General features: G+C 31.3%; 8 protein-coding genes across 10 annotated transcripts; 4 read left to right on the forward strand and 4 right to left on the reverse strand.

The window, feature by feature from the left end:
- Nucleotides 1–16,521: 16,521 nt before the first annotated feature.
- On the reverse strand, nucleotides 16,522–26,020 carry LOC129910487 (secretory carrier-associated membrane protein 5). The gene is made up of 6 exons (XM_055987888.1): nucleotides 25,702–26,020; nucleotides 25,347–25,580; nucleotides 17,454–17,658; nucleotides 17,251–17,380; nucleotides 16,936–17,191; nucleotides 16,522–16,875 (listed from the first exon to the last, which is right to left on the reverse strand). Exons 1-6 carry the CDS (start codon nucleotides 25,762–25,764, stop codon nucleotides 16,723–16,725), a joined length of 1,041 nt encoding a protein of 346 aa, XP_055843863.1. The 5' UTR covers nucleotides 25,765–26,020; the 3' UTR covers nucleotides 16,522–16,722.
- A 3,848-nt stretch (nucleotides 26,021–29,868) lies between these two features.
- LOC129911708 (40S ribosomal protein S6) lies at nucleotides 29,869–31,047 on the forward strand. Its single transcript, XM_055989580.1, has 3 exons — nucleotides 29,869–29,963; nucleotides 30,166–30,370; nucleotides 30,441–31,047. Exons 1-3 carry the CDS (start codon nucleotides 29,958–29,960, stop codon nucleotides 30,974–30,976), a joined length of 747 nt encoding a protein of 248 aa, XP_055845555.1. The 5' UTR covers nucleotides 29,869–29,957; the 3' UTR covers nucleotides 30,977–31,047.
- Nucleotides 31,048–37,861: 6,814 nt separating this feature from the next.
- On the reverse strand, nucleotides 37,862–38,760 carry LOC129909935 (60S ribosomal protein L36). Of its 2 annotated transcripts, none has more exons than XM_055987107.1 (3): nucleotides 38,677–38,760; nucleotides 38,397–38,523; nucleotides 37,862–38,127 (listed from the first exon to the last, which is right to left on the reverse strand). In XM_055987107.1, exons 2-3 carry the CDS (start codon nucleotides 38,517–38,519, stop codon nucleotides 37,903–37,905), a joined length of 348 nt encoding a protein of 115 aa, XP_055843082.1. In that variant the 5' UTR covers nucleotides 38,520–38,523; nucleotides 38,677–38,760; the 3' UTR covers nucleotides 37,862–37,902. The 2 variants fall into 2 exon arrangements, with proteins under 2 accessions (XP_055843082.1, XP_055843083.1); XM_055987108.1 differs by lacking the exon at nucleotides 38,677–38,760 and adding an exon at nucleotides 38,592–38,616.
- Nucleotides 38,761–47,698: 8,938 nt separating this feature from the next.
- LOC129911906 (histone H4 transcription factor) lies at nucleotides 47,699–51,284 on the forward strand. Its single transcript, XM_055989906.1, has 5 exons — nucleotides 47,699–47,941; nucleotides 47,999–48,101; nucleotides 48,162–48,653; nucleotides 50,431–50,747; nucleotides 50,809–51,284. Exons 1-5 carry the CDS (start codon nucleotides 47,816–47,818, stop codon nucleotides 51,163–51,165), a joined length of 1,395 nt encoding a protein of 464 aa, XP_055845881.1. The 5' UTR covers nucleotides 47,699–47,815; the 3' UTR covers nucleotides 51,166–51,284.
- A 2,331-nt stretch (nucleotides 51,285–53,615) lies between these two features.
- On the forward strand, nucleotides 53,616–55,061 carry LOC129909849 (zinc finger protein 26-like). Its single transcript, XM_055986969.1, has 2 exons — nucleotides 53,616–53,873; nucleotides 53,948–55,061. The coding sequence occupies exons 1-2, from the start codon at nucleotides 53,730–53,732 to the stop codon at nucleotides 55,022–55,024; spliced, it is 1,221 nt and encodes a 406-aa protein (XP_055842944.1). The 5' UTR covers nucleotides 53,616–53,729; the 3' UTR covers nucleotides 55,025–55,061.
- Nucleotides 55,062–62,295: 7,234 nt separating this feature from the next.
- Nucleotides 62,296–67,354, reverse strand: LOC129910823 (bystin). The gene is made up of 5 exons (XM_055988394.1): nucleotides 67,119–67,354; nucleotides 66,675–67,060; nucleotides 63,113–63,277; nucleotides 62,544–63,056; nucleotides 62,296–62,479 (listed from the first exon to the last, which is right to left on the reverse strand). Exons 1-5 carry the CDS (start codon nucleotides 67,245–67,247, stop codon nucleotides 62,332–62,334), a joined length of 1,341 nt encoding a protein of 446 aa, XP_055844369.1. The 5' UTR covers nucleotides 67,248–67,354; the 3' UTR covers nucleotides 62,296–62,331.
- Nucleotides 67,355–75,496: 8,142 nt separating this feature from the next.
- On the reverse strand, nucleotides 75,497–213,473 carry LOC129909831 (neurotrimin). 2 transcript variants are annotated; one of them, XM_055986937.1, is made up of 8 exons: nucleotides 201,658–201,782; nucleotides 201,421–201,572; nucleotides 90,553–90,632; nucleotides 80,805–81,037; nucleotides 80,529–80,742; nucleotides 80,281–80,458; nucleotides 79,646–79,782; nucleotides 75,497–75,660 (listed from the first exon to the last, which is right to left on the reverse strand). In XM_055986937.1, the coding sequence occupies exons 3-8, from the start codon at nucleotides 90,626–90,628 to the stop codon at nucleotides 75,554–75,556; spliced, it is 945 nt and encodes a 314-aa protein (XP_055842912.1). In that variant the 5' UTR covers nucleotides 90,629–90,632; nucleotides 201,421–201,572; nucleotides 201,658–201,782; the 3' UTR covers nucleotides 75,497–75,553. The 2 variants fall into 2 exon arrangements, with proteins under 2 accessions (XP_055842912.1, XP_055842913.1); XM_055986938.1 differs by lacking the exons at nucleotides 201,421–201,572; nucleotides 201,658–201,782 and adding an exon at nucleotides 212,592–213,473.
- On the forward strand, nucleotides 111,578–112,762 carry LOC129909498 (uncharacterized). Its single transcript, XM_055986574.1, has one exon. It carries the CDS (start codon nucleotides 111,578–111,580, stop codon nucleotides 112,760–112,762), a length of 1,185 nt encoding a protein of 394 aa, XP_055842549.1.
- Nucleotides 213,474–215,123: the final 1,650 nt, after the last annotated feature.

Consider the following 215,123-nt stretch of genomic DNA (forward strand, 5'->3'; position numbering starts at 1 on the left):
TTTTTTTTTTTTTTTTAAATAAGAAAAACTAGTGAATTAAAAAAAAAATGTAAAAGAAACTGAATGACAAAAAGTGCGAACAAGGAACGGCCCATTGAGGGCAGATCTATCATAACCGCACATTACGATTTGTTATTTGGCACTGAACTTATCAGCTTGTTAAACTCTAACTACTGTCTGTCCTGTTTGTAAGGAAGATATGTCGATGTCAGATTCATGCAATGAATTGCTTTATCTATCTGGAGACACTGAGAAAAGCTCATCCAATGTAACTAGGGAACGGATTTACTACAATTGTACTGTTTGTTGTGTAGGTGTATTTACATTACATTGGTTGAAGGACAAACTAAAAAAAAATAAACAAGGTTTCAGTTTTAGAAATTGTTTCTAACATACTCGTAGTTATATTCCGTTGAGTTTTGGTATAAATTTTAAGATTTAAAAGAGTCAACCAATTGGATATTGGATTTTATTCACAGGGTGTTTCAATAATATGTAGTTCAAAATGCTTTATTTTTAGATTTTACTATATACAACTTATTGTAGGTACTGAGAAAAAATATTTTTGTTTTCATAGCAATGGTAATACATTTTTAAGGGTGGCCATGGCCATATCGGGATATTTTTGGTCGTATTCTATTGAAAGCGAGATTCGTTCACAAAAACCTTTAAATATTGCATCAACATAAATTTTCCAGCTTGATCAACCAAAATCCCCTCCCCTTATTTTGGACTTGAAATGCGGTTAAAAAAAATTCAATAGGGAGAATTTAGGAAACTTTGAACTTGAAATTCAAATCTTGCGTCGATACCAGTTATAACAATTCATGAATTAGTTTCTATGACTCTAGATCCTACCTTTCCTGGACTGTATATAGGCCAGGGAATTTAACAAAAAAGAGGCTTGATCCAGACAAAATTATATACAGCCTTTTTTTGTGGAAATTATCGACAGTAGTACCCTTACTCATTTACCCAAAGTAACGACGATTCCCATTTGGGGTTTGGGCTCCATCCACAGTGGTACATTTGGTGCTTTTTGGCGTCAAAATTCATTTGCACTGGCATTTCTTGGCGAAATGTCATGAAATTTGGTACACTGAAGGATATTTGTATGAATAATTCAAAAAAGGTGCCAACTTTTTTTATTCAAAATGGCCGCTCTAAAATGGCGGCCAGAATAAGCCTTTAAATAGAATTTTCTTTTTCAAAATAGTATATAAGCTAGAATTTTGGCTTTATTCAGGTCAAAAAAGTTTTTTATCTCAAATTAGAATTCATAGATTCATATTCATATCTTCATATAAAAAGATAAAAAATTCTAAACACAAATACACAATCTTTCCCATACAAATCGTATAAGAAATAGAAATTTGCGATGCGGCGGTACTAAATGGTAACATTAAGGGCTGAAACTTTTACAGTATTTTTTTTTCGTCATTTCCAACAATATTTTCAACAATGCTTTGAACAAAAAAAAAAATTTTTGAATCAGTCTAATACATACATATTTATATCTCAAAACAAAAAACAGCCTGAGCTCTGATTTAATCGATCACCAACTTCCAAAACCCTAAAAATGCTAAATTCGATGAGTATTCGACTCATTAGCTGGAAACCTATGTTCTAAGTTTTCGGTGCCACATTTTTTTCTAGTTCAATATTTGTCTTCACAAAAAAAAACCTTAATTTACACCATGAAATAAAATGTTCGTATAAGTTTAAAAAATAATGTAAGTAGTTCGCCGTTCTGGATTTCGAGAAAAATAAAACAGAAACACTTATCTGCAAATTAACATTTGGATTAAGAAGCAGAACTTAAATTGTTTCAAAAAATGTTTACTGTGCTTTGACCCATCGCATCGGTGCAGCTCAATTAGGCCCAATTTGTTTAGTAACCACTCGAAGAAATTAAAGTAGCATTCAGATGAAGCATAGTTGGAATATTTGTGGATCTTATTCCTAATCGAACGATTGCAAAATTCCATACGTTTTTTTAGTCTAAATTTTTTCAAAGAATCTGAAAAACATTTATAAGATTTATGTGTTGATTATAATTTATAACTTATTAATGAATATTTATATGAAATCTTATAGCTACATTAGATTGACCGCAACTCCCATAGACAAAATTTTTTGTCGAAAAAAAAATATTGTCATCAATTTAAATTTTCAGTACTTACCACCACAAACCATTACAAAAAAGTGATAGTTTGTTTGATAAATAATCACCCTACGTGGAGCAAAAGGAAATTATTTTAATGATCAACAATAGCTAATCAACCTATCCGATTACACCCCAGATGGTTCAATTCCATCCTAGCCGATTACGCTCCATATAGGTACGGGTTGGGGTCAAAATTCTGCCGGGGTCAAAATTCTTTTGTCAAAATTCTGCTTTCAAAATTCTGCTTTACAAAATTCTGCTTTCAAAATTCTGTTTTTCAAAATTCTGTTTTTCAAAATTTTGTTTTTCAAAATTCTGCTTTTCATAATTCTGTTTTCAAAATTCTGCAAAAAATTAAAAAAGGGTTTGGAAAATGTTCAAAAGCGCGCGCTTTTTAACATTTTCCAAACCCTTTTTTAATTTTTTGCAAAATTCTGTAAAATCATCTTCTTGAAAAATTATCTGTTTATTTAATTACTTACCTACATAATTTGCATTCTTTGAATGTATATTAATTTTTGTTTTATAAATGAATAAATTTTAAAATATTAAGAAAGGTTTTGAATACTAAACATTTCCGAAAATAATTCAAAATTTTTTAATTTATCAAATAAAGATGAATATTCAAAAATTTGAATAAGAAAAGGAATATCTTGTATCAAACAACATCGGTTCCAATAAGTTATAGATTTTATTTGAAAGAAAGTCAGTCTATGCATTTTAAAAAATATTTGCGACACTTAAACAAATAAATTTAGGAAAGTGCCAATGTTGAATTACATTAATGAGGTGTATTTTTCTTTAGTCAGCGCATATGCTATAAAAAAAAAACAGAATTGGCAGAATTTTTTTGTTCAAGTATAATGCTGGCAGAATTTTGAAAAGCAGAATTTTAAAAAGCAGAATTTTGAAAAGCAGAATTAGACCGAGAGCCCAGAGCAGATTTTGGGAGTTTTTGGATAACCGAAAATGAGTCATATGTATGTGTAGGTAATACCGTCCTGATGAAGAATTCGAAAGTCTGGCAGGTTTATTTCACGGCATTCTATGGTTTATGGGGAGTTGAAAAATGCATTTTTTCCGATTTTTGTGTCGAGTATATAACCACTTTAATTCATATAGAGCCGATAGAGGGCGATACCTTGATTGCAAAAAGTTCGGTCCCAGACGTTTTATTCGCGGCATTACCCCCGCCAGACGTCCTTGAAGAGTCGCGAAATGGCGATTTTCATACAAAAGTCAGAATATTATTTTTTGCAAGATATATAACCGTCTGGTGGTACCTATTAAAAAATCACCACTACCCCCTGATAGAAAATAAATTAGTGCCAGACGTTTTAACCACGGCATTACCCCCGCCAGACGTCCTTGAAGAGTCGCGAAATGGCGATTTTCGTACAAAAGTCAGAATATTATTTTTTGCAAGATATATAACCGTCTGGTGGTACCTATTAAAAAATCACCACTACCCCCTGATAGAAAATAAATTAGTGCCAGACGGCATTACCCCCGGCAGACGTCCTTGAAGAGTCACGAAATGGCGATTTTCATACAAAAGTCAGAATATTATTTTTTGCAAGATATATAACCGTCTGGTGGTACCTATTAAAAAATCACCACTACCCCCTGATAGAAAATAAATTAGTGCCAGACGTTTTAACCACGGCATTACCCCCACCAGACGTCCTTGAAAAGTCCCGAAATAACGACTTTTGCATGAAAATCGTTATTTCGCGACTCTTCAAGGTCGTCTGGCGGGGGTAATGCCGTGGTTAAAACGTCTGGCACTAATTAATTTTCTATCAGGGGGTAGTGGTGATTTTTTATTAGGTACCACCAGACGGTTATATATCTTGCAAAAAATAATATTCTGACTTTTGTATGAAAATCGCCATTTCGCGACTCTTCAAGGACGTCTGGCGGGGGTAATGCCGTGGTTAAAACGTCTGGCCTTAATTTATTTTCTATCAGGGGGTAGTGGTGATTTTTTAATAGGTACCACCAGACGGTTATATATCTTGCAAAAAATAATATTCTGACTTTTGTACGAAAATCGCCATTTCGCGACTCTTCAAGAACGTCTGGCGGGGGTAATGCCGTGGTTAAAACGTCTGGCACTAATTTATTTTCTATCAAGGGGTAGTGGTGATTTTTTAATAGGTACCACCAGACGGTTATATATCTTGCAAAAAATAATATTCTGACTTTTGTACGAAAATCGCCATTTCGCGACTCTTCAAGGACGTCTGGCGGGGGTAATGCCGTGGTTAAAACGTCTGGCACTAATTTATTTTCTATCAGGGGGTAGTGGTGATTTTTTAATAGGTACCACCAGACGGTTATATATCTTGCAAAAAATAATATTCTGACTTTTGTATGAAAATCGCCATTTCGCGACTCTTCAAGGACGTCTGGCGGGGGTAATGCCGTGGTTAAAACGTCTGGCCTTAATTTATTTTCTATCAGGGGGTAGTGGTGATTTTTTAATAGGTACCACCAGACGGTTATATATCTTGCAAAAAATAATATTCTGACTTTTGTACGAAAATCGCCATTTCGCGACTCTTCAAGAACGTCTGGCGGGGGTAATGCCGTGGTTAAAACGTCTGGCACTAATTTATTTTCTATCAAGGGGTAGTGGTGATTTTTTAATAGGTACCACCAGACGGTTATATATCTTGCAAAAAATAATATTCTGACTTTTGTACGAAAATCGCCATTTCGCGACTCTTCAAGGACGTCTGGCGGGGGTAATGCCGTGGTTAAAACGTCTGGCACTAATTTATTTTCTATCAGGGGGTAGTGGTGATTTTTTAATAGGTACCACCAGACGGTTATATATCTTGCAAAAAATAATATTCTGACTTTTGTACGAAAATCGCCATTTCGCGACTCTTCAAGGACGTCTGGCGGGGGTAATGCCGTGGTTAAAACGTCTGGCACTAATTTATTTTCTATCAGGGGAAAGTGGTGATTTTTTAATAGGTACCACCAGACGGTTATATATCTTGCAAAAAATAATATTCTGACTTTTGTATGAAAATCGCCATTTCGCGACTCTTCAAGGACGTCTGGCGGGGGTAATGCCGTGGTTAAAACGTCTGGCACTAATTTATTTTCTATCAAGGGGTAGTGGTGATTTCTTAATAGGTACCACCAGACGGTTATATATCTTGCAAAAAATAATATTCTGACTTTTGTATGAAAATCGCCATTTCGCGAATCTTCAAGGACGTCTGGCGGGGGTAATGCCGCGAATAAAACGTCTGGGACCGAACTTTTTGCAATCAAGGTATCGCCCTCTATCGGCTCTATATGAATTAAAGTGGTTATATACTCGACACAAAAATCGGAAAAAATGCATTTTTCAACTCCCCATAAACCATAGAATGCCGTGAAATAAACCTGCCAGACTTTCGAATTCTTCATCAGGACGCTATTACCTACACATACATATGACCCATTTTCGGTTATCCAAAAACTCCCAAAATCTGCTCTGGGCTCTTAGACTAAATAGAAAAACAGCAGAATTTTGAAAAACAGAATTTTCTTTAAAAAAACAGAATTTTGAAAAGCAGAATTTTGAAGCCAGAATTTTGACCCGATCCCATAGGTACAATTGTATGAACAATTTAACTATATGAAAGTTCAAAGACAACAAGACAAAGGTCACCTAAATAATTTATAACTCTGTTTCGACTAGAGCACAAATGACATAGTTTCGCAAATTATCTCATTACCAATGTCAAATGAAATAATTCAATAAATACTATACAAAATGAGATAATTTGTGAAATTATCTCATTTGAGCTCTAATCGAAACAGGCTATAGGTTTGGAATAGTAAATATAAATAGATTACTTTACAAAAAAAAAAGTTACGCATACACCACAGTGACCGACTAAGTTCTTTTAATGCAATCGCGATTAATAAGAAAAATAGTTCTACTTTGGTAACAATTCACTGACTATAAGGTAAAGGTTAGATTAAAGTGGATGTCAGACAAAGACCTGACTCACATTTTGCTACCACAAAATACTAGTTTGAACTCTTTACTTTACTTTACTTTACTTTACTAACATTTTACGTCTGTTTTCAACTGATCTTGATCTTTCTTTTATTGGAGAGAGCAGGGCAGTTGGACAGAAGATGAAACCTAATATAATGATGATACATAATACCAGATTCTTGTGCTTTTTTGTTAAAACCGAACCCTTGTATCACACCGCTGCTGCTCGCTGCCTCAATTGAGAACACCATTAAAACGCGCTAAAGAAGCACACAAAATGTTTTCGTAACAAATTCTATAGAAATCGAAATTGTTTCATTCATGGAATGCGCATGCTAGAAGAGCATCCATATTCACAAAACATCTCCTTCGTCATAACATAACACAATAAAGAAAGAAAACGAACCGTTAGAAAGGAAGTTAAGGAAGGAACGAGGACATGCATTTAATGTACACACAATACACGCGGATATTGTGCACTTTGACTTGATAAATCAGATTGAAAGGCTGTTCGCTGCTACTTCTCACTCATCGTCCTTGTCGTCTTAGTCGTTGCTGTCGTCGTATAGTCGTCGTCGTGAGAAAATCAGGTGAATGTTAAGTTCAAAAGGAAATGAACAATATCGGGAACAAGAGAGCGCTCAACTGTGTGTAATTAGAAAATTTGCTTTATCACTATCACCATATAAGCGAGCAAGTATCTGTGTGATGGCGATGGCGATGGGTGACATCCTTTTCATCGTAAAAGCTCTCGTGATATAGCATGATTTTGTTGTTGTAATAAAAAGTGTATAATTTTTTTCGAATTTAGCTTAGAGGTGATTGCCGGGGTTGGTAGAAAGTTTTTTTTTTTTTTAAGACATAATTTATAGGTTTTTTATGCGGCTCAGTATGCTATTGGATCTGTTCAATGACTTTAGCATTGGGAGAATAATGAAGATAATTTGAAAATGAACTCATTTTACGTAGGAGACAATTGAAAAACAAAATATTGTTTTGTTGGTATAGTATTCCACATTTTTTAGTAAATAGGTTTTATGTAGTTTTTCAAATGTATCTTATTTCTTATCAGTCTTTCTTGTTTTCAAATAATTTATATAAAACATACAGAAAAGCTATTTAATGTTGCGAGTGTATTGTGTGGAATGTTATATCGACCGAGCTTCCATCGACTTTTCTGGCTACCAACAGAGCAATGATAAAGGATGTTATGATTGTAAACTTCACTGAACCTTGAAATTTGTGCTCGACTTTTATTCTTCGTTTTGTATCGATATGCAATCAGTTTTGTTAAATTGGCTTAAGCTTGGAGCACAAGTTTGCTGAAAAGAATTGTGAGAGAAAGGAAAAATTTATATTTGATTGTAGCAATCCGTTTTTCTTCTGTTTACACTACTTGTTAATTGGATTGTATTATGCAGCAAACTTTTTGCCCATATAGTATATTAATAATATCCTCTTACAATTATTAATAGCTGCCAGCTGCGTTCCTTTGGGAACATTACTGCTTAGTACTTAAAACTACTTTGAACTACTTTTGCTGCATTGAAAAAGTAGTTCAAAGCAGCTTTAAGTACTAAGCAGTAGATAAATGTTCCCAAAGGAACGCAGATAATGAAGTTCAAATTCGAAGCCACTTGAAGATTGCAAAGAAAGAAAAGAAGCTCAGATATGGATTTAAAGGTAGATAGTCTTTTGGCCTTAATAACTGCCTTCGTACACGAAGGCATTGCTTCACGTATTGCTCGATTTTAAACAATTTATGCTGAAAAACACGCTGTAAAGTTTAAACTACATACATATTTGGATTCTATGGAATTTTTAGAATAAAATGATGATTTTCGAAAAAGTTAGCTTTCTCTAAAATTTAATTTTTAATTTTTTTAAACAATTTTTTGTCTTGTACAATTGCCTTTAAGCTATAGATTTTTCCTACCGACTACTTAATAAGCCGACTTTGCACACAATAACAGCCCAACAGCATTAAACTACAGGAGTCTGGAGTCTGCGGCAACTTTTATATGGTTTTTCTCTAAAGATTGATTATAATGTATTAACTAAAAAAATTATTAAGTCGTTCTTCCTTAAAACTGATTTCTGCAACTTCTGTATGCGTCACTCACATTTTAATTTTTTTCGTAGTGTTCACGCTGGTGTATACGTGTTTTTTTTTTTTATTTTTCCGTATACATTCAATATAAAAGTAGTGTCTCACATTTTTATTTTCGAATTACTTTAAGAACGGAATTCAGTCTTTACTCAGGCGATGTCTTTACTTGTAGCAAAAATATAGCGGCAACTTGTTTATAGTAAAATCATGATATAAGGGCATTTTTTCTCAATCAAACTCACAGTGAAATTTAAGTTGATTTGACCGGACTATCATCCCTAATGTCGAGTATTTTGATTCACATTTCAATTCAAATTTTTTTTTTTCAATAATTTGGTATTCCGTCGGCCCAGAATTGTTTTGTTCCATACGCCACTTTTGTCGTTTTTGAGTTAGGATGTTAGAAATGCAATTCTATGTAGGTATGTTTTTTCATTGTAGGTATATGAATTGATATACGATGGTTCTTTCTAAGGCTAGGCGCACAAATACGATTTTGATCGCGCGATTATTCAGTCGCAAATTAGATGACAAGAATTTCAATGACTGTAGACACAATTTTCAATTTTTTAATCGCGGGAAGCATGTGTGTTCACATGCATTGAAATCCTTGTGATCCATTTTTGCGACTGAATAATCGCGCGACTAAAATCGCATGTGTGCGCCTAGCCTAAATCTGTACCGATTTTGTTCTATATCCATCAAAATCAACATTTTCTAGCATTATTTTGTGCCATAAACGATTTATTGGCGTTTGGGACAACTTTTCCATATAATGTTTGGCAATTTTTTGTTCAGAATTGTTTTATTCCATGGCGTCTAAAGATAGAGAAAATTCTATGGATGTGGGACAATGATTGCAAACAAAATTTTAGTATTGGTTTGTGCCACATCCAATTGAAGTAATTGAGGTTCTCTATTACAGTTTCGTATTTGAAAAAGTTGAGAATGTTTTGTGTTCCACGTGTATAGAGTCTATAAGTACTATAGACACATGAAAAATCATTTTCAAAATGTATAGGAGGTATGGCACAAGTTAAAAAAGTTGACTTTTACGGTAGTTAACGTATCTTGTTAACGGGTTGGCAAAGCACTTTAAACTCATTATAAGACAAACTTTAACTTAAAAAAAATAAAAAAACTCCTATCGCACAGTTTCGGAGTTCCAAGTATACAAACCTTTAAATGCGTTTTTCTCGAAAAAGCGCCAATGGCGTTTGATTTTTTGTTTATCGCGTGTCATTAATTTTGGTGGGACTTGTTTCATTAAATCAAAGAACTTTTCAAAATTTCAAAGAAAAATATTTGAACAAAACGGCTACAATACCTACTAATGTGTTAATTTTCAAAAAGCCAGTTTTGTATCGTTTTTTAATGTGCTATCAAGTTAATTGAATGAAGTGTTTGTGAAAATTCAGGATTTTTACAAAAAAAATCATTTAAAAAACTTGACTGTTTTTTTTTTTTAAGTGTTCATACCTAGTAATATAAAAATTTACTGGATATATTATGTACATCCACATTAAGGTACTTCAAAAATTTAGTTTTCTTTTTTTTTAACCTCTTACCCCAAAATGTTAGTGATTGGCCAGAAAAGAACCCTCGTGAAAACTAGGCGCTGTAGCTTAACGAATGCATTCTTTTTGCAGTCTTTGCATTCTTTGGAAGTCTTCCCATCCCATTCTTCCCATTTTGGATTCTTTTGCATTCTTTTGCAATCTTTCGCATTCTTTTAATCTTTGTGGACCAGCACCTACACCAAACGTATGGATTTTACAAATTTTGGAGCATTTTTTTAGTTCAAGAATGAATTTGGCAGAGAGATTTAAACCTCTTAAATTCCTTGAAAAATTGTCAAAATCAGTTTTTCGACAGATATATGTACATAAATCAAAAAAATAAATAGATTTTTGTACCAACGAAAACCCTATATGATGTTTGCCGAGCAAACTTGAGTTCTACTTTAAAATGTCATTTTTTTTATTTTTATTTTTGTGTCAAAAATTTGTTTGAATGTAAAGGAAAAAAAATAATAAACTAATAGTCTAAGATCCCGTCATAGGACAGGACGACCTATTCACGTCCGTATACCAGTTGAAAGCTATATTTTACTAAGGGTAGTGTCTAAAGAAACAGTTTGCAAATGGGTTGCCGTCGTCAAGCCTTAAAGTTCATTTTTTCAGTTTTTTTTTTTGACTACGCGACCCTGTTTATATGGCAAGCCTAAGAGTTCTAAAAAAATATTATGTAATAGAAAATTTAATTTAAAAATTTTAATTTTCAGGATTTTTTAAAATTTGAAGTTTGAGTTTGAGAATTCAGAAAAAGGGCAAAAAACTATTTTCTAAACAAAACGTAATCAGCCCTATCGGCAATACAATTTCCCTGGAAAAATTTCTCTATTCCGAAAAATCGGTATCGGCAATACTTTTTGAATGGAAAAATTTCCTAGGAAAAAATTCCCACACAAAAATTCCTATCGGGAATGAAGTTTCTCCCCCGAAGTATTTCTATCATATTTTTTATGGGGAACAGATATTTTGAAGCGTGTTTTTCTTTCAAAATATTCTGTTAAAAATATTAAATTATTTACTTCCTTAATCCAACAAAAAGCAAATGATATTGCAACTGGATAACGCAAAATAGTAGACAAAAATAATATATAAGAAAACCTTAAAAAAAAGCATGGAACTAAAGGAGACCATTCCGAGAGCATTAGTTTGCTGCTTTGATCGAAGAAATGATCAAATTATGTGGAATGCCTTAATTTATTTCAGTTATTTGTTTATCATGTCAAAAAGAAAAACAAAGCTTAAGAAACTTTATTGATTGATTCTTTAATTAAAATTGCAAACACAAAACTAATTACATGTCCATCTGAAGAAACAAATAAAGTAATAAGTTGGGCAAAAAATAAAAAAAATTATTGAATAAAAATCCACAAATCAACACCAAGAAAAAAATTATATAAATATTGAGTATTAAACTTTTTAATAGTTTTTGTGCACTAAATACAATCAAATTAGAGTTGTCAAAATTTTCGAAGACATGTGTTCGAAGGTTTTTTTGTTTTGTTAAGTTGGCTGTACTTCTTTCCCGAAAACGAAATTCCGATGGAGCTTGCCGATAAGGAGAAAAATTCCCGGGAGAGAAAACATACTCCCGGGGAAATTTCTCACGTGAGATTGCCGATAGGGCTGAATATGTAGAAATAAAATTAAAATTGGAATCGTAATTTTGATAAAAAGTGCCCTAAACATAAAAATTTTCTTTTTTTTCGTTTTTTTTTACTTTTTTGGCTTGTAACTTATTTAATATTCAGAATATCGAAAAATAAAATAAAAAATAACCAACTTTGGGAAAAAAACTAAAATCCAAGATGGTGGCCAAAATGTGAACTTCACGAGTGTGAAAAATCTGGGTTATGATATTCACAAAATTCTCTATCGAATGATCAAAAAAATTTGAGGGTGGTACAAACTGCTGGCTCGCCCATATAAGAAAATCATAAATCGTCCCATTTCTGCCTGCACCACGTATTTTCACAGCAAATTTTGTTCAGTTCTTAAAATAAATATACATTTTTCTCAGAGTTAAAAATATGAATTGAACAAAGGGAAATCAAGTTATGTTTATGACATATTAATTGAGTTGTTTCTACACTTGAACCTTTGTGTCTATTTTTTCTGTAAGTTTTTGAGCAATGTTTAGCAGAAAATTAAATCTTTTAAAAAATGTACTTACGAGGTTCAAGCAGAAACGGGACGAAATGCACTGTACTAATAATGCTAATGCAATGTTATGTTAAGTCCCAGGGAACGAATTACGGCGTACGATTACGATCAAGCGTTAACGCATTGACGATAAATTTAACGATTTTTAACGAATAAAGCCTGGTGCGCTGTTCGCGCTAAATTTTAGCCGAGGTAAAATTCTCATTTTAGCTCAGATAAAATTTTTCGATAATTTGTATGGGAGCTAAAATTTAGCGCGAGCAGCGTACCAGCCTTAAACGATAAATGTAACTCTCTTATTAATAGTCAAAACGAAAACGTATGATCGAAATCGTATGCCGATGGCTTTTTACGATGGTGGTTTATTGAAAAACGATACTTCTTTATTTTTGCGACTAATTTCACTGGTCTGCAAAATTTAACTTTTTTTTCTCCTTCAAATAATTTTTTGATATTATGAAAGATTAGACTTTCCTGAATCTAAATCTGGTTTCAGTAAAATTCTATCAGGTACCATTTTTGTAAAAATGATTTTTGAAAAATGTGAGTAGTTTCTAAAAAATCCCTCTTTTAGATTCATTTGAACTTGTATATTATTGTCGCATTGAGCTCAAATTTTCGAAATCCTTCACTTTTTAGTAAATCCTACATGAACAAAAGCACCTTAATTAAGGAAAATATAAAATATCAATGCCCATTATATTTAAAAAGTCAAATATGTAAAGAAAACCAAAATAAAAAACATTAAACAAAATTTTTACGTGTTTTGTAATTTTATATACTATTTTTACTTGCTCTATAGGGCAAGTATTGGTTTCGTGTAGAAAAAAAAAAATCGAGGTTTTAATCAAAACCAACATTACGATGATGGAGAAGATCAAAAAAGTGGTTTTCGTCATGCCGTCCGTCGGTCTGTGCGTCTGTGCGTCTGTGCGTCCATCTGTACATCGAGCTAGCGCCTAAACGGGTGGATGGATTTGCTTGAAACTTGGTACAGATGATTTTTACGTAATTTCCTAGGTCCGTTTTTTTTATTTTTTTAATATCTCCAATTTAACGCATATCTCCCATATAACGTTTTCGAGGTATTTCAAATTTCTCGAAAACGGCTCTAACGATTTCGTTTAAATTTGGTGTGCGCAGTACTCTTATTGATTCCAACAAAACTGCGTTTTTAGTTTTTCTCAAAAAATGCCAAGAGCGGAAATATGGCGTTGCCGTTTTTCAAAAATTGACATGTTTTTTAAGTCCATATATTTCATCAAAGCATAAGTCAATTTTTTCAAAATTTATAGACATCATAGGTATTGAAGTGTAAAATGTAAAAACAAATTAAAAAACAAAGTTTTTCAAAAAATTTTTAAAAAATTGAATTTTTTTAACTTTCGATTTTTTTTTTGTTTTTATTTTTTTTTTTCTTCACAAAATCTTAAATTTCCAATAGATATTTAAGATAAAGATGCTTTGAACTACAAGAGCAAGTACGTGCGACCCAGTCGTGCATTTTATTTCTATTTAGAAATATCTTATTTTTAATAAACTATTCGATAAACTGCCTTGTAAAGCTTCAGATTTGTTTCTCCTAGAAACAATAGTACACTTTTCTTATAGTTTTTGATATGCTGAGTTAGAATCCGAAGTCAAAAAAATTCTATCACGTCAGAATTTTAAGATATTCGCATTAAAGTATCACAAAATCAAGTTTTTTTTAGAAAATCTCAAAAAAAACTACTGTATCTCAAAAACCAGAGCTGGCCGAAATTTTTTGAGCTCGGATTCAAAATCAGCACACTAAAGTCCATTAGAAAAGTATACTTTTGTTCTACGGAGAGAGATATATATTAATTTTAAGAGATCAGTTTCTTTATGGTAAGATATGCCAAACCTTCTAAACTTACTTAAATTAATATATCTCGGAGAAGAAAAGAGATATTGAGAAGATTGAAATTGAATTTGAAAGAAAAAAATAAGTTCTTTCATAAACTGTATCAATTTCAATTGAAAAAGATTACATTATGCCAAAATATTTCTTCGAAAACAGCAAAAAAATGGGTTTTTGAGATTTTCTAACGGGAATATTTTAAAAACGTGACGTGCTGGGTCAATTCTGACTTCGAATTCGGAATCAGCATACAAATCCTTTAGAAAAGTATAGTTTTATTTAAAGGAGGATTTCTTTGCAGACCAGTGTTTTTAGGACCTTACAGTGTTGCGTAAGATGTCATTAATTTCTTACCTTTTGTATTTTGAAGGGGTTTCAATGTTTAAAGAAAAAAGAAAAGTATAAATAAAATAAAAGAGTATGGAAATGGAAATGGAAATTTGTCTGGGTGTCTATTACGTAATACGAAACGAGCGGCAAGTCAACGATACTGAAGTAAACGATAGTCACGAAAAAGAGCGATTATGTAAAACGATAAAGTCGTTTGGCTAAACTCAACCGAAAAAATATTTTTTTGAGGCTCACATCCATTCTACCAGCATATGGAAGAATAATATGACAGTTAAACGAAAACGAAAATTAAACGAAAGGTTAAAGGCAGTCGTAAAGATTAACGAGTATCGTTGAAGTAAAAGTAGTTTTAACGATTATCGTTTTATATAATAGGGCCCCTGATATCGTTGTTCATAACACTGGTTAACAAAATTAAACTTTTTTTTTGTTGCCGAAACAAAAATATACTTTTCTGAAGGTTTTCGGTGTGCTGAAGTCGAATCCGAAGTCAAAAAAAAAATTAATCAGCTCCCGCTTTTTAAATATTACCGTTAGAACATGCAGTATACTTCGGACCTTTTTCTTTTATATAAGGAAAATTGTTTGAGCATTGTTAGTAACGGTTTTAAAAAGAACTATTTTCCACCTTTTTAAATCTGTTTAAATCTTTCCGATATCTTTTTTACTGCCCGAGATATCCTCAGTTGTTTGGTATTTGATAACGTCATTATCTCCTTTATGATGTATGAAGCCAAACCCACTTACTTCATTTTATGATATCTCGGGCAATACAAAAGATATTGAAAAGATTTAAACAGGTATCGAAAGATGGAAAATAGTTCTTATAGAAACCGTTACTAAATATGCTCAAACAATTTTCCTTATACAAAAAAATAAGGTCCGAAGAACTGAAAAAATCATTTCTTTGCATTTTCTAACTGTAATATCTCAAAAACGGGAGCTGATTAGTTGTTTCTGACTTCGGATTCGAGTTCAGCACACCGAAAACCTTTGAAAAAGTATATTTTTGTTTCGGCAACAAAACCCTTGTAAACCAGTGTAATCGGTTGTTACCGACACTATCCTTTCGTGCTTCATGTAATTCTTGTTAATGGCCCAGGTCTGTTGTACAGGTGTGGATCTTAAAATTACCGACTTGAACAGATTTATTATTCACCCACGAGTTTATTTTAGTCCAAGTATAAAGTGTAGTATTGTCTCATTTGTAGGACATTTATTTCCGAAAACGTTTGTTAAAAAAAAAAAACATTTGCAATTAGCTGTATTTTTTGACATCGCTATATGGAATCCGCAGTTGTTTACATGCATTACAAAAACAACACCCAGCTGCCGATAGAATTAGAAGCTAAACCAAGTTGCGGATAGAATTTTGACGAAGTGTATAAGCTTACGTTTTCCTATCTCTTGGTGAGGCATAAACATTTTTGTTTAGTATTGACCTTTGAGAAATCCTACTGCGGATAGCTTTGCCAAAAAAGCACGCCATGAAGTGCATGTCCTAAGTGCCATTTTATTAAAGAAGTTCCGTTAGTATAAATGAGTAAAACAGTGAATAAGTTTTAATACAGACTAATCGTCGGTGAAACCAGAAAAGTGTGTAACTCCATTTTAGCAAATTTTATAGGAGAGCAAAAAAACAAAATCGTTTTGAAGGCATTTGTATGAGTTTTCATTTTCTAACTTGCTAATAAAATAAAAACTATGAACTTTAAGGGGATTCCCAGTTTAAGGAACGGTAGATATCAGGTTTGTCTAACAGATGGCATTCAAATCTAATTTTCAGAAAATTTGGAGTTACACACTTTTCTGGTTTCACCGACGTAATGTATTTTAGTACGTGTTTTGTTTTTAATTAAATGGATTACAATGGAACATAAATTATTATAATAATATGCAATCTAACACAACATATAAATTTATTTTAATAATTTTTTTTTTGTATTTATTTTATATAAATAATATTAATTATTATTACATATTATCCTATAATTGTTTATATTTATAACAAAAGAAATAATAAACTTTTTTATACTTTAGATTTGTATAAATAAACTCTGCAACTTTGGACGCCAAATTTTGAGTAAATCAATACAGAGTACACAAAAAAAAATATAAATTCTTTTTTTCTTTTTTTTTAGTTATGTAGATGAAGCTTATTTAGATTTGTTTGCGTAATATATTTTTATTAGACACTTAAACCGAAGAAAAAAGTTTCCTTATATCGACAAATTAAACAGAAAATCTTCATATGAGATACTTATATCATCTTTTCTTAGTACATATTTTGTATAATATTTTTTATTTTTATTATGCAAGTCAAGGACGTATTTTTAAATAATAGTTAAAAATTTCAGTTTATTTTTAGTTTTTCTTTTTTTGTTTAATCGTAAAGAATGTATTTTTGCCCATCGAGTCGTTCGAAAGGCAAAATAATAAAAATAATAATAATTAATAAGTCTGATAATTTCAGTAACGGTTACTGTTAAACTGCGAATTAACTGCGGAGTTCATTGCTGAAGCTGTGGCTTGCTGTACGTTTTGGTTGCGCATAAATTCGGTCGCAAATTCAACCTGTGCCTTGGCCATGCTCGCACCGGAACTTCTGTAAATCGTGTGAATCTGCAAAAAAGAAAAAACAATTAATACAAAATATTCTTATTCTTATTATTTTAAATTTACCTTAGTAATCATCATGACATTAGCAGCTGCAGTAGTTGCAAAGCAGAAGGCAATAATGAGCAACAATAGCCCAACAATGACACCTTCGGCACTTGAATCAAAGTTACTGATGGCCACAATAAAGCCACAATAGCCAGTGTGGGGAATACCAATGGCTTGGAAAATAGTCATCATGGTTTGGAAAAAGTACACGAAAAAGAAGACCATGAAGTTAAAACTTGAGTCATTCTTAAAAGCTTTGTACGCTGGACGGAACCTAGAATTATTTTTAATTAAACTTCATACTTCACAAGATAATAAAATGTTTTTACTTACCAGCATACATAAGACGCAGGAGTAAACAAAAAGGCATAAAAGATCGATAAACCGAAATTTGTAAATTCTCCAGTGTGCAAGAGAATAAGTAAGCCACCAAAGATATTTGCCATCATTGTAAGAGTATACACTATTTTGGATATAATTTTGTTTTAAATTTCAGTTTTGATAAAAATAAATTAAAATATTTTTTGAATACGTACTCATCCATGCGTAGTAGAGATGTTTGACCAGCCGTTGAAATTCTGAAGGGATTTCTAGGTTGAAGTCCTGATAGAAACATGGTTTAATGCAAAAGTTGTCGGGTAGAGGGGGCCAATTGTTTAACTGAGGCACATTAGCGCCTTTAAGCTGTTGTTCGCGCCTGTCTAATTCAGCTGCTTTTCTGTCCAATTCTTCCTGACGACGCTATAAGGAAACAGGAATAGAAAAAATTACAAATTGGGATCTCACAACAATAGGCTATTTATTCAATTATTGTTCTCTCTATTTTATCAAGAAAAAGGGAGTTCTAATGAACAAAAAATATGATTTTCCTTAACCTGATTGTCATTTAAGGGTGCTAAACAATATACATACATATATCTAAAAATCCAATTTATTTTGTTCAACTATATCTTTTATACCTATCTTTTAAATGTGCACGTAACACGTATGTTTTACTACGCTATCCTGAAATTTATAAGATTAATTAGACTGTTCTTGTACCATCTCTGCTAGACTGCATTTTAATGTTAAACTGAAGCCCTGTAATACGTTTTCTACAGGTTAAAAAACTGGCATGTAGGGAATTGAAAGAATCGATCTCAGAAGATAAAAAAGTTTTGCTGGCACTTCAAATTTAATGTCAATGGTTGAAAGATCCAAGATATCTCAACTTTTTACACTAGGGAAGCACTGTTCCACGAAAATTAATGTCCATAATGACGAAATGTGAGAAATGTGAGAAATATAAAATGGGCATAGTTTGATATTTTTCAAAGATGATGTATTAGAACGGAACAAAGAAAATGTTTTTTTTATCAACTTTCAGCCATTCCAAGAATTCTATGAAATGGAAGATGGCAAAATTAATTATTAGCTTGGGAAGTATCAAACGTGTCTTATTCCGACGTCGCATTTAGATTTACCTTCAAAAACCGCTCATGAGAATTTTTTTCGCTTAATGAAGTTGTACTTGACTAAAACTGCTGATTACAGTAATAAAGCTTTTTTCTAATGAATTTAGGTATAAATATAGTATTTTGGATTTGTTGGTATACACTGAAAAAATAGTGAATTCTGATATTTTTCAATATCAAAAAATATTTTTTATGGTTAAAATGTCACGGTTATATTTGTTTAATTGATAATAAAGTATCAATTCGTCAAAAAAAAATTTTTAATTAAAAAAGTCAATCATTTTCACAAAACTAGGTTCACATAAAAGACGCTAAAAACTAGACGGGGATAAACGTGCAGACGTTTTCTTTTGTTTTTGCTTTTTGACATCTTTCTTTTTAATATGATACGAAAAATGTTACCGAATATCACCGAATGATATAACAAAAGGTCCATTAAAAAGGCAGAAATAGAAAAAAAAAAACTGTCTTTTTACACACATTTAAAATAAATTAATTTAACAATAATTTAAAGCTTCAAGTGCAATAAATATATTTTTTAAATAAAGTACACACCTGCAGTTGAAACTTCCATAACAAAATTTGTATATAAAACAATAGAAAGAAAAAAAAAATTAATTATTCCCGATGTAATTTTTCACACAAAACAACTGAACCACATTAAAAGATTACAATCAATAACTTTCAACTGATTCTGTGGCTTAGTGCATGCATAAAAACAAAACAAAATTACGGGACATTATTCCGTGGGTATTTAAGAATAGCCAAACAAAAAATCACTTCTCAACTCCAAATTTTGCAAAAAAGTTAAATGAGCAGGTTTTGGAGGTGAATACCCCTTAGACGAGAATATTTTGAAGAAAGTTGGCCACTTAGGTTTCTATAGATTTATTTTATACCACAGGTGTTTAAAATTTTTCATAAAATACTTTTTTTACATTTTGCATCAAAAAAGAGATTTCAAAATTTTTTTTACAAAAATGTGCAATAGCTTTGCAGTTTTTAAAGCTTTTATGTACTCATACAATTATTGTAGAAAATGATAAAAAAAAGAAATAAGTAAAATTCATACATTCGTGGTTGTAGTGAACGAAAACATAAGATGATAAAATTTAAAATACACTGAACGAAAAAAAGCCAATATTTTATGAACTGGTTGCGATAGAACTTTTTTCTATCTGGTTTTAGAACAGTCATAAGTGTAGCTATCAGCCGTTTTAGGGTTGTCCATTCTCTATTGCACATCCTGTATATATTCAGACATAATCTAAACAAAAATTCCTAGGGAAATGGTTTCAGGAGAAGGGCCCCAATCGAAAAAATGGCGAAAATTTCCATTTTTTTTTTGCTTTCCCCGTATTCTTAACCATTGAAGAAAAAAAATCAAGCTCAAAAAATAATGAAATTTCAGGAACTTTTCAGTTAGGAGTTTTTTTCAGAATAGGCCTGATTATGACGATTACAAATCAACTTCAACTTTTTGAATCGTTATACCTAAGAAACGGTGGGTCTTAGGAAAAAAAGTGTCATGACACTTTTTATATATAATAATCTGGTCTACAATTCTTGCGTTGAAAATTTTTTGATAAGACTTACTGTTTTGCTGAAAATAGTGAAAAACCAGTTTTTGTGACCTTTGACCCCCCGTAAATTTTTTTCCAGACCTCGGATCGATGAGGACTTTTTAGATTTAATTTATGATGGTGTTTACAACAATCCTACCAATTTTTAGCTTGCTGGAAATTAATGTAACCTCGAATGTCTAAATTGACCGGACTAGTAACTCAATGCAATGCTTTATGCGTAAAAAGAATAATGTACACAACTGATCAGAGAAGGCAGAATAGAATACGTCAGGTAATCTCTGCAACTGATCTCTAGGTTTAAAACAAACAAACGTCCCACAAAGGGACCGGAAATGGGTATATTTTGATCTTTTTATTCGATTTGACACATAAATGGAAAAGTTTTTTAGCAAAATTTTGTTTGTTTTTTTTTCCTGATGCAAATTCATTTTTCGTGCCAGCTGATTGACATTTCAAAGAAATGAAACAAATCGTTCCCTGATGAGTTTCATTTTTTTTTCCTGTTGTACTGCAAACGAAAAACTTTTTCGTGTGTATTTCAATATGGAAAAGAAGAGGTTGTGGTTTGTCAACTAAGGGGCCGGTTATAGCGATCAGGAAAACGGATCATGAAATTTTTCAAATCGATAATTAACGGTATTTTATGCGATTTTAAGAACAAATGCCACACTTATCGATAGAAGATCTCTAAAAGAATATGTTTTGCTAAAAATATTTTCAATTGAACAATTATTCTTTGTTAAAAAAGCATTTTTTTTATTTTCCTGATCTAAACCATCAGGAAAACACAAATATTCATTTTTAAAAATAAACAATTGTTGAATTAAATGATGTATTTGCCTGGGTTGTCAGCACGTAACTTTGAACAATCGAGTTAACTCGATGCAACTATAACCGGCATATTTTGATGAGAAACGGCTATTTGATAAAATATTGCCAGGCATCCCAGCCACTGAAGAGTAGCTCGAAAAAATGTTTAAAAAATTCATATCACTTTCGATCACGATCACAAAGGATCGGTGAAAATCAAAAAAGATCAATAAGATGATATGTATACCATTGTCAAACCATAGCATTTTTCTCAGGTTGTTGCTCTCAAATAAAAGTAAGAAATCGATTTTTATTAAAACTTCGAACTGTTAACTAATTTGTAGCGAAATGGCGAACAAAATAAAAAATGTTTTAATCAATTAAATTTTCCTATCTTTTAACCAACGTTTAAAGACTTGGGATGAACAAGTTACCAATTTCTGAGGCCCCATAAGTTGGTCTTTTAGTAAATTTTGTTCGAACCATTACTATTGGGAAACCCTGTATTAGTAAAAAAAACTCTTACTCCAAATTAAGATATCTCGGGCAATATAAAAGATAACGTAAGGATTTACAGGTATTGAAAGAAGTTCTTATACATTATAGCATAACATTAAAAGAAGCCAAAATACGTTTTTTTTTGCATTTTCTAACGGTAATATTTCAAAAACGGCAGCTAATCGAAAATTTCTAATTTCGGATGCGAGGGTCGATTCTCGTTCTGTGATATTTTGAAATGAAAAAAAATGTCACAGCTTGACATCGAATTCGATTCTTGTTTTTGTGAAAAAAAAATTAAAAATATGTCAAAATCTCTTCATATTATGATAAAATATTTATCACAAACAAATTCTTTCGTGAAGAACAACTTCCAATGATTGCGTAGGAAGTCAAAAAAAAAAATATTACAAAATTGCTTTTAACTTTTTAATAAAATAAATAATAAAAGTTCAGCCAATCTTACAGATAGACCGGTGGTTAGTATGCGCATAGAGAAAAATTTAATTTTTCCTGTGAAGTGATAAAATGAACAAACGCTGTGAAAGCTGAATAATATTATTTTTATCACTTCATAGCTTTACAGAACGAAAATTCACCCTCAGCACACCGAAAACATGAAAAAGTATAGTCTAGAAATGTGTTCGAAAAACGGCTAAGTGAATTTTTTCTCCATTTTTCGCTTTATCATCATTATTAACGAGAAGAGAAAAAAATAAAAACGTAAAAGAAACGATATTGTGGGCAGTGGCGTATCCAGAAAAAAATTTGGAGGGGACTGGAAATTTTTACAAAATTTTTTCTTTTTTTTCACTCACATTCAAAATAGTGTTTTCTTCAAAGTTCTTGTGTTCCAAACATTTAACACAAACAGCGAAGTGTTGAGTAATCTTTAAAAAAAAAACACTTTATTTCTTTCGAACTTTGCTTACAGATTTATTCCTACTTTGTCCAAAAATTGCAGATTGATTGAAAAAGGCACCAAATTCACGAACAGAAACTAAGTGAATTGAATTCGATCAAAAAAAATTTAAATGAATGAGAAAATACAGAATACCTAATTTCACTTTCGGCAAGTGAATGGTTAAAAAAGTGAAATTCAGAACGTGAAAGTCTCAAAAACTAGTTTTTAATGAAATTCTTTTTGATTTTTAATAAAAAAAATATATTTTTTTATAATAATGTTCCGTTTTAAATACAAATCAGAAGCACTAACTGGAATTTGCTTAAAAAACCATTAGTTATGTTGACCACTAAGATTTTGAGATATACAAAATTTTTATTTCCAATATCTTTGAGAAAAATATTATTTTTTAAAAAAAGTAAATATACTCAAGACAATAGAATACGGCGTGATTGCATTAGAAGCTTTGCAAAATTTAACGGTGATGTAATTCGATGTCAAAATACCAAAAATATTATTTGAAGAATTCTGAATTGGACTAAAATCCTAAAAAAATTTATCCCAACCCTCAACGTCAACTAAGGCACTTACTCAAACAAACACAAACAACCATTTCAGAGTTTGGAGGGGGCTCGATCATTTGAGCTGCCTCTAAATCTCTAAGATTTACGAACAAGTTTAAGTTAATCATGTAGATTATGATGAAATTAGCTAAAAGAAAACATGATTTTGGAAGCTTGGGGGGGGGGGGGCTTGAGTCCCCTGAGCCCCCCCTGAATACGCCACTGATTGTGGGAACTTTTCGGTTGGAGCTTCCTTGCTCCGAACACAAATTGTGCTTTTTTTTTTGTGGATTTTTTGTGAAGAGGCATTTAATTGTATAAACATAAATACATGTTTATATAGCAAATTTAATGCGTTAATAGAACTCGCTATGTATTTAAAAAAAATATTGGGTTCCGTTATTTTTGTAGTAGATCTCCTAGACGACCTCCAAAAAAAGGTGTCTGGCGGTGAGCAAGATATCTCTGATCCAAATCACCTTAAATTAAAAAAACCAAAAGATTCATTTCTAGGATAGACGAATGCAGGTAATAAACGAAGGAATAGTCAAAATTTTGATTTTTGACAAAATGGCGGCTTCCCAAAGAAAAAAATCGTTTTTTTTCACGAAAATTTACACTTTAAAGTGGCTCAAGAGGTAATAACACTTTGTAAGCACGAAATCGAGTGCTATTTTCATCAGCGTATAAAACAAAGGAGAAACATTATTTTCTTTTGGAGTTTGTTTAGTTTGTTTAAGTATATCCATAGGTAACAAAATGGGCTAATGTGAAAATTTTTAATGATGTGAAATTTTGTAAATGGCGGCGTAGTTCAGGATGATCGCAGGATCGTGTGCTCCCATCGGGCGACCAACTAACTCCTACAGTTTTTAACCGATTGGGCCGACATTTTGTGTGGAGCTTAACAATAATTTTCTTCAGCGTAGGATTTTTTTTTTTATATTAAAATTTAACGATTTTATGGTCTTTTTTTCACCGAATTTTGTTTTTGGAATAAAATAATTTTTTCAAACTAATGCCATTTCTTTAAAAATCAATATTTTCTGTAGGAGTTAGTTGGTCGCCCGATGGAAGCACAGGATTTTCCGATCATCCTGAACTACACCGCCATTTACAAAAATTCATATGATTAAAAATTTTCACATTTGCCTATTAGGTTACCTATGGATATACTTAAACAAACTCCAAAGGAAAATAATGTTTTTCCTTTGTATTATACACTGATAAAAATGGTGAGACGATTTCGTGTCTACAAAGTGTTATTGCCCTTTAAAAAATCGAATTATTGTCAAAAACCTTATTCCTTAGTTCATTACCTGACAAAACTACCTAAGAACATTGTGTAAAAATTTCGATCACTCCAACCTTTTCGGAGAAATTTTGCTCACCGACTTTGAAAGCACAATTTCCAGAAAAACGGGTTTTAAAATTTTGGAAACCATGTAAACTAGGTTAAAAAGTCTTCACAAATATGCTATTTTTTCCGGAACTAATTGCAGTATCAATATGGAATTTTCGGACAGTATTCTTATATATGTATATAATGTATACATTACAACTGGGTATAACCCCTTAAATTTCCCCAAGCATCTATGAGTTATGATATGACTTATGAATTATCATTGATATGAGTGATTTTGAATGTTTGGCCTTTGTGTAACACAGATTGTGTGACAGATTCTGATTTTATAATATATTATTTTTTTTTCTCTTTACGCACAATATAACTCATTGTATTAATTTCATTTTGTTGTTTTTAAATTCCTAAATCATTTTCTTTTTATTTATATTAAGTCTTAGTCATCCTATCAAACCTCTTATATAGTAAAAAATAAAAAAAAAAAAAAAAACGATGTGATGCAAGCAAGCAAGCTTATCAGAATAATATTTAGTTTTTTTTTTTTTTATTTCATATTCAAAGTAATGGGTTTGACCTGTGTTGACCATTTAAGATCTTTAATAATTATTGTTTTGTTTGTTATCAAAAAAACACAAAATCCAAAAATATTCTTATTAAAATCTAGAAACTGATTGTCTACTTTGAATCTGTTATTTTACTACCTAAATACAAAATTTAAATTAAAAAAAATAATACTAAAATTCACATAATACGATTAAGTAGGTCAATAAACTTATCTTATGGCTTCCTATCTATTTTACATTATACATATTTTTTTTCAACTCCAATATGTTTTTTAATTGCTTTATTGCAGTTCTCTTCGACTGTCTTTATTATTGTAGGTTTAACTAAAGTAACTAAAATGACAAACTACAGATGACTAGAAAACCCGCAAACACACAAGATGAAATATGAAACCCTATTTTTTGCTACAAACATATAAAAAGTGTTGTGCTGTGCAGCACACAAACCTTTGTTGGTTCATTTAATTCACTGCCTACCATACTGCAGGCTTGAACGCATTTATACTTCGGCTGATCAGATTCGCCTTTCAATGTTTTTATTGCTATCTTCTATAAAAGCTATTCGTTCTTAATGGTCAGCTACATAAATATATCATATATTTTGTGTATTTTTAATTAAATGTCTTATGAAATATCTTTTCTGGTTTGCATATATAAATTACAAAGAAACAAGGCAAATAATAATTACCTGTAGCTCCTCTGTGGTTATCTGTACACTCGTACTGGCAGCAGCACTTCTGTTACTGAAGGGCGGTGCTGCTAAGGGTGGCAGATTCTGGGACGATGGCTGAACAACGGCTGCATTATTCGCTGAGTTAATTTGCAATTTTGGTTTGTTTTGCTCCTCCTCGAATGGATTGAAGTCTTCGATTGTAGTGAGAGTGTCGGGTACTTGCCTGGTAACTGGCTGAACCGATGGATTCTAAAGTTTTTTTGTTTTAATTGTAAAATGAGTCATAGATTTATTGTTTGTTGGCAATTATTTTTTTTTTATTTTATTTTGAAATGATAAGATACAAAAAAATTGGTATGAGCTTACGTACATCGAAAGGATCATCCAAATCGACCAATGGCTCTCCGAATGGGTTGTCAGTGAAACTGGTCATGTTTTTTTTTTTTCCTACTTCTTGATTATTTTCCACGTAGTGGGTTGTTTTGTGGATTCTGATTGGAAAGTTAAGTTAAGTCAATTATGGACTAACTTATTTGATAGATAAGAATTTCACTTATTTGATTTGAATTGGATTTATATGTGGAGAAAATATTTATCTGGAATATTGTGAATACGTATTTTTTTATCGAAAACTACACCACTCTGGTTCACCCACCAAGAAATCGGAAAAAATCTTTTATGATGGTCATAAAATTCGAAATTTGAGTACACAGTGACAGTTCGAATAAAAAAATTGTTAAAGTGATGCCAAGTTGTTTTATCAAGTTCGAACTTATAGTAATTTGGGTTGCCACTTTAATATTTTTCTTTAGCTAAAAAGTACAAAAAAAAAATTTGAAAAATCAATTTTTGATGATTTCTCGAAATGGGAACATTACAAAAATGATGGCAGAAAGCTTATTTTTTGGAAGAAAGAAAAAACACAAAATTAAAATAATAATAATAATTTCATAATTTTTAATTATGTTTTGTGGACCTATTCAGGCCTGGTACGCAACTCGCGCTAAATTTTAGCGGAGATAAAATTCCCTTACAAGTTATCGATAATTTGTATGGGATCCATTTTAGCTCAGATACAATTTTTCGATAATTTGTATGGGAGCTAAAATTTAGCTCGAGCTGCGTACCAGGCTTTAAGGGCCAGTTATACAAATATTTAATCCATGGTTCGGCAACTTTTATCTTCTGAATTCAGTGGTAAAATTGTTTTTTAGCACTGGTTCTAGGTCCATATAGCCTGGTACGCTGCTCGAGCTAAATTTTAGCTCCCATACAAATTATAGAAAATTTTTAGCAGAGATAAAATGGATCCCATACAAGTTATCGATAACTTGTATGGGAATTTTATCTCAGCTAAAATTTAGCGCGAGCAGCGTACCAGGCTTTATCGATAAATTTTATCTATGGATCCCATACAAATTATCGATAACTTGTATGGGTATTGTATCTCGGCTAAAATTTAGTGCGAGCAGCGTACCGCTTATAGCCTGGTACGCTGCTCGCGCTAAATTTTAGCTGAGATAAAATTCCCATACAAGTTATCGATAACTTGTATGGGATCCATTTTATCTCGGCTTAAAATTTTCGATAATTTGTATGGGAGCTAAAATTTAGCGCGAGCTGCGTACCAAGCTTTAAGCCTGGTACGCTGCTCGCGCTAAATTTTAGCTCCCATACAAATTATCGAAATTTTTTTAAATGGATCCCATACAAATTATCGATAACTTGTATGGGAATTTTATCTCAGCTAAATTTTAGCGCGAGCAGCGTACCAGGCTTTATAGGTTGAAATAGCTAAGGGCCAGTTGTACAAATATTTAATCCGTGGTTCAGCAACTTTTATCTTCTGAAATCGGTGGTAAGGTTCCGGTTTAAGCCTGGTACGCTGCTCGCGCTAAATTTTAGCTCCCATACAAATTATCGAAAATTTTTAGCCGAGATAAAATGGATCCCATACAAGTTATCGATAACTTGTATGGGAATTTTATCTCAGCTAAAATTTAGCGCGAGCAGCGTACCAGGCTTTATAGTTGTAGTAGTAGAAAACAAAATTTTGCATTTTTACACTTTTTTGTTACACCGGATCGTGAATACCCCTCATATTAATTTCCACCAGCTTTTAGCTGAAATGTCAAAAAACTCGGATTAAACATACAAACTATCGATAACTTGTATGGGACTTTTATCTCAGCTAAAATTTAGCGCGAGCAGCGTACCAGGCTTAAAGTGAGAAAGGAACACATTTTCCCTTAAAAATCACCTGAACCTCGATTGTACAACACTGCAAATGAGTTGAACTGAGTTCAAACGTTGATCCGAGGATGAACCACGTTTGTACAACTGGCCCTTAAAGCCTGGTACGCAGATAAAATTCTCATACAAATTATCGATAATTTGTATGGGATCCATTTTAGCTCGTCTAAAATTTTTCAATAATTTGTATGGGTGCTAAAATTTAGAGCGAGCTGCATACCAGGCTTAAAGCCTGGTATGCTGCTCGCGCTAAATTTTAGCCGAGATAAAGTTCCCATACAAGTTATCGATAATTTGTATGGGATCCATTTTAGCTCGTCTTAAATTTTTCAATAATTTGTATGGGAGCTAAAATTTAGCGCGAGCAGCGTACCAGGCTTGAACTTACAAAAAACTCGGATTAAAGTGAGAAAGGAACACTTTTTCCCTTAAAAATCACCTGATCCATGGCTGAACCACTGCTAATCCACCAATATCGGTGGGTAACTTCTGATCGTGGTTCAGCAGTGGGTTAATACTATGTTTCCACCTACGCTAAATCCGAGATTTAGCTAAGTAGATTTAGAATAAATCTCGAGATTTATTTTAAATCTACTTCGCTCAACCTCAGATTTGGGTCCAGCTACCCTAAATCTAAGTTTTCACCTACTTTCAATCCGAGATTTAGAACAAAACTCGAGATTTAAGCCTGGTACGCTGCTCGCGCTAAATTTTAGCTCCCATACAAATTATCGAAAATTTTTAGCCGAGATAAAATGGATCCCATACAAGTTATCGATAACTTGTATGGGAATTTTATCTCAGCTAAAATTTAGCGCGAGCAGCGTACCAGGCTTTAAGCCTGGTACGCTGCTCGCGCTAAATTTTAGCTCCCATACAAATTATCGAAAATTTTTAGCCGAGACAAAATGGATCCCATACAAGTTATCGATAACTTGTATGGGAATTTTATCTCAGCTAAATTTTAGCGCGAGCAGCGTACCAGGCTTTACGCTAAATCTACTTAGCTAAATCTCGGATTCAGGGTAGGTGGAAACGTAGTATAAGACCTAAACCTCGATTGTACAACACTGCAAATGAGTTGAACTGAGTTCAAACGTTGATCCGAGGATGAACCACGTTTGTACAACTGGCCCTTAAAGACTGGTACGCAGATAAAATTCTCATACAAATTATCGATAATTTGTATGGGATCCATTTTAGCTCGTCTAAAATGTTTCAATAATTTGTATGGGAGCTAAAATTTAGCGCGAGCTGCGTGCCAGGCTTAAGGCTTGGCCACACCGGAGGGTACGCGGTAGAGGTACAGGTAACGGTACGGGTATTTGTATGGAAAAAATTCCAAACTGACACATCAACGTTCGGGTGTGGAATTTTTTTAATACAAATATCGTTGCCGCTACCCGTACCGCTACCGCGTACCCTCCGGTGTGGCCAAGCCTTTAAAGGCCTTTAAAGGCTTGGCCACACCGGAGGGTACGCGGTAGCGGTAAGGGTAGCGGCAACGATATTTGTATTAAAAAAATTCCACACCCGAACGTTGATGTGTCAGTTTGGAATTTTTTCCATACAAATACCCGTACCGTTACCTGTACCTCTACCGCGTACCCTCCGGTGTGGCCAAGCCTAAAGGCTTGACCACACCAAAGGGTACATGCGGTAGCGGTACGGGTAATTGTATGAAAAAAATTCCACATCTGAACGTTGATGTGTCAGTTTGGAATTTTTTTCATACAAGTACCCGTACCGCTACCGCATGTACCCTTCGGTGTGGCCAAGCCTTTAAAGGCTTGGCCACACTGGAGGGTATGCGGTAGCGGTACGGGTAGCGGTGAGGGTACTTGTATGAAAAAAATTCAAAACTGACACATCAACGTTCAGGTGTGGAATTTTTTTAGTACAAATATCGTTACCGCTATACCGCATACCCTCCGGTGTGGCCAAGCCTTAAAGGCTTGGCCACACCGGAGGGTACGCGGTAGCGGTACGGGTAGCGGCAACGATATTTGTATTAAAAAAATTCCACACCCGAACGTTGATGTGTCAGTTTGGAATTTTTTCCATACAAATACCCGTACCGTTACCTGTACCTCTACCGCGTACCCTCCGGTGTGGCCAAGCCTTAAAGCTTGTATGGGAATTTTATCTCCGCTAAAATTTAGCGCGAACAGCGTACCAGGCTTGAAATGGAATCCAAAAAAATCGCAGCGTGTGGAAGGCAGCCTTCTTTAATATTTTTGCCATATGAGTACGTGTAAGCGTACCATAACAAAAGAATTCAGCGCCCAATTATCACATCATATGTTTGTCCGCTGAACGCTAAATGTCTCCGGTTCCTTTTAGTTTGGTGTTCTGCGGGACTAGACTTGCAAAATGAAGGTGTGTGAAAAAAATAAATATTTTATACGAAATTATTGAAATATTTTTATAAATAACTTTAAAAACTATTGTGCAAATGTTTTATATAGTGAATTAAGTAAAATTATTACGATTTAAAGCAGTGATGGCCGAAATATACTCGGATTAAAATTGTCCCCACTGAAATATAGTTGGTGTAAAACTTGTCAATTTCTAATTTCAGCTTAATATTTCATACCCGGCCACGGGATGCCAGAAACTTTTCGAAGTTGTCGATGAACATAAATTGCGTATTTTCTATGAAAAGCGCATGGGAACTCAAGTTGAAGCTGATGTTCTCGGGGATGAATGGGCTGGATACGTTCTCCGTATCTCCGGAGGTAACGACAAACAAGGTTTCCCCATGAAACAAGGAGTCCTTACCCATGGTATGTTTTCAAATTGCACAATTTGACTAGACAATTGAATACAACTAAAGTCGTTGATATTTGTTTACAGGTCGTGTACGTTTGCTCTTGAAGAAGGGACACTCCTGCTACCGTCCTCGCCGTACTGGCGAACGTAAAAGGAAATCAGTCCGTGGATGCATTGTCGATGCCAATATGTCAGTCTTGGCTTTGGTCATTGTCCGCAAGGGAGCTAAAGAAATTCCCGGATTAACCGACACCACCGTTCCACGTCGTTTGGGACCAAAGAGGGCAAGCAAAATCCGCAAGCTCTACAATTTGACCAAGGAAGATGATGTACGTCGCTTTGTGGTCCGTCGTCCATTGCCCGCCAAGGACAACAAGAAAGCAACTTCAAAGGCACCCAAAATTCAACGTTTGGTTACCCCAGTTGTCTTGCAAAGGAAGCGCAGACGTCTAGCCATCAAGAAGAAACGTCAAACAGCATCGAAGGAAGCCGCTGCCGATTACGCCAAATTGTTGGCCCAAAGGAAGAAGGAATCCAAGGTGAAGAGGGATGAAGCCAAGAGGAGGCGTTCAGCATCCATCAGGGAGTCAAAGAGCTCTTTCTCCAGCGAAAAGAAGTAGATTAAAGCATTTTTACCGCTTGATAAAAAAAAAACAATACAACAATAAACTAAGTTTCCAAATTTAGTAAATCTTAGTTTTTTTGTTTGTATCTAAAATCTAAGTGGCACTGATTGTGATAAGTTGGTGGAACTTTTCAATTTCAGAACTTGCACAGTTTTTATTTAAGAGAAATGTAGGAACATACGATGTAGCAGGAGCAAAGGGAGAATTAAATATAACTTGAACCGAAAGGTTTCTACGGCCGGTGTGGTGTGATAAAGGAATGAAATCTTTGGATTCACGTGAATCGAATTGCAGAATAGGGCTGTTAGGCTTACAACCTGTTGATCAAATAAACATTAAACTTAGTACTAGGAAACTACTCGAATATCCGATGTCAAAGGTTATTCTTATCTCATACAAACCATTAGGCGGTTACAGGAAGCGGCATTGGTTGTCTAATTGGTCTACTGTGCTATTTGCCGATCATGGCTAAGTACGTACCGGAGTCGATTATTCAGAAATTGAATAGTGGTTAGCGTACTGGTACTGAGTCTAATAGCCCGATTAGGGCAAGCCTAATTGGTCACAAGATCCTCACAAGGTGTTGTGAAAGTGATTTTGTGAGGTTTTTGTAATAGAAAGAGGTCTAAGTCACAAGTTATAAGCTTAGTAAGACTGCGAAAATAATTCCTCAAATCAAATTCATAACCGTCCGAGGTTCTTGTGACTTGCGAGACATCAGTGATATTTGCCAAATCGAGGTGTTGCCGACGGTTAAATTTATATACATTGAATTAAAAGATTGATTAAAATTTCCATACCTACCAAACGTGAAAGTTTTTCATAATATGTAAACCAATCGTAGAGTAAATACAGTTAGTATTGGTAGACTCTTAATCAGCCTTATTCTGAATGAAAACTCCCGAAAAAATATGTTTGGGCGAAGGGCTCCCAATCGAACAAATTGCCACAATATCGGCCCTAGCGCGGGTTCCGTCGAAGCGGAAATTTGTCCAATTTCATACGAATCCGAGAGTTTTTACCTGTCGGAAGTACACCTCGAAGCGAAATTCTTATGAAATCGGAGAATTTTCCGCTCCGACGGTTACCTCGCTAGGGCAGTATATGTAGATAAGAAATTTCACTACGCTTTTTGACTAGGCCCTTTTCCTGAACACATTTCCCCGGGAGTTTTTATTCAGAACAGGGCTGAACGTAAAATATAAATTCAGTATGGATCTTCTTTCCAGGTAAAATGTTGAATTGTACATCCTTACTTTTATTAACTTTTTCCGGTGCAGTGGTATGAAAATCGTACCACGTTGTTTAGCATTTTTTCAAACTTTAATGTGCAATAGTAATTAATTAATTACACATTTGTGTCTAAATCTTTCTTCTTGAATACATTGATTTCAACTTACATAAAAATGTGGTATTAATTTAATACCATTACACATTAAGACTTGAAAAAAATGCAAAATTGGTGGTACGATTTTCATACCCCTGCCCCGGAGAGAGTTAAAACACGAACTTATTCCAACGCCCAGTTTACTCAAATCTAATAACTGAATGCAGATTTTTAACACGGGAGAAAACCAATTCCGTTTATTATTACAAGGAAGAAAAGTCCATTTGAGTCTGCCGGCATGTAAAAGGGTCGTTTTCGAGGTTATAGAAGCATATACAAAATTGTGTGCACAAGTGCAGTGGATGTAGTGCTTGACTGCTAACCTGGAGGTTGTGGGTTCGAACCCTACCTCAGGAAGGTCCCCCAGCTTGGAAGCCAACCGTGGGATTATATGAAATAATAATCATCTTATTCTCATTTCACTGTAACAAAAAAAAATTCTTTCCTATCTTTCTATTCCTTCAAAGTAGTGCTAGTTCCGTGCATTATGAATTTAAAAGGCCTTAGGTCTTACAGGCATATATTTAAAATTATTATTATTATTAAAGCTGCTTCTAAGGAAGATTGCAGTTTTTCCTATTCAAATAACATTGGATAAAACTTAGTCTATGATAAACTGGGGTCTAAAAACGACTATGAATATGCCCCATCATGTTTCAAATTGGTTCAAGTGATTTTAATTGTTGCCTTTTATTCGAGCAATGCAATCGAAAAGTAGCATGCGAATGGAATTCGTTATAAGGCCGATTAACTTATTAAAATGCCTTTAGCATTTCATCAAATCGTTTAAAACCTTTCGCCATTGTTTTTGCTTTTTAGAATCAACAGCATTTAACTTTGTAAAGCTGAGGACTCTAGCAAGGTATACGTTGGATCGAAATTAGTCCGATCGGAGTTAGCTTTTCAGAGCACACCTTGACCTTGGTAATTGAAATCGAATAATTGTCCACTCCTACTGATATTGCAAGGGTCGAGTATCAATAGCCCCGTTCCATTGGAGGTGGTAGTTGTTGTAATTAACATTTACACTTTACGTTTAAATACTTTGATTTTTATATTTTAACTGATCAAGTTTGTCGTTCGTTTTTCATTTGTATAAAATTATAATATTTGCCAACAAAATTACATTGAGCAGATCGTCAAAGATTTTGGTTTAGCAGATTCATAATTGTGCCCATGATTATGAAAGTGGGCTAAGTCACTTTTTGCATTGTTTAAAGAAAAACTTACACAATAATTTTCTTATAACGATTTAACTATATTTCTTTTATGAAATCACTAGAGGAACAATAAAGAAGTTTATTTACTGCAATTTCGCTTTCAAATTAACTTTACCCGTTAAATAATAATTATTTTAAGGCTAGATTTGAGGCCATTTTTAGGAGTGACTTTCACTTTCATAATTAAGGGCACAATTATCAAATGTTCCTATAGATCCAAATTACGAGAAGCAAGTGGACAAATCCGAAATTTTGATTAACAATTATTCTAAATATCGAAAGCTTATAGGATGTTTACTATATATTAGGGTAGAGTGATTTTATTTTTGTTTTTTTATTTTCGAATTGGAATAGTAATAAAAAGTTGCGGTTTTTATAAACGAACAAAACTGTATACTTAAAATTTTTAAATAATTTCATTTTGAGGTGCCCCAAGCCCTCTGAATGCATAAAAAAGGGACTTTTTGACCTTTAAATTAAATGGGGAAAAATAAAGTTCAATATAAATTTTCTTTTAAATTCATATTTAACTGCCAATCCGAAAATAAAAAATTAAAATAAAATTGCTCCACCTTACTATATATATCAGTAAATACTCGTCCTAATAGCCCTGTTTCATTGGGAGGTGGCAAAGTACTACTAGTAGTTTACTAGCGATTTTCAATGGAACGCACTTTGAACGAATTCAATACAAATCGTATCTACTCGGGAAGAAGAGCATGAGTAGATAGTACTAGATTAACCAAAACATCTATTAGTAGTAAACTACCACATCCAATGGAACAGGGCTGATATATCAGCAAGTGTTTCAATCATGGCGCAAAAGGTCAGTCAACCTATACAAACGGACTGGAACGAGTTAAAACGTATGGTGAGATCAGAGATGGCAGAGTAGATTACGTCAGGTAATCTACTCGGTTAACTACGCGTAGTTAATCGAATAAACTACTCGCTTGATTTGTTTCATGTACTACCTACATTTGCTACGTGCAATAACTACATAAAAAACGTTATATTTCAAAAATATTAAAAAATAAATAGCTGTGTTTTCGTGAGAATTTGGTTTCGTAAAGTAAAACCTTTTCAAAGAAACCACCCCAAGTCCATCTGGTTTCAAATATTCTATTCAAATTTACACTATCACAGCTATGTATTTCGATTTGAATAAGACTTTGACAATTTGGTGGTAAAATTGGCATTTCAAACTACATTTTGACGTCTAGCGCTACGTCTGCTACATTTAATTACGTTAACTACATTAAACTACGTTAACTACCTCATTTATGTAGTAGACGTAACAAATGTAGGAAATCAAAAAAAATCCAATTTTTGCCATCTCTGGGTGAGATACTTAAAAGGAACCTCAAAGTTAAAACTTGCATTAAGTACATACATATGATGAAAACAAAAACTTTTATGGTTACGCTGATGCAAATTGGGCTGAAGACAGATTAACTCGAAAATCAAATACTGAGGTGCGTTCTTTTTCTAACAATAGTTAACTATTGTTAACTATCGTTAACTTTTGACGTTCCTAAACTACAAAATAGTTACGATTTGTAACTATTTGACAGGTGAACATCGTTCCTAAACTCGTTTTCAAGTGTCAAATAGTTACAAATCGTAACTATTTCCAACTCACCTCCATGATATGAGTTGAACATTCATGAGATTGTTGATGTGTCAAAGTGTATGTTTTGTTTACAAAACAAACTCAGGCCCATTTGCTGAAACGAGTCTTAAATATTTATGTGAAACATAAACCCTTAAGTTCTACATTACGGTTTGCACGAACTTCAAATTGTGTCATAAATTCCTCTAAGTTTAACATAACTTAGGGGGAAGAAATAGTAGAACTTAAGCTGTTATGTTCTACCTAGGCACTTTTATTTTATGAAAAAAGCAAGAATGTCGCTCAAAAATTGATGTCGGTAGTACAAAGGACATGAATTATTATCAATTTAATAAACATAAACTTACATTCATTAACTTAAACCATCCACAGATGGTACAATTTACACCACAGTTTTTTGTATGAGGCACTATTTTGCTGTCATATTTCATTGACTAATTTTGACACACCAGCACATTTACACACACACACGAATAATTTTTGTTTAACCAATTAACACTTATTTTTGGCTCAAATACCTATACTTTTTTACACTTTTATTCCGCAAGATAAAGACACAAACTTGAAAATTTAACGATATTGTTGTATATTAATTGCTAAATTGCTCAAAATCTATTTAAATTATTTGACGTTTCTATTGATTTGACTTTTGAATTTGAAGTTCTCAGCGATTTATATCATGAAAGTAAATCATTGCTAGGTTAAACATAAATATTTTTTAGCAACTTAGAATAAACTAAGTAAAACACAAGAGTTATGTTCGACCTAGCTAAGATGAGAATCTATGACTAGTATGAGCAAATGGGCCTCAAAGATTTTTTTTCTTTTGGAAATAAGCGGAAAAAATGAAAATAAAAAGAGAGTTTTGTAATTTTTTGATGAAAGATAATTTATTGTGAATAAAAAACAATTTTTTTTGTTATAATATGGAAATAAAAGTATTCTCAAAAGAAATTTAGCTGGTGGTTTGACAGTCTAACAATCTCTAACAATAAATCGTTCCTAAATGATTTGTAAAAAATCCAACGATTTCTAACAATGGCACTTCAACAATAATTTTTGACATAACAACGATCGTTGACTATTGTTAGAAAAAGAACGCACCTCTGGTTACGTATTCAAGTTAAACGGCGGAGTTGTGAGTCTGAGTTGAGCATGTCGAAAACAACCTTGTGTGGCACTTTCTTCAACAGAAGCTGAATTCATTGCTCTATCGGAAGCATGCAAGGAAGCTTCATGGATTCGTCGTATATTGATTGAAATTCAAGAATAAAAAGAAGAACCAACAACAATATACGAAGACAATCAAAGCTGTTTAAAACTAATTGAAGAAGAAAAATTTTTAAACAGAACTAAGCACATCGATACCCGATTTCATTTTGTAAAAGACTATGTGAAAAAAGATATAATTATTTGCAAATACTGTCCTACAGAAACTATGGTAGCTGATTTACTAACTAAACCACTGATGGCTACACGACATACAATGTTAAGAGAACTATGTGGTATGTTTGTGTAAATGAGGAGGAGTGTTGTAATTAACATTTACACTTTACGTTTAAATACTTTGATTTTTATATTTTAACTGATCAAGTTTGTAGTTCGTTTTTCATTTGTATAAAATTTATAATATTTTTCATTACTCAATTTGGAATTCAATTAAGTCGTTAATAAATTAAATCTTTATTCTTTTGTAAAAAGATTTTCTTTCATTTATTGGGGATATATTTCTATTGGCAATAGAAATACTGCATTCAAGAACATTTTTCCAACAGTAGTTTACTCATGGCTAGACCTAGTACTTCGATTAACACCATGATCATCTACTCGAGGAGATAGGAATGTGTAGTTGTAGTAGATTTCTACTCACGAGTAAACTACCATCTCCAGTGGAACAGGGCTAAAATGGTTATAAATTAGCTCTTGAAGTATTTATTTATAATTATTATAGCTGTGTAAGTACTCAAATCCGACGAAGCCTTCACGTCAAAAATATCATGCTTGGGAGGTGGCAAAGTACCACTAGTGGTTTACTAGCGATTTTTAATGGAACGCACTTTTAACGAATCAATGCAATTACCATCCTCATCGGCAGAAAAGCGTGAGTAGTTCTAGAGTAAACCACGAGCGATTTTTAATGGAACGCACTTTCAACGAATCAATGCAATTACCATCCTCATCGGCAGAAAAGCGTGAGTAGTTCTAGAGTAAACCAGGATGGTGGAAGGAACGAAGCTAATATCGAATAAATCATGTTGATGTACAGCGTTTGCTTCAAAGATCAAGCCATACCAAGCGGATGGCTGGAGCACATGGTTTCGAATAATTTCCTTTTCGCAGAGAAATTGTAAGTGAATCGATATTACAGAGGTATACAATAAACGTGTTTTACGTCTTCAATAAACCCTTTTTCCTAGAAATGGAAGATGCCATCTTTAATTACTTTGTCTTACGGTTCTTTTTGCAACTACTTTGTCCTGGAGTTCAAGTGCGTTAAGATGCACAGTTTCTTGAAATAATCACAAATGCCTTATTAGCATCTTGTTTCCATTTTTTTGTTTCACTCAACTACTAGATACTTTGTCTTCATTATAGATTAAAATCTTCAAAATTTCAATAAACCAACACAGATTTTCTCATTTAACACTTTTTTTATTACTATGTTCAGGTTTTAAAAAAATTACTTAGCGTGAGCTTGAGTCTTCCTCATTTGAGTGAGGATGTTGGAAAGTTCTTCACGCTTCCTCTTGGCGCGGATGTGTGTTCCCAATCGTCGCTTCAAGAACTTCAAAGCACGCTTGTCCTTGGACACTTTCAACAATTCCATGGTTCTCTTCTCGTATGGGGCATGTCCGACGACTTCCCTAACAAGATCCCTCATGAAACGGGTGTGACGTGTTTGGATCTGTAAAGAAAATACAAACAACATTAAACAATTGAATTAAACATCAATTTTATGAATTTCTTTATGAAAAATGAATTTTTTCTCAGAGCCAGTTAGTAACCAGGGACCATAGTTTTATCAAAAGGTTTAAACTCCCCAAAAGAATATTGGAGAGCAGCCACCTAAGGATAAAAACTGTAATGGTTGTCTGTGAATGGTTTATGAATCATCATTGGAAAAAATACACAATTCTACTTTTATTAAAATACTTAACAAAATAAGATACTTACGTTCTTTAGACGAGAACCACGCAGTCCCTTGACTTTCTTGTCACCGGTGTACTTGACATTCTTTATTTTAGTGGTTTTATGTCCCTTGTTGAGACCAATACAAAGTTCGTAGCGAACAGCCATTGTGCTGGAAGAATAATTGAAAAATATTAATTAGAAACTATTGTTGAAATTAAAAAGTATTAATTTAACAACTTTTAGAAAATAAACCATTGAAATAGACTTCAGATTGCTTCAGATATAAACGAATTAAGAATAAGTTATGAATTGTGATCATTACCTCTAGACGTCAATGGGCGGAAAGAGCTGTTGTCAGCCATGTTGCAACGACTCCATTTTCGATAGAAATAAAATTTCGATGAATGTACGATATTTATCGAAAAAATTACCATTGGCAGCGTTCAGCAAAAAATGATTGTTCAAAAAATGAATACATTCGTTTAATACCCTGTCGACTAGAACAAAAAATATTTGAACAAATTTTACAAAAACAAAAACTTTTGAATTTGTGATCTGCTCTGAATATGATAATAGCCACGTTCCATTGGAGGTGGTAGTCTACCAATAGTAGATGTTTTGTTTAAAGCCTGGTACGCTGTTCGAGCTAAATTTTAGCTCCCATAAGCCTGGTACGCAGCTCGCGCTAAATTTTAGCTCCCATACAAATTATCGAAAAATTTTAGCCGAGCTAAAATAGATCCCATACAAATTATCGATAACTTGTATGGGAATTTTATCGATTTTGATCGCGAGATTATTCAGTCGAAAATAAGATGACAAGAATTTCAATGACTGTAGACACAATTTTCAAATTTTTAATCGCGGGAAGCATGTGTGTTCACAGTAGAGTTGGGCACTTTAGTTCTTTTGAGCGATCGATCACTTTAGTTCAAATCACGCTACTGAACTAGTTCCGAACTAGTTCATTTTAGTTCAATTTATTGTAATCACTCCGGTTTTGTTAGAATCAAAAACAAAATCAGTTTGTACAAACTGTATCCAAATTTATGTAAAATTGACTCATTCTACATAATAAAACAAATACAACCTACAAATAACAGATACTTATTTTATTTTTTATACAAATTCTTAATTTCGTTCATATACTTGTCGAACTTTCTGAATCCTGACGAAATTCTAGAAGAAGTTCGTTTGCTTCATTAAATCGAAGTAATGTAAGGACCACAAGATGCCACTTGTTTTTTGTTCTTGCTCAGAAATAAGAGTAAGTGGTGCTTGAAGAAGAAACGCTGATACTGGCGCAAGCGACCTGTGCCTTTTACATCTAAATCTTGAAGTAGAGCAGAAGAACAGATTTCGCTCCACAAAGAATTGAATGCAAATTCACATGCACTTTGGTTTCTGAACCTCTCTATTATTTAAACGTTTGTCGGGTTAAAAGGGCGCTGTCGGCGTATAAGACAATAAGGACCAAATTTGAAAATTCCCTATACAGATGCAACATCCTTTCACCCAAAACATATATAAAAATAATGATAATGGGCACGTTCAAACACCTATCGGATACAGGCTATCTGGGATACCGGTATCTGGAATATCTTTTTGAACGAAGAGGTATCCAGATAGCTTGCCCCAAGCAGCTACTAAAAAAATATGTAAATATTGAGAAGAGGAAGCTGTTTCTTTTTAGCAAATTACATTTTTTTTATTGTTGAATAGTACTCTTGCACAACCCGACAAACAATTTTGGTTCTATAAGGCTTTACAGATGCAATTGTTGCTTCTGTAAAGCATTATAGAAGCAAAATTGTTAGTAGGAAATCGCTTTGACTTTATTTCTTGCAATTTTTTTTGTTTTCAAGCTGAATAATCGCCCGAAAAGTAATCAAAATAAAAAAAGGTCAAATCAGCTGATCACTCGGATACCTGAGGTATACCAGAAATTCTCGGATACCTTCAGATTATTTTTTGACAGAAAAAGGTTCGTTTCCTTGCTTATTTTTAACATTAGGGGTATTCACGATCTGGTGCAACAGGCTTAGTAAAAATATAAAATTTTATTTTTTTACAATATATATTTATAGTAAATATTGAAACATGAATGATGTTTTTTTTTCCTCCACCGTTGCTTCTTCTTTTTTCCATTTTTTATAATTTAATTCTTTGTTTTGTTCGGGTTAATTAATTTTCACTAGCGACAACCATTATAAACAGAATAAAAAAGACAAACTGTTTATCATGGGCGACGCGACGGTGAGCTGCCATCTGTCAAAAATAATTTTACTCCATTGTATTTTTATTTTGCAATAAGCCTGGTACGCTGCTCGCGCTAAATGAAAAAATATTTTCTTTGGAATACCTAAAGAAAAATTACATAGCAAAATAAAATCGCTTTTTTTTTTTGTTAATTGCATATAAGATATAAGTGTTTTTCTTATGGAAAAAGTCATGGGCTTTTGAAATGTAAGTACATCCCATGTCCAATCCCCATCAGGCACAAATTTTAAACACAATTTCATTAAAAAATATTGAAACTTTATTCAGTCAGCATACGATAACATTTTGTTGATTAATTATGATTCTGAATTTTGATCAACCTAACGGAATGGTACACAGGTAAATGGAGAGAATCTCAAACCAAAACACAGCATCGATATCACCATCCTATATGGGCTCTCGAGAAACTATTTGCAATTATCACATAATCTCCAACGCCGTTGTTCTTTTGGGGGAATACTTTTGTTTGGCGATTACAACAGTCACCTGACTTACTTCTCTATTTGCCATAGGATTTGCCGTTGTACAAAAATGCACCTTTTCCAAGGTTTACGTCCCATTAGGATCTTGCATAACTTCGATATTGCCTCCACTGAATCGTTCACCAAAGTCATCATAGAGTTGGTGTTAAATTTAAGAAATGCAAAGAAATACTATGGTTCGAACATGGCTTGTTCGTTGTGGGTCCGTGAACTTCGTTTTCTCTTTCGATTTGAGTGAGGTGATGAATGATATGGCCACTCCTTGAGCTACTCCAGCTCTCTATTGGTCTCAAGCATAAAATCGTTATGCTGTGATTAAAAATATCGTTGTCTAAAGTAACACCCAGATAGATTTTGACTTTTTTCTGCAATAAAGATGCAACAAAACAAGGTCTAATTGCATTTTTGTTAAATCATGTATACAAAAAAAAAACTTTAATTTGTTCTCAAAAAAATGTATGCAAATTATAAATATCAAAACTCTAATAATTTGTGAGTTGTGACCTGCTCTGAAGGAGATCACAATTTTAACAATTTTTATGAGGGTCACAAGTTGTGAGGGAACGCCAGAATACGAAAAACCTCACAAAATCAAACTCACCACACCTTATGAGGTTCTTGTGAGGACTGTGGATCTGTGAGGTTTTCGTTAGAATACGAAAAAGTCACAAAATTGAGTTCAACTCGAGTTGTGAGGTTATTGTGACTTGTGAGGCATCAGTGAGGTTTGCCAGAATAGGCCTGTTACAGGGCTATTCTGGAGTTGTGATGCTCACAAAGTCACAATTTTTTGTGAGGTTATTTTTGTGAGGTTTCTTATGAGGTTGTCACAATTTGCGCCTCATAAGAAACCTCACAGCAAATTCACCAAAGAAGAGGTGAGTTTTTATTTTGACAGCCATTTGATTTGTCAGAACAATTCAGATAAAAAAAAAACAACACATTTTGAATATAAATAAAAATCTACTATTTTTTCATATATTTTCGATTTCTTCCAAGGAAATATAATCAATTCCCGAAAGGCACGACATGTATTCAATATGCTCTATTCGCTGGACACAAAACGCAAGCAGCTTGACTTGGCAACCGAATGTCTGCAGAGATACATGGAAGGCAATACCAATTATTACAACGTAGACAAAATGCTAGAGTTTTGTAGACCTTCAACAGAGTTTTGTTCATCGACAGTGTCGCTCACAATATCATTGCCAACAAAGACGCCAAAAAAACATAAACTATTACCGCAAGTTTACGGTCATGTGCAAGTCATTTTTGCTGTTGATGGATTCCTATGTAGAAACTCCACAAAAATCTTTGAAGGTGCTTAGGGTGTCTTCTTGGAATTGGTTATTGGTTATTGATTTTGATTTTTTTCTGCAATAAGATGCAACAAAACAAAATCTAATTCAATTTTTGTTAAATCAAAAATAAAAACAAAACTTAAAATTGTTCCCAAAATATTTATGGAAACAAAAAATATCAAAACTCTAGTAATTTGTGAGTAGTGAACTGCTCTGAAGGAGATCACAATTTTAACAATTTTCATGAGGCTCACAAGTTGTGAGGGTACCCCAGAATTCGAAAAACCTCACAAAATCAAACTCACCACTCCTTATGAGGTTCTTGTGACTGTGAGGTTTTCGTTAGAATTCGAAAAAGTCACAAAATCGAGTTCAACTCGAGTTATGAGGTTATTTTGACTTGTGAGGCATCAGTGAGGTTGCCCAGAATAGGGCTGTTAGTTTCTTTTGATGTAAAATAATTTGTGAAAATTAATTAACCCGAACAAAACAAAGAATTAAATTATAAAAAATGGAAAAAAAAGAAGAAGCAACAGTGGAGGAACAACACTGTTAAAAAAAAACATAATGGATTTCATTCATGCTTCAATATTTACTATATATAAGAAAAGGGGCGTTCACGATCTATTGCAAAAAAATAAAATTTTACATTTTTACTAGGCCTGTTGCACCAGATCGTGAATACCCCTATTTTGTTGTTGTAGTGTTGTAAGACTTTACACTATCCGATAGCTTTTTGTTAGCTCTTTGAACGTGCCCAATGAAAGGTGAGCGCAAGCTGTTTTGAAATGTCATATAACGACTGCTCTAGGTTGCTGTTTAGTTTGTTGAAAAAAATCTTCTTCGCTATTCGCGAACTAAATTGAACTAAAGTCTGGTACGCTGCTCGCGCTAAAATTTAGCTGAGATAAAATTCCCATACAAGTTATCGATAACTTGTATGGGATCTATTTTATCTCGGCTAAAAATTTTCGATAATTTGTATGGGAGCTAAAATTTAGCGCGAGCAGCGTACCAGGCTTTAAGTAAGAGAACTAAGTTCACCAAGATGCACTAGTTTATGAAACTAGTTCGTTCGCGAACTACACAAGCCTAGTTCACAGCCATTGAAATCCTTGTGATCCATTTTTGCGACTGAATAATCGCGCGACTAAAATCGCATGTGTGCACCTAGCCTTATGCGTGAATCTTGATAAAAATCCAGAATCAGATTCTTGAATCTCAGATTCATTTTTTTGTCATTTTTTTGAATCTCATGACGCAAATAGATCATGAAATCTGAGATTTGTCCACTATTTCCCCTCTTCACCCCCCCTTTCAGCTGTCAAATTCACAAATCTCATTCTGAGATTCGAAGTTATTGATCAAATAACTGCAAGGAAAAAAATTGAGTCAGACTATGATCACCCTATTACGTATGGAGACATAATTTGTGATACACCTTTAGAAAAGATCAGGGCTTTTGAAAATTATTACACTAATCTATTCTCATTGAAAACTCCCCAATTTGACATTACTAACACGCTGGAAGTTAACACATTTAATTCTTCTTTCAATGTCTGGAACTCCGATTTCAGAATCCATAATTTTTCTCCAACTGACAGGTCCGATTCCTCTCCCAATAATTCATTTATTTCAAAAAGTTCAGTCGAATCAATAATTTTCTCTCTCAATAACAAAAAATCTTCTGGACCGGATAATATACCCAATTTCATTCTCCGAAAATCCAATTCAACAATTGCTAAGTTCTTGACCCCTATTTTCAACAATTGCCTTAATAACTGTTATTTTCCAAATTTTTGGAAAGTTGCCAAATTAAAACCGATTAAAAAAAAAAATAGCTCCAATAACATTGAAAATTTTCGCCCTATTTCACTCCTCCCTAACGCTGGTAAAATACTAGAAAAAATTATAATTGAAAAAATTCAAATTCATTTTGATGAGGAACTCACCCAACCCCAGCAGTTTGGCTTTAAACGTGGGCATTCAACTGAACATGCATTACTTGCTTTACAAGATCACGTACTCAATAATTTAAGACAAAAAAAGTGCACTGTAGCCTGTGCCCTCGACCTCAACAAAGCATTTGACTCAGTATGGCACGCAGGTCTTATATATAAATTAAACCAATTGAATTTCCCTCCAAAATTCATTAAAATCATCTCTAACTTTTTATCAAATAGGAGCATACTAGTTGATTTCGAAAATCTTCTATCTGATCCTATCCCTATTTTATCAGGAGTTCCCCAAGGATCTATCCTGGGACCTCTCTTATTCAATCTGTACCTTTTCGATTTCCCGATTCAACACAATGATTCCAATACTTTATTATATGCGGATGATACTATTTTATTCAGCTCTCATGAAAGACCTCACGACGCTCTCAGCGAAATAAAAAATCATTTAAATAATGTAATCCCGTATTACAATAGATGGGGAATCAAACCTAATTACAAAAAGTGCGAACTTATATGTTTCCGCAATGCCTCTGGGAAAGGACACCATCTTGCAGTTCGCGAAAGCCGCCATCTAAAGCTTCTAATCGAAGGCAACACAATCCCACTTAAGCAATCCATCAAATACCTTGGAGTTCGTCTACACGAACGCCTAAAAATGAACCCACATGCAAGAGCTGCACTCTGCAACAGTAAAGCTGCAGCAGCTAAACTCAAACTTCTCTTAAACTCAAAGAACGTAGAGAAAAAAACTAAACTACTCATGTATAAAACATTAATTCGTCCGCTTATCTCATATGCTTTCCTCATTTGGTTTAACATATCCCCCAATGTTGCTTCTGAGCTACAAAGATTTGAGAGAAGAATTATAAGAAAATGCACTAACAAGCACCGTAGACCCTCTGGGAAATGGCATTCGAACAAGACTCTTTACGATGAATCTGGTATCACTCCACTGCTTCAGTACCTAGTCTCACTTTCTAAAAAGAGAATCTCAGCTATGCAACACCACGAAAACCCGATCCTACAGAGAGTGTTTTCTGAAAACGTTAACCATTCAATTAATGACCGATACTATCTCTCCCCAATTAGCATCCTCAATGAGGGTTCCAGTATTGATTTCAGCCTGAACCCTGAAGAAAATTTGTTTATCGCCCCATTTTATAAAAAAAGTTCTTGTAACAATTACCGTGGCTAAGAAGTTCCACATTCCAATAGACTGAATTACCTTTGCAAACCCTTTAAACATAAAACTATGAATTACTTATAAAAAATAAAAAAAAAAAAAAAAAAAAAAATAAAAAAAAAACAACTAAACAAACAAAAACAAAAAAAAAAAAAAAACTTTATGAATTTCAGATTTTTAGTTTTTATTTTTCTTCTTTCCCAAAATGTATAACTACTAAAAATAAAATATTTGAATTAAATAAATTATCTTAAGAGTACAAATTTCAACTTAATAATCAAACTTTGACTTTAGCTTTAAGAATATACATATATAGTGCCACTAATTGGCTGTGAAACTCGATAATACATGTGATCTAATTAACTTTAAATTGTTCTAGTAAATTTAAAATCGACTGATTAATAATAAGTATTGACTTTTCTTATCTGTAAAGTACAAATAACAATAAGTTTGTGATATACTTCAAAAGATAAATATTAAAAAAAAAAAAAAAAAAAAAAATAAAAAACATAGCATGTAAGTAACTTAACCACATATACCTTCTACTCACATAAGCCTGGTACGCTGCTCGCGCTAAATTTTAGCTCCCATACAAATTATCGAAAATTTTTAGCCGAGATAAAATGGATCCCATACAAGTTATCGATAACTTGTATGGGAATTTTATCTCAGCTAAAATTTAGCGCGAGCAGCGTACCAGGCTATAGAAACAAAAAAAAAAAATAAAATAAAAGAAAAAAAAATGTATCTAATGTCGTTTTCTTTCACTCCAATGAGAGTACCCTTTTAGTACTTATTTTTGCACTTTTGAAGGTTTTGTGTTCTTTGACGCCACAAAAGTGTAAAAAAAACATTACTCCGGAGTAATTTTAGTACTACGGAGTACCCCGGATTTACTCCACATTTTTAGTCAGATTTACACCGATTTGCACAGGGACTTGCACACACACTTATGAATTTGAAGTTTGACATTTTAAAATTTTGTTTGAAAATTGAAAAATGCGAAAAGTTTTTCTTTCAAACTTATTTGTTACTAACAAAAACAACCATTATGAATATATTTTCTACTGTATTATATTCCGCCAGATATATTTCTTCCATTTTTTCGTTAATTCTTCACTTTTCCCAAAATGAAATTGAAAACCGAATAAAAAAAAATTTCCGCCAGTGTTCTTCATCAATAAAAAAAAAATCCTGTTATCACTATTTTTTTCAAGGAAATTATCCATTTTTGCCTTGTCACACACACAATTACAAAAAAAAATTACTCTCATTATGTTCTTTCACACCAGAAAAAGGAGTACAAATTTAGAGTACTCCTTAATAGAGTGAAAGAAAACGACATAAATATAAAGGTATCTATGTATAAAACAACGCACACAGTTGCATGTGTTTCAGAGGAGATGTGGACTTTATCACATCTATCTCTACTGTTCATATTTATATTGTTATCTCTTTTCTATCTTTCTTTTTCTTGCTTATGACATAAAGTTGTATGGTTCTCATTGAGTGAACACATTTCTATTAAATCAGTCACACATTGACTTAATATATATGGACTGCTAGAAGCATATTCAGGTTGGTTCCACTTGTTTCTTCGCGATACTAGCGCCCTAAAAAAAAGCGGAGAATAAGTGCAACATTTTTGACGAAGTGCGAAAGGAACAAATATAGAAAAACAGAGAAAGCACTACCTTTTAACGACAGATGTCATTCACTAAAAGTTTCCTCTTTTCGCCGACTAAGGTTATACCGCTAGTAGAGCTAGAAAGATGTGGAATCATTTTTTTTCAATTTTTCTATGGAAAAGTCAAACGGCTAGCAGTCCATATATAGTAGGTCAATGCAGTCACATTTTGCAAACATTAATATAAATTGTCAAACTAAATTAAAAAATAAGTTATAAAAACATTAAAAGTGTAGCTTGGCCAATTCAAAGTCAGCAAGTATAATAAACTGAATAGTGTTAAGTAACCAATGTAACCTGTAAACAAAAAAAATCTCAATAAAAATACTATACTATACTATACTATTCTGAGATTCGTCAATAGAAAACGACATTAGGCAGTACCCAAACAGACCTAATCTGAACTAGTCCATTTATGTTGCAGTTGCAGTAGGTTGTCAAGTTGGCATATTCTGAAGCAAACAAGCCGCCACAAGTGAAAAGAAGTCACCAAATTTGTTTTCAGTGAATCTTTTCTGGGAAACAAATTTGCATTTTTGAATTATTTGTCTCAAAACAATTTATAATACTATGCCTAATTTCAATTTAAGATCACAAAAAACTGTAGTAATTCCTCGACCAAAACTTGTGACCAGGCCAGCAGTGGCTGTTAAAGATTCTCCAAAAATTGAAAATGAAACCCAAGATACCAAAAAGGTTCCTAAAAAATAATTTCTTGTTTTTTTTTTTAACATTGTAATATTCAATTTACAGCATGCTTTTTGTTGCAATTGGAAGAAATGCACAGAAGAGTTGAGTTCTAGCTTAGAACTCGACCAACACCTTCGCAAACACTTGGAAAACATTCGTCTCAAAGGTAAGAAAAAAAACTTGTTATTTTGAATCCTCTCAAAATAATTCCCATGTACTTGTACAGCTCCTTACACTTGCAAGTGGAATTCATGTAATTTTTCATGCACTTGTTCAACTGAACTACAACGACATGTCTACTATCATGGATATCACTCGACTTTGTTAAATATTGGCCGAGTTGAATGCAAAAAAGCCAAAATTCCAGATTGTGCTATCATCGAAACTAACAAAAACTCTCTGCCAGAACTTAAGCATAACTTTGAATGCCATTGGGTGAATTGCAATCGCAATTTTGTCTCTGTTATTGAGTTCCAAAACCACGTTGCCCTCCATTCTTCCTTCGACTATGATATGTTAAGGACACACGAAGAAAATATGCCTAAAGCAAGATGCAATTGGCAGTATTGTAAGAAAATATTCAATAACAAGTACCGACTCACAGAGCACACTCGAATGCATTCCAATCAAAAACTATTTGGATGCTTTAACTGCGGCGAACTCTTTCGTACAAAAACAACATTATTCGATCATTGTAGACGACAGGAGAGTAATAATAGTGAGTTTTAGACCGGGCGGCCACTGCAGAAACGAGCTTAAGAAAATTTCAAATTGGAAGTGAAAGAGAGCAATTAGTAGTTACGAAAACCACAGGTCTTCATAGAGCTAAAAGACCATGTTGGTGTCAAATTAAAGGTGATATTGGCACTTGTCAGCTATCAAAATTAAAAGGTCTTCCGGGTGAAAGCCTGACAGTTTTGTCATTCGGCCCGTTTTAAGGTTAGAAGCGCTAAACATGACTTCTTGGCTAAAGTCGTGCGGTGGAACCTTCTATTCTGATTTGTGATTGGTGATAATCAGAAAAGACCAATTTGCTCTGAGAAATATGATTTCCGCAGTACAAATTTGGTTCTTCTGACTATCACCGATCACAAATTAAAATAGCCGATTTCACCCCTAAAGGTGGTGTTCGTGGACGAGTTAAGTAGTTTTGTTAGTATCAAATCAACGTTATAAGTGAAAAATGCTCCTTACCTTAAAACAGGCTTCATGCCTAACTTCCAATTTTTGACTTGGAAGAGCTGGGGTCGAATTACGGCATACGATTACGATCATACGTTAACGTTTTGACTATTTCTGTCTTTATTTAATTATTAGAAAACGATAGGGACACATAGCAACCATTCGTTAACGAACGTATGCCGTAATTCGACCCCTGGTTCCCAAAAGTAGTCATTAATAGCTTTAATTCGAAATGAATGCCTTTTATAGTGGAGTAACTAAAGCAAATTATTAGGGAACCCAGCCGAACAGCTCTGATTTTAATGATATATTTTTTCAATCGTCGGTTATCAAAAATACTTCAAAGTCTATAGGTTAAAAATTTCCGATGTTGCCGTATTGTTTTTAAAAATTAAAATTAATTTTTTTTTTCTTGAATTTCATAAAATAAATGATATCAAAAGATTCTCTAGGTAATTTAAGAAAAAAAAAAAAAAATGTGAGTTTAAGCGATAAATGCAATTTTCTTACTTCAAACACAAAATTAGTAAATTTATGAAATTTAAGCAAAATTTTTGAAAAAAAAAAATGTTTTGTTCACAAAAATCTTCAATTAAATTTAAAAAATCAAAACGGCAACAGCGGCAATATTTAATCTAAAGACTTTAAAGTATTTTTAATTACCGGTCGTTTGAAAAAAAAAATCATCAAAATCAGAGCTGTTCGGCCGGGTTCCCTAATATTGACATTTTTTTAGCTTTAATTATTACACTATTAATTCGATAAGCTCAAAGGGGCGCAGCGTAATATTTGAGACTTTTTTCTGAATTATTCATAGTTTTGCATTCACTTTGGGTCGTTGTTAAGGTTCTATTAAGCTTTTTCCAAAAGATCGTTTTGTATTTCAATGCTAATGACTCTTGTTTTTATTTAATAGCGAAAAAATTCCTTAACTCATCGACCAACATACCAAAAACAAGACTATGAAAAAACTCACTTTCATCGCTTCTAATATTAAAACGGTCTAGGTTTCGAAACTGGCAACTTTTGACCCATAAAACATCTAAATTTAAAAAGAAGAAGATATTATTACCTTTAATTTGACACCAATATCGTCTTTTAGCTCTATGAGATGCAAAATGCACTTTACAACGCCAATCGTGCCAGGATGCGGACGGGAAGACCTGTGGTTGGTTTTCGTAACTACTGATAGGCCTCTTTCACTTCCAACTTGAAATTTTCTTTAGCTCGATGAGTTTAGCGTGTCTGGAATGGCCGCCCTGCCTATTTATCAATTTTCCCCGAAACTGACTTAATGTATTTAATTCTTTCAGCACACAAATATCAGTGCGGACAATGTTTTAAATTCTACGCAACTGAGAAACTTCTGCGGAATCATGTGGTGACCCATGTAAACTGTCTCAAATGCTCAATGTGTGATATGACTTGCAATTCTTCCAATGCTCTCGCCACTCATATTCGCTATCGCCATTTGAAAGACCGACCGATTCGATGTCCTGATTGCGATTACAGTTGTGTTACCAAGTCGGATTTGGCTAAACACAAGCGACATATTCATATTAAGTGTACGCAACGATGTGGAGAAGCCGGTTGCAGTTACACAGTTAAGTCGTATCATTCCCTTCGAAAGGTTAGTTCTAAGTATAAGGAAGAAGGTAAAACAAAACTAAATATTATTTATTTCTTTCTAGCATTATCTCGAAGTTCATGCCAATAGTCCATCGATATATCTCTGCCATTGTTGCGATAAGCTATTTAAATATGGGAATCTTCTGTCAAAGCATTTGATTGCTAAACATAAATTCCAATTACCTTCGGGGCACAAACGTTTTACGTATCGTATTGATGAAAATGGCTTCTATGTTCTGGAAACAACACGAATAGAAAGCTTAGAAGTGACTAGACAAATTTTGTCTCCGGTTATGTTTGAAGTTTCCGAATTAACTGAAGATAGTAATTGTGAAGTAGTAAATAATGAAACTACGTCTAAATCTAAACAAGACTCGCTTCAACAGTTGGTTACTATAACTCTTGATGACGAAGACTGATTAATTTAAAAAAAATTTGAATTAAGAAACAAGTGGGACATTGTTGTAATAAGAAAACATGTATTTGTTTTAAAAGTTTTGAAATAATTTAATAGATAAATGTATTTTTTTTTTTTCAATTATTTCTTTTATTTATGTTGGCTTTTGTTGTTGATTTTATGGATTTCATCCATGATGAGTTGTAATTTACTTTATTGACTCCTTAAGGAAATACGTCTTCAAATAATACTGTGTACCTATATATTTTTAAAACATTAAACTATGAACTATGAAGCTCCTCATTATATTCAATTTAAAAAAAAAAATTAATCAATTTCCCCTAGAAATATTAAAATTCACAGTATTTAATAAGTTTCGGTAATCATCGACCAAAATTTTGCGTTTTAGAAAGGGTACAACAGCATCTAACTGATGAGCCCAACTGTTGTACCAGGGCGAAACGCATTTTTGACTAAACTTTTTTAAATTTAATTTTATTCATAAAGTCCACATAACATAAACAAAAATTATGAATTTGTTTTTATTATTTTAGTTTTCTGTTTTCTTTCTTCTTATAGCAACTCATTATATGCGATTGGAACAGAAAATTCTTAAATATTTCGTAGATGCCTATTTACAAACATTTATAAATTTGAAGAGAATAGTTTAAAAAAACAATACGGCAACATGATGGGCAATTTAACATATAGAGGTTAAAATTTATTTTTAATTTCCAACGTTTGAAACCAATCATTGGAAATTTTATGACAGGTCGTTTATAGCAATCATTGAAAATTTCTGTCATTGAAAATTTTTATCATTGAAAATTTCAGTTTTTCTGGTTGAAATCCAGCCGATAAATTTTATCTGACAGAAATGTATCAGTGAAATTGAAACACAAATCCGTGGAAAGATTGTTTCATGTTTTTGATGTTATGAAACAGCGGTTTTTTCTTAAGATTTTAACTATTTCTCACTAAATTGGAGTTGAGAATTTATGAATTCACTCGTGACTTTAAATTAAGCATCTCGAATGTTCCATAATCCAATCTGAAGTTGCTTTTTTCCAATCTTTAAAAAACTTTAGATTGATTTACACCAGTTTTCCTATGATTTGGATTTCAGAACTTCTTTTTCAATTCTGGGGCCGAATCACGGCATACGTACTTTAACGTACTGACGCTATATGTTTATCAATTATCTTATGGTTAAATAGAGACAGCAATAGTCAAAACGTTAACGTATGATCGTAATCGTATGCCGTAATTTGACTCCCTGGTTTGAAACTGTGTTTTTTAACTCCGGGTTTTTATAAATATAAACCGTGTTTTACTATTCATTTGGACCTGGATCAAGATCAACCAAAAATTAGCTTTTGTTTGCCGGTAGGGAGAAAAATAAGAGATAGATCTTGAGTTGGAGAATATGAATATAAGCGATAAAGAGACGAAAATAGAAATCTTTTCCTATTTTGATGCAGATCGTTGTATTTTGTAATGATGATCTATATGGACCATTGGTCATAATAGGGATGGCGGTTGTTAGTACAAAAACCGGTTTTCGCTTTTTCCGTTTTTTTATTTTACTTTCGGTTAAACCGAGCCAAATTCAAATTTAGATTTATTGAGACTTATTTTTGATTACAATAAAGTACTTATGTTTGAAATACAATAGTATTTAAAAAAAAAACCGAGCCAAAAAACAGTTTTTTTTTTTGCTGGATATAACAATAAAAAAAAATTTGAATTTAATTTGTCAAGCTTGTACGCTGTTCGCGATAAATTTTAGCCGAGATAAAATTCCCATACAAGTAATCGATAATTTGTATGAGATAGATTTTAGCTCGGCTAAAATTTTTCGATAATTTGTAGGGGAGCTAAAATTTAGCGCGAGCTGTGTGCCAGGCTTCAACCAAAAAAAAATTTTACAAGAAAATCCCTAAGCTAAGCTTTTTTATGTTTGATTTTCAGCCCTATTCTGCTTAGTGATGTACCAACCCGTAGATTTTTCAACTCAAGTTAACTCGAGTTGAAATTCAGGTAACTCGGGTTGTAACTCGAGTTAAGTAACTCGAGTTAAATGACTCGATTAAATAAAAAATAATTTAAAAAAAAGATAATAAATTAATTAGTGACTTTTCAAATAGGGATAAAAACACTTTTTGTCATTTCTCAGAAAATTGAAGAAACTAAAACCATAATTGCGAATAGACGTAAAAAATTCTTATTTAAAACTCTAATACCTATACATACGAAATTCTCTATTTACGTTTTCGAATTGCATTAACTCGTGTACGCAGATCGCGCTAATTTTTAGCTCCCATACAAATTTTCGAAAAATTTTAGACGCTGCACGAACAGCGTACCAGGCTTTAAAGAAGTGAGAATTACCAACGTTGGCACAGGGCTCTCATTCAACTACAACCGCTCCCGAACTCAATATTCTCTATTGTAAATGCTGCAGTCTTCTGTCATCCCGCGCTCAAAAAACCGATTGTGAATCAAACATTAACCAAAACATTTCGCACATTTTCTAGTTTGTTTCTAAATTTTTAAATTTGATTTACAAAAATACAATTAAATGAAATGTACGAGCAATTCATCATTCTGCCAATCGACATTTGTCGAATATGCTCCAATTTGCAATCCAATTCAAATATACTGACAGAAACATTGGGAGATGAAAATGTACTTTTACACGAGGCACTCGAGTTTGTTTCATGCATCAAGGTAAACTTTAGCACATGAATAAAATGTATGAAAATTTATATTTTGTTAACCAATATATTCTTTCTAATATAAAGGTTGACTTTAATGATGGCATGAGTCAAACAATGTGCAGCACCTGCACCAGTAAACTATCGGATGCTTATGAGTTCAAAAACCAAGTTCTTGATTCCTACAGAACTTTTTACAATCAAACTTCTGATCTCAATTTTAAAGAAGAAAATGATGAAAACGATTCTGAATTACTTGTTGATGGTAATAGTTCGATAGAGTTGAAAAAGCAATTAAAAATAGCAACAAATACAGAAAGCGTGAATAATCTGGGCATTCCCCTGAGCAGTCACGCTGTATCTTTTTTGCTTGAACATAATAATTGTAAGACTCGTAAAGAAACTCCAGAACTCCCAAAAGAACAAAACCAAACGGCCTTAGAAAAAGAAGGGGTGAAAAACGAAGAAGAAGAATACGAAGTATATATTTTACCAGACACTCCCACCCAGTCTGAGGAAAACGAACAACCCTCGACAGAAAACAAAGAAGACGAACACTTCGAACTGTGTTCAAAAGATAGTAATCAACCCAATCACAAAGAATCTCCTTCATCTGAAAAGGAGAACAATAATACCTCTCTAGCAATAAATGTAAAAACTAATGACAGAAAGCGAACTTTATCAGATCGCGAGAATGAGAATTCCATAAGTTTCGACGACATGGAACCGCAAACTGATGAAAACCCCAAACATTCGTGCCATATCTGTTATAAGACTCTAGCTAGGAAATCAAGCCTAGACGTTCACCTGAGAATTCATGCCAACGAAAGGAATTTTGTCTGTCCATTTTGTCAAAAGGCATTCGTACAGCTGGCAAACTATCGAATGCACTTGAGAGTGCACACTAAAGAAAAACCTTTCCCTTGTTACTATTGTGGAAAAAGCTTTTCTCAATCGAGTTCACTTAAAGTTCATATGCGTTCACATACAAACGAAAAAAACTACCTTTGTCAAGTTTGTTGCAAAGGTTTTACAAATTCTTCGGATTTGGAAAAACACGAAAGAGTCCACGATATAAATAGACAGTTTGAATGTAAAATTTGTGGAAACTTTTATGCTCAAAAAGCGAATCTAAGGGCTCATGAAAAGAAAGTCCATTATTAGAGAAGCAATAAAAATAAAACTGAATTTACATTTTGAATTTTTTTGTATTCAAGATTTTTATTCATTTGTGCTTCTTTGAAAAAGAAACGATCGTCAACAAAAAGAGATTAATTTAAAGAATTTAAATGTTAGTTGTGGGCAAAGATACGCGTTTATAACTTATCAAATTACATTTCAGACTGTCGTTGACTGAAAACTTTAATTTTAAATGAATTATAGCGACAAATTGGATTAATTATTATTTTTATGTTATAGTTTTTGTTTTGTTAAATAAAATTTTGTTTTGAACTTTTTTATTATAATGTTTGTTTTCTTTGCTATATACTGATGAGTTCTTAAAGTTTGATAAATTCCACATCATTTTAAGAAAAAAATATGTTCAATTTTTTTCCTTATAATATTATGAATACTAGTTTTTCATCAAGTTATTGTTTAATTTCAATTTTATCCATTGAATTAGAAGAAGGAACTAATTTATAAAAATATTCACTTTAATTTATTGAAAAACGGCTCCTACAATTTTGATTAAAAAACTGAAGTATTAGTTGAGACGTTCAGAATAATAATGGGTCAAGTCCATTTGAAATTTGCAGAACTTTGAGAAGCTCTTTCTCAGTAACTAAAGTAACTTTTGAAAAAAAAAAGATCAATATAACTCAAAAATTTCTTTCTTTCATTGTATTTAAGATAAAATGAAACACTTAATTATAAAGACCATAACACATCCAACTTGACCCATTATTACTCTGAACTCATCCAGTTTTTGGACAAGTTTTTTAGTGAAAAAGTTTTTTTTTTTTTTAAATCGTTATTAACCCTTTGACTGCCAAGCTTTTAAGTGCCATCGTATTTCATATTGGTTGTCGCACGAAAACGTACGACATGGCAGCCAAAGCCTTAACGGTACCTCTTATAGAACCATTTATTTCAAAATCTGATTTTCTCCCAAACGACTTGCTTAATTTTTAAACAAAAGCTCTTATATTGTTTTTATATAAATCAAAAATAAAAATATTGAAAAAATAATTTTTGGATTTAAAAAAAAAATTGAAATTTTTTTTTGATTAATCGAATTTTCGAATTATTTTGAAATTTTGGTTTAGGGTGTTGATTAATAACACTGTGTTCGAAAATTGAACTTTTTTTTTCCGACAGAGGGCTCTCATATCTACTAAAGATAATTCGAGTCTGCTGAACACGATGGCGTTCTTAGTTTTTCTGGATTAGGTCAAATAAGAAAGATTTTTGCGTTTGAAATTTTGTTTGCACATGCCAAAACTGAGGGTATAAAACACCATATATTTTCCAATTTTTGATTTTTTATCGATGAAAAATGATGGAAAATCTATTTTTTCGCAAGTATTATTCGTAAAAGAAGTTATTTGAAAAAAAAATCTGCCGAATGACATTTTAAATCATTATTTTATGGCAAAAAAACGTCGATTTTTCTTCAATTTTTCTAATATTTTTCGTATTACTTAAATTTAAATGCAGCACTCGGTGGCAACGATTTGATGCTGTATTTCAGGATAGAATATGGCTTTGTTTACAAATACGAATAGGCAGTTCCTACCTATCTACAATATTGGTTAAGCTTAAGAGTGAAAAAGTAACAGTAAAACACTGTTTTTTTTTAATTTTTAAGTTTATAAAACGAATAATACTTCCAAAAAAATAGATTTTCCATCATTTTTTTATCGATAAAAAATCAAAAATTGGAAAATATATGGTGTTTTATACCCTCAGTTTTGGCATGTGCAAACAAAATTTCAAACGCAAAAATCTTTCTTATTTGACCTAATCCAGAAAAACTAAGAACGCCATCGTGTTCAGCATACTCGAATTATCTTTAGTAGACATAAGAGCCCTCTGTCGGTTTTTTGAACTATCACAGTGTAATTACTACAAAATGACATTCCAATTTTATTTTAAAACTTTTTTCAAACAATTATTTATAAAAAATTAGATTTTTATAAAACGGCTCTTCTTTTTTCAAAAATGCATCTTTATGAAAGAAAATAAACTGCATACTTTTTTTGGAGCTCAATTTCATTTGAAGAGTTGTTTCTTTTTTCATTTGAAGAACAAATTTTATGTATTTTTTTTTTCATTTTCAAATACATACATACGTAGGTAACCAGAGTACATAGAGGAAGGAATACCTAGAGACGCGACTTCGGTTGGTTTTTCTCTTCCACCCTACAAGCTGCAATGAGAGGAAAAACTCCACAGTGCTTATATGTGGTAGTTTTCCCGTGCATTTTAAATGGCACCAACACATTCAACTGTGGAGTTGAGCTCAAAACAATTAAAAACAATTTAAGTGCTCAGTAGGAAATAAATTCATAAAAAAATAATATAATAAATTCAAAACACGAACCTTTTTTTTTTATTTCTGTACATATTTATTGAAAGGTGGGTGTCTGGAGTGAGCTATTTGAGCTATTCAAGTTTATGTACAAACCAAAATCATGTTTAAATTCAAAATTTGTGAGGACATCTACTGGTGAAAGGAAGGTATTAAACGAATTGTATTTTTCACACGTATTCACAGATAGGAAAACAAGAGAAAAATAAGAGAGATTATCTGAAATTAAATTTGCGGATGTTTTAGGTAAGGGGGGTACGAGTCGGCTCTCTAGGTATTCCTTCCTCTATGCCAGAGTATAAGTCCATAAACAAAAAATACCAAGACTGGAAACTCGGCGGTCAACTGACGTTTGCCTACAAGCTGCGAGGTGTGGTGAATGTCGTGAACCTATCGTTGTGTTCGTGTCAAATGTGTGGTGAATGTCGTGAATCTATAAATGTGTGCGTGTTAACGTCATTTACCAACGTGGTGGTTTTCACATATATTCACAGACAGCAATGTACACAAAAGGGTTTTGGGGGGAAAGACGTACGAAATTTTCCAGTCTTGGTATTTTTTGTTTATGTATAAGTCTTAAAAATTTTAGTACTTTAAATTCTAAGAGCAAGTACGTGCGACCCAGCAACTTATTTTTTATTTGCTTAATTTTAATATAACGGCTTTTATAACGCTTTTGTTGAAGTCAGTTGAGTTTGTTTGGTGAAAGTAAAGCGGCGTTGATGTTGATTTGTGATGATCAACACGCTTGAGGCTTGATCAACGAAATGTAGTAAATGTGGACCTTATAGCACTGCTCTACAGTTGACCCGAACGCAACCTGATTGAAGGCGGTAAGGTCAAAGAATGTTGCAAATGTTCCAGCTTGATGACAGTGGGCACGTTCAAACAGTTAACATAAAGCTATCGGATAGCTTTTTGTTGTTGTAAACAATGTTAAAAATTAGTAAAGAAACGAACCATTTTCTGTCAAAAAATAATTTGAAGGTATCCGAGAATTTTTGGTATACCTCAGGTATCCGAGTGATCAGCTGATAAAGATTTGGTTTTTTTTATTTTGATTTCTATTTGCGCGATTATTCAGCTTGAAAATAAAATAAATTTGCAAGAATTAAAGTTGAATTGATTGTACAAGTACTATGCAACAATAAAAAAAAGGAATTCGCTCAAAAAAAAACAATTTCCTCTTTTCAATATTTACATATTTTTTTTGTAGCTGCTTTGGCAAGCTATCTGGATAGCTTTTCGTCCAAAGAGATATTCCAGATACGGGTATCCCAGATAGCCTATCCGATAGGTGTTTGAACGTGCCCAGTGAAATGGCAGTTGACTTAAAAAATGACATTTCACTGACATTCAACATCAACAACCCTTCAAGCAAGAAAACTGAGTTCAACAAAGAAACTCCGACCTCAGACCGCGAAAATCGGGCTTGCACTCACACACTTGCAACTTTTTGTGTATGAACACAAAGTCGAACGAGAATCGTGGTGAAAAATGAGAAAAGGAAAAAAAAGACAAGGCCAACAAGAGCCAAAGCGACAAGCCTCATTTTGTTATTTTTTTTGTTGAAGTGTTTGGTCGCGTCGTGTCTCGTGTCGTTGTTTGTATAATGTTAGTTTATTAATTATAAACAATTTTATTAAATTATAAACAATATGGAAAACAAAAAAGGTATGTTTTATATATCGCTCAAAGTGTTTGGGTTAAAATGTTGTTTCTTCTTGTGTTGTAGATGTAATCTCTAATGATGAAGAAAAATCTAGAAGGTGAAAAATGCGATTGGGTATCTAAAAAAAACACCAACAACAGCAGCAGCATCAAATGAAATAAAATGAAAAAAATGTATTGTATTTTATATTGTATTTATTGTGAAAATCTCGTCTGCCAAAATAAAATAAAAAATAAAACAGTTTCAGTGAAAAAAAAATAAATCTTGTTCTTTTTTTGGTCGCAAATGCGAAATGTCATCCCTTTCTTATTCCTCTTTCTGGTAGGTTTTCGCTGCTCCGGCTCAGGTCCGCCTTCGGCTCCGTTTTCTCGGAATGGAGATTTTCACCACACCAATACATATGCAATCGACTTCGCGGTGATTATAATTTCCATACTAATTTGAGCCGCCTTCGGACCAGTTTCTGATCCGAAGTCGGACTCAGCTCCGCCTCAGGCGGAGCGGATTCGGACCGAGGTCGGACCTGTTTGCTTGAAGGGAAGAAAACGGTTATATGAGGAACACTGCTTCTTCGTTGTTAATTGAAATTATGTGCTCATCCAGTATATCCAAAGCGCAAAGGTACCTAGGTTCCGGATGTCGTTGTTGGGCTATCATTCTTCTTATCAGCTGATTGGGGTGGTTGGCGATATTTCCTACAAGTATCTTCGCCGATCGCAGTAGAACAGCTGATCACTCGGATACCTGAGGTATACCATAAATTCTGGGATACCTTCAGATTATTTTTTGACAGAAAATGGTTCGTTCCCTTGCTAATTTTTAACATTGTTTACAACAACAAAAAGCTATCCGATAGCTTTATGTTAGCTCTTTGAACGTGCTTATAGTCCAAGAGCTAGTGGCACATTTGACTAAGGTAGCTCTTTTAAGGCTAAAAATTCTTACAGTGGTTATTTTTAGCACGCTAAGTAAAAAACTCTTGGTCTGGCAGGCCACAGTGGTGCACATCATGTATATATATGACCTTGAAAGTGTAAAAAAACTTAAAAAAAAACATTGAATAATAAAATTGTCAAGACTGTGAATTAAGACCAACATTGAGTGATACAGAACATTGCTCTAATGAATTCCCTATCAAACACTGAAAACTATATGTCTCTACGACTTCTAGTTTTTGAGATAATTGAAAAATAAGAAAACCATTTTTGTATCAGATTTTTATTTTTTTATTTATATTTTTAATATTTTTTAAATATTTTTTTCATATTTTCTTATTTTTCAATTTTCTCAAAAACTAGAAGTCGTAGAGACATATAGTTTTCAGTGTTTGATAGGAAATTCATTAGAGCAATGTTCTGTATCACTTATGTCGTTTTCGATTGGCTCTCCGAAAGCGTCCGGAATCATTCAGAAGCCTTCTGAAAGTGTTTTATTCACACGAATATGACAGCCAAAACGCTTCTCAGAAGAGAAATTCTCTTCTCGATTTAAAATCGGAATTCACTCAAAAAGCACTAACACATGAATATTTGAAAGTCAAATTAATCACTCAATCAATGTTTTTTTTTTATTTTTTGAAATAAATTATTGTTTTCCGAAATAAATTTTTTAATTAATTTTAAAATTTACTTAAAATATTTTGGAAGCCAACTTCACCATTTAATTCTTGAGCATTAACGTTTTTGAACAATTTTAATGATTTTTTTTTGAAAGAAAAATAAATTAATATGAATATTTGACATTTGAAATTTCAAAGAAAAACACACAAACACAAAAAAAAAATGAATTGAGTGGAAGCGATTTAAACTGTTTTATTGGATTTCAGAATGAGTGAATCCTTGAGTGTTTCCAATCGAAAACGACATTAATGTTGGTCTTAATTCACAAACTTGACAATTTTATTATTCAATGTTTTTTTTTTAAGTTTTTTTTTCCCTAAATTCGACTTTAAAATTGGTTATTTAAAAAACGATTGATTTAAATACTTTGATTTAAAATTTAGAATTAAGTGTACAACTTAAGCTTTTAAAAAAAGTATCTCTCATACCTGTAAGTGTAGCCGTTGTTTTTAAATATTTTTTTTTTGATTTTAAGTCATTTTTTAGAAAGTTGCATCTTTCCACTCACCTAACTAGGGCTTATATTGGCCAGAACCGGCTGTAATTGCACAGTTCCTCTTGAAATCGCTTAGACAAACACATATATAAATTTCGACTTTACAGAATAAAGTTTCGTATAATGCATGTAAAATGCGCACCTTTAAGTTGGTCTGGCAGGCACTTGTGCACCTCAAAAAAGTCTGGCAATTTTTTTTTTTATCTTCTCGATGGGTAAACTAAATTCTATAAAAATTTCAGCCTTAAAAGAGCAACTTTTTTTTTTTTAATTTTTTTTACACTTTCAAGGTCATATATATACATGATGTGCACCGCTGTGGCCTGCCAGACCAAGATTTTTTTACTTAGCGTGCTAAAAATAACCACTGTAAGAATTTTTAGCCTTAAAAGATCTACCTTAGTCAAATGTGCCACTGGCTCTCCTACTATTACTGTAAAAGGCTATTTGAGTTTTGATAAAATAAATATTTCAGAATCTGTCGAAGTGTAAAAATTTGATTGGAAGGTTGGTTTCCTTTGTCAGGAATTAAACAGTAGTAGTGCTTCAGTTCGTTGAAATAAGATAGTGGCGTTGTTCAGGAGACTAATATTTAGCTCAGTTTAGACCATTTTCTTACCTTAAGTTGAGGGTGGAGGGATGTTATATTCAGATTTCATTCCTGGTCAAATTAACCTCAGCCCCACTTTTTGGGTATTGAAAGAGATGTGATCACTTAGATGTCTATCAGTTTCTTCCTTCGATAAAATATTGTTGGCATAAATTTTTTCTAAATATACCCAAATTTTCTAAATCTTCCCCATAAGCTAGTTTATATTGACAACTCGGCTACTTTAGTTATCCCAGATACTGGAAGAATCCTTTTGTCAATAGTAACGGAGTCAATTAGGTTTATATATGCACTTGTTGCTTGCGGCATTCATCTACGTTAATGTTACGAGACTTCTTTTCCTTCTATTTTTGCCATCCCATCGTACTCACTTTAAGGCTTTGATATCCATCTTGTACTTATCAAAACTTATTCAGTTTAAGGTCCAGTCCAAGCTTTAAAAGTGAAAGCATCAAAAAATAAAATCTAAAAACTTAATAATCTTTTATATAAAAACCTCCTTAATCTTCTGTTTCTTTATAACTTTAATATATAAATAATTTTTAAGAAAAATTCACATCTTCATCTGTATACTGCTCCATTGGAACTGCTGCTTTAGCATTATCACATTCCATACCTTCAATATCACGACAAACAGCCGATTGAAGTTCCCGTTTAACTTCTGGAGCAATTTTAGGATGTGCATGAACCCTAAAATATATAATAAAATGTTATCTCCTCAAGCTTAAATTGCTTATTATCAAATCGAACTTACTTCAACAATTCTAGAATAGCATCCTTTTGATCAGATGATATATCATTCTTATAGCGCTGAACAAATGTAAGCAAACTCTGATGCCATAACACAGGCATCACTCGTTTGTCTGTTTCAAATCTGAGGAAATGGAAAACTGCTGCATCCACAACTCGATATGGAAGTGCATATCTCTTTTCAAGGAATATTCGAATAAATATCGAATTTGCTCCAGTGTAGCCCATTTCACAGATTTTCAATAAACAAGCAGCTGAATGAAGAACTGGAATTCGATTTTTGGCAACAACACTGCCAAAGATAATTGCTTCACGAAGTGTGCAATCACCAGATTCCAAAAGCGGTAAGACTATGCCCTTCATGAAAGCTGCTGGCTTGAAGAGTGCCCTTTTCAAGGCATTGTACAAATGGACATTGAGCTTCTTATATTCACTTAAATCATCTCGGATACGTGGTAAGAGAACCAAGTTATAGAATCGCTGTGCCATGGCTTGTGATAAGATAGAACAGAATATTCTAAAAAAATGGAATATGAAAATCTCATCGGTTAGAATATTATATCAAGTTTTTACCTGGTTCCTTGAAACATTGCAGCTGCACTCCAGTTATGTGGTTCGGTTATGAAGAGGATTTGTTCCCAGTTACGTAGTTTAGGGATTATCTTGAACGCCTTAGGGACCTTTCCACTCTTATACCGTTTCATTACATCTCTGACACCTTCATACATTTCAAGAACTCTGGATTTGATTTAGGGAGAAGATTATTATTTATTTATTCATCTACGGATATAAATCATACAGATTACTAATAATTTTTGTTATAAAATATAATTAAATAACTTAAAGAAAATACATCATGGGCAAACCGCACAAACTGAACAGAACGCCTTTTTTGTAAAGCAGCAAGTTCAATCAAAGCACATCTTGACTGATACGAAGGAGTATCTATTCTCCATTTCAGTTGCGTAACTAGGAATCTTGTGAACTTTTTTAATACGAGTTATCCCGATGGAAGTAGAAGGACACCAAACAATTGAGCAATACTCAAGAATCGGACGAACTAATGACATGTACACCGATTTCAGGGCATAAGGGTTAGAAAACTAGCTGCAGTTTCGCTTGATGAAACCAAGCCCTTGCTATTACATAATCTATATGTAACAAAAAAGACAACTTTGCATAAAAAATGACTCCAAGATCACGAATCTTGGATTTACGATCAAGAATCTGGTTGAACATAAAGTTTGTGGATCATTGGAGCTAAAATACGATGTGCCGTAAACACATTTTGTGATATTTAATGGAAGGATATTCCTATCACACCAATCAGATAAAACATTAGGTACGTCCCACTAACAAAAAATCTCTGAGGGCTCAATGTCGTATTGAAAGAGAGCAAAATAATTTTGTAGAACAAGTTCCTCACAATAATCCAATTTTTTTTTTCAAATCCAACACTTCAACTTCACACAATTGCAACTTTTCTTCAAATATTAAATTGTGATACAAAATTTTTTCAAAATAAGTTATTTCGTGAAGTTAGCTCAAAATACTAACATTTTCTTTAAATTTTCATTAAAATTTGCATGTTTTTAGCACTTTTATAACTACACACCACCAAAAAAACAAACATCAAAACAATAACAAAAAAAAAAAAAAATTAAAGAAAGAGAAAGAAAACTGAGAAATTGAATCCAAAAAATGTTCGTCTCAGAGATCTCAGAAAAAAAATGTGAGCGCTCATCTGAGATTTTTTGTCTTATGTCGTTTTCTTTCACTCTATTAAGGAGTACTCTAAATTTTTACTCCTTTTTCTGGAGTGAAAGAACATAATGAGAGTAATTTTTTTTTATGTTATTGTGTGTGTGACAAGGCAAAAATGGATAATTTCCTTGAAAAAAATAGTGATAACAGGCCTAGGGAAAACATTTTATGAATTGAAAAGAAAAATTTATATTAATAACATTATGAAACATAATTCACGAAGACGGAAGGCGCAGAAATCATCTTCCAATTTCCTTTGATTTTCGTTTCGGTGCGTCACGCGCTTCTACACGTATTATTTTTTTGAAGACGAAAATTTGACAGTTATATTCCTTGGATTTATTTTGTTCTTGTTTTCGTATGTCGACTTCTACAGGAAGACGTAGACGCACGAGATGCACATAAGAACAAGAGAGAGAGAAAAATCGATTTCTCCTTTGCTCTTATGTGCATCTTGTGCGTCTACGTCTTCGTGTAGAAACAGACTATGTATTTTAATTACAAAAAAAAAAAACACCAAAATATACAAAAAAAACAACTATGTATTTTAATTACAAAAAAAAAAAACACCAAAATATACAAAAAAAACAACTCGCAAATAATACACAACCAACGAAGCAGATTCCGCAACCGACGAAATAAAGCAGAACAGCAAAAAAAAAAGAACAAGATCAAAGAGAAACGTCAAAAAGAGTCACAAATTTTTTTACCGGAGACTCACGGTAGAAAATCTTCCTTCCCTTTTTTTCGAACTTTATTTCCTTTGCTCTTATGTGCGTCTCGCGCTTTGCGTCTTCGTGTAGAAGCGGACTTAGTTTTACTTTTGGTATATTTTTCATTATGCTTCTGATCGTTTTTTTTCAGCCTAATTGACACACACCCTTAGTTTGATTTTATAATTGTAAAATAAAAATATCCCATCAACGCAGAAAAAAATGGGATTTTTCGGTTATATGGCACAGGATTTTTTTTTATTGATGAAGAACACTGGCGGAAATTTTTTTTTATTCGGTTTTCAATTTCATTTTGGAAAAAGTGAAGAATTAACGCAAAAATGGAAGAAATATATCTGGCGGAATATAATACAGTAGAAAATATATTCATAATGGTTGTTTTTTGTTAATAACAAAAGAGTTTGAAAGAAAAACTTTTTGCATTTTCAATTTTCAAACAAAATTTTAAAATGTCAAACTTCAAATTCATAAGTGTGTGTGCAAGTGCGTGTGCAAATCGGTGTAAATCTGACTAAAAATGTGGAGTAAATCCGGGGTACTCCGTAGTACTAAAATTACTCCGGAGTAATTTTTTTTTTACACTTTTGTGGCGTCAAAGAACACAAAACCTTCAAAAGTGCAAAAATAAGTACTAAAAGGGTACTCTCATTGGAGTGAAAGAAAACGACATTACTTATCTCTGAGCGCTCAGAGATCTCACTTGGTGGGACGCAACTACATATTTAAATCATATTGAAGATTTTGCCGATCAATTCTATTTTTGATACATAGAAAAATTTTCATGTCATCAGCATACATCAAACAAGATCTAAGAATAAGAAGTATTATTCTTAGAACAAGATGCATTTTTAAGAAGAGATGGGATATCATTAACAAATATATTGAAAAGAAGTGGTCCCAGATGGCTACCTTGAGGAACTCCTGATGAAACTTGTATGGTATTAGAGAAGAATTTCCCCAATCATGGCTGATTCAATATTTCCCAAAAAGTGTTCATACTTTTAGAAGTCGTATTAGTCTAGGTGACCTAGTAGTTGCCTCTAAATCGGGTGGCCAAAGTTCGCCTCCCGAAATTGAAATTGTTTTTTTTTCTGTGAGTCAATAATCGTCAATAAAAAAACGACAGCTAAATAGGTCTTGTTTTTGGAGAAGTTATTCGTTTTTGAATGGGTAGGCAAAAATTTTGAACAAATCTGTGAGAACTATAATCTAGTTCATAATAATATTCATAAACGTTAATATGAGATCAAAATGTTGCACGTGCACTTACATTTATGCGTTGGAAGACACAAAGGATTTGATTTGTCTCTAAGTTTCCTTCTTATGCATGAATTTTGTACTGACCCAAAATTCAAAACTTGCATAATTGAATACAATTTTGGATAATGCGTATTAGGGAGGGTCAAATTATAATTTTTTAGATTTTCAATAATTTTCAATTAATTTTTAAAAAAGATGATTTTTGCCTAAAAACCACACATGCTTTCCTTAATTACGGAATGAACCCCCTGTGTAGATAGTATATTCCTAATAACCAGATTCTAACGAATCGACAACATATTTACAATAAAGCATGAGATTTTTTTAAATAAATTAGTGAAATGTTGACAATAGAATAGAATCATCTTCATTCTTACCTTTTATCGATGTCTTCAATCTTGAGAGAACCTTGATCACTCAGTTTAGATTGAAGCTCACCTTGCTTCTCAGCAATCTTTTGTTTAATTATCTCTGATAGATTCAAAGTACGTTTTGAGTTTGTATTATTTTGGAAACGTTCAAAAGCCTCAGTATCGTCATCATCGATCTTTAAATCATCCATGAAATCATCAGCTGAAATGGCATTGTTGCTTTCTTGGATGTCATCTTCGTCATCGTCCCCATCACCACGAAGATTTGGACCCAAATTAAACTTTGTTTTTGGTTTTGCACCAAGAGTGTCGGGAAAGTTTTCTTCATTTAGATCGAGTTGTTGTTGCTTAGCAGCTTGCAAAATCTTTTTACTTGTTCTGCTATCTACGACCTAGAATTTGTTTTTGATTAAAAATATGTAAATTGGAAGGTATAAATGCTGGTCATACTGAATTTTCTTCTGCACGAAGGTAAAGTTTATCTCTGTTCTTTTTTACAACTTTCCCTTGTGTCATTTGTTTGTCCAGTGGAACTTGAGATTTAGAACTTAATTTGTTGACTTTTTTTGGTTTTCCCATTTTTATCCAGTTTATATTTATAGCACAAATAAAATTAAAGAAATTTTTTTGTTTTTAGGCAAATTTTAACTGCAACACAAACTGCACGTGTTTTTTTTAAGAAGAACTGTCAAAAGTTAAATGTCAAAAAAATAAACGTCAAGTGTCAAAATCCAAAAAGACATGTTCATATTCTTGAGAAATGGAGTACATACGAATTTGTGTTTAAATCAAACAAAACGAATTTGAACACGTTTATAGGCGCGTTCGGGTGCACATTTCCGCTTGAAGTTTGTTTTGTTGACTTTCCACGAATGTTTGTACATTTATTGCGGTGTTATTGTTATTTGTTGATATGATATCTTTGCTGACGGGTACAAAGGGGTTAAGTCAAAAAAATCAATTTTCGTATTTTTATTGGACTTTAGTCAGTTTTGTTTTCTTTTTCGTTTGGTCCTATCGCCATGGCTCTAGTGTATCTCCTTCCTTTAGAAATTATTCGGTACAAAGGGTTTAAGTCAAAAAATTTAAAAATTTTGTGGTACTTAAGGGCGTAAGTTGACTTAACTCCTTTGTTTTTGCATTAATTTTTTAATTTTAAAATAAAAAAAGTGGTCCTAAGGCGTTAAGTCAAGAGGAAGACAGAAAACGAAAATTCATTTTTCTACAGCGTTATATTAGCTCAAAAAGAATTCTCACATTTGGTAAATAATCACATTAATATTTCCAACTTTCTTTTACAAATTAAACTTTGTTATAAATGTACACAAAGATTTTTCTTGACTTAACTCCTTTGGCTTTGGCTTAACTTAACGTTTTTGGCTTGGTGTGAAAAGGCTATTAGGTTTATTTTTGATGACTAAATGGCTCTTAAAGTGTTAAGCCAACACATTTTATTTAAGAACGTTCATTTTCTGGTCAACAGCATATCGTCGGTGAAACCAGAAAAGTGTGTGAATTGCGTTAAATAGTTAACACCGTGTAAAATTTTTGACACTGTTGAGGTGAATTAGAAATTTTCAACTGTTAAAAATTTAATGGGCTCTGGGACCTGGTTTAGTTAGGTTAAATTTTTTTTGCAGATGGTTTTGTTTTGTTATTTTTTTTTTTATTAAAAAGGAGTTTCATGGCAAAAAAAAGCAGAGAAAAATATGAAATTTTTTTATTCACCTCAATAGTGTCAAAATTTTGTACACGCAATTCACACACGGCCTAAATGTTCTTTTTTTAAAGTCAATCCAAGTTAAGAAAAAAAGTAGATTCTTCGTTAATGTCATCTAAAATTCAGATGATTTTTTGCGTTCAACCTAAAAAAAAATCTGAACTTAAGTTCAGATGGTGCGTTGAACCAGGCCATTCTCATTACTTCGTCAATTTTGCTCCAATCGACTCAACATTTTGACACAATACTCTTGAAATTGAAATACTATGCACTCTGTTAAAAAAATAAAAATGCAAACACAAATTTAATACCTTATATCTCCGAATCTTATGGCCATATTATTCACTATGGATTTAGTTTGGATTAAAGTTAATTTTAAATCGAATCGCTTAAATCCGAATTTCATACATCCAAGGATTTAATTTTTTATTCATATTATTCACTCAAAAAAAAAAAAAATCATGTGATTATTCAATAAATTTTGTATAATTTGCATTTATCTTTATTTTGCCTTATCAACATACTTGCCATAAAGCAACTTAACACTGTGAAAATGAATTTTACACCTGGATTTATAAAGTTAAACAGACCTTCAGAGAGCAGTTTAAATTTATTTGGTTTTAAAAAGATTGGATTTAAGAAATTGGATTTAAAATTGGATGTAGTGAATATTATTTCATTTGAATTTTTTTACATCCAGGGGGGGCCAATTCTGGTTCTGTGAAAACGTGAATCGAAAAAAAAACTTTTTCATTTTCACTTTCAAACATTCTTTTCACTTTTTTGATTCATTTGAAACAAAATCATATAATATCATGAATAATTTAGTGCCGGTTGGACAAATACGGATCAGCCTTGGTTCAGGAATTTAGCTCACCGATTTCGGCGGATATGCTGCGGGTCAACTTCGGTTCAATCATGGATGTGGCTATTTTTACATGTATGGAACTTGAATCAGTACTACACCTTAGCTTTATTAGGGGCATTCCATGAAAAATGGTAACTTTTTATAACTAGGTAAAAGAGTAATACATTGGATTTATTGCAATGAAAAACTTCTTTAAAGGCAGATAACTCTTTGTCAAGAGTTAACAAGTGTTTGCAAACTTAACTCCCAAATTGATATTCACCCAGCCAAACTTTTCATCAAGTTTTAAGTAAAAATAAACACTTAAACTTTGTTGTTTTAATGTCGTTTACGTTACGCAAATAAAAAAGTTGCTGATCCGCGGATCAAATATTTGCCCTTAGTGAAAGAAATTTAGTCATATGAATATTTTTGATTGTGAATAATATGGCCGTTAAGAACAGAATAAATCCTGGATTTATTTTTTTCTTCAAACTTATGAGATTTTTCATCCCCGTTATTTCGAGAGCCAAAACATTTTTTTTTGTTTTTTTTTTTCTGCTTAGAAGATATGTCTACGTCTAAAGATGCCATTTTCATCAAAAGGTCATTTTCTGAAAAAAATTGGACATATTCTGTTCTTACAACTGATGATTCAAATGATCCTGATAAAAAGCAGGATTATAATTACTTGTTGTATTTGTTTTACATGTAAAATTGATCCTCTGATCGAGATCCACATGAATACAAAAACACGGCTAGTAGAATCAAATTTATTTTATTGACAATAATTGTAATATGTGAGTTTTACGGCATCAGTGCCCATGTTCTTAGTCTAAGAGCCAGGAGCAGATTTCTTGCGTGAGAGGTAACCGATTCATATGAATGTCAGAGGTAGCGTGGGTCATGGTGATGACGAATACCTTAGTCTGCCTGCATTTATTTGGGGCGTTGTCGAGAAAAAGCGCATCAAAAGTACCATTTTTCTGAAAATCGATTTAGTGAGGGTAACCACTTAAAATTTACTGATAACCAACGCCACATACTCACTGATAACAAATATACCAATGGCAGACATTTTAAGTGCGGCCAAACCCCCGGCAGACTGTCCCGAAAATGCGTTTTTTTTTGCGTTTTTAGACTTTGGGGTAACCACCTAAAATTAATCGCATCCTGTAGCGGTGGACTCCCTGATAACAAAAACACCCATGGCAGACATTTTGAGTACGGCCAAAGCCCCGGCAGACGGTCCCGAAAATGCAGTTTTTCTGAAAACTGATTTATTTACGTTAACCACTTAAAACTAGTCGCATCCTGTAGCGGTGGACTCCCTGATGACAAAAATACCCATTACAGACATTTTAAGTGCGGCCAAACCCCCAGCAGACGCTCCCGAAAATGCAGTTTTTCTGAAAATTTATTTATTTTACTTTTTTACATAACTCGCGTATTATTGGACCTAGCAGAAAAAATTGTATAGCAATCTTAAAGATAATTGAATTTCCTACAGAATATGTTAAATAAGTTTTTTCGATTAAACCTTCGGTTTAAGAGTTAGGGTGGTTTTTTTTGAAGCAAGTCAAAGGGTATTTATCTTATTTTCGTCATATGTATCTCTTTTATTTGAGCTTTTTTAAAAATTAATTTGAAGTAAAAGTTGTAGATCTTTTTATTACCTTCATTTATTACATTAACGGTTTTTCGATTTGACAGACCGTTTTCGATCTGTAGGAAAAAAACTTAAAAAAGTTTGCAATTTTTTATATATATATTTTTTTTTAAAGCATTTCCTTTCCATTACAATTTAAAAAAAATATTAGTTGCAAATAGCAAAAAGAATTGCATTAATATTTATTGCAAGTAAAAATATTTTGTATTAAAAAAATGTAAAAAAAACGTGTAGGTATACATTAATTTAATATTCTTCAAATGCAATTTTTTTAATTGATTTTTTTAGAACCCTGCCAAAAAGACAATTATATATGATATCAGGCCATATAGATGACAGGCTACGTAAGTTCTAATATTTTAACTTCGTTTTTAGTCCTCAGTGTACCTTGCACATCTTCATTGTATCGGTTAAGCTACCCCACAGACCTCATAGATGTAAAAGTTTCGTCCATTTACTCAACTAACACCGTCTATTAAAAATTAATCTGAATCTGCTCCCGGCTGAATCTGTTATCTTAGACTATTAGTGTTTGTTCTCAGGAGCGTAAATAAAATTGGCTGAAGTGAATTTGAATCAATTTATAAACTCGGGGTTTAAAGTAACAAGGCAACCGGAATTTTATTAATTTTTATTTTTTTATGTTACTAACATAATAACATATAACTAGTATTTTCTAAAGCCTTTTCACTTAAAATCGCCAAATTAAAATTAAATCAATTCATTTTAAAAATGCCACTTCGAATTTTCAAAAATAAAACACGTATACGCCACAGTGAATCAGGATAAGAACCATTCCGCAATTAAAAAACTGTTCTTTTTATAGAAAATAATTCACATATAAATTTTTGTCATAACTTGAAAATGTTCATTTAAAAAGAGTTGTGAGCTAAAGACAACTTGACAAATGTAATATAAATAAAACAACAATTTAATGTACTTTTTCGTTGAAAATAAAATTAATTACATTTATTGCTGCTTGCAAAATCTAAAATGGAACTTTTATATTTTTTTGTTTTGTTTTTTTTTTTTTTATTTTTATTTTGTTTTAAGTTAAGGAAATAGGTAGACAACCGCTTGAGTTCAAAAATGTTTAATATTTTTTTTGTGTTTCTTTAAATATTTGTTTTTAAAAAAATGCATATTTTTTTTTCTTTTGTTATACATCATAATGGTACCATGTAAATATTTATCTAATTATATACTAATATTTATAAGTATTGTTTTATTTTCTCACTCAAACATTTTTCTTAGTTTATATTTTGCTTTTGTTTTACTTGTTGTTAATACATTAAAAAAGCAAGTTATATTTTTGCTTGCTTTTAATTTGCGCCAGATTTCTTATTTTCTATTGTATACATGATATAAAATAAAATAAAAAAAAAACATCATTTTTTAATAAATCAGCTTTGCTGCTAATATTATCTTAAAATTTTAATGTACTTATACCTAAAAAGGAGCAACATTAAAATTAAATAAAAGAAGATCTTAATACATTTTTATTATGTATTTTAAAGTTGATAAAATAATAATTTATAATCCAATAATAAATAATTGGTTAACTTAATTTTAAGATGGCTCTTATGTATATAGAAATAGGTTATTCTATATCCGCACAAGGAAAACAGGAAAAACAAAAATTCTTAGCTCTACAAAGTTGATTTTTAATGATTTTTTTTCTAATGATTCCAGCTATGAGTTCTAACTTGGACCTTTAACTGTTATTTTGCACAACCTTCAACCTCACTCATATGGTTATTGATTTTTTGTGTTAAAATAAAGAAAGGTTTATAAAAATTAAAATTCACTTACATAATAAGGCACCTAAAAAATTACATTGTTTAAATCAAAACTAATTTAATAAAGCAAACATCTGCGAAATATAGGTACTTTAACAATTAAAATTATCAAAGTTTTATCTTTTCCTATTTCTATATAAAACGGTATAACAACATTACTGATTTGCCTTTAACAAAATAAAATGAAAGGCTTTTCTTTCTGACTTTCCGAACATAGTTTTAAAATTGCATTTTAAACTAAAAAAGTAAAAAAATTGGTACTTAAGTTCCGAAGTGTTTGATAACTTTGATTACTTCGTAATAATGAATATATTAAAGAAAACAATATTTTTCATTAATCTTCTTACTAGTCTAGCTCTAGATACATTTAGGTAATTTTTAAAGTTAATTAAAATTTCATAAAAAAAAAAACTAAAAAAAACGTATATCTATATAAATAAAATTGCCGAAACAAAATTCGAAAGTCTTAGGAGATCGATAGGATGGTATTATTTGAAATTAAACTGACTTTAGATATTGATATAATATTTGAAAAAGTATGAAGGGGGCTACGAATTTTTATTTTTTATTTTTTTTTTTTAAATAGAAAATTTAAAATTTTAATATTTATGTTAACAACCTTCCTTGGATTTTTTTTTCTTGCATTCACTCACTTTCATTTAAATTCTTCTTATTTTCAGTTAAAATTAACGATTTTTCCTTAAAACTATATATTTGAAATTATTTCCAACAAGTATACCATATTTATCTTAAAATGCTGCCCCAGTTAGGTATTTTGTTTATCAAACTGTATTTGTATTCGTACCTGTGATACAGTGCTGGGTGAAATTTTCAAGTAATCTAAAAATGTTTGATGTTATAATGTATTATTATTTATACATTAAATTCACCTTTTTGAAAACAAAATCAATCACTTTGCAAAGTAAATTTATTCCTTTGCAAACCAAATTCACTCTTTTGCAAATCAAATTTAACTTCGGAAAATCAAATACTTGAAATTAAAATTGGTTCAATTAAGTACGTTTATTGTTTGATTTCTATTTCCGTATAATAGAAAAAAAAGAAGAATTTTATTTTAGACTAAAAAAGAGGTAGGTATTCAAACTTAAAAGAAATAGTAGCAGGCGTGCCACAAGGTAATGTACCATAATTTATGCCTCTTGCTTACTACTATACACTTCATACAGAAAGTACGATTCTGGCTACTTAACTGACATCAACGCAATATTACAATGAAATTAAAGAAATGATTTAGATAATAAAATATGGACAAAACGGCCGATAACATCTGAGTAACTAAAGTAAGTCCATCTGGATTTAACGTATGAGAAAATAAAATTTTTATTAACACTGGTTCCATTTGCAAATGAGGTTAACTTTCTCGGAATGATTCTTAAATCAAAATTAAAATATTACCCACATGTTAACAGATCATTTTGAAGTTTTCAACATCTACCCAAGGAAACAAAACTATTGTTTTTAAACGAGTAGGTATTCCATAAAAAACCTTTCATTGGGTTGATGATAATTCCCCAGCACTGATTCCAGCTCATATAAAAAAGAAAATATTAATATTAAAATAATATTGTCTTTAAAATATTGCATACAAAACAATCACTGAGTTGCAATTTGTTAGAAGACATTCTGATTTAAATTTTAAAATAACCTTCATGGATCCAAAGTAAATCAACAAATTTGAAACTAATACCTAATGTAAAACTAGTGATAAATTTTGAACATTCAAGATTCAATCGTATTAATAGGCGTGTCTTTTTTTGGCAAGAATATCTGCAGTAAGATTTCCCAAATATTAACACTGAACAAAAATGTATATGCAAGCACCAAGAGAAATAAAAGCGTTAACTTAAACACTTCGTCAAAATTCTATCCGCAGCTTGGTTTAGCTTCTATTCTTATAGGCAGCTGCGTGTTGTTTTTGTAATGCATGTAAACGCCAACTGCAGATACGGATAGCAATGCCAAAAAAAAAAACACAGCCATAAAACATAAAAACAAAACATAGAATTAAATTTTAAAAAATGTTGTTCTTTTTTTATGAAAATTAAAATGGCTTTACATTGGATTTTAGATTTTCAAATTAACTGTTCAAAATATTTTCTGTATTTAAATTATTTTGCTATGATTGTTAATAAATGATCTTTTAACATAAAAAAAATTACCTAAATTACTTAAAAAAAATCAACATCCAATTGGTGCAAATTTTTATTTCAGGTATAGATTTTTGAAAAATTTTGAAAGCCTGCGTGGACAGTTAATTCTATATTATGTATACTACGGAGCGTGCTTAAAAGTTTGCTTTCTTTGTTTTAAAGCATTTTCAGTTTATTAATTTAATTTTGTTTACTTTATTTTATAATTGAACTTATATTTATTAAATATATCTATTTAAGTTTGATATATTTTATATATATATTAAAAAAAAAACAATTATTTTATTTTTTAATTCCTAATATGTATGTCTAGCAAACTTAAAGATATATTTTATAATTAAATAATTTTGTCTACACGTATCGTATTTTTTCTTAAAATTTCAATATAAAATAAATCGTAATAATTCATATGTATGTGTCCTTCATACTCCTTCTTTATTTTGTTTTATTCTTTCTTTCTCTCTCTTTTTCTTCCTCTTTATATGTATGTAAATATATCCTAATTATTTTTTTTTTTTAATTTTTTATTTCGTTTTGTATATTAAGAATTAGTTTTAATTATAATTATTATATTTTTGTGTATAAAACAACCTATTGGAGATAAAATTGTGGTTTTCATATATTTTGTTTTGGTTTTTTTTTTTTTTTTTTTTAATATTTATATTGAACCTTAAAGCTGTCATCGGAGTGGAAAAGAGCCTATAAAAAAGGCGAATAACACAACCCAGATAAAAGAAACCCCCTTAGTAGAACCACAAGAGTGTTGCATGGCTGCTGGTTCTTCACCTGAAATTATATTTTAAAATGTTAAGTAAGTGTTACAACAAAGAGGATTTTGATGTGTTCTAGAAATGGTAGTAATTCAATATAACTAGGATGTATGAGAAATCTATGATAAATATGTGTTTCCCTCGACTGGACATCAAAATCATAACAGTGACGAATAAATTAAGAAGAAGAATAATTTGAGGCAACTCGATTGGCCTTTGGCTTTGGGTTGGGGAAATTCTGTATGTTGCAAAATTCTGTATTCAAAATACTGTATGCCAAAATACTGTATGTCAAAAATTCTGTATGTTCAACATGCTGTACGAACAAAATTCTGAAATTCAAAATTCTGTATAGCAAAATTCTGGTTGGTCAAAATACTGTATTTCAAAATTCTGTACATCAAAATTCTGTATATCAAAATTCTGTAAAAATTTTTACAGAATTTTGAAATACAGATATAGTTAGTGTTTCCTATTTGCGGCCGTCTCCAGTATCCGGCCACCTTTTGGAAAATCGTTATAACTAGTGATTTCGCAGGCTTTATTCCAAAATTGTGCTCTTATGCTGTTCTTACATATAAATGAACAGTATAAGAGCAAAATTTTGGAATAAAGCCTACGAAATCACTAGTTATAACGATTTTCCGAAAGGTGGCCGGATACTGGAGACGGCCGCAAATAGGCAACTCTACCCTATTTAAAAGAGGGTTTACTATGAATTTACTTTATTAGGAGCTACGGAAAAAAGAGAGAGAGAAAACAAAACTACACTTATTTAAAAAAACAATCTGAATTAAACCACGTTGCAAACCTAAAACGGATCGAAAAAAAAATTAAATTTATATTGATTTTGACATTTTTTTTTGTGAAATGTATTTTGTATGTTTGAAAAAAGTTTGATTTGTGTTCCTAGAATTGATTTACTTTTTTACTTTAATAATTATGTTTGTATAAAATTAAAACTTTACTGTCAATAATTATATTTAAAGCTAGTAGTGGAGTAACTAAAGCTCAAAAATTGGCAATATTAGGGAACCCGGCCGAACAGCTTAGATTTTGATGATCTTTTTTTTCAAACGTCGGTAATTAAAAACACTTAAAAGTCTATAGATTAAAAATTGCCGGTGTTGCCGTTTTGATTTTTTTAAATTAATTGAAGATTTTTGTGAACAAAAAAATTTTTTTTCAAATTTTTTTCTTAAATTTCATAAATTTATTGATGCCAAAAAGATTGTCTAAGAAATTCAAGGAAAAAAAATATATGGGAGTGAGGGACAATCTTCCATCGTTTAAGCGATAGATGCAATTTTCTTATTAATTGACTTCAAACACAAAAAAAAAATAATTGAGCACAACGGCAACACTAGCAATATTTAAATATACATTTTTAAAAAGCTAGAAACTTAGTCATATTTGTAGAATTAAAATTAAGTTAATTGAAGCAAGGGCTTTTGAAAAAATGGTAACTGAACTCAGATTTTTGAAAAAAAAAAAAATTATTGAAAAAATTTTAACATGTCGTTTTTTAAACTTTTTCGTAATATAAAATGCATTTATTTTAAAATTTTTTTGGCCACATTTATTATGATTTGAGATTATAAAAGGAAATGTCAAAATGTATTACGGTTTATGAAAAAAATTAAAAAGTATTTAATTTTCGAAGAACTTTTTTTGATAGAAGTTTTGAAAAAAAATTTTACTTATTTTTTTTTTTTAAAGTTCCACATATAATTATAAAATTATTTTTTATTCATTTAATAACCCTTACAGTTGAAAGTTAAATAGTAAAAATTTAAAGTTCTTATTTACCAAAGTCTTTGAGAAAATTAATTATTTCAATGCAAAAATTCAGTTTTTATCAAAAAAACCCATTGAAATTAAAGTAATTTTTAATTTTTTTTTTCAAAAGTGTGATATACAGGGTGTCCCAAAAGTAATGGATCAAACGAAATATGCTGATAGGCCAGCTTAAGGACTCTCAGAATTTGGTAAATTGTTCATACCAAATCCTGACGGTTTTCGATTTAATGCATTTTTTCTGAAATTTCGAAAAATCCCGACTTTTCAACAGTATTTTGCTTCCTCCGCTCATTATTGATTTTTGTTTTTTACAATTCTTTCACTAAAACATTCCCTAATAATAAGAAATAATTAATTAATCAAAATATTTTTTATTTCATACACAATTTTGTTACAAATTAATTAACAGTTCCATGTTTTATGAAAACTCAATTTCTCACTTTTAATTCATAGCAATACCCTGAAAAAAATTTGTATGGTGTAACCCTGGTTTATTATTTTGAAAACTTGCCGTGTTATTGCAGTTTTCAAAAATGTATACAAATTTCCAAAGTTAAAATTAGAACTAAAGATATTACAATTTAAAAGCAACAAAACAGGGCTTTTCAGAGAAAAATAACAAAGAAAAATAAACACTTTTCTCGACTGTTGTTTGTTTATTTCTTTTTGAATAAAAGCCTCGATTTTTGTTTGTTATTTTGCTCTGAAAACCTCTGTTTTTTTGCATACAAATTGTAATATCTTTCGTTCTAATTTCATCTTTGGAAACTTTTATACATTTTTGAAAACTACAATAACAGGGCAACTTTTTAAAATAATAAACCATTCTCACACCATACAAAATTTTTTTGAGGTCTTGCTCTCAAATAAAAGTTAGAAATTGATTTTTTATAAAACTTGAAACTGTTAGTTAATTTGCAGCGAAAAATGGCGTATGGAATAAAAAATAGTTTGATTAATTAATTGTTCCTAATTATTTGGCAATGTTTTTGTAAAAGAATTTTAAAAAACAAAAATCAATAATGGGCGTAGTAAGCAAAATACTGTTGCAAAGTAGGGATTTTTCGAAATTTAACATGAATTGCATTAAATCAAAAACCCTAAGGATTTGGGATGAACAAGTTACCAAATTCTGACAGCCCATAAGTAGGCCAATCAGCATATTTCGTTTGATCCATTACTTTTGGGACACCCTGTATATTACCTTTTCTGCTTCGGAATTCAACTGATAATATTTATGGGCAAAAATTTTTTTTAAATAAATTTATATTTTATTTGAAAAAATTTGGAAAAAAGTCATTTAAAATTTTTTTAATAATTTTTTTTTTTTAATTCTGAGTTTGAGGACCATTTTTTCAAAAACTCTTAATTAAATTTAGTGGATTTAAATTTAAGAGATAAGAATGAGCTTCTGGCTTTTTAAAAATGTATTTTAAAATATTGTAGGTGTTGCCGTTGTTTTCAAAATATTTTTTTTGTGTTTGAAGTCAGATTATGAGAAAATTGCATTTATCTCTTAAACGATGGAAGATTGTCCCTTACTCCCTTATGTTTTTTTTGTCTGTAAGTTACCTAGAGAATCTTTTGCTATCATTTGTTTTATGAAATTTAAGCAAAAAAAAAATGGTTTTGTTAAAAAAAATTTAATTTTAATTTTAAAAAACAATACGGCAACATCGGCAATTTTTAATCTATAGACTTTAAAGTATTTTTAATTACCTACGTTTGAAAAAAAAAAATCGTCAAAATCTGAGCTGTTCGGCCGGGTTCCCTAATATGTAATTTGCTTTAGTTACTCTACTATAGTATTTAGTGTTTTTTTATCAAAGGAAATTTCTTTAAAAATGCTGTATTGAAAATACAGTATTTTGCCGTACAGAATTTTACAAAACAGAATTTTGCAAGTCAGTATTTTGTTCATACAGTATTTTGACGTACAGAATTTTGTATTTACAGTATAATGACGTACAGAATTATGGTCTTACAGTATTTTGACCCCACGTTTTTTTCTTGTCCTGAAAAATTTGAAATCATGGACTTATCATGTTTTGAAAATAAATGATTCAGTTAGCCTATCAACCGAATAAATAAACGTATGGTTGAACTCCAGTAGTTCTTTGTTTTGCATTTCTTACATTTCTTATTAAATTATAAGTACGGGATTCAAAAGTTATTCGAAGCCATGGTGTTTGTGTACTTACCATTAAGAACGTGAACTGCAACAGTTACGGCGATAACATTACTGAGCATGCACGTATAATTTCCAGTGTCATGCTTATTGGCATTTGCAATATATAAACGACTCAGCACCCTACCAGGCAGGATATCAGTTTTGACACTAAAAAATGAGAAAGACAAATAAAAAAGTATAAGATTAAATACATTGTTATGGTGTTGTTTGGATATATGTATTTGGTCAACCAGAGACCATTCAATGAACATCGTCAGTATTTAAGAGTTCTAATGTTTTACAATGGTGTAGCTGTGGCTGTAGCTTGTAGCGCAAGTTGAAGAATTCTCAACTTTTTGCTCAGCTGCCGCCAACTTTTTACGGTTTTTCCTCAGAAAAATTTTGACAGTACTATAAGATATTTAATTATAGGAAATCTGGTCAACCTTTTAATGGAATTTAGTAATTAGATTTCGTTTAATGACGGTTAGGACCATTCTCTGCTTTCAAAACTTTTTTTAATTACATAAGTAATAAGATATCGAAATTTAATTTTCATCAACTATTGATTGATATGTAGTTGTAAATCGCAATAAGGTTGAAAAAGAATTGTCTGTACGTAAGAGCTGTTTTGTAATATGTATTGTATACGTATCAACTTCTTACCTAATTCCTCCTCGACTTGTATCATAGTTAAGCATTCGATCTCCATGCTTCCATGTGATATAAGATGATGGTTGTGGAATTTTTGTAATATCACATTGAAGTTCAATAGTGCTGCCAGTTTTATAATATTTTTCTGGGGTCGAAGATCCTCTTTCGTCAACTATTTGGACTTGTGGGACTAAATTTATAAAGTACAAACAAAATTGTGTTTGTGTAAAAAAAGAAGAATTTTAACTTCACCATCTTACCAATAACTGATAAATAAACTAACAACACTAATGGTGGATGGGATGAAACTTGACACTCGTAAGGGCCGTCATCTCTTTCGTTAGCATATTGTATTTGTAGTTTCCAGTCATTAGGCTCCTCAAAATCAAATGAATATCTTGAGTCGCTGCTGTAAGTATGCCTTCCAAATGTTATTAGAGTTAAATCATCTCCTTTCCTTCGCATCCAAGAAACCTTAGAGATAATCAAATAATTTTAAGTCCATACAAATAAAAACCACCAAATATGAATCTTACTGTTTTTCCCTGTAGATCATTTACACGGCAATGAAGGTAGACATTTGTTCCCAATTGTGCACTAACATTAACTGTTGTATATGGTTCGGCGAAAAAAGGAAACGGCTCGTGTGTTGTCGCTTCAATAACATGAAACTCCTCATCGTCGGGAGTATCTGTAAATGGTGATGAAAACTCCTGCCAGAAGTTTTTCGGAAATAGATCGAACGGATCACCAGCTTTTGGACGTTTAACTAAAAATAAAAAAAAGAATTGTTGTTTAATAAAAGAGAGAAAAACTGTGTTTAATAATAATGTTCAAAGGTCAAAATAAAAATTAATCTTATTTCTGCTATTGAAGAGACTTTCGAATGTTTTAAAACCATTTGAGATCCTATCAATTTTCAGATAAGAACATAGAAAAAGTTGAGGAATTGCCTTATCTCTATTCTAAATAAAAGTCCTATTACCGACGAACTACGTTTTGTAGTAGGACTTTTATTTAGAATAGAGGTAAGGCAATTCCTCAACTGGTTTTAAAACATTCGAAAGTCTCTTCAATAGCAGAAATAAGTTTAATTTTTATTTTGACCTTTGAACATTATTATATTATACCTTTGCAGTATCATATATTTTCAAAAAAATGAATTCACAACATCACAACTGGGTCACAGTGCTGTAAGAAGGAAACAACTAAAATTTTTTGTACAAAATTTTTTTAGCATTGGGGAAGAAATGATCGCTAAAACAACTCCAAATGTCTCAATTAAGAACAGCGGAACATTGGTTGTTTAGAAAGGTTTCTCCATATTTTCGAAGGCATTACAAATTGAACGTTTTCTCTGATATGTCAGTGACATCCGCATTCGGAAACACCAGAAATATTGGAAAATCTCTACACTTTGTAACTGGTTGTTATTAAAAAAAAAAAACAGCGGAAAATAGAAATTCCTCTTCATCATTGGTTTTCACCACGTCTTCATAGAGTAGATGATTAAGTTTTAGGTGATAACGGACCCTAAAGGCAGAACCATAATTGGCGGATGGAGTCGGAAGCTACTGTCAATTGTTGTTGTTTTCTTTGTATTTTCGACAAGTTTTCTTTAGTCGAGTGCGGTTGCGAGCGCTGTTCCTCTCCGTTTTTATCCGACGATCCGACAATTATAGTTCTGGCTTAAGTTGCTTGTAAAGTAATAGTGATTTTCATGAAAACTCATGAGTAATTTTTCTGACCCTTGCTTGGTCCTATCTTTTCTGGATAATATCGTGGGCACAAAGCCAAAAACACGAATCTGCAAGATTGTAGTTTTGAGAAAACAGCTCCAAAGTTTTGGAAAGTCATGCAATCTTATGGAAACTCGTGCAACGCAAATTGATAGTTTAGGCTTCTAGGCAAAAGATGGAGGATTGGGATGCCGACGATATTAAGTACCTCTGGGTTTTGATAGACACAAGCTTTGAATCCAAATCTTCAAGCTATCCAACGCCCAAATTAGAAAAGGCTACGAGGCATTTATAACTCCCCAAGCCCAACCTCTTGGTAAAGATCTGTACCTTATATTGCAAGAATTCCCTCTTTGAATTGTAGGAGTATGGCAGACGTTGCAAATTCTCTCACTTTCAGAATCGTTAAGCGTTCTTACGTCTTAGTGAAGTGAAGTGTTCAACACTCGCGAGTAAGATAAGCAAGCAAAATTTATTTGTATGAAATCAGTCTGTTTCCCTGGAAATCAACCACTTTTAATAATGGGCAGAAAAAATGACGATTACGTGTCGTCAAGATGATCCACCTTGAGGCCAATCAATCAAATTATAAGTGCTGTAATGACTCGTCGCGTCGCTGAAGGAATTAAGCACTTCAAGCTGCATGCAAAGTTTTGAACATTAAAAGCATGGAACGCGTGGTGCTTTTCACTAGCCTTCATCCTTTTGATCTATTTTATCCTTACAATGCAAAAACAGGTTTAACCTCATAACGAAAAATGTACCTTCTTTTTTCTTTTTAGATTTTGATACTTTATTTGCCAGCTTCCATACTATAACCCCAATTAATTCCTAATTTCAAAACCTGTTGATAAGACTCTTTTAAAGAAATAAAATTAAAATGATTGATTACAGTACAAAAAAAAAAAAAAAATTACCCTACATAATGTAGGTAAGTAGGTACCTACCTAACCTACTGAAAAAAAATATTCAAATATTCTTGGTTCACATTATTTTTTCCTCGTCAATTTATTAGCATAAAGTATTTGAATAATTCTTTTCTAAATAGCAGAATTGGACATTAGCATAATCAATATTTGACAAAACAATCTATATTCTATCGTGTCTGTGTCCTGTTCACCTTTCATAGATCCATTCATTCCATTTCATTTATTTTGAATAATATTATAATGCAAAAGGAGAAAACCAACTTAAACATCAATATTGACAACCGTTTTACTTTGTATAATTTTTGAATTCAATGGTATTTAATTATAATTTCCTTTTTTTATTTCTATTTTTTTCGATTTTCATCTTCTATTGAATCGAGGACAGCCAAATACAAATAAATTGATTTAGCTGTCAATTGCATGCACATTTTGAAGAGAAATTATATGTTCCTGACGAGGAATTACTATCGATTTCTTTTGTTTTTCATTTTGCTAGGGATTACGTATCCACAGAGAAGAGTATTAAAGTGCTAAAACCAAACCAAAGTAAGTGATTATACCAATACCAGCAATAGTAACAACAAAACAGTAGCACATAAATAAAAAGAGATCTATCTTCGGTTATCCAGAATACACAGGAAACAGGAAATAACTTTTCATTACCAGAGTTCGCGTGAAAAGATTTAAATGATTTTAACTCGTAAGAAATGATAGCAAGCACACACAGGAAACGAAAATATAAGAATCATTTATATTCAGTTAAGACTTTTTGCATCATCTGCTTAATATCGGAAAAAAAAAAATCGATCCTTCCAATATCAATCACTTTATTTGGACTTTAATTCATTGTTTGGCCAGAATCACATGGTGAAAAAGTTTTCAAGCCAAGATAACAGATAGAGCTCTTTTAGTTTATGTATATAGGAGTTGGAGAAAAAAAAAACAAATACCATTAATATGGTTATTGCCTTTTTGGTGTGGATTTTGGCCAACGATTTGTGGCTGCTTTTCGATTATTGGTATGGAGGATATAATATTTAGAGATGTTTTTTTGTTTGTTGTTTTGTAACATATTGCATGGGATGGTAGATAACGATTTCGAGAGTGAACATTCCGGAAACATTTATTTTTTATAATAAAATAGTCATTTTTGTTTATATGAAAAAGATGTTTTGTTCTAATGTTTTATGAGAGTTTAATGTTTAGTGGAAAAGTAAAATTACATAAAGAACTTGTTTCCATTACAATGAAATAAATTGGTAAATTTGATATTCCTACCTATTTATTTTGCTATTAAAATACATCATATTCCCGTTTTGGAAAATTCGCGACAGAATACAAGTGTTTTGAATCTTTGACAAATTAAGAAGAAATTACATCAAATATAAATCAATTAGAGCTGATTGCTGAAACGAAACTTAAGGATTTAGTTCTACATATCGTCGCCGTAAAGCAAAATTGTTCTAAGTCACAAAAAGCAAATTTTACAGGGGACGATTTTTAAGTTTCAAATTGGTATAAAGCGACAATTTTCTACTCGTTTGCCATTCAAGTTATGTTTTTTATAAAGTTTGTTCTTTTCTCTTGAATCAAATATACAAGTTAACCTCATTAGTATGTGCATAATATTTCTAAATATTTTATAAAACTAAAAACCCAAAATTGGACATAGAACAAGAACAATTCCTATACAAGTACGTTTTTTCCTTAAAAGTGGAACAAAATATGATGAGACTTAGAACAATCAAGAATACTCGGGTCTCATTTTCAGAAGGGTTCTACCTGTGTTTATTGTTCTATGTCCCATTAAATTATACTATCTGCGGAATGAAATTTTTTTTGACAAAAACGGTTTTCAAATTCCGAAAGAGCACCCTCAAATTAGTAAAACTGCATCATTAACTCATTTTCGGTAAAAAGTGGATTTAGAACAATTTTGCTTTACGTCGACGATATGTACATCCTTTTGTGACAGTTTAAGCAGAGGAAAAAGTAGGAAAAAAGATTTTATGTTCTACTTAAATATTTAAGTTTTGTTTCAGCAAATGGCAGTGGCGTACGTTGATTCGTCGGGGCCCCGGGGCAAGACTATATTTTGGGGCCCCTTTGATATTTGTGGGCCCCTTAGATACAAAAAAAAGTACGCATACGCCATACATTTTTTGTTTTGTATGGCTTATTTATTTTTAGGTTTATTTTAATGTTTTAAAATGTTGTAATGCACTTTGCTATTTTTACATAAAACTTCAATCTTAAAAGTAGTAAATACTTGTAAAAAATTAAATATTTAGAGACCCCTAAAATAAAAATTTTTGAAGCTTACAATTGATAGGTCTTGGGGCTTCTGTTCTGAAGTAATATATACATATTTGATTTTCCATCATCAGATATAATTTTTTTTTATTTTGGGGCCCCTGAAAAATTAAAATTAAATATTTAGAGACCCCTAAAATAAAAATTTTTGAAGCTTAGAATTGATAGTTCTTGGGGCCTCTGTTCTGAAGTAATGTGTACACATTTGATTTTCCATCATCAAACATAGTTTATTTCTTTTGGGGCCCCTGAAAAATTATTTTTGGGGCCTCACAATTAATTACTTAGAGGCCCCTAAAATATAATATAATTTTTTTGGAGCCAAGAAATAATAGGTATTGGGGCCTCTGTTCTGATGTAATATTAGGAATGCCACCAAGAACGTAATGTTTTTATTTTGGGCCCTGATGTATTTATGTTGGGGCCCCTAAATTGATATTTAATTTTCCATTTGATTGTTTTGAACCATATAAGTAATAGCTTTTGAGGATCCTCAAATAATATTTTTCATGTCATCAGAAAATATGATGAATATTTTTGGGCTCCTTAGTAATATATTTTGGGGCCCTCAAATTAATATTTGATTGGGGCTCCTAAAGTAATGTTTAGTAATCCATCAACAAATATAATTTAATTAAAAAAATTTTTTTTTTAATTTAATTTTTTTAAGTCCATTTGGGGCCCCTGCAGGACCCTGGCTTGAAGTTGATTTTTGCTTTTTTGGGGCCCCTAATGTATTATTTGTGGTTGCAAAGTTTTTTCAAGTTATATTTTTTGGGGCCCTAAGATAAAATTATAATTTTTCTTTTAAAAAAGCAGTTTATTTTTTTTGGGGCCCCTGCGGCAACCCCTTTATCAATTCAATATACATTGTGTGGCTACCAATGCATTATACATTACACTGAATGACATAATTTGTCTCCCTTGTATCCGAAGTGATTGAAATACCTTTTAATTAACTTCGTTACTCAATTTCTGCTAACAGTTTTCTTTTCTGCATTGTCTCCAGTGGGGGCCCTGAGTGCGGTTGGGGGCCCCGGGGCGTCACCCCGCTTGCCCCAAGGGAGTGTACGCCCCTGGCAAATGGGTCTTAGGAGGATAAAGTTTAAAGTTTAATTGGAAAAAGACAATATAAATTGTCAAAGCAACTTTTTTTCAGTTCTTAAAAGAAATTTTACATCGTTTTCGATTGGATGTCCAGAATCGTCTGGAAGCATCCATCAGAAGTCTTCTGAAAGTGTTTTACTGGCACAAAAATGAAAATAGAACGCTCCTCCGAAAAGAAATTCTCTTCTCGATTTCAAGTCAGAATCCACTCAAAATTACTTATACATACATATTTTTATTAATTTGTATTTTATTTTAAGAATTGAGTGGAAGCAATTTAAACTATTTTATTGGTTTTCAGAATGAGTGAATCTTTGAGTGAAACAACCAATTGAAAACTACATTTGATTTTCTGAAAACCAATAGGTATGTTTGGCATGAATTTTATCTTAAACATATTGAATGAGTTATTTACAAGAAATCGCTTTCCTTCTCTAGCCCTATTTAGATTAAAACAAAATATTTTAAGAAAGAGTAGGTGTGTGGCTAACGCAGAAGGGCAAAGTCCTTCCAGCAAAGCCCCCTCTCCGATATTTGGTTGATTTGTTTGGGTTCCGAAAAGATGTCCCTTTTTTTGGCCCTACTCTTTTTTTTTAAGGACGAAGGCGCCGCACAGTGCGTCGATTGTATGGAGATGATGGAAAAAAATCAATTTTCAAAAACTAAGCTGAGTTTGCATACAAAGTTTATTGCAAATGTAATAACAACAAGTTTTACAAAGTTTAGCAAAATTTTCACGCCCCCTGCCACGCCCACTTCTTAATATGATTATTTATATCTAGAAAACGACATGCACGATTTGAATAAAACTGTAGAATTTTGATGATCGAGCTCAAAAATATAAAATGGTGTCGACCATATCCGCCCCCTGCCACGCCTACTTTTGTATAAATGATTTAATTCAGGAACTTGTAATTATAAAACTCGAAAAAAAAAAAATAAAAAAACGATATTTTTTGTGTTTGATAATTTTTTTTAATATTTAAATTTTATTCTTGTGAAGTTAATATGAGCTGTTAATACCTATATTAAAGTGCACAATTAAAAATGGTTTTTCAATTTTCTGTATCCGATGAAGATGATTGATTATCGTCATCGTCATCACAATTAATTATATATTTTTTGATAGTGTCATCGTAAATTTTGGGCTTTCTTTTAATTTTTCTTTGCGATGAAATAAATGGGTCTGACAATAATAATAAGTGATTTAAAACGTCTTTGCAGTTATTTGTTCTTGAAGATTTCCTTGAATGATTAAGCCTGGTTCGGCGAAAAGTCTTATGCAAGCCTTCAAGAGCTTCCTCAGACAATTGACCAATGGGTATCGGTATATGAAAGCTTTTCATTACATCTACACTATGAAAAAATAGTTTGTGCAATGTACAAGGCATATAATACCATCCATATAAATTCAAATAAAGTGTACGTGTTTCATGGATGAGTACATCAAAATTTTCAAAATGTATTTCAGCACCTGTTGCCATTACTCGTAATATTACACTTAATTTTTGAATCAAAGTTTGGTCGATTTTTGTGATTTCGGAACTTTTCTCAGGATTAGAAAAAAATGTCCGAGCAGTGTTGCCATCGTTTGATGAACCAAAGCCTTGCTTTGGTTGGTCAACATTTAGTCCCATTTTTGTTTTGAATTCCATCTGAATGCGTTTTTTTTCTATTTCGAAAAGAGTTTTGTATTCCTCTCCTTGGACTCGCCATTTTTTAAAGGGCAGCCTATAAGCAATGTGCAACATACATTCAAACGACCTTATCCAGAGATGGAGAGTTGAAAGACCGAAACGATAGTTTTCTTCGTTTGGTTGTTTCTCATAACATTTGGCTGTATTCATTTCGCTCGGGAGTGCTCCGCAAATATAGCATTTAGATGATGAATTTGTTCCGGATAAGACATTGCACACACTTCCATCAACCATGGTCATATAAAACTCGAAAGAAACATTGCAGATTTGTCCTGCTATCATTTCGGTATGGTCATAAAGGCTCATTATTTTTTCTTGCATATTTGTCTCCTCCCGTCTTACAAGATCGGAACACTCTTTTTTAAATAAAAATTTCACGGGCCTACAATGTAATATTGATCCAGGACGATCATTTACCCAAAGAGAAACACCAGAATCGATATCGACCAATCTTAGAGGTACAAATGCTATAAGGAACAAATATTCGTCCGAATTTTTTAGTATTATCAAATCTTAGCTTATAAGCACTATGGTTGCCACTGCCATCAAAACCCCATTTGCAAATTAGTTTAGCTTTTGTTTCTCTACTCACTGTGACAGATTTGCAAATGCTTTTAACAGTTTTCTCCATAATATCCTGAAAATCAACTTCCGCTGAAGATTCCGTAACGTCGCATTTTGGAAGAATACCAGCCTTAGCTTTCCGTAATGCGTAAATACTTGGGAAGCAGTCCTTGTGCAGAGCATTCACGGTTTTTCTCAATACCTCATACTTTCGTTCTGTTAAGTCAAGGTCAAGATACAATGCAAGGGCTGCTCCCGGTGACAAAAACTGTTGCTCTGAATTTGAATTAGTGCTTGAATTTAATGCTGCTTGGTCTGTAGCATACTTTAATTCCTCGAGCGATCTTGTCCTTACCAAATCATGAACTTTTTGTTTTTTAGTTTTTTGGCAACACTCAACAAATTCTTTTTGCGGTCTCCCGCGCTTATTACTAAGGTCTTGGCTTGTCGATGCACTCATTAGAGTTAGGATGTTTTGGGGAAAGGAGTGAAAATTGTCAAGCCAGTCTTTATTCTTTTTTAAAAACCTATCACGTTTTCTGTGGCAACTTTGCCAACGTTTATTTATTTCCGAGCAAATTGTTGATGCGTGTTTTTCTACGATTTCTTGATCTTCAGGCTCTAAATTTGATTGTATATTTAGTTTTAACTCCATAAACTCCAAAACATCACGCACACGGGCTGTTGAGTTGGAAAACCAAACATCAAAAAGCTCCCTATTTGAACACATTCTGTAAAAAATACTTGTAAACAAACACTTGTTGCAAGAGAAAGCGCAGGCTGCTGCAAAAAAATCTTACTTTTTTTAAAAGGTATAATTGTGTACTACTTTTAAATAAAAACACTTTTTTCCCATCGGACCCCTCCAAAAATATATAGCTTATCGAAGTTAGTACTTAACACGCACAAAGAAGCTTAGATTTGGACTCTCAAAAAAAATATAAATTTACATGCAAAAAAAAAATAATGCAGTTAGAATAATAATATTTTCTCTCCTGAATATGAATCTAGCAAAAAAAATATCATATGTTCTTTTTTTCTTCAACAAATGCTCTTTTGAGCATTAACGAAAAATCTTACTCTCATTTTTTGTTTTTTTTTATTGATCTTCTGAGCATCTCTGACGACAGAAGATTGAACTTTATCATAAATTAACTGTTGATTCATTCACTCAGACTAATTACCTTGAATTTGGCATACTTGCTCCACATTTTTGGCAAATTTTTTTTTTTGATTTTTTTCCACTAGTCGCCGCACTGTGCGCCGCCACAAAAACGGGGCCACCAAAAAACCGTTGTTCAATTTATTTTGAACTTCACAACAAACAAAAAACTATCTAATATTTATTTTTAGGCACTTTTCAAAAATCCAAAAACACAACCCCGTTAGTATATCCAGAAAAATTTTTTTTTCTGGATTTCGTAGTTTTTACACAAATTTGCTTATTTTCAAAAAAAAGCCGAACTTTCAACATTCACTGAGAATTAAAAACTATCGGTGCTATTTATTAGAAATATGGCGCATTATTTCGATAAAGCAATTCTTAAAGATTATGTGAAGCTTCAAAAGAATAAAAATATGTTTTTTTTACAGCTTTTGGGCGATCTTTTTCGGTTTGTTACAGAAATGTCACATCGGGCTACAAGGGGTTAAGTAACTTTGTGGAAAATGAAATGTAGTTGAATTATAATTAAAGGTGTCTAGACAAAAAGTCAGAGATAAAGCCAACCTTGCCAATTGGGCATTTTTTTATGATTATGATGATGCATTTCTCTTAAGCTTCCATTACCATAGGTATTTTACAATTTCACTCAGTTTCCATTACCATTTTGAAACAAAACAAAAATAAATGGAAAAAAAAAAATGAAAAAAAAAACTGTAAAAGAATAAGACCCAGTCCATAATAAATTACATTAATAAATTTGATAAACTTACGTGGTGTTGTTGTTGATCTTGCAATAGGAATGGCTGGATAGAATATTGCCATTATACAAAGAAGCCTAAGAACCATGATGCTGAAAAGAAACACAAATGTACAACATTATTATTCGTTTGAAAATCTAAAATATTGAAAGAAACATTAAAATTGATGATCTTGTGCCAAAATCGTTGCAGCTCCATTTTTTAAATTTAATCCAATTATTGCTATACTTACAATAATTGCTAATATTTTTTTATTTAACCTAAAACTTGATTAAAAAATGTGGAAATATTCAATTTTTTTTTAAATCAAGTTTAAGGTTAAACAAATTAAAGAGATATTTTAGTGGATTTGTCGTACATATTTTTAAAAAAATTTTATTATGAAGGATTACATTTCTATTTGAGAGACAGACCCTCTTAATGAGTTCCACATATTTTTCAATTTGTAAAAAATAAGAGGCAAGGGATTGTTGAACTCTTTTAAAATTTACTGGAAATCTACCACACAACCTAAATTTGAATATATGAAAATATTGAGTTACAGTTAAGGATAGAAAATGTATATTCAGTATATGAGATTGAAGAGTACTTTGAATGCTTTCTTATCTTAGAATTCCATTTTATTCCTTTATCAAATCATATTCCAAGAACTCTATCGGTTTATTTATAGCCAGGATACATGCATTTCTTAAACCTTTCGTCAAATAAAGGTATATTTTCAAAATCTCTGATCGAATTTCTACCACAAATCTTTAATTCGATTTAAATTTAAAAGTAGATGCTATTCTGCATTGAAATTCAATCAATGAAAAGGGATGAATACCAGTTTTCTGCTTTGTTGCCTTTCATAGGAAAAAAAACATATAATGCAGGTAACATGGCATTGGATGACAAAGAAGGGTTCATATTGAACCTAACCTAAATGCAAAATAATTCTATGAATCGAAAATTCAACTTATGACGTATCTAATTAAATTGATTAATTCAATATTTGCTGTAAATTTATAGTTCTAAGAAAAATTGTACAGATTGGTAAATTTCGGTTCAGTATGAGTAGTATAGTACGAGAGCAAAAATTAATACGAATACTTTTATAATCGATATCGGAGCTGAATTTCAACATCCACAATACACATTTATGTAAAGTCACATGAAATCCCTTTATTGGCTTTTTGCAAAGCCGATTGCAAAGAGAAAAAAACAGAGGAAAATGTGATGTGGAAGTGAACAATTTATGTTTTTAAAATATGATTGTACATGACATATTATTGCAATGTTTTTTTTAATGCTTGATCAAAAAATCCAAGCATCACGATATGCCTATCCAAATATTTTGTAATCTTTTTTTTTTTTTATACAATGATGAATTTCAATACAACAATTAAACATTAGGAAAAAACTAAATTTTTCGTATCACCTCACCATATATAACTTAAAAAAAAAGAGATAAAACAGGAGGTTTTGTAGAGTTTTACATAATATTATAGAGGCTTAAATACGACAATACTAATAATAAAAATTCATGAATTAATTTTTGAAGGATTTCGATACGAATTTTTGCTATCATTCTTCTAATAATTTTGTATTGTTTTTATATGTTAAGCGAAGTAAGCGATTACAAAACAATTTACATATGTTTGTTGATTTAATATATCTTTTAAACCTAAACACTAAACAGATTAGGTAGATTAGTTAGATTACTAAATTTTTGTTTGCATTTGAATGTATATAAATATTTTTTTAAATTTTAATCTTGGCCCTTAGGGAATTTTGCCAGTTGTGATGATTCTTATTTGAAAAATGTATGTACATATACATATATAATAAATAAATAAAATAAAGTTGCCCTCATTCAATTCTACAAAGCATATGTAAGCTGAGCTTACCAAACGACGGGAATTATTAACATCTCGCAAAAACTCATCTTTCCTAATATTTTACATACCTATCATGATTGAAGACGATAATTTTAAAATCAAAGTAGAATGACGTTAATTTTAATTGATTTTTAGTCATAAAACAATTTTGAAAAACAGTAGGTAGGTACCAATTTAAAAAAACAGAAAAAATTGGCAGCCTTTTGGGATCGATCCTTTAACTCTTGGGTTATCAGTAAGTGCTTTACCATTTGGCTATCTCATAGTTAAAAATAAGCGTGATAAAATTCAATTAAAACTTAAATCTGACAAAAATTTTAAAATTCGTTTGCGTTGTTTCAACTACAATTTAAAGATGTTTCATGTAAGTTCTTCAGAATTAAATCAACGTTGACCATATTACATTTTAAGTTGCATTTTCTCCCGCAGTTAACCCAATAATTTTCCACGAATTCGATTCTAGAATTATTGACGACCTTCAAAGAACGTTGTGAACAGGAACCTTGTAGATCGAAAAATATCTCCGAGTAATAGATAGTGGCTATAAGCAAATGTCAAATAGGTAATCTAAATGCAGTCAAAAATTACTATGCAGCACTGTTTTAAGCAAACTCAATAATGTGAACATACAACGACATCAATCAAATATATAAAATCGGATATTTTTTTAAACCTTCGACCGTGTTCATATTATATGCAGGGTTTGTAGAAAGAGTCAATATTTCTCTACACTTTTTAACCTGTAGAGCAGGGTGGTCCAAAAAATATTTGTATCGATATTTTGGCGGGCCACCCACTTAATTTGTTCCACTTATCTATAACATTAACGTTGTGAAATTTCAAGTCGCTACCTTAAGCGAAAGAGGGTGCTGATAACAGTTCAATGTTTAGGTTTTATACGCAATTTTGTTTTTTTTTTTCAGTTTTGTTTTCAAAAGTTAATATTTTATTTTAATTTTACCTGACTTTATTAAACATACATATTAAAAAAATTTTTTAAAAATGTGAGCAATAAATTAAAAACAGTCATTAATAAGCAAAAAGTTCAAATAGAAAGTCCTCTACAAACAAACGTGTGTGCTATTGATGAAATTTACCTAAAAGTGGTACCAAAAATTATTATTTCGATATTTTTTCAGAATAAGTACAACAACTTTCAAGCAATTTTTTACTTTTTTCAAATTTTTTTTTTTACTTTTTCCAAACAAAAAAAAAATACAATTTTTCAATATCGATCAGCATCCCCTTCTATATGAGGTAGGAGGCTGAAAATTCAACAGTATGATACCAATAGGATATCGAACCAAACTAAAGGGTGGCTCGACCACTTTTTGAAAATTTTATTTTTCCCATAAAGCGTGGACCCAGAGAGTATTGCTTTACGACCGGTGAAGAAGTTCACGTACAAAATGTACGAGAATCTCTTTCACACAGTGACACCAGCTGGTTTTACATAAATAACAAAAAAAAAAAAAAAAACACAGGACACAGCTAATATTAGAACATCTTCCATCGTGAATTCTAGGTTTTAAAACTGTTTTCAAAAAATTTATGGATGCTTCTGTTTCGGAACATTACAGAATCATGTGTAGCATTTGTAGCATTACAGCTTTATTTAATGCCAACAGACTTAACAACCTTCATCTGTAATTGATGAAATGTTTAACACTTTCTGTAGCAGAAGCAGGAACTTATAGAAAAGTCTCTTAAAATATTAAATATGTACTGTACATATGTACATATATAAGATGTTTTCACTATGATAATTATTTGTTGCTATAAATTTCTACCTTTTCAATTTATATATTTTTAATTAAAATAAAAAGCATTAATAAATCGTAATTTTTTATAAGAAAAATTAAAAGTCCCATTTATTGAGAAAGATTATTTCCATCATGCAAAAGTTTTTTTTATTCCCACAAGAACAAAGAAACAAATTTCAGATGAAAAAAAAAAAATTATATTCAAATCTTAAGAACCGTTCTACAATCCCTTTCTTAAAACAACCGTAATCTCCTATCTATGTAAAGTATGTATGTGTATAAGGTGGCAATGCAGATAAACCTTTTTAAAGTCTTTTTTGGAATTCTGTTTGTGGTAGTTAATGAGTTAAATGAGTGAAGGGTGGTAAGGTGGAAAAGGTTATGGAAAGATATTTTTAAGTAAAAACCTACTATACCTACCTACTTTTGATAATTTTTCTTTTTGTTTTAAAGCGATTAAAAAATGTTCTTCTTAGAATTTTTTTTAAGGTTAAAATGAATATAAAGAGAGTTTGATCAACAAAATTCTTCCAACATCAATGTGTTTTTTTTACACTCACCTAGAACCACCCAACTTTTACCCCATCATTTTTCATAATTAATTCGATTAATTAGTAAAAGAAGCACAGCCATAGACTTTACCCAAGTGTTTTGAAAAGCAGTTCATATATACAAAAGGTTTATGTAATGTACATTCATTTGATGGAAATAATTTTTTAATTAAATGCACTAATTGAAATCTAAATTGATTTTTTTGCTATCGTATCTCTCATCAAATGATACAATAAATGAAATAAAATGAATGCATCTGTCAATATTATAATGATTTGCTAAAAACAACCTTTTCATGCATTATGTTTTTTTTTTTTATAAAAACGGATGTCAAGCGGAAATCAAATATTTCCAGGTATTATCATAACTAATTAGTTTTATTTTAGAGGTAACATCTGTATCCTAATCAATTTTAGATAATTTTTTTGTATAAAAGGAATGCGGGTTTTGGTTTTAAATATGTATGTGTTTAAGTTTTTTTCAAATTAATTTTATTGCTTTGGGAATTTGCAATTTCTAATATAAAACAATTATTATGGATACCATATGGTTTTCAATTTAAAATAATATTATTAAAAATTAGCTAGATATCATATGAATTTCAATATTGTGAATTAAATAAATTGAATTTTTTTTTTCTACTAAAATTTATGCAAAGCAATGTGGGCTACAAGTAAGAGTCAATATCTTCCCGGAAGAATGGGATAGGAATTTTTATATCCATTTATGGGTTTTCCATTCTAGCACTAATTTTGATTTTGCCCATAACTATAGAAGGGTTTCTCTGAACTATAAATATAAGCTAACATCCTGACTACCAACCTGACACATTATGCATGTTTTTAACCTCAAAAAAAACAAGCAAATTTTAATGTTTTGGTATTAACATTGAAAATTATCAGGCATTAGTTTATTATCCAGTTTAAATTAATGTTTTGTATTTTAATAGCATTTTCAAATAGTTTTATGGAAAAAATTGATTGTAATGAATAATGATTATTATTAAATGGGTGGCATAATTTAAAAATTTTTTGTTGGTAAAAAATCTTTAACCGAGTAAAAATGGAATTCCGCCGCACCAAACCGCTGCACCACGTCCGCACCTTGATCAAACATTTTTAAACCGCTACACCACCGCTGAACAACGTCCGCATCATTTCATTTTGAAAAAATGAAAAAAATATGAAACAAATTCGCTGCACCACTGCCGCACCACGTCTGCACCATGATCAAAAATTCTATTCTCGTACTTATACAAATGTTTAAGTCGTCTTCAAAGTTATTTTGACTTCAGCACCAAATTGCTAGTTCGTTCAAACATGACTTGGTGGTCGAGGCGTTGGACTTCTAGCTGAAAGTGCTCTGGATACTCGGGTTCGAATCTCCTTCGCGTCTGTAGTATTTTTTTATTTTTCAATAATCCAAAATTATGTATCATGATGCAGCGAATTTTTCATAAAAAATAAAATGGTGCGGTCAGGATTTTTTCTATTTTTTTCTTTAATTTTCTATTTTTACATGGGTTATGTTATATTTAAAGTACTAGTACGTAGTAGACAAAATGCTGACATGCAACTTCTTTATCATTGTTCTTTAAAGAATAATACTGGAACATAGCTCGACGAATGATGCGGTATTGTGTTAGTAGTAGATGTCATGCCATGTCATCAGCATAAGAAAGAATTTGAATGGAATTTAAAAACGAAATTTTCCCTGGTATTGACTTTTGAGTTCACTCTATTGCTTCAAGAAGAATTTGATTTGCTTGTTGACTTTGAAGTAGCAGCAAGATATTTCCATGGTCAGATAAGTAGTTGAGTGTGTCCTTGTCAACGCTATCCTAGATGACTTTAAAGCCACCGACAAAGAGTTGTTGTAATATCGATTTTAAAATATTATTTTGTTCCACAGGCTGTCAGTGCGAATATTTAATTAATGGTTTTTCTCATTTTACAACGCAGGCAATGTTAGGCTGGTACTCAAAAAAAGTCGACAAATTATATTTCGATGTTAAAAAGACTTATAATTCTGCAGTCTAGACCGTCAATCACATAAGTGATTGGGCAAATGCCTGGCACGAATTCCAGCATGATAAATTTGATTGACACGTAGAACCAAACAGCCTGAGTTGGCAGCAGGTTTTCCGACCGTCTCGTCAAGCCAAAGATGTCCTCTTTTAAAATCATCCCATTAAATCCACCAGGAACAACCTTTTCACCATCCTTCGGGCTATTATCATACCAATTTATTGAGTGCGTTGTCGAATAATTCCTGATATAATTCATATCCCGTCTTTTGTAAATTTTTTTGTTTATTTTAATTTTTGTTAAATTTTTTAGCAAGAGTTTCGTATGAATGAAACAATATATAATCTGCGTAAAATGTTCTGTGAAGTCCATTTATGAATATAAAATTCAATCGAAATGCGGAAGTAATATTTCTGTCTGAACGCAGCCCGAGGGTGTAAAAAAAAAAAAACTGAAGTCGAAACGCTACATGAGCAAAAATTTGGATTATTATTTCTTTTTTGCCTGAAGCTGAATATGAAGATTCCTGATCCGTCAATTTTACTTGGGGTTTATGGAGGGCAATGGACAGACGGAAACCACTTTTCTGGACTTTTAAATAACTGAATTTTGAGTTTGAACAAAACTTCGTATCATTTTGTTTACATGAAACCAACCCTGTGTAAAGCTATAACAAATTTAAGCCCATGAAAAATCCCATATTTAAATTCGTCCTGTTCTTTTAGACTATATACGGGTATAACTCAAAATGTTCATGAACTTTTTGTTTGTCTTATCCCAACAAATATAAGTTAAGGTTCACAGACTTTATATAAAATTTAAAAAAAAAAAAAAAAATAATCAATTTTATCTAAACAGGCAAATAACCAAAAACTCAATGGTTTCAAATTGAAATAAACAAAAACTTGATTGTTGATCTTTTTGTTGCCCCAAACGCAATTTAATTTCAAAGTAAACAATAGTTTATTAAAACTTTTCCTAACCAAAGCTATCAACACTCCAAGCAACAGTCAGAATACCTAGCTAGTGCATATTGTGGGTAGGTGTTAAATGTCTGTCAAGCAATTCGACGAACACAAACATAATAAAACTAAATTAAAATTATGTAAATAGGTGAAAAAAAGTTCAAATCTAAGGTAAAGGGGTGTAGTTACTGGTATATCCTTTCTGTTTACTAAGGAAAAAGTTTAATAAAATGTAAGATGTTTCGAAAATTGAAATGAACAAAAATAATATTCAAAGATATATAAGATTGGCAAACTCAAAAAGTATATTATTACCCCAGGGAGAGGTTTATATATGTGAGAAAAGTGAGAACTGCTTTCTTGTTTTTTTTTTTTATGTAATTTGGGGTGGATCTGGTTCTGGATATATGTTATTATATCTATCCCCTGATGAATGAATGAAAAGACGAGATTTGAAAGTTTAAAAAAGTTGATTAAATAAGAAGTGATAAGTGGTGATGAATCAAGGTGTTCTAATTTAGTGACAGCTATAAAAGTGAAATAGAAAATTTATACATTTTGACAATTTTTAGAAATGTGCCAACATTTTGTTTAAAATGAATAAACAGTTGTTTCTCATTTCAATAAATATTTCATATACACGAAAATTAATTAACCCTCAGTAGGCACACCTCTTTTTTGTGACGTGATAGGCACACGGGTGCGAATTTGGTTTATACTTTTCATGTAGAACTTTTTTCGGTGACAATATTTTATAGAGAATCAAGTATGAAATTGATGTAGGATATTCCGAGGAATTCGAATATTGTATTCACAATTCCGAAAAAAAATATTTTCACCCTTATAAAGAGACTTTTTTGTGACCACTTTTTTGAAAAATCGTAATTTTTTTATTTTTGTCCTGCCAAATTCGCACCCGTGTGCCGACAGAGGGTTAATTTAAGGCGCGATGAACTCGTATCAAGCTTAAGTTTAGTGACTTAAATTTTCTATCTGATTGAAATAATATAGGACCTATAATCTTCTAGCAGTTCTGAGCAGCCAATAATGCAAAATAAGGTTATATATGTACTTAAGTCTTTTAATGGTCTTTTTGTTAATGCTTTCGTGTTTTTCTATTTTTTGTAATTTAATATTTCACCTAATTATATTAATAAATAAATAAAATTATTCATAATTTTAATACTAGAATTAAATTGCAAGAGGTGTTATAGACTGGATTTGATCTAAGATTCTTGGGCGTAACAGTAGGTCACACTTACATTAAGGCTACAGTAGCCTTGATTAAAAAAAAAAAAAACAAATTGGGATTGGGAACCAGTTGGTATGCTCTTTTTAAGGAATTATTTAAAAACACACAGAACTAAAATTTTCAAAAAATCAATCGAAAAACCGATTTTAAAAAATTTTAAACTTTATTAGAAATCCAAAAATGCATTTTTTTGATAATTGTGTTTTTTTTTACTAACCATAAACGTACAACACTTATCTTTACACAAGAACGAAAAAGAATTCAAAATGTTGTTTTATTTCATTTATAATCTAAATATTTCAATGAAAAAATAGTAAGATGTAACGTGTAGTGTTACATCTGCCTATATTTTCATAAAAAAAAAAATTTCTCTGATCTGGATGTGCGAATATGTTAATCATATAGTTTTTGGATCGCTGAATCCAGATTCGAAGTCAATTTTGCCCTATCACGTCAGGTTTCTGAGATATCCTCAAAAAAATGTAAAAAAAAAAAAAAAATAAATTTCTTATCTAGGGTTGCGTCTAGGTTTTTCATATAGTTTTTGGGTTGCTAAAACCCGAATTCGAACTCTATTTTTCCGTATCACGTCAGGTTTTTGAGATATCCCCAAAAAATGTCAGATAAGAACTTTTGTTTGAGTTTAGACATTTTTTGAGGATATTTCAAAAACCTGACGTGATACGCCAAAATAAACTTTGGGTTCGGTTTCAGCGACCCAAAAACTATATGAAAAATTTATTCGCAACCCCAGATAAAAACTTTTGTTTTTTTGGTTTTGACATTTTTTTGAGGATATTTCAGAAACCTGACGTGATAGGGCGAAATTGACTTCGAATCTGGATTCAGTGATCCAAAAACTATATGATTTACATATTCGCACATCCAGATCAGAGAAATTTTTTTTTTGTTTTCGTGACATTTTATGGGGTTATCTCGAAAACCTGACGTGATGGAGCAAAACGGACTTCGGATTCGGTTTCAGCGACCCAAAAACTATATGAAAAATTTAGTCGCAATCCCAGGTCAGAACTTTTATATTTTTTTGTGTGGCTGCCCTACTAACAATTTTGCTTCTATAATGCTTTAAAGAAGCAACAATTGCATCTGTAAAGCTTTATGTAACCAAAATTGTTTGTCGGGTGTGTAATCATTCTGTGAGGCGCGTACTATTACACGATGCCTCTTGAGTCAAGGACTCAAATTTGGCATTTATCTTTTGAATTAAAATTTGTTGTTGTTGTATTGCACCAAGAAGCTAAAAGAAATGTGAGGGAATGATGAAAAAAGAAAAAGTGGAAAAATAAACGTCAAAAAAGAGTCTCGGATTCACGACCCACGACTCTCCGGTCGGATAATTTTTTTCTTTCATCTTTTTTCTCTTTTGCACTCATTTTTTTTTTTAAAGAGTCGCGCCTCTTGAGGCTTCATGTAATTGCTGACAAATTCTTATGTTCTTTCAAGAGAGAAAAGGACGAAAATAGATTTCATTGGTATCAAAAGTGTTTACAAAAGATTGGACCTTAGAAATAGGCTCGATTTTAATAGAATTCGATTTTAACAAAAAAATTCATGGTAATAAAACAAACATCTTACTTCTAAACTTAGATAACTAAAACAATGAAAGTTAACCATAGTTTACATGCGATCTTAAAACAACGCACCAATGTGAACCCACCTTAATGTTTTTTGATTTTCGCTGAATGCTTTCATTCATTCATTCAGTCATGAATGACATTTCATTCCAGTCGATTGGAAATTTTCCAATAGATATTCCAGTTGTTTTTGTTTTTTTTTTTTATTTTGTATCGAATTTTAATTTGTTTAATTTCGTTATTTCGGTTAAAAAAAAGTAAAATAAAAAGTGATTCTGCACATCTACGCGTCATTCTCTTTCGTTCGGTGTATAATTTATGCCCCTTCGGTTTTTGGGGGCCCGGTAATTGGTACCACAAAAACCATGCTCGCCGTTTAATTATATGATGATGATGATTGTATTATTTCGTAGTCTGTAGAGTATTGTAACTCGATTGATGAAAAATAAAAAAAAAATTAAAATAATTTTTAAACACAATTAATTACAAGCAAACTTACAAGTATAAATACCGAAAATCGTTCATACCTGAACGACTTGTATTTAAAAGTTAAAAATTGATCATTTAAAAAAACGGTTTGGTTTGATAAAAATTATTTGTCAACTGTAGAAAAAAAAATTATTATTTCTATCTTGGTGACCTCAATCCAGCTTATGATTTAAATTATAGGAATAAAAGTTACGCATACGCCTCAGTGAACCACCGAAAATTAAGAACATTTTAGGAGTGGGGTGGTACGAATTTTTATACTCATGTATGGTTAGATATTCACATTATTTTGTCAAATTCGGCCGTCTGGCAGGTTTTTTTTTCAGCCGGAGGATTGGGGTGGGCGTTTTTCAACTTAACCAAACGAATGATATACCAAAATATCAGAAAAACTTTCCTGATTGAAAAATGTGGATCAAAGACGTATATCTTCATATTTATGTGCATTTTTGCACTCTCTACTCCCAAAAATTGCTGCCGGCTCTTGGTTTAAATTTCTCTGTCTAATTCAAACAGTTTTACGATAGTAAAAAAGTGCACCTTAAACTTGTTACCGACAAAGTATATGTACATTAGGGTGTCCGTTATTTCCCAACGTGATGTTTTCGGGGGTGACACCCCCCAGATCGAAAGTTTAGGGCCTAAATACGGGGAATTTAGCAAAAAAAAAATTTTGGGGGTCATTAACCCGTGCCTCTAAGGTCATACTTTCCCCATACAAATTTGTATGGGAAATTTTTAACTCATACATAAAATTTTTTTTCTCTCGAGTTAAATCATCTATTTTTAAAATGTTTGTTGATTCTGGTTGGAAAATAGTTCCTTTAAAAGATTACATTCAAAATTTCCCGTTAAAAATTTTTTTTATATTTTATTTCGGTTTTTGAAATTATTTGCTGTTTTCGTAGTTTTTGCTTTCACCTATCACATAATTTTAAATGCAGTTTTATTGGTTTTTAATTCTTTTCAAATATTGCATTCAAAAATTTGTGTATAAATCAAAAATTTTAATTTTTTTTTATTTTTTTTGAAATTTTTGCCGTTTTTATACGTTTAAATTTATTTTTCTCGAACTACAAAAGATATGTTTACAATATTTTTATTGAATTTTGTTTAAAAATTATTCACCTAAAAAATTACATCAAAAAAGTTGCAAACAAGAAAGGGTAAAGTATTTAATAATATTTTTTTATAAAAAGGCAAAAATTTCCAAAAAAATTTTCAAAAAATTGAAATTTTTGATTTATTCACAAATTTTTTAATGCAATATTTGAAAAGAATTAAAAACCAATAAAACTGCATTTAAAATTGTGTGATAGGTGAAAGCAAAAACTACGAAAACAGCTAATAATTTCAAAAACCGAAATAAAATATAAAAAAAATTTTTAACGGGAAATTTTGAATGTAATCTTTTAAAGGAACTATTTTCCAACCAGAATCAACAAACATTTTAAAAATAGATGATTTAACTCGAGAGAAAAAAAATTTTATGTATGAGTTAAAAATTTCCCATACAAATTTGTATGGGGAAAGTATGACCTTAGAGGCACGGGTTAATGACTCCCAAAAAAATTTTTTTTGCTAAATTCCCCGTATTTAGGGCTTAAACTTTCGATCTGGGGGGTGTCACCCCTGAAAACGTCACTTTGGGAAATAACGGACACCCTAATGTACATATGTAATTATGATTGCACAACCACGGGTTTAATGCTAAACTATTTCAATGTTTGTAAATAAAAGGGAGAATATACATAAGTGTCACTTTTCTCATTGACATTATAATTTATAATCCATGTAAACTACACAAATGTATGGTAGTTTCCTTCACTTAATTATGGCTCGTGTGCTTTTATTCTTGACTTTGACCTGACCTTTAATAAGTTTCTAGAGAGTATCTTGTTGGATATTAATTATATACCATCGTGAATTTATATGTTTTTTTTTTTTCATAGAAAACGAGCTTTGCTTTCTTCAAGATAAAAAGTTAATATTTGAAGTAGGTTACTTTAGAATAAATCTTTTTGAAAAGACATTGTAAAGAGTTGCTTTATTTTTATTTTCCATTTTGTTAATGTATTGTAAATATGAGTACCTACATGTTGAAGTAGTTTCTTTTCAGTTTTTCTTTAAATGAGAATTTAAGAGTATGTTTTAAGTCACACCGAAATTAATTAAATAATTTAATTAAGATGTATGCAAATGTCGAGACATCAATCAAATATGACATAATGTGATAATAATAAATGAGTAAGTAGAGGGGTTTATATATGTACATACACCATTTGTTTTACAGATTTTTGTTTTGTAAATGTCAATCGAAATATTTATAAGATGTAAGAAAATAATTTACTCATTCATGACATTGGGTCATATGCATAAAAAATAGTAAATGTTTTTACTTGAAAAATTGTAGAGTATGAACTTTTTTATTCACATTTTGTGCATATCAAACCTAGTTTACACTTATTAATTTCATATTGCTAGTATTTACTATTTTTTATGCATACGGGCCATTATCAGAATGCGAAGAAATTGGGTGCAGCAATTTTGTTGTATGTGCCTGCCTATCTCTTTCATCTACTACATAATAATTGGAAAGATTTTCTTCAAACTTGGTACTCAAAGGTCGTACTTAAAATTGAATTTATTAAGGCCCTTAAAAAAGGTATGCATATTCAAAATTCAATAGTGAAAGCAAAACTAGTTTTCTTATTAATTTCTCAAAATTTCGGCAAACGAAAATTCTAAAATGGATGGGGAGGGAACTACAAAATATTATTAATTATTTTTATCTTTACAAGAATTCATTTCAAATTTTATGGTTTTAGAGGAGTAACTAAAGCTCAAAAAAATGGTAATGTTAAGGAACCCGGCCGAACAGCACCTATTTTGATGATCTTGTTTTCAAACGTTGCGCTGGTAATTAAAAATACTTTAACCTCTATGAGTCAAAAATTGTCGCTGTTGCCGTATTGTGTTTTTAAATTTAAATAAAGATTTTTGTAAATAAAAATAATTTTTTCAAAAATTTTGTTTAAATTTCATAAACTAAATTATAACAAACGATTGTAAAAAAAAAATCTTAAACGATGGAAGATTATACTTCTAATTTTGTTTTTAGTAACATAGAAATTTTTTTTAATTTAATTTAATTTAGGTAATTTATGTTGGCAATTCAAACAAAAAAATGTTTGTTCCCAAAAATCTCAATTTTAATTTCAAAAACCAATACGGCAACATCGGCCGTATGTTATTTAGTAGGTTTTTTAAATAAAATTAATATTAAAATGAAATGAAGTTCACTTTAAATTTAAGAGAATTTAAGGGAATTCCACTTATTTTAAGGGAATCATATTGTTTTAAGGTGGCAACATCTTATTTTAAGGTGCCCTTTTTTCTCCGTTACATGAAATGTTTAAAATAGTCAGTGAGAACAGTTTTTACTCTCACACCTTTTCCCTTTCATCTTTAGAACTTTAAGTAAATCGATTTGAAAAATGAAGTGCTCCTTATTTTTTTTTTTTTTTCATTATAATGTAATTTCGTCAATTTATACAAGTCTTTTCTTTGAATTTTCTATTTAAGAACCTCAGTTATATTTTTTTATGAAAGCCTAAAAAACTCCCCAAATTGTTTTAATCATAAAAATACACGTTTAATTACGTTAATCACCACCATTTCGTAAAAAGGGTTATCAAGTTCAAAAAAGTGTTTGTTAACAATCTTTGGTTTCCCTAAAATATGTATACATAGGAATCTAAGTAAATCCCCGAGTTCCCAAGCAACCCATTCTATTCAAAAATTTAAACTTCTTAAAACCTCCAAAAACGCGTTCCTATTTTATATGATTTATAATCAAGCACAAAATTGTTAAAGTGTCTGATTGCAAACACCTTTAAGGCGTTTAAAGATGGCTGCATTGCCATTGCCATCATTTCATCGCAAAAACTCGTTAACCAACAAAACCGCAACCCTTTTAGTCGTTTTAGAATAACTTTTCTCCGCATGCTAAATTAAGCTGGAATGGGTGTCTGTATATTTAGTTCACAAAAGAAAAAGAAAAACATCCTCTTCGCTTCTTAAATTTTGCTAAAAAGGTTTTGCTGGGCGTGCAAGCTAATTTTAAAACTCTTGCCATTTCCACAGAAATATGTAAATACCATAACGTCTTAACCCGATGTTTGTGGTTTCTCACCTCACATCTACTCCTTCCTCGACTTTGATGATTGTTATTTGGTCAATGTGGTTTTGTGTTCAAGTCGGGATGACTCCACCTACAACATCTACTACATCTCATCCTAGATCGTATATCCTGGGAATCTACAGTTTAATATATACGACACTCTGTTGGCACTCTATTTCCCTTCAAATGGTACATAATTGATGTAAATTAAATGATGTAATTTAAATGAAAGTCAAATGATGTTGATTATTTTCAAAGACTGAAATAATGTCGGTTGGGGTTTAATAAAATATATTCGAATATATACACAAATAAAATATAATATCTAAAGCTGTTGGGTTTCCAGTTGATTGTATTTTTTTTTTTCATTTCGATTTCATTTGAGGTTTATGTGAATGAGTTAGTTTGCATATGTTATTTCTGTCCTTAAATTTATTCAAAACTTTTGCTTTGCATAAATTCGGTTTTTGGCGGAAAGAGGAAAGTTTAATGAATTTTCTTGAGAATGAGGAATGTTCGTGTTTTTTTATTTTTAATAGAGGAAGGTATAGGTATGAAAGCAAAAAATGGAGGTTAACTATGAGGACGTGTTGTCTTCAAGATTTTAAATTACTTTGGAAAAGTTTTGCGGAAAAAAAGATTTATCACTAGAGAGGATGAGGACCATGAATTTTTTGTTTATCATCAATTTAAACCTGTGCTATAAACCTATATAGGAAAATCGATTATTTGGCTAGTCACGAAGTACAGGAAGTAGCTATAGAAAAAAGGATTTAGGGTAAAAAAGCTTTTCTTTTTTTTTAAAGGTTGGTTGTATGTATTTGAAAGTTTTTTAGTTATTACGCGTGATACAATCTATTCGGTTTACTACCTAAACCCAAATGATTTCCTATCGAGGTTATGTATAAATCTAAAAAAAAAACAAGTAACCCAAAATTAAACTTCCTGCTGAGTTCATTCTTACATGCGGCATATAGTCGATTGGGATGAAAAATGAGATAGCACAGCAAAAAAGTAAATTTTTTGTGGGTAAATGCAAAAAAAAAACACATTTAAAAGCATGAACTTAAATATTGCTTCAACAAGAACTCTTTAAAAAAATAAGTAAATATATTTATGTATAGGTATGTATTTTACGAGTATGTAGTTTGGGAAGTTAAATCAATGTATGTATGGTCTTAGATGTGGTACACTTAGGTACATTATGTAATGTATACAAGTGTTTAGTTATGCATCCATAAACAAATTGAACTTGAGATAATCAATTAAAGGGATGATAGAGAATGCTCAACATTATTTGTCTATCTATCTCAACCAGTTTGTCTTTACAAGAAGTTACAAACTAAACGGGATGCTTTTTGACATTGCCATACCTCAAAACAGCAAAGTTTTTCGATATCCTGCTGTATTTACTAAATATAAAAACAAACAAAAACATTTTTTCTACTTTGCTCCCTTTCAAGGCCAATTTACGGAATTTAAAAAGGCCCCTTTGCAGCAATAAAGTTTTTTTTAGCTTTTTTGTGCAAAATTGTTTGATGACCAAAATCACATTTACGAGTAATAGACAATATTTCGATATCCTTCAAAATTGTCTTGCAAAACTTAATATTTTTATCAGCAAGAACTCGCCTTAATTGGCCTTATTAATTATTCAGCACCAGTTTTTTTTTGTCAAATAATTCGTTAAACCTACTTTTTTATACAAAAATAATTTTCTCAATAGACACTATAAACATTAAGAATGATATAAAGAGGATACTAAATAAAACTTAGGGCCGTAGGTAATGGACGTGGAAGAGATAACAATTAACTAAACGTTGTACATTTTTTTAAAATTTAGATTTGAAAGAAGAAATAATTTAATATTGAAGGGTCAAAACTAAGTCTCTGGGCTGAAAAATATTAAAAGATTATATTTAAAGGCCTCCTTTTCTTAATTTTTTCTCCTTTTAAATCCCTCCCGTGGAACGAGCATCCATTTAATGAAAAAGGTCTATTTTTGAGATTGTACTTGTTTAAAAATATACATAAATAATGGGTTTTCAAAAATTAGGTTTATATGTCTCAAAATAATTTATAAAAATCTGTTACAGAAAACAATGTTTAAAATAAAAACTATTAAATTTTTGTTTGTAATTTCCAAGATTTTTTTAAAATTTTATCTCCATACGCATATTTTTTAAACCTTGTTTTATAAAGATTTTTTTACTACTCTATACCAATGATTGTTTTTTTTTTTCCTAAAAACTCTTCTCTTTGTTTTGAACACTTTGACAATTTAAGTAGCTCTTTCCATTGAATACGTTTGTTCGACCTAGTTATGCATAATTATCTGGAGTGCTAAATCATACTTCAAAATTAGACTTTTTAAAAGCTTGAAGCTATTTTTAAAGTAGCAGAAATATTTAAAGTAGTCAATTATGGACAGGGTGGAGCAAACAATAATTTTATCGTAATGTATTGTTTTTAAAATTCTTTAAACCCCAAAGTTAAAATATGTAAGGAAATATAACTAAGTTGTGCATAGTCATCAACAGAGTTTTTATGTTGTATCTGTCTAGTTCAAACTGCTTCTTTTGAGAATATCTGTTTTTTCTTTTTTTTCTTAAGTGAACATTTTTTAAACTCCAATTTCAAAAACTAATTATTTTCTTATTCTAGATAGCAAATCTATTTGGAAATGCTTAAAATAAAAAAAAGCTAAACTAAATGTTAAGCATACGCCATGGTGACCCAATTTGGTGATGATTGTTTATATGGGCTATATCTTTGCGAATCTTTATCAAACCTTAATAATGATTTACCTACATTTATAAGTTATTATTGATTATAAATTGAGTTAAAATAAAAAAACTAAACAGTAAAAACTAAACTTTAGAAATCAGACTGAAGAATTGCATAACTTTCTGGCCAAGATTATGGGCAACTGAGCTTTTATTTGAGCGTTGACAAGTATTTCAATGTTTTGTTATATGAAATGATATTTGACTTCGATAAAACAATTCAAGGATTTAGTGTTCAGTTGTTTGACTATTTCTTAAATTAACTACAGAATCAAATTAAAGATTGAACAATTTGATTTATTTCATTATTATAGAAATTTGTGGCAAACTTAAAAACTCTCGCCAACATAGTCATAAGGTTATTTAGACGAGTGTTTTTAGACAGTATTAAATTTTTTTTTAGAAGAAAACTCATAAATGGGCCAAATTAGATTTAGGTTATTCGGGAAACATAACGACTACTTCACTAAGTTTATAAAATAGATTTATAAATTGGCATAATGCAGCAGATGATTAAACTTTTCTAAGAAGAAAGAAAACAGTAAAATAAAATAAAAATAACTTGCATTTATGTTTTGTGGACTTTATGAATAAAATTCAATTTAAAAAGTTTTTATGTTAAGCTTTTCTGGCAAGTTTTACATTAAAAATTGAACAACTATTGATTTTAAAAATTCTGCCCGGTTATAAAACAATATAATTGGTGAACATTTTTTGAAGAACAATTCAAAACTTTAATCAAATTAGTACTAACTTCGCCATTTAAAAAAAAAGTTAACGTACCTAATACTGTTTTTAGTACGTAAAACATTTTCATCTCTTGAAGCATACTCATACTCAACAATCCTTAACATGCACAAAACTCTACATCCTTGTGTGACAAAAAACGAAATTGTACTCGTTTTGTTTCTAAAATTGGTTGCATGGTGTACTAATTGGTATAAAGCAGTAACAAAACTGAACAAATGCGTCACAGCTGGCAAATATACTCTATCTTTTTATATCTCATAAAATTAAACAATTAACGCACACCTTTGTTTCTATTATTAATCTCAAAATATTGTGTCTGCAATAACTGCTTTGGAAAAAAACTATAAATTCATAAGCTTAGAAATTGTGAAATCTAACAAAGTATAAAACATGAGACCCAAATGCCAACTAATATACGTGCAAAAAGTACTAAGCATCCAGAGAAAGAGAGAGAGTGAAAGAAAATGAACAAAATTCATCTGTCGGAAAACTTTAGCCATAATAAAATCATTTAATTTAAAGTTGCCATGAATCCCAATATATACAACTTCTTATTAAAAAAGGAAATATCTTTTTGCCAGCCAACAATTTTTAGTGTGCACTTAAGCTCATATAGTTGAGCACACATTTCGACAGATATGATATTTCCTGAAGCTTATACTTATGTAGTATGTATGTGAACGTGAAGGGAAAGGAGGCCTTAAACAAGGCGAGAAATTCTTGATGGAAGCAGATTGTCCCATCGTCAGGAAAATATGGCCCATAAATAATACTCAACATTATTACGTCCCTTTTTATATATTATTTGAAATTTTTGTTAGCTGCATTTTCGATAAATATTATGTGTGCTCATAGTGAATTATTGAGAAATTGACTCGTTTCCTGAAAATTTGTGATATTTTATTAGATGATAAGAAGAGAGAGGCAATAATAATAATATTTTGTAGCAGTTTATTTAAGTTTTCCTTTGTATATATTGAAGCTACATATTTCATAAGGGCAATATAAAGACAAAGGCCAAATAGTTCCTTATTTAAACTCGCTCTGTTAAAGTTTAAGTATAGATGTAAGTTATGGATTTCTTTGAATCAAGGCTTGAGATTACTTTTTTTTGTATATCATTGATTGATGAAAAAAATAGAACCTATCCTACGTTTTGAAGAAAAGGTCAGTTAAAATAGTTTTATTCTGTTGTTAAAATGGTTATTATTATGTATATTATGGTTTGCGGTCTAAGAAGTATTTTAGTTTATTGTTAAAGCAATAAAAATAACAATGAAAACAAAAATTGTTGCAAATGTAACTCTGATGCGCGTGCAAAATGTATGGAATGTACGGAAAAATTTATTTTTTTAATCGAAATACCAGCAAAAGGGTGACTTTATAATAGAATAGGAAACTTGCAAAATATTTTAAATCGTTGACAACAATTTGAGGTGTCCCAACAATTCTTCATATATATAAAATACCACATTTTTCAATAACTTCAGCGTGCGTTAATCACCAACCATCTACATATTTAATATTAATAACATTTGATTAATGTTATTGTATTAAAAATGCAATTATTTTATATATTCAAGCTTTGTTTAGAAAAGACTATTGAAATATGTATTATACATATTTCATTCTTGATTTGAGCTAGTTGTCGTTAGCATCATTTTTTTTATATACGAGTAGATTTAATTGCTTGTAAACCATCACCATTCAATAATGAAAATAATTTGACCAGTAAGTTTTCAAAAAAACTCACAAAATATTACGCATTTTGGAATATAGGTATTAGAGCTCTTGAAACCCGGGTACCCGAAGACCCGCCCGGGTACCCGGGTACTCGAATATCCGGGTATTACCCGGGTAGCACCCGGGTACCCGGGTACCCGAAATACCCGAGTACCCGGGTCCTTAAAATACTCGGGTATCCGGGTACCCGTGTACCCGAGTGTTTTCAACAGCTCGTGTAACCAAGTAAATTCGCGTAAAACAAAACTTTTTTTTGTGTTTTTTTTTATTTTGCTATAATTTATTAACCTGGTTGACACTTTTTGGGAATTTGTTTGGCATTTAAAGAGTTTCCTGGTTGAACCAATGTACAAAGATATGACCAATTTGGTCATGTACCAATTTTACCTATGAAATAAGGTTGCTTTATAAAAGTTCCAATTTTAAAAGTGGCAGCCCTATATTTTTCATTATAGTTATCAACTAACAATGCCAAACAATCTTCTTAAAAGTGTCAACTAGGTTAATAAATTATAGCAAAATATGAAAAAATAAGAAAAAACGAGAAACTAAATTTTTTATTTGCGTATTAATCCAGTTAAATAAGGGTTTAACCTCGGAATGAATGTTAGTAGAAATTTTTTTTGCTCAATATCTTCCTTTTTCCATTCTATAACATAGCTCGGCAAAAATCCGTGTATCAAACCCTCCTAGTGGGTGCCGGGCGGTAATGATCACCACAGTTTTATCTTGTACGTTTTTGGCAAGATGGTGATCAGCTAAGGTCAGGTTGCATAGCTGTATTGTTCTTAACTCCTCAATAGTTAAATAATCAGAAATGCAATTTTACCATCGATACAAGGTTCCTAATTTTCAGTGGTGGGGTGAGCGTGCACATAATCCGTGCCGAAGAAATGGAAGGCTGGGGGATAAACCAGTCGTGAACGAGCTCTTTCGGATGCCTTGGCAGGATCCGTCATAATTTTTGCCTTGCCCCGGTAATCGGCTCTGCCGGGGTTGACCTTTTCTTTCCGACCTACTCGTGGGACCTTAATTTATTTTCAAATCTTTTTAAAATGGACGAAGACAAGACAGACGTAACAACATCCGAATTGGAGGATGAACTCTTGGCATCGAGCCAAGAGACCATTGTGGATAGCTCGGAGACTGCTAGAAGTGCTAGCGCTCCTAAGCAACCTCCACACCCCGGAAGCACAGCTAGTACAAGTAGTACCTCTGTGCCTCGACCATATAAAGCCCAAACAAATCCGTCGGGTAGCAGTGCTACCGACAAAAACCTCAAAACAGCGAGTTTGCATCGTAGAGTGGACTTCAAGAGGGCTACCTTCTTTCTTAGCAAGATTGCTAAAAATAAGGAAGCTGGAACTCCACACGAAAAAGATGCCGCTGATAAAATCAGGTACGAAAAAATTGTTGAAGAGTACAACAATCTTTTTGTTCATCCCGAAAAGACCGCCAAGAGAAATAGATCTCTTGAGGAGGGTAACCCTCCTCAAAAGAAAGCTAAAACCGGCGGCACCAAAAAGAAAGGGCCACCTCAGGGAGCGGCGCAATCGCGCACTTTAAGTGAGATCGTCAGGGACGATCTTCAAGTGGCGATTGTAGATGAGCTCTCCACTGACAACAAAGGTCTGATGTCAGTGTGGAACTCCATCGAGGCCAAACTCTCTGAGATGGTCTTCCTCTACACCCTATCGGCAAATGAGGGTCCCTACCCTAGTTTCGACTCTGGTGAGATGCTCAGGGGATACAGGGTAATTAAGTGCGAGGATGGGTTTTCTAGGGATTTCCTTAGTAAAAGTGTTGATAAGATCAGCACTAAATGGGATGGTTTGAAGCTCAAGCTTATCCCAGCTAAGGAGATTCCTAAACAACCACTGGCTCGCATTTGGCTGCCCCTCATGAGTATCAAGCCAAGTGGAACGGAGCTGATCCGCAGTCTTCAGAGGTTAAACCCGCTGATTCCGATGCATGACTGGGCAGTCATTAAGACTGAAGAGCCGCAAAAGAACAGCGCGTCTTACCTTCTGAGGATCTGCGAGGTTAGTCGTGGGGCTCTCGAAAAAGCCGACTTTAAACTCCGCTTTGGCATTAGGAATGCCAAAATAAAGATTCTGCAAAGTCAGGAAGCGGACCCTAACCTAGTTGAGGATATCGTCGAGGATGACGATACCCCCAAAGAGGCAGGGTTCTCCGGCGAGAGGCTGGTAATTGACGATGCAGAATCCGATATAAATTAAAAACATGCTGCACGTCGTTCAGGTTAATCTGAAGCACTCTAAATGTGCTTCAGATAACCTGAGAGTTTTTCTAAGGGAGGAAAACTTTGATGTGGGCATCATACAAGAGCCCTGGATTAATGGCCTCCGAGTGAGAGGTCTCCAAGACAGCCAATATGACCTTTTTTACAAGCCCGTCAGTTCGAGCCAAGGTAAGCCAAGAACATGTATTTTAGCTAAAAAACACTTAAAAGCTTTTTTGTGTCCCAATCTTAGCACCTCTGATTTGACCGTTGTCAAATTAGAGGGTTCAAATACTGATGGACTACTTTTGGCATCTGCGTACATGGCACATGACCAGCAGTCACCGCCGGAGGAAGTACGTAGGCTGACAACTCAAGCCAGTACAATGAAGACAAGCCTACTCATCGGGTGTGACGCAAATGCACGTCATACTCTTTGGGGTAGTTCTGAGATCAATGAACGAGGTGAGTCTTTATTTGATTATATCATTGAAAATAACCTTACTCTTTGCAATAGAGGTACTACTCCAACATTCACGTTTCCTAGTTCAAGGAACTATGAAGGATGGGAGGATGTACTAGACATCACTATTACAAATAGCAACTTCAATTTGCAGGTTGAAAATTGGAGAGTATCCCCTTTAAAATCCTTTTCAGACCATAGTTGGATTCTGTTCCAACTTAAGTTTGAAACCAAAATCCCACCCCCTTATAGAAATCCCAAAAGAACTGACTGGAAGAATTTCGGTCAAGTTTTTAGTGCAAAGTTACGCAATATACCCAATATAAATACAGATTCGGTGGATGAGCTCGAATCAAAGGTAATGACCTTTGAACGAGCAATGATCACTGCCTTTAAAGTCTCTTGTCCGGTGAGACATAGTAGCAAAATATTTCCCCCTTGGTGGAACGAAGACCTGTCTAATCTGAGGAAAATGACTAGAACAATCTTCAACATCTGCCATAAACACAAATTCTATGAACCCTATAAAGATTGCTTAAGAGTCTACAAGCGTAGCATAGCATCAGCCAAAAAGGAAAGCTGGGAGGAATACTGTCACTCCATAGAAGATATTAAGGATTCTGCCAGGCTTAGCAAGGTTTTATCGAGGGAACACTCAAATCCCTCGTTTCTTAAAAAGTCTGACGGATCCTGGACAATATCTCCAGCTGAATCCTTAGAATTATTAATGACTACTCATTTTCCGGGGTGCGTTGATAGCACCTCTGAAGTGAACATAAATCCCACTTTGCTATCAGTTACGACTGAGCAAGTAAACCTCCTGATAACAAAAGAAAATATAGCTTGGGCTATTAACACTTTCTCTCCGTACAAATCCCCAGGCCCTGATGGTATTCTGCCCATTATGCTGCAAAATCAGCAAGAGATAGCAGTTCCATGGCTTGAAAAAATCTTTAAAGGCTGCCTTCTTCTTAATCATGTGCCCAAGTCTTGGAGACAAGTTAGCGTGGTTTTCATACCCAAAGTGGGCAAAAGAGGACATGAATCCGCGAAGGATTTCCGGCCAATAAGTTTAACATCTTTCTTACTTAAATCCTTAGAACGAATCTTAGAAACTCATATTAGAGACATTTTTAAAAGATGTCCTCTAGCCAGTTCGCAGCACGCTTATATGAGGGGCAAATCTACGGAAACAGCCCTCCATGAAGTCGTTCGAACAATTGAGAACTCGTTACACTTTAAAGAATATACCCTAGCTACCTTCTTGGATGTAGAGGGAGCTTTTAACAATGTCCTAACCGAATCTATTCTCGAAGCCCTAGTGACTTTTGAAGTAGAAGACTATATCAGAAGTTGGATTATTTCAATGCTAAAAGAGAGAAGAATTCAAGCAAGCTTAGGAAATTCTAACTGTTTTAAATGCGTTAATAGGGGTACGCCTCAGGGTGGCGTTCTTTCCCCACTGTTATGGCTCCTTGTCATGAACAATATCCTCGTGAAGCTTGAGAGAAGTGGAGTGAAGGCAGTGGCATATGCGGATGATCTGGTTGTACTTGTATCAGGAAAGTTTTTACCTGTGATCAGTGAAATGACTGACTCGGCTTTGAGAAAAGTTAGCAACTGGGCTACAAGCTGTGGCCTAGGAGTTAATCAAAGTAAAACGGAACTGATGCTTTTTACAACTAAAACCAAAATCCCTGTCTTCCCTCTACCTCAGCTCAACGGCCAAATCTTATCACTTTCTTCTAGCGCCAAATATTTAGGTGTAATTTTGGACACTAAACTGAGCTGGAAGCTTAATATAGAAGAGCGGGTTAGAAAAGCGAGCATTGCTTTCTATGCCTGCAGTAAAACCTTTGGGAAAAAATGGGGTCTTAAATCAAAAATGATTCTATGGACTTACACAGCGGTTGTACGACCCATTCTTACCTACGGCGCCATTGTTTGGTGGCCTGCACTCAGTAAAGCTTATAACATCAACAAACTTAAGAAAATCCAGAGAACAGCAAGCGTAGGGACGACTGGAGCCCTCCGGTCGTGCCCCACGGAGGCTCTAAACGTTCTCTTGCACCTCTTACCCATAGACCTTCATATCAAATACCAGGTCTCTTGTAGCGTTTTAAGGCTAAAAGAAACAGGTAGTTGGAAGGCAAAATCTTTTGGTCACAGTGACACAACAAATTTAATACCATCGGATATGCTTCTGACACCCACGGACTACTGCACCCCTATTTTGAATACTGTAATGAATTGCAAGGTCAGCTTCCCGTCGAGATCAGACTGGGAAGAGGGCATTGTGACGAGAGGCTTCGACACCTGCATTTTCACTGATGGCTCAAAAATGGACTGTGGGGTCGGTTCGGGTGTCTACTATGAATCCCTCAATATCTCAAAATCCTTTCGACTACCAAACTTTGCAAGTGTATTCCAAGCGGAATTGCTGGCAATTAAAGAAGCTTGCAAATTACTTAGAGTATATCCGAATCAAAACCAAAATATAGCTATACTAACAGATAGTCAGGCAGCTATAAAAGCAATTGCTTCGGTCACGACATCCTCCAAATTGGTTCAGCAGTGCAGAGAGGAACTCTCATTGCTGAGTGAAAGCCTCACAATCACTCTCATCTGGATCCCAGGTCACAGTGGTTTTGAAGGCAATGAAAAGGCGGATGAACTGGCCAGGCAAGGATCAGCCCTTCATGAGTCACTAGCAGAAATAGTCAACATTCCCATAGGAGTCATGAAGGGCGATATCTTCTTAAAATACCTAACAAAAGCTAACAATAGGTGGCACAACTTGACTAGCTGCGTCATATCCAGAAAAATCTGGCCCACCTATAATAAATCCAAAACATATGACCTAATCTCTAGACCCAGAAAAGATATTAGCAGAATCGTTGCGGTGTGTACAGGACATTGGCCGATAGGGGAACATGCAGCAAAGTTGGGTATACCGCACAATACCTACTGTCGCAGCTGCTTGGACCAGCAAGAAAAAGAAACGGTCTACCATTTCCTATGTCAATGTCCCGCCCTTGCTAGGAATAGAGCACTCTCTCTGGGGAGCGAATTCTTTAATGTCATAGATAACATCTCAGAATCAAAGATCAAAGACTTGATCTCGTTCCTAAATGCAACAAAGTGGATTTAGGACTGCCTAACACTTGTTTTTCCCTTTTTTAAAAAACCAATTAAAAAATGTATTTCAAATAAATCCAATTATCACTCACAGGTTTCATAAGTTTTGGTATCAAAACGGCGCATCCTGCGCTAATTGGGTCAATCAAACATGGTTGCCTTGACCGCCATCTCTACCTACCTACCTACCATAACATATCTCAAAAGTCTAGAAAAATCTCATGTCCGCTTGTCGCGATTTCAAGGTCATATCGCGAAATGGAGATTTTCAAAATTAGCAAAAATAGGCTATGGTAGTATATACACATATGATACATGATTTCAAGGTATTTTTTAATGCTGATTCCAAAAAATCTAAAATCAAGACAATCTGACGTCTCTGGAAAAAGTTATACCTGTTTTTCATCTGTCAACTCATATTATTATAACAGTTGCAAACTTACTGCCGAAAAACCCTTAAAAGTTATGGTAGATGAACCAAATTTGGCATGAAGATTTTAGAATCCATCATTATTAAAAATCAAAACAATCCCTTACAAAAAATATATATACCTACGATATAATGGTATTTTTTGATGGAGGGGCAAATTTTAGGATATGCACTAAAGAAGATTCTTGTTCATCTTAGGAATTAGTGCAAATAGGCTAATTTTTTCATTTTAATCTTTGTTTGGATATTCTTTAACTATCCTCAAAAATCTAAAAAAAATCTCATGTCCACAAGTCCTAATTTTCTTGGTTTGAAAATAAGGAAAATAAGATGAAAAACATACACTGAAAATAATAAATTTCGTAATATTACGAAAATCGTTTCATACACTACATTTTCGTTGGCCCAACGAAACTTTCGTTGGCTCAACGAAAATATGTAATTTTTCGTAATATGAAAACCTTCATCAATTAATGAAAACGTTTCATACACTTTTTCTCCCCCTTTAGAGTCGAAAAATCCATTTTAATGAAAAAATTCATCATTTAACGAAAAATTTCATACTCATTTTAGAGAATAAAAAAATTAATTCGATCCTTACTTGATCACAATTTTAATTGAGTAACGAAAAAATTCATAAACTTATGAAGTTCAACATTATAACTAACGAAAATCTTCATCAGTTTATGAATATAAATAATTGGCTTATGAAAATTCTTCATAGACTAATGAAATTTTGCATCGGCTTATGAAAAAATACATCAGTTAACGAAAATAAATCGTTGTCTTTCGAAAAAAAGGTAGACTAACGTGTATACAGAGCACGCTGTATTTTCGTTTATTGTGTGCATTTCTGGTAGTCACAGTGTAAGTGTATATTCAACCCCCAAAGTGCGAAGACCTATCACGCGGAATAATATATATACAAAACATATTGTGTGCTGAAAAAGTTTTAAATAATTATGTTAATGTTTAGTTTAAAATATTATAACCGGATCCTTACCAAGAAGATTAAAAAAAAAAATCCTTTTAACTGGAACTTGGATCATTTACTCGGGAATTATACAGGTAAGATAAATAATTGTAAACTACCTAACTCCCAATAATTTTGATTATGTTTCACCCTTTCAAAAAGAAAAAAACGTTTTCGTCACCGATCTCAAAAGAGTGGAAGAGTGGATGAACGATGAGATAGTAAGTATCATTCGATTATTGTTTCCTATATTATTTGATAAAAAAAAACAATATTTTTGTCTCTTATAATATTCTAACTTTTTTGTTTGTTTTTCTATTTAAGTTTTATTTCAGATTCCAAAGATGTCATCCTAATGCACCTTATACATGGGACTGGTTCTAAAGGACAATTACATATAAAAATCCCATGAAGCTTTCCTATATACGTGGAACACCTCAAAAGCCGATCATCAAGCCATTCGTATTTTTGTGTTCAATGTTTTTAATTTAGGATGATTAAAAATTTAAATTAAAATTTTCTTTTTGTATGGTAAAAAATTTTCGCTCCGCTCCACTTCTTTTGAATTTCAGGTTTTTTATTCCAAAATTTAGGGAAGAAAAATGGACGAAAAAATTCTAGGTTTATGAAAATAAAGTAAGTATATTCTTCTAAAAGGATAATTATTACAACGAAAGGTTTCGTAAGCTGACAAAAAAATTACGTGATTTATGAAAATATTTATAAATTCAATGAAAAGTTTCGTTAGCTAACGAATATTTTTTCGTAATTTTATTAAAATATTCATAAAATTAACGAAAAAATTCGTTAGCTTACGAAAGTTCTTTCATAAATTAATCAAAAAATACATTGACTAACGAAAAATATCACCGTGTTTAATTAAGTTTTACGTTAATTGATGAAAACTTTCGTAAAGTGATGTAAAAATTCATTAATTCGCGATCAAAAATTTTTATGAAAAATTTCATTAAAATACGACAGTTTTCGTTAGTTGATGAAGTTCTTCATTAACGTATAAAAGCCATTTCGTTGAGCCAATTAAATTTTTCACCGGCTGAAAATTAATTAAATTTTCGTTGGCTCAACGAATTTTTTCGTTATATTTACGTAAGGATTTGGTTCAGTGTAGGTATAACTTTTTCCAGAGACGTCAGATTGTATTTTGAGGACCCGGGTACCCGGGTATTTCGAGTACCCGGGTAATACCCGGGTAGCATTGGACCCGGGTATTACCCGGGTAGAATCAAGAGCCCTAATAGGTATACGACCAGATCCTTAGTTTAGACAAGTCGAATCTCAACTTTATACATGTGGAACAAATTTAACTTTCGACCTTTAACAGAATGAACATGTTTTCAACATTGATACGATAACATTATTAAAACCGAAGAAGTTTCCCGTGCCTGGTCTTGATATGGACAAAAAAGTTCTAAAAAGTGGATCTCAAAGCAATTGTTGAAGACTTGCTGTGCGTTACTAATCTAATAATTGCTGATGAATTTGTCCAACAGAAGAAACAAAACGAAAATCAATCTGATTTTTTTAAATTTTGTAAAGAATTCAATGAAATTTCAAATCATTCTAATAAACTTTTTTAATCTCTTTTAATATTGGATGCCATGAAATTAAAACATTTTGCTGCATTTCTAGTATCTAGGAACGAGCCAAACGTAGCTCTTGGAGAAACTTCTGTAGTACTATCGAATGTACTAACCATTCGGCGAGACTACGGAGCATTCTCTCCAAGACGAATACTTCTATAGGGTCCCTAAAGGGGCCTGATAATCGATGGACAGAATCCTGTCAAGACAGTCTAAAACTCCTGGTGGAAGCCCACTTCCCAGGTTGTAACTCTGAATTGGACAATGATTCCACAAACTCTTTGCACTCAATATGTGAAATTCCTAGAGAAATTATTACGAAAGAAAAGTTGATCTGGGCCATTAACTCCTTCTCTCCTTATAAATCTCCAGGCCTAGACGGCGTCTTCCCTTTGATGCTGCAAAAAAGTAGTGAATTCATTATTCCATACCTGATCACAATATTCCAAAATAGCCTACAATTGGGGTATGTCCCTAAAATATGGCGTGAAGTCAAAGTTGTCTTTATACCAAAAGCTGGTAAATCCAGTTACACAGAACCCAAAGATTTCAGACCTATCAGTCTAACTTCTTTTACACTCAAAACACTTGAAAGGTTAATCGATATACATATCCGCAGTTATTTAATACCGGAGACTATATCACCCTTTCAGCATGCATACACAAAAGGTAGAAGTGTAGAGACAGCTTTACACTGCGCAGTCAGAACAATAGAAAAGTCACTTGTGGTTAAAGAATATACCCTCGCAGCATTTCTAGACATAGAAGGAGCATTCAATAATGTTCATAACAGTGCAATTGAAAAAGCACTCACTGATCTTAAAATAGAAGACACGGTCATAAAATGGATCGTGTGCATGTTAAAAAACAGACAAATAAATAGTGAATTAGGTGGGTCACATATAAAAATGTACGCATCTAGAGGAACCCCACAAGGGGGTATTCTATCACCTCTTCTTTGGATTTTGGTGATGAATGAGATTCTCATCAAATTGAAAAACAGCGGCGTCAAGGTTATAGCCTACGCAGATGATCTAGCTCTTCTAGCGACAGGTAAATACCTAACCACTGTAAGCGAACAATTAGAAAGCGCATTATCCCAGGTCAGTAACTGGACCAGGAGATGCGGTCTTAAAGTAAACCCCCTTAAAACAGAACTGGTACTTTTCACAAACAGAAGGAAAATTCCTCCTTTTGCAGTGCCAAAAATTGATGGCACCCCACTTAAGATTTCGGATTAAGCGAAATATCTCGGAGTGATCTTGGATAAGAAACTTAACTGGGGTCCAAACATTCAAGAAAGATATAAGAAAGCCACGTTTGCACTCTACTCATGTAATAGAATTCTTGGCAGAAACTGGGGACCAAATCCTAAAATAATCATGTGGATGTATACCGCCATTGTCAGACCCATTCTGACTTATGGCAGTTTAGTCTGGTGGCAAGCTCTGGAGAAATCCACGAACTTGAAGACCCTAACCAAAGTACAAAGAGGAGCTTGCATTAGTACTACGGGGGTGATGAGGTCCACTCCAACCGCGGGTCTGGAAGCAATCCTTAATCTCACTCCCTTAGATCTATTTGTACAAGAATTGGCAGCGAACAGCACCCTACGACTCAGTCAAACCAACATTTGGAATACTAGTCAAAACGGCCATACTACGATCCTTTCTAACTACGTTGGCTACAACGTTAGTACAGATTACATGACCCCCTACTTAGACTTTAACAAATCTTTTAATGTCAGTTTCCCTAACAGACAAGATTGGGAAAACGGTATACCTTTCTCAAATGAGTCGACTATCGCCATCTTTACCGATGGTTCGAAAATGAACACTTCCAAGCCGAGATATTGGCAGTGAAAAATGCTGCTAAACAAATATCCATGATGGCGATATCACCTGCTGACATCACCTTTTTCATTGATAGCCAAGCGGCAATAAAAGCGATTTCTGCCACCTTAATCAAGTCTAAGCTTGTTTCTTGCTGTCGCGAAGAGCTTAGGGTTCTTGGTATGCAGCATAATGTAAGACTCTGCTGGGTTCCCGGCCACAGTGATGTGTTCGGAAACGAAAAAGCGGATGAGCTTGCAAGGGAGGGCTCAGTGCTTGATCCCTCTCTCATAGACCTTAACATTAGAATCCCACAATGTGAAATAAGGCGAAATATCGTCAACAAGATTTCACAAAAAACCAACGACAGATGGAACCTCCTAGAAACCTGCGGTCACACCAGGAAACTATGGCCGAACTTCGACGAGAAAAAATCAAATAAGATCTTACTACTTAGTAAGCCTTCTTTAAGATCCCTAATAGGCGTCTTAACGGGTCATAACCTACTAGGATACCACAAAAAGAAAATGGGGCTTTGTACGGATGATCTATGCAGAGGCTGCGGTAATGAGGACGAACAGGAAAACACTGTTCACTTCCTCTGTCACTGCCCAGCACTCTGTCGCACTAGGAAAAAATTCTTAGGAAACTACTTCTTTAATGAATTAGAAGAACTATCGGAACTCTCAGGCAATAGCCTACTGAACTTTTTCAAGTCCTCCAAATGGCTCGAACAACCATAGCATTCATAGGTTAACACTTTTTTTTTTTTTTTTTTTTCATGAAGTTACAATACTTCAGGGTATCACAAGGGATCTACATTGATCTAAGTGTGACGGTAACAATATCAACTGTCAGCCCACATAACCTAACCTACCTAACCTAGTATCTAGGAAACCATCGATTCTGCTTCCACAAAGCTTTCGGAAGTTATAACATTTCGCTGAATTTTCCTACTGATGATAATAAAAATTTACCAAATTAAATTTTTACCATCATAGGATTCAAAATCTTCCAAGACAACTTTAATGAAATGTTCCGAAAGTTAATTGCTAGTCCATTGTTAGGAAAAATTTCGCTAAGATCGTCGCAAGTGGCTTTAATTATTTTAATTATTTTGGGATTTTTACTGGCTCTATAATGTTTTGGGGTAAACAAATTTCTAGGTTTTAATCAAAATAAAAAAAAAAAAGATACAAAATATTTTTTATACCTACTCATATAAAAAATGTTGTTTTCGAGAATTTCTTCTCATCTTCATTTTTAAAGCAAATCAAAAAAGTGCTTTGTGTCATGTCGGTCGGTCTGTGCGTCACAATAGGGAAAACTCCAAAAAGCTGGCATTTAATCAAATCATGAAGTTGAGCTTTTGAGCTTTTGTCTAGTTTAAGATTATTTTTTTTTCTTACTACAATTTGCTCCCAGTGTGAATTGTTGATTTTAAGTTAGTGACGTCACTTTCTATAAATACTCGGTTTTTTGGTAAAAATTGAGAGTTATAAAGATATCTAAATAATTTAATTCGTTCATTTATAAAATGTGTACTCACGATAAAAAAAATATTTGAAAGAAAAATAAATTTAATAAATTTATTTAAAAAAAAAAAAAATTATAATAAAATAATAAAAAAAAAAACATACAACGTTTCAAAAGTGGCAACCCTAATTGTTGTTTTTATGATAGCAATTGTATCACTATTTTATAAAAGGCATTAAAAGTTTAAATCAAACTGATTCGAGGATTTTTCGAGAAATTTCCAAAAATAAAAGAAAAAGGTATGGGTGGTTGCCTAAAAATGGGCGTGGCCATTCGAAATTTTGGCTATTTACTAACATTTGTATCAGTAAGATTTGTTTTTAATATCAAGTGTTTTACTCTTTTAGGTTGATTTAATGCCAGCCAGGAGACCACCGAAAAACTCCTCCGATTCTTTTTAAAGCGACAGTTTCGTCTACCAGACACAACGCCAAATTACATGCTTCTTATCGAAACCGGATTGTCACCCCTGTACCTTACATCACTTAAGATGCATTTCAACTACATTGTCAAACTCATGAACAGCCACAACGACAAAATTGCTAGGAAAATTGCAGTCAATATTATAAGATCCCAAAGTTCTTGTTTTGAAGAATGGAAAAATTTAGCAGACATGTGTGAAATACCGTTCAGTTTGACGTTGGAAAATGTGGCAGAGTGGAAGCCATTTCTCTGTAATCTACTTGAACGGCTCCATTACACAGAAAAAAATATGACCCGCTAAAAACTAACAGATTGCCATATTGTTTTACCGTCCATACATTTCATAAGGAAATCTTATTAAAATCAACGATTAATAAGGTTTTTTTAAGGAGATTTCTTATTATTTTTATAGAGAAAATCTTATTAAAATTTGACTGAAAAGTTGATTTTTTTTGCAACTTAGCACTAGAACAAAAATCGCGATCAATATTTTCATGGCAGGTTGGTTCAGGTGGTAAGGTGGGCGAAAAATGATTTGAAGTCTCCAGTTCGATTCCCAGCCTGGTCATCGTTTTTTTTATTTTTTTGCAGATTTTAAAACAATAAGGAAAACCCGATTGTTTTAATAAGGTTTCCTTCTTGGATGAAAACCATAGAGAAATCTTATTGTTTTTGTTTTATTTTATGTGGTCTATTTTTCTCTGTGTACAAAGCAAGAGATAACAGTGTAGAGCAGGCGAGCAGTTCACTTCACAGGGAAGTATATTCAAAACTGAAGTACGATCTATGTGAAGGCAACTATTTTAATGACAGCTTTAACTTCGAACAAATATCTTTCATATTCAGAGCAAGAGGAGAATTGTTAGCATTGAATTTCATACCGCACCGCGAAGACTTAGCTCTGAAATGCCCCTTATGCAATACCAACGAAAGGGAAAATATTGTTCATTTCATCGCAAGATGTCCAATTTTGGCAGAAATAAGGCGACAAGTATGGCAACAAAACTATTTGGATGAAACTGATCTTCTTGCAATTTTAAATGGGAAAAACTGGCACTAACTATCGCAATATATAAAAATATCATTAAGTTATAGAAACAAAATTTTAAGAGAAGCCTTTTAAAATTATATTAAAAAGAAACAAAAATCAATTAATTTACAAATTCATAAATGTAATCATTTAGCAAAGCTATCATCTGGCTGACGGCCCATCTGGCCATGCCCTTAAAGATTTAAGTTAATTAAACAAAATGTTTTTGTAATTCTTTTTCTCGATGAATCAATAAATCTAAATCTAAATCTAATCTAAATCTAATGCCAGCTTTGCGCTATTTTGCCACATTGTGGTGTCGCGTGTGTACGTGCGTCGGTGCGTGTGTGTGTCTATTTGCATATTGTACAGATAGTTTTCTCGTTATTTCCAATTTTTTTTTTTGTTTATCAATATCTCTTTTAGAAAGTGTATCTCCCATTAAAATGTTTCCAATAATTGCAATTTTTTCGAAAACGGATAATGGAAAAAGGTTTTTTGGCAAAAATCTATAAGCTAATTCAGATTATTGAATTCAGAAAAGACCTCAACGTACAAACCTTCTGATGTTATATAACTAGATTTATCGAAGCCACTTGGAATTATGGACATTAAAATCGCCCGTAATAACAATCCCTATAAAGTTTCTTTGACACAATTCTTTGAGTGCCTTCAAAAGCATATGCATAACAGCCTGAAGTTGTCCTCCAACATTTCTTAAGGCAACCATGATCCATGAATTCTTGACTCACAAAGGTATGTAGATAGGTACTATTAGTTAAAAAGTAAGCTTTTATTTCTTAAAAAACGGCTTTTGTCAAATAAAAAAAGGGACAATTTTGTGTTAAAAAATCATGCCTTTTTGAAAAACAAACACAAAATATTGCTTCCATTGAAAAAATATTGTTGTGTCTGCATTTGTGTGTGTGTAGTTTTGTGTGAAGCTTCTTATGAATTCTAACGTTTAGCAGACAAATCCCCTGATAAGGTTTTGTTACTTCAAATGTACATTCCGATTGGGCTAATATTGGTTTACCTGCTTGGATGATTGCTTTTTACTATAACAAAAAAAAGTATTAAACTTCTCTCCCCCATCTGTGTCCCATAAGTCTCTTTTAGAGACACAACCAACCACCACTTTTGTTTGTGCTTTTAACAAAGAAAACACAAGAGTGAACAAATATAAGTTCGGATAAATCTATACATCTACATGCAAGCAAACATAAAAGCATCATTGATATTTGATATTTGTGTTCGATTTTCTTACAACTAGCTAACTGTACGTCGTCGTCATTTGTCCTTCGAATATTTATTTTCAAACAAACAAACAAAATCTGATGTTAATAGATATCGTATTTAACTCTCATTTAATCTTCAGAAAAAGGTCAAACCCTAGGCTACAACTGTTGTTCATCTCTTTTCCCTTCAATTGTTTGCTCGCATCATGAAGCCCTACTTACCAAGTAATTTTGATAGCCATATCTTGAAACGTTTTATATTTAGCTCATATTATATATAGAATGTATCACACTGAACCAAATCCTTACGTAAATACAACGAAAAAATTCGTTGAGCCAACGAAAATTTAATTAATTTTCAGCCGATGAAAAATTTAATTGGCTCAACGAAATGGCTTTCATACGTTAACGAAGAACTTCATCAACTAACGAAAACTGTCGTATTTTAATGAAATTTTTCATAAACATTTTTGATCGCGAATTAATGAATTTTTACATCACTTTACGAAACTTTTTCATTGATTAACGTAAAATTTAATTAACCACGGTCATATTTTTCGTTAGTCAATGTATTTTTTGATTAATTTATGAAAGAACTTTCGTTAGCTAACGAATTTTTTCGTAAATTTAATGAATATTTTAATTAAATTACGAAAAAAATATTCGTTAGCTAACGAAACTTTTCGTTGTATTAATTTTGTTTTTTTAGTAGATTATAAACTCCTGCTCAAAATTAACGCACACTTTTTTTTTCTTTAGTTATACCCCTGCATCTTGTTTAAAATGGCTTTAAAATTATTTGTTGTATTTTTTTATGTTTGCTTATTGTTTAGCAAGTCAGAAAAATGCTAAACTGCAACAGTATTATCAACCAAAAGAAGATGAACCAAATTTAGCAATTCAAGGTCTGAAAACTGATATTAAAATAATTTTTGTTTTTAAAGAAAAAATTTTTTTTTTAAATGGAAGCACGTGACAGTTCTTTCCAATAATTTTATTCAATACTTGGTATGGTCTCCCCTAGCGCATATGATAATTTGGAGTGGTCTGTTAATTCCACGAATAAACTTTTGAAGGTTTTGTTGTAACTTTTCTTTCACTGCAGATTTCTGTTGATCAAGAATGCTTGGAGGTGGATTTTGGTCGCAAATGCATTTTTTTCAACATTTCCTAGACATGTTCTATTGAATTTAAATCCGGATATCTGTGTGGTCAATTCAAGGGTGGCATATTTTAATCTTGAAGATATTCTCAAACCACTCTAGCATGCATTATCGTGCATCAGACTGAACTGTGGACCAAATCTAGGGATGATTGGAACCGCATGCTGTTCGAGGATATCAGTCAAGTATCTTTGGGTACATAAAGTAGGTCTAGGAGAGCTCACTAGCTCCGTACGTGTTGTAAAGCTGATTTTACTCCATGAAAATTCATGACTCATCTTTAAAAGGTTCGCGGGTTGACAGATAGACTTCAGCATACCTACCCCTACAAATCTTCCCCACAAACATTTTATTCCTTACCTTCAATTTAAGCTCACTCCTGTCTCATTTGAGAAAATAACCACGATACAGTGAGATAGAGTAATAATAGGACTTTTCTGTAAAATAAATATGATGTGCGTTAAATTTGAGCAGGAGTGTAGTATAAATATTTATTGGACTTATTAAATTATTATTAATTTAATACAGTCCAAACAAAAAAATGGCGTTTCGACCCGGTGGAGCTCACTTGGACTCATCAGTTGACTTATCCGTGAGACACCTTGTCAATACGCAAATATTTTTTATATTCAGCTCAACTTACATAGATTTTTAAACAAAAACCTAATGTGAACTATATCCAGCAAGATTCAATTTTTAACCATTAAAACAGAAATGCACCCAAGGCAACGATTTTTTTCGTTAACTGATGTATTTTTTCATAAGCCAATGTAATATTTCATTAGTATATGAAGAATTTTCATAAGCTTATGAAGATTTTCGTTAGTTAATGTTGAATTTCATAAGTTAATGAATTTTTTCGTTACTTAATTAAAACTTTGATTAAGTAAGGAAAAAAATCGTATTTTTGTTCTTTAAAATGAGTATGAAATTTTTCGTTAATTGATGAATCTTTTCATTGAATTGGATTTTTTGGCACTAAAAAGGGAGAAAAAGTGTATGAAACGTTTTCATTAATTGATGAAGGTTTTCATATTACGAAAAATTACATATTTTCGTTGAGCCAACGAAAGTTTCGTTGGGCCAACGAAAATGTAGTGTATGAAACTATTTTCGTAATTTTACGAAATTTATTATTTTCAGTGCACAGCACCAGGACTAGATTTTTCCTTCGAATGTTTTGATTATCCATATAATACGGTCTTACTGATGCATATACCAAAATTCTATAAAACCCCCAATACAGGATCTCAATGTTATCCCTTAATTTTTTTTTGAGAATCTCCCCAAATTGATTTTTCTTCATATTTTCTTTTTTTTTTTGGAGTTGCTTTACTTTCCATAAAAATAAGTTCCACTTTTGGAAAAAGAACAAACGACCAAAAGATAATCCTCTTATCTCCTTTTCCGTGTGTACACGCATCTTCCTGTCAACGACACATATGGTGATGTTTTTCGGGCAGTTTTACAACACACTCGACTGTTTGGTCTTCTTTAGATTATCCATCTCCTAAATCCTCAATACAACACAATTCCAAGGGATGTCGAATGGGTTTCAATAACTTTTTTCTAAAGAATAACCTTTTGCGAATAGAGAGTTCACACAATGGCACAAGTTTCTTATCATATATGTGTATACATAGGGACGGACAAGATATTTATGTTAATGTGCCATAACCTTATACTTCATGTTTTGAATGAAATGCCATTAAACCTCGGGCTCCACTTTATTTGGTCTACATACCTCCTGGATATTTATTTTTTGATAATGTTCCAAACATATACACCCAATACATTTTCTATTAAAATAAGTATAAAATCAATCAATTTCACATTAATTATTATGGAAAATTGTGATTTTTGTGTTGAGAACGTTGAGTTCACTAAATCAAATCCTGTCAAAGAAATTCAATTTCAGATCATATTTTCTTTTATGCTGAGTAAAATCTGTATGCATAGTAATAAATACGCCATTAACATCCTAATTCTATCAAAATAGGATTCAGGTTGATTTTCATTTGGAACAAAACACTATATACATACCAAGAGAAGCTAATATATTAATAGAATTGTGAAAATGTATTTAATTATGAAAATTCGGTTAGCTAATTAAATGACTTGTTTAATGAAATATTTTCTTTTCATTTCTATTTGATCAGCTAAATTGATTATATTTTTAATAAAGCTAATGAAAACAATGATGTTAAAGATTGAATGGAGAGGTTACTTTTGAACATGAAACAATGGATTGTATTGTATATTGTTGAAATATCAAACAGTTCTTGATGGTTCGTGGTCTAATAGAATAAGATAAGCATCAATGTTTGAATCTACAGGGTATTTCGCATAAGAAATACTCGTTGTGATGATTGTCTAAATGTTTGAAAAGTATTTTGCAATCGGTCTTAAATTAACTTCTAGATGAGCTAGAGCTTGAATTTTATAAAGTACTTAGAACAGTTATGCAATATTATATTATTTGGCTAGAATTTTATTAAGTCCAGTCATTCAGTTGTCGTTGTGAAAAGTTTGTTCCAGGAGTTCTTGGGCCTCATATTTTCCACGATTCCAATTATAAGTAGGTATAGTTCAATTTGTAATTGATTAATAAACATCACAAAAACAAAATTTCGAAAATATTCGATTAAAAAAAAAAAAAAACAAAATTAATTTTGAAATCTAAAAAATTTTTTTTTTCAAAAGATTTTTATCGAAATTCTTATTTTAAAGCAATGCAAATATTCTCTTATAAAATTTGAATTCAAACTGGTTCAGTCGGTTAAGAGAAGGTTAAAAATGAAGAAAAAGAAACGGTTTTAGGATTAACAAAAAAAACTAAATATTTTTTGCACTAGAACAGCAAAGTAGCAATAAAAAATTGTTATCAAAATAAATTGACAGGTACCGTTATTTTTTGTCTTTAAAAAAACCCTCTGGACAACAGCATCTGTAATTAAATTGCCCTCCAAAACAAGTATGCAATCTCATTTGTTTAATTAAAATGTATTTTAAGAAAAAAATTCAAAATCGTTAGAGCCGTTTTTTAAAAAAACTAAGTTTTTATAAATGATTCCTTGGAAAAAAGTTTTAAAATAAAATTGGTACGTCATTTTGTAGAAATCACTAATCAACATCTTAAACCAAAATTCAATGTCCCGTTTTCGAAAATTTGATACCTCAAAAAAAGATATTCAAATTTTTTTAAAAATCCAAAAATTAATTTTTTCATAATTTTATTTGGCTTACATGAAAATTATATGTATAAGTGCTTTTTTACAAAAGTTTCATTGAAATCCAATAAGTAGTTTTCAAGTAAAGCGGATAAAAAAAATGGTTCTATGGCAGGTACCGTTTCTAATAATTTTCAAAAAAAAATTTTTCATTAAAACATAGACATTGTCTTAAAATTTACACCAGATTTTTTTTTACAAAATCGTTGGAGCCATTTTCGAGCAAATTAAACTTTTCCGAAATTTTTATATGACAGGTTACCGTTAGTTTTGGTCCAAAAAAATTAATTCCAGAAAACCTTCTGGAGAGTCTTCAAAAAATGCTACATACCAAATTTGGAGTCAATCGGCCCATCCGTTCAGGCTGTAGCTTCGTATACAGACAGACAGACAGACAGACAGACAGACTGACAGACGGACTTCCGGGACCCACTTTTTTGGCATTCTCTATCATCGTAATGTCATGGAAAAATGTTATCTCAACTTTTTTTGTACGACATTTTTTTTAAGGTGACTTTTTTTTGACATTCTCTATCATCGTAATGCCATGGAAAAATGTTATCTCAACTTTTTTTTTTGTACGACATTTTTTTTAAAGTGACTTTTTTTTATGTGGAATAGATCTAGATCTTCTGCTGGCTTTTTTGATACCGATTTATGTTTTTGACTCTTACAGAGGTAATTTCGATCGGCTAGTCTGGAATGGATTTTCATTTGTCATGTCTTCAATAACGATCGATTTTTTGTACTGGTCCCAACAGAAAAGTACCGCTTTTTGCTTTTCAATGAGGTTTTTCTGTTTTAAACTGTTCTAGTATGTTCGAAAACAGCTTCGAAAACGATTTTCTGTCTCTGCTTTTGAAACAGAATAGATTCGTATGAGAACTGTCATATCGTCGGTGAAACCAGAAAAGTGTGTAACTCCATTTTAGCAAATTTTATAGGAAAGCAAAAAAACAAAATCGTTTTGAAGGCATTTGTATGAGTTTTCATTTTCTAATTTGTTTATAAAATTAAAACTATGAACTTTATAGGGATTCTCAGTTTAAGGAACGGTAGATATCAGGTTTGTCTAACAGATGGCATTCAAATCTAGTTTTCAGAAAATTTGGATTTGCACACTTTTCTGGTTTCACCGACGATATGTATGTGTTGTTGTTTTCTGTTCTGACGTTTTTTACGAAACTGTTCTGCTCTTGCAAGCGCTTAGAATCGATTTTAGGCCAATACATTTTTTGATGTCCTGATATATGAATTTTTGAATAACTTTCAACTTCAACTTGAACTTATTTTTTTGAGAGATTGATTTATTGATTTAGAAATATCTAAAAGTTTTGATAATTTTGAATAACAAAATTGAATAAATTTTCTCAGTAAGTTAAAAAAAAAACTTGAAAAAATGCGTAAATTATTATTTATGATTTTGCAATATTTTGGAATATTTGTCTTTTATAAACAAGAGAGAGAGTGGTGAGTCAAATTAAAACAAATTCTTCAAAACCATTTTATAACTTACTCACAGATAGTTTTATGTGTTTATGAATTTCTATTTAAAAGTATAAAATCTCTAGGTACATTTTTTGATTTTATGGAAAATGTATTCAGTTTGAATCCAGAAATTTCTTCATTAAATAAATGTGGTATTTTTGTGCTTGTCAAATTCTTACAACAAATATTTACCGTAGAGTATATTTACAAATAAAAATGCACCCAGTAGAAAACCATATATAACAAGCTGTTTCAAATATATTTCTTGATAGGATGAGTTATATTAATTTAATAATATTTATTGCTAAAACCCTCTGCAATTTCTAAAGTCATTCATTTATTTCCAATTTACCCATTTTTCCATCCAACGAGTACGTTCATAGAAATGAGTTTACAAACGTCACATACCTCAAACCATCACTCTCTAATATAAAATTCGTTTATCTTCTTAAGTAAGGATTGATTGTTTACATGAAAGGGTTGACCGCACTTATTTCATTTTGAGTGTTATATGCATATGTATGTGTATCGTTCTTCTTCATTGCTCTACATTTTTAATGCCTTCAACCTTATATGATCCTATTTCCTATATTGTGTTTGTTTAAGAAAGGTCTTGTAACCAAATTTAATTTTCAACTCACATTCTTGTCTATCGGTATGCCTGTATGTTTTCATTTTAAGATAAATTTATTATTGAATAGAATAGAAAATTATCAATATTTACAGAACATTGTTATTATGTCAGATGACTAACTTACACTCAAAACTTTAAATTCATAATGCTATAAATTTAAAATAATGTATGAGAATGGAAAGCATGCTAAATGAACTTGACAAGAATAATAATGCCTATTAAGTAGGTACCTGTACATTGGACATGTTATTGTCCTGTCAAGAGAAATACAAAAAAAAAGAAAGAAAGATGTAAGAGAAAAGAAATTGAATTACTTAAAGCCATTTTAAAAAGAACTTTCCCGGACCGAAACTCACCAAAGTTAGTTAACTTAAAGAAAAAATTTGTGAAATCATGTAGGTAAACTCAAATTTAAATTATTGCGTCTTTTGAGTCAGAGCCATGAAAATAAAAATAAATTTAGTTACAACCGAAGGCAAAATACTTTTTAAATTAAATCAAACATTTTTGTGAAAATATTTTGGTTTCCTTGATTTTCCAACTTTTGCCAGTTTTAGGGTTAAATAGACTTGAATGCTTTAAGAAGGGATATCACTTTACTTATTATGATAACAACAAAAGACTTAATACTCGTATGTAACCCTTAGATTAATTATTCTAAACTCTTTACAAAAGATTTGTGTGGTAGGCCGATTTTATTGATAAATAATTGACTAAATCAGAATTTACTGGACCATACCATAATCCTTTACTAAACGGTATTTTCAGTAATCTTGAGGTTAACCATGGTATTTTCATATCCATAGTTTATTGTCAAAGACCAAGAATAGGGTTGTTGTTTAACTATGTATATAAATTGTGCGTATATGTGTATAATGTATATTCAATGAAATTTGAGGTATGAATACAGTTTTATAATATCTTTACTACAGTTAAATTACAGAAATTATTATTATTTATAAACTGTTTTTCTTAACTTTAAAATTGTAAACCTGTGCCTCTAGCTCTTATATCTTAAAAGTGAGTTACTTGGATTAAAGATTCAGGTAGGTAAGTTATCTTAAGGTTTTCTCTTCTAGATCCATGGGGACATCTTTTACCGGATTTCTGGATCCTGTTTTATTGCATTTCTTTCAAGGACTGCCAAATTATTCATAAACATATTTGTTCGATACTGTAAAACCAAATTAGGAAGGTATGTAGGTATGGCTGCAAGCCTATTATAGTAAATTGATTACAAAGTAACAGCATAGTAATCTGGCTGAGCCAGAAACAGTGAAATAGTTCTCTTTAAAATAGTTCTCTTTAAAATAGTTGACTTTTAGATATTTGATCTCGCTTTTTGAGGCAATTAATGGATGATCGTTTTCTTCCTGTTACTCGGCAGAAAATTGTAGGGCTCCGCTTTGTATAAAGTGAAAAGTTCTGGTATCATTACTTTTAACAGCTTACTTTTTGTTTTTGCTAAGCACGAATATGAATTTGTCCAATTAAATTTGTAACTGCTACTATGGAGATAAAAGATGAAAGATTGAAGTGCAAAAAATTAATTTGTTTCTTTTTTGGCGAGGTATTTGAAAATTGAGCTTTTTCGCAAAGAAAATCGTAAATTTAAAATAGAAGGGACCAGAGGCGTACGTTGAGTTGTTGGGGCCCCGGGGAAAGAAAAAATTTTGGGGACCTTTTGATATTTGGAGGCCCCTTTGATACATACATATACATATACATATACATATACATGGGAAGTGGGGGTAAGACCCAATTTAGTGTTTGATTGTCTTAAAAACCAATAAAAAACTACTTTTAATTAAAATAAAGCCTCCACATGGGGGTAAGACCGCTCTATCAAATTTTGTTTTCAGAAAGACCTTTTCTTTTATTTTAAATGCAGTCTATTTGCAATAATAACACACTTATGTATATTTTCATAATTTCTCACTCCAGCACAAGCTTTGTGGTACCATTTGGTACACATTTGGCACTTAATCCAACAATATTTTGGATTGGATCTAGAAAACAGTTACAGATAGAAGGTACAAATACAGTCTGCAAAGTCCTTTTCCTCAGAATCATCACTTACAGTATTATTTGGTGCCTGTCGCTTAGCTTTTTGGAAGATTTAACGGTGAACTTCTTTTTTCACTTTTTTTAAGCTACAAGAGCTTCCAATTTCGCCCATGGGAGGTCTTGCCCCAGTCATATCATATTTGATGTTCTGGATTATTTTTTTTGTAATTTATCTTTATGACTCCTTCTTTCACAGAAAATACTTTTGAATAATCACTTTCTATTATAAAAAAAGAAGATACAAATTTTAATTTTTAAAGTGTTAAAAATACAAATGACTTTTCACATGAACGATAACAAAATGACGAAAAATCACAAAATTTACCGTAACTCTTCGGCATCTAAACTGAACTTACTAAAACTTACAGACGTGATCGTTTATACCAAAAGGCACTTATTTTATATTGCAAGTGTTGCCACTCTTATTTTTTTTAATGCAACATAGTACAAAAACGGTCTTTCCCCCACTTCCCCTCAACATATACATATATATATAAAAAAAAAACAAATACAAAAGTACGTATCTTTTTTTGGGACCCTTGATGTATCATTTGTTGGCCGCTTAGATTTTATTAATGTTATATTTTTTGGGGCCCTAATATAATATTTAATTTTTCTTTCAAAAATACAATTTATTTTTTTTTTTTAAATAAATTAGGTATTAGGTATGTGGCAGTGGCATTATACTGACGAAAATAATTTGTCTCTCTTCTGTCCAAAGGAATTCATGTCAAATATCTTATCTTTTTGCTTCGTTAGTTTGTATAATTAGTTGCCTTTTCTGCATTGTCTCCAAACGGGGGCCCTATCGTCAGTCGGGGGCCCCGGGGGCACCGCACCGCCCCGTTTGTCTCCAAACGGGGGCCCTATCGTCAGTCGGGGGCCCCGGGGGCACCGCACCGCCCCGTTTGCCCCAATGGTGTGTTCTCACATTGAAGGGACAATCATTAAAAATGTATGTCTTGTACATTTTTGTTAAGGGAGCTTGAAAAAAAAACGTAGGTAGGTACTCTTTGAATAAAAAAATCAATAAATTCAACGCTTTTTGGAGCTGATACCATCAGTGGAGAATTGTTAAGAAGATTTAACGACAAAAAATTCGTGAACCCTATACACTAAAAATGTACTTTTTTTATCTATTTAAAACTTTAATAAATTATGTCCTTAGTAGAAATTTCTGAATGTCATGATTTAATATCTTAAATCATTTAAAATTTTTTGTTTTATCCAATTTCTAGGGGTTCATACATCATTCAAAACATTTGATTTAATTCAACACACATTCCAATGTATATATGTACCTATGTATTAAAACTTTAAACGATGCAGAAATAAGCCAAAAGACTAAACTATTCATTTTGTTTAGTAAAATGGAAAATATTCACATATCGAAATTTGTTTTAACATCATCATATAATTAAACGGCGAGCATAGTTTTTGTGGTACAAATTACCGGGCCCCCAAAAACCGAAGGGGCATAAATTATACACGAAACGAAAGAGAATGACGCGTAGATGTGCAGAATCACATTTTTTTTTACTTTTTATTAACCGAAATAACGAAATTAAACATATTAAAAATCGACACAAAATAAAAAAAAAAACAAAACAAAAACAACTGGAATTCTATTGGAAAATTTCCAATCGACTGGAATGAAATGTCATTCATGGCTGAATGAATGAATGAAAGCATTCAGCGAAAATCAAAAAACATTAAGGTGGGTTCACATTGGTGCGTTGTTTTAAGATCGCACGTAAACTATGGTTAACTTTCATTGTTTTAGTTATCTAAGTTTAGAAAGTAAGATGTTTGTTTTATTACCATGAATTTTTTTGTTAAAATCGAATTCTATTAAAATCAAGTCTATTACTTTTGTAAACACTTTTGATACCAATGAAATCTATTTTCGTCCTTTTCTCTCTTGAAAGAACATAAGAATTTGTCAGCAATTACATGAAGCCTCAAGAGGCGCGACTCTTTTTAAACATAATGAGTGCAAAAGAGAAAAAAGATGAAAGAAAAAATTATCCGACCGGAGAGTCGTGGGTCGTGAGTCCGAGACTCTTTTTTGACGTTTCTTTTTCCACTTTTTCTTTTTTCAACATTCCCTCACATTTCTTTTTGCTTCTTGGTGCAATACAACAACAACAAATTTTATTTCAAAAGATAAATGTCAAATTTGAGTCCTTGACTCAAGAGGCATCGTGTAATAGTTCGCGCCTCACAGAATGATTACACACCCGACAAACAATTTTGGTTCTATAAAGCTTAACAGATGCAATTGTTGCTTCTTTAAAGCATCATAGAAGCAAAATTGTTAGTAGGGCAGCCACACAAAAAAATATAAAAGTTCTGACCTGGGATTGCGACTAAATTTTTCATATAGTTTTTGGGTCGCTGAAACCGAATCCTAATTCCGTTTTGCTCCATCACGTCAGGTTTTCGAGATAACCTCATAAAATGTCACGAAAACAAAAAATTTGTTTCTCTGATCTGGATGTGCGAATATGTTAATCATATAGTTTTTGGATCACTGAATCCAGATTCGAAGTCAATTTCGCCCTATCACGTCAGGTTTCTGGGATATCCTCAAAAAAATGTCAAAACCAAAAAAACAAAAGTTTTTACCTGGGGTTGCGACTAAATTTTTCATATAGTTTTTGGGTCGCTGAAACCGAATCCGAAGTCTATTTTGGCGTATCACGTCAGGTTTTTGAAATATCCTCAAAAAATGTCTAAACTCAAAAAAAAGTTCTTATCTGACATTTTTTGAGAATATCTCAAAAACCTTACATGATACGGAAAAATAGAGTTCGAATTCGGTTTTAGCAACCCACTTAGACGCAACCCCAAATAAGAAATTTAGTTTTTTTGGTTTTGACATTTTTTGAGGATATCTCAGAAACCTGACGTGATCGGGCAAAATTGACTTCGAATCTGGATTCAGTGATCCAAAAACTATATGATTTACATATTCGCATATCCAGATCAGAGAACAAAATTTTTTGTTTTCGTGACATTTTTTTAGGTTATCTCGAAAACCTGACGTGAAGGGGCAAAACGGACTCCAGATTCGGTTTCAGCGACCCAAAAACTATATCAAAAACTTAGTCGCAACCCCAGGTCAGAACTTTTTTTTTTTTTTGTGGCTGTGTTATCAAAAGAAATTTCGAAAAAAGAGTCAAGCCTCTTGAGGCTTCATGTAATAGCTGACTTTGACAGTTCCTTTACCATTTTACCAAGTTTTCACTTTTAGACGTTTACATTTTTGCATAAAAGGCACTAATATTTTATCGCCGCATGGCAAAGCGTTTTTCTTATGAGGTTCAGGGAAAACTAAAGAAAACGTCTTTTTTGTTCCTTATCTACAATAACCTAAAAAGTGAAAAAAAAGGGAAATTTACAAAATTAAATTTTTTTTATTTCTTTCTAGCGCTATTTGTTTTTGTTTATTAAAGCAACGTCCACTTTTTGCAAAAAGTCAAAAAGTGAACATTTTCAAACTCATTTTGTGACAGTTTTTCCCATCACAAAATTAAAAATATTGATGCAGAAAGCTTATTTTTTGGTTTAAAAAAACAATTTTTGTAGTTTTTTTCTAAAAAAAAATAGCGCTAGAAAGAAATAAAAATTTGTTAATTTTGTAAATTTCCCACTTTTTCACTTTTTAGGCCATTGTAGTTATGCCTTTAACAAATTGTTTTTATACAAAAAAATATGGTTTTCGCATTTTTTGTTTTAATTTTCTAGCCCGAAGAACCATACAAAAATGCGTTTGAAAATTGTCACTTTTGTACTATTTCACTTTTTGAGCCAATGTAGTTAAGGCTTAACTACATTGGCTCAAAAAGTGAAAAAGTACAAAAGTGAAAATTTTCAAACGCATTTTTGTATAGTTTTTCGGGATAAAAAATTAAAACAAATGATGCAGAAAGCTTATTTTTTCGTCTAAAAAACAATTTGTATACTCTTTTTCACAAAACAATTGCTATAGCCAGAACAAAAATCTTTTCACTTTTGTACTTTTTCAAAAAGTAGTGTATGTAGTTAAGCCTTTAAAAGCCACTTAATGCAAAAAGTCAATATTTTCAAACTCATTTTGTGATAGTTTTTTCGAGCAAAAAATTAAAAATAATGATGCAGAAAGCTTATTTTTTGGTTTGAAAAACAATTTTTGTAGTTTTTTCCAAAAACAAATGGAGCTTGAAAAGAAATAAATTTTTTTTTACTTTTGTAAATTTCCCACTTTTTCACTTTTTAGGTCATTGTAGTTAAGCCTCAAGGCCTTAAAAGTATAACTACAACGGCAACTTTTTGCAAAAAGTCAAAAAGTGATAAATTCAAACTCATTTTATGACAGTTTTTACTTTTCAAAAAAAATGTTTGGTAGTTTTTTTCCAAAAATTAAAAAAAAAAAAACAAATATTGCTAGAAAGAAATAAAAAAAAAAATTAATTTTGTAAATTTCCCACTTTTTCACTTTTTAGGTCATTGTAGTTATGGTTTTAACATAAAAAAAACGTTGTTGTGCGACGCAGTTGTCGTGGTAATGCCTTAAGAATTTATTTGTTTGATTAAAAAATGTCGCTTCTCACCACATAGTACCACGGATTACCTTTTTACTACTGTATATTATGAAGATCTACACCTGAACGCACCTTTAATAAATGTGAACATATCTTTAATCATAATTAAGTGTCTGAACGCATTCATTAAAATTTTCCTGGAAGATTTGACATTTCTCAAACGTCAAGCTGAAAGTTTTCTTCGTATTGTTAATAGGGGGGTTCACATTGACCAACTTACCGGACAGACCAGCCGCCATTTGGTCTGATCTGATGTTGTTTTGATAATGTGAACACCCATCCGACAGCCTGTCCGGTTTGCCGGATGGTTTTCAAAAAATTTTGATTTTTTGGTGGTCGGACGGACATGTTAGTCGATTAAACGACATGTCTGTCCGGCAGACAGTGATAATCCATTCTCTCTAATTTTAGAGCAATATAGGGTAAAGATACATTAAAAATAAGCTGAAAAATGGGTTTTGATAAAAATTATCTGATGAGTGTGAACGAAAAATATAAAACGGCCATCAGGCCAAATGACAATCGGTCTGTCCGGTAAGTTGGTTAATGTGAACCCCCCTAATTTGAGAACACCAACTTCAAATAAAGAGTAAATTCTAATTGAATATCGTTTTTTTATTGTGGAAAAATATAAAATAAATAAAAATAAACCATTTGCGATCAAAATATATTTTTTCCTGGCATAGTTATTGTGAAAAAGTCAAATTACTGTGACTTTTCTTCCCGTGATTGTCTTCAGGATATTTTGTCTCTGTAAAACGACAGCATACGGCCAAAATAATTAACTTTCTACTTCATCTTCACTCAGATCTTAATAATATCTGCAATTTCCTATTGATTTTGATTTAATTGAATTTATATTACCGAAGAAAATAAACGAAATTATTGATCAAAGGAATCTCTGGTTTTATTTTGCAGAAGTTGTTTTGATTTCAGATTGACGTACGTGTTAAAATTGTTGTCAAAGGACACATACACAATCGCAAAAAGAACTCGGTCTGTTTTCATGTTCCTACAAGCTAAATGAAAAAAAAAATGGTGTGAATGACAAATTTGAGTGAAGTTGGTGGAGGTTGAATGATTGACGGATGGAATTTGAACGAATGGAACATGAAACAGGTTGAATTGAATTGAAATGCAAGGTGCAAACACAATGCCCTTAAGGAGATTACACTTTGCATTTTCTTTTTCGATACTTTTTTTAACGTAGTTGAGCGTAGTTAAAACGCAGTTCAACAATATCTAAATCAGGTTTAAAATATATCAAAAAGTAGGTATATTATATATTCCTGTGTAAAAGTGAAGTTAATCGTAAGAAAACAACAACAAATACTATAAAAAGTAAAGAAACTATTTTGGTATTATTGTGTTCAAAATTGTTGCAAATAAAAAAAAAAAATAAAGATAAATTGGCACTCGAATTTCGAGGGCTGGGTCGGCTAGTATTTATTAATAATGTTTTTAAGTCTTTGTCAAAATATAATTATAAAACAAACTCATGAAAATTATAAAAATAAATTTATTTCAATAATATAGAATTGTTGAGAGAATTAACAAAATTAATTCATGCACAAAGTGTAAAACAAATATTGATTTTGCATTATTCATATAAAAATAAACTTTTTTTTTCTGAAAATCCATGCATACACATAAACATTGTGTATTAACATCACCTTTATGCAGTTTTTGAATACAATTTTACTGTTCTATATTGGAAGCTTATTAAATACTTGATGTTTTTTTGTGTGTGCTTCATTCTGACCAAAAGTTATTTTTGTAGTGACAATTAAATGAATTCAAAGAGAAGAGTTTACAATTATTTTTTTTTGCAAACAAAAAGGTAATTCCAATTAAAAGTTGATTGATTTTTTAATTATTTTTTGTTCGTTCATATCAAAAGAACATGTAAAAACATTTTGCAATTAAAAATTGTGTGATCTAAAATTTTCTATATAGAATGGAATTTATTAGAAACAGGTGAATAGTACATACGGATTGATATATGTAATGTAGATGAAAGACAAAAAGGAGTTATGTTTCCTTAATCCTTCCAGAACACTTATTGCAATTTGGCAAATAAAGCATTTTTGGAAATGTTTTCCCAATCCGATGGTTATAGAAGTTATTATGATGTCATATTAAATACAATATATACCACCCTCAAGAGGCAAACGTCATAACCTTTTTTTGTTGCTATCTTTAATGACTCTGCAAATACTTTATCACGATAATACAAAGCGTCCGCTGGAATAATTATGTTTTCGAACTTTATTAAAACTTTAGTTTTTTGAAAAGATAAATTATTTAAATACAGTTCAGATTTTTAACAACTAAACTTCAACTCTTAAAGCAAGTTTTTGTTACATTTAATTTGTATTTAGTCATTTCCACAAACTTTAGCAAGCAAAACCAGTTATATGAACAATTTTGTGCTACTGTGTCGTGTATTTTGTTTAAATATTAACCCTTTTTGATTCAGACCTCTTTTTTTCTTGAAATACTCTTTCTCAAATCTGCGAAGGCTGCCCTGACTAGGCTGTATATCAATAACTCCGCGACGGATATATTTGTCTAGGATCTCAGATTTTATTGTAAACTTTACTTTGAAGTTGCATCCCAAGTCCAAATTAGCTGTTGAACGTAACAAACTCATGAAAAAAACTGTCTGGAAAGAGTAAGATGGAAATGTTTGCAAATGAGAACAAAAGTTATTTTTATTATCATGTTTGCAAAATTTGTATACTGGTACTGACTGTTTATAGTTCATATTAGCTCATAAAAAAATTTTGGTAACATTTTTATGATACATATCATAAAATTATTAAAGAAACTGCAATGTTATTGCACTCAAACTTCTTCTAAATGCCACCACTAGAGACAATGCAGAACTTGTACACCAATTATTGTATGCTAACAATCCTTCCGAAAATTGCTTGGGGTGCTACAGAGCTGTTTCCTTAATTTTTGTTAAGAAAAATTGCGTAACCAATAATTCTTTATTGCGCCGATATAAATGTTGACCTGAAAAAACGACATCAATATTTATCCACATCAATACGTAACGTATTTATTTAAGCTTTACGTTAATGTTTACCCTTCAATTAATCAAAACCTCGTTATTTCCTAACGAATTCTTTTCCGAGTGATCTATTTCTAGTCCGTTGTTTGTAAAACATCACGTTTCCATTGTTTTTTTTTAGAAATTATTGTTGTCTTTTTTCCCTTTGTTGAGACAAGAGGGTGATTTAAGTCGAAACAGATTGTTTTTTTTTTTCTCTTCTTTTTGTCTTTTAATTTGACCTAAGGAACTAATAAATCGTGTTTAAGGCATGCCTTGTCTTGTCCCCCTCAATACAAAACATAAAAAACTGATTTATTGAATTTAAAATCCATAAATAAGAAAAAAAAACGTGCCCTTTGTATCCATGAAGGACTTTCTTTGGGAAAGAGAGTAGATATGAATTGAATAACTGTTTCGTTTGTTTAAGTTTCTTCTTTTTTTGTATTTGTATCCTTGAAGGTACTTACTTTTTTCCTGGTTTAAGAATATTCTATGTTTTTCATTTCATATTACTCTGAATTTTTAAGCATTCAAAAAATGGTTTTATAGAAGAAACTCGGACTTCATCCAAGTTATTTTAAACTTTATAAGCTTCTTATTATATTTACTCAATTTAAAAATGCAAAGTACTTTTGTGGTTGTCAACTAAAGGTTTATGCCAGATCTGTGAGTATAATATTCTTTTTATGATTCTTTTTTCTTCTTTTTTTCATGGTTAAATTATGGATCCATAAGTAAATTATCAAAAGATTTAAATTAAATGATAAAAATGATGAAAAAAAATAAAATTAGATGCATATAGCATAATGGTATATAATGATGTTATTAGAGTCTAAATTTGTAGCTTATTTAAAGACGACCTAACTTTTAGTTAAAGCCTTTTTCTTATTCATGTTACCAAAAGGCCTTAATTTACTTAATTAAAATTAAGGATTTACACAAACGAATCGAATTTCTGCAAGATGAATAATTTAATATAACCGATGTGTCCAGTTTCCTAGTTGACGAACTAAATCGAATTCTATTATCACTCACTGGTCACTGGTTTGCTTTGATGGTGGGATAAAATCTGAGATTTGACATCTCTTGTCCTTATTTTTACTGTTGTAGATCTTAAGGAACTCTTAAATAAGTGTTAATTCAGCTGTCATATTGAGCTGTCATATTGAGCTGTCAAGTTCCATTTGTGTTAAGATTGTGTACGAATCATCTGTGGTGGTAAGATTCCAACACTAACCACCTAAATCAACTGTGTAGAAAAATAGAATCATTTTTAATAAATTGCTTTTGTAAACCGAAAGTGTGTCGACTTTTTGAAGAACACCTTTTAATTTTTCAAGTGACTTTGAATGTGCTCTTACAGTTTTTTTTCATGCCACTCATTTATTCAGCTTTTTGGCACAACTAAGTGTGAGTGGATAAGCTATCCAGTGTACATTTCTTTATCGAAATGAAGAGACCTTAACCAAGCTTTTATTTTCAATCTGGATTGAAAATTATCTTTGGGAGAGAACTGTGGCAGAATAATACCAGTCAAAATCAGCAAGGCGGGAAATTTCAAGGTCCCAATAACTAAAACATTAACTAAATGTTTAACATTTAAAACTAAAAATTAAAACTAATAATGCCAAACGTTTCATGGACACCCTGCTTTCTTCATCGACAAGTTCTAGCATCCAAGGTACAGAACTCCTCCAGAACTAAATGATGTGCTTAAAGATGTGATCAGAGTAGTGAACTCAATAAAAGGTAAGGCTCTGCAAAGTCTACTGTTTAGGATTGTATGGGATGAAATGGGTTCACTCCACAAAAATCTTCTTTAGCCTACAGAGGTCAGATGGCTGTCAAAGGGAAAAGTATTGACACGAGTTTTAGAACTAAGAGCTGATGAATTATTGAATTTTTACAAGATTCAAATTCTGAAAATTCGAACCATTTTTGCGACCCCCCGTGGCTTTTAAAATTATCATTCCTCGCTGATCTGTTTGACCACTTAAATACTCTGAATAAGAGCCTCCAAGGTAGAGAGGAAAACATTTTGACTGCAAAGAACAAAATCAGAGGATTCCTTGAAAAACTTCGGTTATGGTCAGTGTCTCTAAAAGCAAGCAAATTTGATTCTTTACCCTGCTTTCAAAAGATTCTTGAAGGAAATTCATCGGAATATGATATTTGTTAGCTCCCAGATTCCTCTCATGGTACAGAGTTTATCAAAGTTGGAGAAGAAGCTTTTGTGTTACTTTCCAGAAGTTGATTCAGGAAGCGAAAATAAACAAAGGTGGATTTTAAATCCTTTTTTGAATAAATCGTTTGAACTACCTGTAAAACTGAAAAAAAAAAATCTTGTAGATTTATGTAGCTGCAGATGGCATGTTAAAATGGAATTCAATTTAAAAACAGTTAACAGCTTCTGCATTAAGAGAAGAGTATCCTGAGCTGGAAAACGAAGAGTTGCGGTTGTTAGTGCCCTTTGCCACTTTATACCTATGTAGAGTCACATTCTCTTCAATGCTGGACATCAAAACTAAGAAGAGAAACATTCTTAACTTGGAAAAATCGTTAAAGTGTCAAAGATCAATCCAAGATTTCAACATTTACTAATAAACAAACAAGCACATTTGTCGCACTGAGAATTTTTTTTTTAATTATTTATTTTTTTCTATCAAAATTTGTCTCGGGGCCGCGACCCCCCTAGGATTTCTTCTTTGAAAAACACTGCTATAGACCCAACGGCTCTACCTAAATATGGTTTTGGTATATACACGGTTACACCCTGTATTTAACTCCAGCATACAGACTCGCTGGCAGCGTATAAGTTGTGTCGTTGTTTCATTCAAAACTTCAATATAAATTGACGGAACTCCGACAATCGCATTGCACTAATCAAAAAGGCACGCACAAATCCTCTTTGTTTCTTATTTAGTTGTACCCCCAGCTATGTTATTAAGCAGAGTAAACAAATTAAAAAGAGGGATGTAGAATCTTATACTTTTTCCAACCGAGGAACCGTATTTTTTTTTTTTATTTTTGACGTCTATTATTAGCAAGGTACATGTCTACATGTGTACAGGAAATAATGAAATCATAACAAAAACAGACTCTTTTTTGTTCCCGACAACATGCAAATTTTTTTTTGTTTGCTTATATTTTTACTTTTTCACTTTTTTCGTTTGCCTTTTTTTGTTTACTTATTACTTAACCTTTAGATGACTTTAGAGATTCTTTCTCCAAAATCAGTATTCACAGTTTTTGTGACCTTGTAAGTTATATTTGGTATTCTTTTAAAATATTTCATCAGCCTAGCAAAGAAAAAATTTATAATGGAGTGTATAGGATATATGCAGAAAAAGTATCTTATAACTTCCCTTAGGCATTTGAAAGATGAGTTCAAAAATGTTATCATTTCTTTGTACTTTGTTTGCTTTCATTTTACTATAGGTACCATGTCTTACCTTTGGCTTATAATATGACACAGACATTATTGTTTTATGATATTATGATAAGTTATTTCTACTGAAGTGTATGTACCTCTACTGAACAAATTATTTTAGTTAAAGGATGGTGGTTAAATACAAAAGATATATGTAATTGAAAATTATTTATAATTGTTAAATTCATATAATTTCCACTTTTAACTCGCTCAAACTACACAAAAGAAAAGAAAATTGATACCGTATGAATTTGGTAGAAACCAAGTGACCAGCCTCCAAACTAATCCGTCTATTCTTTAACAATGTATGTAAATAAATAAGCTTGAAGATTAAATTCTTAGAGCCAATTTTTTATTAGAGAGATAAACCTTAGTTAGGGCTTATTCCTACGAATACACGTAGGACATTATTCTGATAGTCTAATTGACGATTTAATCACTATCACGGGATGTCATAATTAGTTCGAGTTAGAGGGGGTTTTAATTAAATTCGAGATAGAGGGATTACATTTTTTTTTTGTTTTTGTTGAATATAAAAAAGATAACAATGAATAAATAAATTAATTAAATAAACAAATAAAGGTTTTTTATTTTTGAGAGAAAAAAACAATGTACTCCAACGCTCCGATTTTTCGAGATGTATCCCACTTTTTCCACACAGAGAAATCGTTTGATTAACTAACCTAACTAACTGGATTGGAATGTTTAAAATTGAAATTGTATTTATTTTAGAATTGCAAACACATTTTTGAACCACCATTTGATTTAATGAGGTTTATAAAAAAAAATATAAGTTTGTCCTAGGTGAATTTAACTAAAAACAAATTCTATAATTGTCTTTAATTTTCTTCCTTGGTGTTTGTGGGTGTGACTTCACACTATTGTGAAGTATCAGTCTTCAAATTAGGTGTCACAATTTTGACAAATCGCAGCTTTGTTTATTTATTCTGTACGAAGACCGCAGTAAACGTTGAACAGATAAAACGAACAAAGGTATTAAGCAAAAGAAAATTGAATCAACAACAGAGTTAAAGAACAAAGAGTTAAATATAAATAGAAACAATTTTTATTTATAAAATAATTGTGATATTTAAATTACGTTAAATGAAATGAGTTGGCAACCATAAACTGCGTTGAACTAATTTTTATAAAATTATCTAGGCGCTTTGGAGAAAACGTCGTAAATAATAAAAAAAATAATTAAACGATTTAAGGTTGGCTTACAATCAAAGCCCCTAGTGTAATATTATTTTTAGAACGTTAGCGCTCAACGCTTTGCTCAATGAAATAACAAGTGATTTGTTTTAAATCAAGCTCTGCCTTTTATATGATTTTTGAAATAAATTCAAATCAATGAAATCTATGATTACAAACATAAATTATTTTAAAGTGATTAAACAAGAGCCGACATGAGGGATTTAAAAAAAACGGAGATACCATTTTCAATTATACGTATTTTTTGAGAAAAATTAAAAAGCCACTTATGTTAGTATTATATACGTACTACGAACTTTGTAAATTACAAAAATAACATCTGGGGCATATATATATTTCTCAATCGATTCAAACAATAATTCTGGAAGAATTTTGAATTTTAGGCCCTAATAGTGGAGTTATGGGTTTCTAAAGTTTTGGAAAACTGTGGGATGAGTTTATTTGGAAATAGATTTATTTTTTTGATAAAAAACCGGAAGTTGGCACTTCAAATCCATATTTAAGAAACTTCGACCTTTTTGATATTTTTTCAAATAGTCTTAAAATAAAGCTTATACAATTTAGAAACTATGTATGTGCCAAGTTTCACAGTGGGATACCCATTCGTTTAGAAAATATAAACATTTTAGTAAGCAGATTTTGTGCAAAAAAACTGATTTTTTGTAGAAAAAACCCGGAAATAAGCAATTCACTTTATGTTTTGGGTATGTTAGATCATTTTTTATTATATTTGTTTTACTGTTAATGCTACCTATACAATATGGATGCAATATATCAAGTTTGAAGATGGTATCTCAACTAGTTTACAAGTCACATATTTTTGATTGCCGGTGAAACAACGCAGTGCCGAAGACAAGCCGCAACCGGTCTTTTTCCTCATTTTCTCATTTTTTTTTTCTACTTACAGGTGCCATCATATGTATATTAGGTATAAGAGAGTATAACTTAACCATTAAGTCCAAATAGATAAATAAAAGTCAACAACCTTATCTAAAAAATAGGGTTTTTAAAACTTTTTTTCAATTTGAGATGCAGACTATCGTCTTTTTTGCAAATAAGTTTCAAAAACAATTTTTTGTAGCATCTTCCGATATTTCAATTCTTTTCTGAAGGATTTAAGGGTGCCGAACTTGAATATTAAGTCAAAAATTTTATTTGTTTCCGTTTTTGAAATATTACGGTTAGAAAATGCAAAAAAACGTTATTTTAACGGTTTTTGAGGTTTTGCGTGATTTATTTCAACATACATAATTTGTAATGGTGCTTTTCTCCTTTCAAAAACTTTGCGATATCTCTTTTATTGTTACAAATTATGTTGAAATAAATCACGCAAAACCTCAAAAACCGTTAAATAACGTAACGTAAAAAAGGACTTTTTAGATTTGAAATATAATTATCATTCTTTCTTTAGTACATCATTTTTATCTAGGAGTTATACTTTTCGAGTTACAGTACCGCTAATAGTGCATTTTTTTAATATCTTAAATATTTTAAACAGCCCTTACAGTTAAGTGGGAAATAACTGAAAATGAGATACTTTGCGCTTCTCTTACTCTGAAAGTATAACTCTTCGAGAAAAATGATGTACTAAAGAAAAAAAGATATTTATATTTCCAATCTAAAAAGTCCTTGCATATTTTCTGTCCGACCAGTCCTTCTCGAGATATTGAGACTAACACGTTTTTCAAAATGGCGGGTGCCCCACAAGACCAATCAATACGCAAACTGAGATTTATACTCAGGATAACCCCTCTTCAATACTGCGTCCAAACTTAGCTGACGTCACAATTTTTTTCGGATCCCCTGCATTTGACTTCTAATTGACTATAAGTACTACTCTAGTTCCATTTGCAAATCAGGCAAAACATATAAATGACTCAATGCACAAATAAAATTGGAGCCGGATTTAGAGTCGTTCGTGGTAAGTGTGCGCAGCCGGTAAGTGTGCGCATTGCTATTTTCTCGAAACTAGTGTAAAAATTTAAATTTCTGCTGATGCACAATTAATTAGATATCTGATCTTCGTCGATGTCCGTTATATTTATGCTTCTGTTGTTTTTAATGTTTCGAGAAAAAGCAAAAGAAAAAAAAGCTAACTTTCCTTAAAATTTTTCACACTTTTCAAACTGTGACAGTGACCTGTCTTTGACTTAAAGTGAAATCAATTGATTTTTTTTATTGAGCTTACTATTTAAACTTTATGTTCCAATAAAAATGTTATTGTTTTTTGTATTTATTTATTAATATTTTATCAAAAACAATAAAAAACTGCATTTGGGGTAAGTGTACGCAAAAATTTGGGGGCAAGTGTGCGCATGCAAATGCATGGGATTCCACTGAAAATATATATATTTGCATAAAATGCTTCAAAATGCATCAAAATTTCACAGTGTACAGAATGGATCAAAATAATGAGAAAATCGTATGGGAGCGCGAGTCTCAGACCCCTCGTTTGGTTTTTATATGTCTTTAAAAAATGAAAAAAAAGAACAATAGATATTCATTTAGATTACTAAGCAAAAGTACCTGCGCACACTTACCGTACACCCTGCGCACACTTACACCTTCGAAGGGGTAAGTGTGCGCAATATGACCTGTTTTGGTTTTCTTAGGAAAACATAAATAATTTTATAAATATTAGTTATATTTTAATTGAATTTAAGAAGTCAAAACATGTATCTGTAATAATCAATTTACTTTTTTATGTACATCCTACATATATTATGCTTGTAATACTTATTCAAAGTCAAAAGTGCGCACACTTACCACAAACGACTCTATTTCTAACATGCACACACAGAAAAATAGTTTATGACTTTTGGTTCTAGCGGGCACTATTTTCATCTTAATATGACGTCACATTGCTTAAAACTAGCAGATAACAAAGGCGCTTTCAATGATACCTCATTTGTGGATTTATTATAAGTAGTTACGATGGTATGATGGAACAGATGAACATACATAGTACAAAGTACATACATACAATCAAACGTATTTACATACACACCGGTCAAATAAGTAAACCTCCTTTAACCTGCAAAGTCAGATGAAAATTTAAAAGAATTCCGTCATGTCATTAAAGGTGTAACCTATAGAATAAACAAAAACAAGAACTGTAGGTGGTTGGTGGTAAGTAGGAAAATATTGTTATTTCACGTAAATTTAGGGAACTCAATTATTATTGAGTTTGTTTTCGACGTTTCATGGAATTCTACCTTTTCTTCAACCCAATTTCAAAGGTATGTAAGGTATGCTATTGTTGCTTCTACAGCACCCAATTTATAAAACATTAACGATAAATTGGGTATTTTTCTCGTCATTTATCAATATAATTAGTTAAACAAAGTTCAAAAATAATGTAAACACTCTTGTACATAATGTAAACGTTTCAGGGCTTAATCGACTCACATACATTATTAAAAAAAAAAGAGTACTTCAACATCTTGAAGCTTGTGAGTTCAAAAAGATCAATTAATAAATTCTTTGAATTTGAACTTTAAAGGACATACTTCTACTTCTACATCTTTTCTATTATATAAAACCTTTCTTCTTCTTGTAAGAAGTGATTTACATTTTCTTTGCCGCAAATTGTGTGCTACAACTGCAATCAGTAAACGTCTGAACCATTAAACCGCCATCTCATTTAACTTTTACAAAGGACCTGCTTTTCAGTCTGTTTTCATATAACTCGACTATTCTTTTTGATTTTTTTTTCGTTTGGTGTCGTGCATTTTATTGATGTCCTAGCCAGGATACAAAAGGTGAAAAAGCTAGCTATCGTCGGGATAAATAATGCAAAAGTACTTTTTTGTACTCAATTTTTAGTCGTTGTTGTTTTGTTTTGTTCCACAACAAAGCCTTTACAGCTGACAAAGCTGATGAACAATGAGCAAGGAACGAGATGAGCTTTTTGTTATAGCTCTGTCGTTTTTGTTAATACCAGCTGATTGATGTTCCGTTTTCATTCCTCATCTGTGAAGATGAATTGTTTTTTGTACAATTTTCAAAGCCAGGTTTTTTCTTTTTCTTGAGTTCTTTGTTTTGTTTGAATGGCAACCTGCGTTTCTTGGCTGAAAATATGTACATGTATACTGAGTATGGTGCGAATGTCAGTTTTATTCCTTTGAGGAATTATATGTCAAGGATAAAAAAGTTGAGTGGGTGGTGCTCTATTTACATTTGCCCCGGGATAAAGTTGAATGTTTTAATAGTAAGACAACAATTCTATTCAGCGCAGCGTCTGTGTTTGTAGACTGTAGGTTGGTGCTTATGATGACCTGTGAAAAATATCATGTGAATTTTCATCAAATTGTATTATGAATATATTAAAAACGATGATCTTTCATTAAACTATCTTATAACTATCTTTATCAGGAAAGTGAAAATTTCTCAGTAAAATTCTGTTTTATTACGTAGAACGCTGAAATCTCAGAAACGATAACATAAACCATGCCAGTGGAAACTGTCTGCAGAACTTGGTGACTTAAATCAATGCACACCCAAAGCAGGACCTCATGTCAATCCGAAAGGTCCCCGAAATATATTAATTTAACATCATTCCGATTAAGCAGATCTAGCCTAGCTTAACTTAACCTAACCTAACCTAACCTAACCTAACCTAACCTAACCTAACCTAACCTAACCTAACCTAACCTAACCTAACCTAACCTAACCTAACCTAACCTAACCTAACCTAACCTAACCTAACCTAACCTAACCTAACCTAACCTAACCTAACCTAACCTAACCTAACCTAACCTAACCTAACCTAACCTAACCTAACCTAACCTAACCTAACCTAACCTAACCTAACCTAACCTAACCTAACCTAACCTAACCTAACCTAACCTAACCTAACCTAACCTAACCTAACCTAACCTAACCTAACCTAACCTAACCTAACCTAACCTAACCTAACCTAACCTAACCTAACCTAACCTAACCTAACCTAACCTAACCTAACCTAACCTAACCTAACCTAACCTAACCTAACCTAACCTAACCTAACCTAACCTAACCTAACCTAACCTAACCAACCTAACCTAACCTAACCTAACCTAACCTAACCTAACCTAACCTAACCTAACCTAACCTAACCTAACCTAACCTAACCTAACCTAACCTAACCTAACCTAACCTAACCTAACCTAACCTAACCTAACCTAACCTAACCTAACCTAACCTAACCTAACCTAACCTAACCTAACCTAACCTAACCTAACCTAACCTAACCTAACCTAACCTAACCTAACCTAACCTAACCTAACCTAACCTAACCTAACCTAACCTAACCTAACCTAACCTAACCTAACCTAACCTAACCTAACCTAACCTAACCTAACCTAACCTAACCTAACCTAACCTAACCTAACCTAACCTAACCTAACCTAACCTAACCTAACCTAACCTAACCTAACCTAACCTAACCTAACCTAACCTAACCTAACCTAACCTAACCTAACCTAACCTAACCTAACCTAACCTAACCTAACCTAACCTAACCTAACCTAACCTAACCTAACCTAACCTAACCTAACCTAACCTAACCTAACCTAACCTAACCTAACCTAACCTAACCTAACCTAACCTAACCTAACCTAACCTAACCTAACCTAACCTAACCTAACCTAACCTAACCTAACCTAACCTAACCTAACCTAACCTAACCTAACCTAACCTAACCTAACCTAACCTAACCTAACCTAACCTAACCTAACCTAACCTAACCTAACCTAACCTAACCTAACCTAACCTAACCTAACCTAACCTAACCTAACCTAACCTAACCTAACCTAACCTAACCTAACCTAACCTAACCTAACCTAACCTAACCTAACCTAACCTAACCTAACCTAACCTAACCTAACCTAACCTAACCTAGCACAGCATTGACATTAAATATCCATCCATTAATTTTAAATAATTAATTCAATTCAAGCGGTTATTGATTGTGACCACAGAAATGTTATTGTTGCAAAACTATTTATTTTTTTGCTGTAGAGCTTGGCGAGAAGGAAACGAAAATTAAGAAGAATTCTTCGATAAATGGCTGCAAAGATGTTAAAATATAAAAGCGACTTATAAAATATTTTTTTTTTGTTTTGATAAGGATATTTTTAAATCTATGCAATAATAAACCAACATTTGTAAAACCCTTAGTTAAAAAATTAAATTTCATCAGATATTTAGTTTGATTCGGTTAATCACATAACAACTCACGATAAAAGAGCACTAAGATGAATCATAAGTCATAACTCATAACACTCGACATGGAATAAGGGACAATTATCGTTATCGAACAATAAATCCCTTTGAATTAGGTACTCTCTAAACCTTAAAGTCTGTTACAAAGAATATCCAATATTCCGTGATGTAACTACCTGGCGTTCCAATTAAGACAACGTATCTCATTCACAATGGTTGTAATTAGAATTCGAACATCTTGTGAAATACAGAGAACCCTTTATCAGTTTGCTCCTTCTAACATTGCATGATTTGGCTTTTGATTGTCTATTATGGATCCAATTAGATGAAATTCCCATCAAGTCACTTGACCGAGAAGGTAGTGACGAATTTTGTAACCCTAAAAGTTTATCAAATTTAAGCCCATTGTTGACTTTAAAATTAAAACTAAAAGTAGATGAAAAAGAACTTCAATTTGTGTAACTTTCTTTTTGTTTTTAAACAATAAAGATTAGTAAAGATTAGTAAATAGTGAAATAGTAAAAGAGAAACTGAAACTGGACTTTTTATTTTTTTTACTGATCTAACAAGTGCATAAGCATGCTTTTTTATTTTATTTATTGTTTTTTTTTCTACACTTTTTTAATTTTTTTACTTATTTTTAAATTTTAACTTTATTTAATACTTTATTTTAATTCTTTTTCTATATGGTTGTATGTTTCCCCATGCTCCCATATAGTTACATATTTATTTTTACATTTTGTATCTGCTTGTAATAAGCAGCCCCGCTCTTATCTCGTGTTTATTTTTTTTCTTCAAAAAACTCTAATTTAAGTGCCGATATGACTAGCCACCGCAAGTGCCATCATACTCGGTGTAAATGGACCCCAGCGCGTGCGGTATCTGGGGGGGAAAGAGGCGTGGGATAATTTAATTTAATAAACAATGAGAAGAAAGTAAGATAACAAACAAATAAGGAAGTACGCGTTATTGCATTTTGCAATTCTTGAAGTACTATCCCTTTATCTAAAAACATTGTTCATTTTAGCAACATCAAAAGAAATTGACTGAACAAATAAACGCACAAATCAATCCAAATTTATAATCCGAAAACGTAGGAGATGTTGAAAAAATCTCCAGATGTATGTGAACTTCCTTTAACATCTTTCAGAAGTAATAAAAGATACATATGTGTCAAAAGTCCTCATCTAATCGTGTGTGTGTGTGACATAAAAAGCAACATGAGTTATTCTGGGACAACAACTAAATTGTGCAAACGCTTTTCGTTTGAAATTGGAAAAACGTGTCAAAAATACTAACATGCGTACAGTAAAGTAAAACTGTGTTATAGCAGAACATAGCACAGGATATCTGTTAAGGGTTAAAAGTTGAACCAAATGTTTGCTACAGGAGGTATTTTACACTTTATCAATCAAACGTTAAGGAAAGATTATGTGTTTCTGTATAGCTTTTTGTTAGAAATACAGATGTAATAGGTAGGTACTGATTTTTGAGGCGTAGGTATAGCTTTTTTGTTCGTATTTTTTTTTAATTTATACTCTTTGAAAATGTGTAGGTACTTGGAACTAAGAAAAAAAAAATAAAACAATAACTTTCTCAAAACTTAAAAGTTGAGTACTAATATAGGTACCATCATCGTAAAAACATAGTGCAGAAATAGAATCATATAAATAAAAAACTTACAATTTTGTCTGGTTTTACTATTTAAGCCACTATTTTATCATTTGTTTGAATTTCACCTAACTATTTTTTTTCTTTTAATTTTATATTTACTTTTAACTTTCAAAGTTCAACGAAATTATTACGATAACGTACATTTTTCAATTATTTTTTATGATATTTCACAAATAAATTGTTATGTTCAAAGGCATCAGTTTTTTAAATCGAGTTTCTTACAGGGTTTTTAACGTGTAAAAACTCGATGCACAAAACTTGAAAATTAAGTGTAAAAAACTCACTGATGTAAAAAATGAAATTTCTTGAGAAAGTCAAAACAAAAATTTAAATGATTGAATCTTTTATGTTTTTTTTTTCAACTTTTTGGAAAAAAAGAAAAAACACTATTTTTGAACGATGGTTACAAATTTGGTCATTATCTTAATTCAGAGGAAATGCTTGATTTCGTTTGCTGTTCAACGTAAAATACATGTGTGAATTAATTTCCTCGACCTTTCAAATGTTTCATTTCAGCCGTCGTGGTCTAAAAAAACATCACCTTTTAAAATTTGTCCTCTTCTGACACATTTCTAAAGTTATTTGAATAATCGGTGTAAGGTTTGAAATAAATTTTGTATTGGATGTGAGGAGCATAAAATTCAACTCTTCGAAGTTTATTGTTTATGGAACTGGCATTTCATAGCTTGCTTTCACAAGAGACCAAATGAGATTATTTCACATTTAAACTCATTTCGAATGTCAAATTGTAAAGAATTTTCTTAAAAATGACATAATTTGCGAAATTATCTCATTTGGGCTCTCGAGAAAAAAGACCATTAATGACTTTGGAAACGTTTTTTAATTACCTAAATACCTATTGTTTATAGCCGTTTATTAACCTGTCAAAATGAAAGCGTTTTTTAAGTTAGTTACCGTTTTTTACCGTTGTATACCATTTTTTACGTTTTTTACATATTTTACACATTATTTATAAACAACCGTTTTTTTACACGAAATCGCCCATCAGTGGCACATGCTGTAAGAAAAAATTTGTTCCCAAGTAAGTAGGTATCTATCTGTAATATTAATATTACGCAGCCGGTAAAGCAAATCGTGAAGTGTATCCTCCTATATATGACTTATGAGTTATGACTTATATGAACTTATGTACTCGTACATATGAATTTAAAATTTTACGGCTCTTGGATCATGTGAACCGTTATATTTCGTATATCGAATAAAAGGTTATTTTATCGTATTGCAAAATTATACCATCCTTTTACTGTTAGCTTTGAATTGTTTTTGAATTTGAAATTTGCACTAATATTTATCGACTTTATATCTATTTCCGCCATAAGTTTGGGGAACAAATTTTGTTTACCTTGTAATTCGTTGAGGAATCATTTAAAATTCAATATTTGTGGCATTCATGTCGATTTTTAAATCGCTAAGGGTATGTTCCCCGTATTCGGTTGACAACCTCCAAACCCCCCCCCCCGTCGCCTTTCGCTCCTGCTTCTTTAAAAATTTCATCCACGACAGAGGCGTACGTTGAGTTACCGGGGCCCGGGGCAAGACTAAATTTTGGGGCCACTTTGATATTTGAAGGCTCCTTTGATTAAAAAAAAAAAAAATAAAAAAGTACGTCAACGTCATACTTTTTTTGGGACCTTTTATGTATCATTTGTTGGTCGCTAAGATTATTAATGGAACCCTAATATAATATTTAATTTTTCTTTTAAGAATGCAATTTGTTCTCTTGGGGCCCCTGAGGTTTTTTTTTTTTTTTGATGAAATATTATGTGGCTGGCTACCAATTCATTATAAATTAAACTGAAGAAAATAATTTGTCTCTCTTCTGTCCAAAGGAATTCATGTCAAATGTCTTATATTTTTGCTTCGTTACTTTTATAATAAGTTGCCTTCTCTGCATTGTCTCCAGTCGGGGCCCTATCGTCGATCGGGGGCCTGGGGATACCGCCTGGCTTGCCCCAATGGTGTCAACGCCCCTGTCAACGAATACAATTGCCAAAATTTGTCTGGTCTGTTGAATACTAGTCTTTCAAAACTGGCCAAAGAAAAAAATAAGTTAAGCTAATTAAGGGAAGGCTTTTCTAGAGTTAACCAAATCAAATCAATCGCCCAAAGCTACCCTAATCAAGGCACAAAATTGATCGACGTGATTAGCAGAAATTGTATATTTTACAAACTTTCTTTTGGCTGTTCATGATGTCCATAGAACCATTTTTTTTATATCTAATTTTTTCGTAGGTGACACGACCGATTTCAAAAAAAAATTAGTACAAAACTTTGACATTAAAGTTATTAAAATGCTAGTAACCTTAATGTCAAAGTTAAGAAATATTTTTAAACAAATTTTCTTCGGACTATAAATTTTTTTTTAACATTTAACTTTAAGGTGGATTTTCATTTAAAAAGAACTGTGAAACACATGAATACAATACGTTTTCTTAATGAAATGAGTTAAGCAAAAATGTTTTTCAATTTTTCTCTTAGGGAGTTTATAAAAAATGGGATTTTTTACTGTAAGATAAATAAGTTTTATTTTTATTATTTTACCTGCTTAGGACTTTTGTCTAAACTTATAAAAAACAAAATTTCATTCTCATTCTTCAAAAATTTTTAGATTTACTGCACTATTAAACTTTTTTATAACTTTTATTGCCACTGCTAAAACAGTTCAATTCACTATCAACAAAATTTTCCACATTAGTGACCACTCAAAAATATTGCACCTGACAAAAAAGAATATTTACCAAACATTTTTGTTGTAAGAAGATTTTCACATTAATTTTAAATGATTCACTTTTTTAAAGATTTTTTTATAAGTTAGGTAGTATGCATATAGATTTGATAAGAAAGAAAATTCAAATTGAAATGAAATGAAGTTCACTTTAAATAAAATTAAACAGAACTTAAAAGGATGCCTTTTATTTTATTAAGAAATCTTTTTGTTTTAAGAAAAAATGGCTTTAAAATCTTATTTAAAAGTGTCTAATTCTTATCCTTGAACAATCACTACTAATGTGTTTAATTTTTATCCATGCATAAAATGTTTCACAAAATTTTAAAAATTGCACTCAAAATTGTATAAAAAAAACCATTCCACAAACGAATAAAATTTGTTTAAAATTAATTTAAAATCAACCCAGAGCAATTTTGATATGTATTATCTAAAACCCAAATATTTTGTATAAGAGTAGTATGTATCTTTGAACTTTTCTCCCCGCAGCGTAGTCACATAATTAAAACAGAAAACATTAATGAAAAGAAATGATACTCAGTTACATCTATCCGAGTCTATGAATACATAAACAGCCTAATCAGAAACAGCCAAATTGCTTGGTCACACCCCTTAATCTTTTATAGTCTTCTTTTTTCGATCGTATCTCAGTTTTTTTTTTTTTTTATTTTAGAAGATTTTTTTTTGTTCAAATTTACATTTCTCGCCATGGCGTTAAAGAAGTTTTTATGTATGCCAGCAGTATTCCAAAAAAATGCTTACTTAAGACCTTGCAAAAGAAAGTTTAGTTCCTTTTGAATTTAAATTTTACTAAATGGAAATGTGTAAAGGACCTATGTGTATACCTATGGAGAGGAAACTTTGTTTTAAGCCAAACATGAGCCCGTGGGAATTGGGCTATATCCTTAAAGTTTTCAAACTAGGTTCTTCTCCTCAGTTGCGCTTTAGGTGGAAAGCAACAAAAAAAAAATGAAATATTCTGGATTGAATCCACATTAACACTTTGTATCCCTCTGGGGTAACCCAAAGTTACTTCTTTACACATAGCGCATATTAATTCACCTGTTTCGGTTCCTTTTTGCAACGCACTGTACAATATACATCCAACAATTCATAAATTGTTCTCCAGATATTTCCAGTTAACACGTTGATGTTAAAAGTTCTGGATACTTTTTATTTTTCTCTTTGGATTTTTGTTTCATTATGAACGATTTACAATGATACTCGTACAGTAAAAGTAAAACAACAATTCACAACTTTCTGTTTGGTTTGACTGCACTATACGGCAAACAACTATTTTGCATTGTGTTATTGAATGAAAAAACTTACGCGAGCTTGCAGCACAGGTCCATGAAAAATTTAGTTTTACCTGCATCAGAGTCGGATTAATTCATTTGGTAGAATAAGTTTTACAGGTGGTTTGTAGGAATTATGAAGGGGAATTTTTCAGAGAAATTTTTCGATTGTAGTCGGAAAAGACACAGTCCGAAGGCTGACCGATTCAAAAAATTATTCATTACAATATGTCAAGAACGTTATTCTCTTTTTCATAGTATTTTTCTAAAAAATGGAAACCTGAAGGCATTTTGTTCATAAGAATAGGGAAGATTATGTAATTTTATAATTCAGAATGTATTTTGGAGAAATGAAAACCATTTTTCTTTATAAAATACATTTTTTTGCGATGAAATTTCACTGAATCGTCTGTAGCCAATTTTCTCGTTTGGACAATTTCACTGGCAAACCATCATACAAAAAGAATTCTGACAGGCCCATTTCTCTCCTTCCAGACAAATCGAAAGTCATTAAAAAATTATTTCTTTAGAATCTTTAGCCACATAATAAAAGGTTTTCCATTGAAAATGCATAATGTAAATTATTGTAATAAAACAAAAAGAGAATAATCTTGATATTTTTTTTTGGTATGATAAGAGAATAATCCATGACAGTTGTGTGTGAAACAAAATATCGGACAAATATTCGCCACGGCTTCGGTGGCATATCCGATGGTTCATATTTTCGTACACGTACACTTTTTCTTTTAATTATACGCACTCGACGACTAATCAATTTTTTATTTTTAAAAATCGAACACATTTTTTTTATGAAAATATTAAGAGTCTAAAAATATAGTTCAAAATTTAACTTTTCCTTTATTTTATTACGATTTTGATTCTTTTTTTCACTATTCTATTTTTTTATTTTTCACTATTCTATTGCATATTTTGAAGTGTTTAAGAAGGCTGTTTTTGACTTAATTTTTTTTTTTAATTCGAGTTGAGTTAAGCCTGAACTACATCAAAACACAAAGTCAAAAAAGTACAAAAAAGTAAACACGATGTTTTTTCTTCTTCCACCTAGTAGCTTGTTTGTATATCTCTCTTTCATTTTAAAAAAGTATTCGATTCAAAAAGCTTGAACAAGACCAAGCTTTCAATTTTCACAAAGTTTTAAAAACAAATACATTCAAACAATATTTTATATCCTTTCCGCAAGGTAGCTCTTCGATCACATAGTTCCTGTCATTTTGCGAAAAAAAGCTCTTTTGACAAACAATTGAAATTTCAAATACAGTCGATTGATTCCCCATAAGTCGTACTTCCTTTTGGTCAAATTTTCCTCTAACTCAAATATGTTACCGTTTTTAATGAAACCGCCTGCAGCAAAAAGATTAAATAGATTCGTATTAGTCGAATTTCCCTCTAACTCATACCAATTTTCGTGTCGTGTGACAATTCGACTTAGATGGAGTTGACTGTAATTTGTTTACTTTTTTAATTTTTTTTATTTGAAATTTCAAAACTTCAAAAACAAAAGAGCTTTTTTTGTTAATTTGTTTCCAATAGATGTCAGGTAAATATACATGTGATTTTTTATATTTTGAGCTTTTTTTACTTTTTCGTACTTTTTTGACTTTGTGTTTTGATGTAGTTCAGGCTTTACAAATTTTCCCTTCACACTCTAGTGAAATTTAATCTTTGACTATTTCTGAAAAATTTACTAAAAACATCAGCTGCGACTTTTTGTCTATTTGAGTTTAAGAGAGAAATTTATTAAAAAAGATGCTTTTCAATGACAAAACACTTACAAAAGTATTACAACCTTACATAAAAAATCTTTAAATCGGTCTTTTCTCTCTTTTTAATAACATAATACTTTTGATTTCATCGATTGAAAGACCCTTTATTTTTCTTAAATAAAGGCTTTATTGATATTTTTATAAAAAATACCTTAGTTGTTTTCATTGCAAATAAAAGGCAAAAAATATTACTAAAAATTTATTTCAAATAAAGATTCTGAAACACAATGTTGACGGATTTTATTTAAGCTCGCTTTTAAGTTTTTTTTTATTATTTAATCTCAGTCCGTTCCTATGCTATGAATTTTGCAACGAAGAATGAAAATCTGCCCAACAATGCGACGTAATCGGGAAAGCTATTGAATTTCAATATGCACGAAGTTATCTACCGTTTCCTCAAGTTCAATGTAATCAAAGCATCCAACTTTAAATAATGTACCTAGTATTGTATGTCAAAAAATAACTTTGTAAACCCCTCCCAATTAATCGTTCTTTCAATCGGTACTCCTTATAAAATAATATTGACTTCTGATGTTCATATTAAGGTCTAACAATTTGTATGTCTTGGATCTAACTTTTTAACGTTATTGAAAAAAAAAACAACGTCGCCAACTTGTGAAATTTTTGTTGCTTCCTTTTTTCCTTGGAAGTCAGACTAAACCTCATACAAACATGAAATATTTTAAACCTTAAGCTGCTTAAACACTTTTCCTATTTATCCCACAGAAATCGAAATCCTTTGATTCAGCAACAACACAGTTAGGTAATTAAATTTAATTCGAATTCATTACATTTTCCCGAAACAAAGTAACTTGTACATAACAAAAATAACTTTGTGAAAATTATTAATTAAGATTATTCACAAATATTTCGAAATTTGTAAAGTACTTCAGGTTGAGGAATAAGATATTCTTCTTTGTCTTCTTATTTACTAAGAAGCAATTTTAAAGCTTTTCAGTTACAATGAGATTTTTTGCCAAAGGCATTTACCGAAATGATTCTGGAACTTAATGACTTTAACGTAGAATTATGAATTTAGACTTTAAAAAATTTCAGCTTATCGTTGTAGAAATTTGAAAAAAATTCTGAGAATAAATATTTTTGTATCAGATAACAAGAATTCCTGAAATAATTTAATATGTCGATGGTAGTCACTTTTAAAAATTACGAACAACTCGAATGTCTATAGCTTGAATTTTATGTTCGAATGATATTGTTTTGTTTTTTCTTTTTACTTAATTCAAACAGTTCTTATTTTGAAGTTTATGATTATAAAATACAAATAAAGTATGTATGTAAATGGTAGGCATCCTGGGGCATGTCATGACTCTTTTTTTAAGAATTGATGTAATTTCCGAGGGACTTTCATTCCAAAACTGAATAATGATAAGGGAGATCGAAGTACCTGGTTGCTAGGTAAGTATGAAATTATTAGATAAGGTAAAAAAATAAATTATTTTCAAAAAATATTCAAATTTGAAGGTGATACTAGGAATCCCTAAGGCCATTTTTCTGAACTCAATACAAATCCACATATAAAGGAAGAAGAAAAAAATACAATTTAACTAATATGAGGCACTCCCACATAACAAACACACTTGAATTCAGTGTTGGTGTTTCTAAGAAACAGCTTCCGGTTTCTCCCGATCCCGGTGTTAGGCAGTTGTGTAAATCTCCTCATAACGTTATTCAAATCTTTAATCTTTTTGAATTGTATATCATTTGCATTAAAAAAGAACTAAGCAAACCCATATTATGAAAAATATAATCAGTTGAAAATGTGTTTTCAAGATACTGAACCTTTTTGGAATTGACAACTGACAACATGGTGATTAATTTAAGAAACTAAAACATAGTTAGCTTACGTTACATTTTTAGAATTGTTTCTTCATACTGTAAACATGGGAAGTTGAAAAATGTGGGTACCTGAAATAATCGATTTCTATCTTTAAAAAACTTGCTTCAAATTTCAATTTCCGTTCCAATTGTCTTTCAGATCCGTAACTTACATTTTTGAATTTTAAATTTATATTTTCTTGGAAAATAATACTCAGATACCTGGAATTGTAAGAACCCAATTTATTTGTTAGGATAGGAACTTGAATATTATTTTGATTTGTAGAAATATTTTTGACATTAAAAAGGTTGATGTTGACCAACAAATATATATTATGTTGAGTTTTATTAAAAATTGTTTTTCATTTAATTTTCAGTCTAAAGATTCTTTCAGCAATAGAGAAAAAGATAATGTAGGTTATTGTTTTTCTTTTAGAATTCATTAAGTTCTTAATTCCTTTCTTGGATATATGTAGTTGTGCTTTATTTTGTATTGATTAGAATCAAATTCCAATGTATCCCCTTTTGGAAAAGAAGATTTAGGTATTAGGTTCTGTGCGTATAATGCGTATTCTGTCAATACAAATAATTTCGGCAAAAGTTGCAATTTCATTATTTTGTATTACAACCAGATTTTAAAATATGAATGTAATTTGTTTCAAAAAATCTTTTATTCAATTCAAAATATGAATATGATTCTTAATGATAATGGATTTGAAAACCTTCATGCAAAATTTGGTTCCTCTACCATAACTTTTAAGGGGTTTTCGGTGGTAAGTTTGCAACTGTTATAATAATATGGGTTGACAGATGAAAAATTGGTATAACTTTCAGAGACGTCGATTGCCTTGATTTTAGATTTTTTGGAATTAGCATTAAAAAAATACTTAAAGTCATGTATCATATGTGTATATAATACAATTGTATATTATTGCAAATTTTGAAAATCTCCATTTCGCGATTTGACCTTGAAAATCGCGATTTGACTTGCGGACATGAAATTTTTCTAGACGTTTGAGCTATGTTATAGAATGGCAAAACGAAGATATTATGCAACAAAAAATTTCTATTAGCATTCATTCTGAGGTTAAACCGAGGTTATTTGACTGCACTATCATACTGAGTGTAAAACACTTGATTCAAAATTAAAAATTATTTTGTAAAAATTTGTTTTATAACCTCTAAAACAAATTTCTTAATAGTTTTGACCACCAATCAAATTATGACATTTGCCAAAATTTAAAGTCGTTTTTCAACAATAAAAAAAAAAAAATATAAGCCCATTTGAAAAAAAATTTTAATCAAAATTTCAAATCGAATAAAATTGATTTTTCAAAAGAAAATTTTTAAATATTAAAAAAAAAACTAAAAATGTGTTTTATGAAAAATATGTAAAATTTTAACATAAACTAAGGTTAAGCTTAGTCAGGTGGTGAAATAAATAAGTTCCTGTAGCTTTTAAATATGATGATTTAGAAGTGGAACATCGGAGTAAGAAGTTACGTAAACGTATATCTCTTTTTTCACTAACGTTTTTATTGCCTTCTTTTCCACAAAACGCACAAAACTGATTAACGCAGCCAAAAAGAAAATAACACAGGGATAACTTTCGATCAAGTATATTTAACTTTATACCTGGTAAATTTAACTAATTTCTGGTAAATTTTACTAGGTATATTATGATTAAATATACCAGAATCTTCTTAAAGGTTTGGATAAATGTTCCAAACCTTTTTGGAATGTTACGAAGATAGTTAAAAACAAAAGATCTCCTATTCCGGTCATAAAGCAAAATGGTGATAAAATTATAACATGTAGGTAGTGAAAAAGCGGAAGTTTTTTCAAAACAATTTGCTTCAAACTTTAGAATTTTATCCAACCTAAGCAATCCAGTTACTTCAAATATAGTTGAAAACTCAGTGAATGAACTAAATTCCTCTATTCAAGATCTTCCTTCTGAATGGTTTGTTCAAACCAAACAAATTAAAAGCATCATAAAATTATCACGTAGGGGGAAAGCTCCAGGCCCTGATGGAGTGGCAAATCAATGTCTAGCCAATCTTCCTCGATATGGATTTAAGTTTTTGACTCTAATATAATCAACTCTTGCTTAAAATTGAAACATTTCCCTCAGACCTGGAAAATTGCTAAAATTATTCCAATTCAGAAACCTCGAAAGCCCCCTGATGATCCTTCAAGCTATCGACCTATAAGCCTTTTAAGCAACCTTGCTAAGATTTTTGAAAAAATTATTAAAATCAAATTATTAAATTTCATTGATGAAAACTCACTTTTACCAAACCAACAATTTGGTTTTAGATCTGGACACAACACTAGCCATTCTGTCTTAAGAATAACAAGACATATAAAATCTAATTTTACCGCTAAAAAATCCACTGGGCTTGTATTGCTCGATATTGAATCTGCCTTTGACTCCGTCTGGCATGACGCTTTAATTTACAAAATGAAAATCTTTAATTTTCCCGAGACTTTAACGATTTTAATTCGAAATTTCTTGAGTGATCGTAGTTTCAAAGTTTATATTAACTCTGCTGTATCCAGTGAACAACCCATAACCGCAGGAGTTCCCCAAGGGTCGGTTCTTGCTCCGATCTTATATAGCATACTCTTGGCAGATTTTCCCGACCTCAATAACTGTTTTTCGTCTATTTTCGCTGACGATACCGCTATATACAGCTCAAATGAACTTCCTTTTGATATTTGCTCAGATCTACAACAAGGTTTGCACACCCTTAGTTCTTATTTTCATAAGTGGAAAATAAAAATAAATGAAACCAAAACTCAAACCATGTTCTTTACCCGTAGAAGGCATCCTAGATTTTTACCTAATAGCCCACTTAATTTAAATGGTTGCAATATAGCTTGGGCCGATAATGTTAAATATCTTGACATCACCTTAGATAAAACTCTTACATATGGTATTCATATAAATAACGTAACTAATAAAATAGGTATTTTGATTAAAATTTTATACCCGTTTATAAACCGAAGATCCACGCTTAGTTTGGAAAATAAGCTCATACTATTTAAAGTAATATTCCAGGCTATTATTGTCTACGGTGCTCCTGTTTGGTATAAATGCGCGCAAACGCATATCAAAAAACTACAAGTCGTACAAAATAAAGTTCTTAAAATGATTCTTGACTTACCATGGCATTTCTCCACCTCCGATCTACATAATATGTCGAACGTTGAATTTGTTTCAGATAAATTAAATACTCTAGCAAACAAGTTTTTTGATAAATGCACTTTTTCAGAAAATCCACTTATAGGTGAACTTTTGCCTACTTAGTTTATAAGTATTTTTATTTAGTTTTAAGTTACACAAAAAAAAAAAAAAAAAAAAAAAAATTGTATAAAAATTGTCAATGGGTTTGCATATGAACTAAAGCTTTCCCAAAATTAAATGTTAAAAATTAAGATTATTCTGTTACACTATAAAATAATATTAAAGTTGAATAAGCATTGTCTTCAGCACTTATTTTAAGAATATCATATTGTATATATTATTCACTTTCTACTATACCTAAATAAATGAAATGAAATGAAATGAAAAAAAAAAATATACCAGAAGTAAAGTTATCTCTGGCGTTATGTTTTCTCCATATAGACGTTGTATCTAATAGGTACTTAAGGAACTTATCAACCAAATTAAAGACAAATCAGTTAGTAGATTTTAAGATAAGATTTATGGAGAAATTTGCACTTTTCACGGTTTTATTCCGATAAAATATCTTCGAAGAACCACTTCAAATTGAGTTTATGTCCATTGATGCCTCAAGATAAAACTAGGAATTATTTATTGACTCCTCTAGAGTACCCAGAATAAAATAGAACTTGAAAGTATGGAAATCGAAGCCTTATAATCATCAAAATATGGTGTACTAAAACTCCATATCAATTTTTGCAAACAACATTTATTTACAATGAAAAGAATGCAATGCGGTCACACGTATGCAATAATGAACAAAGTTTTATTTTTATTCCTGAAAATCCTAGAAGTTTTTTAAAACTTTGTTTTTGTTTAAAGAAATTTATTTTAGATGCATAAAATAAAAAAAACATTACCGACTCCTTTTCGTTTAAATAGCCCCATTAATTAATTTAATTTCATTGTTGTGATAAAACTCATCTATAGCAGTGCATTTTGGACAAGTTTACTACAACTTACCCAAAAAATTGTTCATTGGAATTCCTTTAAAAAAAAATGTGGCAATGATAAAAACTAGAATCTTATGGCCAAACATTCACATATTCCTCAAGTCTTTGAAAATAATCTGAATTAAATTCTAAGATCTTGTTGCTGTTTATTTCTTTTTTCTAAAAAAAAAATGTCGTTCGGATTCGAATAGTTACATATTTTGGATTTTGTCTCTTTCAACTGAAACGAAGTCTACCTCGCTCGAGTCGCTTATTAGCTTTGCCAATTTGGTGCTAAATAAATCTGTTTTTGAGATGCTTTTAAGGGGATCAGGTCAAAATTCTGGCTTCAAAATTCAGCTTTTCAAAATTCTGCTTTTTTAACGAAAATTCTGTTTTTTTTTCTATTCTGCTTTTCAAAATTCTGCTTTTTAAAATTCTGCTTTTCTAAATTCTGCTAGCATTATACTTGAACTAAAGAAAAATACACCTCATTAACTTATTGGAACCGATGTTGTTTGATACAAATTTTTTTGTTTAAGTATCGCAAATATTTTTTAAAATGCATAGACTGACTTTCTTTCAAATAAAATCTATAACTTATTGGAACCGAAAATATTCCTTTTTTTATTCAAATGTTTGAATATTCATCTTTATTTGATAAATTAAAAAATTTTGAATTATTTTCGGAAATGTTTAGTATTATAAACCTTTTCTTAATATTTTCAAATTTATTCATTTATAAAACAAAAATTAATATGCCTTCAAAGAATGTAGGCAAGTAATCAAATAAGTAGATAATTTTTCAAGAAAATGATTTTACAGAATTTTGCAAAAAATTTAAAAAGGGTTTGGAAAATGTTAAAAAGCACGCACTTTTTCAAACCCTTTTTTAATTTTTTGCAGAATTTTGAAAAACAGAATTATGAAAGGCAGAATTTTGAAAAGCAGAATTTTGAAAGCAGAATTTTGTAAAGCAGAATTTTGAATACAGAATTTTGACAAAAGAATTTTGACCTCGACAGAATTTTGACCCCAACCCGCTTTTAAGATCAAGAGTTTTGCAGGTCAAAGAGTTTTCTTTTTCTTTATGGCTGTATCAGCAAAACTTAAAATGGTACATCTCATGTCCAAAATCTCTTCGTGAATACTGTCTTTCTCACTCCCTCTTCCGTTAGCTACCACTAACAATCTCACACCAAAACTAAAACCTTTATCTTCAATTTAAATATAAAATTCAATGTTGACCACGTAAAGGTATGAGTTGAAGTTCATAGGTAAAAACTTCTGAACACTAGCTAATGTGGAATTTGTGTTGCACGTTTTTACCTTTTGAAGCCAGATGATACTCTAGCATTGCATGTTAAGGAGTTTATTTGTGCCAAAAGATTGTTTCATTAAATTTTGTTTGAAATTTTTCTGCAAGTGCCCTTGAAAGTAATCTAAAATTAAATGTCACGTCCTGTCAAAATGCGGCATTTTTTGTCACCTTAAACTCTGAAAAACCATTTCGAATAAAATTTAATAAATACAAAGCAAAACAAAAAATTAACAAAAGACACATCAAACGAATCGGAAATTTCAGGTACCTACAAATTTTTGTTTTCAAAATTAATTTTGTGATGTTTGTGTGAATATGTTGTGTTGCCATGTGTGTACAACACAATAGCTTTGTTGGTAGAACAGGATGTTTGTATGAACCTGCATTCCAAAATTTATATACCTATGTATATAATTTTTTTTCTGATTAATTGGAGCGTTAAACAAGAGCAAGTATAAACTTTTTCATGAAATTGTACAGGAAACTAATTACAGAATGGAGTTTGGGGGGTTTCCAAGTAAATAGCAAGTGACGAGGACGTCGACTTAGAGCTTGTTATGAACACAAACCATATTCATTAAATTAGTAAATATAGAAAAGGTATATGACTAAGAGCAAATTAATGAAATTTTAAAAGTTATGCAACTGTTAAATGCATTGTTGCAAATCCGATTTTTTATTTTTTGTAATTTTGGGTTAAATTTTTGTTTAGTTAAATAATAGATTCAGTTGAATGTAGAATGTAATAGGATTTATGAATAAAACAAACCATTTTTTTTGCAGAGGTAGATTTTTTTAATCCGGGGATACAATTTTTGTAATTCAAATAAATGTAGAAAAAAAAAGACAAAGCATGTTCCATTTTTAACGACATCAAAAATAGAATCCTATCATGTATTCCTATCTTTTTTTTAATTCAATGGTTGTCATTCACATGGTGAACCCACGGTATTGCTTGTTTTTAAGGCTCATAGCTAGTTTTCTAAAATTTGAAATTCGTTATTAAACCTTTAGGTTGACACAAAATGTTTCGTTTGATTATTTTATCTTTTAAATAATAGAAATTAGTTTTTTGATTTTTTTTGTTATTAAATTTGAATTGAATATAGATCTATGGATTTGAATACAATCCTCTCTCAATCTAATCGATACGATTTTAAAGTCGCTTACAATATATCATCATAAATTAAGCCTTTTAACAGACCAATTAAAATGCAAAGACTAGAAAAACTAGCTGAAAGCGAAACTAAAAAGTTATTGGAAAGTAGACCTGGGGGCCAATTCTGGTTCTGTGAATAAGTGAAACGAATAGCTTTTCACTTGTTCACTCATTTTGAAAGCGAAAATGAAAAAGTTTTCTTTCGATTCACGTTTTCACAGAACCAGAATTGGCCCCCCTGGATCAAGAACTTGACAGAATTTTTTATTGAACTGACTCCGCTGGGGTTTGGATTCAATCTATGTATGTATCAGATAAATAAGTATGTGGCTTTACTCCTGCCAGAATTTGGAAATTGCTTTTTCAACTGTCTTTTCTGTCTGAAAATGAAGGCTCGTATGACCTAGGATTATATACTACTGTGGACTACATCCAACCAATTAGTATCAGAATGAAACGAAGACATTAAAAAAGGTTTACATGTTTGACTTTTCTAGTCAAATCCCTATCCTGATTCTTTTACCATCGCCCGTAGACCATTTATTCAAAAAAGTGGCTAATCATAAGAGAAATTTTCGGATAACCAATTTTCGGAGTTTTAGAAGGCTTGTGAAGTTCGATCAAAACGAAATAAGACGAAAGTTGGAAAACCCACAAAAGCAAATATAACACGTTTAAAAGTCAAAACCGTGAGATAAGATGTTTGAGAAATAATTCAGCAAAAATTAGCACGAAAGGTTTTTGAAATAATGTTAATACTTTATTTTTCAAAATATCTCCAAAATCTGGATTAAGGGACAAAAAACGATTTTTTAATACCTTCAAACATTGCAAATACTCTGGCTTTGTTAATTTTGAAGTGATTTTAATATTCAAACCTGTTTTTTAGCCTTTTCAACAATATTTTAGCCTTTCCAATAATATATATAATAGGTAAATATGTATGATTTATATATGTATGTATATGATTTTAGTTGAACTTCATAAGCTCAAGAATTTTAAATATAATGTTTTTTCGACAGTTTCTCCACTTTATACTTAAACATCGATTTTAAGCATAATTTTGAACTAAAACTCTCAGTTTTGATAATTTTTTGAAACAATATTAAGTTTTTATCAAATTACTTATTTTTATAAAAATCGTTTGAAAATTGAAGAAGCTAGAGTATATGCAATGTTTGAAGGTCTAAAAAGCCGTTTTTTGGTCTTAAAAACAGTTTTTGTCCCTAAATCTAGGTGGACGTGGAATTGTTTTGAAAAATAAAGTCCGAGGTTAAAAAAAAACATTTCCAAAAGTAAACGCAAATCAAATTTCTTGATAGTTTTGGTTCAAAAAAACCAGTTAGCTGAATCAAAATATTTTTTTTTCTCTTTCCCTCGGTAGCAGATATTTTCGGATCAAATACTCAAAAGAAGAAGCCTTACTCAGGCAATTTTCAAAATCAACTGAACATAAAGCGACTTAGCACCACTAAAAGAGTCTGACGATCTTGTTGGTCCTCGTGAAATAGCTCTAACAGTAAGTAAGAGTAAGACACACAAGTTGTTGTTGTTTATTCAAAACCTTCAACATAAATTGATTTTATAGGTAGCATCACTGCGCGTATGAAAAAGCCATACACAAACCCCTTCTGATAAGGTAATTTTCTTTTTAGATAAGAAGAACCAACGCCAGAATAATAAACATCTTTCCAATTGACACCAAATGCCAAACAAATCTCACATCTTTGCGTTAAATGACGGGCAATATCACACTGCTAATGAGAAAATTGTCAAACTCTTAAAAACAAAGGTTCTCCCCGTTAAAGCTCTTAATAACATTGATTAAAAGTAAATAAAAAAAACCACCCAGCAATGAGTTAACTGTGGTTTATAAAGTTTTTTTTTATCAAAATACATATTTCTTCATTGTTACTACCAGCGACGAAAACAGGCGAAAGAAGAGCAAATTCATCCACCAAATAATGTAATAAAAGCAATATGATTAACTTGTATTAAAGAAACTACCTGCGATCCAGCTGTGCATTTTATTTTTAGGCCGTGTGTGAATTGCGTTAAATAGTTAACCCAGTGTAAATTTTTTTACGCTATTGAGGTGAATAAACAAATTTCAGCTGTATGGCTTATCGTCGGTCTCATAAGGAAACCTCGTAACTCCACCTTTTTTCGAAAATGACTTTTGAATGCCATTTTTTAGAAAATATGTCAGCGGAGCAACCCAGAAAATTTTAAGTCATTCCGAAAACTCTAAATAGACTTAAATTCAAATTTTGCACAGCACGTTACTCCTCAACTACTCTGAGGTCTCTCTAGGTTTTCGTCTCTCCTGTAAAATTTTGATTTTGGGAGTTACGGGGTTTCCTTATGAGGCCGACGTTATGTTTAATATTTTTCTCTGCCTCTTTTCTGCCATGAAACTCCTTTTTAATAAAAACAAAAACAAACAAAACCATCTGCAAAAAAAATGTAACCTTATTTAACCAGGTCACAGAGCCCATTAAATTTTTAACAGCTGAAAATTTTGTATTCACCTCAATAGTGTCAAAAATTTTACGCGGGGTTAACTATTTAACGCAATTCACACACGGCCTTAATGCAAGAATTATCTTATCATGAAATTGATAAAACAAAAGAGTATTTCAAAATATCATGGACGAAAGGGTGTTTTTTTTTTCTAAACGAAATTTATATTGGAGTCTTCGATTGTATACTCAATTTACCTAAATCTTTGGAAATTTGCCTATAGGTCATCCATATGAAAATTGTACAATTTCCTGGTCACGGTGGCGTATGAGTAACATTTTGATTCTATAGAAAACGGTATTTCAATATTTTACTTTTAAGGTGTACGAATAGCCGAGTCAGACTAAAATGACCTATTTTCTTATACTGAAGTAGGATTTATGTATATCGTCGGTGAAACCAGAAAAGTGTGTAACTCCATTTTGGCAAATTTTATAGGAGAGCAATAAAACCTCATCGTTTTGAAGGCATTTGTATGAGTTTCCATTTTCTCATTTGCTAATAAAATAGAAACTTTTAACTTTTCCCAGTTTAAGGAACGGTAGATATCAGGTTTGGCTAACAGATTGCATTCAAATCTAATTTGGAGTTACACACTTTTCTGGTTTCACCGACGATATGTATAATACTATTTAGCTTCTCGGTGATTAATTTTTGTGTTTATACCTACGTATAAAGTATATAAATTAACAAAATTGTTCTTTTTAAGAGAAACGTTTTGGAACTAAAAAAGCAGTGGAATACGATCCTTCGGATTCAATGTTTTGCTAATATTACTCGAAATAATTAAGTTTTGTTATAAAAAGCAAGGATATGTTACAAAAAAAAATACACAATAATTTCTTAACCACTATACACAACTCCAACCCACACTTAATCAAACGACATCAAAACCGTCTCTTGGTGTTCATATTAAAAAAAAAATACTAAAAATATATTTTTGAGATAACTAAAAACATCGTTTTAGTACTAACTGAAATGCTGTACATAAAGTTTCTAGTATTTTGTAGCACTTTTATACCTAATCAATCAAACTTTTGAATTCCACAGGAACAAATCTTTTTCCCATCTCAAAGTGTTTTCCATGCCAACATCCTTAGTATTTAGGTATACTTTACGGCTTTGTTCGAATTTTAAGGTCAAACTATGAAACTACGTTTATTAAGGGGTAACACTTACTTCAATTTATCTTATAAAATTTTATCGTAGGTAAGTCTGGTTAGATACATTAGTTAAAATTGTGGGTTTCCTTTTTAAGAAAAAATCGATTGCAATATAAAATTTCAAAAATGCCCTCACCATTAATGAGTATTGCAAGAGTATTTAATGTTGAATACCAGACATAATTAATATTTTATATGGCAGCTGAGACTGGATACTTGAAAAATGTGACTATGGTTTGCTCTTATTGAATTCTGTGAAATAATTTATTTTTCTGATTTTAACGGATAAAACTTTTGCAATAAAACCAATTTAAATTAAAATTACTCTTTAACTGACTTTGTACATAATATTCTGCGTAGCGGAATGATTTATTTCAAATTTTCTGGGAAATTCATTCAAAACAATGTGAAAGTGTAAAATTAAACCCAAAACTCATCACATTGCTTATACCTCCCCAAACACTCATTCACACAAAAGAAAATTGTGTGTATTTGTATAAAATCAACATTTATATATTATTATTATTCGAGCGCAAAAAAAAAACAAAATCCATACATAAGGATTTACTGATTCAGTTCAAATAAATGAAATGAAAATTACAACAAAACAACAAAAAAAATTATCTAATGCTGTGAAGTGGAAAAAATTGTTCGATTTTTCTCTAACACTGTTCTTATATCCAATCGTTGAGTTATGTTTGGAGACAAAAAAAGGACAATTTAAATATTTATCCTCTGACTTTGTTCAAGTTGAATGACAGCTATTCAATATAAAAACGTCAAGCTGAATATATTAAAAAAAAAAACAAAACAAAACAAAAAATTAAACAGTGCTGCTACTCTATTTAATAAAATAGAATGAACAAAGAATCAATGAAATAATTTCAACATTATTTCATATACATCAACCAAGTCAACTTCGGATGGAATGAATAGAATTTGATGTGCATTTTTCGTAGATTAATATTTTGTGCTTGGCAAAACAAGGATATATAGCTTTGTATATAGGATATATGTTTGTAATCCGGAGTTACTTTTCAAAGGATAATCAAAATGATGTACTTCAAAACTTTGAACCATAGAAATGATGAAAAGAGGAAATAGTGAATAACAACTATTCAGTGCATAACTGGATTTGGTTGTATTTTGTGAGCTCTCAACTCCAAAAACTGATATTTGTGTTCATTGCATATTTTTACTTTTCATTTACAAAAGGATTTTATAAATTTATATTTTAGGGTAACTGGCTTTTAATAAAACTTCACAACTGAAATGTTTGAAGCTTTTAAAACAAAATACGCTTTTGTTCACCAAAAAAAAATTTGAATCATAGAATGACTTTATCATTAACAAAAGAACAATTATGAATACATTAATTTTTATTTCCTATTTCTTAATAGGAAAAAAGGTAAGAAAATAGTAGGAATCTAGGAATGCACATTACTTTACTTTATTTGCCCTTAATTAAGTCAAGCCCCAATCGCCATTTAACTGCAAAAAGTTTGATTATTTGTAATAAAAAAACTTCAACAACAAATTAGCAACAAAATACAAAATTAAATTCTTTTTGAAATAAAGGGGGTTCTTCACTATAAACGTTAGGTTAGCTAAACCCAAACAAAGTTAAACTTGCGGTGACTAATTAACAACAAATTATGAAATTATTTGCATTTTGGATTGGCAAGGAGTACTTTTTTAAGTTCTTGACCATGGTATTTTACATAACGATTTCTTTTGTAATATCCATGAAACATCTGAACTTGTTGTAACTTAATAGACAAATATGAGTAGTTTGTAAGCAAAGTTATATTTCTAAGTGGGCTTGACGTCTATTTTCTTATTTGTATCTTTTATTTCGAAGGCGAGTGTGTTTACACTCTTCTTCATTTATTTCTATTTAATCTTTTAATCTTGAGAATTTTTAAATATCGGTTTCTGCTTTTTGAAATTCTGTTTTTTTTTGTTAGATTTGATTTTCTGAATTTTGAAAGATTTTAAATCAATAAAAAAAAAACAAACCCAAAAAGCAACTCTGATGAAGAGTGTAAATAAGTACATTCGAAACGTGTCGCCGTCGTCGGAGTAAGAGATAAAAATAATAAAATAGAATTACATTTTTGAAATAACTACTTATATTTGTCTTATTCAGTCATAACAAATTCAGATGTTACATGGATAAATAATTTTAATTAAGAAATGTTTCGAACATATCGCTCATTTCCTTAAAGACTGTCATAACTCGAAAAAATTGTTTTTTTTTTTCAGGTGACGAGTTTTAAATTAAGAAACGATCTATTTTTTTATGTAAAAAATTAGTCAGTTTTTAAAGCTAAGAAATGACTTTCCGAGGAATAAAGATTGACTTTATTCCAATAACTTCTGCATTAATAACTCAAAATTCGTGATATTTGAGTTATGATAGGAATATTAATAGTTTTTATATGTTGAGTGGTTTTATCTTAACTTAAATTAAATGTATCAGGTTTGATGACTCTGCACAGAGAAAAATAGACCACATAAAGAACAAAAACAATAAGATTTCTCTATGGTTCTCATTCAAGAAGGAAACCTTAATAAAACAATCGGGTTTTCCTTATTGTTTAAAAATCTGCACTTGTAGGGTTTTAAGAGGAAAAAAAAAGACGACCAGGCCGGGGATCGAACTGGGGCCTTTAACTCATGAGTCGCACACCTTACCACCTGAACCAACCTGCAATAAAAATATTTATATCAATTTTCGTTCTAGTGCCAAGATGAAAACTAAAATGAATTTTTCACTCAAATTTTAAGAAGATTTTCTTTATAAAAATAATAAGAAATGTCCTTAAAAAAACCTTTTTAATCGTTGACTTTAATAAGATTTTCTTATGAAATGTATGGACAGTAAAACAATAAGGCAATCTGTTAGTTTTTAGGGGTCATATTTTTCTCTGTGTGGTAATTCTATGGCTTGACCTACGCTTCTCTCAATTTGTTTTTAAGAATATGTCAATAAGGGGTATAGTAATTCGAATTTTCGACCTTTTATTTTATCACAATATATTTTTATACTCTTGCTAATTTTTTTGAGTTGCGATGACTCTCTAGCGTGTCTTAAAGTTTTTACCTTAGTTATAGTTAACCCTCTGTAGGCACACCTCTTTTTTGTGACGTGATATGCACACGGTGCGAATTTGGTTTATACTTTTTCATGTCTCTAGAACTTTTTTCGGTCTCAATATTTTATAGAGAATCGTATACGAAATTGATGTAGAATTTTGCGAGGAATTCGAGGAATTTTGCGCGAGACTTCTTTGTGACCACTTTTTTAAAAAATCGTAATTTTTTTTATTTTTGTCCTGTCTTTATTTTCATCAATTTTTTTTTTAATCCTTATTCTTAGTTTTCAACTTTTTTATATGATTGCTGGCAACCCTTTAGCGTCATCGTATTTAACAATTCGTGTTTTTATGTAAATAATTTAAATAAACGTTCTTATGGTACAAATTTTATTGTAGGTAAGTAATGCGGGTTTTCTTTAATTTATTATTGTTTTCATTTCTTGTCCCCGATTTAACTTCTGTAAGTTGGAGTCTTTCTTCACAAACAAAAGACTATCAATTAACACCCGTGTACCTTAAAACGTTGGATTTTACGTAGCTAACCGCTTCAATTTTTATTGAAGAGGGTCACGCTGGTGTATACGCAACACATATTTAAAAACATAAAAACTGGTAAGTAAAAATAAATACTAATAAATTGGGTTAACTTATTTGGGATGACGATTTTTAACTGTATCTTGGAATTATTTTTTTTAATATAACAGGTTGATATCGCGGCAATAGTAAGCAATACGTTAATACATATTTGAATTTTTCAAAAGTTATTGTCGTCGAATTATTAGCACTCGTACGAAATTTACTAGGTTTTTCTCTGAACTGGAACTGATATTATGAAAAAAAGCTATGAAAAAAATATACATATAATGGTTTCCCAATTGTGTTCTTAATCGTTTGAACAGGTTTAATGAAACAAGAATGTAAGGTGTTAAAAGTTTTATAGTATTAAAGACTTCAATTCGAAATTTGGTGGTGGCTTAAAAATTGTATTTCATGCTCGTTAGATGACTAAAATTTTTTCTAAGCTGTGATAATTAATGTCTTTTATTTGCGTTGGAATATTATTTCAAACATATTTATGACATTTGCAGAAAGGAAGTATTTTTTGTGTTATTCCGAACTATCATGTGTGCCATTAGTTCCATATTTCTCTCTTGATTTTTGCTTTGGACTTTGATGGCAAATAAACTTTGTTATACAGCAATTTTGTATTCAAAGGACTGTAAAGGCGAATTGAATTGAAATTCAGAATGGACTTTTTTTTCAGTTTGTACGAGTATATATTTCAATCAATGTGAGAAAACATTGGCTGTCAATACAAATGACTATTTACGAAGCGATTTATTTTTCTTTTTTTAAATTTCCATGATAACGGGATTAGAATACGTTTTACTTGATCTCTTCCATGGCAAATATTTAATTTTATCAATTAATTGCTGAATACGCGAGTGTTTGTCTTTTATGTATTTCATACCATTATTAGTTTATATTAAGCTTATCCTTATTTAATAAAGTCTTTAATACGTTATTATTTAAATACCTACATATTTTTATAATGACAATGCTATCAGAATTCAAGCTGCTTAAATTTTGAACACTTTTTATTTAAAGCTTCGGAAAATGTAAATTTTATTTTGGGTTGCTTTTAAGCAAAAAAAATTAGAAAAATATAATTCGATTTTAAAAGGAAAAAAACAATTCATAAAATTAATTTGAGCTCCAAAAATAGTATTCAGGGATTAATTTTAATGAACACGCGTCTTGTTTGGCAGATTATAAATCACACCTAATTATTTCTTTAATTTATTTTTGAAGGCTAATTAAAAATATTTTGTCCAATTCATCTATGCAGCGTGTTAAGTTAATCAATTGAGACAAATAACGAAATATTATTTGCCTTATATTTCTAATTACAGCCGTGATTTGTTTTTCTATTACTCAGCAGTTATTTATTCTCTAATTAAAACACAAAAAAAAATAAAAAAAAAAACAAAGCAGACTATTTTTGATAAATTAAAAACAAAACAATAATGACTATGAAGTGAAAATACGACTGCTATATGACTTTGCATTTTCTTCCTGTTTTTTTTTTTTCTTGCATGTTGTATGTATATATGTATATTTTTCACTCTAGTATAGACAAAAATAATTAATGGAACAATTAGTAAACTTTACCTAAATAACAATCAACAATGACCATGACATTACGGTGATAGAAAGTACCATAAAAGTGTGTCACATAATACATTCTGCCTCTGCTAATATTTACTTTTTACCCCAAACAGATGGATTTACTTTAATTTAGCACCATTCAAGATCTTACATTACAAATACAGAATATTATAAATTCGTTATTATAATCCTTAAGCATGGAATTTATTTAAAGTTACCTATTAAATAGCAACTAAACTTTAGCTTGGGATGAAATAGGCTTATATTCCCGCATAATAGAATATTGAAAACTGAAAAAATTCGACTAAAAATAAAGAGCAATTGAGCAAAGTTTCAACTAAAGTAAGCTATAAATAAATGAAAGAAAAAGAGGAAATGGGAAACACAAACACAAAAAGACCAAAATTCTACTTCTTTCCAAACAAGACGAAGAAATGAGAACAATTGCTTTAAATATTAAATAGAATTTGGCTAAGAAAAAAAAACTGAAAACTCCCTCCGCTAAGGGATTAAACGTAGACATGGACAACTCATGACAACTTATTTGAATTCAGCAATTCATTGATAAAATTAAATATTTGCCATTGAAGACAAACAAATGAATGGTATCCTAATCCTGGTATCATGGAGAAACTTTTTTTACATAAGAAGGCTTCGCTTAAAGGACATTGGAAATGATAAGCGATGTTTTCTTGTCTCGAATTGATTGAAATGTATACAAATACAAACTGAAAAAAAAAAAAAAACTGAAGACAAGGCTACTTGAATGAGTCCCACACTTGTATAAAGTACCTTGATAGTCAAAAAGAATAAAATAATTGCATTGCATATAATAATTGCATAAATTTCCTTTACAAATTTATAGAAATAGGCTTGCATTGCAATATACCAATAACCAATTCGTCTTTGAATTTCTTTGAATACAAAATTCCAATGCACAACAAACTTCCAAAGATCATCATCAAAAAAGACCAACAAAACCATTGAATACTGAGAGACAACAATGGAAATAATGATATAAGGTTACTGACACAAAATGGAAACAAAAAGAAGAAAACAGGGAGGAATAATAAAAATTATTTATTTTCTCAGAACATCAATAATATTGATTCAATATCAAAAGACCTTGTTCAAAAAAATATGGTAGCTACTAGCTAGTTAGAAACCAATTAAAACCAAACCTATTCCACAGATACAGATAATAACGAATATGAGAGACAAGAAAATGAAGATACAATTAATTTTGAATTTCATAAATATTAAATGAAATATATTACTTACTAGCCCACATTAAAAAACTGTGTTTTAAATTGTTTAAGAAAAGTCACTTAAATTTTTCAAAAATTTAATTTATAAGAGATTGAGTAACTACTATGCATTCTTAATAAACAATTGATTTGTTTGATAAATAACACTGGTCTGCAAAATTTATCTTTTTTTCTCCTTCAAATATTTTTTTTTAATTATGAAAGATTTGACTTTCCTGAATCTAAATTTGGTTTCAGAAAAATTCTAACACGTACCATTTTTTTTTTATGATTTTTGAAAAATATGAGTACATTGTAGAAAATAACCCTTTAAGATTAGGTTGACCTTGTACAAAAATAAAACTATAATTCATAATAAGCTCAAATTTGGAGGACTTATTTCTCATAACATTATCTATCATATCAAATTTATTAAGAAAAGTTTAAACACAATTTAAGATACTAATTGACAAAAACAGCAAAAATATCGAAATCCTGCAGTTTTTAGTAATAGACCGAGAGCCAGCGACCTAAAGTTTGCAGGTAATTGCTTAGTATTCACCCCTATGAAATATGTTTAAGGACATCCCCAGGCATGTTACTGCAAAAGAAAAAATCTCGTGAGACGTGGCAAAAACAGTCTGCCAAGCACTTGAATGTGAAAAAAATTTTAAATTAAGAACTCGACCTTAAATCAAAAAAAAAATATTTAAAGAGAACGGCAACACTTACAAAACTAAACGATACCTTTTTTTAAAGGTAAAAAGGTATACTACTTTTTGGTTTTTATATAAATGTTTTTTGATGAATAGTTTTTGAAACAAAAAATTTCAAACTCAAAATTTTGAAAAAAAATTCAAAAAAAGTTCAAACAGTTTTTTTTTTCATAAAATTTACCCAATCAAGTATTATTTTTTTTTTGTTTTAATTTCTCTTATATATTTTGAGTCAAACACCGAAAACTAGAAGTCAAAATCTCTTTTACTTTTCGAGAAAACTGAAAATTACCAAACCTTCTATTTTTTCACCAACGCCAAAATTACGGCTATTAATTATGTCTTTCAGAAAGGAAGTAAGATGTTCACGGGTTTTATTGCAGGAATCGTTCAATGGGTTATAAAAAAGATAAAACCGCGGAGTGCTATTAAATGAGAGGGTGGGAACTGGAGATAGGGGTGCAAAAGCCCCCTTTTTGGTTTTTTCAATATATCTCGTAAACAAAGCATAATTTTGAGATATTGTTCTTAACAAATTTTGTAGAGAATTAAATTTCCTATAATAATAATGTTTTTTAAAAATTTATAAAAAAATTTCCTTACCAAAACAGTCAAAACAAACAAAAAAAAAAATTTGTTTAAATTAATTTTTTTTAGTTTTTTTACTTTTTTGGTTGTGTATTAAGTCATATGAAATATGTTTAAGGACATCCCCAGGCATGTAACTGCAAAAAAAAAGTCTAGTCAGCCGTGGCAAAAACGGTCTGCCAAGCACTTGAATGTGAAAAAAATTTTAAATTAAGAACTCTACCTTAAATCAAAAAAAAAAATATTTAAAGAGAACGGCAACACTTTCAAAACTAAACGATACCTTTTTTTAAAGGAAAAAGGTATACCACTTTCTGGTTTTTATATAAATGTTTTTTGATGAATAGTTTTTGAAACAAAAAATTTCAAACACAAAATTTTGAAAAAAAATTCAAAAACAGTTCAAACAGTTTTTATTCCAAAAAATCTACCCAATTAAGTACTAACTTTTTTTCCAATTCTTATTTCACTTATATATTTTGAGTCAAACACCGAAAACTAGAAGTCAAAATCTCTTTTACTTTTTGAGAAAACTGAAAATTACAAAATCATCTAATTTTTATATGAATATCCAGGAGCTTGTTAAAAATTTTGGCATTTCCATAACGTTAGAGGGATTAGATATTGATTAAGGTAAGTTTTGTAACGCTATTGATACATGCCAATAATAAATATGAAGACTTTAACTGGATTAGGGTACAAAATATTTACATTGTGGAATGACAAGTGTACTTAAGACTTTCTTTCCCTTTAAATGGAATGGCCTGTGCTAAAAAAAGCCAAAAGTCAAAAAACAATTCAGAAAAAATCCCTGAGAATACTGATCCCGAACAAAAAAACACAGTTTTCGATATTTTTAGTTTTTTTTTTCAAAAAGTAAAAGAGATTTTGACTTCTAGTTTTCGGTGTTTGACTCAAAATATATAAGTGAAATAAGAATTGGAAAAAAAGTTAGTACTTAATTGGGTAGATTTTTTGGAATAAAAACTGTTTGAACTGTTTTTGAATTTTTTTTCAAAATTTTGTGTTTGAAATTTTTTGTTTCAAAAACTATTCATCAAAAAACATTTATATAAAAACCAAAAAGTAGTATACCTTTTTACCTTTAAAAAAAGGTATCGTTTAGTTTTGTAAGTGTTGCCGTTCTCTTTAAATATTTTTTTTTTGATTTAAGGTCGAGTTCTTAATTTAAAATTTTTTTCACATTCAAGTGCTTGGCAGACTGTTTTTGCCACGTGTCACGAGATTTTTTCTTTTGCAGTAACATGCCTGGGGATGTCCTTAAACATATTTCATAGGGGTGAATACTAAGCAATTACCTGCAAACTTTAGGTCGCTGGCTCTTAGACTATAAATCCCACATGAAAAAAAAACACCTTAATTATGGAAAATGTAAAATATCAACGCCCATTATATTAAGAAGTCAAATATTTAAAGAAAACCATAATAAAATACATTGAACAAAATTTTTACGTGTTTTGTAATTTTATATACTATTTTTCTATTTATAAATATCTTATTTGTGATAAACCATTCGATAAACTGCCTTGTAAGACTTCAGTTTTGTTTCTCCTAGAAACAAAAGTATACTTTTCCTATAGTTTCTGATGTGCTGAGTTAGAATCCCAAGTCAAACAAATTCTATCACGTCAGGATTTTGAGATATTCGCATTAAAAGATCAAAAAAAACCAGAATTGAACAAAATTTTTTGAATTCGGATTCAAAATCAGCACACTAAAATCCATTAGAAAACTATACTTTTGTTCTAGGGAGAAAGATGTATTAATTTTTAGAGACCAGTTTCTTTATAGTAAGATATGCCAAACCTACTAAACTTACTTAAATTAAGATATCTCAAAGAAGAAAAGAGATATTGAGAAGATTGAAACTGAATTTGAAAGAAAACAAAAATAAGTTCTTTCATAAACTCTAGCAATTATAATTGAAAAAGATTACATTATGCCACAATATTTCTTCGAAAACAGCAAAAAAAAATGGGTTTTTGAGATTTTCTAACGAGAATATCTAAAAAACGTGACGTGCTAGGCCAATTCTGGATTCGGAATCAGCATAGAAAAATCCTTTAGAAAAGTATAGTTTTATTAAAATTAGGATTTTCTTGCAGACCAGTGTAATTAGGATTGTTTAAATTCATTATTTAGTGTTATATTTTTAATAGAAACAAATATTACGTATACGCCACAGTGACCAACTTGAGTAATACCTACAGTTTATATTAAGTTGCATCTCTGATTTATTATTCATTCTTTAAAAAAAGAGCAAATACATAAAAATGTAAATGTACCCATGAACATGCGTTAGAAATTAAACTTCTTTATCATTGACTTATGTAAATGTATATTTAGAATCAACAAAAATTCACTTAACAATTTAAAATCTAACATTCAAAATCTGAAAACTGGCTGTGAATAAAAAAGAAATACAACTGACAAAACGGAATCGACTGGAATAATAAACAGAATTTTTTAAATACTAACAAAAATGGATCTAATGTCTATGTATTAGATGAAAATTGACTATCACGGAGAAAAAAGTGTCACCTTAAAATAAGATGATGCGCACATTAAATTTCACCACCTTTCTGATTCAGAGTTAGTGATTTCAGACAAACTTTAATTCTCTATTTATAAGGCAAGCATTGGTTAGGTGCCAAAAAAAAGTTTCAAACTTTTAATCAAAACCAATACTGCATTGATGCAGTGTGATTTTCTTCATACTTGTGTGTGTGCATCCATGAAGCAGTCAGATGATTTTTTCGTAATTTCCAAGGTTGTTTTTTTTTAAATATCTCCTTCATATGAAACATCTCCTAAATAACGATTTCAAGATATTGGGATTTTCTAAAAAAAAAATAGCTCTAATGATTTCGATAAAAGAGCAAGTACGTGTGACTCAGGTGTGCATTTTATTTTGTTGTGATGGCTCTAGGTCCCTGCATAGAAACGTACATATAATGCGTATACACCATAGTGACCCGCTTGAATAAGAAAAGAGTTTAAATTAGGTTGTACTTTTAATCAATTATAACTAATTAAAGGTTTTAGTGGTATTTGTATTTTTGTTCAGGTTGTCCCACATAAAAGGGTTGAAAGGAATTATACAAAAAGATTCCATTTTAAAGTCTCTCAGAAGTTGGTAACTTGTTCGTCCCGAATCATTTAAACATTATTTAATAATAAGGAGAATTGATTTATAGCCCCTTAAAAGTTAAGATTTGTGGCTCAAAATTATTCTGCCCCAAAAGTAAAATCAAAAAATTCATTTAAATTGTATTAAAAATTACTTTGAAAACCTGCTAGTCCCTTAGAGAAAAACTCAGAGAAAAACTCATACATTCCAATTGGTATCAATCAGAAATTCAATTAAAATGAAATTAAAATAGCCCACACATGTGAAAATTCAATTTCGAATCGTGTCTTAGAAGTTTAACAAGCTCTTAAAACAAGAAATTAATCAAAATTCTCAAAATATAAATGTGCTTTATGGCTTCAAAAAGTTTTTCTCAAAATAATCAAACTAGCAACGTTTCGTATTAAAACACATATTTCCAACAAATTGACCACCCGTTGCGCTAACCTTCTTCACAATTCACACCAAAATCCCAAGAGAGCCAATTACTCAAATCGATTTTAAATGTGTCAACATTTCCGAATACACCATTTCATTTTTAATGTAAAGTCAGCATTTTACCAGTGAAAAGGTACATTTCGAGCGACTATATTAAGATTTTCAATACACACAAACCACATACAAATCTATATGTTATCCCTATTTTATTTTTTTCTACCCACAATCATCATCAAGGGTTTCTTTCAACTAAAGTTTCAGAGAACCCTACTTTTAGAAAGAGACACCTGTCACGATTAATAAATGTCACGTACGCGATATAATTTCAATGTACATGTCAGTTGTGGTAATTTCTTTCAATATACTGAATGTCACGTTCACTACCAAATAAAAATCCTACTCACAGTTTTTCGTTTGCTTATTTTTCTATATCAGACAGTTTCTTATTTAAGTATTAGAAAATAAGCTTGTCGAAGAGAATCGTTTTATGAAATCTAAGGATTAAATAAGAAATGATTTGATGACCCACTTAATAGTTTGGCCAAATTTTAAAGATTTAAAGATAATACACAACAATATTGTCCTTACCTCGATCTAAACCATAGCCATGCATTGAATGAGTAAAAAGGCTTCCGGACAATAAATGTTGGTAGCTCTATTAGAAGAAGTGAAAACAAACAAAAATATATATAGTACCTACATACTAACGGCAGCTTGCGTCTTCGATAGTTATGGGGCATTTGGGAGTGATTGATTCACAATGTCATCCTTTCAATAATAGCAGAGGTCTCTCTGTGCTACTGCTGCTGCCCGTTTTCCATAACTAAATTGAGCTCAAGAAAAAGTTATTGTTATTATGCGATGAACTACAGCATGCTACTTGTTGGTACATACACATCTATAAAAACATACACAATGTCTCTGTTTAGGGGAAAAATATAGGTCAGGAGGGCATTGGAGCAAAGCGTTAGGCATATTCACTTAGTATCAAGGGATGACAATGTGTGTGATGATGTGCTTGCTTGTGTTTGTATAGATGTCCCGTTTTATGCCCCAGCGTAATCATATTGTGCTCTGTGTGTTTGGCATTAGAGTGCGGCATCCCAGCATTTTCAGCAATTTAGGAGATGTGGTAATTCTACTAAAGGTTTTCATTGCATCTCATCCTCTCATGTGGATGTTAGAGGACGAAAAGCCATTTTCGACCTCTATACTTTAGCCTATGCACCAATGATGGATAATGACCGGTGGTGGTTAACGATTTGTTACAATGACAACCAGACAGCATTGGTCCGTCCGAGCATTAAATTCCACTTAGCTGTTCTCTCTTCCAATTCCTCTTTAGTATGCTGTGAAGGTAAAATCTAAATGAGTTCAAAAAGCATTACAGCAGGTCCAAGGCTGAAACGCTCAACGCTGGAAGGCTGCGTGAAACGTGAATCGCTAAGAGATGATAAAACCCAACGGAAAACCAAACACACACATACCCACACTTTATGTGTGTTAGGTGACCATTGTCGGTCGTTTATTTCAATAGACCATTTTGGGACAGTTTGTTGAATTATCTGATAGACAATACAGGTTTAACCAATCAATTCTTGGTATAAGTTGATGTTCTATTTGAAGACCAGGAAATTATTTCAAATAGATGATCTAAATGAAGATTTTAGATTTCCCAAAAACCGGCAAGTGTACATGTTATCATCCCTGTTTTAAATAAATAATTTTCTAGTAAAAAGGCATTTAACGTTTGGCTTTAACAACTTAGTAAAAATACCAAAGGTTGATCATATTAAATAAATTGTTTAAAATTAATTTTAGAATAATTCCGTGAAGAAGGTTTTACTCCTTTTCATTCACTTTAATAACTTACTGTTGTGTTTGGTAAAAACATGATACATAACTGCCAAAATGGGAATTTTTCATTAAAGGATTTCAAATGATTATTTTAATATTGGTAAAAATATTTTAAAGTATTATTACAGCCTAAGCCTAGTAAATATAAACTTTTTTTAATGAAAAACAGGGTGATTTTTTATACAGATTGGTATTGGTGTGATTTAATAATTTGAAATTTAATTTCTATAAAGTACAAAATGTTGCACATACATATGTAATTTGTTAAATTTTTATTGTATGGAAAGTGTTCAGGTTTATGTTCTTATCATAAGAATGAATTGGTTGGGATGATAGCATGTCGTTAGCAGACACCATCTTGGAAAAGGGGATAGAAACGTTTATATTTAATATCTCCATTTTTACTCATTTTCACCATAAATAACTAACGACAGACTTATTCAAAGTAAAAATATATTAAAAAATGATATATAAACGAATTCTGTGAGTTAATTCAATTAAATTTTGTAGTTGGTTGAAATCCGGGTTTGTCTCAAGGCCGCAAGGTGAAGGCAAAATGACATTCATTCCAAAAAATTGATTTTAATGATAAGGACAAATTTTGTCCCTCAAATAATACGTTTTATGACCATTTACAGGCTGCCCCAAAAGTAATGGTTCAAACGATATATGTTGATAGGCCAAAAATGCTTTAGTGAAGAAATTGTAAAAAAAAAAACAAAAATCAATTATTGTCGGAGGAAGCAAAATGCCAAAATACTGTTGCAAAGTAGGGATTTTTTGAAATTCGCAAGAATACGGTTAATCGAAAAACGTAAGGTTTTGGCATGAACAAATTACCAAATTCTGAGAGGCCTTACGTTGGCTTATCAGCATATTTCGTTTGATCTATGACTTTTGGGGCACCCTGTTTTGTGACTTAGTTTTTAAATACATATACTCGAAAAATCTCATAAAAAAATAAATCTCCAAGTTATTATTACAGAGCCAAGCAATTCTTAGAAACAACAGAAGATAATTTACAGATGAATTCAAAAGGCTACTGAATGGCCATGGAAATGAAGGCATATCGTAATGAAACATCTTCCATGGTAAAATTTACTATCAAATAAAATATGTCCATATTCAATATCGTTGGTAATTATGTATCAAGAAGCAATACTATTCAATATACTGTTTGAAACTATTCTGCAACATACAGACAGTAATTTTTTCAATTTTATTCTATAGCAAAAAATGCGAAAGACTGGTTTTCAAACCGAAGGTACTGTGTTAAGTCATTGACTGTGTTCTCATCGAGCTATATTATAACTTTTCATAGCAATAATTGACAAACAAACGAACATTTTTCCGGTGGCTGAGAAAAAGATCACTGCTGACAGTCGCAACTCCTTTACTGACACCTTGTCTTTCAAGTTGAAAAAAAAAACACTACGCTTTTCTGTTCAAGTGCGGTGTATTACGTGGTTCTCGAAAACTAAAACATGTAACACTCAATTTTGAGATTTAATAAAATTTAACCTAATCTAATCTAGTTTTTTTTTTTTTTTTTATTAAACCAAAGTAGTTTTAAATTCAATATTGTTTGTATTTCTAAGCATAAAAAACTCTTGCCAACTGCTGCTATTTTAATTGAGAAGAATACAAAATAATTTTCTTTAGGTTTCAAATCGCTAACTTCATTAAAAATCGTGCTTCCAAGCAGCTGAAGTTGCTTGTGGAAAAAGGCATGAGATTTTGCTCTTTGATAAAACAAAATTTATTTCCAGCCAATTTTTTGTGCCAAAAATTTGAGACTTGACATATTTTAATTTTATAGTATTAGTCTAAGAGCCGGAAGCATATTTTGGCAGTTTTGATATAACCGAAATTCGAGTGTGCACTAGACTGGGCCAAAAAAAAAAAATATTTTTTTTTTTGAAATTAATATCGAAAATCTTGTTCAGGACGATGAAAAAAAAATTTGGTGAAAATTTGAGCCGTTAAAAAAAATTTTAAGAGGTCTATCATCGGTGTTTTTTATTTTTATACATGATATGACGTTTTACAACAGAACTGCTAGACGATCAAAGTAAAAAAAATTTCTGTTCATTTTTTCTTATATAAAATTAAATTTCCTACAAAAAAGATCTTATTGAAAATTTTCGTCAGACGAGCCGTATTCGAGTAATTAAGCTTTTTAAATCGAAGTGTTTTTTCAATTTGACTGTTTCACTTTGGAATTTTGTGATGAGCAAATAAGTGAATAAAAAAATAAAATCACGACAGATTCTTATAGGAAATTTAATTCTCTACAAAAAAGGTCTTGTAGTAATTTTCCCTAAATTGAAATCTAAAAAAGTTATTCACGATTTAAATCGAGAAAAAAATTAAAAAATCAATTTTCAATTTAAAAATTTTCTAATTCACTGAAAATTCAATATTTTCAAATTAGCAAGATGTTTTCTTGTAGGGAATTAAACGTTCTATAAAAAGTTCCTTGGCAGCAAATTAATTGCTTTAACCGTTAAGAAGATATTCGTATCAAAACCAATGCCCACTGATTTCAATAGTTTTCTTATGACAAGTATGCATTTGCGATTTGAATACGATTATCTTCTAAACGGTTATAGCAATTAATTTGCTGCCAAGGAACTTTTTATAGAACGTTTAATTCCCTACAAGAAAACATCTTGCTAATATGAAAATATTGAATTTTCAGTGAATTAGAAAATTTTTAAATTGAAAATTGATTTTTTAATTTTTTTCTCGATTTAAATCGTGAATAACTTTTTTAGATTTCAATTTAGGGAAAATTACTACAAGACCTTTTTTGTAGAGAATTAAATTTCCTATAAGAATCTGTCGTGATTTTATTTTTTTATTCACTTATTTGCTCATCACAAAATTCCAAAGTGAAACAGTCAAATTGAAAAAACACTTCGATTTAAAAAGCTTAATTACTCGAATACGGCTCGTCTGACGAAAATTTTCAATAAGATCTTTTTTGTAGGAAATTTAATTTTATATAAGAAAAAATGAACAGAAATTTTTTTTACTTTGATCGTCTAGCAGTTCTGTTGTAAAACGTCATATCATGTATAAAAATAAAAAACACCGATGATAGACCTCTTAAAATTTTTTTTAACGGCTCAAATTTTCACCAAATTTTTTTTTCATCGTCCTGAACAAGATTTTCGATATTAATTTCAAAAAAAAAAATATTTTTTTTTTTTGGCCCAGTCTAGTGTGCACATATCTAGATATGCACCACAGTATGTCAACGGAACAAGTCTGGCAGTGATCTTTTTCAGCTTTCCCTTGCCAGACGCATCCAAAGTGCAGCAAAAAATCAATTTTTGGCGTTTTGGTATAACCGAATAAATGATACACCAAAAAATCATAAAAAATCCCCTGATTTCGAATCTGTGGGTACCGCAAGTTTCTTTTTCAGCTTTCCCCCCGCCAGACCGCTTTAAAGCATTTTTAAGTGCATTTTTCTACTAAAAAACCTAATTACTTATTTTCTGTTAGGTATAACCGTATGATGGTAACAAATTAATATTCTATGTCTATTCCAGGTCTAGAAAATATAATTTTTAGCCAGCTATTTTTCAGCCTTCCCTCTGCCAGACGCATCCAAAGTGCAGTCAAAAATCAATAAATGATACACCAAAAAATCATAAAAAATCCCCTGATTTCAAAAATGTGGGTACCGCAAGTTTCTTTTTCAGCTTTTCCCCCGCCAGACCGCTTTAAAGCATTTTTAAGTGCATTTTTCTAATAAAAAACCTAATTACTTATTTTCTGTTAGGTATAACCGTATGATGGTAACAAATTAAAATTCTATGTCTATTCCTGGTTTAGAAAATATAAGTTTAAGCCAGATATTTTTCAGCCTTCCCTCTGCCATACGCCCTTAAAGGTTTCTCAAACAGGTTTTTCCATAGAAAAAACACCTAGTTTCTGTTTTTTTCTTATAAAATTGAAATAATATTTTTTTGTTTAGAGTAACCATATGATGGCCAAATATTAACTTTCTCTGCCTTTTCCTGATTTAGAAAATGTAAGTTTAAGCCAGTTTTGTTTCAGCCTACCCTCTGCCAGACGCCCTAAAAGGTATCTCAATAGTACGGGAGAGTTAGATTTTGCTATATGGGGCATGGGGGTCTGGGAAAAAATCCGAAATGCATTTTGACTTCAGGGCTCGAAAGGCATAAAGACACGAGTCGTAAACCAAATTTTGTTCAATCGCACCAAGAGTCATTTGGCCGCCATTTTTTTTTAATACAAATTTTAGTTTTTCACATAACTCGCGTATTTTTGAACCTACAGAAAAAACAATGTATGACAAACTTGAAATAATTTAATTTTCTACAATATATTTTAAATAACATTTTTCGATTATCCCTTTGGTTTAAAAGTTAGGGTGTTTTTTTTTAAACACGTCAAAAAGTGATTTTCTTATTTTTGTCATATCTCTTTTACTTGAGCGTTTTTTAAAAAATTTGTTCGTTGTAAAAGTTGTAGATCTTTTAATTACCTTCATTTGTTACAATATTGGTTTTTCGATTTGACAGACCGTTTTCGATCTGTAGTCAAAAAACTTCAAAAAATTGCAATTTTTTGTGTAGGGACAAACAAAATGATTCTTGGTGCGGTTGTACAAAATGTGGTTTTAGACTCTTTCGATCCCTGGGTTTATGCTCTTTTAATCCCTGAAGACAAAAGCTGAAAAAGAAACTTGCGGTACCCACAGATTCGAAATCAGGGGATTTTTTATGATTTTTTGGTGTATCATTTATTCGGTTATACCAAAACGCCAAAAATTGATTTTTTGCTGCACTTTGGATGCGTCTGGCAAGGGAAAGCTGAAAAAGATCACTGCCAGACTTGTTCCGTTGACATACTGTGGTGCATATCTAGATATGTGCACACTCGAATTTCGGTTATATCAAAACTGCCAAAATATGCTGCCGGCTCTCGGTCTATATGTGTAGCTATCTATTTTTTAGAATAAACCCTTAAGTTATACATAGCGGTTTGCACGAACTTCAAATTGTGTCATAAATTCCTCTAAGTTTAACATAACTTAGGGGGAAGAAATAGTAGAACTTAAGGATTTTATGATCAACTTAAAGTATTTAATTGAACAAAAAAGAAAGAACGCGGCTTAAAAAATTGATGTATGTAGTAGAAAAGGAAATAAATTATCAATTAAATATAAATTTACTCACATTTATTAGCAATAACCATCTTGAGATGGTAAAATTTACAAATTTATACATATCTCATATTATTTTTTTGACAAACAAAAATATTTGCAAAACAAATTCTGTCAAATGAATAATTTTTTTTATTAAGTTAAACACACTTTTATATCCACTTTCACTATATAAACACTTTTTTCTGCAATAAAAATTGCCAAAATAATAAATTTGTTAAATTATTTCCGGCTAATTTCTCAAAAACAATTCAAATACACTGACGTTTGTGTCGTTTGACATTTTAATTTGAAGCTCTCAGCGATTTCTCGCATGAAAGTGAATCGTTGCTAGGTTTAACATAAATATTTTTTAGAAACTTAGAATAAACTAAGTAAAACATTAAAGCTATGTTCGACCTATCTAAGATTAGAATTTATGACTAGTATGAGCAAATGGGCCTAACACTTATAATTTTTGAATACCATACTTTTTAATGAAAAAAAAAAAAAAAATACACAGAAAGTCCAAACATCTGTAAACTTTTTAAAGACTTATAACTACAATAGTGTTAAGTCATGCCAAGTTTCAAATTTTTGGAAAACAGAATTTAAAATAAAATGTTACACATACACCAGAGTGACCCGCAAGCGATACCTATTGGTTTTAGATAAAAGATGTTAAGGCAATAAATATTTAGATTAAGCATTACATGTATTACGTGTGACTGCTTAATGAAACTTGAAATCAAAATAAAGACACTAATGTGACTAACAAACAAACGACCCTGGTAAGAAAAGTTGTAACCTGCAAAAAAAACGTTTTCGTATGTTGAACGGTTTCCTTCATATAACTTGAAAACAAATGAATTTGTTCTGAATTTGTTGCACATTTTCGTTTTTAATAGAATTTGGCCCCTGACTCCTACAACCTTTGAAGTCACTATCTTTTCGGTAGTAAAAAGAATCGAATTATAAGACATAAATAGTTTTGAATTATAAACTGTACATTCCTTGGCTACACAATGATTTTAAAAGAGGTAAAAAAGCGATGAACGTATTCGAAAGGGACCTACAAAATAATTGTTTATTTTGATCTTTACAACGTTGCATTTAATATTCAACACTTTATTACATTTTTAATGTAAAAAAATCAAATGCTCTATCTTCTTATTTAGTAACTACATAACGTAATGCTTTTGAAACAATAGGATCTGAAATAAATTACTTTGAAAATAAGATAGTGGGAAAGAGGGAAACAGAGGGAAGGGGGAATAAGCCAATTTGTATTTTTATACGGAAGTCTAGTTCAGGAACAATGAAATGTAAAAAAAATCCTGTTAATAAATTTTTGTAATATCAAAAGCAAATAAGGAACCTTTAATAACTTTTTCTGAAAGAATATATACCTAAACATAAATTAATGATTTCAAGTTCAAAAGTTGTATGTCTTCGTTAAATAATGTTATTCTATGGTCTGGTCATGCTGAAATAGAAAAGGTTTTTATTTTTTCCAAAATATATTTCAGCTCGAAGAATGTTTTTTTTTTATTAAATAATTGAGTCGATTTATTTTACCCTCAAAAAACTTTGTATACCAAAGTTAATATGGTCACCCTTATATCCCAGCTACACAAGGATCAGAGAAAAAAAAAAATAAATTGAGAGGACTGGCCGGCGTGGCCAACAGGAGATTAATTAAAATGATGGTGATGTTCGGATTTCCATCAGCCTACTGTGTAAATATTTTTTTCTTTAATTATTTTTGCACCCAATCTTAGATTAACTATGTAGATACATACATATACTTATATATACTTGTTATATCTTTTTTAACATTTCCTGTTACATATACAGTAGGAGGTACATACGTATTTGGGGATAATAACGATGATGGTTCGATGGCCCGTGCCATCCAAATGAGTTCTCTATTGATCCGTACCTAACGATCTGTCCCAAACAAAAAACAAAAAAAAAAAACCTTGAAATATAAAACAAAAAGTTAGGGTTGATAGCTTTGGTATGTGGTTAAAGGGAGATAACATTAACCCGACATTTTTGTATATTCTCAAAACATTATTTAAAGGTTTATATCCTTGACATAGATTTTTGGGTATCAAGGATATAGTATTTGAGATTCATAGCAGATATGTCTTTGATAAAAGTTTCAATTCGAGGAACTATCATGGTTCAGTGAATTTAGTAAACATGTTTATTAAAAAATTAAACTTTTTGTGTGGGCAAAGAATCGTATTGAAAAAGGCTTACATCTCAAGTTTTTAAAGGAAATTTAATGATTAATAATGTTAATTATTTGTTGATTAAATTATTGTCAGGTAGCTGATTTTGGTTTTTGAAGAATTCAAAAGTTTTAACAAAATTATTTGTTTTCTATTGAAATTAGGTCAACTGGTGGTAGTTGTACTATAAAATAATGTAAATAAGGAATAAATTATTTATTTATAGCTGCTCGTATTTTGGTATTGGTGTTATACAAGCCTATTAAAATTCATGACTTAAAACCTTAGCTATACATTCTGATATACATCTCTTTCCATACATTTTAACAAATGTCCCGAAATATTGTAAATAAACTTCAATAGCGGGATGCAAAACCAAGCCAAGAAGATAATAATACCCTCAAAATCTTTAGCAGCATTATGAGAAAGGTATAAGCAAAACTATTTCTTTCGCCATAAAGAAGCAATTATTAGTTGTAGTTTTATTATTAGTTTTTGTTTTTGATTCAGAATCTGAGAAAGCAGATGCCACAGTCTCGATATTATAAAAATCAATAACTATAACAATAATTATAAGGTTTTTTCGTAGATATTTATTTTTGTTTGACCAGAAGATTCTTCTAATGATTGGATATTAAAATAATGCTCTTGTTCGTATTATAAGTGTGATATATGTGAGAGAAGAGATATTAAAGAATTAATAAGAAAACAAAAGCAGACATAAGTTTCAAAGATTTACAAATCTAAGATAAATGTATGGACACCAACTAACTTCAACATGATACAAACTTATATCCTATACCTTTATGCTTTTGATATATCTTTTTTGTTGATAAATTAAGAACCTGTGATAACTTCGAGTTGTCAGTTTTTAAGATTTCGACTACTTTTATTTTTTGGTCGAAAATATGTGATTTTGAAGAAGATTTGCAAACATTTGCAACAAAATATTTTATTTTATCAAAAACCAGTCTTGTTTTGTTGCTGGCAAAATTAAAAAAAATTCTTGGAAGGAAGAAATCCAAAATTTGGACTTTGGAATCAATCAAAGGTGGTTTAACCTTTATTTGTACAAAATTATCGATATCATGGTAAAGTTTTTTTTTTCAACAAAAATTTTTTAATACTTCAATTCTTTTTTATGATATATACAGGGTGTCACAAAAGTAATGGATCAAACGAAGTATGTTAATAGGGGATCTTAAGGGCTCTCAGAATTTGGTAACTTATTCATCCCAAATCCTTACGGTTTTCGATTTAATGCATTTCTTGTGAAATTTCGAAAAATCTCGACTTTGCAACAGTATTTTGCTTCCTGCTGCCATAATTGATATTTGTTTTTTACAATTCTTTTACTAAAATATTGACAAATAATTAGGAACAATTAATTAATCAAAATATTTTTTATTCCATAAGGCATTTCGATGCAAATTAACTAACAGTTTCAAGTTTTTTAAAAAATCAATTTTTTACTTTTTTTTGAGAGCAACACCGCAAAACAAATTTCTATGGTGTGAGAATGGTTTATTATTTTAAAAAGTTGCCCTGTTATTGTAGTTTTCAAAAATGTATAAAAGTTTCCAAAGTTGCAGTTAGATCGCAAAATATTACAATTTGAATTCAACAAAACAGGGGTTTTCAGAGCAAAAATACAAACGAAAATAGAGGCTTTTGTTCAAAGGGCAACTTTTTAAAATAATAAACCATTCTCACACCATAGACATTTTTTTTGCGGTGTTGCTCTCAAATAAAAGTAAAAAATTGATTTTTTATAAAACTTGAAACTGTTAGTTAATTTGCATTGAAATGGCTTATGGAATAAAAAATATTTTGATTAAATAATTGTTCCTAATTATTTGTCAATGTTTTAGTAAAAGAATTGTAAAAAACAAAAATCAATAATGGCAGCAGGAGGCAAAATACTGTTGCAAAGTCGAGATTTTTCGAAATTTCACAAGAATTGCATTAAATCGAAAACCGTAAGGATTTGGGATGAACAAGTTACCAAATTCTGAGAGCCCTTAAGATCCCCTATTAGCATACTTCGTTTGATCCATTACTTTTGGGACACCCTGTATAGTGGAGTAACTAAAGCTCAAAAATTGGCAATATTAGGGAACCCGGCCAAACAGCTTAGATTTTGATGATCTTTTTTTTCAAACGTCGGTAATTAAAAATACTTAAAAGTCTATAGATTAAAAATTGCCGGTGTTGCCGTTTTGATTTTTTAAATTTAATTGAACAAAAACAAATTTTTTTCAAAAATTTTTCTTAAATTTCATAAATTAAGTGTAGCCGAAAGATTGTCTATTAAATTCAAGGAAAAAAAATATATGGGAGTAAGGGACAATCTTCCATAGTTCAAGCGATAGATGCAATTTTCTTATTAATTGACTTCAAACACAAAAAAAAATATTTGAACACAACGGCAACACCTACAATATTCAAATATACATTTCTTAAAAGCTAGAAGCTTAGTCATATAGTAAAATTCAAATTAAGTTAATTGAATGAACGGCTTTTGAAAGAATGGTAATTGAACTCAGATTTTTGAAAAAAAAAATGATTGAAAAAATTTTAACATGTCGTTTTTTAAACTTGGTCGTAATATAAAATGCATTTATTTTTAAATTTTTTTGGCCGCATTTATTATGATTTCAAATTATAAAAGGAAATGTCAATATGTATTACGGTTTATGAAAAAAATTTAAAAGTATTTCATTTTCGAAGAACTTTTTTTAATAAAAGTTTTGAAAAAAAAATGTAACTTATTTTTTTTTAAAGTTCAACATCTAAACATAAAATTATTTTTTATTCATTTAATACCGAAATCATCCAAAAATTCCAAAACAAAATCCTTCGTGGAATAGTTAATACACCCTGGTACATAAGAAATAGCGATCTACATCGTGACTTACAAATAGAAACGGTTACAGAAGTTGTTAAAAAATACGCTGTATCCCATAATCAGAGACTGCAATGTCATACCAATTCTGAAATGGTGTCCGTCTTGAATACAAGAAACCATGTTCGGAGATTAAGAAGAACCAAGCCTCATGAGCTTATGGTCTAAAAAAACATGGGAAAGTATTAAAAGTTTAAACTTCCCCCAAAGTGATTTTACAAAGTTAAGAAAGAAAAATCTGATGTCGATCTCTCAAGATTGGTCCTGATAAAGAGGTGGTTTTAGTGGTTAAGAGTCCCACACTACTTGGTGTCGAATACTGCCAAGTGTCCCGTCAAAAAAAAAAAAAAAAAAAAAAAAAAAAAAATTAATAACCCTTACTGTTGAAAGTTAAATAGCAAAAATTTAAAGTTCCTATTTACCACAGTCTTTAAGAAAATTAATTATTTCAATGCAAAAATTCAGTTTTAATAAAAAAAAACCATTGAAATTGAAGTAATTTTTCATTTTTTTTTTCAAAAGTGTGATATATTTTACCTTTTTTGCTTCGAAATTCAACTGATAATATTTATGGCCAAACATTTTTTTTCAATAAATTCATATTTTGTTAGAAAAAGTTTGGAAAAAAGTAATTTTAAATTTTTCTAATAACATTTTTTTTTTAATTCTGAGTTTGAGGACCATTTTTTCAAAAAGTCTTGATTTAAATTTAAGAGATAAGAATGAGCTTCTGGCTTTTTAAAAATGTATTTTAAAATATTGTAGGTGTTGCCGTTGTTTTCAAAATATTTTTTTTGTGTTTGAGGTCAGAATGTTAGAAAATTGCATTTATCACTTAAACGATGGTCCCTTACTGCCTGTTATATATTTACCTTAAATTACACTGGTCAACAAGGTTCTTGCCACAAGAACCAAAATATACTTTTCTAGTAGATTTTGGGGTGCTGAATCCGAATCTGAAGTCAGAAAAATTTGATTGGCCTTCGTTTTTGAAATATTACCGTTAGAAAATGCTAAAAAACGTCATTTTGGCTGTTTTCGAGCTTCTGTTTTTATGTGGGGTAATTCATTACAAACAAATTTGTAACGGTTATTATAAGAACAGATATTCTTGTTTCAAAAACTGTTTAAATTTTCCCGATATCTCTTTTATTGCTCGAGATATCTTAAGTTTCATTTAATAAGCCAAGGAGAAACTAAACTTAATCTAAAGTTTAAGTCACTGGTCACAGAATTGTTGCCACAAGAACTAAAGTATACTTCTCTGAAGGTTTCCGAGTTGCTGAACTCAAATCCGCAATCAGAAAAATTCTATTAGCCTCCGTTCTTGAAATATAACCGTTATAAAAAAACCCTTTTTTTGCATTTTATAACGGTAATATTTCAAGAACGAAGGCTAATAGAATTTTTCTGATTGTGGATTCGAGTTCAGCAACCCAAAAAACTTTAGAAAAGTATATTTTGATTCTTGTGGCAAAAAAAGTTTAATTCGGTTGGCCAGTGCTGTTTTTGATTCAAAGACCGCTACTTCAATTTTAAATATCTCGGGCAATAAAAGAGATATCGGAAAGATTGAAACATTTTTTGAAAGAATAAAACTAGCTCTTATAGTCACCGTAACAAATTTATTCATAATGAATTACTCCACATAAAAACAGAAGCTCGAAAACAGCCAAAATGACGTTGTTTAGAATTTTCTAACGGTAATATTTCAAAAACGAAGGCCAATCAAATTTTTCTGACTTCAGATTCGGATTCAGCACCCCAAAATCTACTAGAAAAGTATATTTTGGTTCTTGTGGCAAAAAAAATGTTAAATTTTGTTGACCAGTGTTACCTAGAGAATCTTTTGCTATCATTTGTTTTATGAAATTTAAGCAAAAAAAATGGTTTGTTAAAAAAAAATTAATTTTAATTTTAAAAAACAATACGGCAACACCGGCAATTTTTAATCTATAGACCTTAAAGTATTTTTAATTACCTACGTTTGAAAGAAAAAATCGTCAAAATCAGAGCTGTTCGGCCGGGTTCCCTAATAATTTGCTTTAGTTACTCTACTAATATGTTGTTTATTGAAAAATGTGTTTTATTTATAAATAGGTAATCATTTTTATCAAAAAAAAAAAACAAAACCGACGTCCATGGTTTTTCTCACAGTTTCTTTAGCAATAACTTGACGAAATTAAAATGGGACCACACTGCAGGCTTTCCAATACAAAAAGAATTATCAAAATTGGTTCACTTAGTCCAAAGTTATGAGGTAACAAACATTAAAAAAAATACAGACGAATTGAATACCTCCTCCTTTTTGGACGTCGGTAAAAAAAAAACTTTTTTAAAAAATTTTCAAAACGAAATTTCTAAAAATTCTTTGTAATACAAGAAATTAATATAATGGAGGTTAAAACAATTTTAAAATTTGTTTTCGTAATTTTAAAAACAATTTTTGATATTTTTGTTAACTAAATTTCTTATAAAATTAATAATAAAATTAAAACTTAAATTATTCTAAGGAATGTTAACGTATTACAATTTTGGTGCCTCTGGTCATAAGAGCTCGCATTTCAAATCGCATTCCGAAAACACAAACAAAAATTTTTTTTTCACTTTTTTAACTTTCTCATGGTTGCATGCGTTTTATAGGGATTTCGGTTCTCGGGATTCTGACTCCAATAACCCTACCAGAGTTATTGAGGCTGTAGTACTGGGATTCACAAGTCGACCAAAACAAAACCCCGAGTTCCATGAAAAAACATTTTGGACTAAAGAAGAGGGAGTACTTAAACTTGGGTTTTTTTTGTCGTAGTCTAGATGATTGTTGATAAGTGCGGGAAACAAGGATTTGATTGAGAAATATTTGTTTTAATCCGTAGGTTCCTTTCACGTTGTCTTGGATCTTATAGAAGCAATTTTCAGATATGAGAGAGGAACATTTATTTACGTTGTACATAGCACTGTACAATCTATTGCCCTTTCGTCAAGTTGATAAAAGCGATCAGATCTCTAACTGTCAAGATTATGTTAAAGCCTTTCAGGAGATTTGGTGGAATGCAGCCTATAAAAAAAGAGATTTGATATATCCCTCATAAATAGAAATTTAAACCATGATACTAATTTCATAAATATTTAAGCTCTACCTTACGCCAATATATTCAAGTACTTTGGGATGTAAAGCTTAAACGAAGAGTTCATATTTTCTCGCAGTTTAGAAAGTTTAGAAAGTCAAGTCCGGTTAAACAAGACCAATTTCTGTTACTAATAGGAGGTAAAACATGCAAAATTAATGAGTGAAAAAGGTTGTGGTCGTCTACAAGTATATATACCGGTCAGTGCACCTACCCAAATTCTACAGCAACTGGCCGTGAACTATAACGTTAACAATTCAGATTTATTGACCCAAAGCAAAATAATCTAATTAAGCCAGTTTAGGAGTGTATCAAAATCCACTTATAGGGTTACATATCACAAATTCCCAAAACAAAGACCTTCATGAAATAATAAATACTCCTTGGCAGTAAGAAGTTATGATTTATAACTTGTTCTTCAAATAGAAATGTTTGCAAAGCTGTTTGAAACACACATTGAATTACACTGTGAACGAGCTGCCCTGAAACGGATAAATATATAAGAATTATTACAGGAATTAAGGAGAACCCGGATTGATGAAAGGAAAAGTGAAGTAATCAAAAAGTCCTTTTCTTAAAATAGTAACCTACAAGACATGGACCTACGATAAATTAAAAAGAGTGCCAGTGACCCATTCCAAAAAAAACTTCCTCTCTTGCTTGAAATTCTAAGTAAGTTTTTAAATCAAATTGTATGTACCCAGTGCACATCCCCTACTACTCCATTTCATAACACTAATCCTACGAATAAAAAAAGCTACTTGAAAAAACTCTCGTAACTCTTGTTTGTCTATATCACAACTCGATGAGTATTTTCTTTTCTCTCCTTAAAAAAATGAGAAAAAAAAATTGGTATCCCTAAGGGACGAAGTGATGAAATCCACTCTAACGTGATTGCTTCATTGCATACGAAAAAGTCATCTTTTCTTGAACAGTTTTCCTGCTTTGCTTTTCGTCTTGTAGTGTTTCTTTTGAATTTAAGTTTTAATCAACAGGGAGGGGAAGCATATTGACAGAAATATAGTTTGGGGACTATTTTAACACTTCAACACTCCCGCATAAAACCAATCTAATAATCAACATTTATTATCTCCATTTCAAGTTTATTTTCGGTTAAGATTAGAACCTCTATATGATTTAAAAACGATTTAATCTAATTTACATAACTCTGCATAAGAGAGATTGTATAATTTCTCAAAGTTTTGCCTAATTGAGTTTAATATTTAATGTTGTACTCACAAAGTTGCAAGAATTCCAAGAAAGCAGTTTTCAACACCTCTTTGAAATGGTAATCAAGTGCTTCAGGTGCATTTTAAATAATGCATGTCCGGGTCTCATGTGCTTTATATATAGGTACATACAATTTTATGCAACCAACTTATCGTATGAAATGATTTAGAATTAAATTATTTAATTAGGAAAAGCGAAAAGTGTTGAAGTGAGTGCAATTTTAAAGAGGAAACGTCATATAGAAATTGAAATTAATTAAATGTGCAATTCCTGGTTACACTTAGTGGTTTTTTTTCTAATTACTTAGTATTTAAGTAATTTTTTCTTTTGTTATATAGAAAACAAAAATTGGTTTGGCTTTTTTTTGAATTAAGATGTATAGATTGCGGTCCTTGACGATATGCAGCAAGTTTTGCGAGGACAATGCACTCAAACATTATAGTCAAAGAGCCTGAGGCAAGATTTTCTGCATGAAAGGAAACCGAATTATACTACTTACTCTACTTCACCACTTGAAATTAGTCGCATCATGACATCCTCGTCCCTCTGATTACAAAAATAAATGTTGCGAATGTAGTAATGAGATCCAAGGAGGTGAAGCGTCTGTCATGGGAGATGGGATTCTTGTAAGAAGAGAGAAAGGGAAGTCAAGGTTAAAAATATTTTAATTGATTATACCTAAAACGCCGCCGTAAAAAATAAACATATTTGAGCAATTTTTTTTTGATGTTTATTGTTTGGACATGTGCCTGTCATAGGTTCTTTTTATAAATCAGGGAAACTAGAGAATCAAGAAGCGACTAAATCGACTACTTACATTATAATGGTACTTTTTGTTAATTTTGTATTGCCAAAGGTGGCCACTGAAGACGAATGTACTCGCTATTTAAGCTTGTAAAGGGAAAAATTGTGACATTATTACGAATATCAAGCAAGAAAATCTGCTACTAAGAAGTTCCAGTTACAAGTTTGATCACCAAATCAGAACTAGGGTGTCCCTTTTTGACACCATAATTCTCGTCGCCTTTAGTTGTAAGATATTTAATTTCTTAGAATTACAACAACCATTTAAAACAGGTCACAAGGGAAACCAATTAAAAAGGACTTGTTGTACTGAGAATTCAAAACTCTACACACAAAAGATCCTAATAGCCAAGATGGCAATACTTCACCTGAGAAATGTCAAAAGCACATTACTTTGCAAATTTAAATGAAATTTGAGCTTTAAGATTGTATGTAAATAAATATTTCTTGTGCTAAACTCAAAACCTAATTGCACTGCACTATAAAAATACATACATACCTTAAAATTCCGGTAGTAAGAAATTGGTTTTATACTTCGGAATAAACATCGACATTTTTTTTCATTCAGCCAAACATCAAAATAATAATTGAACAAAAAATCAGAATCATCGAATGTAATGCAATGTTTTCATCCCTTTTCTCGAAGAGTTACTGAAAAATAATAAATATTTAAATGCAACTATTTATAAAAGGAAAACGAAAGCAATTCAACCAATTTAAGACCAGTGCAAGTAACCTTTATAGTTTTTACACAAAATGATTGTATTTTTATTTTCACAGTTTTATTATGAAACAAAATTTTCATTGAAAATGAAATGAGATTTTGTTTTTGAAGTATAAATTTTTGAAAACCGATAAATGAGATTTTTTAAATTTTGTAAGGTATACATAGGTATAAAATAGAAAAAATATACAAGTGTTACACAAATAGTCTATTGAATAGACCCTTTTGGATGGAACAAATTCGTTCAAGAGTTTTTATTGGCGATTATGATTCCTTGGCATACAAGAATACTCCAGCCAAAAGTGCTACTAAATCCATTGGTGCATTTCTGAGAAAACGGCAACACTGGTCGGTTTTCAGTTTTTTTGATTTAACTCGAAAACCAAGCCTGACTTTGAAATGGTTCAAAGACACTTTTCATAGCATATTAAATTTTCTGTCAAGTTAAGATGGTTAAAAAATTTTAAAAATTATTTTTGTCTAAAATTCTAACCTAAAATCAAAGAAAAAAAAGTTAAAAAATTGACAATTTTATTTTTTTTTACTAAATCAAGGGGCATTTTGTGTATGTAGCCGGGACGTCCAAACTTTGTACTAATGAAATAAAGTAGAGGTAAAATCCTTTGATAATATGCAATTTTTAATTTTTTTTGTCAAGAAACAACTTAAATGTACCTATTCAAAAATTAGCACTTTTTCTAAATTTTTGACTTTTTTAGTTAAAAGCAAGTTTTTAAAACTCGATAAAATCGTATTAATTGGTAACTTTTAGACTTTTAAAGTAAACATACTTCGAGGGATTGATTTAATATAAACTAAATATGACAAACAAAAAAATTTATTTGCATCCTTATGGCCTTTTGTGCAATTTTGTGTATGTGCATTTTTATAAATTTGGGTCGAATGGATGGACGGAGAGCCATTAGCTTTGGTCTATTGCATAGAAGAACATTTAATACCAACTCTTTTACTGTTTTCAATGGCCTGAAAAACAATTCTTGTAAAATCCGCGACCAACGAAAAGTTTCTCTTGAAAAAACGAAAAAAATACTCTAATGAGTTTGAAACAAAATAGCTCAGGGAAATTAGTAAATCAAATTGCACTTTTCGCGGGACAAATTTTTTTCATGGAACGTATTTAGGTGAATGTCCTTATCGTAAAAGTGAATTTTTTGGGATGATAAGATATCGGGAACAGCCGCCATCTTGGAAAGAGGTCGGTGCCGTTTTTATTTTATAACTCCATTTTTACTCATTTAAACCAAAAATGTCCGAGGGTAGACTTATTATCAATTAAATTATCTAAAAAATGATATACAAATGAATTCCGTGAGTTAGTTAAATTCAATTTTATAGTCGGTCAAAGTCCGGGTTCTTCTCGCAAGGTTAAGACAATATGACATTTTTTCAAATATCTGAAGAACTTTTGATTTGTTGGGGATTTTCTTAAAGTATGAATTATAGCACTTTGAATTATCTATGAAATGAGCCCTTTATCGTTACTGTAACCAACATAATGTATAAGCCATCTAACGTCGAAGTTCACATTCTACTATCCAAAAGTGAGAAAATAACAAGTTTTCTTCTATTAGACCGAGCAAATTTTTGAAGTGGAGGTATAACCAAAATATCAGTAAACAGTTTTTTAACTATATTCGTCTAAATATTGAATTCAAAGTTTGAAATCTTTAATGTTAACCTTTATATGGTTTTCGAGGTTTTAAATGAAGTGAATTTTCCAATTAATGTGAATAAGCTCAAGTGACACTATTTAAAATTCTAAATATAAGAACTGATGCCCTGTCATTTTTCCTAAACATGAACACCTCAATCTCAGCATTACGATAAGTATAACTCAAGATATGCGGTGTGTAAGCCGTTATGTTTTCGAGACTATTGTGTTTAATTTTTGATTGTTTATTTGAACTATTGAAATCCCAAATATGTTCAGTTTAAAAATCGTATATCATGACTTCGACGTTTGTTGCTTCTACAATGTGATGGTTACAAAAACAATAAAGGGTTCATTTCATAGATAATTAAAAGTGCTATAATTCATTCTTTAAGAAAATCCCAAACAAATCGAAAGTTCTTCAGATATTTGAAAAAATGTCATATTGTCTTAACCTTGCGAGAAGAACCCGGACTTTGACCGACTATAAAATTGAATTTAACTAACTCACGGAATTCATTTGTATACCATTTTTTAGATAATTTAATTGATAATAAGTTTATCCTCGGACATTTTTGGTTTAAATGAGTAAAAATGGAGTTATAAAATAAAAACGGCACCGACCTCTTTTCCAAGATGGCGGCTGTTCCCGATATCTTATCATCCAAAAAAATTCACTTTTACGATAAGGACATTCACCTAAACACGTTCCATGAAAAAAATTTGTCCCGCGAAAAGTGCAATTTGATTTGCTAATTTGCCTGAGCTATTTTGTTTCAAACTCATTAGAGTATTTTTTTTTGTTTTTCAAGAGAAACTTTTCGTTGGTCGCGGATTTTACAAGAATTGTTTTTCAGGCCATTGAAAACAGTAAAAGAGTTGGTATTAAATGTTCTTCTATGCAATAGACCAAAGCTAATGGCTCTCCGTCCATCCATTCGACCCGAATTTATAAAAATGCACATACACAAAATTGCACAAAAGGATATAAGGATGCAAATAAATTTTTTTGTTTGTCATATTTAGTTTATATTAAATCAATCCCTCGAAGTATGTTTACTTTAAAAGTCTAAAAGTTACCAATTAATACGATTTTATCGAGTTTTAAAAACTTGCTTTTAACTAAAAAAGTCAAAAATTTAGAAAAAGTGCTAATTTTTGAATAGGTAGGTACATTTAAGTTGTTTCTTGACAAAAAAAATTAAAAATTGCATATTATCAAAGGATTTTACCTCTACTTTATTTCATTAGTACAAAGTTTGGACGTCCCGGCTACATACACAAAATGCCCCTTGATTTAGTAAAAAAAAATAAAATTGTCAATTTTTTAACTTTTTTTTCTTTGATTTTAGGTAAGAATTTTAGACAAAAATAATTTTTAAAATTTTTTAACCATCTTAACTTGACAGAAAATTTAATTTGCTATGAAAAGTGTCTTTGAACCATTTCAAAGTCAGGCTTGGTTTTCGAGTTAAATCAAAAAAACTGAAAACCGACCAGTGTTGCCGTTTTCTCAGAAATGCACCAATGGATTTAGTAGCACTTTTGGGTGGAGTATTCTTGTATGCCAAGGAATCATAATCGCCAATAAAAAGTCTTGAACGAATTTGTTCTATTTTTGCTCTGGAGCTCGGGTCTATTAAATAGACTAAAAGCAGTAACGGCAAAAATAGTAAAAAAAACCAACAGAACCGACCTGCAAATTTTTTCGCACGCTTCCAAAATCGTTGAAATGTGATAGTTTTCAAAAAAAAATTGTCAACTAAATTTCTAATTTTTTTGTGACTAAATCGTCAGTTTTCAGAACTTTTTTATTTAGTCATAAGAAAATCGAACTCGAGTTTCTATATTAAACAACAGTCTAAACAACTGAAGTGATTGACTGCTAACTTCATAGTTAAGGGTTTTCGGTATAATTCTCTAAAGGAAAAAATTGAAATTGTGCATCAAGAATTTGCATTTGAAATTTGGCAAGTAAGTAGTTTTTTAGTAATTTTTTTTGACCATTAAAATGGTAATAATTACACTGGTTAACAAAATTAAACTTTTTTTTTTGTTGCCAAAACAAAAATATACTTTTCTGAAGGATTCCGGTGTGCTGAAATCGAATCCGAAGCGAAACAAAATTAATTCTTTTGAAATATTATTATTATTCTTTTATATAAGGAAAATTGTTTGAGCATATTTAGTAACGGTTTCTAAAAGAACTATTTTCCATCTTTCAAGACCTGTTTAAATCTTTCCGATATATTTCTTACTGCCTCAGTTGTTTGGCATATTAAATCTATCACAGAAATTTTAAAACGTCATTATCTTCTTTATGATATATGAAGCCAAACCCACTTACTTCATTTTAAGATATCTCGAGCAATAAAAGAGATATTGAAAAGATTTAAACAGGTATTGATAGATGGAAATCAGATCTTATATAATCATATCTTATATAAGAGAATAATGTCCAAAGTACTCAAATTTTTAATTTTCTAACGGTAATATTTCAAAAACGAGAGCTGATTAGTATTTTCTGACTTCGGATTCGTTCAGCACACCAAAAACCTTCAGAAAAGTATATTTTTGTCTCTACAACAAAATTCTGTAAACCAGTTAACGATACTTCACATACAACCGTACTTTTGCTGTTTGACTTTCTCGTAAACGACATAAACGATTTTAACGAATTATTTTCATACGAAAAGCTTTATTATTATTTATGTATGTCAAAACTGAGAAAATTTTTGTTTAATTTTTTAAAAAATATCCATTTTGTTTGAAAAGATTTTATAATTCCATTGCGTACTTAGTTTATCATGTGCATTTTCCTCAAAACAAGCTAAGGGCTTCAATTAAAAAAACAATATATTAAGCTTATAGCATTATGATCGTAGGTTATTTTTCGATGTTGCATCTCACCAAGACAATCTGACTTCCCTGAAAAAAGTTATGTCTGAAAAAACACTACACGTATTTTGTAATTAAGAATTATCGTAGCAAGTTCCGGGGATGATTTTTTCAATTTGTTAGTTATCTATTGATGCCCTGTTAAGCCATTTGTTTTTTGGACATTCTCCGTTCTTCAAAACAAAAAGTTTGTGTGACCCAGTACATCTTATTGAATTTACTATTCTTAATTAAGATAAGAATAATCATATCGTACGAAAAAAAAAACTTTTTTAAACTAAAAATCGAGACACTTTTAGATCTAGCAATATATTGTTTTTGTAACCCAATCACTTTTTAGACTTTTACCCTTTATTTCAAGGGTTGGTATTCAGAAGAAGCCTAAAACCTAAAATCTTTATATTAATGGAGGTACTCATTGTCAGAAGTATATATGGGTTTTGGTTTTAGTTAACACCATGAATTTTATTTCACATAAAACTTTTATGAACTTACCCTGCAGAGCAAGTAACAATCACACAATGTGAAATAACATAAAACAATAACTTTCTAACCCAATTTCAGTTTAACCTTTAGGCTCAGTAAAAGAAAGACACATTTAACACACTCAGATTACCTTGTCCTTATTTTACAGTGCCTTACGGTTAACTTTAAATTGGGTTTAAACAAGTTGACAAAATTCACTATTAAATGTGTAGCTTCTTTGTTTATAGACTTTTTTATTATATAAATAAAATAAGTTCCAGAACCTATATTTTTGTCACACAAATTAAACATCATTTGTGATAAATGGGAATAAGGCTTTAAAATTCTAAATCAAGGGGCACGGTAGTGCCCAGCCAAGTTCTCTATTATTTTAACCTGGTTCCACCTTTCCTCTATTGTTTTAATGATTCTTTGTAAAGATTAGATAAACATTTGAATTCAAAATTCTGAAATAACTTCTTAGAAAAACAAAACACTCAGATTTATTCAATTAAAGACATTTTTCCTGAGGTTTCTGTAAGAAAAACACACTTTGGCACGTAATTGCAGGACCAAAAGAGGCGAACGGGGGTAGTTGCCTAGGATCTTTGTGCCTTATATGTGGTTTATTGGGATCAAACTTTTTTCCTTTAAATTCAGCACAAAGTATACCATTTATCTTATAAACTGAGTGATTTAGAAAGCAATAAAGTCACCGTTTCAATAAGGTACAATGTTGGTCGCAATTTTATTGCAATGGCATTTCTGTTTTCCTTGCTTTTATGGTACCTATTTATGTCGTAAATAAAAAATGAAATTAAATAAAAAAAAAATAAACACAATACGCTTCCGTGTGCGGTCGAACTTGGTGTTCGTAATTGACTTACTTGTATGTCCATTTGAAGTGTCATTTTCAATAAGGATATAATTTAATGGTAAAGTTCCACATATACCTGTATGGTGGTTAAATGGACTTCTATTTGTAGGAAACTTATGACGCTTAAGGCTTTTTATATTTTTCTGAATCTGTGAAGGTAAACGAAACATAATATGAATGCGGTTCACCGACACGGATTATAAGATATATGCTTTCAAGTGTATAATGTCATGAAGTTGTCAGACTGTATTCACGCAGAAATTTTAAACGATTTTAACTGCTTGGTACAATACCTTTTTGAGCCATCAAATCAAAGGCTTTAGTTTTGATATGGCATCGATTTTTACTGGTGTGATTAAAAGATTGAAAGCTCTGTTTGTGTCTTTGCTCAAACAATGTTTGGAATGTAGTTCAAAGGGTTCTAGAGTGAACTCTTGAATTTCCATGAATTATATAAAATTAAACTTCGGATCAAAAAATTGAAAACTTCAGACAAGTGTCACTGCTTTTATGCAATCGGCCTTTAAAAAGACCAGAGATTTATTTGCGGGTTTTTAAACTTGAACGGAAGCTCTTCAAAAAATCGAAGGTAACCTAATCACCAGAAAGCAGCTCAATATGTACATATATGTATACACGGAGAAAAAAAGGGCACCTTAAAATAAGATGATGCGCACATTAAATTTCATCACCTTAAAATAAGGTGATATCTGCTTAAAATAAGGTGATTCCACTTAAACTTAGTTAAATTTAATGTGAACTTCATCTTATTATAATGTGAATTTTCATCTTAAAAAACCAACAAAAATTAAAATTTTAAAATTATAGTCACATTTTAGCTTAGGTTGCAATTAATTACACTCATTTCCAACAGTGAGATAGCACGATGGTAAGGCACTCTTATGCCCCTATGGGGCATAAGAGGCATTTCCAAATGCCCAATACGGAAATTCCCCGCGTGGGGCAGTTGAAATGTGACCCGCAGTATAAAATATAGACTGTTAAGGATGGTGGGGCTAGTATTCTTGTTTGGGGATGTTTTTCTTGGCATGGTGCGGGGCCATTTCATCGGAAAGAGGGTATTATGGACCACCTTAAGTACAAGGAAATCCTAAGGGACACTATTCTACCTTTTACTGAGAAGGAAATGCCTTTAAAGTGCACATTTCTACAGGATAACGATCCAAAACATAAGACTAAGTCTGTGAAACAATTGCTATCCGTCCAAAAAATCGGTGTTATGGAATTACCACGTCAGTCCCCTGATCTGAATCCTATTGAGGACTTGTAGAGTGACGTGGGAAAAGCGATTAACAGGTCTGATACCTCAAATTTGGACAAACTTTGGCAGGAATTTCGACGAGCTTGGTATTCAGTACCTTTTGATACTAGTACCCGCATCAATTATATCGTTACTCGTTACTTTCGTATGTTTCGCATATTTCGTATGTTTCGTGTGTTTCGCATGTTTCGTTACTTTCGATACTTTCGCATGCTCCGTGTGTTTCGTACATTTCGTATATTTCATGTATTTGATACGTTTCGTATGTTTGGTATTTTAAGTATGTTTCGTTCATTGGTATAAGGGTGTAAAAATTTTTTTTTTTGAAAAAAACCAATAACAATTTCTATAATCTAAGCTACATTTTAAGGTCATAAACATTAAAATTAGTTGCGGCATTCTCATGTAATAAGAGTTTAAAGGTAGCTATATTGAATTTTTTTCGTTTTTTTTTTTATCAAACGTGGAAACTTTTTTGATTTTTTTCCAAATTTTTAGACAAAACTTTGGTAATTTTTTGTTTATATTCTTTCAGTAATCTTATCACAATTCTTTAGAGACCTTTATTTCAAAAGTGCAACGCGCAGATCTCGAAATATTAACACTTTAATACAACCATGTCGAACAATTTTTCATTTATTTTTTCTATTGAGAGTGATTTTCAAACCTAGTTTTCTCTGCTTCTTTTTGTGTTGAAAATTTTGCACAGAAAATTAACTAATTTTTTGAAAAACCAAAAAATTTTTGTACATTCTTAAGCTAAATATCAACACCATTAACACCAAGGCCATAAACAGATTGGTTGCGTCGTGGATATACATATTTCTGCCAAATAGAGAAAATACAAAAACGTCTCTTTTGATATTTCTGTATAAATTATCGATAACACAATGATTATTGAACCTTGGCACTACTGTTTTAATCGAGACAAAAGTAAATTCCAGATAATTATCTGCAGTTAGCATTCTGAATAGGTATGGTTACGATACCGACACGAGATGCGAAATGCGACAAATTGAGTGTATCACTTCATTTCGTATCTCTTACATCGGATTTAGTATTGAAACTGGAATCGCGTCGTTACTCGTATGTTTCGTATCTCGTACTGGTAAAAATCTGCATTTTCGATTTTCTAACGGGAATATCTCCAAAACGTGATGTGATAGAATTTTTCTGACCTCGGATTCGAGCTCAGCCTATAGAAAAGTATACCCTGGTTTCTGTAACAAAAACCTTGTTGACCTTTGACCAGTGTAATTAGCTCGCTAACGCTCGCAATTTATATCAACTAACTTATCACTCTTTGTACCTACAAAACTAGAGATGCCGCTGAATATTGGGCCATTTTTAAATTCGTTTACCGCAAGCAGGGCTTTTTTAAACTTTTAACTACGAATTCCTCTCCTAAAAAATACTTAAAAAGGATATTGGCAAATTTTTCGCTTCTACACAGTTCAAATGACTATTTGATTTAGCGGGATTTAGAATCGACTGCAGTTACATATAGTTGATAAAAAGTATTGTGATTTCTAAAAAAAAATTTTGTTTGGTCTAAGCTAACCCCCCCCCACTGTATATTAAAGTTGCATATGGTGGCAAGTTTAAAGGATCTATCCAAGAAAGACCCTTGAAATTATGATGGATTGACTTGATACGATTATATTGAATCTCATAAAATTTACTCCATATTTGAGAAACATACTCGGGGTGGGGCGAACGTAAACTCGTTTTAGAGAGAATTTAAATTGTTTGGCATTTGACTGGGTAAGACAAATTGAACAAGTTCCAAATTTATCGGTTGGACGTTTTTAACAATAGCTTGGGTTTTTTTTTCCGAAGTTGCCTTTAAAAACTATTTGCTTAATTCTGAAATAAGCTCAAGTTAATGAAAGTTTGGTACTGGTTATAAAAATATACTAGTAGTTTTTTTTTTATTGTTCTTTTTCTCCACTATCCATTTTACTATATCAGATAAAATGTCATTTTCTTAATATGAAACAATAAATAGCTATCTCTATCTAATTGAAGAATTAAACTTTAAAATGGCCACAACGACACGTACTAAACGCACAGGTCCTGATTAATGATTCAGAAGCATGGACTTTTCCTACTTCCGGCTGTTTGACATACCAACGACACGGGCGGCGCTGAGGTGATTGTCACGTTAACCAACTCAGTGACTTTCAAATTAAACCACCAACTTGGTTCATCTTCATAGACACGTTGTTTTTTTTTAAGTCAACCACACTGACAAATTCCAAAGATAAATAATCGTTAAAAATTGAGAAGAACAAATGTTTCCATGAACACTTCATGAGATGAATAAATTAAGCTTAAACAGCATACATATCTTCTTATACTTTTCTTTATCTTAGACAAAAAAAAAAATACCATTCCATAAGATCGTGTCAAGACTAGGCTACTAAGTACCTATTCATTTAACTTAAATTGTCTAAGACAAATTGAGTTTTCTATACTGGTTACGTATTTTTTTTATTTTTATTATAGAAAAAAAGAAGAACTTGAATAATTTATCAAATTAGTCTTATAAAATTGTATGAAACACCCTCCCAAAATGACAGATATTTCTTAAATTGATGATACAAAAAAGGAATATCAATATTTTTAAATATTCTATTCAAAAAGTCTTTTCTATATGACTTTACGAGGGTTCTAAGATATGAGGGGTTTGCTCTATAGTATTATGCTATACCTATATACATATGTCTGTTAAGCTTGACAAAACACAATATTATTATAACACTGATGGCAGAGAGTGTGCTACATCAACCGTTAAACATTGGATTAAATCCAAGAAGTTCCTAATTAGAGAAGAGCTCTTGCTCAATTCCTCCAACTTCCGTCAAGGAGCTTCATTAAGAAAGATAGCCAAGAGCACTCACTTTCTTAAGCCGAATGCCAAAGGCATATAAGCATCTTTTTCCACTTCTTTCTCCATCATCACTCACACTCTCGACGATTCCACTCCTTATCATTCCTTTCTCCCATATCATTTCTCCTTTATTCTCTATATGTTAAGAGTGTGTGACTCAAATAAAACAAATGGGATTTAAGTGAATAGGTCACACATCGTGTCGACAACTAACGCATTCTGATATGGCAAGAAACAACAATTGAAAAATAAAAAAAGTATAAGAATAATAATAATAAAGACGCGTTCCTAATTCGTTTGAATTGCCTAAAACAAAGACACACAGGAAAACGCCTAAGTACTCATGAAAATAATGGAGCAGAATAGAGACGTCTCTAAAGTGGCTATATAGTATGTTGTAGAGGTAGGTACGTGAAAGTCCTTCATTCGGAATAAAACAATGAAAGAACACAGGACGACGACGATGACTACTAAAAACTCAAGCAGCAAAAAAGTATATTTTTCTTCATGAAAACTTTTATTTCTTTGTGTTTTTTGTTGTTTTTGTTATTTTTTTTTCTTGTACAAAAACAAGAAGGTCTAAGTTTTTTGTATATTTTCGATTGCAAGTTAAACACAAACAGCTTTTGCTCAAGGAGCTCTCGCATACAATAAATCAACAAATAATATAATTGAATAAGTTAGACACACAAATTGTTTGCTTCTTTTGGAAAAATTCTTGAATATAATATCTACAAGTATGCAAACACTTTTTCATTTCACTAATGCGCTTCATAGAGTTTTCTACCTAACCTACTGAAACAAGTAACAAAAAAACAAAGTGTATATAGGATTTGCATAAGTATAACAGATGACTTACATTATTTTTAATTGAAATCCTCTGTAACTGGCTTCGGGGCTTCGATAGAACTTGTATAAGAGGAGTTTTATTTACACCACCTCTTCACCTCCAACAACATCCAACATTGTAGAAAACATTTCCTTCGTGCACCTACATCACACTCGTCAAATAGTATATACTTATAGTGGATATAGGTATTAGTAGGATGTCTGTCCCTTTTGTATTCGCTGCTGATGGTATGCTTTGCTACCCTTACTCGCCTTCAAATTGAATTGGAGCAGCACAATTTCTCGAAATTGATGGTATCCAATACATTACCCGTCCCTGACCTCGGCCAACTTTTGCAACTCAAAAGCCCGGAAAAATTACTAGAAATATTTCACTTTGAGAATTTATCGAGATGGTTATTAGTTTGACCTAAAGAATTTATTACTTAAATTCTTAATGCACATACACACAAAAACTCACATTGAAACTGACATAGGATGATATTGGCAAAAAAATAAAGAAATTTGCAAATTTTGGAAGTTTTACGTTCACGAGATTACGAGCACTGAATTTTTTACCAATATAATTCTTGATTAGTTTTTGGAGGGATGATTGCACACACATAATTGGGATAACATGTTTTTTTCCCACTTCTAAGCCTTAACACGCACTATATGTCGTTACTTTCTATGTTCTAGAGAAGAAAAAAAAAGAATATTGTGAACGAGATTTTATGCAGCTATTGGATGAAGGAACATAATTTACAGGTCCTTGCGCATGCTAGGGATCCCAGTTTTAGTGTACAAGAACCCTTTATTGTTGGTTTTTAGTAATAAATATTTGGGGATGGTTAATGTAACTTTTTTTGATTATTTTTTTTATTTTTAAAAGTTATGTATTGTGTTATAAGGAATTTAAAATATATAAATTTAATTTTTTTTTGTTTTATTTAAAATTAAAATTTAGATATAGATTAAAAAAATTGAAAAAATTTAATTTAAAAATATTTAATATTGATGGAAAAGGATGAGAGACCGAAGAGCGACACGTCCCGAACCTAGATAAATACTCAGGAATTTGGTGTTTATCAAAAAACTGTAAAATTATTTAAGCTTTTATCTGCACATGAGCAAATCAAAACAGAGAGTCAAAGAGAGAATAAAGCTTTTTTACTCAGATACTTGCACAATACCATCGAAGGTGTGCACCACATTTTGTGCATTTGAATGGAAAAAGTAGCTAAACCGCAACTCTGCTAGTTATATCCTTCTTTATTGGCAATTAAACGTCTCTATTTGGTGATATGGAATATTATTATCTGATAATAGTTGTGGTAGGATATAGTTAGATACATGCTTTTGGTTTTGTTTTGTTATTTTATTATTATTTTTTTTGGTGGTTTTGGTTTTCCTGATATAGAAGGTTTAGAATATAGAAGTTTGAGAAAGATCTAATCGGTGGAAAAAAAGTTTCTGCGAATAATACAACTGTGGGCAATAATTGTGGATGGTGAAGTATTTATTCTATATGCCTATGGTAGCATAATGTCCTTATACTCATAGCATCGAATTTCAGTTGGTGTTAATTGTAGAGTTGCCGTATAGAAATGTTTGATTATTTGTTTTTAATCAACAATTGGCTTCAAACTAAAGTTTACTATTTTAAAAAAATGTTAAGCTTCCAGTATATTTAGAGAATATAGACCTCGATAAGAAGCAATACAAATTCTTTTAATTTAATGCACACTATATCCAACATACTCCTTGATAAATGTTTAGGTTTAAATTATTATATTACAAAAAAATTACGTATACGCCATAGTGAACATTTTTTTAAATATTTTTAAAATGTAAGTACATTTTGCTATAAAGCCTTTTTAAAAAATGTATAGATATCTATTTATAAAAATATAAAGCCCAGAAAAAAATAAAGAAACAAACAACAATAATTGTGCTTTTGTAGTGATTTCCTATAAGGCTGTATTCCAGTAATACAGATACAAAAAAAAACATTTAAAAATTAAACTGCTCAAAACAAAATAGGGCATATCCAAAATTTATTGTGATTGATTTGATTGATTCGCTTTGGTAATAATAGCCAATTAAGTATTTTTTTTTGGCAAAGATTTGTTTTTTTTTATTCTTTTATTATTTTTTTTATGACGTGGCAATTATTGAAAGCTCTCAAAAAATCATAAACTTACAGAACTTATAGGTGAGATTAATATACGTACGTCTGTACAAATTTCGATTCGGTGAAATTAATAGAAGGGGCATTCCATGAAAAATGGTTATCTTTTATGTTAAGAAAAAAGAGTAATAACTAGATAGGATTTATTGCAATGTAAAACTCCTTTTAAGGCAGATAACTATTTGTCAAGGCTTAACAAGTATTTGCGAACTTAACTCCTAAATTGATACTCGGCTAGCCAAACTTTTCATCATCTTTGGTCTAACTATAACTATATTTGTTAAACTGAGGGTTTTCACATGGAAGGGACTATTTAAAATTATCTCTAAATGTCTTAATCGATCTAAAAACTGTTACGACACTTAAAATCTA

The sequence above is a fragment of the Episyrphus balteatus genome, chromosome 2 (genome assembly GCF_945859705.1).
Source record: "Episyrphus balteatus chromosome 2, idEpiBalt1.1, whole genome shotgun sequence".
NCBI classification, from domain to species: Eukaryota; Metazoa; Arthropoda; class Insecta; order Diptera; family Syrphidae; genus Episyrphus; species Episyrphus balteatus.

Bases quoted from the DNA above. Each gene is read 5' to 3' on its own strand.
- LOC129909849 (XM_055986969.1), top strand. From the start codon at position 53,730: ATGTACGAGCAATTCATCATTCTGCCAATCGACATTTGTCGAATATGC. The intron at 53,874-53,947 runs GTAAACTTTAGC...TCTAATATAAAG, and splicing joins AGTTTGTTTCATGCATCAAG to GTTGACTTTAATGATGGCAT.
- LOC129910487 (XM_055987888.1), bottom strand. From the start codon at position 25,764: ATGACCAGTTTCACTGACAACCCATTCGGAGAGCCATTGGTCGATTTG. The intron at 17,659-25,346 runs GTAATTATTATT...GTTTCCTTATAG, and splicing joins TAACCACAGAGGAGCTACAG to CGTCGTCAGGAAGAATTGGA. The intron at 17,192-17,250 runs GTAAGTAAAAAC...AAATAATTCTAG, and splicing joins CCTGCGTCTTATGTATGCTG to GTTCCGTCCAGCGTACAAAG.
- LOC129910823 (XM_055988394.1), bottom strand. From the start codon at position 67,247: ATGGGAAAACCAAAAAAAGTCAACAAATTAAGTTCTAAATCTCAAGTT. The intron at 67,061-67,118 runs GTATGACCAGCA...AACAAATTCTAG, and splicing joins TTCGTGCAGAAGAAAATTCA to GTCGTAGATAGCAGAACAAG. The intron at 63,057-63,112 runs GTAAAAACTTGA...CCATTTTTTTAG, and splicing joins GCAATGTTTCAAGGAACCAG to AATATTCTGTTCTATCTTAT.
- LOC129909831 (XM_055986938.1), bottom strand. From the start codon at position 90,628: ATGGTTCTTAGGCTTCTTTGTATAATGGCAATATTCTATCCAGCCATT. The intron at 80,743-80,804 runs GTAAGATTCATA...ATTATCTCTAAG, and splicing joins ATGATCTACAGGGAAAAACA to GTTTCTTGGATGCGAAGGAA. The intron at 75,661-79,645 runs GTAAGTACACAA...ATATAATTTCAG, and splicing joins TGCAGTTCACGTTCTTAATG to GTGAAGAACCAGCAGCCATG.
- LOC129911906 (XM_055989906.1), top strand. From the start codon at position 47,816: ATGCCTAATTTCAATTTAAGATCACAAAAAACTGTAGTAATTCCTCGA. The intron at 48,102-48,161 runs GTAAGAAAAAAA...GTACTTGTACAG, and splicing joins GGAAAACATTCGTCTCAAAG to CTCCTTACACTTGCAAGTGG. The intron at 50,748-50,808 runs GTTAGTTCTAAG...ATTTCTTTCTAG, and splicing joins CGTATCATTCCCTTCGAAAG to CATTATCTCGAAGTTCATGC.
- LOC129909498 (XM_055986574.1), top strand. From the start codon at position 111,578: ATGGACGAAGACAAGACAGACGTAACAACATCCGAATTGGAGGATGAA.
- LOC129909935 (XM_055987107.1), bottom strand. From the start codon at position 38,519: ATGGCTGTTCGCTACGAACTTTGTATTGGTCTCAACAAGGGACATAAA. The intron at 38,128-38,396 runs GTAAGTATCTTA...TTTTCTTTACAG, and splicing joins GTGGTTCTCGTCTAAAGAAC to ATCCAAACACGTCACACCCG.
- LOC129911708 (XM_055989580.1), top strand. The intron at 30,371-30,440 runs GTATGTTTTCAA...ATTTGTTTACAG, and splicing joins ACAAGGAGTCCTTACCCATG to GTCGTGTACGTTTGCTCTTG.